This window comes from Ictidomys tridecemlineatus, chromosome Y (genome assembly GCF_052094955.1).
Source record: "Ictidomys tridecemlineatus isolate mIctTri1 chromosome Y, mIctTri1.hap1, whole genome shotgun sequence".
Taxonomy (NCBI): Eukaryota; Metazoa; Chordata; class Mammalia; order Rodentia; family Sciuridae; genus Ictidomys; species Ictidomys tridecemlineatus.
Genome location: NC_135494.1, coordinates 25,187,548 through 25,475,905, shown reverse-complemented (window position 1 = coordinate 25,475,905; position 288,358 = coordinate 25,187,548). Strand labels below are relative to the sequence as shown.

Sequence of the window (288,358 nt, the reverse complement as noted above, 5' to 3'; positions counted from 1 at the left end):
GCAGACAATTTTTGTTGTCATAACTGGGGAGGAAAGGATGCTACTGGTTGGGAAAGGGTAGATGCCAGGGTTTCTAAACAGCCCACAGGGCACAGGACAGACCCCCACGACAGAGATCCAGCCCTGAGTGTGGACAGTGCCGAGGCTGAGAGCCCTGCCTACTCCAGACCATCAACACAACCACAGGTCACCTCCAGCATGTACCCCAGCCCCACAACTCATCCCCAAACCATAGTCACCACCATCATTACTGTCACCACCATCACTATCACCATTGTCATCATCACCAACATCACTGTCACCACCATCATCATTACCACCACCACCATCATCGTCACTGTCATCACCAGCATCACCATCATCATCTTATCACCATAAACATCACTGCCATCATCACTGTCAGCATCGTCATCATCACCATCATCATCACCATCACCACCACCATCATCACTGTCATCATCAGCATCACCATCACTATCATCACCATCATTGCCATCAATGTCACCACCATTATCACTGTCACCACCATCATCATCACCACCATCACCACAACCATCATTACCACTACCACCATCATCATTACTGTCACCACAAGCATCACCATCATCACCATTATCACCATAAACATCACCGCCATCATCAGTGTCACCACAGTCATCATCACCATCACCACCATCATCATCACTGTCACCACCAGCATCATCACTGTCACTACCAGCATTACCATCATCACCTTACCACCATAAACATCACCACCATCATCACTGTCACCATCACCACGATCACCACCATCATCATCACCACCATCACCAGCATCATCACTGTCACCACCAGCATCACCATCATCACCTTATCACCATAAACATCACCGCCATCATCAGTGTCACCACCGTCATCATCACCATCACCACCATCATCATCACTGTCACCACCAGCATCATCACTGTCACTACCAGCAATACCATCATCACCTTACCACCATAAACATCACCGCCATCATCACTGTCACCATCACCACCATCACCACCATCATCATCACCACCACCACCAGCATCATCACTGTCACCACCAGCATCACCATCATCACCTTACCACCATAAACATCACCGCCATCATCACTATCACCATCACCACCATCACCACCATCATCATCACCACCACCACCAGCATCATCACTGTCACCACCAGCATCACCATCATCACCTTATCACCATAAACATCACCGCCATCATCACTGTCACCATCACCACCATCATCATTACCATCACCACCAGCATCATCACTGTCACCACCAGCATCACCATAAACATCCCACCATCACCACCATGTCTCAAGGGGTGACCCTGCCCCAGACTCTGGGCTGGGTACTGCTTGAGTCAGCTTTTTTGCTGCTGGGACTAGGAGACCCGACCAGCCCAGCTGCAGAGGAGGAACAGTTCATTTGAGGGCTCATGGTTTCCGCGACCTCAATCCACGGATAGCAGGCTCCATTCCTCGGGGCTCCAGGTGAGGCTGCACATCATGGCAGAAGAGTGTGGTGGAGAGGAGTGGCTCCCATGGTGACCAGGACACAAGCAGAGAGGGGACCCACTCACCAGATAAAAGTCAGACACCCCCCAGCCGCAGCCCAGTGCCCGCCTCCTCCAGCCACACCCGCCAGCCTTCGGCGACCACTCAGCTCATCCCTGTCGGGGATGAGGTCACCGACTGGGGCAAGGCTCCCACAGCCCAGTGATGTCTCCTGAACCTTCTTGCGTTGTGTCACCCGTGAGCTTGGGAGGACACCTCAGATCCAAACCATAACAGGTGCTTTCCACACATCCCCCCATCGCATGTAACTCCCCCATTCCCGGCCACACACACACACGCACGCACACGCACACACACACACGCACACGCGCACACACACGCACACGCACGCACACGCACACGCACGCACACGCACACGCACGCACACGTACATACACACACGCACACACACGCACACACACGCACACACACGCGCACACACACGCACACGTGCACATGCACACGCACACACGCACACGCACACACATGCACCCCTCTGTGAGGAGGACATTGCTGCCCTGACTGCACAACCCACGTCCCACCAGCTCCGAGTGAACCTGCCTAAACTCTGCAATAGGCTTCCTGGCCGTCAGAGGACCTGTGGGACCTGAGGGTGAGTCACTGGCCTTCCTGTCCCCCAGCTTCCCCCCCTGTACGTGGGGACATAATGGCACCAGCTTCGCTGATTCGGAAGGACCCCATGAGTGGGCCCATGAAGCAACTGGAGTAGAACCCGGCAGAGTGAGTCCTGGACACAGGTCAGCCAGGCCCTGGGCTGGTTTTAACGAGGACACTGAGGCCTTTGGGGGCGAGCACCTCCCTCCGGGTCCTCTGGGAAGGGCTCGGCCCCGCCCACCACTGCACGAGGCGCGGCTGCCCTCAGGACAGGAGACGCTCCTCTTCCGAACCACCAAGACCTGGCTCCCGGCTCTTGTTCCAGGCGACCTCAGAGAGGAGGAAGTCCTTCTGGTTTCTGTCCATGCTCTAGAAGCAGCAGACGCCCTACGCGAGGCTCCTGTGATCCCCATGGCTTGACCTTTCGGGAACCCCATCCTCCTCTCCAGCCTGCCGAGGCCATGTCCAGGAAATGTGAGACTTCTCGCCACCCCTCCCCGCCCGCCTCCCGGCCAGTATCCTAATCACCGCCCCCCGGCCAGCTTGCTGCTTGCCCAGCGAGTGTGGTCTATGCGGTCTACGAGACCAGCCTTCCAAGAGCAGCCACCAAGGCTCTGGTGGCATTTGCTCCTCTGTAAATCAGCCTGTCTGCAGGCTGGGAAGTGCTCTGAAGTAGTTCAGATTAAAGTTCTGATTACAGTGGAGAGGCAGTGCAGCCAGGGCCTGGGTGGCTGAGGGAGACGGAGAGAGAGAAAGCCATTATCCCCCATTGAGGGGATCCCCGGCCCTGAGGAGGGAGGGAGCCCGAAGTCTGTCCTCCACCCTGGAGGCAGGGGCTGGCCTCGGAGGTGCTCAGAAACCTCCGGCACAGAGCCCTGGGAACCGGCTGCAGGGAGACAGACTCCCGCCTCCCGTGGCCCTCCCACCCCCCAGAGCCCAGCATGGGCCGTCTCACCACGCTGGCCCTGGACCGCTCCTCCCTCCTCCCTCACATGCCTGTGGCCCTCAGCTGTGGCAGAGCCGCCCCCTCAGGAACCCTTCCCTGGACGGGGCAGCCAAGCGGCCACCTCTATATGGGCCTTTGTGTCCACTCACATCCTCCCGGGGATCACCCTGCTGGTTCCCTGGGGCATGCCATGCCTGTGTCCTGGACACAGCTCTGGGCATCTGGGGTCCCTGGAACACCCCAAAGAACCCCAGGAGAACAGCTGAGTCCTCAGTGCCTTCAAGCCCAGAGGTGGGGAGGCCAGAGCACTCCCTGGCCCTTTGGAGAAGCCCCAGGGACACAGCCATCCTCGGGGACTAAGCAGGAGGAGGAATGTGATGTCCCAGAATCTCAGGGACCGACGGGTGGGTCCTGCCCACCGCCCAGCTCTCCTCTTTCTCTCCTGCTTTGGGTCCTCCTCGCCCGGCGTGGGGTGATGGCCGCTCCCACCTGGATTCTTGGAATGGTCCCTGGTTTATTCTTAAATTCTTCCACAGGGCAAAGCCAGACACGTTTGCCAAAACTGACCCTGAAGCTGGCACCAGCTGGGCAGGGCCTCGTACTGTGGGTCACCCTGTGGGCCGTCCCAGCAGGCCCTGAGTTGAGAACTGCTGGCCACTTTTACCTGGGAGGGGACGGAACCCGCTGGGCCCTCCTCTTATCTGTCTGTGTGCCAGCCCCTGGCCAGCACCTGGCCACACGTCCCAAGGAGAAAGCTGCTAGAACCTCACTTTACAAAGTCCTCAGCCTGAGCCGCACTGGCCAAGCGGCCCTCCTGGCCTGGGCAGGCGCAGATGGTTCCAGAACTCAATTTGCAGAAACCAGACCCTGAAGACCCCAGCTACGTCCAGCGCAGCATCAGCGTGGAGCGGAACCCAGAGCTGGACAGCAACGCCTGCCCTGCCCAGGGCCTCTGTTAACAGGGCGTGTGGCAAGAGGCATCCCTAGCTGAGGGGAAGCCATGTTCCGTGGAGAACTGGCGTCATCTTCCAGACCTGTCACCTTACGGTGCCATATGGCGGGGGGAGGGGACGCTCCTTCTGCCAGTGGTGCTCCAGGTGACTCCTGTGCTTGGAAAAGATGAGCAGGGCTCCCAGAGTGTCCCAGACACAGCTGCCCACGCTGGCCAGTAGCCCAGAGACCGCAGATGGCCTCAGCAGCCACTGGAGGTGGGGACAGGGACACGTGGGCCATGGAGCCCCTCTCCCTCACCAAGGGCAGCTTCCGCTGTGTCCCGTCATTCACCTTGAACTAAAGGCCGTGACGGGGGAAGCCCAGAGCGGCCCGTCCTGCATTTCCTGACGTCCTGCGGGCTCCCGGCTGGCTGAGGATGGAACCCTCCCAGGTGTCCCTGTGAGTTTCCAGGGCCACAGAAACCAGTGCCACAGACCAGGGGCTTGACCTCAGGAACTTCTCCTGTCCTAGCCTGGAGGGCAGAGGTCCAAGGCCAACATGCAGGGGGAGGTCCATCTGGGGCCATAGTGGCCTGGGCTCTGACAGTGGCCATGGCTGAAGTCCTTCTCCCCCAGTCGTCTGTGTCCAAATGTCCCTTTGTATTGGCACTTGTTCATGTGGGAGGAGGGCCACCCTCACGGGCCTGATGAGTTTCCCACAGAGGGGACTGGCTGACCTCTGTATGGTGTCCCCAGTAGGTCAGAGTCACAGGGACTTCCAGATGCGGAATCCCCGGGGGAAACTGTCTCTTAGGGTCTGATCTGGAACCGCTTGGTCCCCAGTGTGGTGCTGCTGGAGGCCAGAACCTTCAGGGGGGACCTGGTGGGAGGAAGAAGGTCACAGGGGTCATGGGGCCCCAGCCTTGGCTAACACCGACCAGCCACAGCACAGCCCGTGGGACGCCCAGCGGATGCCCCCAGAGCACCTCAGAAGAGGGAGCTATCCCAGGACCTGGAAATCGGGACAGGCCAGCTGATGGGCTGGCGGGAGGGGCCAGGAGATACCCCCATTCCCCAGTGGCCAGGGAGCTGCATCCCAGAGTCCAGAATGCGTCCTGACCAGAGCCGCCCTGGACGGACCTGTGAGGTCAGTTCCCCTCTCAGGGCCACAAGCCACCCTCACGATGCTCACAGGGATCCAGCTTCCGTGACCCGGTGTTTGTCTGTCACACACAGATGCAAAATGAGCCCAGCGGAAAGATCCCCGGTGGTTAGACGGCAGCACCTGACGCTGTGCACTCCTTCACTGATCCAAGAAGTATTCTGAGACCCTACTGCGTGCAGCCTAGCTCTGAGGGCTGAGGACGCTCATGATTTTAGGTCCTGGGAGCCCCCGATGTCCAGCACAAACAGCAGAGGCTGCACAGGGACAGCTTTACTTCTGCTGCCCAGGTTGTTTGGCAGCCTTGCTGCATGAAGTCCCAGGGGTGACCCTCCTTGCCTGCTGCTGCTCTGCTCGCCACAGTCTTGTCTCCCAAGAGAGCCCTGTGGTTCAAGATGGCTGCTCTAGCTCGAGCCATTTCAGCTGCATCTAAGCCAGCATGAAGAAGGCACAAAGGAAGAATGTGTGCCTCTCCCTTAGAGTCACTTCCCGGGAGGTTCCACCCACATGCACTAATGTTCCACAGGCTCTAACACAGCCCTGGGGCCACATCAGCTGCAAGGGGAGCTGGCACCCAAGTCACCCCCTAACTAAGCAAAACCCCACGGGAGCAGGGCCAGCTCACATGGCCAGAGGGCAGCTCTCCACAGCCTGAGAGACACCCAGGCTCACAAGCCCCCACCCATGCTTGTTCCGAAGCATGGCAGGGTCCAAGTCCAGAGCTCACAGTGTCACCGCCCCATGACGAGAAAGGCAGGACAGGCGGTCACCTCCGTTCAGACCTCTCTCCTGTCCCGTCCTGTGATGTTAGGGGCAGCTGAAATGCCTCTCCAGGCCCTCTCCAGAGCCTCCTCTGAAACCTGCCCCTCCCAGAGTCACTCAGGGCTTGTCCTGGCCAAAGCAGCACAGAGCCCCGTCAGCGTCCTGGGGCTGCTGCACCACATCACACCAACCTGTCGCCTTTGGATGGCAAAGTGCCCTCCTCTGGTGCCTGGAGGCCGGAAGTCTGAAATAAAGGTGTCATAGGGCCATGCTCCCTCCAGACGCTCCAGGGACGCGTCCCCTGCCTCTTCCAGCTCCTGGGGGTCCAGGCCTGGGGTAGCCTGTGGCCACCTCACTCTGTCTCCGCCTCCATCTTCTTGGCCTCTCCTCTGTGTCTGTGTCCCTTCTGTCTCTTTAAGGACACCCGCCATCCACTGTGCCCTCTGCTCACTTCCACCCAGACTCGGTTCTGCAGGGGAAGCAGGGGTGGAGACTCGGGGGAGCCGGAGGGACCCCCCACAGCAGGGCACATGGTGGTCTGAGCCGAGAGCAATGGAGAGCTCGCAGGAGCTGGGACACAGCTCTGACGAGGCCAGCCGGGGGCTGGCTAAGGCCCTGACGAACACAGTTACGAGAAAGTTCTAGATGAGCCCAAACTGGGATTAAGCAGGAGGGGTCAGCTTGTCTCTGAGGGGCCCCGGGAGGAGCCACAGCCCATCCAGGCACTGCCCAGAGCCCTTCTCAGCCGTGGCTACCAGCCCAGGTAATGTCCAGGGCCCTGACTCTGATGTGTCCCCATGACCTTGTGGCGTTGGCAGGAAGAGCCCGCACACCTGGTCCAGGTGTGTCTAGAACAGGTGAGGAGAGTCCCGCCACTCGATCCCTGCAGGAGCGCTCTGACCCAGGGCTTGGACAGGGCAGGCCTGGGAGCCTGCGTTGCTCCCCCGTCCCTGAGAGAACCAAGCCACTGGGCCCCAGAACCACACCAGGAGAGGACTGCGGAGGGCAGTGAGCACGCGGAGCCTGCTGGGAAGGTGCTGGGCTCGCCCTCTGGCCCCGGCCCTGGGCCGCAGGGTCGGAGGGCAGCCGGGTTCCAGGGCCCTCCACCGCCCACCCTTGTCCAGCGCCCACCAGAGGCCCCGGGCCTGAGTCTCCTGGGTGGACCTTGACCTGTCGGTCCTCCAACCCATATGGAGTCGTACCTCCAGGTTGCCAGGAAGACCCTCAGACTGGAGCAGGGGTGCAGGAACCTCCTCCAAGCCCCGCGGTTGTCCTGGGCAGGCACCTCCCGCCCCGCGTGCTGACTGACGGCCCCGTGTGTTTTCTTTACAGTGGGGCCGTGTCCAACCACCAAGTACACAGTGCTATTTCAATGATAATCACAGGCTCCTGAGCCTGCGCAAGCTCCACTATCAGCGGGTGCCTGGGCCACCTGGCAGGGGAGGACGCGGCCCCCCACCTTGGGGCACCTCACAGGGCATCCCTGCAAACCAGACTGTGACTCTGTAGGCCCACCCGATCCTCACGGACAGTCGACTCACAGCCCTGCCTGTGACCCGTGACAGTGGGGGACTCGCAGCCGACGATCCAACAGCTCCCCGCAGCCTGTGTGCCAAGCCAAGCTGGTGGCCAGGGTGGATGGCCGGGGCCCGCCTGCACCTCCCTGCGTCTCCTCAGCCTCGAAGCAGATGAGAAAACAGCCTGCAGACTGTGCGCAGGACCCAGTGAGGTCCAAGGAGACGAAGAGCCTGACAGCAGTACCCAAAGCACAGGGCAGGGTCCTCTGGTGTCTGTGACCAGCCAGGTGGCCCTGTCAGTGCCTGCACTGGGCGGGTGGGGAGTCTGAAAACAGCGAAGCTCCACCCTGCATCCTGGGGGGCCTCTGACGTCCAGGGCCAGCAGGGCCGGCTCCCCTGACAGCTCTGGGCAGGACCCTTCCCGCCCTGTCCATGGGCCTCACTGCAGCCCCTGCCCTCGTCTCTATACCGCCTTCTCCCTCTGCGCCCCTTCCTCTCTCTTAAAGGGGCACCAGTCGCTGGATTAGGGCCCCTCTCATCCAGTGTGACCCCCCTTCCTAAGGACGTTTGCAAAGACACAGAGTAGCCAGCAAACTCAGGTGTCCAAGAAACGCCTCCAGAGTCCTCCTCCAGGTCCCGGCAGCGATGCTGGGCAGGCAGAGGTGGTGGCTGCCATGGTGCGTGGAATGGGGCTTTCTGTTACTTGCCAGTCTCCCGGTGTCACCTGGGCGCAGGTTTGAGAGCCTCTATCCAGGCCATCTCAACAGCTCATGGCCAGGTTTCTGACTCCTTTGTCACCTAAAAGCATAGCTCTGCTCTTCCCCTGCTCCATCACTTCCCACAGCTCCCTACTGCCTGTACCAGCCACTATCATTAGCTCTCCCTGCTTCTCTGGACACCGTCCACTCCCACCAGGTCCAAGCACACCTGTAGCAGCCCAGCTTGGCCTGTGGGGGCGGCTTGTCACTCCCCTTCTCCACCCATTCGTTGGCTTGGTCAGCTGACATTTAGGATGATTCACCACGCATGTCCCAGGTACTGTTCTAGGTGCTGGACACAGAGTAGCCAGTAAACCATCCCTGCCTCCCTGTCCTTGTGGAGTTCTGGGGAACCACCCACCCCTCCAGACCCACCGCTCTCAGCATCGGCCCCAAGGCCCTGGCCCACACTGGCTGCCCTGCTGAGGCCCACCTCCCCTAATCTGTCCAGCGCCCACACACACCTGGACCCCAGTTCCAGCCAGTGCCTTGGTCCTGCTCACCTCTGACCCCAGGTGCTTAAACTCTCCTGAGACTGGAGGAAATTGATCAACGTGTCCAAGGGAGCACTTGGTGGCTGGCTCAGACTGTACCCCAGCTCAGCGGGCCCTGGAGAAAGGAACAGGACCCAAAAATGTCATGGACACGGAGAGGGAGGGTGCGACAGACTGAGAGGAGCCTCCTGTGGGAGAGGCCAGGGGCTGGCCGGTCGGCTCCTCCCGAGCCTGACCCAACCTGCTGCAGGGGGCTCCTGTGTGGAGCTCCCAACCTGGCCCCTCGGCCAGCGCTGAGCCGTCCCTCCCCTTCCCTCCCATTCTCTCCCTCCCATTCTCTCCCTCCCTCCCTCCCCTTCCCTCCCTCCCTCCCTCCCTCCCTCTCCTTCCCTCCCTCCCTCCCTCCCTCCCTCCTCATCTCCTTGCTCTCTAGCTGTTCTGTGCTCTCCACACCCCTTGTCCTTCTCAAGAGCTGGCCAAGAGGACCCGAAGGACAGCTACGTCACCTCTGGGTTCCGTGAGCCCCTCCCTGCTCTGCACACTTGGGTCATTTCTGGGCAGATGAAGGATCCACAAGACTCAGACCCACAGGGAAGAGGCCCAGGGAAGAGGCCCTGCACAGGACAGAGGAGGCAGAGAGCAGAGCGGCGCAGCTCCTCACCAAGAGCAGCAGGGACTGGCCACTGAAGCTGGGCAGGGCAGGAGGACCCTCCAGTGCCTGCAGCGGGAGCTGGCCCTGCACAGCTGGACTCCGGACTTCTGGGCCTCTGAAAGAAGAGCCTTCTGTGGTTCAGAGTCCCCTTGTGTGGACGTTGGTTCCAGCAGCTGCAGGACACGAGCAGAATAAACCCTAAAATGCCAATCTCCCCCTGGCCCTTGTGCTCAGGCTCCTCCCGTTTTCATCACACACAAAATAAAGATCAAATCCTCAAGGCGCTGAGTCTCCAGGGCCCTAAGTGGCCGCCGTCCACAGCCCGGTCCCTCTCCCGCTGGCCCCAGCCATGGAGGCAGTGCCGACTCGGCCCCTCTGCTGGATGGCTCTCCCCTCACCGCTGCCCACAAACTCCCCTTCAACTCTGTCCCTTTCTCTCTAACAGGGTTTCAGCTTGGGAAGACTTAAACACATGAAAGAGAACCCCCTGCCTCAGACCCCACCCGGGACCCCAGTGTAGCACAGGGAGCCCCGAGGCCCTACGGCCAGCCTCTGCCCCCTCTGCCTCCTTCCTGCCCCTGTTTCCACCTCTCACTTTCCACCTGCCTCTTCCCTCTGCCCCGTGGGGTGTCAGGAGTACTCAGCAAGTTTCACAAACAGCACCCTATCCTGCGACTACTCAGCAAGCTGCTTTGTTGTCAGGGTCTGACTGTGGCCCATCCACGTTGATAAAAGTCCATGTGGTCCGTGTGTTTTCCCAGGCGGGCACTGTCTCTCCTGTCTCTCGTGCCCCTCCCTCTCCTCGCCCAGCCCCCAGCCCCCACCGTCTCCACTCCCCGCCTGCAGAGGTGCAGCCCGGCCTGGCACCCCGGCTCTCCCTAGACGGGGCTGCCAGGCTGCTCTTTGCGGGTCTCTAAGCAGGCGTGTGGATGTGCCTCTGGTCACCGTCCCAGGAGAGAGGCCAAGGGCGGCAGTAAGTGAGCGGTTTCAGTTTTACTGCCCATAATCCAGTTACTCTCCTGGGGGCTGCATCAACTCCATGCCCCACAGTGGAGAGTCCGCCTGCCTTCCTGCCTCCGCTCGTCCAGCAAGTGCTTACTTAACTCCTACCAGCAGGAGATGACCCGCAGGTGCTGAGCAGCCCAGCACAGGACAGGCAGAGTGGACACCGGGCTATCCTCCTGGACCACAGGCCCACAGCTGACCGGTTTGCCCTGGGGAGAGCCAGGCACAGCTCTGTGCCTCAGTGTCCCCATCTAAGGTATTTGATAAATTCTAAAACACACATGTAAGTAGAGATACCTGCACAGGTGTGCGTACACCTGCACAGGTACGAACACAGACGTGGACACTGGAACAGACACACAACCCAAGGAAAGTGCGAACACAGGTGCAGACACAGGTGACCCAGCACAGATACAGACAGCCATGTAGATGTGGGCACGCGTGGCCCAGGTGGCCTTGAGCACACACAGGCCCTGTGTGAGTGGCCCCTGTGCCTCGGGTTCCCACCTACAGCACCCACCAGAAGCCCGAGGAGGAGGATCCTGCAAGATGGTGATGCAGGGCACGGGTCAGCGTCGAGGCAGCGCAGGGCCCATGTGGCCGTCTCCCCAGGTCTAGGTCCTGCCAGCACAGACCAGCAGGAACTCACCGTGGTCAGCGTGGGCTTATGGCTCCTGGCAACAGAAGGATCACACACCGTGGGGAGCCCTGGGGCACGTCCCTGAGAGTCAGGAGAGTGCCTTCTACATTTAAGGTCACATTAGGAGATCTGAGGGTTTGGAGGATGCAGGGCTTTGCTCTGGATTGGGTGCTGCTGGAGAGTGGGGGTAATTCGGTTTCTGCTGTCTTCATTGTTTGAATGTAGAAGGTTGGGACAGTGGGTGAGGGTGGAGCTTTGATTGGTGAAGAATGTGCTGTCACTCCTACTGGTCAGGCTGGGGCAACTGGTCCTTCTGTGACCTGTGTTTGAAGTGGTCATGGAGTTTACGCATTAGAGCAGGAGAACTCCGAGGCCCCTCCCTCCCATAGACCCTGCTGCTGTAGTCACTGGGGTCTCTGGAAGATCCCCCACCCACTAAACAGGATTCTGACTTGGATCCTTGCTCAGTGACCCTGTGGTCCCAGGGGTGGCTGGCCAGCCTCCCCCCCACCAGCCTGCGTGTTCCCCCACGGGGCAGACCCTGTGGTCCCAGGGGTGGCTGGCCAGCCTCTCCCACACCAGCCTGTGTGTCCCCCCACGGGGCAGACCCTGTGGTCCCAGGGGTGGCTGTCCAGCCTCTCCCCTCCCCAGCCTGTGTGTCTGATCTTCCCAGAAATCTTCAAGGGAGGAGGTTCCCAGCCTCCTCAAAATCCAGAGGACCTGGACTCAGGCAAGAGGGACGGACACTGGGAGGGCCTCCCTCCACTATGTCCACCCCGTGTGACAAACAGAGCAAACCACCAGCTCATGTGGCCGGCAATGGTGCCCACGTGGACAGGTGAACGTCTTTTAACTCAGTGATAGTAGTGGGCAGCGCAGTGTCCCACAAAATCATGTCCACCCAGATCCCAGGATGTGGCTTTATTTGAAAACAGGGTCTTTGTGGATGTCATCAAGCTGAGTCCATAAAGGATTTCGTGGCCCTTGGCCCAATGACTGGCATCCTCAGAAGAAGAAAGGACACAGAGACCCAGGAAAGCAGGCCACATGAGGACAGAAGCAGAGGAGGAGTGACACTCTTCAAGCCCAGGTCTCCAAGATGTCAGCAGCCACCTGAAACCCGGAGAGAGGCTGGGAAAGGGCTCGATCCTCCCTCCCAGCCTCGGCAGCACCACCCCAGCCCACACCGGGGCTTCAGGTCCTGAGAATGGGTTCTGCTGGTGTGAGCTGCCCAGTGCACGGGGACTTGACATGGCAGCTCAGGAAACCTGCATAGGGACCTTGGTGGCCGTTCCCCTGCCTACTCCCTGTCTGTCTCCGAGGGTGGAGGACAGGGACCCTCCCTGGCATGGCCAAGCCCCCTCGTCCCCGGGCTCTTGCTCAGGCACCCATCCTGCCTTGGCTAGGTGGCGGCTCCTGCTGCTTGGCCCATGGAGCCGCCCTTGGGTAATGACCGTCATCATGTGACTGTGGTGTTGCTGGCACTGGTGATCTGTCATTGTTAACGTTTATGAAGTGACTGGTCCGTCTGAAGCAAATGATAATAATAAAAAATAGGAATTGCTCCCCTCTGATGGCCACGATCCGCAGGGAACCAAGCGTCCGGGAAGGAAGAAGGGCCCCAATGCCCGGGTAGTGCCGGGACAGGACCAGCAGGTCACTAAAGACCCCAGGCTCCTCTTCTCAGCCCTAAGAGCCCCTGGAAGTTGTTGGCTGATGCTGACCTCTAGCCGTTCCAGGGAGGCAGGAGAAGGTGGCCATCCATTGGCCATTGGTCAGTGCCCGTGACAAGCCCAGATGGGTCAGGCAGACCCAGAAGGCTGAAGGAGTTGAACCCAGACCTGTGTCTGCCTCAAGTAAGACCAGGGCTCGGGGCCAGATACTCATGACTTCTACTTGGGGTCCTGGAGCCAGGGAAGGGGTAGGGTGACCGCATCCCCCAAGGCAGGCACAGGGAAATCACAAGTGCACGTCACTCCTGGATGACCAGTCCACCGCCATCTTCACTGCCTCCATGCTATGAGAGAGTCAAAATGACCAGTGTCAACAGGGAGCCTCACCCACTGCTGTTGGGTGACAGAAGCCCTGTCCCCCCACCCCCCCTGGGGACCCCTCACAGGATGCGCAAGTCTCCATATGGGTTTCAGAGAAGACCTGCACAGACTGCCCTTCTGGGAAGCAGCAGGTGGCCTCTGCAGCGCTCTACTGTTGGGGTCAGGGCAGTGTCCCTCAGCTGTCCCTCATCTCAGGAAGCACCTCCTGCCAGCCCCTGAGGCTTCAGAGGCCAGCCCCTGTCCCAGGCCAGCCTCCATCACAGCAGAGGCCATCCCCTGTCCCAGGCCAGCCCCCGTCACAGCGGAGGCCATCCCCTGTCCCAGGCCAGCCCCCGTCACAGCGGAGGCCATCCCCTGTCCCAGGCCAGCCCCTGTCACAGCGGAGGCCATCCCCTGTCCCAGGCCAGCCCCCGTCACAGCGGAGGCCATCCCCTGTCCCAGGCCAGCCCCCGTCACAGTGGAGGCCATTCCCTGTCCCAGGCCAGCCCCCGTCACAGCGGAGACCCTGATGGAATCCACACAGACTGGATTTGGGCTGGAGTCAGTGGGTCAGGAGGAAACACGGGGCTGGGGACAGGGCAGCTGAGGAGGCCAGGCCAAGGCCTGCAGGACGAACCGCCCAGGACCGTGCACACATTGGGTGGCTAATTCAAGGACATACTGCCCTCAGTGTCTTTGATCAGGACCTAAAAGTTCCTATGATGACCAGGTCCCTCCAGGGGCCAGGCCCTGGGGACAAGCTTCTGTGTTCACATTTGAGATCAAGACTTGGACAGCAGGTGCCGTTCCCGGTTTGACAGGTTCCAGTTGGATGGGGAGAGCCCCTGGCCCAACCCCTCCATCCGGCCAGCTGCTGTCCCAGTGTGGACCTCCCAGGGGGCCGGGCCTGGCTGAGGGAGGGCACACCTGGAGGTACAGCATAAACAGCGACCAGGCGGGGCCAGCAGCCTAGGACACACCTGCCGTGACACACCTGCCCAGGGAAACCATCTTTGCCTGGAAGGAGCAATTCACTTCAGAGGACGATTGTAAGAGAGAAAGGGGCAACTTTGCAGTGGGAGGGGCCGTTGCCATGGGAGGGGCCATGCAAGAGGGAGGGGCCGTTGCCATGGGGAGGAGAGAAATCTGGGTGCCTGTGACCAAGTCCCTCTCTCAGGGGAAGGGGCGCTGCAAGGGGTCTGAGCAGGAAGAGGCCGTGACTGGAGGCTGGAGTGGGAGCTGCCCACACTGGCCACACCCCGAGGTGCAGTGCTGGCCCTTTTACACAGGCCACAGAGTCAGCCACCGGTCAACGGGGATGTACCCTGCAGGGGGGCTGCAGCCAGGCAGCTCCGCCCCCAGGAGCAGTGCTCCAGGCCCACACAGCTCAGCCTGGAGACAGCTGCCAGCCTGAAGGGGCAGGAGCAGCATCTATTTCAGAAACATTTTTCTGCCAAAGCATCACAGGATCCCCAGTGAGCTGCAGCTCCCCGACCTCATCTCTGTGACAGCATCCACCCTCTGTGGCCACCTCCCCCCGGGGCCACACCACAAGCAATTATCCAGGTCTCTGCTGCTGAACCCTGTCACTTCCTGTGTAGGGCCATCGAAGACAGATCCCCAGGGGCCAGCCAGGTGCCAGCTGGTGGATCAGAGAAGGTAACAAACAGGATTGATATGTTTAATCTAACGCCAGGACTGTTCACACTGGGAAGGACGGGGCTCCGTTTATCAGGATTAGACAGCTCTCAGCAGACAGAGCCGTCCAGACCTCACCTCTCCTGTGTGAAGGCTCCATTATTAAACCCAGGCCCGGCCCCCGAGCGCTTCCTCAAAGGAAAACGTGTGCTTTGTCAAAGGTCTCCAGAGATAACAGCCCCCTGTCCCCTGTCTGACCCCTCCGTCAACAAACAGAGGTCTCCGTGTGGGATTGCGCCTAGCGTGGCTCTCTCACCCCCTTCCTGCTTTCTGACTTTACAAAGTGTCCTGAGGGAGAGAGAAAGCTGCTCCCTCCACCGCATCCTCAGCCCGTGGCTTGCTGGCCACAGCATCCCCTGACCCTGCCCGGGGCCCTGCAGGCAAAACCAACAGTCTAAAGACACTCAGCCTCACCGTTTTGAAGTTGAGATGGCAGGAGCCGGCAGGACTGTGGGGACCAGGGACATGAGGGTGGCCCGGCAAGTCCCTGTTGTCCCATGGTAGGGTATCCCACCCGAGGTCCAGTGTCAGCATCAGTAGCATGCACCAGTGAGCATGCAGGTTTCGGCCATGCCCCGGGCCCCTGCATCTGCCCTTTAAGTAAGCCTCCAGGTGATTCTGGTGTCGACCAGAGATTGAGAGCTAATGGCCTCAACCTGTGGGGGTGGGGGTGGGGTGGAAAGCCCATCTGCTTGGGCCACATGACCAAGTGCCCTCGTCTGGGTGACTTCAACAACCCAGTCCTGGAGGCTGGGAGTCTGAGATCAAGGTTTGGCTGGTTTCCTCTGAGGCCCCTCCGTGGACATCCCCTCCTGAGCCCTCACATAGCTGTCCCTCTTAGGACACCAGTCTTGTAGGGTGAGGCCACCTGGTGACCGCTTAATCATTTCTGGAAAGACACCAAATACAGAAGCCCTTTGACGTATGAAGGGGTCACCCCCAATAAGTCCATTGTAAGTTGAAAATACACTGAGTAGAAATGCATCAAATGCCCCGGATCCACCCAAGAGCCCGCTCAGCAGCACGGCACGCTGGAGAGGGTCACTTGCTCCCCTGGTGGTGGCAGGGCTGAGAAAACTGCCCAGCTGTGCAAAACAGGACCTCACCCATGCCAACAACCCAGGAAGGATCAGATTCAACGTTCCAAGTGCAGCTTCTACCGAATGATTCCAACTCTGCAGCATGACGGAGTTTAACGTGTAAATTGCACCTTCCGAGGTTGGGTCCTTCTGCAGTCCAGTCTGAGCTCCAGGGTTAGGACTCAGCATGTGAACTCTGGTGGACACATTGGCCCTAACAAGAAGCCAGAAAGAAATAGATCAAGCCACAGCTCTCTCTCAGCTTGGTACGATGACACTGGCACCAGGAATTTTGGTCCCAGAACCCAGTTCTGCATATGCCAGGTCTCTCAGCAGCAGCTCAGGGCTGACAGCAAGTGGGAAGGCAAAATTTGCAAGACTGGGTCCATGGGGCGGGGGGGGGGTCAGGGAGAGAAAGACACGCCTCTCCCCCATCACACCCTTCCTTGCTCACAGAGGTGCTTTTGGAGGAAGAGAAACCCCAGCTCCTGTGCTCAGCTGCATGGCTCACCCTTTGCCCCAGGAGAGAGCAGTTTCCTGGCTCCCTTAACCCCTCCCCCGCCCCAGACAAGACCCTCGTCTCCACGTGCTCCATGGCTGCCCCTGGGAGCCTCCGCTACTCAGCCTCCATCTTCTTGGGTCTTTTCAGCTTCCCCAAACTCCTGCACGTGGTCACACAAGTCCCAAGCTTGGGGGAGAGAAACAATGGGCCAGCTGACCACACGAGCAGACCCACACTCACCACCAGTGAGTTCAGGACTGAGGCCAGAATTTCATCCTCATTTGCTGGAGTCTTCTCTGGGGTGGGTTTCCTGGGTCTACCCCCTCAGTTTACCCCAGGCCTGGAGGGGCAGGAGGTGGGCATATCAGGGCCCACCTTTGACTTGAGGGTCCCTGTCAGTCATCTTTCTATCACAGGATGTCTGAGATAATCCACTTAAAGGAAGAAAGAGTCATTCTGGCCCCTGGTCCCTGAGGTTCACACCCTGGTGGCTTGTGTGTCACCCTGGGCCTCGCGTGAACCAGAACAGCATGGCAGGGAGCAAGTGGTAGAGCAAAGTCACCTCGTGGTGAACAGGAAGCAAAGAGAATGAAAAGAAGGATCCAGGGTCCCTTCAAGGGCACACCTCCAGTGACGACTTCTGCCACTAAGTCCCCTTCCTGAAATTACCAGCACGTCCCAAGAACATCATTGGCTGGAGGCCAAGTCTAATTCATGAGCCTTTGGGTGACATTTAAAATCCAACCCATAACTTCCCAGCCCTGGTCCCCCAAAGACTCATGTCTATTTCAAAATGCAAAAGGCATTCCGTCCACCTCCAAGAGTTCCCACGTTATTAACTGTTCCAGCATTCTCTGAAGTTCAAACTCAATTTCTCTTCTGAGACTCAAGGAAAACTCTGAGCTACAAGCCTCAATAAATATTAAAAAAAAACAAGTTACATGCCCAATGGGACAAAGTGAACATTCCCATTCCAAAGAGAGGAATGGGGCATAGAGAGAAAGGGTGGGACTGAAACCCAGCGGGCGAACGTTGAATCCTGTCACTCCACATCTGTCACCCATGGCACACAGTGGTGTCATGTGAGCGCCAAGGGGCTTAGAGACCCCCACCACAACCTGCTGGCTCTTTCTCAGGTTGCTCTGCTCGTGCCCACTGTCTCCCTTGGCAGATGTCACATGTTCCTGCATCTCTAACTTCTCGTGGTCCCTGCTTCGGCCTCACTCCCATGGCTGCATGCATGTCCCTGCCTGGAACTGCCCACAGGCACTCCAACCCCATCACATACTGCCTGGTTTTCCAGAATTGCCTTTGAAATCTCGGTGGAAATCTCCATGACCCTACAACTCCTGCATTCCTCATTCATGCAAAACAATTATCAAATAGATGACACGAATGTCCAGCACCAGTGGGAGCAGTAGCCAGGTCTCTGTGGATCACAGGTGCAGCAAACTCTGAATGCCCAGGTGGCTGAGCAAAGCCAAGCACACCAGAGTCACAAGGGCTTCCTAGTAACCCCATGCACTCAGGGTGCCCAAGAGCTCTCTGTTCAAACAAGTTTTTGAGCCTGCTGTTTGTCTCGCTGATTCCTGAGACACCCTCCAAGCTTCTTTTCTATTGTCCTGATGTAAATTAATCACTTTCCTTTTAATGGTGCTAATATACTTAGTTCCACATTCTCCTTATCTGCAACTATATATACACTTTGTGTGTGTGTGCACACGTGTGCAAAAATGAAAGTTTTTCAAATCTTTCTGCTTTTCTTTTTGTTCCTGATTCTCATTGTAAATATGGCCAAATGATATCATCAATATCCATGTCACTGCCTGAATGCCGGGCTGCCTTGAAATTTCATCCAGCAAATAAACTAGTCCATCACCTTTAAATTTAGCTTCACCCAAAGTCTCAGGGTTTGGACGACATGTAGACAAGTTCTTTGCCAGAAGGTAATGAAGATGGCCTCTAATCTAATTCTTAGTAGATTCTGCCTTTCCATAGGAGACCTCATGAGCACAGTCTTTACTGTCCACATTTCGCTCAGCATCCTGGTCTTCTGAGCTCCCACAGACATGACCATTAAGCTCTGCTTCCAGCATCTAAGACTTTTCCTAGGACACTTTCCAATATTTCCTAATTCCTCCTGAGAACCACTTCCAACGCTTTCTGAAACGCATGATCAGGCCACAGACCCACTCCTGGCACTGATTTTCTGTTAGTCGGCTTCCAACACTCGGATAAAATATCAGAGAAAATTCACTTACAAAGAGGAAATGTTTATTTTGGCTCATGATTTCCAAAGTTTTAGTCCAGTGGGTTACTTGGCCCCATTGCCTTGGGTCTCTAGAGAATCAGGACATCATTGTGGGGAGCATGTGGTGGGGAAAGGCTTCTCATCTCATGGCGGGCAGGAAGAAAAGAGAGCAGGAGAGGAAGAGGGACTGGCACACAATACCCCCTTCAAGTGCACTCTCCCAATGGCCTAATTTCCTCAGGTTTCCAACATGTGAACAGCACCTTCTGTTGAGGACCAAGCCTTCTACACATGCACTTTGGGATACATGTGAGATGCAAACCCCAACAGTCATCTATTTCAATAAAGGCCCCTGAGCATTTTCTGGCTCCACACGTCTCTACTTTCAACCTGGCTACTTACTGAAGACAATGTGTTGGTTTTTCTTTGCATTCAAAATTTATCAACAGGATTCCTGTCAGAGCCAACCCATGAGGTGTTTTCTACTCCAAGGAGAAGACTCGAGAAGAACAAGGGATCTTGTGGGGGTTTTCTGGTACCCTGCCCGAGTCCCAGATTTATCAAAAGTGAAACAGGATGAATAATTCCTGAGGCACAAGGTGGAACAATGGAGGGGGGGGACTCTTGTTAAGTCTGAGATAGCCCACTGAGCATTGTACATAGATTTAAATAAAATCTGTTTAACCCTCAAAATGACTCAGTGATATGGATCCTGCATCTCACAGGCAGGAAGTGAGACACAGAGTTAGGGTTGGGTATCCTTCTGGAGAGAAGCACAGCTCGTACGCAGTGTACCCCAAGTAGGATGCTGGCCATCCTCGGCGCCCTGTGCTATAGGCACAGCACCTCCACCTCTGCTTTCATCTCTCATGCCTTCCGCTGTGGTCTCTTCTCTAGCTTTTATGGGGACACTAGTTATTGGATTTAAGGACCACTTAATCTGGCATGATGTCATCTCAAGCCTTGCCGTAATTGCCTCCACAAAGACCTTCTTTCCAAATAAAACCGCATTCTGAGGTTCCAGTGTCTAGGGGGACACCCTTCAGTCTAATACAAACCCTGTTTCTTCTACCCTAACAAAATCCTGTAATCTAGGTAGTTATTTCTCAGAGTTCTGGAATTTAAAAGCCCAAGATCAAGACATGATTCCTACGTCTGCTGAGGGCTGCTCTCCTTCACGGTGGCCCCTCTGCTGCGTGCTCACGTGGCAGGATGCGCAAACGCTGTTCCTCACCTGGAGAGTTAGAAGGGCCAAGTGCCTCTCTGAGCCGCTTCAGTGAGGGCATAAATCCCCTTCACAAAGGCAGGACCCACCTCTTAACACCAGCTCAGTGGGCATTAGGCTCTGCATGAGCTTGGAGAGAGAAACATTCAAACCCCAGCACGTGCTAAGAGCAAAGCCTCTGGACTCTGGAGACGGTTAGCGGCACTCAATCCCTTCCCCTCCCCTCCGGCACCTGTGGCACAGTTTCCTCCACAGTCACTGGCACGGGCTCCTCCTCTCTTTCCTGCTCTCCCAAATTCTGTCCCCCCATACCTCTCTCAACAGGCACCCTCTCATCCCCCGCCAGCCCCAGGTCCCTACTAAGGGAGCCCCCTGGACAGCTACTTACCAGTCCCACTGCCCATCTGCCCAGAGTCTCCTTACCCTTGCCACCAGCCCCAACAAGCACTCCCCCTGCAGGCAGAGGTAGAAGCCTTGGGAGAACCTTCAGGGTGAGGGCAGAGAAGAGATGGAGAGAGGAGGGGGCAACGTGGCTCAGGAGAATCACAGTTCTGCCTGCCAGTGCCTGACCACAGTGGGGGGGAGACAAAGATGCCAAGCTCCAAGGCCCTGTGGCCCCCAGCCCAGAGTCTCTGGAGACCCATCCTACTGACCTCACCCAGGAGATGGCCCCTGGCATGTGGCCTCAGAGGAACAGCAGGAGTGTCTGGAGGTCAGGAGTGGCCAGTCTCTGCCCTGCCCTCCCTGAGCACACGCTCTGAGCTTCCTGTCTCCATTCCCAGGAGGAGACCCCAGGCCCAGGCTTCTCTCTGCAGGGCTGCCTGGTTTTGGCTCCTGCAGGACCAGCTGGTGGCTCTGCTTTCCTGACCTGGACAGCCGGCTGGCACCAACCCTCCCCTGCAGCTTGTCCTTCAGGACTCCCCTTGTGTTTTAAGGTGTGGTCCCTCCAGTTAGAGGTAGGAGTCCCTGTGCCTGGATTCAGGCACCTCGGAGAGGAATGGTGGGGGGCACATCTTCAGAGGAGCCCACCCCGACAGCTCTGTGGCCCTGGGAAGCTGCTGAAGCTCTCTGGGCCCAGCGTCCTCTTCTGTAGGGCGGACATGACGCTCATGTCCCTCACAGGATTGCTCTGAGGCACCAGGAGTAGTCTGACGCAGCAGGGCTCTCCAAGCCAGTGAACTCAGGTGAGGAATAAATTAAAACAAGTGCTTTTCTGGTGGTGACAGTTTCAAGTGAGTTTTTCCCGAAATCGGTGAGGCTTCTAGTGTCCGGGGGCAGCCCCTCCCCTCCCCCCTCCCTGCCCAGCACTGTTGTGATGCTTACCTTGACACATGCTTGTCAACGTGGGCACGGGAAGGTGCCCATGGCATTTAGCAAAGCAAAATAAATGGTTCCTCCTGTCCGACTCAGAAGTCCTCCTGTCCCCAGGGACGGAGAGGCTAAAGCGTCCCTCAGTCACCTCTCCAGGACACAGGAAGATAAATACAAACCAGAGGCCCGCGTCTGGGAGCCCCAGGAAGGCTGGCAGGGTAGGCCGGGCCTACTGGGGTAAAGGTGCCCCTGGTGAAGTTCACTACTGCTGCCGCCGTGCCACCCAGGGAGCCCTCCCCTCCCTGGGTTCCCCCGTGTGCACTCGCCCTTCCCGCTGCCCCAGCCTCGCGGTCTGCCCTCTTGTACAGGCACAAGTCACCATCTTCTGCTCCCCAACGCCCCCCTTCTGCTCCACCCCTCTGGTCAAGATCGCCCCTGTTCCTGTGACACATACGCAGGAAGGCACCCTCACAGCCTGGCGGGGTGCAAGAGTGGGCGGGACACTGGAGGCCCAGATGAGCAGAAAGAAGATCTGGCCACCAAAGATACACATCATGCTTCCCGGTGTCAGAAGGTGGACAGGGTCAGCCTGAGTAAGTGCCCGTGGGTGACAGGCCATCAGAGCAGGGAGTCAGATGAATATGGGCAGTCACCTCTACAGGTCTCTGTGTCCTCACCTGTAAAACAGGAATAATATGAGGATTAAGTGAGGTCTTACACAGAACGCCTGGTAAGCACAGTGTCAGGGATTTAGTAGTGTAATTATTATCATCTCCTTCACCATCATCACCATCATCATCTTCATCACCACCACCACCATCACCACCTCCTTCATCACTACCACCACCACCATCATCCTTACCAGCACCATCATCACCACCATCATCTTCATCATCAGCATCACCACCACCACCATCATCATCACCACCATCATCTTCATCACCACCACCACCACCTCCTTCATCACCACCACCACCATCACCATCATCATTACCAGCACCATCATCACCACCATCATCTTCATCATCAGCATCACCACCACCATCATCATCATCACCACCATCATCTTCATCACCACCACCACCACCTCCTTCATCACCACCACCACCATCACCATCATCATTACCAGCACCATCATCACCACCATCATCTTCATCATCAGCATCACCACCACCATCATCATCATCACCACCATCATCTTCATCACCACCACCACCACCACCACCATTATCACCACCATCATCTTCATCATCACCATCATCACCATCACCATCATCACCACCATCATCTTCATCACCACCACCACCATCATCACCACCATCATCTTCATCACCACCACCACCACCACCACCATCATCTTCATCATCACCATCACCATCATCACCACCATCACCACCATCATCTTCATCACCACCATCATCTTCATCATCAGCATCACCACCACCACCACCATCATCACCACTATCATCTTCATGACCACCACTTTGATCGACATCATCACCGCCATCACCACCATCATCTTCATCATCAGCATCACCACCACCACCACCATCACCACCACCATCATCTTCATGACCACCACTTTGATTGACATCATCACCGCCATCACTATCATCTTCAGCATTATCATAATTTCTGTATCCTGGAAGATAGAAATTGAGCTAGTCTCTGGGAGACGGGCTACACTGGGATTGGAGAGAGGGATGGGGAGGCCCATGAGGCAGGTGGAGAGAGACGTGGAGAACAGTAGCAGTCAGAGGACTCTGGGGGCCAACTGGATCAAGACCCTGGGGTCAAGGTGAGCTGAAGTCGACTTGCCCTTAGAGGAGAACAGAGGCCCCTCCTCCCCGCCCAGGCTCCCTGCCTCCACCCTGCTCTTCCTCAGACCCCACACTCCCGCCATGCCACCCTCTACCTCCAGGGCCCCCCACCACCACCTGGAAATGACGTGTGGGACACCACAGCAGAGGTCCCAACCTCTGCACCGGGCACCCCAATGACCCTCCCTTTCAGAGGCACATGCCCCCCGAGGACTTCCGGCCTCACCCTCTGGCTTGGCAGAGAGTCATCCTGGGCTTCTGGAGAGTGACGACAAAGCCCTCCAGGGCTGGAAATGAGAGTCGTGTGATAATGAGCTGGCAGGGCGCAGCTGCCAGGCCGCCAGCTTTGGACGGCCGCAGTCGGAACAGCCTGGGAGTTGATTTGTTCTCTCCAAATGTGCCATTATGGTGAGATTTCCCACAGGCTCGCTTTGTCAATAGCCATTTATGTCTCCTTCCCACCTGGGGGGACTCCTGATCCTGTCCCGGGAGGGGGCCCTGCTTCGCCAGCTGGGCTGTAATTGCCTCGTCGTGGCTCTCGGCCGCACGCTTGGTCTTGTTTCTTACTCTGGGTCACATTTCATTTTGGTTTAAATAATGAAACCAACAGACCGGAGATTAGAGCCGTTAGATGATTCTGCTCCTAGGAAGTGGACGTCGTCTGTCTAAGATCAAAACTCACCCACAGCTCAGTGGACCCTCTGTGCCAGCGAGGCAGAAGACCACGGCCCCTCACTGTCAGGCTGCGTGGGGGACAGACCTGGGAGGCACATCGGGGTGAGCTCCATATGAAGCCAGCAGGAAGTGGGGCTCTTGGGGAGGAGAGGCCTTTGGCCTTGGAGGGATGACCTATGCCGTGGTCAGAGATTCCTGGGGATGGTCACACTGCAGCCCGTCTGCCCTCCCCCGCCCCCTCAAAGCCCTTTCCCTCTTCCTGCAGGGAAACCAGGAGTCCAGGGAGGCCGGTGACAAGTCCCCAGCTGAGTGCACCCCCTCCGTGAAGGCGTGGATCTTCTGCGGGAAGCCATGGAAGTGAATCTCAGGCACATTCTGGACCCTTGAGCCTCAGTTTCCTAATCTAAAATGACCTCGGCCCTACAGGACTGCTGCTGTGCCCGGGGAGAAGCCCCCAGGCCTGGCTGTGCGCAGGGCGGCAGTGGGCAGGGCGGCCAGGCCTGCCTCTCCTTTAGCACTCTTGGGAGCTTGTCCAAGTTAACTGGGCTCCTTGTGTGGCTGGAGCAGGCCTGACCGCCTGAGAAGTGGACGCAGCGCTGGCCCCTGTTGCCCACAGCCTGCCCCAGGCTCGATTTTGGCTGCTTGGTGTCACGCCTCCCCAGCCCACTGGGTGGATGCGGTCTCCTTTACACACGGGTTTGCTAGCCATTGCCGGCTCCGGGGAGCTTCGTCCCCCACAGCACAGGACTATTGGCTTCCTGCAGCACTCTTGTCCAGTACATGCCAGACCCCTCGAGGGTGACAGGGACAGGCCATCCCCACCAGGAGAGCTCAGGCCTCTTGAAGCCACCTGCCTGGAGCAGCCTGGCTCCCACAGGCCTCAGCTTGGCAAAGGTCCTCACCAGGGACCCGGGAATCCCGGACTCTCGCTGCTGCCCCAGGCCCACCTGTTGGCCACCCCGTCACGCACCTAAGCCCACAGCTTCCGTTCACCTCCCCCACCCTTTGCCCCCTGCTGCACCTGGGCCCACCTCCCTCCTTCCTCTGCCAGAGCCACTCCTGGAGTGGCCACTGGACTAGTCACAGATCAGCCTTCTGGGGTGGTCACTATGGATGACTGGCCTCCTGGGATGGTCACTGGGCATGTCTGGCCTCCTGGGATGGTCACTGCAGATGGGCTGGCCTCCAGGGCTGGTCACTGTGGATAGGCTGGCCTTCAGAGCTGGTCATCATAGGCAGATGGCCTCCTGGGCTGGTCACTGTGGATAGCACCCCAGGCTGCTCCTGTCCCTCTGGCCCCAGAGCCTGCCACCACTCAGACAGCAGGGCTCTTCCAGGCGTGTGCCGGGGGTCTGCTGTGGGGGTCGTCACCAATGCCTGGGCCGGTCCCACAGCTGTGACATGTGGACTGGGCAGGAGGTGCACCATGCCAGGCCTCCAGCTGCTCCTGGGCAAGTCCCCTGCCCCCCAGTCCCAAAGGCCACCTGGGCCCTTGAAGAGTGGTGCAGAGAGGGGGGTCCTGGGGACCGTGTGCTGTGGAGGAGGCCAGAAGGGATGGGAGGCCCTGCTCCCGGCTCCTCTGCAGGGCCATCGCCTTCCGACCAACGCTGTCCCTCCTCCTGACAGAAGGATGACTGAGACTAGACACACTGAAGGGAGCCTCAGCTACGAGGCCCTCGTGGAACGGGAGGATGCGCTCTGTATCGTGTGGCCATTACCCACTGGCTGGCTCCTCTCTGGGAAGGCAAAGGAACAGAACCCTCCCCAAACCAGTTTCCGCCCTGCCCACAGGCTGGCCGCTGAGCTGCCGGGGGGACAAAGGCTCCTGTACTTGTTGTCTCCTCCGGAGCTCCGTGTTCTGCTCTCCTGCTTCACCCTCCTTCTCCAACGGTGCTGGGGGGCCGGCTCCTCCCCAAGAAGAGCAGCTTCCCCGTCCTGTCCGGCCTTCCCCATGGCCTGAGGGTGGACCTGCTCCCCCGCCCCCCTCAGCAGCCGTGGCCCAGAGACACCGAGCCCACAGCAGAGCGGGCACAGCCACCCCTTGGTGGGCTGCAGGGCTGGTCCCAGGACCCCTGTGGACGCCAAAGTCCACGAGGCGCAGGCCCGTCAAGTAAAGAGGCACAGCGCTGGCTTAGAAGCTCCGCACGAGTAGGCCATCTCTGATGACTTGCACCACCCCACGCAGCGGGGGTTGTGAAGAGCTGAGGTGCCGCGCGGTCTGGGAAACAGTGGCCGGAAGATGTTCACGCGTTCAGTTGAGACGCATTGTTAAAATGCTTTCCCCTATACACTGTACTCACAGAAAGAGCTACGGGAGCCTCGGGCTCCATGTTACAGAGGCAGGCACACCCGGGATCTGGAGAGGGACTCGGCCATCACTGATCCAGGAGGGACAGTGATAGTGTGAGTGTTTTTCAGCCAGCGTCTTCGGAACCTGTAAGAGCTATTGTTCATTTCGAGTCTGAGGCAGGAAAACATCTGATGACCTAGTCTGGAGGCTCTTAGGCATAGGAGAATCCCCTCTTATTTAGGGGAGGTTCACCCTTTAGGTTTCTTCAGGCTTTCAACTGATTGGGTGAGGCCCACCAAGAGAGAGTTCAAAAGCTGATCCCCTGAAATAAGACCTCACAGACACCCAAAGCCATGTGCTACCAAAAGCACAGTACCCCCAGAGACACGCAGAGTGAACCCCCACTCCCACCCCGTGTGCCCTCCTTGTCACCTGTCTCATGACCCATCTGGAATAAGGTGCTCTTTGCATCACTGTTTCTTCAGCTGGTCTTGCAGACCCTGCCACTCAGCCGGTCCCCTTCCTGTTTCTCTGCTGTCCCCCTCGTCCTCGTCCCCTTCTCTTCCTGCCCGTTTTCTCTCCTCAGAGGCAGGCTCTGCACAATGTGCCTCAGCCCTGGCTGCGAGGCCCCTGCTCTGTGTGGCCGCCCCTCCCCGGGCTGTTGGCTTTGCAGGATTAAAATCCCCATTAGGGGGACAAGGAGTCTCCCTGCATGCCCCTGGGTGACTTCTGCTGACGTGCCTTCAGACCACAGGGACAGGCTGGCTCGGCTGACCACAGGAGTGGGCTGGAGACCGGATGAGGCCAGGCTGGCCCTGCGGTGGCCAATGTGGGGCCCACTGGAATCACCTCCACAGATGGCCCTTATCAGCCTGTGTCTTGCTGGCAGAAGAGCCGCGTGGCCAGGACAGTCCTTAATCACTGCACATTTCAAAACTGATCCTCGGAAACGCTGTGGAGCAGCCCTGTTGAAGGAGAAGGACGGCACTGCCCTCCCCTCTAAGCCCTGCCCACAGTGGACACGCAGACTCCAGAGGGAAATGACACGACCCTGCTCCTGCAGCCAGCAGAGCGCGCTCAGTCCCGAGTCACCACCGGCCCCACGGAGCAGAATGTCCCTCCAGCCCCAGAAAGCACGTCACTTGGACAGGCCCAGGAGGGCCTCAGGGTCTTTCCCACTGAAGGGACTTTGGGGGTGGGCTGTACGATCCCTGCAGAGACTAAAAGTGGGGTTCAGTCCTCTGGAAGGAGCTCTCCACAGGGTCAGAAACAAGAGGCAGCCATGGGCCCCCAGGAGCCAGAGCCGTGGTTCCGCAGGGCCCTCAGAGAGGCACCCTGGGCCTCGGCCAGCAACTGGGCTCCCTCCCTGCTTCAGGCCAGCCCCAGACCGGAGATGTGGCTTCCAATTCCTCAGCTTCCCTGAGTACTCCTTCCCGGACCCTGGTCACAGGAGGCCAGTCTTCCCTCTTAGACGTTCCCAGGTCCTTCCCCACCTCCATGTCCCCCGCCCTGCTCACCTGGGGCTGCCCAAAGCCCTGGCCGCTATCTCCTGCCCCCTCCTCTGACCTCACCCCTACAGCCCAGAGCTATCTAACCAAACAACATCCCAGCCTTCCACCCCACTGGGAGTGTGACAGGTGACATTCACATCAGGACACCCCCAGGTGTGCAGCGAGCTGCTAGGCACAGATGAGACAGGCAGGTGAGGGCGGGGGCCGCCACCAGGGGTCCCCTCCCACAACCTCTGGGAAACAGCTGTGGCCTGCCTTGCTCTCGGAGCCTCTGCTCTGCCCACCTGAGCCACCGCTGTCCCTCGGCACAGCCCCACACCTGCTCTGTTAGGGACCAGGCCTTCCCACACGCCCAGGGCTTCCCGCACACGGAACCCACCCTAAAAACCGCTGACCTGTCTCCCGTCCCAGCTGGAGCAGCCTGTCCTTGGAACCGTTGTGTCCAGTGCTTCTGCCTCAGCACCTGTCCCAGCACATGAACGTGACCTGGTCTGGGTGGGCAGCCTTCTGAGTGTGCCCCCACCCCCCAGCAGGGCCCCCAGACAGCAGTACAGGCTAAACCGGGAGCCTCAGGTCCCTCTTCCAAGGCCAGAGGGACTATCTGCCAGGAAGAGGGCACACAGGTGGGCACCGCACACACTGTGGCTTGGACTGGCAGCTGGGGCTCTGCCTGAGCTGGAGGGTGACCACAAGCACAGACCCCCTTGGCGTCTGAAGTTGTGCCATGTGGAAGCTGCTGTCGGACTGTGGAAGAGGTCCTGAGGGGTGCTCTTGTCCACCTGGGTCTGCACCGCCCCGTGGGCCTGGACGGACTCCGGAGAAGGAACGTGGCAGTATCCTGCCGCCCGGTGTGGTCAGGCCATGGCCAACAGCCTCCTGAGACAAGGGGCTTCTTCGGACCGATGCTGTCACTTCCCGACACATTGTCACCCCACGCCCCTCAACACCCCAACTGCTGGGGTGAATCAGAGCCTGGAAGATGGCGGGAGGGAATGGGGCACAGGTTGGCGCCTGGAGGGGGTCCTAACGGGAACGGGGGTGAGGCCCTTCACCTGCGCATGGTGAATGCTCTCCTACTCACTGCATGTGTCACCTTGTCCCAAGAAGGGCACAGTTGGAGAGGGAGTGGCCCAGGTGACGTGGAAAAGTAAGAAGGCTGCAGAATACCGGGTATCCAGAATGTTCCGTCTAAGTGCAACAGACCAGCAGGGTGTTACCGTCCCAGCCAACCATCTGCTGTTCACTGGCAGAGGGACAGATCACCCCTGACTGGCATCACAAGCCTTGGTGGTTCCACGTGCTGGGCCATGGCTGCCCAGGCCCTTGGTCCTGACTATCCCCACCCTGTGCCACCGACCCTCCCTCTGTTCATCTCACCCTCTCGCTGGGAAACAACCTCAGTAAACGCTTCTAGAAATAGGAAGCTCTGGCTCTCCTCTAATTAGATAATTTGAAATTGGGCCAAATTGACAGAACCATTTTTATGTGTCTCCTCGTCTTTATTCCTTGTTTGAAAAGTTATGAGCAGGACTAGTACTTTGGAGTGTGAAGGCTTGTATTTATCTCCCGCTGAGTCGGACAACTCTGTCTGGCTGGAAACAGAGGGTCCCACAGCACCTGCTTTCCTTCCTGAGGTGGAAGTGCTCAGTTTAGGACAAACGCTACAGCGGCCCCCGTGGTCACCAGGGCCGCCCACCCACCACACTGGCCTGTCCTGGAGGTTGGTTCCATATGCTCTCCCACTCCCCGCGAGCCACGTCTCCAGGTGGCATCTCACACGCCAGCCTCCACTTCGTTACGCTGTTGAGATGCCCATCAACATGTGGGTGACCCCTCCACGTCCCCTCTGGGAGTGGACCATGAAAGATACGGGGCAGGTCTCAGGGCACAGAGATGGACAGTCTCGTCAGCCGGGACTGCAGAGCTGGGCAGTTCCAAACACCGAGGGAGCCAAGCAGAGGTGGGTAGGCACAAGCCGCCTCACCCAGAGGGACCTCGGTGTCCTGCTGGAGGACTTCTTTCTCCTGTGTGCCCAGGGGAGGGTGCACTTGGCCCCTGGAAGCAGAAGGCTGCACAGGTGGGGCACATCAGTGACGGTGTCTCTGGGTAGCAGGGGTGGGCCTGAGTGCCTCCAAAGACCAGGCCCCGGCTTTGCCCAGGGCAGCACTGAGGGCTGGACACAGGACAGGATGCAACCCCACATTTCGTGTCCCTTGCCAGCTGCCACGCGGCACCCTGGCTTGCCTGCACCAGCTCCGGAAGGCCCCAGTCCTTAGCTCCAGCGCAGGGCACGGAGCTTGACACTGCTGAGAGGAACCAGTCGCCTCACGGGGGCGCGGGCAGAGGGGAGGCAGAGAGCCAAGCGGCAGCCTGGGGCCTCATCCCACAGCTCAGGCCTGTGGCAGAGGTTGATCTTCTGCTTTCCTAAGTTGGTGCCTTTTCTTTAGGAAGTAATTTCTTCTTTAAGACTAGAAAGCACCACAGCCTGCGGGCCCCATAACTCACCTGCTGCCCCTTCTAGGTCTCCTGGGGCTAAATCCTCCTCCTCTTCCCCTGAGCTCCTTATTCACACAGCGCCCTCCCACCAGGTGCTCCCATTTAAACACAATAGGTTAAAGACTCAAGTCTAGCTTTGCTGTATCAGTCAGCAACAGCCACATAAATGCTGTGTAACAAACCCCCCCTGGGTTCTCAGCTCAGCACATACCCTGAGCTCATGACCTCACAGGGTGACTGGTCTGGCTGACCCAGCCAGGAACCAGGAGATGGCTCCACTTCTCTGCTTCATGCAGCTGGAGACTGCGGGTCAGGTGCAAGTTCAAAGCACTTTTTCTGAGATCCTAGACCACAGAGGCCTAACTGCACAAGTGCATTTCTGGCCTCAGCTTGCCTCAGGTCCACTCTATTCTGTCAGCCAGAATAGGTCCCGTGGCCAAGCCCAAGTCCAGCTGGGCAGGGAGGTCCTCTTCTCTCTCAGTGCCTGGAGGAGGGGTGAAGGTTTGCCAACAGCATCCCACAAAGCCGAGGCACGAGGACTGGCAATGTCTTGCTAAACTGCCCTCCTGCCCAGAGATTGATGGAATACGCAGAACCCAGAGAATTTGCTAAAATCAAGGTGTAAATTCAGTAAAGTTGCAAGATATAAGACTAATATACAAAAACTGCCATTTCTATAACTTACAGCAATTACTGGACATGAACTAAAATGAACCATTTATAATAACACTAGACGTAGCAAAAGGTGTGTAGGGCTCATCACTGGAATCCACAGAACTGTGCAAAGAGAGACGGAACTAGAACCAGATCAGTGTGTGAGCAGAGGCCTGAATTTAGAAGAAATCAGAGAATCTTCTGAACACTGGCTGGGCAGTGCGGGGGGTCAGGGACTGTAAAGCAGGTGGGGAGGAAGGTTAGGACGCAGCGCTGTTGCCAGACGACCTGGCCACTGAGCCCCGAGCATCACCAGAGTGGCTGAGGAGTTTAATTTTGACTTAATTCATTCATCTAAATTCTTGTGCTAGTGGCCACCATATTGGACGGCAGGGCCCTGGAGCCCTGTCCAGAAAGCCCAGAGGGACCTGTATCCCTAGTTCTGTACTGAACCGCGAGAGACAAGGTCAGACACACTCTCCCCGTCCCTCCGTGTCGAGCCCCCTTGTGGTGTGAGCTCTGAGGAAGGGCTGTGTCTCTGTCCCCGAGGACACCTGCCCAGGTGATGACAGCCTGGCTAGGCCCTGTCTGCTGGGGCCTTTCCAGCCCATGTTTCAAAGGCCTCCAGCTGGCTCATGTCCCCTCTGCCACCGGCTCCCCGCAGCAGGCTCCACTCAGGAAGGGAAAGGCGTGGTCTCCGCTGTGTCCCTCCCCAGCACTGACCCTGTCAATGGGAGGCACAGGACGGTCTCTCAGGTCCAGGAAAGTCACAGAAAGTGGAGTTGTTCCCCAGGGAGGCCCCCCAGCCTCTCCCCGAGGCGCACCTGCCCTGAGACACAGGATGCTCCCATCTAAAGCTGCACCCCCACCAAAGGAGAGGGGACAGCAGGGGCTGGGGACACGTCGCCCTGTCCCTCCACCCTAAAGACGCTGTAGCAGCTGCAGCAGGAGGAACCTTTCTCCTGTGGGCCACTGAAGGGTCCCCACGCTGCTGGGAGAGCAGCTGGCTCCCACCAGCCCCTGCCTCCTCCAGTCACGGCCCGGGTTGACGCTGGCACTTGGCTTCCGAGCGGGCAACTTGCATGTGGGGTCCCTTTTACCAGATGAACACCCCTCAACCCCCAGGCCACGTGCTGCCATCACCAAAGGCCTGTCACCTCCTCCATGGGGACAGGAAGCAGCCTGGGCCGCATCTGTAAGGGCCAGGGAGGCTCTTCCTTGGCTCCCACATCAGAGGGGCCCAGTGTCCACATTCTACAGAAAGGTCCAGATGGTTGCTGAGAGGACTTGGAGGGAAGGTGAGAGAGACGCAGGTTCCAGTGGGTTCTGGTAGGTTCTACCAAGGTCTCGCAGCTCTTGAAGAGACTACAGAGAAAGGCCCTCCTTTAAACCACCCCCCAGACAAGCAATGCCCAAGGGCCTTGGCACAGCCACCAGGGGTCATGGAGGAACAGGACCAGATTTAAGAGAAGCACGTCACTTGGAGAAAGGCTGGCAGAAGCCCTGGAAGGGCACGAGGAGGGAGCTGGAGAAGCCGGCCATGCCACTGGAGGACCTGAGGCCCACGCTGTCCTCCCAGCACCGGGTCCTTCCCCCGGCAGCCCTGCGCGGAGGCCTGCGGCTCTGGGAGGGTGCGGGCTGCACGGAGCCCCCCAGCAGCTCCTGAGCCAGCAGAAGCAGAGCGCCCATGTCCACTCCCATTCTGGGTCTGCTCTGGCCAGTGCTGTCTCCGTTCTCTGCCCCAGACTCCCAGCGGCCGGATTCTGCCACAGTAATGATGGCTGTCTGTGCTGTGTTCCGGAGCTCACCCCGGGGGCCAGGAGCACCCGATGGCACTTGATTCTCTGTCCCTCTCGCCCTCCCCGCCGTAGGAGGGAGCCTGAAGGTTGCATTCTGCATGTGGCTTGGAGGCCAGCTGAGACCTCCCGGCGCTTCAGGCTCAGGGGCCTGTCTGGGCCTCAGTTGCTCACTCCAGTCCAGGGACACCAGGGCTGCCTGCTCTGCCCTCCTGTGTGCCCAAGGGCCACATGCCATCGGGTGTTCCAGGTGCTGAGAGCTGAGACTTTGCTGTGTGGACATGGCCTACTGGCTGCTGCAGAGTCCACTGTGCCTACAAGCCAGGAAGGCTAGTGCGATGCAGCACCCCTTGCAGGTGAGAGCTCAGGTGGGCCTCCTGTGGTCTGCAGTCAGTGCCGAGGGCCAGGGGCTGCTGCAGACAGCAGCAGAGAGGGACACCGGGGAGCGGAGGTGTGGACCCACTCTGACCATGCTGGACAGCAGTGGGCTTGGCCGTCCCTCTGCAGTACGACTGTGCAGACGGGCCTGGAAGCTCCCCCTGGAGCCAGCCTTCCTGCGATCCTGGAAGTTGTTTGACCCTGGTTGGGTCAAGGGACCCTTCTCTGCAGCTGGCCTCTACCCCTTAGCAAAATGAGAGTTGGGGTTACTGTCGGTCAGCCCAGCGGCACCCCAGGGCAACACTCACTTGGCCAACTGTGGCCCCTGCCTGGCCCTGGGTCCACACACAGCAGGCCCCCACGCCTCCTCTTCCTTGCCTATCTTTCCTGCTCAGACTGAAGCCCAGGCCACCACTCATGGGCACCATGATGAGTGACATGCATCCAGCCCCCTTCTTCCCTCCAAGCCGGAGCCAGAGATGAAGGCCACAGGCCGGGCTGGCCAGGCTGACCACCAGGAGAGACTGCACTTCTGCGGGGTCAGGGAGGGAGAGACCTAGCTCACCAGCTCCACTGTGTCCTCCACGCCTGGCTTTGATCAGAGCCCGGGACACTGTGGGGCCATGCTCAGGGAGCAGCAGACCCCTATCTTGTGGGGAAAGTCACCCTTGTGTTGCGCAGCCAGAGCCATGTGACATGTAGGTAGTCACCGTTCTAGTCTGTGACTGCCCTGCCCATGTCCTGATTCCAGACTGAGCTACATGCACATGTTTTCACACACACACGCACATGCACACACACACACACACACACACACACACACACACACACTCGTGCCTGCAGGAACATGGGATTTGCTATACATAGGAAGTAACAGCCCATGAGGGTCGAGCATACAGCAGGCTCTGGGACCAGGGCCCCCTCCTGAGAGGGGGCACCTTGGTGGGCGCAGAGAATCCACTATGCCCTGTAATCTGCCAACCCAGTGACAATGTCCAGGCAGTGTGGGAGAGATGAGCCTTTGCTCTCACCTCCAGACAGACCTCGGGGGGCACCCTGGGGGAAGTAGCCCACCACCCTCAGGCCCTCAGCCCATGAGACCTGGGGAGCTGATCCGTCCCTGGAGGTTGGCCTGAGCCTGGGTCCACCTGCTGGAGCTGGCCTCCCCGAGCAGGCTGCCTCTGTCCTTGCTATAGCACCCCACCCCCTGGAGCTCTCTCTGGGCGCTCCCACCTGGGGGACTTCGGATGTCCCCTGGCTCTGGCAGCTCGTGGACTCTATAGAGCAAATCCCCTGTCCCCCATGTGCCTGTGGGCCATGCCCTGCCCTGGACCATGATGGTCTAGGAGAACCTAGTGCCCATTACTCAGGAGTAAGCCAGCATGGCCACAGGGGGACCCTCACTCCCAGGTGGACATCGATGCTGATGGCTGGCCCCAGGCGGGGAGGTTTAGCTATGGAGGGGACAGTGTGTGTGATGGCCTCTCGGCACAGCAGAGGAAGAGAGAAACCACACCTGAGGACAGAGACTGTTTCCTGGTCTCTCGATGGGAGCCGAGCCAGCCTGGGAGACACAGGCACGCCGCTGCTGGCCTTGAGGACGCGCTGGTGTCCTTGGGGGCTGCAGATCAGGCGGGAGGCGCGTCCCCTTTGGACCTCAAGAAGGCACTGGCCCTGCCAACGCTTTGGTCCTGGGACTTCCGCCCTCCAGAACTGTAAAGTAAGCCCCCGTGACTTCAAGTCCCTCAGCCTGTGGCAGCTTGTGACAGCAGCTGTGGCACATGCTATGGGGCCCTGCTGGCCACATGGGGATTCTGGCCTTTGCTTAGAGAGAAATGGGAGTCATTTCAAATGCCTCGTGTGGAGAGGGATCCCACGAGGGCACCCTGCCTGTCCTATGTGGCTGGGGCCCTAGAGCGAGCCTTTGGTCAGTGGCCTGCACCCTGGGCTATTTTGGGGTGTGGGCTCCAGGGCTGGGAGGCAGAGCCACCAGGGCAGCCAGCTCAGGGCAAAGCTGTGGCCCGCCCACAGGCCTGGAGGTCAGTGGAGACGGTGGCCCTGGGCTGCAGGAAGCCCCTCCAGGTGACATGAGCAGCCAGGCCCCCTCACCACGCCTGGCAGACACAAGACCCTGACCGCTCATAGGCCCCCAGGGTGCAGCTCTTCAGGTGACAGGACCAGAGGCCTCAGAAGGAGCTGGGTGGCCCTGACCTCCTGTGTTTGTTCTCCTGTGACCCAGCCAGTGACAAGGGCCAAGCCAGGGCCATTGAAGGGATCAGAGCTGGCCCCGTGGGTCCAGCCCACTGGCACTGACCTTGTTGTCCCTCTACCCTCAGTTTCTGTTTCAATGGAGGGCAGTGAGGACGTCACCATTGGGGGACTCTGTGGGGACTGGAGAGGCAACCAGGGGCCACTCCCAGACACAGGGCCTGTGACGTCCAGAACCATCGGTGCCATTGGGCTCTGCAGCTGCTCCTGAGGACGAGGGAAGCCCAAGCAGCAAAGACGTGGTCAGAGGAGAGGGGCCAGTCTCCAGCTGCCTCCTTGGACAGGGAGGTGGCAGACTCATGGCCCCCGGGTCCCTGGGTCACCCCTCCTTCCTCCAGGGTGGGGCTGCAGTGCGGGGAGTGGGGGGCCAGGGCTAGGGCTCTACATGCAGCCAGGAGGGGAAGCGGCCCACGTCCTACGTCCCTGGGCTTCCTGGACAAGTGTCAGCTGCTGCCCTGCTGCTCCCCGAGGGTGGGGGGCACCTATGGAGAAACCAGCGAGCACCAGCCACACAGGAGGCTGTGTGGCGGAGGTGGTGAATGGAGGAGCCTGGAAATGAAGTTCAGGTGGTGGCTCAGGTGCTCCATGCCCTGGAGGCCTGCTGTGCCTTTGTCCAGACGCAGCCCATCCATCTGTGCAATTCCAGGCACAGGAACCGAGCGAGCCTGGGAAAAATTAGCATCTCATCCACACCAGGATCCCCGGGAGCAACGAGTACCACTCCCTTGCACTTAAAAGGCCACATCTATCTAACAGCGAGGTATTTGTTTCTGTGGGACGCGCCTTGTGCTTCTCCCAGCCCAGGTCCCTGCTGGCACTGGCAGCCCCAGATCCTACTCGACAAGCAGCGGCTCTGCTTCCCAGCGCCTGAACCTGGGGGCCACTCGAAGCCCTTCTGCAGAGGGGACCAAGCTGTCAATCAGCTTAGCACAACCCCGACTCTGGTGGGATGGGAAGGGGTGGAGCAAGGGGGGAGGTGGACTCCCCGCCCAGGACTTTGGTGAAGGTCACTGGCGGGGACTCCAGGCAGGGGACAGGGACCAACAATAGACCTGAGGGGCCACTTGTAGCAATATGACTGTGGACAGCCCACTGACAGCGTCTTCCTCGGCACAGGGCACAATGCTACCCACATCCCATGAGCCACCGTGTGCAGACCCCAGTGCAGCTTGTGCCCAGGAAGGGAGGGGGCCTGGGGAGCTGCCCCTGCCAGGGTGGCTGCCAGGGTTTTAGTCCTAGTTCCCTCCCGACCTGCGGGAGAGATGGGGAGAGCACGTCCCGGCCAGGACGAGCCCAGAAAGGAGAGGGCCGACTGACCGCCCGCACTCAGCCCTCCCTGGCTGAAGGACAATCATATGCATCAGGGAGACCAGTCAAGGCTGGAGCTTGTTTATTGAGGAAGCACACACAGCTAATATAAGGCCCAGAAGCCAATCAGGATAAAGGTCAGCAGGGTGGAAAGAGCTCACGTGTGCACCCATCCTACAGGCAGTGAGGGAGATGGAGCTGCCCACGAGGGCGGAAGGGTTCTGAGCCTATCCTGGAGGTGGTCCAATTTTTCGTCACAACCCACGATGACGCCTTCTGGCTGATCGCCAGGCGCCATCTTAGCCATGTGTGGCCTCAGAACCGGGAAGTGAGCATCAGTCTGCAAGTCAGGTTTCCTCTTCTCCATCTCTGATGTGACGTGCCCTACATCTCCCCTGTTTTGTTTTATTGGCCAGTGTCTACCTTTCACTGGAGAGTGCGCCTGTCTTAGGTTGTCCCCCTCTGGGGCTCTTACCTGTCACTGACTACAACTCTGGCTCTTCAGGCAGTTCACCTGCAGGATCGGCAGACCCAGTGGGAAACCTCAAGGAGGGGAGGTGACTTAGGCCTATGAAGAAGACCCTCTTGCCTCTGACTTACACCTGCACATCCTGGTAGGGCCCACGGCCAACCTCACAGGGCTCCCAGTCAGTATCTCGTAAGACGGCCTATCGCTGCTGGACCACCATCAATTGAACAGCTTTGGCTCGATCCTTGAGCAACTGGAGAAGCCTGTTGATTACACAAGGTCCAAATGTCAACACAAGCATTATAGTGACCAAGGGGCCTACCAAGGGGAGAAGGTAAAGGGGCCACCCATTTAGCCCAGTCCACAGAAAGCTTTATTACAGCTCATTCCGACAGTTTTCAAGGTCTTTTTAACCTTTTAATCTTATCTTGAACAATACCAGAGTGACTGGCATAGAAGCAGCACTTCTCCTGAAGGAACAGGCACAATCCTCCCTCTCTGGCCATAAGCAGGTCCAGGCCATGATGGTTTTGGAGGACTCCTGCAGCCAAGGAGTCGAGTTGAGATTGCAGGTCCAAGATAGGGCTGCAACATGGTGCATGTCACCTATCATCCGCTGAGAAAGCTTATTGTACATCTGCGAAGAAGTACCGAGGCCAGAGGTCAAGTACCCATCCCCTTGGCCACCCGCAGGCCCAACAGCAAAGGAACAGCATGAATGGCTCTTCGGGGCCTGAAAAAGGAATCATCACCAGCAGTATAGGCAGGGACTGGTCATTAAGGAGGATCCCAGTGTCAGGAGGAGGAGGACCACAGTGCAGACCCCCTCCAATTACCCAGTAGGACACCGTGCGCCATATCCCCACAAAGGAAGGCAGTACCCTTAGGAGGACAGAGCATACCATCTACTGATCCGTCAAAAAACCTATTGCCTCCACACCAGAGGGGATTCAACGTCCCCACATCTAGAGTGCTGTCTCTAGTGAGACAGATGACATTAGGCATGGTCACCAAGGGCAAAAGGACTTCTGAGTGGGGTGGGAGTATAGGGCATCTACTAGGGAGAGGTGAGGTTATATTCCACCAAACAGGAATGGCAGTAGCCTTTAAGGGTCCATTCTTTCCTGGGGGCAGGGGCATATAAGGACCAACAAATTGGCTTACCACCACTTACAGCATCAAAGTGTGCCTCCCCACAGCATGTATCCCCCAACAAACATGAATGCCACGAGGGAGACAATGAGGAGTCCAGTCACAACCAGGCAAAGCGTCCAGAATGGTCTTTTCATTTCAAATGAGAAAATAAAGAATCATACCTCAAGAGGGGGTGCTCTTGGGAAATCACTTTTGTTCTGGCAAACAGTATTTTAGATCTCTAGCGGGGACCCAAATTGGACTTGGCTCCCCAATCGGGAATCACATCCAAATCCCCTCCCTACACTAATGAGGGGATCAGCACCGTGCTATGATCCAGTAAGGGGTCCCTCCATCGGACCTCTACCTTTAAATAAGGTGTCTGATTAGACCAATGTCTCTGGAAAGCAGTCAGAGGTTGCTCTTTGGAAAAATTTGAAATAATGTAAGCATGGCTGACCTTAATCGCTCATGGGGGTTGCTTCCGCCTTTTTGTTTTATTAGTTGGTCCTTTAAGGTAATCTCCCTCTTCCTCACCAATTGTTCTGCTCGGTCCCAGGTGGCCAATCCAAAAGACTGGCATCCACCAACCTGGGTGCAGTGTGTGCCAAGGTTTCCCAGTCCTTTCGGACTGGGCATCTGAGATCTCTACACCTCGCCTTTTGAGCCTGAATCTCAGCGCTTTAAGAGCCGGAGCACCATGCTTAGTGTGAGATTTCCCCATCTCTTCAGGGAGACCCTGACCTCGGAACTTGCTTGGCTTGGCTCCCCGATACTTTCACTTTGGTGAACCGACTTCTCCATGTCCCTATTCGGGCGCCAGATGTTGGGGGTTTTAGCCCTTGTTCCCTCCCGACCTGCAGGAGAGATGGGAAGAACACGCCCTGGCCAGGATGAGCCAAGAAAGGAGAGGGCCGACTGACCGCCCGCACTCAGCCCTCCCTCGCCAGAGGACAATCAGACGCATCAGGGAGACCAGTCAAGGCTGGAGCTCGTTTATTGAGGAAGCACACACAGCTAATATGAGGCCCAGGAGCCAATCAGGATAAAGGTCAGCAGGGTGGGGAGAGCTCACGTGTACACCCATCCTACAGGCAGTGAGGGAGATGGAGCTGCCCACGAGGGCGGAAGGGTTCTGAGCCTATCCTAGAGGTGGTCCGATTTTTCATCATAACCCACGATAACGCCTTCTGGCTGATCGCCAGGCGCCATCTTAGCCATGTGCGGCCCCAGGACTGGGAAGTGAGCATCAGTCTGCAAGTCAGGTTTCCTCTTCTCCATCATAGGTTTCTATTTCTCTGATGTGACGTGCCCTACAGGCAGCCAATACCTAGAGACAGCGAAGGCCTTTGGCGATGGCACCTGTCCCTGGCACCTGTTCTCTCCTCCCTGCCGCCAGGGGCTGGTGGCCTTCCTCTGCCATGCCCTGAGGCCAGCAGAGTGGAGTGGCCCTGCATGATGGGAGACCTCAGAAACCAGGAGCCCCTGGAGGCCTTTCCCAAGAGCCCACCCCCACCTGCTCTGCTGACTTACAGCCAAGGTCCACCTGTCCTGGGCATACCAGGCCAGATACAGAAACAACCCTGTCCCACACAGGATCCTTAACCACAGCACAGGTGGCTCTGTCCTCGTCCCTCCTGGCATGTCCCTATGCGAGGTGCCCTGCCTGCGTCTCTGTGAGTGACGGGTTCTCTCCTCAGTCTTCTCCTTGTCAGTCTCACATCTGAGTAAACCAGACTGAGGCCAGCCCAGCGGCCGCCCTCCCTCCCACACGTCCACAGGCAGATGCCGGCAGGAAGACCTGCAAAGGGCACGGCTCTGCACAAGCTTCCTCCTGGGAGGCCGAGGGGCAGGGACAGAAGAGGCACCCTTCCCTGGTCCTCCTCCACGGAACGTGGCACTCTCCCGCTGGACCACAGCGACCTGGCAAGGGCTGCTTTACACCCTCTGGCAGGTCCACCTGGCCTTTTTCCTTCCCCCTGTAGGAGGCTGATTCAAACACGGAGCCCCAGGCGAAGGGCTCACCAGGCTCATGCAGAACCAAACACTCCGAGTGGACGTGACATGGGCAGGGCTGGACGAGCCACTTGGGGACATGGGGTTCCCGCAGAGGGAGAGCTCAGTCTCTGTCCTCAGTTAGAGTGAGAGGTGCCCCCAGGAGGAGGGTCACTGGGGGCCTTTGGCGTTGGCACATGTCCCTGGCACCTGCTCTCGCCTCCCTGCCGCCAGGGGCTGGTGGCCTTCCTCTGCCATGCTCTCAGGCCAGCGGCGTGGAGTGGCCCTGCATGGTGGGAGACCTCAGAAATCAGGAGCCCCAAGTCAGCCTGTCTCCTGTGAGCTGCTCCCGTCAGGAGTCTTGGCCACAGTGGGGGAAAGCCAGCTGCCAGCCACCAGTCTGTCTGAGCCCCAGGACTCCAGGCTGTAGCCCAAGTCCTGCAGCCTGGGGCTTCCCTGTGACTGCCCCAGCTTTGAAACTGAAAGTCCCACAGCCTAAAGTCCCCTGAGGACTGGGCACACTAGAATGCCGGTCACTCTGCTGCAGGCCTTCCTGGAGAAGGGCTTCGGGTCACAAGGTGCAGGTGAGCAGAGGGCCTGTGTCCAGGAAGCCTATGCCCCTGTCCTGCAAGAAACCCAGAGCTCACTTCCCTCAGCCTCACTTCCCTCCCCCAGGCCAGTGTCTCAAGTCCCTCTGCTCCTCGGAGTACCATCCTGGCTGATGGGCCTGGACTCAGCACTGTCCCGGGTCCCAGGAGACAGACGGGGGCAGCTTGAATGCTCTCCGGGGCTCTCACGGCTGGTTTTCTCTTTATTAGTCGCAGACGTTTTTCTCTGCACTCCCTGAAGCAATTGCTGCTGATCTCCTCTGAGACCCTGAAGGCTTTTCCCTTTGACTCCCAGTTCAGGGAGCTTGGCCCTGACCAGGGCTGGTGGCTGCACACTGGTAGCTCCACATTGGCAGCGGAGGCTGGCTGGGGACACTGGGCCCCGCCTGGCCTGGCCTCCAGGTGGCCAGGCCTTGTTGCTGCATGGCTGGTGAGCAGCACAGGATTGACCTGGTCCTCAGCACACTCACTCACGCCCCAGGTCATGACCCAGCTCCCACCAGTGAGCAAGTGCTGGCTGGCCTGTCCTGCGACCACTGACTCAGACCCAGGGAGACGGACGCCTGCCTGGGAGGACTGCCCTCCCGGGCACTTTGAAACCTCAGGCAGATGGCAAATAGGGTGTCAGCAGAGATTTCCATCAGGGGCCCTTCAAAGGGCACCCCAAGGCCCTGGAGAGGGGTTTCAGGGTCACAAGGTGCTGGTGAGCAGAGGGCCTGTGTCCAGGAAGCCCTGTCCCCTGGGGGTACCACATCATCTCTCACTCTGACCCTGGCCTCTGGGAAAACCAGCACATTTCAGACATGCCCAGAGCCCACGCAGGTAGATCAAGGGAGGCTGGACATCCACAAGACCAACATTTGCTCCGATCTTTGGATGTATTTGTGTCTTCTCATATTGGCAGTTCTTTAAGAGTTTCACAGAGTCTCTTGTTTGGGCTTTCAATAGCCAAGCATTGAGTCTGTGGAGTCAGCAGTCCCACCTAAACCCACATGTTTTAACTCGTACAAGAGAGATTTTTAGTACCACCACCACCACCATTACCACCACCTCCATCACCACCACCATCACCATCATCACTATCACCCTCACCATCATCACCATTACCACCAACACCAACACCAACATTATCACCACCACCACCACCAACATTACCACCACCACCACCACCACCATCATCAACATCACCATCACTATCACCATCATCACCATCACCATCATCACCACCACCATCATCACCACCACCACCATTACCACCACCACCACCACCTCCACCAACACCACCATCATCAACACCACCACTACCACCATCATCACCACCACCACCACCACCTCCACCACCACCACTACCACCACCACCACCTCCACCACCACCACCTCCACCACCACCACCATCAACATTACCACCACCACCAACATTACCACCACCACCACCTCCACCACCACCTCCACCACCACCACCACCACCAACATTACCACCACCACCAGCACCTCCACCACCACCACCACCTCCACCACCACCACCACCACCAACATTACCACCACCACCACCTCCACCACCACAACCATCATCAACACCACCACCACCACCATCATCACCATCACCATGTTCACCACAACCCCATCATCATCTCCACCACATTCATCACAATCATCACCACATTCACCACCACCACCACCACCATCATCACCATCACCGTCATCAACATCACCATCATCACCACCATCACCATCACCATCATCACCACCACATCACCACCACCACCATCATCATCACCATCACCATCACCATCATCACCATCACCATCACCATGTTCACCACAACCCCATCATCATCTCCACCACATTCATCACCATCATCACCACCACATTCACCACCACCACTACCACCATCATCACCATCACCATCACCATCATCACCATCACCACCACCATCACCATTACCATCACTGTCATCACCATCACCACCATCACCACCACCACCACCATCACCATCACCACCACCATCACCACCACCACCATCACCACCAACATTACCACCACCACCACCACCATCAACACCACCACCACCACCACCACCATCACCGTCATCACCATCACCATCACCATGTTCACCACAACCCCATCATCATCTCCACCACATTCATCAGCATCATCACCATCACCATCATCACCACCACCACCACTACCATCACCATCACCACCATAATCACCACTATCACCATTACCACCATCATTACTACCATCACTCCCACCACCACCACCTTCACCATCACCACGTCTTCTTGGCCATCATAGTACACCACCTTATCAGCATTTGGCTCCATTTCCCACGGGCCCCCTGTGGGGTTAAGCTCTGGACACCACAGTGGGGACTGGCTTGCTATGTCCCTTCCAAATGCTCTGTTCTCCTCTGCCTTCCTCCTACCCTCTCAAATAAGCAAGTGTTCTGGGATAGGCCACTCAGGGCCTGCTCTGGGGACAGCCCAAGAGCCCCCCAGGTTGCCGTCAGGGTCGAGTGCGCTCGCTTGAGGAGAGCTTGGCCTACGGGAAGATCGGAAGACCTGGAGTGTCGTTGGTCTGGAGAAGTCAGGAGCCCCGCACTGGGTGACACTGCGGGATGTACGGGCCGTGAGCAGAGGGCTCGGGAAGCTCTCTGCACACCGCCTCTGGTCTGATTCCTGGTGGGTTTGTCATCTCCTCCCTTCCAGCGAGTCTGTCTCGTGGATTCTGGACCCCAGCACCCCAGGGAGCTGGTGCAGTGCTAGGAAGAAGCGCTGACCCTTCTCAGCGGCCCCACCTGTGTTCTCCCCGCCCAGAGTCACCCAAGAGGCCTGTGGAGCATCTCTAGGCACAGCCCTGAGCCACCTGGAGCTTGCCCTCGGCCTCCCCGGCCCTTTCCTCCTCCTCGCTTCCAAAATGGCATCATGGTGGCCACCCTGGGAGCCTGGGCAGCAAGCACATAGCCACATGCTCAGGGAACCTACCCTGCAGCAGCCATGCCACCTGCTGCGAGCTCGCTGCCTCCCACGGAGCCCTCAGCCACAAAGGTGACAGGCTTCACAGTGAGTGGCACACGGGAGCACAGCCGCTCCCTCTGTGGGACTCCTGTGCCACGTGGGGATGCCCATCCCCCGGGTGTTCTGCTCACTGGAGACAGCGGGTCCGCTTGGTCTCCTGGGCAGCCAGTGTCCCTGGTTCAGCAGGTGGCAGATGGTGACGGCTCCTTTCCCTGCCCCCGCTCCCCTCACCGCTCACAGAGAGCAGAGTTTGGAGACTGGGGTGCAAGAAAACTGTTAGAGAGAGCAGAGGTTGGAGACTGTGGTGCATAAAGACTGTTGCAGAGATCAGAGATTGGAGACTGGGGTGCAGAAGGATCCTTGGAAAGAGCAGATTTTGAAGACTGGCGTGCAGAAGGCCTGCTACAGATAGCAGAGTTTGGAGACTGAGGTGCAGAAACACTGTTACAGAAACTAGAGGTTGGAAATTGGGGTGCAGAAGAAACGTGACAGAGACCAGAGTTTGGAGACTGCGGTATAGAAAAACTGTCACAGATCGCAGAGGTTGGAAACTGGGATGCAGAAGGACTGTTGATTTTCAAACATATAAAGACAGAGGAATTCTTTGCTAGCAAAACTGCTCTCCAAGAAATGATAAGGGCAGCCCTTGGGCAGGCAGGAGGAGGTAGTGGACGAAAACAAGGATCCAAGCACAGGAGTGAGGAGCAGTGGATACAGGGCAGATATTGGGGGTTTTCATAGCTTTAAAAAAAATTAAATCATTAACAAAAACATACTGAGTTTAAGACAATAGAAGTAAAATGTACAACAGTAGCATACATCAAGGAGAAGATGACAGCAGTGTGGTGGTTATGCAATATGTGAAGGTATACAGCATCACTTGGATGCTGTATACCTGGACAGCACCATGTCAGAGATGTACACTAAAACTCTGAAATAACTCTGAAGTAACAGTGAAAAAAATTTTTTTGAATCACTGAATTTTTTTTTTAAGGGAAGAAAAACAGGAACAAAGAAGAGATGGGACAAAGAGTGAGAAAGAAAACGAAAAGATGGCAAGATGGAACCTACTCATTTCAGTAATTGTACTAAATGTAAATGCACCTACCACCCCAACTAAAAGGCAGAGACCATGAAATTGGATTAAAAGGTATCACCAGTTATAGACTTTTGACTACTACACACTTAAAATATGAAACACAAAAAGAAATAATGCTATCACTAGGAAACCAAGAAGTGAAAGTGAACAGGCTGCTTCAAGCAGACAATGCACTTCAGAGTATAACCTACTGCCAAGTAGGCTGCTTCCCAGAAGTGAAAAGATCCCTGAAGGAGAGGAGAGGGTATATGATCTGGAGCACATAAGTACAAACAAAACAACTTCACAAGAAATGAGCAAAACCAACAGGGCAGTGGGAGAAATCAACACGTCCTTAGTCAGGGTCACTACATAACTAGCCAAATCAGGGAACAGACACTTGAAAACATTATCAACAGTCTGACTTTCATAAAATTTACACCTACTCATCTGTAACAGCAGAATACACATTCTTATCAAATGTTCTCTAAAAATTTTCCAAGTTAGATTGCATACTAAACCATAAAAAAAGGCTCAATATGTTTAGGAGGAATTGAGTAGCTCTAGTATGTTCTGACTGTATTCAAATTCCCCAGAAACTAGTACCAGAGAGCTATCTGAAAAATATGACTTACACAGCATCCAAATCCATGAAAACTAAGAGAGAATATGACCAGGCCATGGAAGATGTACACTGACACCTGCAAGTGCTACCAAGAGTCTACGATCACCTATGAATTGGAGAGAAAGACCCTGCTTACAATTGGGAAAACCATCGTGGTTAGTAGTATACTTCTTCTGACATTCATCTACAGAATCACATCAATGCCAATCAAAATCTCACAGGTTTCTTTGTACAAATCAACAAGCTGATTCTAAAATTCCTATAGAAATGTAATGAACTTAGATTAATCAAACAAAAAGAAAATGAAAGCAGAGGACTATCTAATTTCAATGAGTTACATTAAAGTTAAGTCATCAAAATAGTGTGGCACTGACCTGAGACAAATACATGCACACACACACACACACACACACACACACACACACACACACAATCTATTCTTTTTGTGTTTTGTTTTTCAGCACTAGGAATTAAACCCATGGCCTCATGTATGCTAGGCATATGCTGTACCACAGAGCCACCAAAACCTATTTTTGATAAATAGATGAAGGCAATCCAATGTAGAAAAAAATGGTCTTTTCATTTGAAACAAATGTGTTTTCCTAAAGGGAAAAATAAAAACTGAAATCCATACATATCATGTACAATATTAAAAATTTTTTTATGTAAACAAACCTATATGTAAAACCAACAATTTGAAAATTGCTAATACAGAAGAAAAATTCTGTAGATTTTTATAAATAAAATACAAATCAAAACAAGACAAAACTGAGTGATGCATGGTGACACACACCTGTAATCCCAGTGACTGGGGAAGCTGAGGCAGGAGGATCTCAAGTTTGAGGCCAGCCTCAGCAACCTAGTGAGACCCTCCGCAACTTAGCAAGACCTTATCTCAAAAAATAAAAAGGGCTGGGGATGCACCTCAGTGGTAAAGCAATCCTGGGTTCAATCCCCAGTACCAAAAACAAAACAAAGCACGAAAACAAACAAATGCAAAAACAACCGAAAAAACTGGACCTCATCAAAAACTCTTTGAAAAGCAAAATAAGTATCTTACAAAGAACTTCTACCCAAAATATATAAAGAACTCTAACTCAATAAGAAAACAAGTAATCAAGAATGAAATAGAAGATTTGAACACACACACTTTACCAAGAAGATGTATAGATAAACCATGAAAAGGTGTCCAACATCATTAGTCATTAGGGAAATGGACGTTAAAGCCACAATGAGACACTGCTACACACCTGTCGGAAGGACTGAAAGTAAGACCTACCACACCAGATGCTGGTGAGGAGCAACTGGACCACCCAGTGCCAGTGTGAAGGAGACAGGTTACACCGCTGTGGACGAGAGGCAGGCAGTTTCCCAGGTCAAACACATAATCATAGTCATTGCACAATTAGATATTTGCACTAGAGAAAAGAAAGTATTTCTGTACAAGGACTTTATTTGTAATATAAAGCTGTTTTAGAGGCATAGGCAAAAACTGGGAGAAATCTAATGTCCATCAACAGAGGAATGTATAAACAAATTGTATATCTACGCAACAGAAGACTACTCAGCAGCAAAAACAATCACTGTCTGTGCATGTGGTCCTAATGCAAAGTAAACATGCTGAGTGAAAGAAGCCAGACAGAAAAGAACACGTCATGTGGTTTCATTCCGCTAGAACCTTATACAATGTCAATCAATCTACAGAGACCGAAAACTGATCAGTAGGTGTCAGGGAGTATGAAAGAGAAAGAGGAGGGGAGGGATTACAACCCAGCAAGAGGAAATGTTTGGGGGTTCCCTGTCCCAGGTGTGGTGATGGCCCACATGGTGTGCATGTGTGTGAAAACTCAGCACAGCATCCAACCCAGGATGTGCTTTTAGAAGCAGAGCCATTAGTCAGAGGGTGTGCACCTCTCTCATCTGATGGACCCCACCAAATGCCCTTCCGAGGAGTCAGGGGGTATCCTTGCTCACTCTAGTGCCCTAAGCACAGATGACTCTGGCTGCAGCCCAAGGCAGCCCTGACTTGCTGGAAACAACATGCAGGGTGAGATGTGCTATGTGCCACAGGTGACAGTTACCTACAGATTCACGTATGTGAAGTACATACATTATTTGGTCATTGCTGTCACTCCCCAGCTTAAAAAGGGAAACTGAGACTTGTGAGGTTATGTGGCAGGCCTGATCACTAGGCTGGTGAAGAAGGCCTGGCAGATGGCCTCAGGTTGACACTCTGGCTGCTGTACCGCAGGGTTTCCCATGATGACTCTATGGGCATGTGGCACAAACAGCCTCTGGGGCCATTCCAAGAAGGATCTTCTGCAGGGAGGCACTTCTTACTTTAGGAGAAGCTGAGAAGGACCCCTCAGGATGACATGCTAAAATTGGATAGTGTGCATTCTGAAGCTGCATAGGCAGAAGGCCTTGAGGGCTAAATGTCATTAAGCCACACTGGAAGCTACAGACATATCTGAATAGAATGGCTGGCCACACTCTATCCCAGCGAGCTGTCAGAGGGCAGACCCACATAAGACAAATTTGTTTGCTCATTTGAAAAGGGTGTGCTTTCTGTTGCAACCTACCTTTTCAGGCAAACTATTACCTCGCAGAGAGAGAGGGAGCAAAAAAGCAATAACGCATAACAAGTATAGTCACGTGCCATAGAGCCACTGGGATGGTCCTGTAAGATCACATTGCCTTGTGATGTCACAGCCTTCCAGTTCATATAAACGCAGCCTGATGTTCACTTCTTGATAAGAGAGCTAACGACACAGTTTTCAGAACACATTCAGTCACTAAGCGATACAGAACTGCACGCTTATGCACATTTGTTCAAAAGCTCATTGTGCTGCCCAGCTGGCCTCCTCCTTGTGGACCCTGGCCACCTGTTACATATAATAAGCTGTCTCCTACTGAGTTAAGACTAGAAACAAGACAGATGCCATCAAGAGCTGAGGTTTTTCAATGCAGGCTTAAGTGTGGAGCGCTGAAGGATGAGGGTGAAGTACTGATGAGGAGGTGCAGCTTCTGTGGTTTACTGCAATGGGAAAGAGTTGACCCAGGAGGCACAGTGCATTCCCTGGAGCCCCAGAGTAAGCACAAAAGTTAAACAGAGAAAAGAGTCCAGGGCATCGCAGTGAAATTTAGATGGAACGCCAAAAGTGGCCCAAATAACCGAGCAGAAAGCAGGAGGTGTGAGCAGACTCAGGCAACACAGAGGAAACAAATAATATACGGCAACGCTGAGCACGAGTGCCAAGATGGGATTCCGAGACGGCCAGCTGCATGCGGTACACGCAGACCCAAGCAAAGAGAAACTGACCCAGCACAAGGACAGAACTGTCTATGTTGTGTGGACACCAGCGGTGTGGGCAGGCTGAGAAGGCCTGTATGCACCCACACCTGGTACCCCACTGTGCTTTCCAAGCACCCTCTGCAATAAGAAGACCCAGGCCTGCAAGGAAGGGGCAGCTCCTGCAGCTGGGCATTAGGAGCCTGGGTCCCTCAAGGTATCAATGTAAGGAAGAACAGCTCAGGAGACAAAAGAGGGGGATAAGAGCAGCAAACTACAGAGTAGACTGTGACATACTGGACTGTGACATAGGAAATCTGTATCCACCCATGCAGGAGACATGGCTGCTGTACATAAGGATTCCAAACAACATGCTCCCTGCCCCACGGCCCCAAAGCCTTGGCACCCTGCACAGGAGACCACAAGTACCACCTGCACCAGGTACCCTGATTTCCAGGGGGATTGGAGACCAAGGCAGGAGGATGGCAAATTTGAGGCCAGCATCAGCAACTTAGGAAGACCCTATCTCAAAATAAGAAATAATAAAAAGGGCTTGGGAAGTAGCTCAATGGTAGAGCACTTGTCCAGCATGTGCGAAGATTTGGGTACAACCCCTAGTACTGTCAAAAACAAAAAGGAGGAAGAAAACAAGCACCTACCTTAGGAAGTTAAAGGGGGAAAAATAAACCTAAAGCAAGCTGAAGGAAAACTATACTATAAAACAAATATCAATGAAATTGAAAATGGAAAAACAATAGAGGAAAAAAAATTAAAGAATCTGAAAACTAGTACTTTAAATAGACCAATCCAATTGTAAAGTCCCAACAAGGCTGAAAAAGAAAAAAGACACAAAGTCATGATATCAGAAATGAAAAAGGTTTCTATTGCAGACTGCAAAATAAGACATATGAATGGCCAACAGGTTTATGAGAAAATGCTCATTATCAATTGTCAGCAATCATCAGAGAAATGCAAATCAAAACCTCATAGAAGCATCATCTCACACCTGCTGGAATGGCTATTTTCAAAAGGACAAAAGATAACAACTGCTGGTAAAGATGAGGAGGAAAGGGAACCTGTATTCACTGTTGGTGGGAATATAAATGAGTATAGCCATTATGAACAAAGGTATGGAAATTCCTCAAAAAATTAAAAATAGAATTACCATATGATCCAGAAATCCCACTACTGGATCCATGCACAAAATAAAGGACATGAGAATGCCATAGAGATATCTGCACAACCGTATTTACTACAGGACTATTCATGTTGAGAAATGAAAAGAACTAAATTGGGGCAACCGCACTGGAAAGCAGTATAGAGATTCCTCAAAAAACCAGAAATGGAACCACTATTTGACCCAGCTCTCCCACTCCTTGGTATATATCTAAAGGATGTAAAATCAACATACTACAGTGACACAGCCACGTCAATGTTTATAGCAGCTCAGTTCACAATAACTAAACTATGGAACCAACCCACGTGTCCTTCAACAGATGAATTGGTTCAATCTGGTACAAAAAAAAAAAAATCTGAACCCAGGGCAGCAGGCCCTGGAAGTAGAACTGTGGTTACCAGGGGCTGGGGGATGAACGGGAGGGAGGTGCTGATCAAAGGATACACAGGCGTGGGAAGCTCAGGGACCTACTCTACACCATGGTGACCACAGCCAAGAACAACAAATGTATCAAACACACGTAAAGACTGCTGAAAGGACAAATTTTAATTGTTCTTACCACACACATATACACACACAAAAAAAAAAAGAAAAAAAATCCTGCAATATTGTTTAGGAATAAAAAGGAATGAAAGATATCCAGATCAGTCAGAAAGATCAGTAAGAAAGAAAAGGAACTAGCCTGGTCCAGTGGTACATGACTGCAATCCCAGCAACTTGGGAGACTGAGGCAGGAGGATCACAAGTTTAAGGCCAACCTGGGCAATTTAGTGAGACCCTGTCTCTAAATAAAAAATGAAAAGTAAGTCCAAGGATGTAGTTCAGTGGTAGAGCAAGTGCTTCACATACAAGAGGCCCTGGGTTCAATCCCCAGTTCCACTAAATAAATAAACAATCAGGACTGAGCATGTGGCTCAGGTGGTAAAGGACCTCTGGTTCCAATCTTTAATGAAAAAAAAGGTGGGGAAAAGGAGACGAACAACACTATAAATCACTTAGATCATAAAGACATACACCTAACAACAGAATAGCCATTCTTCTTAAGAGCATGTGGAATATTCTACAGAATAGATCACATATAAAACCTTGAAACAAGTCTTAAGTTAAACTTGTTAATGTAATGGAATTACTGCAATGAAATTAGAAATCAATCACAGAAGGAAAATAAAAAGCTCATAAATAGGTGGATATTAAACAACACTCTTAAACAACAATGGGTTGAAGATGAACTCACAAGGGAAATTAGAAAATACCTGGAGACCAAAACCAAGAAGGAAACTTACAGCTATAAATCCTAAATTAAAGAAGGAAGCTCTCAAGTCAATAATCTAACAGTATGGCTTTAAGAAACTAGAAAAAAGAAGAGCAAATTAGCTCAAATCCAGCAGAAAGAAAAAAACAATAATGATCAGAGTGGAGATGAGCAAGACCGAGGACAGAAATGCAATAGAGAAATACATAGACCCAATAGCTGATGATTTGAAAAGGTCAATAAATTGGCAAATCTTTCCCAGATTGACTAATAAAAAAGAGAGAAGATTCAAATTATGAAATTCAGAAATGAGGGAGGGGACATTACTACTGGTTTCACTGAAATCAAAAGGATTATAAGAGAATACATAAACACATATAAAAACAAATGTGATAACTGAGACACAAATGAAGTCCAAGAAATACAAACTACCAAAACTGACACAAGAAGAAATAGAAAATATCAACAAATCCATAAAAAATACAGAGATTATATCAGTAATCAAAAGAGGACCAGATTGCCTCACTGTTGAGTTCTACCAAACATCCAAAGAATTAACACTAATACTTCCCAAACTCTTCCAGAAAGCTCATGAGGAGGGAACCCTGCCTGATTTGGTCTGAGAACAGCATTATGCTCACACTGAAGTCAAAGATTAGCTAAAGAAAACTGAGATCAACAACCTTGATGAATACAGGCATGAAATCCTTAACCCCAACTCAGCAAACTGGAAGGGGTGCTACCAGGTGTGCACAGCTGTCTCAATATCTGGAAACCAGCCAGTGTAACACCCAACATTAATAGAATAAAAGTCTCCTCTAAGTGGAGGCAGAAAAAGCACTTGACTAAATCCATCTCCCCTTCACAAGAAATACACAAAACAAACAGGAACAGAGGGGCTTCCTCAACATGATAAAGGGCATTTTTTTCCAAAACCTCATAGCTGACATCAATCCCAACATCGAAAGACTGCAAGCTTTCCCCTAAGATCAGGAATAAGGCAAAACGGCCCATTTCTATTACTTCTATTCAACACAGCCGGAGCAATTAGGCAAGACGAATAAATAAAAGGCATCCAGCACACAAGAGAATGTAAACTGTTGTATTCACAGATGCCATACAAACACCACACATAATCTGCAAAAAAAAAAAAAAAGAAAGAAAGAAAGAAGAAAACCCGGTTAATCAAAGAATTTGGCAAAGCTGCAAGATCCAAAGTCAACATGCAAAATAAAAAAAAAAAATCACTTGTATTTCAATACACTAGCCATGAACAATCTGAAAAGGAAATTAAGAAAATTCCATTTACAATGGCATCAAAAAGAACAAAATACTCAGGAATTAATTTATCCAATGTGATATTAGATCAGACCCTAAAAACTACAAACACTGCTAAAAGAAAACCCAAATAAATTTAAGACACTAGTGTTCAGGGATAGGAAAACTTATTGAGATGTCAGAAGCAGCAAAACAATCCAGAAAAGAGCAGTAAATCTGAAGATGCGTGCCATCTGATCCCAAAGCTTCCTGCAAAGTCACAGTGATCAAGAAGGGTGGACTTGTGCACACTGGCAATCAGGACGCTCAAGTATGTGATGCTGTGATGCTGTGTGGACGTCGCAAGCCTCAAGAGGTGACAGCAGAGGATTTGTCTCCCAGGACAGCAGGGCTGGGGAGCAGAGCAGTGGTGGGTGGAGCAAGAGGCACAAGGAATGAGCAAAAGGGAGAGCAAGGGCTTGGGAGGTGACGAAATTATTTTGTTCTCTGATTATGGGGTGATTAAAATTCACCATTAAAAAACAGTAACTTTACTACATAACGATTGAAAAAAATTAAGATGATCCTAGGACATGTCCTAAAACCTACTGTGTAGTGATCACATAATCTTGTACACACCTCTCAGAGCGTGACCATGGTGTGGGTGGAGTTGGGAGGAGAGTGATCACTGATGTTCTGCAGAAATGGATGCATGTAGTGATAGGAAAAGGTAGACTGAATTTGGCTTTTTTCATTCTTTATTTGGTACTGGTGATGAACCCTGGGGTGCTTTACTACTGAGCTACATCCCTAGCTCTTTTTAAGACAGGGCCTCAAACTTGCAATCCTCCTGCCTCAGCCTCCTGAGTCACTGGGATTACAGGTGTGCACCATAACACCCAGCTGCTTTTCTCATTGTTTTAGAGTTCAGAAGATGATATGTGTCTTAAGACCTGCTCTTTCACAGACAATTGCCACCACCCAACTCTCAATACTGCTGGTTAAACCACGCTTGAAAATGGATGTACTCCACTGTATGGAACCCAGGCCTCCATGAAGTGAGCATCTTTCTTAGAAACTGTCCTGGGATGGTGTAAGAAGGCAAGAATGCACATGTGGGATGTGGCCCACGGTGTGCACCAAATAAGCGGCAGCAGGCAACTTATTACAATTTTGCTACTGACAGCTACTACTAAAGTGAGTAGTTGTCACCATTTTCAGAAACAGAATGATCAGAATCCTGGAAGCAACCAGACTCCCGTTTTCAAATAAAGATAGGCTCTAGGGACAGAGCACCTAAGTCCAACATGCCAGCAGTTTGCCCATGAAGATGCCATGGTTCCTGAATAGCTGAGAGCACGAAGTCACTGAAGCTCAGAAGGGGTTAATGGACCACACAGTGGAGCAAACTATATGGCAACACAAAAGGTCTGAGAAAGCAGAGAAGGTGCTAATTTGTAACATAAGGAGGAGAAACAGCCTTCAATCATCTGCTTCACTTTTCAAATATATACAGAAATGGAAAAACAAAGCCTTGAGCTTTACGACAGTGACTTGAACGGGTTCATTAATGCGCACTCCCTCAAAATGCTGCAAAATCAAAAGTAAAGGCTTTCTCATTTTCCTCAGGCCTACTGCTGAAGACAAGAAAATAACAGAGACAACATCACAAAGCCTTAGAAGTCAGACAGCAGACAGTGAGTGGCAGTGACCCCAAAAAGCTGAGTCCCTGACCAGGAGAGGATGAGCTCAGAGGCTTTATGCCACCAAGCCTTAGGAAGTGTCCCCTGGGGTGGGGGGTGATGTCTAAAAGCAGGAAGAAGGGGGTTGGAGCTGGAGAAGGGGTGAAGGCCTTCATTTAAGGCAGCATTTTAGGAATATTTATGATTCATAGGCACTTGTAGATTAATATAAGGAGGTTGCTTCCCTCTTCACTCAGTTCCCTGGATGGTGTCCACCTCAGTGGGGCATCAGAGCTAGCTAGCAGAGCTGCCACTGCCTTCCTGACTTTTGCAGGTCACGGGCTCTCAGGCTCCTGCCCCCCAGCAAGATGCCAACAGGCTCACCCGGCTGTCTCTGGTAGACATGGGCACTCCTCCCCACCCTGGCCATCTCCTCTTCTGTCTCCTGGACGAGGCTGAGTGACCTGCCACCAAAAACTCTCTAGCTGTTCAGTGGAATTCCCCAGGGAAACCACTGGGGCCTGCAGAGACCTTTCTTGGGAGCATTTTAATAATGGCTTCAGGTTTTTAATGTCCTAGAACTATTCAGATAATCTATTCATCTTTTGGTATATATTTGGTACATATCTTTTGGTATGTATTTCATATTTTGGTATATATATTTGGCATACTTCATATTTGGTAGTTGAAGGTTTTTGAAGAACTGATCTCTTGCTTCCAAAGTGAATGAGTCTCTGAGCATGAAGCCGTCTGCCGTGCCCTGTGACACTACAGGATCCACAGCGGCAGCCCCTGCTTCAGCCTTGATACCGATGATGTGTGTCTTGTGGCTTCTTAATACTTGTCAGTTTTGCTAGCAGTTTATCAATTTTATGGATTTTTTTTTAAATGGCATTTTGTTCAGTGATTTTTTCTCCGTTCTATTTCTTTTATCAATTTCATTTCTTTCTGCTCTTCATTATTTCTTTCTGCCTATTCTAAGCTGCTTCTGCTCTTCCCTCAGGTTCTCACAATTAGCACATAAATAAGAGTCTTCTTTTCTTCTCTAATGTGAATGTCTCTGAAAGTTTCCTTCTCAGTGCTGGTTTCACTGTATCTGACAAAGTTTTGTATTTTCATTATCACTCAGTTGTGTATATTTCTCTTGAGAATTTCTCTTTGACATGTGGAGGATTCAGAAGCACATTTGGAGATTTTGTGTCATTTCTGATCGTTTGGAGATTTTTCTGTTGTTTTTCTGTTATTGACCTCTACTTTGAGCTCAATGTAGCCAGAGAACATACTGTACATGAATATGATTCCTTTAATTTTGCTAAGGTTTGTTCTGTGACACAAGATAAAATCTACTGTGGTAAATGTGCCAAGTGGACTTTAAGAGAGAATGGATAGTGCTCTGCAAACACTGACCATACCTGTTAGCTGACAGTGACATTCAGTTCCAGATCTTTGCTGCTTTTCTGTTGGCCCCCCACCAACTGTGGACAGCAGTGCATGGGTGTCCTCTGTAAATGCTTGAGTGTCTGTTTCTCTCCTCAGTTCTATCTGCTTCTGCTTCCTGTGTTTTGAAGTTCTGTTGAATGGCGTGTATACACGCGACAGGGCAGGTGCAGGGCTGCCATGGGCCCTGCTGATACCAACCTGACAAAGTGGGATGCCTGCAGAAAAAAGGCCTCCCATCCTAATGGCAGAGATGCCTGCTAGCATCAGACATGGTTCATGAGGGCAGTAAGGAGCCCCTTTACCTTTGTCTCTCCAGTGCCAGATGGGGATAGAAGCTCAGCTACCTGGTCAGCCTGACTCAACCAAGGTAGGACAATCCTAGTCAGGGACACAGCCTGCCCACCTACTCAGCCCTGCTACACTGCCAGGCAGGGGCACTTGTGAAGGCTGGGGTAGGAAGTAGACTCACTGGGCAGGGGCTCTGTGGGGCAGTGGGGTGGAGAACAATTCTTTCCCTGGCATCAGCCAAAGTCAGAAAGGCATATTCAAGGTTACCCGCTATCAGGTGGCACCCCTGTGGCTGGGGGAGTGAACGTCTTTGGAGACTTTGGTCTATGTCTATGGCTGGTTGTGCATTCAACCTTTTGAGGGTTCCATGTCCAGGACATACAGCTGGTATTCTGGGAACTCAGGGGACTACCACCTCACTGTCCCCAGTCCTGAGGTCCCCACTGGACTGCCTTCCTCCATCTTGCAAGGCATCCTCCACCAGCTGGCTGTGTGTGTCTAGGTCTGCAGGTGTGAGTTGGACCTGGGAAGAAAGGGGACTGCCGAAGAACTGAACTGGATGTTGAAGATTCTTGAAAACTGGCACCCCTCATCCTAGCTTCACCTCACGCCAGTGATGCCACATCTTTGCCGAGTACCACAGGCCCCTCCTCTTCAAAGAACAGTGATTCTGGGCTTGGGGATAAGTCCTCTGCTAAGGTACAGCAGGATGACCCCATCCCCCAGGTCAATGGGACATTAAAGTTCCACCATGATGCTGAGCTTCCAGCACCATCCCCCACCCAGCTCCCAGGAGCTGGTAACAGGCTGATATCTGCCAGGCCCAAGTCTCCAAAGATATGCCAGGCTGAGAAGAAACCAAAGAATAATAATTCTGAGGGCACCAAGTGAAAGACCCCAGCTGGGATCTCCTTAGCAAAGCCACGGGGACAAATCCCAGGTTTCTAGCCAGGTGCTTGCAACCTCACTCCTAAATGTGCAGCCAGGGCTCCAGGGTACCAGTGGGTACTGCAGAGTACCACACTATCCTCCGACATCTCCAGCACCAGCAGGCAGGGCTCCCTCAGCCCCCAAAGCCTGGGGTTGCCCACGTGGACTGGGGCCTAGCCAGCACATCCGTGGGACCTGGCAGGCAGTAAGCGTGGCCGTGACGGAGAGGCTCCGGAGTGTGACTAACAGGCATTGGCACAGACACACGAGCCTCTGGAATCACTGAAAGTCTACCCAGTTGCTAAATCCACAGACAACATTTAGGATTTGCCAGAGCTGCTATTTGACAGCAGAAAATAACGAATCCAGATTTGTTCCACTTGAAAGGGCCTCAGCTGTTGCTACTTAAATTTGTACTGACACTTCCGTTTTCTGTGCTGAGATGATGTGGTGTGAGGGATGTGTGTCACACAAAACAAGTAAGTATGTCTACTCTCTTGTGTGTAGCAAATGTAACCTAGGTGAATGCACAAACATATGAACTCCCAGTACCCAGGTTGGCAGTGCTGTCCCCCTCGTTCCCCCACCAGCTCTCCTGTGACCAGCTGGCCAACTGTGGTCACGGGGAAAGGCTGGCTGACAGCAGCAGGGCCCTCGTGTCCACTGTCTTTCTCTGAACCAACCACTTCAAAAACCACTCCTCAGAAACTTTCAGAGGACTGAAGGAAAAGCACTTCAACCTCAGAAGTGAGAATCAAAAGGAGAAACAGACCCTTGTTCAAAGGGGGTCATCTAAGTCTCCCCTCTCTTCTGCGGCTGCAGGGAAACAATGACGAGCCCTCTGGCCTTGACAGCACTGGTGTCTCCCCCAGGGGAGCTGGGGCAGATGCTTCTGGTGTCTAGAGACACTGCTCGTTCAGCTGGCCCCAGCCCCTCTATCACTACTTCCCAGCCAGAGGGCTGCCTGATGTTGTCTGAAGAAAACTCACTACAACAATATGCTCCTCGTTCAGGACAAAAGTGAGCTACAAATATGGCTATCTCAAGAACACCAAGCCTACCTGTGATGCTATGGGACACTTGAGGCACAACCCATGTGCCTGCCCTGAGCCTGGATGGCTGGGGTCATGGGAGGAAAGTGAGAAGGTACAGGGGGTGCCATTGCAGGGTTGGACAGAGGCAGGGAGCGCCAGAGATGCTAGCCCACCCAGTAGAAGAAACAGACCTTAAGAGAGAGACAGGTCTGTGGAAGGAGAGGCGGGTCAGCACCCTGGCCAAGCAGGACTCCCCCACCTGCACAGGAATCTGTCCCTGAGAAGCCAGAGGAGCCACCTGGGCTCTGTGAGTCCTGGTTTTACACTGTCTCCCTGGCTGAGTGCACTACGCAGAGCCCCTGCTCACCTGGGGTTGCCTGTCACACATGACCCAAGTGTGGAGCAGCCACCCAGATGCAGGTACCTGTGTGACAGCCATCTCCACCCTCAGCTGCTCCTTGGCTGGAAGTCAGAAGTGCTGCTGCAAAACTGTGGTGCAAAACTCCACCAAAGCCTCTCGACACATGCCGACCAGCTCCCAGCGGCCAGCCACGAAGCTGCTTCTTTCCACAGCTGCGTTTTCCAAGTGAGACAATGGGGACAAGAAGCTTTGATCGTTGAGCAAAAGATGTCAACAATAAAGCTCTTTCTTGAAGTTTAAAAAATAAACCCAAAGCGTTCCAGCCCACACAAGCCCCACCCACGCCTGGCCATGCTCCTGTCAGCCGCAGCATGAGAGCTGTGGGCAGCCAGAGTCCTGGCAGAAGACAGGATGCCAGTCTGTGACAGGAGAGCTGAGTAACACAGTGCTGGCCCATGTTGAAAGCCTCAGGCCCTTGGGGCAGACTGTCCTCTGCCCCCTTGGCTAACACCCTGAGGCGCACCTGCCAACACCCAAATCCAATCCCTTCACTGCATCACCTGATAACAGGATTCCCAGGGACATGGGGTGGAAGGGGGGGGGACAACCACAGGACATACCTGTCTTGCATGGCATTAAGGACTCTGTCAGGTGAGGGGCCAACTATGCTGATTCCTGAGCACTTGGTGCCTCCTCCATGAGAGCTGACCTGGGGCCTCCATCAGCCCAGCACTCTCTGGATGCCTCCTCCACGGCCAGCTCCTGGCCCTTGTTCCTCTCATGGCAGACACCAGCTGAGCTCTCCTGCCTTTGTGGCCCTTGGCGGCATGCACTCCTAAGCTGCTAGCCATCTTTTGGGGCCTCCCAGTCTCATTCAAATGCCTCTTGCATTGAACACTCTCCCACCCACACACACACACCACCACCACCACTCACACCTCTGTGTTATGAGCTCTTCACCACAGATAGGGCTGCTCCATGAGCTGAGGGGTATATGTATAGGAGATATGCTCGGCCCTCCTCTGGCTGGGAACAGTCACTTCAGCTTGGAAGGGTGTCCCACAGCAGATGCTGCCTGGCACTCAGCTGGGGAGAGCTGCCCACCCTGGAGGCCAGTGGTGCTGGCTGCTGCAAATTCAATCATGTTGCTCTTCTACTTTCAAACACATAATGGCTTCCCATTGTTCAGAGAATAAAGACCAAACCCTCACTGGGGCCCAGGCCTGGCCTCCAGCTCCCCTGCCATCCTATGGTTAACCCATGGCCACACACAAACGTATTTCCGAGGGGAGCCCCCTGCCCCCAGACACCTGCTCTCACAGCACCACCACATTCCTCTCCATCCATAATTACAGAGCCAGGATTGCCTGTGAATAATGTCCCCCCAAGTCCCCATTAAACCACAAAACTGATGAAGACGGAGAGTGTGCGTCTTGCTCATCACTCCATCATCCTCAGTGCTGAGCCCTGATGGTGCCCACGGCGCACACGCGGTGTCTACCAAGTGAATGACGGAATGAGCTCAAAACAAACAGCCTGGGAACTGGCAGGTCTCCAAAGTGCTATTTATAAGGCCTCCGTCCATATATTAGAAATGCTTCAGAAATGAGGGAGGAAACCTCAAACCTGGAAGGGACCATAACTGTTTTTGGCTCAACACTTCTGGGCCTGGTTGGACCAGAGGCAGCGCACATATTTTCTTGCTTTTACTCAACAACTCTGCAAAGCTGGGGTCATCCATACACTACCCACGAGAAAACGGAACCCACAGGGGAGAAACAGCTGAGGCCACTTTAGCCCTGGGTACCAGGGTTTGTCCCAGTCTGCTGGGCCTTGGCTGCACAACCCAGGGAGGGCCATTAAAACTCCAGCACCAGTGGCCTCACCAAGGGCCACCTGGTATTCACTGGGGCTGTCCTGGTTCCCAGGTCTGTTCTCATTTCACTCACCAGAAACAGCTCCCTGGGTGAGAAGCCCTGGATGCCAGACACTTGGTCCATGGCATACACTTAGGGCAGAAGGGAGGCTCCCCAGGCACGGCCACTCAGCCACACTCACTCTGCATCCACAGTTGCTGTCTCCCATGAGAGATTCCAGAATTGGAAACTTGCCACTTCGACTAGAAACTGAATGGTAGGGCTGAAGTGTGCATCAGGGGACAGTCAGGAGGGGCTGCTCAGCACCCCACTCACACATCTGGATCTCCTTTAGGACCCTGACATGTCTTGGGGAGAAAGGAAATAAGATCTGGGAACAATCTCAGCCCGCGGTCTCTGCTTACAGAGAAGTGAGGGGTGCTGGATGGCGGAGGTGCAGGAAGCGCATCTAGGAAAACAGTAGCTCAGGGAGAGTGAGCGCGTCCTGAATAATAGACAAAGGTGCCCAGCTGACAACAGAAAGCACATCTGGTCGGGCTACTGCTTCTGTAAGCAGTTCTCCTCATCTGCACCTCCCAGTATTCCACTGCTCATAAATTCCTTGCTGCCTCTAGAGTTGCACAAGCCAAGAAGATGGGCCTGTTGCTTTACCTTGCTGGCAGCAAAGGCAGGTCCTACCAGATGCCCGACAAGAGTGTCTGCGAGCTCCTGAACATGGGGGAGGCTGCAAGGCCCAGCTGTCTGCCAGTGCTGGCCAAGAAAAGGATACTGGAACAGGTCCAGCCCAGTGGAGATGAGTGTCCCTGCAGAGGAACCCAAGCGGATGGAATGTGATTGAGGAACAAAATGCCATCCAGGAAGCAGTGGAGGAAGGGGTTCTAGTAGACTCCCACTGCCAGCAGCCCCAGCCCCAGCACAGCGTACCTGAGTGTATCCACCTCCTCTCTGCAGAACGGGAAGCTCGACTCAGCAGAGCCCGGCTGGGACTTCAGCATCTTCAGCTCCATCTCCAGCTGCGAGAAAACACAGGGCCAAGGGTCAGCAGGTGCAGGGGGCTCTGCAGGCTTACAGACAGCACAGAGCCTAGAACCTTGCCTGGCCCCAGAGGTCCCAAAAGCACCATTCAAAGGTTCCCCAGACCCAATCCCCTCCTCCTGCTAGGGAACATAGGACGGGGGGCTGTTTTCCTGGGAATCCCAGCAGCCTGAATCTGCAAGGCCACCAGCATGCTACCTCTTGCAAAAATCACCCTTTCCCTTCCTTAACACTTCTGTCTGCAGATTAGCCATGGAGTCACAGTCATTCTGGGAATAATGTGGAGAGACACCAAAATCTCTGGGGCAAAAAGGGACACAGTAACTGGAAAGAACATATTCTAAATTTGCCACTGCTTTGAATGAACAGTCACAGTATTTTCTTTCTTTTGCTACTTCAGATTCCTCTATAGAATACAGAAGCTGAAGGCCTCCTCCAGGAGGAAAGTGAACTGTAATAACACTTGGACACATCAGGGTGGGAGGGTTAGGGAGTGGTGGATATGAGGAGTCCCAGTAATTTCAGGCTTGAGAATGGGTACTGTCAATGGCCAGCCACTGGCCAGGGACCTCAGGAGCCAGAGGACATGCACTCAGAGCTAACCTCTTCTCTCCACCCAGACATGGGCTAGCTAAGGAGGCCCCAGGATTCCAAAGAGCAGCCTAGAAGGAGCCCGAAACTGTGCCGCAGCTGCAGCTCAGAGGCTGTCTGCTAACAAAGTCTGGCCACTCCTCAGTGCAGCTCTCAGGTGCCCTTACCCTTCTCATCCTTGCCAGATGTGGTCCCTTGACCTTGGACTTCTCAGCCTCCAGAAACGTAGGTGGCAGAAATAACTGTTTATTATAAATTATTGTCCTCTGGTGTTCTGTGATAGCAGCTACCGATGGACCAAGACAATGTATTTCAACTTGCCAATGACATTCACTCCTAGCATGCTGACACTAACATGCACTAACATGTCTCCTCTGTGAGGTGTGCACTTGTGCAAGGCCTTGTGCAAACCACAGTTGTTACTGACACAGTTGCTCACTACCAAAGAGCCCTCCCCCTTCCTCTATACTCGGGCCGTCCATATACCTTGCAGGTGCCTATCCTGAGAATCTGGTAGAAGTTTCCCTGAAACTGGCTCTGCCTGATGCATTTTCCATTTCTCTTTGTTGGGAGAGGGCAGCAAGACAACCGGAGCTATTTCGTGCCAACTTTGCTCTTTAATAAGTGGCCTGTTTAGAATTTTCTTTTCTGGGTTCAGAATTGATGAGAAACTTTCTAGGAAAATATTATCCATTCCAGATGTTTGTGTTTATTTAAAAGGACTTGCAATATGGTTCATAATTCTTTCCACAGAAGTCATGTAGAAACCATATTCTTTTTAGGGTTATTTTTTACTTGTCACTTACCTTACTATAGAGGTTTGACATATGCAGAGAGGTCTAAGCCATGGGTGCAAGCTGGGAATATTCTGTGTAGGGTGTGGGGGCCCCACCTGGCCACATAGAGTCCTCAGCACCGGAAGCTTTCTAAGCCTTCCCCAGCCAGAAGCTTGAACATAATTAGTCCTGCTTCTTATTTTGGGTGGTGATGCTATTACATTTTACTCGAGTTGTTAATAATTCATCTATTTTATTGGCTTCATTTCAAGTAACAGGCACCTGGACTCTTATTATTTCTACTACTTCTTGCTCTGCTGTTAACCACTGCTTTGACCATTAGATTCCTAACTTTTGTCTTACTGGGGTTTTCTTTTACTGCATCTCTGACTTCTGCAGCTGGAGGTTAGTCCATGTATATTCATGATTTCTTGTCCCATGGTATAAATATTTAAACCATGAATTTAGATGTTTCCACTGGCTCTGATGAGGACTGCTTTCAATACAATTGTTTTCTAGATTTTACGCACTTTTGAATTGCATTTCTTCTTTGAACCAAGAATTAAGACAGAATGTTTTGTTCTGTTTGTCTTTGTTTTGTTTTTGAATTTCCAAGCAATAGGAGCCTTTTCTTTTTCTAGTTTTGTTTGTGACTTCAAATTTCGTCACATCACCATTAGAAGAGGTTTTATTTGAATTTACAAAGGTTTATAAAGTTTATAAAGCTTCTCTTTATTACCCAATGTGTGATTAATCTATGGACATTTTCTACGAACACTCTTTAAAGAATGTGTCCTCTAACTCTGGGGACTGGGGACTCACAATACAACTTGCTATGTCACAGACAAGAAGGTAAACTCACTTGCTGCTCACATCCTCAACCGTCTCTCCCTGCCCCTCTGCACATGTCAGTTTCCTAAACAGTGGCGCTGTTCTCTGGCACACTGATATCCATCCTGTATTCTACACTGCTTTATGGCTGGAATTTAGACTTGAACATGACCAAAACGACAACCCCTGCTTCTGTGTTTAGGACTAACAGATGGCCCCACAACCCACATGTTTCAGCCTCTTGGTTTTGCTTTGTAATTCATCAGGAAGTCTTTTCCTTTTAATAGAAGAGTTTAACCCACCTATATTTTGATATATGTGTGTCTATTTCTGTGTATGTTCTTGTACTTCCTGTCTTATAAAAACTGTATCCCTCCGTGGCATTCTAATCTTATTTACTGTTTTATGTGTTAAGTTTTGATACTCAGAACAGTTTGTATTTTTCTTACTGGTTGCTCTTATAGCAGAGGCTCTCTGGTACTGTGCCTATACCGCCCCGTGTTAGGCTGTGCTCATCACATGTCCTGTGCAGTGTCTGTCTGGCCCATCTCTTGTTCACCTCTGTGGTGTCTGTCACTTTAATTTCATGACTGAGCCAGATGTGCCCAGGTGAAACCTCACATCCTAGTGTGTCTCTGAGGCCACGGGGTGGATCAGCATTGGAATCAGTGGACTCAGAAGACTGTCCTCCCTGACACTGACATGAGCATCAGCATCCAACCCCCCAAAGGCCAAACAGAACCAAGAAAAGGTGAGGCTCTCTTTTTCTGCCTCCCAGTTTAAGCTGGGACATCTCAGCCTCGTGGACCAGGCCTTCAAACCTGGATTGAGTTCCACCACTAGTTTTTCTAAGTCTCTAGTTTTTAGATGCCGACTACAGGACTTCCTAGCTTCCGTATCACATGAGCCAATCCCTCATAACCAATCAAACCACTAGTCTCTCCAGGCAGACAAATGAATCGACAGGTTTTGTTCCTCTGGAAACCACTAACACCCAGTTAAACACACTTCAACAACTCAATGCTCTCCTTAGGGTATGTCTTCAATTTCAGCTACTAATGATAAGAAACCCATTTCTCCCTTCCTCTCCTATCTCAATACTTTCTACTAAATATCCAAGCCCTTTGACACCAGAACGTGTAACAGGTACACTGCTACTATTCTCTTAACTCCGTGCAGCTCTTGTGGCGGGTTTCCCGGGGGTACTACCTTCCTGTGCACCTCCAGTCTGTCCTCTTTCCTGCCTTCCTGCCCCTCTCCTGTTCAAGGCCCTCAGGTCCATGGCCTTCTCCTCTGGCTTTGGGGGCACTCACACTCTACTGGATCATGAGCTTTTACTTCTTGGCAAAATGTGTGCATACAATCTCATGTTCGAAGTCTACTTCTTTTTCTGTGACTTTTCCTGCTTCTCTCCTTCTGTCTCATAAATGGGCATCCAGATTTTCACTGCTCATCATGCAAGATGACTTTTATCACATCCAGTTTAGCATGAGGTCACACTGGAGAGGGGCTGGGGCCATTTTCTTTTCTTTAATCCAACCTGTTGATTGTGTTGTGAATTCAATCAAGAGCCACTACTTGTCTCCAGCAAGAAGAGGAAGCTGTGAACTCTCATCAGAGCGACCACTACTCTTCTCTGCTCAGGCACAGGGTGCAGGGGCCCCTCACACAGCTCCCTGCTATCTTGGGAGCCACACAGGGCCAAGGGACCCACTTCACCAAGGCCTGTTCTTGCCTCTCATGAGGTCCTGTCCAGCAAGGTGAGCGTCATTTAGCCTCTTAAGCTCTTTTTCTGCGCGCCGTGCCCTGGCGGCTCCCTGTGCCCATACCTACATGCTGCTACGTGTTCCTCTACTCGGGGCCACCTGTCTCTGCTTAGGGTGTGGACTTAGCTCTGTTCTTATTTTGTTGTTTTGGTTTTCATTCTTATTACTTTTGAATGATTTCCGGAAATGGAGTGATTTATGTTCAACACCAACATGGAGCCCTTTAATTTTAATCTGTAACTTAGACTCATAACTAACACATGCTCAGCTCTGTTCTTCTCACTGGGCCAATTCTCTTCCCCCTGAGCCTATACCAGAAAACCTCCCCAGCCCTGTCAGACAATCCATCTCCTCACACACCCACAGGCCCGCCCTGCCCACGCCGCCATGCTGGCTCACAACTCTATCACCCTCCTCCAGTCCCGCGGTGTGAGACAGTGGCCATCGAGATACACCCAGGGCTCAGGTTTGCAGCTGCAGCCCACTCCTCCGTCCAGCCTCAGGGTGAACTGGGACACCAGCTCCTCCCAGGAGCCTGATGCCCAGACACACTGTCTAGCTCCCGTTGTCGCTTCTGCCAGACAGAGTACACATGCAGGGAGTTGAGCCAGCACTGGAAGAGAGGACCTAGACTCAACACACTAGCCACCCCATTTAAGAAACAATCTAAACCTACCAGTTTTTAAAAGGGAGGCAATGTGTGGAAAGATACTGAGATGAGACCTGAGGAGGGTTCCCAGTGACCCAGCAAACAGCTCTCAGCGTTAACTACCTGCCATCGGCCATGGGGCTTTGCTGGCTGTGCAGCCAGGGCCACGCTAAGGAAGCCCTGAGATGCCCCGTATTCTCCTCCTTGTCCTTTTATCACTAAGGTTCAGCAACAATCTGGGGGCTCCACAGGGCAGGCCCAGAAGAGGCTATAACCAAGCCAGCTGGATTCTCACACCTGGGCAGGTGGGTGCAGGGTAAACACAAGGTCCTTGGGGTCGCTCTCACAGATTGCACCCCACTCGCCACCTGTGGATGAGACCACCTGTCTTCGAGGTTTCAATGCCAAGTGGGAAACCCTAGACTACAGGCCCTGGGTCAGGGCACAGGCTCGAGCAGGGGATAGACAACAGATGAACCTGCCCTGCCCCATATGGTGACCCAGGCCTTCTTCCCCCATCCAACACACGCTCTTACACTCACTGTCTAGAGCTCTCACACTCATACAGTCAAACTCATAGACGCTGAGTGTGGCCACGGCCTGTCTTTCTTCCTTTCTGGGCCCCAGTACATTGCACATGAGGCTTCTCAGGTCCCAGGGGACCTGCCCTCACTCTGAAGGCCAGCCTACACCAAGAGAGCATCCATTACCAGCTTTCTTTCAGACACACCAAGCTAATCCACGCTGCTATTACTTGGCCAAAACGAAGGACAGAAAAAATTGAAAATGCATTAATATTGCAGGCTGCAACTACCTATTTCATACTTCACTGAGAAAAACTTGTGTTTAGAGTTGGTTTAAAAGAACAGTGAACACAAGGACTAATTGGATTGTGCCTTCTGAGAGACTCTGCCAAATGCCTTAGAACCAAACAGCCCCACACTGAAGCTCTCCTCCCTGCCAAAGACCCCAAAGAAGCGATATTCTTAGGTTTTTAACAGGCTGGGCCTGAGCACAGGCCACCAGGTGAGCATGGACACAGTAGGCAGGGCACAGGGGCAGGGGCTCACTGCCTGCCATGGCCAAAGAGCAATTTGTGCACATTACCCTGAATGTCTCCTGTTCCACTCAAATTTAATCTCCTAAAGAGAGGGCTTGTGCTGCCCAACTGCAATCTCTGAGGCTAATATACAAATTGATATTCCTTTCTCTGACAGGCTCTTCTAGATTAAGAGGCATGATTCCCAACAGTGCCTGGTCCAAATGAATCACGGGCCCGTGGAAAAGAGCTGGCAATTGCAGCCCTGGGGCAGTGACCAATGTGGTAGCAGCAAGTCCCTCAGTAAGTTGGGCTCAAGCACCTTGGGGACTACACCAGGGGCTATGTCGTGCTGAAAGCTCTGACTCAGGAGCAGGAGTTGACCCAGGTTGGCTGGCAGGGGAGAGGGAGGCTGACCAGCCTTTGAAACCAGGCACCCATGTGCTCCACCACTAGGGCTCCTCACCCACCACTATGTCCCTGCCAGCAGCCACACAGGATACAGGTCTTCAGGACCCGCTGAAGGAACATGCCCGTCCCCAGGGAGAGCTCAGCGAGCCTAGACAGGCTGTTCTGAAAATGACAGAAAAAGTGAAGTCACGGAGAAATGGAGACCTGGCCCACCATTCACCCAGATGCAAATTACAGAGAACTTTCTTGGCTTCTGCTTTGTCTATTCCCTAAAACGGGCCCAAGAGCCTTATCACAGGGCTGCTTATGGAAGAAGTCAGACAGCAAGTTGAAGAGGCCAGCAAACGAACCTATCTGCCAAACACCCTGGAGGACAGGGGCTGGCAGAAGACCACTTATTCCTGTTTCTCCCCTCTCTTCACTTTGCACCAAGTTCATATGTTGTTTGCCAAAACATAAGTAAACACGAAACACACACATTCCCAGCATGGGCAGAACCTAACAGCACACACACTACCACGAAGGCTGCAGCATGGATACACTCGGGTGGCCCATGGAGTTGCACATGGCGTGCCTCCTATGCTGCTTCCCAGCAGCAGAATACCATGAGGAAACTCCTCGAGCTGTGTCTGGGGGATGATGGGCTCCTGGAGCCAGTTCACCACCTTGCCTCTCTGCCTCCAGCGTGGACAGATGTAACTGGGGGTGGGTAGCCTCATAATCGTGGCCTATTCTGTGGATTCTGACCACGCTGCAGGGAGGGTCCATTAGCAGGGTCCCTTGTCTCCCCTGGGCACCTGTTTCATAAACCGGGATGAAGCAAAGGTATCCCTCTGCTATGGCCCCCCCTAGCCACCAAGTCATTTAGCCTGCTCATTAATCACCACCAAAAACTGGTAATAAAGCAATGGTTGAGCTGCAGAATGGTGGCCCAGGTAAGCAGGAGCACAGGTGGAAAGCATGGGTTGTGGCCCTGCAGAGACCGCCACATCAGAGCACAGCAAGCCAGGACATGATGACCTGTCATCTTGTGGTGCCCCAGCCCAGGCACAGTGCAGACACCTGCACCACATAGCACCACAGCCCAGAAAGCCTGTGCATTCATGGTTTGCCGACCTTGACCTTCCTCTTCCCCATGAGTGGCAGGGAAAACAGAAGTGGGTCAGACCCGAATGGGATTGCAGGGCTAACCAGTAGCATTGATACTTTTCCAAACACTGAATAACATTAATTTGGACTAATTACGTTGACCCAAGTGCTATATAAACCCCTTGACTAGCACATGCAAGCAGCAACTACTTTAGGGTCCCCTCTCACTCTTTGGAAGTTCTGTTTCTACTCAGACTTGAATAAATCCTACTCTTATCTGCACTCATCCTCATCAGTGGATTTCATTCTTCAAATATGTGAGACAAGAACTCATAAAGAAATTGGTGGTGAGCTGCTGAGGTCTGCTGTAACACTGGAGGGCAGAGCCCACCATTTAAGAACTGCAACCCATTTCTCAGCTACAGAGGCCCTCAGCTTATGCAGACCCCACCCACCCTAGCAGAAGCGAAGAATCTAGTTTCATCCCAAACTCTGGTTTCAACTGATAGCTTCTGTTTGGGCAAGAATGGGCCTGGGTGTGTGCAGGGCAACAGCGACAAGTGCTGCCTCTTGAGCTCCTCTTGGGTCTACCAAGAGCCAGGTCTTGGGGGACCCAGACCCCGCCACATTATGCTATGTCTTGTCAGGCTAGGGGCCCTATTCAGGAAGCCTCAGTAGAGGTGGCAGGACTCTGGCTCTAGTTTCAGACACAAGAGCCCAGGCTTACAGTTGACATCAAACCCGAAACTGAAGGTGTTGCCACTTGTATGTATCACCTAGACCAGGGTCAGACAGCTTCTGCAGGAAAGGGCCTATGGATTCCATCTTGCAGACTACATGGTCTCTGCTCATGCAGTGCACAAGCTGCTAGTGAACCAGTACAGCTAAGTTCCAAGAAAATTTTACTTACAGAAATTGCATCAGGCTGGGTTTGGCCTGTGGGCCAAAGTCTGCTCACTCCTGACCCAGACCAAACCATTACCATATGGATGAGAAAAATGTCAATCAGGACAATGGCCCAAAAGCTGAAGAGCACAGTTTGTGGAAATAGCTGGAATGACAGCACTCAGCACTTACCCAGCCTGCGCCACACGGCAGCCTTCCTAACAACCCTAAACCTGCATGCGCTGACACAGGGGCTCACAGGACAGCGCTTCACTCAGACAAGAAAGGGTCTCCACTGGCACTTCCAAGCAGTCCACCCGTAATGCACTGGACATACCTGAGGAAGGAAGACCTGTCTTGCACTAAGCACAACTTTTGAACGTCCTGCCAACATTCACACTGGTGCCAAAGCTATTTATAATTATCTGAGACTAGCCCGAGAAACATCGCCTTTGGTAAAAATCACAAAATATGTTCTTGTGCACTGTTAGTATCAGCACATTCTTCAGAGCAGCAGCTGTAGTCGTGCTGAGGAAGTACCAGTTCTTTTTGTTCAGAACTCAGCCACGAGCTACTCATCACTGCAGAAACCTGTGTGGATGGCAGGAGGTGCAAGTGTCGGCAGCTCCTGCAGAACCCACTCAGCCAGCAGTCCTGAGAGCGGCTGCAGTGCAGCGGCCCCACAGGCGCAGGGGACGTTGCCATGAATCCTGGTGACCTTGTGCCCAAGTCCATACACTGACACACACAGTACATATAGATCACTCTCCTCTTTACTCACACTTAGGACCAGTACAGATGTTGCTACCCCTAATACTGCAGGTGCAGGAGGCAAGGAAGGGGACATTACAACTTACTCATTCTCAAGGGGGATGCTGGGGCCAACAGGATCGAGGGATACCCTGCCAGGCCAAGTCACACACAAGAACAAGTCATAGAGAAGATGGAGATCCACATGTCAGAGTTTTCCAGTCCAACTAGACTACTCCATGGAAAAAGAAACTCAGCGCTTGCCTGGTACTAGGTTTGATCCTCAGCACCACATAAAAATAAATAAATTAAATAAAGGCATGCTATCCAACTACAAATTTTTATTTATTTATTTTAAATAAAGGGCTGGGCTGGGCAACTGGGCAGAAAAGGCATTTGACAAAATCCAATGCATTTTGAAGATAAAAGTACTCAATGAGTAGGAATAGAAAGGAACTTCCATAACATGTTAAAGGACAAAGATGAGCACACATGGCTAACAGCATATTTAATGATGAAAAACTGACTGACAGTTTTCTCTTGAGATCAGGATTAAGAAAAGGATGTTCATTTTTACCATGGTTATGCAGCACTGTTCTGAAATCCAGTTAGGGTCACTGGCAAAAAAAAAAAAAAAAGGCATTCAAACTGTAAAAACTACTTATAGATAACATTGATCTCACATGTTAAAAAAAAAAAACAAAAAAAACCTCTAAAATTAAATCTATTAGAACTAATAAATGAATTTAGCAAAACTGTAAAATACAAGATTAACATAAAAAAATCCAGAGGCATTTCTATGGACTAGCAATGAACAAATCAAAAGGGAAATTAAGAAAACAATTCCATTTTTAATATTACCAAAGAGAATAAAATACAAGTATGTTTAAGTAAGATGGTGAAAGACTTGTAATGCTATGAACTATAAAACATTGCTGAAAGGAATTAAAAGAAAACCTCAATATAAGTAAAGACTTTCTGTGCTCATGCTCACAGGTTAGAACACTATTACTGTTAAGACAGTAAGATTCCCCAAAGTTACATACAGATTCAATGCAACCCCAGTCAAAATCCCAAATGAAAACTTTTTTTTTTCCAGAAATTGGGGGGGGACACTTATCCTAAAATTCATGTGGAACTGCAAGAGACCCTCAATAGCCAAGACAATCTTAAAGGAAAGAACATAAAGTTGACAGATTTTCCCCAACTTAGTACAAAGCTACAGTGATTAAAACAATCCGGCAATAGAATAAGGAAAGATAAACAGAACAGAACTGAGTCCCAAAATAAACCTAAATACCTATGATCGATCACTTGATTTTGTTTTGTTTTGGTTTTTTGGTACCAGAATGTTTTAGTCAGCTTTTTCACTGCTGTTGACTAAAGGATCTGACCAGAACAACTATAGAGGAGGAAAGGTTTATTTGAGGGCTCACAGTTTCAGAGGTCTTAGTCCACAGAAGGCCAGCTCCATTCCTCATGGCTGGAGGTGAGGCTAAACATCATGGCGGGAGAGGGTGGTACAGGGAAGGAACTCCCATCACGGTGATCAAGAAGCAGAGAAAGACTCCACTCTCCAGATATGAAATATATACCCTGTAGCCATATCCCAACTCCCACCTCCTCCAGCCACACCTACCACTTCAATTAATCCCTATAGGTGAATCAAATCACTGATGAGGTTAAGACTCCTACCATCCAACCATTTCTCCTCTGAACCTTCTTGCATTGTCTCACATGTGAGTTTTGGGGGGACACCTCAGACCTAAACCATAACACAGAAATTGAACCAAGGGGTACTTAACTACTGAACCATATCCCCAGCCTTTTTTATATTTTGAGACAAGGTCTGACTAAGTTGCTAAGGCCCTCACTAAGTTGCTGAGGCTGGCCTTGAACTTGCGATCTTCATGCCTCAGCCTCCTGAGTCGCTGGGATTACAGGCATACACCACTGTGCCTGACTCAGTTGCTTTTTAACAAGGATGCCAAGACCACTGAACAGGGAAAGAAGAGTCTCTTCACAAATGGTTTTGAGGCTACTGAACATCCACATACAAAGAATCAAGTTAGACCCCCTACCTCACACCATATTAAAAAATTAACTCAAAATGGATTAAAACCTATATGTAAAAGGTAAAATTACAAAACTCTTTAGAAGGAAACATAGGAGTAAATCCTCCTAACTTTGGATCAGGCAATGACTTATTAAGATATGGCACTGAAAAAAAAATGATAAAATAAGACTTCATCAAAACTAAAACTTTCTGTATAACCAAAGCATTTTATCAAGAGAATAAAAAGACACACTACAGATAGGGAGCAGGTATTTGAAAATCATAACCCTGACAAAGATTTAGTATTCAGAATGCACAAAGAACTCCTGCAACTCATCAACAAAAAGATGGCCCAGTTTAAAAATGGGCAATGGAGCCAGGCATGGAGGCACACGCTGACCACCAGGGAGGTGCAAATCAAAGCCATAAGATACCACTTCACACCCACTAGGATGGCTCCAATCTGAAAACAAACAAACAAAAAAAAAAACAAACCATAAAATGAGTGTTAGTTCTCTCACTCCTGATATGGTACTTTCTGTCTTCCCACTTTCTTTCCTGATTGCTTTGGCTAAGGGTTTATCAATTTGGTTGATCTTACAGACCAGATTTTGAATCTGATTTACACAATCCAAAGGTACATGCAAATAAGATGAAAACAACTGAATTTCAGGTAGGACAACTGCAGTTTTTCTAGGAGAGGAGTAGAGAGTGGGGCCAAAGCCAGGACAGTCCAGATACCCAAAGCAGGAAACAGCTAACACTTTAAGGTGGAGCTTTCCAAGCAGATGGCATAAAACCCAGACTGCAGCAGAACCAGGCATGGACTCCTGTGAGAGCTGCCCACACCAGCACAGAGCCCAGGAGCCTCCCTAGGTCATGATAGCCCAGTGCCCTAAACCTGCCTGGTGCTCCTGTCCATAGGTCCCTCCTCTCTGCGCAGGCCTAGCCTGCCAGCTGTGCCCTTAGGCCCAAAGCTTCATGGAACTTTAATGCTAATAGTGCTCATGGCTGCCTCCCCCACATGGCAAAATCTTTAAATAGAGACTGTGTATTCCAGTTTAATTTGAGAGGATGCATGGTTTGATCCCAGAGGCCTTACCTAATTCCACAAAGTAATAACCAGTGGAAAAGCTGGGCAACTTGCTCCCCCACACTCAACAGCAATTCTAATTAACATGACCACTGCTGGGCACCAGAGGCAGCATTGCTCTTCCATGTGCACACACCCATGCAGTGTCACATGAACTTGCGATCTTCGTGACTCAGCCTCCTGAGTCGCTGGGATTATAGGCATGCACCACTGTGCCTGACTCAGTTGCTTTTTAACAAGGATGCCAAGACCATTGAATAGGGAACTCGACGACATATGTGAGTCTTCATCTGTGATAAATACCACTGGAGTGTTGGCGACACCGAGTGCTGGGTCTTAGAAGGCCCTGAGGCCACAACGGGCTCCCTAGGGCACAATCTGGGAAGAAATGGCTCATGTCTCCAAGAGGTGATTTTGAGATCAGGATAGGAACCTTGCCCAGAGGCCACCATCCTGCTCTACATCCAGCCCATCACCAGGAGGGTCTCTGGAGAGGCTTCTGCTTCTTGGTAAGGTGAGGGAGGGATCTTAAATTAAGCCCTCGCTACCATTTCCATTCCAGCTTGGAGGGAGACATGGGCTACAAGAGGCTGTATAGCCAGTGACAGCTCACACAGACACCACCAGCTAAGCACAGCCAGTCCCTGAGCTGGGAAATAACTGCTTGTCAGAAAAAGAAGCCCCGCTAGAACCCAATAGTTTCCACCCGGGACAGCCAGCTCGTTGCTCTGAAGTGGTCCTTGGTGCCACCCTAGGGAGGAGGCCTCTGCAGAGCAGAGTGACTAAGCTCCAAAGGGATGGATAGTGCTGTACTGTCAGCGTTGGAAGGTCTGGGGTAGGTACATGGCCACTGACAGATAAGTCCTGAGCCAACTGTGCCTCTGCTCTAGGGCAGCAGAAGGCAGAGCCGTCGAGACTTGGAGGAAGCCAGTACTGAGAGGTGAAACAGAATAAAATCAACAGCAGTGCATGTCTAGAAGCAGTGCTACCTGGCACATGGAGGAGTGCCAACAGGCTTTAAGGGGGTTCCTGCCACCCCATCCGCCCTCGAAGAACAATGGCTCCAGGGCCTGATGAGTGAAGTCGGTGCACATGTGCTTCCACTGACTCTGATGCTTGACCAGAATCAATGAGGTGCCTCCTCCCTAGAACAGCAGGTAAGAAGCGAGGGTCTGCAGCTAACTTCCTGCCTGCTGGATGCAGGACAATGAAATCTACCTAGGAGAAGCAACTGAACATGAAAGCCCCTATGGAAAGGAGCTTCCCCACCAAGCAGTTGCTCTAATCCGGAGGCTCCATGTCCTTGGAAGACCTTGCATGCATAGGTTACCCTGGCAAGGGCTCTCTGGAGCTTAGTGGCAGTTGACACAGGCATCCACATGGCCCCATGCTCCCTGGTTGGAGGGAAAGCCCAGGTGCACAAGGATCAAGCAACACTGGGACTGCGGAGCAGTGTGGAGGGCAAGTCATGCCCAGGAGGAGCTGCTGGCAGGGCTCAGGAACGAAGGCAAGTGACTCTGGAAAAGCTGGCAGGGCAGGCTCTTCAGAGAAAGGAGAACTGCTCCTGCACCAGGCAGGGTCACCTGCCCTCTCCGAGACACTCCACCCCAAGAGGGAGCTCAGGACAGTGAGTGAGGGGCCTGGGGGCTTGACCAGCATAGCAGAGGAGAAGTGCTGAAGGCTGACACAGCATGAAACTGGTAGCTGGAAAAGAGCTGAGCAGAGAGCGCCACCAAAGGTGCCCAGAGTTGAAATCACAAAGCACTGAGTACCTAGAACTAGGATGAGGGCAAGACCCGCCCCTTGGTGGAATTACTCCCAGCTTTCTAAAGATAAATTAACCAATTCTTCTTTTTGTGATTATAGACTAAATCTTTTTACCTTTTGTCTGGTAGAATCCACAGGGGTTCTTTCTGCTAAAGCATACACCTTCTCCTCCTCTCTCCTCTCCCTCCCCTAAGCCCAGCAGGGGTTATAAACAAGCAACCTGCCAGCAAAAGGAACTACAAACACCTGGGAGTGCATCTGCCAAGGGACACACACCAGAAGTACACCTAACAGAGGGGCAAGAACCTCCAGGTGGAGGGAAGGACAGAGAGGCCAACATGGGGAAGAAGCACATGAGGTGTCCATACTGCAAAGACCTCATGGGAGTCAGCCCATGGGTTACACAATTCCAACAGGGTTTCTAGGAACCCTGGGAAGCTGACTCTGAAGTTTACTTGAAAGAGAAACCATGAGGATGCCTAGGGTGATTCTGCAAAAGAAAACCACAGAAAGGTCTCACAGAATAGACACCACACACAGCATAGGGCTCTGCCACTCAGAATCTATGTCCTGGCGGCAGGGCTCCTTCCACAAGGGAACTTTTCTTCTACTTTTCTGAAGGTGAGTGGGGATCCACCTACCTTCTATGGCTAAGGGCCAGAAATTAAGCCACTGGAAACTTATTTTCTGGGCTAAGGTAACAACTTCAGACTACTGTTTCTAAAGTGCACCCTTGCAAGGTGACAGGGTCTTGGACCTTTGCTGACCTGATGGGAAGAGACAGAGGTGCATGGACAACCTGCTCCTAAATGTCCACATCTAATCAGTCAGCTGCTGGCCTGGCCCTGGCCCGTGCTCGGAGGCTGAGTTCTACTAGATCCCCCATTTCTGTGGAGCTCACAGGACACTTAGAAATGGCACCTCATGGCTGCAGTACAGGGTTCCCAGGGTTTGGAGGCACCTGGGACTGAGCTCCAGCAGGCTATCTCCTAACTATGTAAACATGGGCACATCACAGTCCTCACTGAGCCTGTTCCCTCCTCGGAATAATTGGAACCACAATTTGACCAACTTACGGGTTTGCCAGGAGGGTCATGGTAAAATAAGCCACACAGAGCACTGAGTATGTGACTGGAACAAAATGTGCAGCAGCAAACACTGGCTACCCTAAGATCACTGTGCCTAGGAAAATGCGATGGTGAGATGATGGTGGTGGTGATGACGATCATGTCCCACAAAGGCAGTATGAAAAAAGCGTGTCTGCATCAAAAAAATTGTGCACCATGATCAAGTAGGATTCATCCCTGGGATGCAAGGATGGTTCAATATACGGAAATCAATAAATGTTATTCACCACATCAATAGACTTAAAGATAAGAACCATATGATCATCTCGATAGATGCAGAGAAAGCATTCGACAAAGTACAGCATCCCTTTATGTTCAAAACATTAGAAAAACTAGGGAGAACAGGAACTTACCTTGACATTGTAAAAGCTGTCTATGCTAAGCCTCAGGCTAGCATCATTCTGAATGGAGAAAAGTTGAAGGCATTCCCTCTAAAATCTGGAACAAGACAGGGATGCCCTCTCTCACCACTTCTATTTAATTTAGTCCTTGAAATACTAGCCAGAGCAATTAGACAGACAAAAGAGATTAAAGGCATAAAAATAGGAAAAGAAGAACTTAAATTACCACTATTTGCGGATGACATGATTCTATACCTAGAAGACCCAAAAGGGTCTACAGAGAAACTACTAGAACTCAGGGCTGGGGATGTGGCTCAAGCGGTAGCGCGCTCGCCTGGAATGCATGCGGCCCGGGTTAGATCCTCAGCACCACATACAAAGATGTTGTGTCTGCCGAGAACTAAAAAAATAAATAAATATTAAAAATTCTCTCTCTCTCTCTCCTCTCACTCTATCTTTTTAAAAAAAAATTTAAAAAAAGAAACTACTAGAACTAATAAATGAATTCAGCAAAGTGGCAGGATATAAAATCAACACGCATAAATCAAAGGCATTTCTGTATATCAGCGACAAAACTTCTGAAACAGAAATGAGGAAAAACACTCCATTCACAATACCCTCAAAAAAAAAATACTTGGGAATCAACCTAACAAAAGAGGTGAAAGATTTATACAATGAAAACTACAGAACCCTAAAGAGAGAAGTAGAAGAAGATCTTAGAAGATGGAAAAATATACCCTGTTCATGGATAGGCAGAACTAACATTATCAAAATGGCGATATTACCAAAAGTTCTCTATAGGTTTAATGCAATGCCAATCAAAATCCCAATGACATTTCTTGTAGAAATAGATAAAGCAATCATAAAATTCATATGGAAAAATAAAAGACCCAGAATAGCAAAAGCAATTCTAAGCAGGAGTGTGAATCAGGCGGTATAGCAATACCAAATTTCAAACTATATTACAGAGTAATAGACAAAAACAGCATGGTACTGGTACCAAAACAGGCGGGTGGACCAATGGTATAGAATAGAGGACACAGAGACTAATCCACAAAGTTACAACTATCTTATATTTGATAAAGGGGCTAAAAGCATGCAATGGAGGAAGGATAGCATCTTCAACAAATGGTGTTGGGAAAACTGGAAATCCATATGCAACAAAATGAAACTGCATCCCTTTCTCTCGCCATGCACAAAAGTTAACTCAAAATGGATCAAGGACCTTGACATCAAATCAGAGACTCTGCGTCTGATAGAAGAAAAAGTTGGCTCCGATCTACATATTGTGGGGTCGGGCTCCAAATTCCTTAATAGGACACCCATAGCACAAGAGTTAATAACAAGAATCAACAAATGGGACTTACTTAAACTAAAAAGTTTTTTCTCAGCAAGAGAAACAATAAGAGAGGTAAATAGGGAGCCTACATCCTGGGAACAAATTTTTACTCCTCACACTTCGGATAGAGCCCTAATATCCAGAGTATACAAAGAACTCAAAAAATTAGAAAATAAGACAACAAATAACCCAATCAACAAATGGGCCAAGGACCTGAACAGACAGACACTTCTCAGAGGAGGATATACAATCAATCAACAAGTACATGAAAAAATGCTCACCATCTCTAGCAGTCAGAGAAATGCAAATCAAAACCACCCTAAGATACCATTTCACTCCAGTAAGACTAGCAGCCACTATGAAGTCAAACAACAAGTGCTGGCGAGGATGTGGAGAAAAGGGTACACTTGTACATTGCTGGTTGGACTGCAAATTGGTGCGGCCAATTTGGAAAGCAGTATGGAGATTCATGGGAAAGCTGGGAATGGAACCACCATTTCACCCTGCTATTGCCCTTCTCGGACTATTCCCTGAAGATCTTAAAAGAGCATGCTACAGGGATACTGCCACATTGATGTTCATAGCAGCACAATTCACAATAGCTAGACTGTGGAACCAACCCAGATACTCTTCAATAGATGAATGGATAAAAAAAATGTGGCATTTATACACCATGGAACATTATGCAGCACTAAAAAATGACAAAATCATGGAATTTGCAGGGAAATGGATGGCACTAGAGCAGATTATGCTTAGTGAAGCTAGTCAATTCCTAAAAAACAAATACCAAATGTCTTCTTTGATATAATGAGATCAACTATGAACAGAGCAGGGAGGAAGAGCAGGAATAAAAGACTAACATTAAACAGAGACATGAGATGGGAGGGAAAGGGGGAGAAAAGGGAAATTGCATGGAAATGAAGGGAGACCCTCGTTGCTATATAAAATTACATATAAGAGGTTGTGAGGGGAATGGGAAAATAAACAAGGAGAGAAATGAATTACAGTAGATGGGGTAGAGAGAGAAGACGTGAGGGAAGGGGAGGGGGGATAGTAGGGGATAGGAAAGGTAGCAGAATACAATAATTACTAATAGGGCATTATGTAAAATTGTGGATGTGTAACCGACGTGATTCTGCAATCTGCATTTGGGGTAAAATTGGGAGTTCATAACCCACTTCAATCTAATGTATGAAATATGATATGTCAAGAGCTTTGTAATGTTGTGAACAACCAATTTAAAAAAAAAGAGCATGTCTGCATGAAGGGAGGGACTAGCAGGGAAGAGGGATGGCGAAGTACATCTTCTCCTGAAGGGACAACTGGACTCTGCAACACTGAGCACATTCCAGGAGAAGGGACAGCACGAGAAGTGTGAGAAGAGGGCTACTCAGAGCAGGCAAGGGGCTGGGGGTCAGCGCAAGAGGGAGCGTGTATGGGTATGCCCTTGCCAGGTGGCAAGGACTAGGTGAAGACACAGGCTGACCACACTCAAGATGAGAACATGCCAGACTGCTTGTCTACGTCCCAAATCCACGTGCTAAAATCTCACCCAGGGCGGTAGTCTCAGGAGGAACCTCTGGGAGATGATAAGATCCTGAAGGGTGACCAGTGCCCTCAAGGAAGGGGCCCAGGAGCTTGATCACCCCTCTCAACATACTAAGCAACAGCGAGAACCAGGGAGGAGCTTCACCAGACACTTAACCTTGGATATCCAGCCTCCAAAACTGCCAGCCTTATATTTCTTTAAGCCACCCAATGTGTGGCATTTTTGTTATAGCAGGGAGACAGTCCTGAGACACAGTCACAGCCTCCCTGAACCTTCAGAGTGAGATCCAGAAGAGGCACTTGGTAAATACTGCATCAGGTAAGTTTAGCCTGAATGCAAGAGGTGCTTAAAGGGAACCTGTTGTCTGCCTCAGTCTGTAAAAGTCCTCCCTCGCACCGAGGAGCCTTGACATGTACGCCAGAAATAAGACTAAAGGCAGAAGTCAGACTAATGGGCACAGGAAGAGAGCCCTGTGCCAGCTCCATGGCGCCCAATGAGGACCAGGCTACGGTCACCCCCAGCAATGCTGCACTAAGAGGCCTGGGTCTTTTCAAACGCACACATTCAGGCAGATTTGCCAGACATCCAAGGAACTTCCTCTCCCTCCAATTTGGGGACGAGGCAGTGAACGTTCAGGGAGCTACAACATGTATAATAGGAAAAATGAGAAATTATCCCCCATTTGTGCATGATATATCAAAGTGCATAAATGCATTCTACTGTCATGTATAACTAATTAAACAAACAACAATTAAAAATAAAATAAAGCTAAGAATAAAATGAAAACAAAGATTCTATGTCATACTTAAAAAAATAAAAATTAAAATAAATAGAAACTCAGCAAGCAAAGTGCCTGCCTGTGGCCACACTGCAGGGAGGGCTGCTCCTGTGTGCACGTGAGAGGCTCTAGGTGTGAAACGGGCACTCCGAGGATGGGAGGGAGGCCAGTGGAAGGAGGCCAGAGACTCAGACTTCAAACCTTTCTCCAGACTCACTTGGGACACACTTTGTGTGGCATAAAGTGAACTGGCTGCCCAAACCAGGGGACAGCCCTTAGCCTTCAGTGTCACCCATCCATCCTGCAGTCAGTTCTCCTCTAGAGCTCACCAACATCAATTTTCTCCAGCCTGGTGCCCAGTCACAAGCAGGACCTTCGCATATAGTAACTGCTCTGCCAGTCTCCCTACCAGGAAGGGCTCACAGTTACTGGCTGGGCGGTGGGGGCCGAGCTGGCAGGTTGTGACAAGAGCAGAATCGTGATGGACAGGTAACAGTCACAAACACTGAAGAACCAGCTTGCTTCTGGTCCAAGATCCAACCTGGCATCAGCACCAAGGAGGACAGTGTACCAGCAAGGCCAACTAGGATGAGTCCAGCTCTTCCTTGCACATAACAAGAAGCCTGAGGCTCCAAGAAACCAAGTGGACTCCAGAGACGGCACACTCCTGCACATGAGGGCCCGATGCCCAGGGCCTTCACACAAGACACAGGGCTGCCTTACTGGAGGTCCCAGACGTGGGACCCTCTGTAGAACACTCTCTACCCAGGGCAAGCAGCCTCCGTACATGAAGGTGACTGTGGAGGGAGCAGACTAGGGTGACGGGAGGGCTGGTTGAGCCCTGGCTCTGCTGCAGCCACAGCACATTCCTGGGACAGACTCACCTACCTCAGAGCTCTTGTGGGAGTGAGGAGTGAGGAGTAGGAGCCAAAGAAGAACCCCACTGGGGGAGACTGGAAACTGAGAGAAACAGATGCTTATTTACATCAAGCTGTGAGGGGTGTCATGCCTCTTAAACCAGAAAATAAACTCTCAATCCTCACTCTCTCAAGTATATAAAATATTTGAGGACTTTTTATAGTTGTGATGAAAACTTTCATCTCTTCAGCCACCACTAGCCATATCTAATTAGGATGAGGTGTGTTAGTGACAGGACTGTGGCCCGGGACTTCTTTCCTTGTGATATTAATTGCACTTAAAGAAAAAAGCATGAACTGTCCTTATGTTCACTAATTAGTATGGTTTGCTGATTAATAATGGGAAGTCAAACTGCCTTTGTCTTGTCATCTGCAATTAGCTAGAGATGTTTAAAGTTCTCCTTTTCCTCCTGGCAGATGTGCTGAGAGAGGGGCTGCAGACATGGAGGTAGGGCTGCCTCCCCCAGCAGCCTTGGACACCTTGCGTAAGGAGTTCTCCAGATGGGCCACCTGACCCCACTGTTGAGGGCCCAAGGTGCCAGATAGTACCCCAAAAGCCATCTCTGCCATAGGGAATGGGGGCCTCAGAGGCAGAGCTGGTGGCACAGTGAACTCTGGCTGCCTTTATCCACGCCCATCTCTGGATGAAGAGCTGGTCCTGTGGGTATGGCAGCAGCACTCTGGTATGTATTCGACTTCGAATTCCAGGAGTGAGAGGTTCTGGTTTAGCCAGGGGAATGAGACCTGGAGTCCACTCTGCAGAGCCCATGGCTGTGGCCTCAGACCCAAGGCAAGCAGGATGGAAGGGGTGGCCTTGAGGTCGACAGCTCTGTCCCCCTGCCCCACTGTGGTTCCCATGGCCCCTCTGCTCTGGACTTTTCTCCCCAGAGGAGGAGGAGCCAGCCAGAGATGTCAGCCTCATCCCCTGGGAGCCAGCACAGAAGAGACCACAAGTCAGAACAAAAGAACAAGGCTGGGAACACAAGCTAAATCCACAAAAGGAGCAGAGCAAGCCAGCAGCAAAGGGACCCGGGAGCGCAGGAAGCGGGAGGGTGGAGAGAGCATCCCACATGGCCTCGCTGAGAGGCGCCTAGAGAGGAAGGGCACAGAATGTCCTGTTGGGATCACCCAGGCAGCCTGGGCAATCTGGGGCCACCTGCTACACGGGGCTACTAAAATAATTAAAACTGAAAAGTCAATTTGAGTTTCAGTAGGACTAGCCATAGTAACACTCATGACCAGAGACTCCCCTAACAGCTGGCACAGATAAAGCACGTTCCCATGGAGAATAGCCCCATAGGATGGGGCTGCCTAGCCTGGGGTCTGTGGCTCAGGGGAAACCACCTAGCAGGCTCAGTGAGGACAGACAGTTCCTGCTGGAGAGGAGCCTGGGGCCAGTCACACAGCCCACAGGAAACAGTGGCAGAGTCAGGATCTGAACACAGATGGCCAGGCCCTGGGTTTCTCCCCTGCCTCCCCGCCCAGCCTCCCCAAGGGCAGCATGAGGGCTGACTTAGCAGCAGATACCCCTTGGCCCCAGGTGCGCTGGTGGGAAGGTCAGAGGTAAGAGCAGATGCTGTTCCCCTGGCCCCCAGGCACTGCCATGTCTTATTTTCCTTTTAACTAGAAAGAAGGAGAGAGAAGTAAAATAAACAAGAAGAAACAAGCTGAGGTCTGGGCAGTCAGAGGCAGAGAGAAAAACCTGCGGTCAACATTCATCTGAAGGAAACCCACATGAGGAACCTGTACCCTGTCCACCTGCACCCCAGGGACATGCCCGGTGCAAGGTGCAGAGCCTGCTCATGGAGGAGACCTGCAGCACCTGTGCCACAGGGGCTGCCCATGCCCACTCTGGCCTAAGGGCCCAAGAAGCTTCTATCTTCTCACCTCCCTGAGAAGAGACCCAGGGTTAGCAGTTTCTCCAAAGCCACATGGAAACAGGGGAGGGCAGGGGTCAGGGTCAAGGCACTCCTGCTCCTGAGGAAAAATAGAGGATCCAAATTCAAGGGCAGCAGTGAGTGACCAGCCAGCTGCTTAGTCATAAAGCCACAGGCCTGGCATGTGCTTAGCACAACTCATTTCTAATTCCTCTTGGCCTCGTGCACATTATGAAAACAAGGCCCTTGGGCTCATTTCAATTCAGGTCAACACCAAGGAAACCATGCATGTTGACACACAGAACATCAGGGTCTCCCTGGGGCTCAGTAAATGGATGCACCAGTCCTCAAGGAACACCCGGCCCCTACCTCAACCCTGGCTTCCTCAAAGTCAACGCGAAACAGGCCCTTGTTGAACTGCCTGGAGGACTCAGTTATTGAGGACAAAGTGTGGAATGTCCACAGGCCAAAGAAGAGGGGGTAGAGCTGCCCACCATGATGCTGAAACCTGGCAGCCAGAGTTCGGAGGATGCTGCAGACTATGAACCGCAGTGCAGCAGCAGCCAGAGTGGATGCGGGAGGTTTCAGAAGAGGTGGTAAGAATGATGCTCCTGACGCTGAGCTGTGCTGCGGCCTGCCACCTGCCTCCTCACTGGCACCCAGATGTGGTTGGCCTGCAGCCCCACCCTGGCCCTCCTGGAAGGCTGCCTCAGCACAGCAGCGTGCTACTGCACCATCCACCATGAGGGCAAGGAGTCCTCCCAGGACCCCTTGCTGTCCCTCTACAGTTGACCTCCTGAGGCTTCAGGGCTGTTACCTAAGTGCTGCTATCCACATTCACTTCCGAAAAACCAGCCCTACCTGCCCTGGATGGCGCTTCTGGGGATCTCCAAGGGACAGCCTTCTCCCCTCATGGCTTCTCCTGATAGGGTCTGGGAAGGAGCCTCTCTCCCAGGAAACACTTCCTTCTCCAGGACTTGAAACAAAAGTGCCCCCTTGGAGCCCTGGCTCACAGCTTCTGCCTGGATACGAGGCCAGGATGCAGGAGTGCCCAGAAACAGGCTCCGCTCTGGTTCCCTCCAGCTTCACACTTGCTCCAGGATAGAAACGCCACCCAGGGCACAGGACTCCACTTAAACCTGGCGCAGGTCCTCAGGTTCTCTACAGCACCTGTGCCATTTTCCCTACAGCGAAGCCAGCCCTGCTTTCCATGGCCCTCCACCATCATCCTATCACCATCCTAATCCCCTGCCCCTCGGCCCTGGCCCCCTCTCCCTTTCCCTGCAGTCCTGTCTTCACTAGCAGCTCAGATCTTGCTGTTTATTCTCTGCGCAGTCACAGTTGGAACCCTCCACTGTGAGCCAGGAGGGCAGGAGCCTGTGCTGCTGGCTGCTGCATCCCCAGAGAAGCCAAGACTGTCCTTTAGTACTTGCTGAGTGGACAGCGAACATGCCAAGACTCCGCACAGCTTCCCACAGGCGTCTCCGCTCTGCTCAGCCCCATATCTGGGCTTCTGCCCAGCAGGGACTCAACCAGACCTTTCTGGGGCCAACCCCACCTGTGCTGCTAGGGCCATCAGGAGCCCAGCCCCCACTGCATCTCCTCATGGCTCACCTGAGCATCTCTGGCATCACGCGTCCTTCAGCGCCTGCTGCACATGTGGGGCAGTGGGAGCTACCCAGCAGAGGCCAGCAGTCTGCTACTGGCACAACTGGAACTCACTTTCCATCACACCACTCTTCCATTCTCCACACCATTTCCAAAGACAGGGAAGGACGCATGCCTGCAGGACAAGCCCTGACAGGGATAGGACTCTAGACCCAGGATCAAAGCAGTAAACTGTGGGCGGCCCTTTGCCACACAGTGACAGCTGAGCACCATTTCAGGAATCACCATGTCAGCTCTCTGTTTCTGGCCTCCCAGTTCCTCCAGAGCCTGCGTCAACTGGGCCTGCAAAATAAGACCAGGATGGTCAGAGGCTGTGTGTGAGCACTCCCTCCCAGGGCTGCAGCAAGGACCCTCTCCCACCTTCACTGCAGCCTCCTCTCCCTGCTGGGCCAGCAGGGCTGGGAGTTGGGCAGCAGGCAGCAGACCAGGTCAGCCAGGGTTGATTGCCCCTGCAGACAGGACAGGATCCTTGTTTGATGAATGTAACCGAGTGAATAGTCTGGTAACATGACACCCAAAATCTGTCCCAAACCCTGCTGCTGGGTTATGCATGGAGATAGGAGACACTTGGCATGGGGTGCTCAGTGCCCTCAGTTGATGGAGGAAACCATCCACCTCCCTCTGGCACATGCACATTCTAGAGAAACTGACTGATGTAGCTGTGCTGATAGGCTACATGCCACACAAACCTAAAACTCCAGATAGCCTGTTCTGAGTGGGCCATGGAAAGGCCAAGCAAAGAAGCAGGGAGTTCTTGACCAGATGAGCCAAGGGTGGCTGTACTGGGCCTGAGCTGTACTCCTCTTGACCAAGAGCCTATGAGCACGAAGGCACCATGTCTGCCGTAGCTGTGGGGCTGACATCACCAGCTCCGACTCCAGCCAAGACCAGCATCCCTGAGGCTGCCTGGAACCTGCTGAAGCAATCTAGCAACGAGAAGCTGTCTATGTGAGGCCCAGCAGCAGTTCCTGAGGCCACCTGGGAAGAAGCACAGACTAATCCCAGAGTGGCAGCACAGGGACCCAGCCCTATGGGCATGGTTGGCCTCCAGAGACACACGTGGCCTCTTCACTGGCCATGTCCTCAGGTCAGGGTAAGATCACATAGTGAGAATAGATCACAGCCCCCACAGGCACTGTCCAGGCTGCCTCTAGTGGACAGGAAGCAACACATGGAGAAAGGGAGGATGCCGGCAAGGGAACATCCCCTGCCCTAAAGCTAACAGCATGGGCTCTGTCTCTAAAGCCACCATAAAGTGACTCGACCACATACAACTATGGTCATCTTCACAGAGCCAGGGAGAAAGCCCACCCCAGAAAGGCAGACTCCTTGTGCTGGAAGTTCTGCAAAAGGCTAAAAGGCTAGAGAAACCATCCCTCCAATTTGACTCCTGGGCAGCCACCTTCAGGAGGTAGCACCAACTGGACCTCCTCCTCGAGAGGCACCTGCAGACAGGGAGGGCAGCCGGGCACCTATGGAGGCTCCCAGCATGGCGACTCCTGACTGCTGTTAGCCACCTCTTCACAATCCTGGCAAAGAAGGAAAACTGAAGCCTAGAAGCCAAATCCCACTGCAAGCCTGATCAGTGGTCAGTGACCAGGGCAGGGGAGCTGGGGGCCAAAGTCCCGGGGCCTGTTCTCGGTGCACAACTCTTCCACTCTGCCCAGAGGAGGAGGCTGCTGTTTCTTGGGCAAGGGAAGCACAGCAGATGCTGACACCCCCACCACACTCCAAACATCTACAAAGCAATACAAAAACATAAGCTATGCGACAAAAAAGCGGGCAAGATGCACACTTCCCAGAACAGGAAACATATGACGGCGTGCACTGGAAGGCAATTAACATGGGCAGTAATGAGGAAAATGCAAATCAGGACCAACAAGGAGACACAAAAACTGCAAAATTCAGAACTCCTAGTTACAATACTAGAAGTGGAAAGGACGTAAGTCAATGGAGTCTTGTCTGTGGACATGGGGAAGGAAAACTATTGGGAAAACAATTTGGTCTTAAAGTTTAAATCTGCATAACCTATAAGTCAGTAATTCCACCCAAATATATATTCAAAGCAACTATTACACATGCTTTGACCACCCTACCTCTGTCCACTGGCCACTGAAAGATGGTGAGCAGCAGCTGCCTTTTCTGACTACAGTGCCCGCATCTGAGAGACAAACAGTGCCTGCTCGAGTACCAGCATCAGCAGGAACCCAGAAAGCTCCCCCAAATCAACAGACATGTCCCATCGATTACTACCAACTCCAGACAGAGCTGTGCCTCGGTAGGACAGTCAACCAGAACCAGACATCTGTGAATGTGCCATGTACATATGTGATGAGCACTGGGCGATATGTCACATCTTGTGGCTCAGTCAAGCACTTCTGGCAAAGAGGCCTCCTGAGCATGTGGCCTGGGCAAGCAGCAGGGTGAAAGGCACCTACTGGGGGGAAGAAAACATGGGCCCAACCAGGCCCTGTCTGCTCCACAGTGGAGGCCCTGTCAGTCAGCTTGTCCACATCTGGATAGTGACTAGATCCTTCCTAAGGTCCTGAATCTCGTTCACCTGAGGCACTTGAACAACAGGTTCAAGACCATCACCCCAACAGCCCTGTAGGGTCTGTGCAATAAGGACCCTCTCACCTTAGACAGACATACAGCAGCAGTCACCAGGAAAGGGCAGACAGGGGAGGCTCTTCTCCCCAAGCTCATGTGCAGTACCTTTAGCAATGCTGTTCCTGATGTGGTGGGGAGTCAGCAGAGACAGTGGGAGCTGGGCTCAGCTCCACAGTATCTCTTCCATGCTCTTAGGGGCATCAGTGTGCCTTCTTCTTGCTGCCTCTGCAATGACCTCAGGAAATGAAGCCGGCCACACAGTCCATCTGCTGCTGCCTTCTCCTTAAAACTTCCTGCTAGGACCAGGCTGCCTTCTAAGCAGAAAAACCCCACCAAGGTATCTTGCCCACCAGCTGTTCCCTGAATGCCACAGCTGATGTGCACATCTGAGCCAGTGGCCTGGTGTTGATGGCCATCGGTTATGTTCATTCCACTCAAGCTGAGAAAGCTTCTGCTCTGCCCAAGATATCACCACCATGAAGAAAGCTAGACCTGACCTTAAGGCTGCAACTGACAGGGAGGCTGAGGCCCTAGAGTGGGGTGCTGGAGTCCCCACGGCAGCCCCTGTTTATTCTCTGGAGAGGTGAAGAGCTATCTCAGGGACAACTGACAAGGCAGGTCTCAGTATGAAGGTGTTGTCTTCAGGGACCGTGTGGCAAAGGTGGCACATTGCCAGTACAGCATCCACTGCAGGAACACACATAGCCATGATGGGGTGCTGTGTGTGCTCGGACACGAGCCCTAGACACACGCATCATTTGTGACACGTGGATGCTGTGCCAGGACCTCAACAGGTCTATTTTTATCCTCACTCAAGTGTGAAGTGGCTCCTGATGATCTCGCACCCCTGCTAGCACGCAGCAGGCCCAGGACGTGGCAAGAAAACCTGCAGGAGGACGCAAGCTGGGACAGGACACCTCAAAGCCCTGATGGGGGCTGGCAACAGCTTCTGTCCAATCACAAGATGGCTGGCTGGAAGGACCCTGAGAGCAGAGTAAGCCCCACGTAGAGGCTGTAGCCCATGCAGGTAGATCTCCCCAAGGTCACAGTTAACACGGGAGGGGCTTGATGAAACTCAAGCCACAGGCCGCCCACTTTCCTGGTCTAGCTGACACAGACCTATGACAAAATGTGACAAGCTAGCCATCCTGAGAGATCTTTCTAGGCCATAGAATCAGGTCTCGTTTGAGGCCGAGTGCCTTCTCTGCAAGACAGTGGCCTTGGGTTATGGCTATGGATGCAGAAGTACTCTTGCCTATGAATGGTGGCTAGAAGACAGTTAGCTTCCACTGGCTGCAGATCGAGCTGACTCCCAAGCAGGCAGCTCCATGGCCAGGTGCATGGTCTGCAGAGCCTGGTTAGGGTACAGGCTGCCAGTCTGGAAACTTAGTGGGCAGGAGTGGGCTTTGCTGAGGTGGAGGACATGAACCCTGCCCCAGAATACCCTAGCACATTCAGCTCAATGTTAACGATTCTGCAGGGCACTGGGTTGAAGGTGTGGGCCTGGGTTGGCTCCCCAGCATTACCAGGAATTTGTTAGAAGCACAGGATCACAGGCCCCAGTCCTCATGCTCTGAGTCAGAGGGAGGGTCTAGTGTTCTGACCAGCCCTGTAGGGATGCTGATGCAAGCCCAAGTCTGAGAATTGCTGCTGGGGAGACTGAATTTAAAGCCACACAACCAGAATTCAAATTCCGATGTTTCTTCCTGTCAACAATGTCATACTCAACCAATGGTAATTTCCACAAAATCTGATGAGCTCAGCTGTCAGAATCTTATTGTTCCATCTATAAGATGGGCATACCATCCCTATCTCATGGGGTTGTTTTTAGAATTAAAAAGAATGTATGTGAGAACTTGGCTAAGGCACAGCAGGTGTCCTTGCTGAAAGGCGGTGTGGAGAATCACGCTCCACCAGTGGGAAGGAAGAAAGACTTCCTTTACCCACGAGGCTCACCTCCTGGCACATGCCTCTGTCCCAGTGCACTGGAGCCTTCCGCTACGTGCTGAGGACCAGTGCTTTCAACCTGTCCCCAAGTTCCTAGTTGTGCTCAAACACAGACAGCTCTCAGCCTGGAGATCAGGTGTTTTTTCCTTGGCTCGCCCTCTCACCGTTTCAAGGTTTCCCATCATGCTTCTTCCCTGCTTTTCACGGTGTGATCTTCTCTAGCTCTTCACACAGCAGAGCAGTAAATAAACACACTCAGGAGAAAGGAAAGTCCTTTGCGAGGGCAGTGCCATCTGAGCCCCACAGAAGTAATGGGGAGGAAAAGAAGAGAGGGAATGGTCTGATTTTTCTAAGCTGGAAGTCAGAAATTATTCCAGCTCCGCTGCAATCTGAAATTGGGATATTTCCACACAACACGCCTCACAGCCAGCAGCACTGTAATCTGTTTTAATTAAATAAACTGGAAACGCAGATCAGGCCGATGAGTGGAATGAAGGTGCCACAAACTTATATTTATAGCTCTATCGACAGAGGACTCATGACATCTGCTACCAACTTCTGCAGCTGTTTTATAAATGGAATAAATAAAACCCATGCAGAACAGCTCCAACCTCACCAGAGACAGGCTACTGGGATTCTCCCAGCTCGACATTTCCAGTTTGTTTTACTGAAATGTTTTTGCCCACATTAGAGCAGACGGAGGAAGCTAAGTAGGCTATGTGAGCACTGAGAGGAGGGGAAGTGAATTCCCCGTGGCTGCCAGGCTTGGAGCCTGCACTTGCCCATCTGCGAACATGAGCCCTGTGCCCTCAAGCACTCACACAGGCCCCAAGGGCACACTGGTGGGCACAAGCCAACAAAAAGCCTGCTGACCCCAAATTAAAGCAAACAGGAGCCTGGGTGAAGGATGGGGTGGGACGAGAAGGACAGAGCAGAGCAATCAGACAGACATGAGAGCTAAAAGTAGGGAGGACGGGAAGCCTAGAGACAAAAGAAGAAATGAGTGGGCCGGGGCGGAGGCAGAGAGTGGAGGGAAGCAGCAGCCCCACTCCCATGAGGGCCTCTGAACCCTACCATCCAGTGGCACTCTTCTACCTGATGCCCAGAGCCCACCTCTCAGACCAAGATACTGGGGGGTACACACATCTGTTTCTTGACTGCGGATCTGGATGCCCAATCAGATCCCTGCAGCTGTAAGGAGTGTCCCCATAGGCACCTCAGCCACCCTCTGGCTCTTGAGGACAACTGAGCACCACGAGGGATGTGAAGCCTCATTTGCAAGCTTCCCTGCCCCCCAGAAGAAGCTTGAATCTCAGTCACTAGTGAAGTTTGCCCATTTGAGAGGCCCTGAAGGCCCTCTGGGTTCCATAAGGTCACATGATCTCACTGTGCGACAGTATAGGACCCTCGACCAACAAGCTCCTAACAGGCAGCTTGGAACAACTTTTAAAGTGCTCCAGGCATGGGTGGCTTCCAGAACTTAGAATGTGTGAAATTTTGCTATTCAATAAACAATTGAAAAACTCACCCACCAAAGACTTCAAGGGCACTAGCCCTGCCACCTGCAACCAAGACCAGTGTCCAGTTGCTCTGGACTGCCAGGTGAGGTTGAGCTGGCCTCTTAGGACTGCAGCCCAGCAGTGCAACCTGAGCAGGGGATTCAAGTAGCGCAAACACCTGCCCCACTGTCCCGCTCTACACTCAGTGCCCATGTCCCTAGGGCCAGGACTGATGGTGGGTTCAGCACTCAGACCTGGGACAGGGACTGGGGTGTGTCTGATGTGTTGCCCCCAGGGCAAGGCAAGGATCAGGAAGTTCTGCTTAGGTGGCTTCAACTGTGACAGGCTCACCCCTATCCCACATGGATGGCAAGAAGTTAAAGGAGATTATGCAGGCCACAGTGTGGCACCCACAGGACACTCAGTAAGTGACATCTTCATTAATAGGACCAGCACAAAGGAGACAGCAGACTTCAGTAAATGGGCTCATGGTCCAGGGATGACCTGCCCAGAGTCCCATTCGTTAGAAAGAACCGGGCTGGAGATGGGAAGGTTCTGACTGTGGATCCCCTACTGGGCTGGGCATTGGATCTATGGGCCAGAGTGTGGGTGGGCTGATAGCAGGTCACAGGAAAGAGCAACCTATAACCTCACAGCTGGCTTATTCCTGGCCCCTGGCTGGTCCTAGCCAATCCAGGATTCTATTCAGTTTCCCTGGCAATGGGGCCCCGGACACCCCGGGAGGTTCTGCCACAGCAGCCTCAGCACTAAGAATAGTCAACTGGTGGCTCAGAAGTCAGAGCCCTGTGGGGAGAGACCACAACTCACGGCCTCATCTGGAGTGGGCAGGGGTTGCTATGGCCACTGGACAGTTCCATGGGATATGGGAGCCATGAGACCGGAAGCTTCCCACCTTGGGTGGACTCAGCTATTACAGTTTGCACCAGCCACAGATACCTTCTAGGTTCTCCATTTCTCCTGTGTGGGAAGCAAGCAATCGTCCTCGCCATGGCTGGAAGGAGGACCCAGGTCAGACCTCTGCCCCACAGCCCTCCTCACCAGGCCCATGCAACCACCAGATCTCACAAGACATCAAGGCCTTTTCATAGTAAGTGGAAGCTGGAGATGTGGACACCACCCTGAGTCTTGTGACTGGTACCCCGTCCCTGAGGCTAGCCTTAACTGTGGGGGCATGGCCACTTCAGGCAGAGCCCAGCCCAACTCTCAGTGGACTCCACACCTCCCACCAGGCTCTGCCTCTTCTTTGTCAATGTGCTTATTGGTGCCCATTGTCATGGCCGTGTTCTCCTGAAGTCTAAACTGTGCCATGCCTATGAGGAGGACCAAGCATAGGGTACCCCTGGGCAACTGCCTGGGCCCAGGGACTTCCTCAAAAGCTCCTGTGGCCAGTCAGTGGCCCCCAACTAGCCTCTCACTGAGGGCTGCCCTGCAGTGGGAACAGGAGGATGTGGGCCTGCCAGGGCAACACTGCCTTCCCAGGGCAAAGGGCTGGTGCTAAAGGCTGGAACATGGGGTGGGGGACAGAGAACATCTAAGAGGCCCTTCCCCTGAGGGCACTATGGACCTGAAGCTGCCTGGGGAACCACACCTAATGCCAAGATCAGAAGTACCCCTACTGACCTGGCTCTTGCTTCCAGGCAGCAAGGCCTCTACCCTGGGGAGCCGCTGGACAGTGCAGGAGCCCGTGTTTGCCCTGCTTTCCCCAGTTCTTCTCTAAAGCACCACGCTTCCTCATAAAAATGAACCACCCTTAACAAACTATAGGAGAAACAGCCACCACCTGTGTGCTTCCCTGTGTGGAGGTACTTCTGTGATGTTACCCAGGGCTGGGAGAAAGTCCCCCAGTTCCACTGGCCCTTGCTCAGTCAGCATCCCCAATCTAGACAGCCAATCTATCCTCCATAGGATAAGGTTGTGTTGCCACCCTCACCTCACTGTGAGTGAAAGCAGATCTCTTGGGAAAGTTAGGGAGTTCTCAAACCTCACACCTCATTTGGTCCTAAATTACCTGAGAGCAACCGCTCTGCATGAGGAACTGCAACCAGGATGGAACTGTTGGGTGCCTCTTAGGAGCAGTGCTATGCCAGGCAGAGACTTCCTCTAGCCTCACTGGGACCCTAGGACCCCATACACACCTCCCATAGAATAGAGTCCAGATGACTCCTCCGTCCAGTTTCCCAAGTCTCCCCAGAGGAGCTTCACCCTCCACAAGCACAGGCTCTGGCGCCTCACTCCCTATGCCTAGCAGCAGACCTTGACCTGTTGTACCCTCATTGAACAGGGAACTCCACAGCACATGACTCAGCACAGCCACAGAGGTCTGGTCCATGGGAGAAGGACCCAATGGGGAGGAAAGATGAAAAGTGGGGGCAGGGGAGAGGCAGCCTTCTCCCCAGCAAGCTTCCTGTCTGGGAAAGCACAGGGGGTGTTCCCGGTTGAGCAGGAGAATAAAAACAATGTTGAGGAGAAACCCTCCCTGGGGCTCCTCCACAGCAGACCCATCTGAGGGCTCTCAAACCTGCCCCAGGCCCAGAAGCAAACCACAGGGCTGCAGCTGCTGCCACCTGGTGGTGGCAGGAAGCCCACAGTTTCCCACCTCTGTGGATCTAGGTACTTGGACAAGACTCAGAGGGGCATCCAGTATGTCCCCCCAGCTCACACTCAATCCAACCACTATTGCATTCCCAAGGGCTGGGGATGCCACTGCCCATGCTTTTCTCCCCCTGCCAGGCAGCAGCATGCCCCCTCAGGGACAGTTCTACAAAAGAAGGCTGCCGTCTACCACGTGGAACCCTGAGGGAGATGAGGTGCCAGGCCAGAATATTTGGCCACCTCAAACAGCAGAGTAGGTGGCATGTCCACTGACTCTAGGCAGCAAGTGGTAACTGGTGGACCTGGAAGGAGGGCGAGGAGGTCCAGAGCACTGCATGTGGGTCTCTACCTCAACACAGCCATGGGCTGCTGAAGCCCAGGTCCAGAGGAGCAAGGCTAGCGAGAGGTCAGATCACTTCTGGAGGGCCCAAGGGACTGTGTGCAGAAGGAAACAGCCATGACAGAGACCCCAGGTAAGGAGCGGGGAGCAGCTCTCAGACCCCACCCTGCACCTGGACTAGCCCCTTGAACCACACAGTATTGGAAGGCACAGCTGGTGTCAAAGTGCACTCCAGCTGGGCCTCTAATCTCTCTGTCTGGCAAATCCCCCATAACTTCAGGAGACACAGGAGAAGCGGGCAACCTGCCCTTATATGTCCCAAAATAGAAAGTGAGAAGGGTCTCCTGACACACACCCATGAACCAGGCGATGGCTGAGATCCACCATGTTGCCCCAGGTAGTACAGTGAGCACATCTGGTCAGTGAGTGCTGATATTGAAACCTGGGTCATGACACAGAACTCGAACACATGGCACCAGCTGTGCTCAAATGCTGGGCTCATAATGACCTGTGCAGAACATGTGGCCAACACAGATGGGGATTTCTCAATGTGAGAAATGCTAGGGATGATGGAAGATGTCGAGCCGTCCCTGCATATCTCTCTTCATTAGCATTTCATATGGAGTCAAATGGGTGGTAACAGGGTAGCTATTAACGCACTCATGTCCATGATGGCTTCACTCTGTGCATCCAAGGATGGAGGGCCTGCTCCTAGGCACAGACACTGAAGCAGCAGAATGAGTTCCCAACCAATGGGGTTTGGAGGTCAGTACAGAACCAGAGGTCTCTCTCACTCGTGGTTCACTCTGCTGAAGAGTGCCATTGAGGGCTGACCCCAGGCAGAGACATAGTATAGGCCCCCAGGGTGCCTGCAGCGACCTCAGAATAAGCGAGAGGCTGAAAGGATGTGAGGACAGCCCAGTCTGCAGCCTCCTGCTGTGGAGCAGGGACCCTGGGACCCCACACCCACCTCCCATAGGATAGAGCCCAGATGACTCCTCTGGCCAGTTTCCCAAGTCTCCCCAGAGGAGCTCCACCCTCCACAAGCACAGCTCTGGGCGCCTCTTTGCCACCTGCCACACCCAGAGCCCTAGTCTTGGCATTCCCAGTACCTCCTCACATACTGGGTGACCTGCCAAACACCTTCCCCCATCTCCCTGGACGTGCCAGCCTCCAGGGGAATCAAGGTGGTCCAAGATAATTCCCTCATATGAACCTTGTTCTCCCAACACAGCACCCCTAACCTGTTAAACAGGTGAAGCTTGTTTATTAGACATCTCCCTCACCTATCAGCTGAGCTCCAAAGGGGCAGGAACTCTGCTGAATGTTCCCCTGTACGGAACTAGGCCCAGTGGGAAGCAATTGTGGCCACACAGGAATCCTGGCTCTCCCCTCTAGACCCTGGCCATCTGTCCAGCTGGGACATCAGAGGTGATCTCCAAACACTGGCTAAATGAGAAATGTAGACAGCACCCTGCATGGTGTGATGAGCCACACCAACACCTCTCATCTGCATCACCATCACACTGTGGATCCAGGCCCATCATGGTGACAGTGAGCACCAAGACCAAAGGATACCACAGAAGCTTCTGGGAGTTGCAGTGCAGTGGTGCAGAGCAAGTGCTGTGGCTGCACTCTAGGTCTGGCACTGTCCCATACCAGCTCAGTATCCTGTGCACACCCCCAGGCCTCTCTTGGCCTTGGCTTCCTCCTCAGGAAAATCAGGATAACAACAGCACCTGCTTCTGGAGATGGAAATAAAGTGCAGAGCCGGCTGGCAATGCTGGCCAACTTGGTTGTGGAGGTTTTCCTACCTAAGAGGAGGCATTGCCCATGCCCACAAGAGCTATGCTGCTCCTGCCAGGGAGTGGAGCAAACCCCTCCTCAGCTCTGCTAGGGAAACATTGGCATTTGTACCTCAGGGTGGGATGGTTTGCTGGGAAGCTGTGACCAGGCATGCAATGTTGCATTCTCAGGCCCATCAGGCAGATCCCAGCTCAGAGCAGATACAAGCTGTCCAGGGAAGAGAGGCCATGCAGGGCTCTGACCAGCCCAGGTACTCATCAGCAGAAAGCCTCAGGAGCCAATGAGTCATGCTAAGACAGATCTGCCCTCCATCCATTTTCCTCTAGAAGAGGACATGGGGCATCAAAGAGGGCCCAAAGGTGATGCAGGTGGCAGCAGGAGAAAGAAGAAAGAGGCCACAGGCTGAAGCTGCCCTTTACCCAGAGGACCATTTAGCATCCCAGAACAGAGACTTGGAGGGAAATCACACAAGGAGAAACCGCTGACCCAGGGACATGGGAAACACAAATCCAAGCCCACACTCTAGGCCTCAGGGCTACCTCTGAGGCCCCCAGAGGGAACTCTACTCAGCAAAGGCCACCCCTCAAATTGACATCCTACAATACCTGCCATCTGGACAGGACTATCTAGGATCCCTCCAACTACCTCATGCCATGAAGAAAATTAAAGCAGACCATGTATGCAATATAACCATCCATGACCACACCCTCCCCCATAGTCTCTGGTCCAAGGAGGATGACCATCTGGGGACATGGGCCCTTTACCCACCCATGGCTCAGACTTACTTCCATCTCTGTACTGTGGGCATGCACCTTCTGCACCATGTCTTCAGCCTCCCACACGCGCCGTGTCAGCTGGGGTGAGTACTCAGCCTGGGTCATCTCACTGTCATAGGACCCCAGGATGGCACGCATGCCATCCCGCTCCTGTGGGCACAGAGGACAATTGGTCAGCAGAACATGGAGACAGGAACCTGGGGAGCTCCCTTATGCAGCACCTCAAAGAGTTCAAGAATTCAGTTTCACGCTTACCTGCCAACAGTGCCCACCTCCAGAGCTCCTGTCCCAGAGGCCCAGGTGCTCAGAACTCCCAGGCCTTTCACCACCTAGGCCAGCAATCCCAACAGCATGTCCTAGTCTCAGTGCTTACTCTCCCTGTGTCAGGCTGAATACCCGCTTGCTTTGACTTCTCACCAGATCTCAGACAGTAACACTCAGAGCAAGGACATCAGCCAGCATTCTGTTGGGTGAGGAGGCACCCATATGAGTAGGGATACTTGGCAACCTATTGGGATAAGAAACACTCTGCTCTGCGCAACTACCCTGACTCTAAACACAAGGCCAGGATCCATCAGCAAATGACTCCTCATGGATGCTTGAGGCCACCAGAGTGTCACTGGGCCACCAGCCATGCCTGCAACCTGCCTCCTCCCTTGACACAAGATAGCAATCACAAGAAGCAGTGACCCAAGTTTCCTGAGACAACAGACTGATCACACAGCCAGGAGTCTCAGCCTAGACAAGATCACTGCTTACCTATACCCTGCCAGAGTGAGAGTCAGGAAGTCAGGAACCCTGGGAGAAATGGGTGGCTTTTCCCCTGCCAAGACTGAGACTGATTCCTTCCTGAGACTGGAAAGATCCATCACACATGCCTGAATGAAAAAGTCTTGCTAAGCCAGCAGGGGGGCCTGCAGAGACAGAGGATGCTGCCTGGTGGGGAGCTGAACTGCTAAGGAAGGCCATGCCTCACAGGAAGCTGCCTCCTCCTCCTCCTTTGACTGAGGCTGTCAGATGTGAACCTAAGGCCACAGGGCCACGGGGTTCTCCCGGCTTCAGATACTCGATTCCTAGGTGGAGAAGGTCCATCCAACAGATCCAGGACCAGGCAGGGGCTCCTCCCATCTGTCCTGCTGCCCCCCCTGCACTCAGTGGACTACACAACTGGAGATAGGGGAGCCCTTGTTCAGAAGCCCAGGTGTGTCAGCGTACAGCTTCTCTGACCACCTGTGCATGCAAACACCCTGGGGGTCTTGCAGAAGGTAGACTCAGATTCCACAGGGCAGGCAGATCTGGCTGCAATGCCACCTTGCAATGCAGAGACCTTACTAGTGTGCTCAGTGACCCCCTTTTTGGCTCCGCCCACTTCTAGGGCCAGTGATGAGGAATCTGGAGCAACACAGGCCACAAAGAAGGTAATGGCTTCTGGGAGACCCTGGTTCAAACCCCAGCTCTGACCTCAAGTCTCAGATCCTTCCCAGTAAGATGGAGACATGAAGGATAGCTATGTAACTCAACACTGTTGTGAACAAAGTGTCCAGAGAATTGCCCTGTAAATGCTTGGTGCTCATGAAAGGATAGAATTGTATCAATGTTGGTGAACACTAGCAGTTAAGAAGTGAGGAAGCAGGTTTACACACTTACTGGCACATGCCCCTACCCAACACATGAATCCAGGGAAAGGAGCAGAGGCCAAGGTCAGACTAGCCCCTCATCACCTCCCTCTGTGCCCTGGCCAGCAGCTCCCTCCCTCCCACCCAGCCCTGGCTCAAAGGGCAATTCATGGCCCTGATGGAGACCTGCTCTCTCAGACCTCCAGGGGAACAAGACCTCCACACAGAAACAGGTCTTCATGACCACCAAGGTCCCCATGCAGGTAGCATTCTCTCAGTGTGTACTTCCACAGGCTGCTGCCCAACCATGTCCCCAGGAGAGGCCAGGCCCATGGCTCAGCCACCTCCAGCAGGAACACAGGTCCCTCCTTTGTGAGAAAGACAGGCAGCATGTTGGGGTGTAGGAAATCCTGCCTTCTCCTTCCTGAGATGATGGGCCCTCAGAGCCTTGGGCTGCTGTGTCTAGGCACTCTGCATTCACTGGCAAGGGACACAGTTGTCATCCCAGTGTGGACTCTGTAATTAGTTGATGACAAAAAAATTCAATAAGTGAGAAATTAAAGTTACAAATCCAACTGGAACTGGTCACATATCCGGGGAAAATTTGTTTCCACGGGAAGGTTTATGGAGTGTCATAATTTTATTGAAATCCTATATCTTCCCATTGACTTTTATCGTCTCAAGCTGGTTACCCGAGTTATCATTACCAGAGTGTCGATGCCGCTCGAGGCTGGGGCGGGGGATCTCCTTTCATAAACAAACTACAATTGTCTCCTTTATTGACCAATAAATCTCAAAAATGCTGCCCTTCACTACGGCTCTCTTCTATTACATCTCCAGGCTAGCAATGGCTGGCAAAGAAGAAAAATGTAAAGTGAAAAGTTTGTTGTTTGTACCTTTTCAAGAAATTGTTTTGTCATTAGCAGAAGAGCAGGCACTGTGCTGGTGTGATTTGGTAATGACTTTTTAATGACTGATTCCACTTGTGGTAAAGTTCGCTTCATTTCCAATTGAGCAAACACAGACGATTAATCGCTGCACAAACAGGCGCCCAGGCTGTGCTGACAGAAGCCTTAAAGACTTGCTGGAGAAGTACAAAACAAAACAATGTTTTCCACTGAGTGCTTCTCCTGGGTACAGAACGGTCCTGTCTGTGAGCAATGGAGTTGGTTTGTCACCCCATTAATTAATGGCAATTCGAAGAGAAAGCTGGGAGACAGGCTCACCTTTGAAGAAGCCAGTGGAGGACCAGGGGCCTTGTGCCTTTGGAGACCCCTAAACCAACCACAGGATGTGAGTGCTTTCTATGCCTGTGGTGACCAGCCAGAGGCCATCCTAGTCCTGAGTCCCCTTCAAGAAGGAAGCCAAGGGAGTAAAGTGCCCAATGGTAAAGAAAATCATAAAGCTGGAAAAGAATTTCAAGGTCAAGGCCAGACAGGAATTTTCTAGAAGGAAACTGAGGTATGGAACTGCAGAATCACTTGTCCATGGCCCTAGGCATCCACTTACTGCTCATGGGTGTCTGAGCTTCCCAGTTAAAATAAATTTATCTGAGCACAGACCAGGCAGTGAGGCCAGCAGGGGGCATAGACTACCACCATAGGACAAAGAGCAGCAAGCAGGGGTGTAGGAGCTGGTCAGCCATGCTCCTGGGTGGAACTGAGAGTCCTGGGAGGCAGGGAACTATGGGCTCAGGGAGATCAAAGAGAAACCCACGGGCTGACACCATCACAGAAACAAATACACCAGGACAGATCAGGTGAGTAGAGGGTGCAAAGAAGAGTTTGAGCCCAGCACCCCCAGCCCTGCCCAGGGGACCCCCCTGTGGCAAATCTCTCCATACAAAACCACCCTCCTTGACCCTACTTCTTCACTGTCACTTAGGCTACCCCAGGGGACATCCAAAGCCCATCCTAGATAGCTGCCACCTTCCCCCCACGGGTACTAGGCTTTTGCTTCCCTCAAGGCTGGCCCGGAAAGTTCCTCCAGCAGGAATACAATGGGACCACCTTCCTTCAGGTACAGCATTACTACCTGTGGTATACTACCACAGGTATACAAAGTCTTGCTGCAATACTAGCTCCTCCCTACAGAATCCGACCCTCATCTCCCACACCTAGCAGTTTGACGTTCATTTGGGCCAACCAAGGACCTGGGGAGGGTTCCCCCACTCAGGTTGTGCAGCTGCAACCAGTGGGACAGAGGAAGAGGGACTGTAGGAAGAGGAAGTCCCTAGGAGGTGACAGGAACAAGACAGAACATAGAGAAGGTGGGCTTCTTTGAAGATAGCACATGTCACATGTGTGCATATCTGTATGACCATAAGTGCACATAATAAATTTAACTGGGTGACCCAGAGGTGGCCAGCAGAGTGTAGGAGCCATGCTGCTGACACTCCTAGCCCTAATGGTCCTACTGCTGCCCCATGGCACCCTGGCAAGTCCTGCTGGGGTGCAGGTCTCCAGGAGAACCTGTGTAACCACCAAGGGCTTCTGGAAGCCTCTGCTACCGGAAGACCCAGTACGTTCATCCTTTATCCTTTTGCTCATATATTCACCAAACATGGATTCCTTGAAGAGAAGCCAGGGAAGGTATGGAGAAGGAGCACAGGCCTTTGGCAGAGAACACAGAAAAGACCTATGGCCCAAGTGCTAGAGAGATGCCAGGTGGACACGGGTGACCACAGCATGTAGACTACAGCTGATGCATAGAGGGAAAGGTACACCAGGCAGAGGGCACAGTGTGGGCAGTCCCCAGTGTGCCTTGCAAAAGAATAACAGGGACAGTGGTGATTACCCCTCAGCCACCTCAGTCAAGAGGAGGCCTTTTCCACTGAGCTCTTGAGACTAGTCCCAGAACACACTGAGGAGTGGCTTGGGAATGAAGAGACATCCACCACACATACACGGATGGCCAGAGTAGGTCACCTGGGCAGTGGGGTGCCACACACCTGCTGAGATAGTTGGGGGACAAGTCTGGGGAGGAGTCTGCCTCCTGCAGGGAACACCAAGACAAGCTTCATGCCCGGGCTGGAGAAGGGCAGCGCAGTGACATAGAGGAGACAAGAGCGAGAGCCACAGTCCCAGTCTGGGAGGGGGAGCCACGAGGGAGTCTATTGGGAAACAGATAATTCAAGGTGGCCGGCAGCACCTCAGGCTGATGGGAACAGAGGCATGCGGCACAGTTGTCACAGAGCTTCCTTCTTCCCACCTTCCCAGACTGCAGCCCTTCACCCCTCCAGTGACATGAAGTGTGCAAGCCCAGGACTAGCTCCCAGGTCACAGAGGCCCAACAAGGCCCAAATCCTAGCTGGACATCAACTTGCTTATGACCTTGGCAAGAATAATCAGCTCTCTGTGTGCCTCAGGAGGTTCAGTCGTGAAGTGGAAAGGGCAAAGTGTCCAGCCAGCCTTGAGTTCACATGTATCTGCATATGAAGCTCTGGTACTTGCTAGGTGCTGAGTCACTGCTGTCCTCATGACCCTTCCTCCCACTGTTTGTTTCTCCAATGGGGAGAAGACACTAGGTGCTCTGTTGAGACAGGTGCATGTAAGTGTTTCTGAGCCCTCATGGTGAAGTAACCAGTGACTGAAGAGAGAAAGGGCCCACCCAGGATCGTGAGCCAGGGAAGGTCCCCAGGAAGCAGGGGTAAGCCCAGAGAGACCGAGCTGAGCTGGTGGCATTTGCATGCAAGAGGGTCCCTTCCTCAGATTTCTCCTCTGGGCAAAGCAGTGGCCCTTCCATTCACTTCTCCCTGGTCTCTGCTGCCAGGGCTACTGGGTCTCTTACCTTCTCTGACCACCCATGCATTCTCAGGGCCATTTGACCATAGCCTCAGCATGGTCAGCCAACTTGGTTACCTGCACTCAATTCTTGGTCCCTCCACAAGGTTTTTCTTAAGAAAAGGAAATTATGATCAAGTGCAGCTGCAAAGCTCTATTCCTACCTGCCCCATGGCACCCTGGCCAGCAGCTTCATGGAGTCAAGGAAAAACCCAGGTCTGCCCGCTCTGCCCACCCTAGGCCTCCTTTTCTATCACTAATCTCTCCTCAGACCCCACTTTTTGGTGTACACAGGGATCCTCAGGGTCTCCAGCACCAGGACCCTTTGGCCACACAGAGCAGGACCATTTCCAAGGACTTCCTTACACTATTAGATGCTTTGGAAAGGAGGAGAAGGAGGGGAGGACGCACACCCAAGAGGAGGTGGGCAGCTGCAGAGGAGGTGCCGCGCTAGTGCTTAAGAGGTTTCCTCTCTGATCCACACCAGTCTGCCCTTTGGCCTGTGGATGCCAGGGTTCTGACCCAGGCCCCAGACAAACATGTGCAGCACAAGGACCAAGCCTAGGCAGGCTCGGTCCTAGGAGAACTTCCTGGGGCACCTATGTCTGTCTGCTTCCTCTGGCACTCACTGGGAACTAGAAATCATACTTGGAAAAGGACTCATTAAGCAGAAGCAAAACTTATTTACAGGGTCAGAAGATCTGCCTTCCACAGTGTTCCTAACCCTGACAGCAGACATCAGAAGTGACAAGACTCATCAAAGCCTTCATCATGATGTCTGCACTGCCCATTTCTGTGAGACAGGCTGTCCACTCCTGAGCCCATAGAATAGGCCTTGCATACTCCACAAGCCTCACTGTGCAAAGATGCTGGGCAGACTCTGCCCCAAGCAAGCAACAAGCACCCACATCACACAGACTGGCCCATAATCTCCAGGCTGGTAGGAGCCCTGGGCCAAGCAGGAAGCTTCCTAGGGAGATTTCACACAAGGCCCTGTATGCAGCATGACACTGAGTGTGGAGCCTGGGCCTGCAGATAGGGAAAGGAAGGAAGTGTGGTGCCTGAGCAACATAGACAATCAGATGAAGGAACCTGGACAGAGAAGCCACTATCCACAATGGGCAAACTTGTATCTAAACAGACCACCATACTGTCAATGGTATATGCACACATGTTAGCCTAGAGGCTGTGTAGGTGGGAAAAACATAAAATTCTAGTGCTGAGAATTTGTGGACTACAAGGCTACACTCATAAAACCTACAAGCAAATAACCCCAGGAAGAAAACACATGCAGTGTCTAAGACCAAACACAAATAGGAACTAACACAGGTCCTTATTAGACAGCAATGACTCACTCCTTGAAGCGAATAAACCCCAAGGACAAAGTCCTAAGTGTATAAAATTATCAAAATTCACAAAATGTAAGGGCTGAGGCTGTAGCTCAGTGGCAGAGCATTCGCTTAGCATGTGCAAGGCACTGGGTTCGATCCTCAGCAACACATAAAAATAAATAAATAAAATGAAGGTATTGGGTCCAACTACAACTAAAACGTGTGTGTGTATGTGTGTATAAATTCACAAAATGTTAATGAAAATGAACCAACAATACAAAATTTAGGAGAAAGAAACCCACAGTGTACTAGAATAATCAGAAAATAAGTATACCTAATATGTTTAGGTCAATAAAGGAATTTAAATTATTAGTAAGTTAATAACAAATAAGCAAATAAAAATGATTATAACCAAAAAGAAGAGCCAAACAAAATTAAAACAGAATGCTTAAACACTTAAATGTAGGAAGTAAATCAGCAGTTTAGATGTGGCTGAAGAGACACTTAGTAAACTGAAAGATAAATCTAAAGAATAAGCCAGAAAGAATAGGAAAAGACAAATACAGAAAATATGAAGGTGCTGAGAGAAATACAAGGTAGAAAAACAAAGTCTAAAATGTCTCTCACCAAAATCACAGAAAGAGGAGAGGAGACAGGAGAGAGGCAGTCATCAAGGTATAATGGTTGAGAACCTTCCAGAATCGATAAACCATAGCCAACTTCATATTGATAAGCCACCACAAGTGCAAATAGTCAGGACGGGAAATTGGCACACCTTGACAGGTTAGAACAAGGCTGGGAGCCATGTGGGTCCCAGAGGCAAGTGCAGGAAGGATAGACACGTGGGCGGGTGTATGTGCTGAGAGGAAAAGAGGTCAACACTTACCACCAACAAGACTTGCCAGACAAAAACAGAAAGGACATATTTCTTTTCTTTCTTTCTTTCTTTTTTTTTTTTTTTGAAAGAGAGAGAGAGAATTTTTTAATATTTATTTTTCAGTTTTCGGTGGACACAACATTTTTATTTTATTTTTATATGGTGCTAAGGATCAAACCCAGCGCCCCGCACATGCCAGGCTGGCGCATTACCACTTGAGCCACATCCCCAGCCAAAAAAGGACATATTTCTAAATGAGAGAAATGATCATATCTCAGAGATAAGAATAAAGAGCAAAGCAACAAACCTATATGCACAAATCCAGATGTTTACTGACATTACAAGAGCATAGCTGCCCTCCTTATGGGGCTTCAATCGGTACTGCAGATTCTGACACCTCTAACAGAAATAGGCAGATCCACAGAGAGAATCATTAAGGACACAGCCCAATCAACCAGCACCATCAGTCACCTGAGTCTAATTGTCTTCATCTGCCAATAGCAGAACACATGTGCCTCTCAAACTCACACAAAATGTTCACAAGACAGATCACATACAGGAACATAAAACACCACTTGAACAAATACAAAAGAGGACAAGTCACATAAAGTAAGTTCTCAGATCACATTGCATTTGTACTGGAAATAAATGACAAAGAGAGCCAGAAAGTCCCAAAATATCTGGAAATTAATCTACTTCTAATTGCACATGGGTCAACATAAGTCTCAAGAGAAATTCAATCATGACTTTGAATAAGAAAATGAACATACAATTTTTCAAAATTTTGTGGAATGCAGCAAAAGCAGGGCTCAGAGGGAAATTCATAGCACCAAGTGCCTAATTTAGAAACAAAGATCTAAAATCAATCATCCAAGCTTCCAGGTAGGAAATGACACAAAGAAGAACAATGTTAAGCCTAAAGCAAACAGAAGAAAAGAAAACAATGAAAATCAGAACAGAAGTTAAGGGAAATGGAAAACAGAAAATCCAGAGAGAATACAACAAAACCCAAATAAAATTCGGTTCTTCAAAAAGGTCAGTGAAGTGAATAAACCTCTAGTTAGGTTAATCAAGAGGGAGAAAGAACAGACAGATTACTAACATGGAGAGAAGACGCTGTTACTGAATCCTTTGTAAAATGACAGGATAATAAAAGGATATCGCGAACAACTCTATACCTAGAAATCTGCTAAGTCACATGAAAGGGACTGACTCCCTGAAAGATACAAATTACCAAAACTCACAAGAGGAAGAAAAATCATGAGCATCGGCCTCTGGAGAGGCTCACAGGACTCCCCACTGCCTCCGTCCTAATGCTCATCTGCCCTGCAGACTTGAAACCAAGCAAGCACTAACCAATGTGTTAAGGTTGTTGACCAAAACACAGAAAGATTAAACGTGCTGCTGAACATGTAGAAACCAGCCCCAATTCTGGGCCAAATCCCTTACCACCCCCCAGTAAACTCCACAGTCCAACCTCTTGCTGTCTGTCACAAGGAAGCTGCAGACCCCACTTTATGCCTTTCCACTAATGAATGCTTTGCACTGACCTGCCTGGTATTGAAGGCTTCTTCCTTTAGAATGTCAAGTGGCCTGATCTAGGGATGGTTTGGGGCTATGCCTTGTAGAAACTCTCCTGCTGCTATTTTGGGGGCTACTCCAACCATGGGTTCAGTAAGACAGAACAGCCTGTATCTATTAAAGCAAATAAATCAGTAATTAATAATCTACCCAAAAAGAAAACACCAGACCCACATGGTTTTCCTGATGAGTTCGACCAAATATTTAAGTGAGAAACGATACCAATTCACTATAATCTATTCAGAAAAGAGCAAACTATTCTGCATGATACTGTTAGGCAGATGCACAACAAGCACCTGTCAAAACCTACATAACTAACCAGGCACAGTGATGCACACTGTAATCCCAGCTACCTGGGAGGATGAGGCAGGAGGATCATTAGAGCCCAGGAGTTTGAGACTACCTCCTGGGCAACACAGTAAGATCCTGTCTTGTTAAAAAAAAAAAAAGATAAAAAAATGAACAAAGGAAAAGACACCAAAGAACTATATAACACAGAGTAAATGTTACTATAAACTATGGACTTTAGTTAGTAATAAGTTATCTATCAATACTAGTTCATCAATTGTAACAAATGTACCACAGTAACACAGGATGTTAATACTGACACAAGTGTAAAACTAAAATGAAGATAAATGGAAGTAAAAACAATATCTTTTCAAACCTCCAAACATGTGTGCACCATACCCTGAAGTAACAGCCTACAGGTCAGGTAAAGGTAAGCAGAATCAAGAGCTTTTAGGAGCCTGGCTCGTTGGGAAGAGATGGATGAGCTAACCTTTACCAGACTTTGATAAATAAAGAGTCTATCTTATAATCACCAGTGTAACTACTAAAAAACTATATAAAAGCTACATAGTTACCAAGATAATGAGGAGGACAAAATGTTAAGAAAAAAAAATTTTTTTATTCTCCAAGACACAAAAAGAAAAGAAAAAGAACACTGACAAAAGCAACTATAAGAAGTATGATTTAAATGCAAATGTTTCATTACATTAAGGGCAACCAAAATAAATACTTCAACTAAAAAAAATTAAAGATTTTCAGACTGAAAAAAAACCACAAAATCTATCTTTACCATGTACATAAGAGAAACATTTATAATGAAACAATGAAGAAAGTTTCAGAATGAAAGCTGAAAAAGCAAGAGGTGCAAATGATTTAAAAAACAGAAGCTGATAAATCCACAAAGGAGATTTAATGATTAAAAGAATCCATAAAGGATATTTCATAATAATAAAAGGCTAAATTCACCAGGAAGACAATGTTTTTCAATTTGTATGTGCCTAATAAAACAGCATCCAAACATACACTCAATAATTGGGAAAATTAAAAAGGGAAATAGGTAAACATACAATCATGATGGAAATTTCAATATAATTCTCTCAGGAACCATAAGAAAACTTTATAAAGGATAAAGAAAACTTGAATAGAACAATTAACAATGGGCACAGACATTTAGAGAATAGTGCACTCAACAAACACAGAATACATGTTATTTTTAAGTGTGCATGGGTAGTTTATAAAAATTGACTAATATTGGGGTCATAAGGTATAGCCCGGTAATTTTTTGAGGGGGGCAGGGATTGAATTCAGGGGCACTCAACCACTGACCCACATCTCCAACTTTATTTTGTATTTTATTCAGAGACAGGGTCTCACTGTGTTGCTTAGCACCTCACTTTGGCTGAGGTTGGCTTTGAACTTGTGATCCTCCTGCCTCAGGCTCCCAAGCTGCTGGGATTACAGGCATGCACCGTCGTACCAGCTAGCCTGATAATTTTTAAAGGACTGATGGCATTCAGTGTATAAACTGAGCACAAGGAAGCTAGAAATCAATAATAAGATAGCTTTTAAAAAATCACCAAATGGTTGGAAATTAAGAAATTTATTTCTGAGTAATCCATTGGTTGAGATAAAACCAGAATGGAAATGGATAAATATTTTGATCCACAGTTTGGATCTTACAAGTTTTCAAAGGCCCAAGTGTTGAAGGCTTGGTCACCAGCAGTGGTGCTTCTAGGAGGTAGTAGAATCTCAAGGAGATACAGCCCAATAGAAGGAAGTTAGGTCACTGGGGGTGCACCCTTGAGGGGACAGTGGAACCTCAGCCCCATCCTCAACCCCTCTTTTGTCTCTGGACCACAAGGTGAGAGTTCAGCTCCACCTCACTCTTTTGACATGACATGCTACTCCACCAGGGGCCCAAAGCCACAGGGCCCATTGATTATGAAGTGGAACCTCCAAAACTGTGAGTCAAAATAAAACTAAGTTGAATATCTCAGGTATTCATTATAGTGAAGGAATACTGACTAACACTAGGAAAAAACACCATATTAAAACATAGAGTATGCAACTAAATTTATAACCTTAAATACATGTTAGAAGAAAGGATAAGAACAAATTATCTACATGTACAACTCGAAAAACTGGAACAATGACAAATGAAACCCAAAGACAGAAGGAAATAACATATAAGAGAAATTAATGTAATAGAACATATGCAAAAGAGAACCAATATAGCCCAATTGGTTCTCTTTTGCATATGTTAGTTCAAAAAAACTAATAAAATTGAAAAGCAACTGGTGATAGCAATCAAGAAAAATAAATAATAAGAGTAAGAAAGATGATATAACTATGCATCATATAAATATTTCAACATAAAATGAAAAACTTGACACAAGTAAACTTGAAAACTTCAGATAAAATGGACTATCTTAGAAAACGTAAAAGATTATCTGAAGTTTCAAAGCTATTAAAAATTAAACCCCAAATTTAAAATCTCCCCAATAAGAAAACCCCAGACCCAGAAGCCTTCTTTTATGCATTCTTTAAGAGAAAATAATACCATCCTTGGAAGGCCACTATGAGAGTTTCCAACTCCTCAGGCCTAAGAGACCATGACACCAAAGCCTGACAGGACAAGTGATAAAGATGAAACTCCCCAATGCTCACATATATAAGATCCTCCGTTAACTCACCAGCAAACCAATGCAGCACTGCACACAAAGCACCATGCACAGACCCCACATGCTCATTCCTAGAATAGGTTTCTTGCAACATTTGAGAGTCACTTAATTTCAATTCTCACTAACAGAACAAAGAAGAAAAATCATATGATCATATCTTGATATCTGCAGAAAAAGCATTTGATTAAAATTCAATATCTATTTACAATGAAAACAACAAAACAACGCTCTTAGCCAATGAAAAATAGAGACTCCCCCAGTGATAGGACAGATTTCCTTTCTATACATATTATACACACCATGATCTCTAATGGTGAGTGTGACAGCTAAGCTGGCCTCTTGTGCTTCCCAGCTGCCACTAAGTGAGCAGCTCTGCTCCACCACACCCTCTCTGCCACCATGCTCTATCTCAGCATGGGCCCACAGCACGGAGTCAGCTAACCATAGCTGAAATCTCCAAAACCATGAGACAACATAAATCTTTCCTTAAGTTGATTTTCTCAGTTATTTTGTCACAATGATGAAAATCTGACTAACACATAGGGTGAGCATATAACACATCCTCCAATAGAGCAGCCACACTCTGGATACCAGATAGAAATCCATATGCACCTGCACGAGTGCAGAATGCTCACAGTGGCATTAGTCACAAGTGCTGGAAAATGCAGGAGGAAAAGATAAAGTGTGGTACACTCATGCCAACACAAACAAGACAACTGCACAGCCACTTAACTGTGAACAAAGAAGCCTAATACAAAATACTACATGCTGCATAAGTCCATTTAAAAGTGGATAACACTAACGGTGGTGTTGAACCTGGGGGTGGCGGGAGTCACCAGGTGTGAGCAATGCTTTATTTTTTGGTCCTGGAGGGGACCTGAGATGCACTGACACCACAGCACACGACATGTACTCAGAAAATGTGTGTTGGACGCCAAAGGCAGCTGAAAAGAAACTTTAAAAAAAAATAATAATCCATGATTTCTGAAACATGATGGCTACCCAGTCACATCTGCAGCCTACAGTAAGCCTGTTTGACCACCTGCCCAAGAGCCATGGTCCCAGAGCCTGAAGGACAGAGCACATGGCTCCACTTGAGCATGCCCATCTAGGGAGGGCTAAGGAGACACTGGAAGTGCAGGGCAGCACATGACCCCAGAATGCAAACATTTGAAACCAAGAGGTTTCTGGACAAGGAGTATAATCTAGAAAAATTAATCTAGAGGCTGTGATTACATGACATGAAGGAAAGAGACAAGGAAAGATGAAGCAGAAGAGAATACAGAATCCGAGGGCAGACAAGTGTGTCCCCCAGTTCAGCTGTGGCACTGGGGCCTGGCACAGGCACCACCTCCTGCCGAGTCCCAAGAACACTGGCTCGCTAGTGTAGGGCTTTCCAGCACATGGAATCTGGGAGGGATACATGGGAGCAAATAACAATTTGTACAACTGGTCCAAATTTCTCGCCAGAGATGTCTGTGTAAACCCAGTCTTGTCTGCACAGTCCTCCAAACAGAAGAGAGGGATACAGAAACATTAGACTTGGTAAGAGACAATGGCTCCTCCACACACCAACCATCTCATCAGAAGCTAAACAGCAGGCAGAGGGACAGTCCCCTGATGATGCAGGGTGGACACGGGTACAAACAACTCTGTGGTGACACAAGTGTTCAGAGCTGTCAAAGCTCATTAACTGCAGTTAATTGGGTAAGAACAGTTCCACTGATGATGGCTGACGAAGAGGATAATTTCAGCAGAATGCAATTCTATTAATTTCTGTAGAGTAACTTGAACAAAGTGCGAACAAAGTGTTACCAATGCATTTCTTGCTTCGCTTCTTTTATAAGTAGATAAGACTAATTTAGAATTAACACACCACTTGCTTAGACCAATTAGAGACTTTATATAAACAAGGTCTGGGCCAGCCTTGGTAGGGTGCATTCTGGAAGAGCTGGGTTTCCCACACGAGGCCGCTCAACCCTTTTAAAGTGGTGAACGCTGTCAACTGCACTTGATGAAAATGTTTCTGAGACAAATCAGACATCACCCGGGTTGGGGAAGGTGAGAACTACGAGAAACTTTAGCCATGCCTAATGAACTGGTTCGTGGTAACAGGCATCATTCACTATGTTCTGAAAGACTGTCCTCAGAGATTGGTGGGGGAACAGCTGCAGGGCTCCTGGGTCACATTCTAGCCCTCTGCTGTGTCCACTGCCCTGCATCCACAATTGGCAATCTTGATAAATACTCAATGACACTCCCACCGTGCTCTAACACCTCCTTCTATTTTTATTACATTCCCTTAATTTCCTTAAGTCTCATTACAAGATGATCTTATCTGGCCAATAAGCCAAGTGTACTGAGGGCTGAGCTCCATTTGCTGGGTGACCAAACTCCAAAACACGTCAGTCAAGCAGTAAGCACACTCTCCTGTAGCTACACCTGCCCGATACAAGCACTCCCCTGAGGAAGCAGGAGGCCAACACGGCCACTCACCATGAGGGTCAAGGTCTTCTCCAGGCCCTGTTCCGCTCCCCTGCCCTCTACCTCGCCAGGCAACCCAGTGCAGAGAGCACTCGCCCCCAGCACGGTGAGTCACTGCTCACCTGCTCTGCCCTCCCACCACCCCGCCGCCTCCTGCGTTTAGCTGGAGGGGCAGAAGGATGAGCATGCTGCTCTGTGCTTCTCGCCAGCAAGCCACAGTCTCGCAATTTCAACCTCCTGATAAAAAGCTCTACAACACCTATTGTAGGAAGGAGTGGGAATCAATTGAGACTTCCCGAAGCAATTTTAGTTAGACTTCACACTGCTCTATTACAAATTCCATTTCATTTATGTTAGTTGTATAATGTAGTCCCAGCACCCACCCTGAGCCAGCAGAGCGTTCCTAACAGCAGTTCCTCATCCCTGCATAGATGATGACATGGGTGCTACATTTGAGTTGGCATTCTTGGAGCAACGAGAACAGCCAGGGAGGTGCCAAGGCCACCCTGAAGGGAAGCCTCACCAATGGCCTGGCTGCCTGTGTAGGGTCCTCAGGGGAAGGAAGACACAGCCCACACATGGTCTGTGTAGTGTGTCCCCACCACAAAGGTAAGGAGAACACAGAATGTCAGCAGGAACCACAGGCCTAGGGTAGTGTTGTTTAAGCACCATTTATTTGGCAGGACACAGAAAGAAGGGTTGGGGATAAGGCCCAATCTACTGAACAGAGTTGAAGCCCTGGCTCACAGTCAGCTCTACCAGCCTCGGACAGATGCTGTGGCCTCTCCAGGCCTGTTTCCACACCAGCAAGGCAGAGACTGGGCTGGCTGGACTGGGCCTACTCAGCTCAGTGTTGGAACACCACAATACTGAAATGGCTGCTTCATGGGGGGAACCACGGCTCACAACCCACCACTTTAGCATCACTCCCCTCACGTTCCACCTGCTGCACACCCAGCCCCCAGATCAGGGCCCAGGACATAACAAATGCTTAGTAAATACTGACTGGACTGAAAATGAACAAAACAATCAGTCAGTCAGGCTTCAGAACCACCTCAGAGGAAGTTATGTCCCCAGGGTCATCAAGAATCAGCTGCAGGGCCATATACTATGTGAGGCAGCAGCCATAGCTCTTAGTGTCACACTAAAAGGCCGGATGAACACCCTGATGGTAAAGGGCTTAACAAACCAAAGTCACATCTCAGCTCTAAGTGCAAACACCCACTGACTATGGGACAGCATACAGTTGCCTACAGGGCAACCGTAACCACTAAAGCTGCACAGCTCAGGGAGGGGATGCTTTGGCCTGACTTTCTTTGGCCTGTTGCTTATTGATGGGGCAAGAAATTAGCATGAGAAGGATTGTGCCCCCGTCACAGGACACAGCTTCTCTACCCTACTGGCTGAGTCTTTATTTAGAGAGAAAAACAAAATCCATCACAGAGAAGTGCAGGAAGGACAAGGTGACTCGTGCGTTCCTTGGTAAGAAAACCAGAGTCTCAGCCAGGCACAGTGGTGCAGGACTGCAATCCTAGCAGCTCTGGAGGCTGAAGCAGGAGGATCATGAGTCCAAGCCAGACTCAGAAACTTAGTGAGGCCCTAGGCAACTCAGTGGGACCCTGCCTTTAAATAAAATGTAAAAAGTGGCTGGGGCTGTGCTCGGTGGTTAAGCACCCCTGGGTTCAATCCCGGTACCCAAAACAACAACCAGACCCAGGGTCTCTGCTCAACTGCTGTGAAGTGTGGAGGCAGGTTCCAGAAGAACCATAGCAGCAATGAGAGCAAGAAGAGCTGGTGGTGCACACACAAGCAGCCCCACCGCCTGCTCCGGCTGCCTGGCGTTGTGTAAAGACGCTGAAATAAAGGGGAGGTGGAGCAAGGGAAAACCAGGATGGAAAGACCCCACAGGAAGATCCGCCCACTGGATGGCTCAGGCCCAGACTCCTGCTGAGGAGGGCAGAAGGGCAGCTAAGAAGTCCACCTGGAGGAACCTAAGTCACACACTCCACCAGCAGAGAGCTCAGGTAGATTGCGAAAGAGCTGCTTCCAGGCCCCGGAAGGGATCTGCAGAACATCTCTACATTCTTTTACTGCTACAAACGGGGAAAGCAGCACTGCAAATCCAAGTTCAGGGGCCTCCTTCAGCTGGCAAATAGGGCATGCAAAGCTACAGACCCAGAACTGCCACCAACTCAAAGAGCAATAAACGCAGGATATGGCCTGGTCACTTAAAGAAGTCACAGACCAGAGCTTTCCATAAAGTCAAGGATCTGCCCCTTAGGTAACTACTATGTAAATCTGACTTTGCAGATACCTGATTTGCTTTTACCTGTAGTGACCCTGACCCTGCCTATTTGTAGACTTGCCTCCTCCTGCAGTGGGCTGGACACTGGAGATGGGAATCCAGCCACACACCTGCAAACATGCCTCCTGGACAAGCTCCTAAGACACAGTAAAAATCATGTTGCCCAAGATAAGAGTGGAATGAACGTGCAGGGACTTCTAGAGACTTCCACAACACAGCATGTGCTCCTAGAGTTACTGCTGTCACTGCCATCATGACATAACCACAATAAGTACAAGGAGTGACACGGACCCCTGCCTGGACTCTGGGAAGGAGTTGTGATGGAAGGAGGCGGTCAGAATCAATACATCAAGACTACTTAGTCTCCCTTAAAGTCATGGTGTCACTGTGGTGACAACCCCAAACAGTCCCTGGAAGGCCATGCTAGCTGCCAGGAGACAGTGAGAAACCAAGGCCCCTCCCAACCCTCACTTGGTGGCAACACATAAACTGGCCCCAATGCCAGCAACCAGAAAGAAAAAGAAGGGTAACTGGTGGAACATCTGGCTAACTGAGGAAGCTACTTCTTCCCTGAGCACCTAAAAAAAGGGGTGCAGAGGGCAGAAAGAGTGCCATACCCACCACCAGGCAGAGCACGGCACTGAACAGTTAGCCACCTGTGGCAGGCACTATCACCCCCTCCACCACCTGTACAAGCCAGATAACTGCAGTGCCACAGGGCAAAAGTCCCACATGGGCCCAGGTGTCACTTCAGGATCCGGGGACCAGGCCAGGTTGCACGGCCCTTGTGCTGGCTGAAATCCTGGATCAGAGCCAAAAGAAAACAGGTGAATCTTCAACAGCTCTCAAGGCCATGGGCAACTCCAAGCACAGGAGAATATGAAGGAAAAGCAGCAACACATGCAGCAACGTGAAGCACCAGGTGTCCCAAAACTTCATCAAGAAATAAAAGCCAAGAGACAAACTGGGGGAAAGATATGCCACTAATATATAAAAAATCTCTTACAAATCAGTGAGAAAATCACTAATGCCTAAATAGAAAATTAGGGAGAAAAAAAGCAAACTTTCAACAGAAAAGATGATTGACAGAAAACACAGAGGAAAGATTCAATAAAACCTATTTTTCACCCACAACGGCAAGGGTACAATGCTGTGGAACACTAGGGCCACACACCACATCTGTGGGAGGGAGAAGCCACAGGTGCTATCCTGAAAACTAGGTTGGCGACCCTGGCCAAGTGTCCTGAAAGTGTTCACACCTTGAACTCAGCAATTCCACCCTAAAAACTGACTCAGAGCCAAGTCAAGGACATTGCTCACATTAGCAGGAGTATGAAAAAAATCAGAGGCAATCTAAGATTACATTACAAAAAAGCATTGTACAGCCACTGAAGACATAGGCCATGGGGTCCAAGAACATGTTAAGAACATGTGCCCGGGGGCTCCCGCTCCTGCGGGCATGACGCTAAGCACCCACCTGCCCAGAAACTACAGCTCCAAACCTAAAGAGCCTGAAGTGGGCACCTGGCTCCCTCCCAGGTGAAGAGCTTCTGGCCTTATGAGGGCACTTCTTCTCACATACAAACACTGTGTATCAGACTCTGCTAAGGTCACAGAAACACAGGCCATCGCCAAGGGTTCCCACAGCTCCGCACAACAAATCAAAGGTCTGAATCTACTGCTGTCCTCTGGGCAGCAGCCAGGTCCTAAAAGGAAGAGAGAGGAAGAACCATCCCCAAAGATACCTGTGGCCCAGAGGTGCCTCCTTCCCCATCCCCAAGACAGAAGTTCCTAGTAGAAGGCATTATAGACAGAGCAGCTGTCTCCACAGATGTGCAGGAAGAAACACACAACCCCACTGATGCCTGGAGCCCAAACTCATGTAGGAAGTGGCAACATGAATCCAGAAACATGAGAGCCAAGACCTCTCAGGATGGGGACCAATCTGGTTGAAGGCCACTCAAAGGATACAGCCCGGTCCATACATCCCTCACTCATATATGCCCCTGCTCCATGGCAGCCAACAGACACAGCCTTGAAGGTGCCCAGCAAACGTGAACCGGGCTGTGCATGCAGCAGACAGCTCCTCTCAGAGCCTCTGACAGACAGAAGCCACACCCGTTCTTTCCCATGGCAATAATTTTAATTTTCAGAACAGTTTGAGATTTGCAAATGAATGGAAAGACCATAGGCTCCGCACACTTCCACACCCAGCTCCCCTGTGACCATCATCTCACCCAGGAGACACATGCACTGGGGTGATGTCCTTTCTCCAGCCTCCATCCACGACACCATATTACACTGTCCTGTGCCTTTTGGTTCCTTCTTGTTTTGGCCAATCCTCACACTTTCCTCTGTTCTTAATGACCCTGATGACATTGAGGACAGTTGGGCATCAGGCAAAACGTCCCATTCCTGGGACTCATCCTGTACTTTGCTCATGGTAAGACTGGGTCTATGGATTACCAGGAGGAAGGTCACAAAAGCAAGTGCAGTGGTCCTCACGCCACATCAAGGCTCATATTGTCAGCATGACAATCAGGCCCACCACCTGGCTGAGGTGGCATCAGCTAACCCTCTTTTTCCATCACCACACACAGCCCACACCGCAGGAGAGGGTAGCTGCTCCCCTGCTCGAGGGTGTGTAGCCACACAACTACTCAGAGTTCTCCAGGACAGGAGGCCCTTCTCTCTCCTGAACTTGCTGTCTCATGCTCTGACTCCTATCAGCATGGTCTTGCGGATCAGGGTCTTAGATGTGGACTGATAACCCAACATGGCTTCGAATCCTACCTCTAGTGGCTCCAGTACTGGCCACTGGCGGCTTGTTCAGGTGGCTCCTGTGCACTGTGACATGCCCCAGTTTGCTTGCACAATTGTTGGTGTGTTTTTGGTTTTTCTGGCACTACACAAATTCCAGGTCACCTGAACATTTCCTACTCCAGTCTTAGTATCAGTCACATCTCAAAGGATCCTTGATTACTCTCCTGGAGAACCATTTAGAGAAAGCACAATCTAGGAGCTGCCAGTTCTTGTAGCCACTTGGGAGTCTGCATACAGGCCCTCTCGGCTGACAGCAAGGGGTGCGTGTGTAGACAAACTCATGTACTGATGTTACTTATAAATATTTCTATGTCTATCCCACTGTGACTACAGAAATCTAAACATCAGTTCACAGGATGCCTCCAAGTTCAACCCAGGACCTCACAGGTCACCCTGGCCTCCCCACCCTGCTGCTGGGCTCCACCAGGGTGAACCCCAGCTTCTAACACCTGCTGTTCACATACTGAATTATTCAATTCTAGCACAAGTGCACAGGAGCTTCCTATGAGGTAGCCTGTGCTCCCGGGAGCTTTATCACCAGAGCACAGCACTCGGGAGCAGCAATGCCTGTCATAGCCTCAGAGACTGCACTCGTCCCTCATGGGGGCACTCCCCACCCCCACCCCAGTGCCACACCTCAATGGCTGCTGTCTTGTTTGCAGAGCAGAGCACTGTATGTGCCCCTGCTTAGGACACATCATGTTTTATCTATCGCCCACAAAATTAACAGACTTCAGGTCACTTTAAAAGGCACAAGGGCAGTAAAGCAGTGTGTGTCAACAGAAGAGTATGAACAAGAGTGGTGATGGCTGGTACCTGAGCGCTCACCAGGGGCCAGGGACTATTCAAGTACCTTATGAGTATCGACAAGATCTATCATCACAAAACCCTGTAGAAAAGTACTGTCTGTCCAGGTGCAGTGGCCACAGCTGTATTCTCACAGACACATGAGACTGAGGCAGGGGACTGCTAGCTTGAGGCCAGGCTGGGCAATTTAGCAAGACCCTGTCTTAAAATAAAGAATTAAAAGCCTAGGGATATAGCTCAGTGGAACAGCACCCCTGGATTTGAAAGGAAGGGAGGGAGGGAAATAGGGAGGGAAGAATTAGAAGGGAAGGGAAGAGAAAAGAAAAGAAGAGGGGGAAGGGGAAGAGAGGGAAGTGCCGTTCTGATTCCATACAGTCAAGACAGGGAAACTGAGGTATGACAGGACACTTGGGCATGGTCAAAGTACTCTTAACAATCACCTTGTCCTTCTCCTTAGGGTGGTAACCAGTCAAAATGCAGCTGTGATGATTTGTAGCTTCTACGGCAGGTCACAGATTTGGACTGAAGCCTCCTAGCAGGCAGGATGAAAAGAGAAATGTGGCTGGTGACCAAGTCAATGAACAGCAACACAGGTCAGTTGAACAGGAAAGAACAATTCTTTAGGACAAGAAATCTGGACTGCAATTCTTCCTAGGACCTCCAGGGTTGTTGTGATGCAGCAAATATAGCCTTCACAGTGTCTTTACAGTAGATGAATCAAGTTATAGGCTGTTTCTTAAAAAATCCTCAGCACATATTAACATCATCCACCAAAAGCAATTCTGTTGTTGTAAACCTGAGGTGTGGAGCCTGGGAAGGATGGTGGGCAACAGCATGCTGCAGAGCAGCCGGCCCAGAGGGTCATGCTTGACCAGGGATGGTCTCAGAAGTTCTGCAGTTAGAGGGACCTTTGTCATCACCCCTCCCTGAACACTGCTGGACATGCTGATACACACTCCTGACAGGTGCCTATGGTGGTCAGTTAAAGCACTATGTGGACCAAGCCCATGGGGAAGTGACAGAGAAAGTCAATGCTGCTAATCTGGATGAAAAGACAATGTCCTCTGCTCTACACCAGCAGAATGACACAACACAGTTTATTCTCATGGCAGCTGTTGGTCACTCGGTAAACTTATTATCCTAACAGCATCACAGGCTCATACACTACTATAGACAACAGCACAGAGATCATACTTATCCTTTACCCAGAATCCTGAATGGTGATGTCACTCTCAACAACAGCAGGACACGACAAGGACAGTAACAGTCAAGATACAACACTCCACCACAGAGCTGATGGGTCTGATCCTTGAGGGTCATGCCCCCTCCAACCAATATCCACACCCTTCCTAGAACTTCAGTAATGTCATGTGAAAAGGATCATGAGGTATTCGACCTTTAGGGCCTGGGCATTCCACTAGACTTGAGGGCCCAGACACCCATTCGAGCCGAGTGCACCTATAGTTTATCCCTTGATGCTACCGAGTACTGCCCCAGCATAAAGATGCTCACCTGCACCTTTGGAGGACAGCTGAGTTATTTCCAGTCCTGGGCTATTATGCACATGTAAAGAGCTAGGAATATTCCTGTGTAGGTTTTATAGAAACACATTCTTTCTCAGAAATAAAGGCCTAGCAAAGCAACTGCTGAGTCAGATGGTGACTGAATTTAGTTTGAGGTAAACTGTAAACTTTTCCAGAGTGGCTGCACCCCTTTGCATCTCCAGCAATAGACAAGAGATCCAGTTCCCCACATCCTTGCTAGCATTTGGTGGTGTCACTACATTTACTGCAAGATGTCTGACAGGGGTACGGTAACACCTCCCTGTGGTTTTCCTTCGCATTCAACAACGGCTAAAGATGCCGAACTCCATTCCAAGAGCTGACTTGTCATCTAGAAACGTTCTCTGCTAAAAATGTCTGCAGATGTCTTGTGCTGGTTTTCTAATTAGGTTCTGTTTTTATGTTTTTACTATCGAGTTTTTGAGAGTTCTTTATATATTATAGATAAGAGTTTTGTTTGACATGTGGCTTGCAAATATTTTCTCTAATTCCAAAACTCATCATGTCATCTCTGAACAGGGTCTTTCACAGAGCAAAAGTTTTTAATTTTGGTGAAATCGATTTGTCAATGTTCACATTATAGACCATGCTTTTGGTGTCAAGTATAGGGACTCTGTAGAATGTAATACTTACTCCTATTTCTCAATGAAAGGTTTATCATTAGATGCTTCACACTTCAATCACAAGAGTAAGACATGAGGGTTAGATACATGGGTAGTTTTTTTGCCCAACGAGGATCAATTGCTCCAAGCACTAGTAATTGAAAAGTCTACCTTTTCCCACCAAATTGCTTTTGCACTTCCTCAAAAATCATCTGACTCGAAATAAGCAGAAGAAAGGAAAGAGTAAAGATTAGATAAGAAATAAATGTGAAATAGAGAAGAGGAAAGAAAATCAACCTAGCCACAAACTGGTCTTGAGAAAAGATAGGTAAAAATTATTGACAAGAACCATTAGCTAGAGCAATCAACGGGCAAGAAAGGAGATTTGGACAATTGAAATAAAAAAGAGAGAGGAGACACTATTACAGACTTCACAGAATTAAGGAGGATTATAAAGGAATACCATGAATAACTGGATGCTAAAGACCAGATAACCAGGGGCTGGGGTTGTGGCTCAGTGGTAGAGCATTCGTCTAGCATGTGCAAGGCCCTGGGTTCGATCCTCAGCACCACATAAAAATAAATAAACAAAATAAAGGTATTATCTCCAACTACTTCTAAAAAATAAATATTTAAAAAAAGACAAGATAACCAAGGCAAAGGCACAATGACTAAAGACACACAAGGTTCCAAAACTGACTCAAAAAAAACTGTAACTCTGAACAAACAAAAACAGCAGGTAGAGCCTGAGCAAGGAACTAGATGCTTCCAGGCACCTCCAAGGACAATCAGTCCCATATGCCAGTCTTGCTGCTGCTCCCACTAGCACATTAGAGCTTCTCCCCGGCCTTGTGCTTTGTTCCCTTCCTCCAGTGCATGCTCTTTGCTGTGTCTCCAGTCCCCTGCTTCCTTCCTCTGTTCCCCTTATTCCACTACTGACCTCTTCCTTTAAGTCTGCATTTCAGTTTTTTATAGAAAACTTTCACCTTGGAGCTCTCTCTGTCTGAGCTTCTGGCCTTTCAGACCTGTTTCCTCAGCTCCAGATCTGAAATGTAAGAGGAAAACTCACCACATGTTCCCCCAAGGTCCCTGGACTCCACCTGCCAGAGGATATTCATGTTTGTTTTTTCAATAGGGTCCAGGGTTTTTACTTGTACTTCAGAAATGCTACAAGGAAAAATATGTCTACTACTCCTTCTTGCAAACAGAAGCATTCGCTGTTCTTTAAAGCAGTTCCCTCAGCATATAGTGCTAAGTGTGGCCTGCTGCTTGGATGCTGCCCTAGGAAGCTTGGTTCCAGCCACACCATCTAGCAGTGCTCATGGCTGGGGACCACAGAAGACGTGGCATGTGACAACTTGTTCTAAAGCCCAGCACAGAGACAAACCCAGCCCTGAGGGCTTTCCAAGGCCCAGGATACAAGTCAGCCCCCTCTGTGTTCCATATGAAAAAATTCAGAACTCAAGAGAATGTGCCCTTTGTTCTCGCCAACACCGGAGGACAAGCCCCTGTCCCAGTCTGCCTTCTTAGAACACTAACTTAAAAAAAGGGAAAAAGAGTTTATAATTGTGCCTCCTTCCTTCATCTACTGAGGTATGTTTGTTTGTATGTACCTGGGCTCAGAGCATTTCTTTGTAGTGCCACAGTGGGAAGATAGGTCTGTCCCCCAACCTGGGTGTAGGGTGGGAGCCCGCCTTCTGTAGCTGCCAGTGGGCAGGCACAGCCTCACTGCATTCACGGTGATGACCCTACCTGCTCTTGTACATTATCCCTTCCCTTACTCCAACTGGGCACCAAGTCCCTCAGCTTCCCTTTAAAAGGGCAGTCACCTCTGCACAAATCGAAATAAAGCAGAGTCCTTTTCCCCACTGTCAGCAGCGACTGAATAAAACCTGTTTTCACCACTGGAACCAACACCCGGCTGCGCATTCCTTTGACATGCTTCACAAGTGACACCCCATGCATGTTGAATGAACCCAGCTGAGGAAGCGCTTTGAAGACACAGAATGGAGCGACAGGTCACTATACCCTCTGCCTGCAGAGAGTAGAGGACTCCATCAAGACAGGGGTTACTTCCAAGTTCCAAAGTGCCAAGAAACAACAAGGTGGGCCACAGTGGGAGGGGATGCTCAACCAAACCCACTCCAGTATCTACCTGCTCTGCGGAGCTGCCATCAAAGCTCCCCACATGTGCCAGCTCTGCCCAGGGAGGCAAAGCCGAGCTGCATCTCCACCAGCAAATGACAGGGAGAACATGTCCCCAGAACAGCACCAAGGGACTGTCTATTATTAAGAAAGAGAAGACAGGCAAGTGAGCAAGGCACCTGATGCCCACTGCCCACTTCCCCATGCCCCCCACACCCCTATGTCATGGCTTCTGAACTCTTGCAGCCAAAGTATATCCCACAATGGCACCAACATTCATTTATTCATTCAACCAACACGTGGTGAGCCCCAGCACACACACCTTCTCCACATTAGGATGCTCTGTGAATCCAGAAAGGGTCCTCTGAGCCAGAGGACACAGCCACAGCTGACCCACAACTGATAGCTTCCTTCACCAAGGAAGATGGCTTCTGGGAAAGACAGTCCTGAACTTGGAAAATCTGTTCCTCCTCTATGCATCGTCTTATTTACAAAATTGCTTATGCGAAGATACTGCCATGCATAATGCATTCAATTACACAGTGTAAGATGTAGCCCTAATGGAGGAAACTCAAGTCAGTCACATAGACGCATTGGGAACATGGGGGAGAAAGGTTGTGCAGCTGACTTCCAGGCGGGTTTGGAACACCCTCTCCCTCCACAGGGACAACGTGTAAACATATACAGCAGCTCTCATCTCCTTTCCCACTATTTTCTGGCACAGTGATGGGCCTGGAGCTGACACCTTCCTTGGCCTCAGTGGCAGGGCTGCATTAGCATGTAAATAGCTGACAGATACAATAAAATGAAAGCAAGGAAGAGCTCCTTAATTAACTTCAATCCTCTGAAAATCCAGGCAGCAATCTGTTCTGAAGCCTGATCTCCTCAGAAGGCTGGCAGCTTGGCCAGGACTGAGGGGCCACAATGGCCAATGGGCTGGGACGGACACTGAGGAATCTGGGGAGGCCCTGGCGCAAGGTATGGGGGTACACACTTGCTGGGCACTGACTCTTGTCACTCCAAATCCCTACAGACAAGCCCTGCAAGATTCTAAAGGTAGCCAGCACTGCCCAGGCCTTGGGTCAGACCCCTGGGAGCTCTAAGGTCAGTGCTTCTGCCCCCTGCCTGAGCTACGGCACCAGCACTGCCCAGGACAGCAGCAGGCCAAGGTGTCTGTCCTGAAAGATGACAGCCCACCTCATCCTGCAGACAGCAAAGCAGAATTGCAAGTGGGAGCTCAGAAAAAACCTGAGCACAGCGAGGGTGGAGCCCAGCAATGTGAGCTCACAGGCAAGGAGCTGGTACAGGGCCACTGAGACGGGCACAGGTAGCAGTCCAGCAATGGCAGCAGAAGTCTGACCAAAGAGAAGGGCAGGAAGGGCGACAAGGGAGAGCAACGGAGCAGAAGAGCTGCCCAAATCTAGCCAACACCCCGAGAGGGGCAGAGGCTGTCTGGAAAAACACTGCAGCACATGCCCACCAGGGTAGCTCTGCTCCCAGGGGGACACCTGTTGGAGCATCATTAATCTACAGTACCCAGAGGAGGTGTGTCCGCAGCCCCCAATGACAAAGCTGTAGAACAGCAAGGCCTCCTGCAGCAGTGACACAGAGCCAGGACTAAACAGACACACTTGGTTCCTGAGGGATGCTCTCAACCACTGACACACCCCAGGGCTGGCCATGTGGGGCGAGAGATGCCTAAGTCATCAGCACAGACAAGAAGAAAATGGGTGCCACAAACATGGTGGAAGCTGTCTCTCAACACAGCACTGCATCCCCAAGGGGGCAGAGCAATGTCAGATCACCAGCTTAGCAGCTTCAGAGCAGCTGAAGCCTGGGTCCAACAATGTGAAAAGCCACTGGGTCCTCTGGGCAGACTGCTCCCTCCTCCTGAGCACTGAGAAGCTGCATGGTGCAAACTTCTTCTGTTCAGCTGTGATGGGCTCAGTAAGGATGAAAAGAGGCAAATCAAGGAAAAGAAGTCACCTGCTTCAGCACAAGAGGAAGAGGCCAGCAGCACAGGCTGGCCACAGGCACGAACCTGCCAAGTGCAGACACTGACCCAGAATGGGAAGGGATGACACCTTCCATGGAAATCGAGCATCCTTCGCAAAGGAGCTACTGCCTTTAGGAGCTGACAAGGACATGGATGGCTGCACCAACCTGACCCAAGTCCCAGACACTTTCTTCTCCTGTAGAGGTACATAAGTCCAGGCTGTGAATCTCTGCACCTGCCCAATCACAGACCAGAGCACCAGGCTACAGGCTCCAAGCTGTGCCATGAGATCATCACCCCTATCCTCAAGGTCATTGCTTGAAAAAAGGACACCCCCTGCAGTCCCTAGCATACTCCTATACATGCTTCTCATGTCGGCCCAGGGTTTTGGATTTATATAATGCTGTCCCTCTTGGGAGTGCACAGGGGCTAAATGAGGCTGGCTTCTACAAGAATAAATCACGCTTCTGTAACCAGCAATATTTCTTTAACCAGAGGTTAATAAAAATCACCGGCGAAGGCTAACCAGTGGATCTAATTTATTTAGAGACTTTCATAAGACTGTGGATAAAGCCCTTTATGAAAGCTTATTACTGCGCCTGAGGAAGCCACAGAAAAGTGACAGTCACTTAATGGGATTTGCAGGCCCTAGAGCAAAGTGAAAAATTCAACAGACCCCCTTGATGGGAGGGAAGGGGGAAAGCAAACAGCAGCCAATCTGTCACCTAACGAGCCCAGCCTTGGGCAGACGCCCCTGACCAGATCCTGGAGGCATCAGCCACATGCCTGCCCTTGAGCACAAGACAAGACCAAGTAATAATGAAGTCCATGTCTTCCTGAGGACCCCAAAGAGGCCAAGCCATCTCTAGAGAGTTGGTAACAGTCCCCTTGTCACCTGGTACACCACAGCTGTAGTTCATGCTTCTGCCCTATTACAGAAAAGAGGTCAAGGCCCTGAAAGGAAAGCATTCCCTTGGGAAGACCAGCTGAGTACTGGGACCCAGCACATCTTGGGAGTGTGGGGGGGGGTCCCAGGGCCTAGAACCAGCCTTACCCTGGGATACCAGCAGTCCACTGGCAGGCACTGCCCCCAGTGGGGCTAGTATCCACCTGCCTGCTCACCCTCCCTTCCCAGGCCAGCATGCAGCAGTGTCCCAGGCTGCCCTCAACTGAAAGGGCAACCAGCCAGGAAGGCTGAAGACAAGAATGCTAGATTACCATCTCACCCGCAGAACAGCTGGCTGGAGCCAGGAAACCAGGGTCCTCCTCCTGGTCAGAAGCAAGTGTGCTCACCCATATACCAGACATGCACCACCACCTCCCTGGCCAGACACAGATGATTGTGGGAAAAGAAATACTACAAACACATTGGAAACTTTTACTCTTAAAGGACTGACGAGCTTTGGAAGAGGAAAGTGCAGAAACTGTCCACGCTCATCTTATCTTTGCTATTTCCCAGAAACTGAGTCCTAGACACAGAGAGCACCTACACAGGTTATTGGAATGCCTTCCAGAGCCACCCACCTCATGCATGTGCAAGTGAGGCTAGACAACATAAGCTCAGACTTCAGAGAAAAAGTTATGCAGTGATGTGTCAGTCAAGCAAGAAGCAAGTGCTCCTGGACCATGGACCCAAATCCCACCCCCAACAAAGAGGAGGCAGGGCCCTTGACTCACAGTAACTCCTCACAGATTCTCTGAGCATCTTTAGCCTCTGGATCCCGTCTCTGGTTTAAAACAGCAACAACACTCCAGTCTCATCCTAAACCACTTGAGAAGTGTAACCACATACACCAGGCCAGGTCACACCTGCTGTCCACACCTAGAGGACACACCCAACTCTCAGACACATAGGAGGCTCAGGGCTCTATGGACAAGCAGGACCCCAGGGGTAGTCCATTCCAAGAAGACCTTCCACACTGCACCCCCCTCCCAGGCAAGCAGACCTCAGGCTTTGCAGGTAGCATCATTTCCAAGTTCTCTTCCGTTCTCCCAACAGGGCCATAAGCTCCCCTAAGGCAAGCTCATCCAGGACAGAGACCCACAGGTGCCATCAGGTATAGACTGACAGCCGTCCCTGTAACAATGCTGTAAGCCACAGATACAATTCTAGAGCACATGGCGATACTCTGGCCTAGCAGGACTTTCTCTCTTCCTCAGGGGCAGTCTGGTGCTTTGTGGGCAAAGTTAACCAAAGGAACATCAACTCCAAACTGCATCTGGGCTTGTGACTTGTTTTCCGCTTGATGATAGATGCTATTTAATACCCTCCTGTTGGAGCATCCTGGGTCTGTAAATACTGATCCTGTTTTATTGCTATTTAATCACTATTACAATGGTGAGGGCTGGTCCTCCTCTATTGGGCTTAATGGTCCATGAGAGTCTCACGGGAAAAGCAGCCAAACTGCATAAAACAATTGGCTTTCCTTAGTGAACATACATATGGACAGTGCACACATGTGCACACTGATGCACATTCACACATGCATGTTCTCACATACGTGCACAAACAAGCAGTCTCACACACCCAACTCTGGGGCACAAGAGGGCAGTGACATGGTGGAAGGCATTATGGGGAGGAAGGAGCTGCCACCTGAAGCCAGACACAGCTGACTGGGAGCCACCACACGTGGGGCATGCCACTCCTCAACCTGGCCACCACAGATTCCTCCTCCATAAATATGGGAGTCTGCAAATTCTAGTTGGGGTTTTGTATTTTGTTGTTGTTTGGGGGGAGGGGTACGAGGGATTGAAGCCAGGGGTGTTCTACCACTGAGCTACATCATAGTCCTTTTCATTTTGAGACAGGGTCTTGCTAAGTTGCTGAGGCTGGCCTACAACTTTGCTATCCTCCTGCCTCAGCCTCCCGAGTAACTGGGATCACAGGTATACCCCACAGTGCCTGGCTCTACTTATATTTTCAAAATAATTTTAAGCAGAATTATTATATCCAAGTTAATGAAAATAAGTTAATTTGATGAAGAGCAGTACTGTGACTTCTCTGGTTGGGGTCATAGCACATGGCAGACCAGAATCTGTGGCAAGAGAATCCTCCCTAGAAATGCAAATCCATGTCACAGAAATCCCGGTGACTAGAAGCCAGTTATGAGCCAGTCATGGGGTCCTGGAACCTCCCTCATTCTCCTGGAGGCAGAGGCAGACAAAGCTCTGCCTCCAGGAGACAGGTTGGAGCCTGTGGCGCCCCCTGAAGTCAGAGACTTGGCCAGTCAGTGGGCGTGAGGACTGCCCCTGACAGTGAGCACAGGGACCTCCTCACAACACAGACACAGGGGCCCTCATAGGATTCTTGGGTGTCAGTGCACTGGTCACTCAATGCGGTGCTGAGGAATAGCCACCCAGTGCTCACCTGGGCATCAGCAGGCTAAGGGCAGATATACATGAGCCTGGGACAGCAGGGGAGGCTGGGTGGCATCTTTAACAACTTTAAAACAGTCTCCAAGAGGAGCCTGGCTGCTGTTCAAACACCACCACAACACTGTGGCTATTTTTGGAAATAAGACTCCAGAGGCTGCCTTGGCAGGGAACCATGCCTTTGAGCACGACCATCCATTTTCACCTGCAGCCAGCCGCCTTTCCTTTCAGGATCAAGGTTATTCAAAGATTTGGATTTCTTCGAAATTGTGTTAAAAAGGGAATAGGTCTTCACCGAAGACGAGAGGAAATTTGACAGCATGAGCAAGGGCAATGCCCAGCTGATGCAAGCCAGAATGTCAGGGCCAAGGATTCCAAGTCCAGTCCTCCCTATACCTCCCATTCACACTCCTCTGGCCATGGAGGCCCTGTGTCCCTCTGAGGCCAGGCCCTGCTGCTCTATGAGCCTCAGTCTCTTTTGTAAGATGAGAGTCCCAGGCTTGGGAATTCAAGAGCACTGTCCTGTTTAAGACTAGGATTCTTAACCACCACCAAGCAGTGCTGTGGACGCTGGAGGCGAAGGGTTCTTCAGGCCCAGGTGGTGATGGGGCAAGGGTGGCATATTTTGGGCTCAGGCTCTAAGATAGAGCACACAGCTCCACAAACAAGATTTATAATGTGTGGATGGAGTACTTTAGAAATTCATAACTAGTACAGAAAAGTCCACGAACGAAGTACTAAAAATGCTCATGAAGACTGCCAAGACTTACCTCACCTATCACACCAGCCCCATCCCAGGGCCCAAGGGAACCTCAGAACCACAGATGACTCGCACAGTGGAGTGTCCTGGATGGATCATCAGCAGGGTGGTGTCGCCTCCTCCTGCACCCAAAGCATCACATACTAACTCCCCTGGAGAAACTTTCTGAGGAGGACCGAAGGACCAGTGTCCTTGGGAATAGCAGCACACCAGCATGCAGGAAGCAGAACAAGGGGGAAAGACACCATCCTGCAGGCTCAACGCCCCCCAGCACGCGTACCATGAGCACAAGCCACAGGAGGCTACGAGGCTCACTCCAGATGTATCAGCTGACCCCAGAGAAAGACAAACAAGTCGGGACAGCCAGGGACAGGGCACCCTATTCTCCATCCACCCACCTCCCTCATCCACCAAAGACAGCCACACATTCAATTTTGTTGTTGGGAAAGTTAAAAGCCAATGACTGGGTCTAGAGCTACGGCTCAGTGGTAGAGCACTTGCCTGGCATGTGTGAGGCACTGGGTTCGATTCTCAGCACCACATATAAATAAAATAAAGGTCCTTTGACAACTAAACAATACTAAAAAAAAATGACAATGACCACCATTTTCCAAGTTGCTAATTATAACACATGACATCAAAACAAGAAACATCTGTATCTGCTACCTGCTATCTGCAAGAACCTTCAGATGTCCCCACATCCCATCAGATGGCAGCCACAAGGGCACCTGTCCCAGGAGCCAGGGTAGTGCCTCCATGCCCTTGCACAGCTACTGGGCACGGCAAAAGCAATGTTGGCACTTAGGGCGAAGTGAGCAGGGCTGAGCAGGGCCTGCAGACCTTACTGCTAGGTAGGGCTGCTCCCTGACCCTGTGTGACCTCAGGTAGGTTGTCCTCTCTGCGCCTCAGCTCCTTTCCCTGTCAGATGAAGGAGCCCAACAATTCCCAGAGATTTACTGAGTGCTATGACATTTAAGGCGCTGTGCCCACTGGACAAGACAGGAATGAACCCTACCTCATGGGGGACAGTGACCAGAAAAGAAGACAAGCCAGGTGAGCCAGAGCTGGGGAGGGTGAGGGCAGTACTAGAGGAGGAGGGAAATATAGGCAAAGGCCCTGAGGCACGTGGCACCAGGAGAGTGAGTAAGAGACATTCCCACCCCCACCCACCACCGCTTCCTTCCCTCACAGCCTTGTCCAGCCAGGGAAGGAGAAGACATAGATTGTAGGACACCCCAAGCAGATGGTGTAGGGGTGGGATGGCTCCAGGGTATAAAGCACCACCCCCCAGATCCAAGGACACCCACAGGCCAGGGGGCTGGAGATCAGGGACCCACACTGTGGTCTGTGCAATGGGCATATGATGGTTCCTGTGACTAAGCTCTTCAAGTTTAACTCACTACCTTGAGAAGTGGGCATGGGCCATCACTCACAGCAAAATAAAATGGGTCCTATATAAATAGGGTCTCCCTTGGAAAGCCACCTGATAAAGCTGCCAATCTATGCTGAGACCCAGTGGGAAGGTCTCATCTCAGTACAGCCATCTAGGAAACACAGAGGAGAAAAAAAGAATTGAGGTTCCTGACAACACACCTCTAAGAATGCTGGGGACCAAGAGAGAGGGGTGGCAGCTGTGGGATCCACTACTGCTCACACCAAATCTCCTCAGAGGGCCCAGCAGTCCACAGCCTTGCCCAGGACAGCCCAGGCCCTGCTGTGGAGAGGCAGGCCAGGCCAGGCCTTTTCTGAGTGAATAAAGCTGGGCTCATCGGATCTGGCAGAAGGCAGCCTGCAAACTCTGCCACCCTGGGTCACAGGTAGGCCTCTGGGGACAGCAGCCTAGCATCAGCATGGCCGCACAAGCAGGAAGCTCAAGGTGGCCTTGCTTCTACTGCTCCACTCCAGCCCTCCTGAAACTGCAGGAGCAGCCCGCGGCCACCTCTCACCACATGCCCACAATCCAACGCTATCTTAATAACCATCTTCCAATTGGAGAGGGATAAAAGGCATTTTGTTTTTATTTCACTTTATTTCATAAAATTGCTTTTCTCCCTGGAAATTTTTTTCCTGCCATGACCCAGTTCCAGCTGCCCTCCTGGTGGGACAATGCACTGATATGGTGACAAGGCTGGCTTTCTAGTACCTGCAAATGGCACTTTTCCATAGCTCAACAGACAATCTCTTTCCTCATGGATGCTCGGAATGGCAGCCAAGAAATACCCAAGCGGGAGCTCTCTAGGCCTCACAGCACAGAGGGACCTGCTGCAGAAACAGAAGGACTACATGACAAGCACAGCAAGCTGAACCAGGGACCGTGGCTGAGGACCTACAGCCTCCTCCAGGCAGTTCACCAACATCAGGCAGAGGCAGGAGAAGGTGTCTTCTAAGAAGCAAGCAGGTCTGGGTCTGAACTTTGCAGGCAGCCTTTACCTCTTATCCTGCCTGGCTATTCAGGGGCAGGTACTCTGGGATGTGCCTTGTTCTGCCACAAGGACTCCAAGATCCAAACCCACCAAGGAGCAAAGCTCAGCCCAGATCAAATGCCAGAGATGGCCAAACAGCATATCAAGACCTGGGGACAATATCAAGTCACACTCCTGGTGCAGGCACAGAACTCAGTCACAAAGGTGAGGAGGAGGGAGCAGGCGCAGCATAGCTGCATCTGGCAAATGGTATGCAATGAATCGATGGTTTAAAGAAAGCATTATGTGAAAGAGAGACACACAGGAGGGAGGTGAGAAGAGGTGGAGGCCACGGCACCAGGGCAGGTGTGAGCAAGTGCCAGAGCCAGATGTGCACAGGTGAGAAGGGACAGCTATGGCACACTCCTATTGGGTCAATGACATGCTAAGCCAGCCAGTCGCACCAGGTGCCTCTAGCAGAAAGCCACATTTTGGACAGTCTGTCTTGGCCAGAGTATAATCCCAGGATGGTCATTCACATGGTCGGTCTCTGTCCACCTCTTAGAAGGACAAGATATCTGCTACTTAATACTGGGCCACAGACCAACACAGGGATACTCATAGGACTACAGATCCCACCTTAGAATACTAAGTCAACCTGTGCATCTTAAGATTCCCATGGCCCTTGTATGTTCTGATCTGTGCCCTAAATGACCTGTGTCCCCAGCCAAGAGTGCAGCCCAGAGTGCAGACTCTAAAGTACAGATCACTGGGAACCTTGATCAGTAGCCCTGTGGATGGCTTACCCTTCTGGACAGGTCACGACACTTTGCATGCTGCCAGGACCGCAGTGTCTCTCCAACATCAGCTCTCACGTTCCCACCACTCAGAAAATTTCCAACATAGGCTGCACCAGTAACTCACCTATCAAAGGATCCCAGGGGGAGTCTGTCCCAAGTCCCACCTTAAGCCTCCTTCCCACAAGCTTTATCATCAAGCACAATTAGAAAACAGATGGAGCATCAAGACAGGGAAGAGGGACCCACAGAGAGCCAAAGCCCCGGAAAAGGCCAGCAGACCTTGAGCTCAGTCAGGAGGAACAGCTCAGGCTTGACTGCAGAGGATCCCAGCCAGCGTGCCGCAACAGGGACCCAGCCCACCTCAAGTCAGATCCAGCTCAGCACACCTGCACCAGAGTAGCAGGCCCAGGGACCCAGAGAGGACCCTGGCTCCCAAGAGGAGGAGGAGAGCAGGGACAGTACTATGAGGGTTATAACATTGGCAGCTACTGTGGCACCAAGCACCAGCTCAGTCAAGTCAGCCCAACCCCGGCCAAGAGGTAAACAAGGCGGCTCCAAAACTTAAACAGATGGCCATAGGGAACATATTCTCTCACCAGCTACATGTAAGGCAAACATCAACATACAGAATAAACCATGTGGAGGCTGTTTCAGACTGGGGGCAGGGGACACAGCATGATGAGGGAAAAAAGAGTAAGAATCCAGCATCCATTTCCACTGCACGGCCTTGGCCAAGTCACTGAGCTACTCTTCAGTCTTGATCTGCTGAGGTAAGAAGGGGGCAGGGTGCTGGTCCCGTACACCTGAGTGACTGCCAGAGGGAACACAGGAACACAGCACTCTGGAACAGACCAGGAACCTGGAGGTCACCAGGAGGCCATTTTTGAAGTCCGAGCAGCTGCTAAGCATCTGCACACTCCTTCAGGACACTCCGTGCTCCCCGAGACCCAGAATGCCCAGCATGAAGAAGGAGACTGACAAGAGCACAGGAGCGTCCCCACTCCCAGAGCTGTGAGGAAGAGAATCAAGATGGGGTTGATAGGATGTGATTCTGCAATCTGTATTCGTGTGCTGGTGTGAATAGTTCCCAGAGCCCCAAGCACAGTATTACCAAACAATCCACAATCATGCCCCTAGGCTCACCCAAGGGAACCGAAAACACACACCCAAACCCAGCTTCATTCAAAACTGCTAGAGCTTAGAAGCAGCCAAGATGTCTAGTAGCAGATGAAAACATAATCTGTGGCTCACTCAGACAATGAGGTGATTTGGTGATTTGAAAAAATGAGCCATCAAACATTAAAAAACATGGAGGAGTCTTAAAAACATATTGCTACGTCAGATACCCGTCTAACAAGGCTATGCTGATGGATTCTAGGAATGACATTCTAGAAAGGGGACAACTATAGAGACAGCAGAAGCATGAACAGCTATTGGGGGCATCTAGGTTGGGGAGGGAAGGATGAACAGGCAGAGCCCTGAGGGAGTTCAAGGCAGAAGTAGTGCCCTGTACAGTCCCATAAGGGTGGACACTTGCAATCATGCAGCTGGCTAGTCCCTCAAGGCACAGGACCAATAGTGACCCTCAGGGATACTGATGACACCACCACACTGGTATACCAATCACTATGGCAGGGGAGACAGGAGGGTGGGGTACCCGGGAACTCTACTTTCTGCTCGACTTTATCAACCTAAGAGGGCTCTGAAAAGTAAAATTCATTAATTTTTTTAAAAAAAAGGTTACAATGTACACAGTCACATTCTGTATGCTTCCATTTTTACAATATTCTTTAAATGCCCAAATCGCCAGAGATGGAAACTAGATTTGAGATGGTGGGGTGAGGGGCCAGGTGGATCCCAGGGGCAACATGGGAGGCCTCCAAGTGGTGGGGTAGACCTGCATGTCCCTGGCTGTGGAGACACACTAACCTACCCAGGCAGCACAATGACAGAGAGCCAGCCACAGGCACTTCCACAATGGTCACAGAACAAGGTACTGCCACAGGGAAAGTTCATGAGGGACATGTGGGACCTCTCTACTGTCACCACTTCCCATGGCTCCAAGACTGTTCTAAAAACAAAATCTCATAGACCACAGGCTAGCCTCAGAGACTCAGCATGCTGTTCCCTTTCCTTCCCAGGCATCCCTTGGGTGAGAGGGGCTGCTCACCCCTCCTGCCATGTGGAAGACCTAACCCTCCTCACAGGAGAGTCCCCACCCCATAGGGCTGCTCATGGTCCCACCCCAAAAGAGCCCCAGAACTTAGAGCTCCGACTTGAACCGCACTGCCACGCTCAGCAGATACTAGAGAAGAGCTTGTGGAATGAAAAATTAATAAGCAAGTGAGAGAATGTGCTTGGGGTCTTCCTTTCCAGCTTTCCAATCTGCCTACACGACGTGCCTGGGCCCTGCTATATCCTGCATGCAGGCTGGCCTATCCAGGAAGATTATCAGAAAATATTTTGAACTGAATAATAACAAAACCCATATCAAATCCATGGGGTACAGATTCATATTTAAAAAAAAAAAACTTAGAAAACAACAAGAGGAGGATTTCACAAACTCAAAAGGGAACATGCACACAGCACTCAGCACACCTACAGATGAATTCTGAAGCCCTCTGAAACCTCTGTGAAACAAGGTGCCCCACCATGCCTGCAAGTGGCAGAGTCCTGCAGAGTCAGAGCACCAGGACTGCAAAAATCAGCACACCCAGATCATTCACAGAGGACAGGATGGTATGGGTCAAGGACTAGCACTACAACAGGGTTTCTGGGGGAGTATTCATGCACCAGGCCTGACTGTAACCAGCAAAGAGAAAAGTCTACAAGACACTTTTAAAAGATATCACAAGGGCTGGGGTTGTGGCTCAGCAGTAGAGTGCTCACCTAGCACGTGTGAGGCCCTGGGTTCGATCCTCAGCACCACATAAAAATAAATAAAACAAAATAAAGGTATGGTATACAACTAAAAAGTAAATTTAAAAAAAAAGACATCACAAGCAGAAAATACTCAGGGAAAAGAAAAATCTAGTAATGTGTAAGACTTGTAGTCTAAAACCCATAAAACTTGCTGAAATTAAAAACTTTGTCAGTAAAGGGGGAATACATAACACTCATGGTTTAGTAGACAGAATGTTAAGATGTTATTTCTTCCTAAAATGATTTATAATTTATTACAATTCTGATCATAACCCACCAGGACATTTTGTGGGCCAAAATAGCCAAGGAACTACAAATTTGGAGGATTTCACTAGCAGCTATCAAAATTATCCTGAAGCAGAAGTCATGACAATGTGGCAGCAGCAGAGATGAACTAACCAGAGCAACAAGACAGACTCCACGAATAGGTCTACCCAGAGCGGCCACCCAGCTGAAGGCCAGGCAATGGGATGCTCCTTCCATTAGCAGAGCCAGGTCGACTGCAGAACTCACCAAGGACACCACAGAGCCAGACACCTATTTCACATCATGCTCAAAACTCAATTCCAGACAGAAGCCCATCAGATAAAAGCACAGAAGCTGAAGCCTCAGAGTGCTTGGAAGAAACAATGAACTCTCTTTAAGGTCCTCCTGACTTGGCAGGCAAAGATGCTTATGAAGACCCTACTAGCACAAAGGTAAAAAGGAAAATGTTTGACCACTTTAAAATTAAAAACGTGTGTCTACTCATCAACAGACACAACTAAGTGAAAAAGCAAGCCATAGACTAAGGACATCCCCGCAGTATCTGCCTCCAACCAAAGGTTCATTCTAGAATAGAGAACTCCTGTAACTCAGAAAGGAAAATCAGAGGCAGAAGATCCCAAGTGCTGGTGCGTGTGCACGCACACGCCCACACACACACACACACACACACACACACACACACACACACCAAGAATATCCAGACAACCCCCCACTCTCAGCCTGCATGCAAGTGCACACACTGCTGCAGCACACAGGGGGCAAGGGTCCCATTGAAAGCAAGCATGTGCCCCACCTAGACGAACCCACCTTAGTGATGCCGGGGTCACCAAATGCCATATGCATGTAAAGTATTCACAGCACTACTTGTAACATCCTGAACTGAAAACAGCCCAGATACCATGTAGAATCAATGTGTGAAAAAAATCAGCAACATAATAAAGAACTCAGGTCCACATAACAACACGCAAGGTTAAGTAACAAAAGCCAGATACAAAGGAGCACAGGCCAATGCCTCCACTTGCATGAATTAATACCTGGCTGGACTAAAATCAGGAAGGGTCTCCTCTGAGAGTAGAGGCTGATGAGGAGAAAGGGGCCCAGGGCCTCTGAGGGCCACTGGCCATTTGGTCTATACTATATCTGCAGTGTGTATGCAGAGACTTCAACACAAAGACTGTTTGGAAGAAAAAGCACATTGCAGAGTTGAGGCAGAATGTAGACAAATGTATCAAGTTCCAGAAGATTCTACCGCACTGTTTGAAACAGCAAATCTAGAAAAAACCAAACATCCAAACAGAAGAGAATGGATGAGCATACATTGGCAGCATGGTGGGGTCCCTGGAAAAACATAGGCTAAGCTGGACCCCATTAGGGTGGTCTTCAAACTGTTAAACTCACAAATGAGGTAAGTTTAAGTGGATATACCCTACTTGTCACAGGAGCAGGGAAAATGGATGAATAGCATCAACATGGACAAAGGTCAAAAGTATAAGGTTAAGATACAAAGGAAACCAAAGAAGGGGCTGGGGATGTGGCTCAAGTGGTAGCGCGCTCGCCCGGCATACGCGCGGCCCTGGTTCGATCCTCAGCTCCACATACAAACAAAGATGTTGTGTCCGCCAAATACTAAAAAATAAATATTAAAATTCTCTCTCTCTCTCCCCCTCTCTCTCACTCTCTCTCACTCTTTAAAAAAAAAAAGAAAAAAAGAAACCAAAGAAGTACAGTTCTTTTGATATAAAATACATGGGGAAAGCAGAACAATATTTAAGCAGGGATGTGGAGACACATACACACACACACACACACACATACATACACACACACACACACACACACACACACACACACACACACACGGTAAATCTGAAAATACCGTATCTTGGAGGGAATGGTGAAGCTCTTCAGCAGAGCTGTTTCCTGCTTCCTACACTGGGGACTGGCCAGACAAGAATCAGTTTTATATTGTCTCTGCACATATGAATGTTTTTCACAAGCACATGTCACAAAACAAAGGGCATGAGGGAGGGTGGGGAGAGGGTCTGTATCCATCCCCATGCCACTCCCACTGCCCAAGTCCAGGCTCAGCAACCACTGGTGTAGATCACATGAAGCCAACTATCGCAATATCTCCTGAGGATGGTGACGGCATCCATGCCAGGAAAAGTGAAGGCTAAGGTGGACCTCGAGGGGGTGGGCTCCAAGTGTAAGCTCCCAATGTTGAGTAAATATAAAACAGATGATATAAATAGAATGCAATCCTCCTCCACATCCCCTTTACTCACTTATCTTACAGGAGCACAAACACATGTAAGAGGTGACTTCACTACATTATTTCAGAGGAGACAGAAGATAATTCATTCAAAAACACTGCAGCAGTATGTGCCACCTAAACCCCACTGTGCAAAGGACAGTTGAGCAAGGTGCCAGCCAGGCTCTGCAGCCCACACAATCCACAGCACTTCTGCCTTTGCTTGCAACACAGGCCACAGGATAGGGTTCCCAACCCACATTCCTCTTAGGACAGCACTTCAAAGACATTCAGGGCTCCTACAGCCCAGAATGGTCTGTGGTGTCCAGCTCCCACAGGGCCAGAAAGCTTCCCCTTTCCACCCTAGCCACACCTTGACTTCTCCACACACAAGGAGAGACCAGTTGCATTCCTGCAAGTTGGAAAAGAATCATGGGATCTCACACAGCCACAGCTTGGGAGAATCCCAGAGATCTGAAAGGACATTTTCCGCATCTTATGGAAAAAGGAGGCCCAAAACCCACCCTGGCGTCTGCCAGGAAGGTACAAAACGCAGCAATGACCATAAGCATGTCTGCACCACCTGCCGCTGGCAGAATAATGTTCTGGACTCCACGAAGGAAGGCCCATCTTGAACTCCCTGGAGAGGACCCCTTGCACTTCCCGCCTGGGTGTTCTCAAGTTCGCCTGGCAGCCTTCACCCCACATTTAGCTGTTTCCCACTTGGCGGCTGCCTTGCTTGCTTGCTTGCTTACTTACTTACTCAGTGGCTGCCTCTGCTGACCAGTCTTATCTGTGCCTCAGCCCTCCTTAAAGATTTGACACCAGTCATGATGTGCACTGCAGAAGAAGCACCACCCTGCCCAGGTCTCTCCCTGGCCTCTGGGTCAAGGCTCCTCTGCTCAGGATAGAGCTGCAGGGCACAGCACTGCGGCCCATGTGACCCTTCCAGAGCAGCGGTCTTGACACCATAGGATAATCACTGATGCTTGAGAGCAGTTCTCTAGCTTACTGAGGATATTTTACAGAAATAAGTGTTCCAAGCCTCCCAGCAAGCAGGAAGGACAAAGAGAAGGGAAGGGTCAGGATGACCGCTCTCACCTCCAGAGAAGCTGACTCAGGCTAAAGGGCTTGCACGACAGGGCAGCCAGTGTAGAGCAGACACTCCCCAGGATGCACAGCCCAGTTCCCGTGAAACTCCAGGTACCCCAGGCCCCACACACAGGGGTCATGGGGCACAGTGCACCATGACCAGAGTGATATGCTCTACAGCCACCCTATTAGCAAGAGGTGCCTGATACCAGGGGCCCAGGGGAAAACACTTGGCAGCATTCTCCAGGAGAAGTGTCCCTAGAACCACTCCACCTGAACAAGGGGGTGGGTCCCAGTAGAGAAAAGGAGGGAGACTTCATTTCATTAAACATATTTCTTGCTAAAAGTTAGCTTTTACTGCTTACATTCTATAAATAAGATTCTGCAACCATGTTGTAGAATATTAGGGCACACTGGAAATAGCTCATTTCAAATAAGAAAATGGTTTGTGTTCACCCAGTTCTAGAAGCCAATTTTCAATTGCTTAAAATAGTCATGATATTTTACCAAGGTAATTATACTCTTAGCTATCAGTAACAATTAACTCCTTAGACCAGAGCCGCTTAATAAAGGTCTCAAAATAAAATTGCGCATTCCAAGCACCGAATACTTAAATGTCAAGCACACCAACAGGCCCCTCAGAGGGGATGCAGACACTGAGAGCCATCAACTGGGCTCCTCAGTAGGCTACATCCAGGTCCTGTTGGTGGTTGGTGTGCTATGCTCTCCCCTCAGGAGGCGGGTTGTGCTATGCTCTCCCCTCAGGGAGGCGGGTTGGAGGTGCACAGGGCGAGGATGCCTCCCCAGCAAGGCAAGGGAAAGACCAGCCTCTTAAAGAAACCTGAGGTCCATGGCAACCACCTCAGGGAATCTTGGAGAGGGGGTACTCCCCAATCACAAGCAAGCCAGGCTGGGGTCTGATGTGCCCAAGTCAGAGTCCTTGGGAGTTGGACATCACCTAAATGAGACACCACACATCAAAGCACAACACACCCTCCCAGAGCAGCCTGATGAACAGCTTCATCATGCTGGCTGGCAAGACAAATCCTTGCATCCCCAGCCCAGGGGCTGCGTGGCGATTGGTATCGATTCATCGCAACATGCCTTGCAGGGACAGTCAGTATAAATAATCAGTCAGTGTCAAGCAATCAATATCTACCTTCCTGCTAACTCAGAGACGCCCATGAACTCAGCGTGAGTTGAGGAGGTCAACTTGGACCAAAAGCTTCTCATCTACTAAGTAGAGGAGAAAATGAAAATTTCCTGCAATGGGAGCCTGAGGTGTGAATGTCAAAGACAGAAACTCCCTAGGAAGCCAGACACGAGCTTCCAGAGTCGTAAAAGACCCCACTGGGACAATAAAGAGCTCAGACTCCACAGGGGACAGAGATTGAGCCACCCTAGTACCATCAAAAGCAGGTCCTCTTTCTGACCAACTCCCAACCTGAGAGGGGATCTGAACAGCCACCAGAACCAAAGTAACTCTGATAACATAAACTAGAGGCCACAAATCAGAGCAGAGGAAACACAGAGCCACAGGCCAGATCTGGCCTCCAAGAACAGCTGCAGTCACACAGCTGTTTGGAACACTCCATATATGCATCCAGACTGCTAGCTTTCTGAGAAAATAAGATCCCTCAGGACAACCACATGACCCTCTCCTCCCCAAATGGGTCATACACTCCAACCCGCCCTACCTGGGCAGGCCCACTCCCCCAGCTGAGGCAGGCATCTGAGTTTTCAAAATATGACTTTTATATATCTCCCATTCCTGACCCCTGGTGTCATTGACAATGACATTCACTCAAATGGCATTCATTCAAAGATGCCCATATCCTGTTCTCTCACACCTATGCCCATGGTTACCTGGCAAGACACAGGGAATTTTCAGATACAACTATAGTTACAGACATTCAAGTAGGGAAGTTATTCTGGACATCCAGGCAGGCCAATATAATCCCAGGAGCTCTGAAAAACAGTGCTTTCTCCAATGAAGACGGGGCTATGAAAAGAAGAGAACTGGAGAGGTCTGAAGGCTGGGAGGGTCTTCACCACCCTCTATGGGCTACAAGGACAGGTGGGAAACAGAAGGGCACATTCCGGTAGCCTCCAGGACCAGGATTTGGGACTGCAGAGACTAGATTATGCAAGTGACCCTAGTGAGTTCAGAAGCAGGATCCGCAGAGCCCAAGGTGAGTGCCCAGCAGGGGCTAAGTCGAAACCCCTGATCATGTCATGCAGGTCCTACCAGAGTCCAGGAACCAGCCATGCCTGCCCAGGCCACACAGCTCTCTGATAAATATGTGAGGTCTCCAGCTATGGGGTCTAGAGGTACCACAGCAATGATGGAAAGTCACACCCCAGTGCCAGAGGAACAGCTGCCTTCCTACAGCCTCCAGCCCCCAGGGCTTTCTGTCTTGAGAGGAACCAGGACCCTTAGTCCCACAACCCAGTAAGGATTTACTGAGCTCTGACAAGCCGAGGCAAAGGCAAGGTGAGGGGTGGAAGACCACTCTAGCATTCCCAGGAGCCTTCTCCCCCAGTGCCCAGTAGCCACTGATGATCTGGATTCTAGCAAGAGCTCAGAAAGTAAGCCTGTGACCAGTGTCACCCTGTTCACTCCCTTCCCCCCATCACCATGGCTCTATCTATAATAGCAAAACATGGAGGCAACAAAAGCCAAAAGGCCATGGTGCATCCTACCATGAAATACTACTCAGCAGTGACAAAGGAACACATGATGAACACACAAAAACTCGGGCGGCTCAGGAGGTTATCACACTGTATGAGAAAAGCCAATTTTTAAAGAGGATGTTCTGATTCCATTTATGTAACATTCTTAAAATGACAGGGCTGCAAAAGTAGAAAGCAGATCAGAAGCTGCCAAAGTCAAGTGCTGAGGGAGAGTGAGAGTGACTGGAGAGGATGCAGGCAGGGGATGGGGGACAGGCACAGGACACACATGCTGCCAAGACTAAACTCATGTTCTGCTGCCATGCCCTGTGTAGTCCCCAAGTTTTCATCATAAGGCTTAAGAATCTGGGGATATTATAACTTTACCCAGTCTGCTTTCCACTTTCAGTACAGTATTCAGTGAAATTTCATGAGCTATCCAACACTTTATTATCGAGCAAGCCTTGTGGAGATCACTCTGCTAGACTGCAGGCCAGTGCAAGTGTCCTGAGCACGTTGAGGCAGGCGGGGCTGAGCGGGGGCTATCAGTAGATGAAGTGTCTTAAATTCATTTTCTGACTCACTGTATTTTCAACTTACGATAGGTTTATTGGCACATGAGCCCCCTCCTAAGTCAAAAAGCATGTAGTCATGTAAAAGGTAACCATCAGGGGCATGAGGTGACAGATTCAAGAGACGTCTCTGAACCACCTTTGCAACTTCCTATGGACCTACATTTCAAATAAAAATTTAAAAGCCCTCAACTGGGGTTACCACTTGGAACATGGCTACACACTTTCAACCAAGTAAACACAGTGGAAGCCAGGCTTCGTGCTGCTGGGTTGGGCCTATAGAAAAAGGAGGAACCGGAATGGCCCATGTGGGGCTGGGCCTGAGCAAGTCAAGGACTCCGGTGTGAACTCAAGTGAATGTGACACAGATGGTCCCACAGATGCATTCACATGCACACATGCAATTTACACACATCTCCTGGCTCTTCTGGCTGACAGACATCCATTGGTAATACCCAAGTAGCAAGACCCACTTTCCAAACACCAGGCTGCATGAAAACAGCCAGGGACCCCTGGAAAAATGGCTGACTCTATGACTGGGACAGGAAATATACAGGATGAGCCCAGAGCATCTTGCAATGCCAGAAGTAGGACAATGCTCAAAACAAAAACAAAGGCCGAATGTTCTCTCTGATAAGTGGATGCTGATCCATAACAGAGAGGGGGGAGACATGGGGAAAAATGGAGGAACTTTGGGCAAAGGGGAAGGAAGATATTGAGGGTGCATGGGAACAGGAAAGATGATGGAATGAGATGCCCTAGATACATGTATGATTGCACATATGGTGTGACTCTACATTATGTACAACCCTAGAAATGTAAAGTTGTGCTGCAATTGTGTACAATGAATCAAAACACATTCTGCTATCATATATACCTAATTAAAATCAATTAATTAAGAAAAACTCACATATAAACCCACAATGACATCAAAGGGACCCAGGATTCAACTGAAAGACCCCAGTGCTACGGCCACAGAATAAAGTAGTAATGGATTAAAATCCCAAACCTAAAATAAATGTCCACAAGTCCATCTGATATAATAAATGAGGGAGAAGAGACAAACTCCTCATCATGGTTAGGATATAAGGTGTTCCCCCAAAGCTCCTGGTAATGCAGGAATGTTCAGAGGTGAAGTGACTGGACTATGGGAGTTGTAGCTGAATCAGCCCATCCTAGTTTGAATGGACTGACGGGGTGATAACTATAAGCTGGTGGCTGGAGAAGGAGTGTCATTGTGAGCATGCCCTGGAAGAGCTCATCTTCCCTGCAGCCCTTCCCCTTCCTGCTCCACTTCCTGGCCCCTATGAGCTAAGAAAAGCTCCTCTACCACATCCTTTCCCCATGATGTGCTGCCTCACTTTGGGCCCAGAGCAATGGAGTTGGCTGTCTATGTACTGAACCTCTGATTCTGTAAGCCAAAAGAAATTTTTCCTCCTCTAAGCTGTTCTTATGAGGTATTCTGGTCATAGCAATGCAAAAGCTGGCTGAAACACCAGCCAGGCTAAAGAATTCTAAATAACTTAGATAGAGAAATCTGCCTCCAAGGAGAGAGTGTCAACTCCCAACCCCTTAGGTGGAGGCAATGCACACTGACCTCTTTCTAAAAATGCAGGTAGAAACTGGGAAACAGGAACTTGACATAGGAGAAGCCTGTCAAACCAGACCTCATCAGGGGCTCGAGGCCACCATCATTAGTGGCAAGTCACACTGACAGCATGTCCCCTTGACATGATGTGTTGAGAATGAAATTTTACCTCTTTTTCCCAAACCCACAACCACTGGTAATCATGAGAAAAACAGCAGGTAAATCTCCAAAGAGGAACACACCTCCAAATTGCCGAGGTTACCAGAAACAACGTCTGTAAAACTGTCACAGCCAAGAGGACCCCAAGGAGATATGGGGAGTAAATGTCACATGGTATCTTAGATGGGATCCTAACAGAGAAAAAAGACATTACAAATGGATTAAGAGACTCTGAATAAAGTATTCATCTTAGTTAATAATAATGTATCAATACCAGTTAATTATATCAAACATGTCATACTAACACAAAGTGTTACTAGGGGATACTAGATACAGGGAATTCTCTGAATTCTTAATTTTTCTGTAAATCAAAAATCTTAATTTTTCTGTCAATCAAAATGTTCTTGTCATATATAACTAAAAGGAACAAATAAAAAAAATTGGAAAGGAAACTGTTCTAAAAACTGAAGTTGCCTGGGTAAGCAGGTGCGCACACACACAGCCCAGGTAAGCAGGTGCACACACAGAGCTTGCAACACAGCCTGAGAGTGGGCAGCAAGTAAATGGTAGCAGCAGTCCTTGGCTGGGAAAGTTGTCAGAGGGGTGCTGGGCCATGCCAAGGGGCCCTTGAAAGCATGGTGGAAGGTCGTGGGTGGCTCAGGATTAACTAAAAAGACCTGGTAGAGAACAAGGTGAAATCCAACCAGGCCAAACTCCCACCAGTGTGATTTCCGCATATTAAACATACCCGACAGACATGTGCTATGCTCTGAATGTTTGTGCCTTACACAAATTCCTATGCTAGCTCCAAGTGATGGCATTAGGAAGAGGTGCTTAGGTCATGGGGGTGCACCCTCAGGAATGGGATCAGTGCCCTTGTAGAAGAGGCTCCAGAGCACCCCTTCTGCCTAGAGAGGAACAGACAGAGGCTCTGTGAATTGCAGCAGTCCTCACCCAGGTCATTCGAGCACCCTGCTCTTGGTTTTGCAGCCTCTGGAACTGTGAGCAATCATTACTGGAGATGTGTAAGCCCCCAGCCCATGCTATTTTGTTACAGCACCTGGAAAAACTGAAACACCTTCCCAAAGTCACCTCTGCTCCCAAGGGCTGTGCACCCCTCCCCATCTCATAGCCATGACTCCCAGAGTTTATTCCATTTCCTCACTGGCTACGTGTGCAAGGCTCTGTCTCCTGGATCTGAGTCCCATAGAGCCTCCCTCGGGAGGGGACAATGGGCTTTGTTGTCAGGGCCTCGAAATAGCTGCCCAAGTGAGAATGGGTAAGCTACGTACGCACCCACTCACTATGGTCACATTCCAAGGGCCCTGGGGCCATCCTGCAGAGAGGGGAAACTGAGACCCAGAGACACTGAGAGGTGGTTTTGAGATCCCAGGGAAAAGCCAGGCTCCCAGACCTGAGTTCCCACTCCCCATGCCACAGGAAGGTTGCCTGGTCAAGGTGCCAAACAAACAACCACACAGCCTGGCTCCCCCCATCCCACTCTGAGGGCCCAAAGCCCCTCAATAGCCAGCACTGCCTGGGCAGCCCATGCTATGCACCCCCTGTTGCAGGGACTGAGGGAGCCCACTCTCACGGCTGCTGGACTAGGTGTTCATCTTGGCTTGCTTCCACATATCTGTATGCTGACCCCAAAAGCAGCTTTTAGATGATGAACCTCCTTCCTCTTCCCTGGTCTACACATGCTCTCATGAACTGTAAATTCCTCGGGTCTGCACGTTAACTTTACACCAGGTAACTCCGCCCGCATCCTCGCAGCAGTGTTTTCAGGAAGCTAGCAAGAAGGGGCGGGTGCCAGTGAGCATTATCACTGCTGCCTCATTCCCACTGGACTAAATCCTGTGAGACCCGTGGCCATGTAGTCACATCACAGGAACCTCATACTGACACCAGTGGACAAATTTGGAAAGAAGGGAGGGTGACTAAGGCCCAAAGCCTTGCCCGGGGAGGCTGCAGAATGGCTACCCAAGATCTGAGTGCCTTCTCTCAAGGAGCAAGGTCCTGGTTTTGAGCTACCTATGAAGACACTTTGGGAACTCACCTCCCTGGGATCCACCTGCAAGGCCAGGGCTCCCAAGTTAGCCTCTGGAGCTGAAGAGAGGGTCTGGCCTCCACTCAAGTCCTGGGAAGCCCTGCATGATACCAAGACAAACATGAGGTCTTCTTTGCACAGATATCTAGGTGCTGCCAAGAAGCGAGCAGAGGCGGCCAGGGAACAGCAGCATGTAGCAGCTGAAATATGACTCGTTTTCTGAAAGCTTCATAAGCAGGGGGTTCCAGAGATAAAGAACCTGGCTTTATCTGGATCACTAGACATGATCAAGAGCTAGCAGACACTGTTCAGGCACGGCTTCTGGTACTTTCTGGGCACATCCCCTTTCCTGGGGCAGAGTGGGGGGTCAACACAGCTCCCTCTGCCCACTTGACAGCAGTGTGGACAGGTGGGGAGTCTCTGTCCAGCAATCTGATGCCCCACCCTTACACAGAGTGTGCTTGGGGACAGATTTGGCCTTTTTCTTCCTTGCCTTTTGAAATTTCAATGTCCATGGCAATGTTTTATTAAATAATACTCACCAAAAACCATTTGTGCCTGAGTAATATTGGCTTAACACGCCAGATGTTGGAACCCCTCAGGCAAGAACAATTTGAAAAGGGACAGAGGCCAGACAGAACCACTGAGTAGGGAAAACAAGTGTGTCCCATCCTGCACAGCTGGAAACACGGGACCAGCCTCATTCTACACCCAAGACCAAAGCCCACTTCAGTTTCCTCTACACTTATAGACAGTGAAGGATGGGAAGGCTGCCTTGCCCACTGGGTCTCAAGGATGCTGACCCCAGTCAGGGCCCTGCAAAAGACCAGCGATTACACAAAAGGCTCCACCAGGGTGTGGCACCAGGCCAGGAAACACGGGTTGCTAGAGAGAGACTGCAAAAAGCAAGGCCTCCTGGAAATACAGGATTGAGGAGACCCTGGCACTCCAAGGACTTTCCTGACAATTCGGGGTAAGAGCACACAGCCTAACCAAACTGCCTGATCAAGCTGCCAAGATGCATCCTCTTTGGCAGAAAGTTTGTGTTGCCCACGGCCTGTGGTTTCCAGGCAGTGGCATGCTATGCTATTTGAGACATGAGGGCATAGACCACTGGCAGCAGCCATGTAAAAGTCTGCACAAAGGTGTGGTGCCAGAGAGAAAAGGACAGGTGTGCAAGTGGTGGGGCAGGCCTGGCCGCACTTCAGTGGACCTGTACCTTGGTCAGCAATAGAACACGCTTCTGGAGCCTCCGGGCCAGTGCCTCATGGTCTCCCGCTTCTTCCTCTCCTCTAGCAGCTGGCTACTGACTTGCCGGACCTCCTCCTGGAGCTGCTGCTGGGCCTACTCCAGTCCCCGGGCACTGTGCAAGGAAGACAAAAGGGGAGTGATAAGGTCTGATGAGACCACCCCAAGGCCCTGGGATGATTCCCCACAGCGAGCCCCACCAGGATGCCCTAAAATAGAGCTGCACGTGCAGCCGCCTCGCTGTCATTTCCTCACTCCTGAATAGCTACTTAACGCCTTTCAGGAGTTTCTGGATTTCAAATAGACGCCCAGGGTGATCCCAGCACACGGCAGGAGGGGGAGGGAAGCTCAACTCCACACACCCTAAAATAGAGCTGCACGTGCAGCCGCCTCGCTGTCATTTCCTCACTCCTGAATAGCTACTTAACGCCTTTCAGGAGTTTCTGGATTTCAAATAGACGCCCAGGGTGATCCCAGCACACGGCAGGAGGGGGAGGGAAGCTCAACTCCACACACAATGGGAAATATTGTCAGCCACGCAGTGCTTCAGTACGGGACTTCTGAATGAGCTAAATTGCCAGCACAAGCACTTCCCATGTGAATCACAGTTGGCGCAGATGTGCAGCATGGAGGGGGCTGCACAGTCCCTAAGACTTTCTGCCCATCGAAACCCTCTCGGCCACACACTGGGCCTATAGTGTGGGAGAGACCCTAGGGTGCAGCCAGGCTGAGCCCTCTCCCTGCCTCTGTGCGGCCAGCTGATGTTTCCTGCCTGTCTCCAGCTTCAACATCCCCCTTCCCTTTGCATCCCCACAGCCTCTGTTTCCTCATGTCTCCCCAGCATCATACCACCTCCATCCAGATGGCCTTCTGGTCCATCCTCTGGCAACACATCTCTTCAGACCAGAGAAGGCAGGAGCTCTCCAAGCAGAGGGCAACCTCCCAAAGTATGCTTGGGAGAGCCATGACCCCTGATCTCTCAATGCCACCAATTCCCCCACAGCCATGCCCAGCACAGGCATGAAGCTGGCTGGTCCTTCAGAGGCCGGCTCAGGACCCTGGTGAATGCTGTCAGCACCAGAGAACTCCAGCCAATGCTTAAGGGTTCCTAAGATCCACTAGGGAGGGACAAGCAATGGTCATGATTAAGAGAGTGAGTGAGGCAGGGCCAGTGCACCAGGAGGGCACATTAGCATGTGAAGAGGGAGCAGGGTTTATCTCCTTCACTGGCAAAGATTTCTTCCCAAAGAAAATCCTAACCAATCCTTGAAAATAAAACATGAACAGGATGATAGGGTTCTCATATAAGGTGACATTCATAACATTTATGAGAGGTGACAATAAGAATGATGGGGCCACTTTGAAATTTTGAAATTTGGGGATGGGCTGTGAAGGACATCTGCAGTCTGAGATTATCTTTGGCATCCAATTATTTCTCTTTGTTTTGATTACATGATTTCAAGGAAACCTTAACTCATAAGGGCGATAGATAACGATTTCTTTAGAGGTAGTCTCTACTGCAAATTTTTTCTCTTTCACATGAATGAGTACTTACTGGATTTTCTAAATTATAATTTAGTAAAATTCTTTAAGCAGCAAAAATATAACTCGAAAGTGAATGTAAATCAAAGATTTATGGAACTTTCTAAGGGATCTGGTAACGGCCGTAGTCCTGTTGAGTGTGGCAGGGAACACTGGTGTAGGCTGCCTGGGACAAGCCAACCAGAGGCCTGCAAGACCATGGAAGCTGGAACCAAGGCTCAGAATCAAGATGCTGGCATTTCATTCAATAAGCCCACTCGGAAAGCCTGGCACTGATCTCTACTCCAAATGCAGAGTCAGCCACTGCCACCTGCACCTCTAGGTGCTCCATAACCAAAGCCACAGTATAAAACAAGTGCAATTATTCACTGGAAACAGATATATTAAGAGGCTATTTTGAGTTCCAGTTCAATTTAAAACTATTCATAGACCAATTTAATAATCAAGAACTGTGAAATCGACTCTTGAATCATTGAATTCAGGTGGGGAGGTTCACAAGCACCTTAAATCACTGCTCCAAAGTGGGTAATTTAATTAGAAGAATGGTAGCATTCGATCTGCTGTTTGAAGAGTCATATAAACAGAGGAAGGACTGTGGCAATGCGTCTGTAAGGTGACAGGGCACAGTACGACACTGGATAGGATTGAAGGGTAAGAAAACACTCTGAGAAGCTGTCCTTAGCACAAGGGGGTTAGTGTAGGCTTGAAAAGAGAGTGACAAACCCCACGTCCTACACACTAGAAGCACAACATCATATCTGTGGGGAGAGCTGGGCCCTCCCCACCCACTGCAGTTGCAAAGGGACAGGAGGCCATGCCATATCTGCTATTCTTTTGTGATCCTAAGGACCTGTGCTTGGTGTCACAGAGTCATGTTGCAGGACTGGGCACCAGGAACCCAGTACCAAGTCTGAGCCAGATACTAGCATGACATAGATGGGCCCCAGCCACTATAGGGAGGAGAGGACACCAGGCATGGAGATGCCCTGACCCAAGCCTTCTGCCCAGATCCAAGATTCCCAAGTACACAGCAGCTGCAGGCGGTGGCAGGAGCTGTGCTCCATGGCCCCCACAAGAGAGAACGGGGCCTCTAAGGGGTAGGGTACGACACCCAGGTTGGAAAAGCTCACTCACCAGGTCACAAAGAAAATCCATGCTCTCTCAAGAGCAAAATGCATTTCCTCAAGTGAGAAGGAAAAGAAATAAGCCAGAAGAATACTCAGTCCTACAAGAGACTCTAGTAGGCAAGACAGCACCAACTGCAGCCCACTGCCCTGCCCGTGGCAGGGGAGATAAGACCTCTGAGAGCCACCAGACTGGGCACAATCACGGTTCCACATCTATTGGGCAGTTCCCAGGGCAGTTATCTGGTTTCCAAATTTTCCAAGAGATAAACATAGACTTAAAAACCCTACTTCAGCAGATGACAGGGAGACTGAGTTCCTGAGTGCTCTGCAGAACCTCGCTGGGGGTCAGGAGCACTAGAAAAACAAGAGGCATTGAACAGCCAAGGGCCTGCCTCATGGACTCCACCCACATGGATCACATGCACAGAGAGTTTACTAATGCAATGTACAGTTAACCAGACATAAACTGAGTGATACAGGGCAAAAGGAACAATCCAAAGACTGTGGGAGGCAACAACTGAACAGCTATAATTCCTTGGACTTCATGACAAAAGGGAAAGACTGAAATAATTAAAATCTGGAAACCTCAGAAGAGGGACCCGTGGTATAGAGCATTGATGGTGTCTGAGCCAGGTGGGAGCCCTGCAGGGTCTGGGCCCAGGCCTCTGAAGAGGGCCAAGCTTGCAAAGGCTGCTGCTACTGAACTCTGGAAAAGCTGAAGACTGGATACAGCTGCTGTGTGGTGATAAGGAAGTGTTTGAAGGAAAGGAAGGTGGCCACAGGCAGGACAAGCCAAGGGCAGGGCCCCAGCCACAGCCCCCTCCCCCTCCCCCTACTCCTCCTCCATTCTGGCCATGTCTCTCTAGTACGCACTATGGGCTGACAAGGCACCAGTCAGACAGTTGCAGAGGGCTGCAGGTCCCAGCACTGCAAGATGGAACACAGAGAGGGGACTCTAACTGAGAGGAAACTTTGCAACTGGCAGCGGCAAAGACAGAAAAAATGAGTACTGTGTTCTCACATCAGGAGGCATACTGGAAGGTACTGAAGGCACACAGGCAAAGGAAGGAAGGGCACCACATGTCGGTGGCAGGAGAAGGGCAGGCAGGAGGTGGTATTCACATCAGGCCAGCAGCAGCACTGCAGAAGAAGGACTCACGGCCCAACAGGAGGTAAGTGAGGATCAGAAGGGAGACACAGGGCAGACAGGGAGGGGCCTACACAAAGACTCAAGAGGATGAAAGGGAGCAAAGTCAGAAAGCAAGGACAGCCCTTTTGGGGCCTTTGCTAGGCCACAGAGGTGAGCCAAAACTAGGTCAGTAGAGGGCATAGGCAAGAAGAGACCAGCTCTTGCTTATAAAACAGAAAACAGTGTGGAAGAGTGTTGTTCACGCGTTCCAGGGGCCGGTCCTGTTGAAGCAGGAAGAGGCAGAGTACTGTGGGCAGTGAAGAGACAATTTCGCCTGAAGGCCCAAGACAATGAGAAGGACTAAAATATGGTGAAAAGAGGGAGGATGGCCCCTCCTCAACACACACACAGAGCCCAAAGGCTCCCAAGCAAGTGCTACTGAACCCAAGGATGCAAGTGGGTGGGACAGTAACCCTGGATCAGAACAGGACCTCTCCGTTCTGTCCCACAGGCTTTCTGAGTGCCTCCCTGGCTCAGAAGCAACTGGGTGACCAAATCCCACAGCACTAACCCACACCAGTTCCCAGGCTGCGGGTCCATCCCCATTGGGAAGCTCCCTCTGTTCACGCTCAGCCTTTCTTCTAAAGGAAGAAGAGAGAGCTCATAAAAAATTAAACTTCTAGCTCCATGCCAAGCTGAACTCTAAGGTCAGCAGTATTTCCATGAGCCTTTGGGAGTTCAAAACAAAGCTCTTGGTGCTTCAAGGAGAAGCTGGGCATGTTTATCGATCGATGCCTTTTTGAGGCGGCATCTAGTGAGAGAAACAGTCCATGCTTTTGAGAAGCCATCTTTGTAAGTGGCAGGCCACTGCAGTCCACTTTTATGAAGTCTTCATCAGAAACTCAGGCTAAGAATATCCACTTGAAGGAAGAAGGAAAGGACACAAGAGACTCCAGAGTGGCAGGAGACATTTTCACAACCTTCTCCAAGAGACTGCTGGCTGAGCTTCTTCCCTTGCTCGGCCCAGCATGTCACCAGCTCTGCTGTCTGTCTTCTCACAGCTCCAGCCTGGCAGCCCAAGCACTAACAGGGCAAAGAAAGGACATGTGTGCAAACAGACACTGAGATTCCTAGACAACATGGCCACCATGAGGGACTGCCTCTGAAAAGGAGCAGGGCAGGAGGTACAGTGCATCCTGCATGCTTGGGATGAGTGAGGGGCTGCATGGTCACAGTGCCTGAGCCCTGCCTGGTGTGCAAACCCAGGGACACAAAGGTGCCTCAGTAGCCACAACCAGTCCCAAAGCCAAAACAAGAACTCTGAGCTAAGCACCACCCCTATAATGGACTGAATTTATCTGTGTCCCCAAATTTGTATTTTGAATCTAAATCCTAACATGACAGTGTTTGGAGGTGTAGCCCTGGACAACTAGATCACAGGGGAAGAATCCTCATGCTGGAATGAGTGTTCCTATAAGAAGTCCCCTGCCTCCCCATCTCCACTCTCTCGCTGTAAGAACACAGTGAGAAACAACACTGAACCAGGATGACAGCTCTCGCCAGGCACCAGTGATCTGCAGGGGCCAAGGACTTTTCAGCTCCAAAAATGAGAGAAAGGAATGTTCATTGTTTGAGTCCCAGACTCTGGTACTTTTGTGATGGGGACCTGAATTCATTACAATCACCTTCTCATCCGTAACACCTGGACAAGAGCTGACACAGGAAGCTTTCTGATGGCTGCTCAAACATTTCCCTGACAGCGTGTGCCAATCTGTGGGTGGTCTCCAATTGGTTAAGTTACAAATATAATTGCATGGGTACATTGTTTTCAGTAATTGCTCTTTTGCATAAAACTCTGCAGGAAAATATTGATAAAATTTAATTCAAACTGTTGCAAAGTCCTTAAAAACACCTTTATTCTTAGTCATAGACACAGATCAAAATCCACTAACAGTCCTACTATTATGGACAATAATGTACCAATAAAAAATATGGAAAAGACTACTAACACTTAAACTAGGAGAAAAAATGCCCACCAAGAGGACTGTGGATGGAGTTCAATGGTAGACTGCTTGTCTAGCATGCTTGAGTCCCTGCATTCACTCCCCAGCACCACAAAATATAAAAACAACAAACAAAAAAAAAAAAAAGAAAGAAAAACAGTAACACAAGTGATTTTTGGCATTCTTCTTTTTGCAAATGGGTAAATGCAGACCCAAATGACTGAGTCACCTGGGTCAGGCCACTGTGTCCCCAACAGGAAACAGCAAATGCTTGCCCTCCACAGCCTCTCATTACTCTGTGGATGACCAAGTCCTGGAGCACCACGGCAGTGATGGCAACAGCCAGAGTCAGCCCAAGTCAAGCCACCCACCAACTGGTGCCATGCCATATGCCTACCTCAGGGATAAAATGCCCCAATCTCTCAGGCCATGCAAGGGTGCTGACCTACCCCAGAGCCAGGCCTCTGGGCTGGATCTGTTGCACTGTTACCTACACAGTCCCCACTGTGCAGAGGAGGAGCAGGGCACTATGAAATGGCTCCCTCCCAGCACATCAGGAAATCTCCAGGAGCTGAAAGAAATTCTAGAACTCTGCTTGTCTAGTGAGTAGAAGAGTCTAGCTAGGAAGAATCATAGGCAGGATTAGGAAATGGAAGACAGGGTGAGGGCCAGCGGTCCCACCAATGAACTAAACCTGGAGTGTGTGCCAGGCCCCCATCCTGGGCCCAGAAGACACTCCATCAAGATGGGCACTGACAGATAAGAGGATGCCAGAGTCTAATAGACAGTGAGCTGATCATCAGTCCTATGGGATGGGGCGGCATGATGCTCTGAGGCAGCAGACGAGACCCCAGAACCACTGTCTGCCAAAGGAGCTTGAAAGGGGCAAAGATAAATAAGGCTAGTCTCAGTGAAGTGAGAAAAGGGTGCTAGGGGAACCCCCAACAACTGAGGAAAGGGCAAACCAAATGAACATTGAACACAGATAAGAGCACAGAGGACTGCCTGCGGTGTCAGGGATGCCTGCTCCAGGTGGTCTGCGGGAACAGGCAAAAGCAACGGGAGACAGCAGCTCGGTTACAAGGGGCGAGAAATCTCATACTCAGAGCCCTCCAAGGTGAAAAGACTACTTGGTGAGAATTTCTCCCAACAAAGAGACCACTGTGGCTAGCCAAACACTAGGACGGGGCCCCACAGAGAATCAATGATGACCAGATTTCAGAAGACTTACTTAAGATTTCCAGGTGAACCTGGGCTTTATTTCTGGCCGGTGTAGCCTGAAAAACCAGTAACACATGGACAGGAGACTAAACATTCTGCAAAATAGGAGGAAGAAGCTGATCATACCCTTTCCAAGTGGGCACTCGCCTGAAGATGGAGTAAGAAGCTCCCTTTCTCCAACTGCCTCCAAAAGAAGTTTTAGTTTCCAAGTTATTGCCAATAAAGAATAGGTCACAGCACCCAGCACAGAGGAGCTCATAAGTACTATGGGCAGTAGGAGCCAGTGGCCCAAGTGTGCCCCGCAAGAGGTCTCAGGGCAGTCAGGAAAGCAGGGCTGCACTCCCCACAGTCCTGCCCTGTCCTGGCTGTTAAGGCAATCCACAGACAACTGACCCAGAGTCACGGCGCCCTCCTTTTGGCAGCAGACAGGAGGGAAACCAGAGGTTTCTATGGTCCACAGTCCAAGGAAGGGCAAAGCCCATCCAGAGCATGTCCAGATCAGTGCCTTTGAAAGAGGCAATTAGAGTAGAGAGAAAGCAAAGGATAAATGTCTGAATAGTGCTCTCTAGACAGGAATTCCTACCCAGGCCAGCACAAAGCCCAGATAGCCAGAAGGAGGTAGAAATGGGCTTGGTATCTGGGGAAGAGTGGAGCCCAAAGCAAGGACTCCAGGCTCCCACTTAGGGAAATATCACCCAGTCCATGTGCTGAGGAGAGGACCCCCCAGGGCCTGCTTGTCCTCGAATCTTCCCATCCCTGTGAAGGGATCGACACTCACCAAACCCCACCAGGCAGCACCAAGGAGCCTCCCTGAGCTTCCCTTCCCTACTACATCCGGGGTACAGTGAAGCCTCCAGAGAACATTCAGAGCCAAGCTCCATTCCAGGTTCGGGTGTGACTACTCCATGGCCTCCTGGCTGCCATCACTGCCCTCATGGACCCCACTCATCCTCCTAGCCACCAAATCAACCCTGAAATGTAAACTCAGCACAGTCTCATCCCTGGAGCCTCTCCATGACTCCTGCTCACACACTGCAGGAGCACCAGGTCAGGTAAGCCCACCTCCCCCAGCTGCTTCCCAGGCACCATGGCCACACTCCCTATCCACACATTCACGCCTGTCACCTCAGGCTTTGGGTGGCTGTGCATGCATCCTAGAGAACTCTCTCACCTGATGCCCCCATCAGACAAGCACCTTCCTGCCTACCACCTAGTTTAAGTCACCTTTACTATTTGATCTCATGGCCCCTGTTCTTTCCCCCATGTCATGACTTGCCATATTAACACACATTTATGTGCTTAATGCCTTCCTGCCCTCCTGCATGCCAAGAGGGCAGAGGTGGCAACTGTTCAGATCTCTACTCCACATCCAAGTGCCGTGCAGAGTGGCTCTTCAACAAATCCCTGTTGTTTCAGTTCATACTGATGACAGGCCACCTCTAAGAAGTGGAATCATGGAATGAAGCCTGTAGCACCTCACCGAATACTAGGCTGCTCATGGACATGCCAAGGCAGAGGAGACAGAGTTCCAGGGCTTCAAGAGAACGGTGCAGACAGAGTTCCAGGGCTTCAAGAGAACGGTGCAGACAGAACGGTGTGGAATTTACAGCCCATTTGGGGAACAGCAGCAGGAGTATGTCAGGTGGCTCCAGGTGAGGGCACAGTGGAAAAGCAGGAAGCATTCTGCACAGGGTTCTTGGGACAGAGGACAGCAGGCAGGCCTAGGAGGCTGGCAGGGACTGAGAAAGACTGTCCACTGGATGCACCTGGCCTGGGCCTGGAGGAATCCTCCAATTCTGACAGAGAGCACTGTCTGCCAGGACAACCTCCCATACCACATGCACATGCTTGAGAGTATGCTGAGTTTACATTTCAGGAAATGCAAGCAGCCATGTTTACAGGGGCTGGAAGAAGCAATACAGCAGAACCCCTGTCTACCGCTGGAGCTTGAAAGGGGCAAAGACAAAGGTGGTAAAATTTTAGATGGAGCACAGACCAGGCAAAGGTTTCCAGAGGGCAAAGGCAGCACTGTACTGATGCCAAGCTCCTAAACCCCTTCCCTGCCACCGCAGAAGGTCATGTGTGTGTGTGTGGGGGGGAGAGACATACATATTCTTTCTTGTGAGTAGGTCAGGTCAGCCATGGAATCAGTTCCACAGAGGCAGCATGGCCAATGCAAGGGCTCACGTCTAGGTACTTTTGAGAAGGAAATCAATAGCTGCTTCTGGAGAGAAGCAAGGAAACATGGCCCTGAGATTCCACTGGAGCAAGGGGCCCAGTGAATGTGTACAAAGCCTCACAGAATCCGCCCAAGGAGGCTCCACACACTGACAGACTTCTCCAACCTCCGGCCTTCTCACTGACACTCAGTCACTGATCTCAACCCAGTCCAGCTGGCTACACCACACTTAAGAAGTCACATAGGGAAAGTAGAAAGCAGGTAAATACCCAGCAAGCACTGGGTCTCTTCACGCACCTTAATGGGATGGGTAAACTATCTGTGTCCAGTATGTTGGGTGGCTCCTTTGTAATGAGCTGGTGGAGATGCACATCCCAACCCCCTTTTCTAAATCTGTGCAGGACCGAGGGTGGCAGCAGAGGTGGTCAGCAAGGTTCTCCTGCACAAGTATGCCGCCCTCACGCCGGGGCAAATCCCTCAAGGTTACAGGATGCCACTGCACATATAATCTTGAGTGGTGTCCACAAGCACCTGAGCAGCTCAGATGAGAAGCAAGCCTGGCCAGGGCCACAGACAGGAGTCATGTCCAGAGCACTGTCTACCCACATGGGCACTCCCATGTGGCCAAAGCCCACAGACTATGACAAGGTTGCCTTTGAAATGAGTGGGGAGAAGGAACCAGAGACACAGAAGGGAGCAGAGGCAGTCCTGCTCCACCTCCTAACACCATGTGCCCAAGTGCAGACTCAGAGCAGCAAGCTTCCCCCGGCGCCCTCGACGCCTAGGCTCAGCCTGGCACGCAGCTGTCTTTATTTACACCATCTAATTCCAATCTTAAATGCCTCCAAGTGTCATTACACTTTTCTCTGAAAAAAATAAAAATAAAAATCCAAACAGCTGAAACAAAACCAGAGAATGAGAAAAGCAAAGACTGAAATAATTACCAATCAACTGCACGGCCGAGGGAGCAGGCTTCGAAGCTATAGTCTGGCCTCCCGGTCACTGCTCCCGATGATGACTCTGATGAGTGCTCTGTTCCTAACATCTCATCAACTTGAATCACCAAATTCAATTTGCATTCCCAGATAAACAGAGGCCACCCAGTAAATACTCTCATCTGACCTTGAAATGTGAGAAGGAAAATTGCCCCTTACAATTTCAATTCATAATGCATAACCCAATTTAGTTGACTGGGAACCAACCTGTAATCCCATTGGTGGGGCTGCCTCCAAAGCCAGGGCATTGGGCAGGAGCAGGACAGTAAGCGTAGGCCCCAGGTTGCTGATAAGTGGCTCAAGTCTTTACTGAGCAACTACCATGTATCTTCCTGCCCAACTTTTGGAAGAAAAAAAAAAGATGTAGATAGATAATTAAGACGATCTGAAGTGATGGCTGATGCAGGCACACATGGCAGATGTCCTGGAGCCACCCAGCTCCAACTTCTGGAGGCAGAGGAGAAGGAGAACTCTCACGTGTAGCATCTCAGCCTTGATGTGCCCGTGGACAAGGTTCTGAGCACATGGCTTTCTATTAGGGATTGCAGAAAAGGAAGACATGGACAGTCACAGAGTCAGCAGGCAGCAGAGCGAGGCTGCAAGACGGTCATCTATGCTCTTTCACACACCAGAGGTCAACAAACAGCCCTCTGCTTATTTTTTGTAAATAAAGTTTTATCAGAACATAGCCATGCCCACTGCTGACATATTATATGTGGCTGGTTTCCTGTGGAAGACTGTGTGACCTAAAAAAACAAAAATATTCACCATCTTGCCCTTTACAGAGAAAGGCTACCAATCTGTGGACCACACCAAAGACGTAGAGTTACCAACAGAGCGACAGAAATAAAGACATGAGCTCCACCTTACTGAGGGCCATCCCAACACTGCCAGCATCTTGGCATGAGAGCAGCTCCCAGAACAAGACACTCCTGCCAGCCTGGCCCAGCCACAGACCCCACAAATTCATGAATTCCAACAAAAAAAAAAAGAACCTTGCCTATCTATAACCCACTGCCTCCTCCCGCCTAGTAACTCACTTATACATACATCACTGCCTTCTTGCAAATAGGACTCCATCAAAGGACACGGAGAAGCAGCTCATGAAAACACGTAGAAACCCCTTTCTCAGTCTCTCTCCAAGAAAGTATGTTTGATGAAGCAGAGGTACTGAGCCCCTGCCTGGGATGGAGGGATTTCTACCTCATGCTCTAGCTAAGGCCACAAACACACAGGGGTATGATACTTCCCAGGAACGCTGCACCTGGAGACACAGCTGGGACATGACCTGGGCCTTGGCACAGGGCACCCTGGCACATTAATCCTCAGCTATCTCACTCCCTCCACAGCCCCCCAGCCTTCTGAGATCCAGACTCCATCTCCCACCCTGGACACAAACTCAGGAGAAAAAAGGAGAAAGAAGGAAGAGCTGCTGTAACCATTTAAGAGAGACCAGGACCTGGGCAAGGGTTAGGGACACAGCAAAGGAGAGAAAAGAATAGCAGCAATGGCCAAGTTCAGGGAGGGTCCAGATAGGGGGCTCTGGGTCTCAAAAGACAACGGGCACATGGACAGCAGTGGCCAGCTGGAGCCAGGGTCTCTGGACATGACTCCTTGTCCCTTCTTCATCAGACTATGAGTTTAATAAAAATACATCAAGTTCCCCAAAACAGACCTTCAAAGAAACAAAGCTCTAATCATCTGTCATCAACTCCACTCTCAATGCTTCTCAAACTCTCAAAGTGTCTCTGTGTTGGCCAAGCTGTCTCCTCCTGACAAGTCCTACATGGAAGAAATACCTGTGGCAGGGCATGGAATGTAGAAAGAACAGAGCTGCCCCTGTAGCTAGGGAAAACACACAGGGAAATCCTGCACTGGGCCAGGGCCAAACCACGCACAGAATGGCAGAGGGCAGCTTCCTTGCCAAGCCAGCTGAGGACCCCTTCCTCTCCTCCTCCTCTCACTCAATAGGCCAGCATCCCTGAACGTCCTCTGTGTGCTGCTCTGGCTGCTACACAAGACTTGGAAGCCAGTACAGCCCAGGGGATCACACATGTGACAGCCCCAGGATTGAAGACCCATGGAAACAGAGGTGTGTATGGAGGTGGAGAAGCAATGACCCTCACCAGGTCCAGATATGATCTGCATCTCCCAAGAGTTCATGAGTTTGTAGCTTGGTCCTCGGGTGGTGATGGGACCCTAAGAGGTCCCAGGTAGGGGGGCTCAGCACTTGTGGGAGGAGGTGACAGTTCTGCTCCACAAAACTGAGTCCTTTAGTCAGCTAGAGTGCACCCACAAAGGGGACTGTGGGGCTCAGGGCTCTCAGTCGCTCCCTGCTTTCTGGTTTATGACATAGGTTTGCTTTGCCACTAGCTCCTGCCATGATGTGCCATCCTTGCCAGAGGCCCAAACCCATGGTGCCACCTGATTTTGAACTGGAACCTCCAGAAGGTAATCAAAATAAACCTTTTCTAAGTTAGTTGCCTTAGGTATTTCATTACAGTAACAGAGAGCTGACTAACGTATGTGGGAACACGGAGGAGGAGGGATGATCAGAACATAGCATAGTGAGTGTGAGATCTAAGCATGTGCATGTGGAATACAGGAAGGCGGGAGGGGCCCCCAGAGAGCTCGGCTGGGGTTCCTGTAAAGGCAGCAATTGTAGCCACCACCCAGGAGGTTGCCCAGAACATGCTGGCACAGAGCTAGGCCAAAATATCCATGTCTGGGGACAAGAGTCTACATGACAAGTGAAAGAATGGCATGTCACACTGCAGGACCAAGCCGAGAAGAGCTCTGAGAAGTGAGGGCACAACGCTTAATTGAGATTGTGAGTCAAATCGGACAAGCAGTTAAGAGATGAGACAGAATAATCTCAGCAACATCTCTCTCTTTGGAATCACCCAACAGCCCAATTAGTGGCTCTGATGCTGAGGTTCCCAGCACTCGCACGATCAATAGCACCCGCTGGCCAGCAGAGCGGGATGGCCTGTCTGCACTGGACCAGCTTCGATCGGCACCTGTGCTCCATCATAATCCTTCCGGCCACCTGGCGGAGGCTGATTAACAAAGCCCATTCTGCCTGTTTATTCTCCCATTGATTTCACTGTGCTGGACCCAAAGCCCAAACATCAATACCCTGGTGGGTGAGGCACCTTCCCAGGGCCTCTGCAATCTCTCTTAAGGTGAGGAGTGTCCCCAGCCCCTGTCAATCACATATGCACGGCACAGAGAGCCATCTCTCTGTGTGGGGGACATCGTGGGTAACCAGGGCTAACAGAGTTAATGCTGTCAATAACTAATAAAAAAATCCCCAAAGCATTCCCCACATTGGAAAATAAAAACAAAAGGAGAAAATGAGATTTTCAGAATTCTTAGTTTCTCTTCCACTATTTTTAGTGAGAGCTGGGAGCAGAAGGAGGCATCTGCTGACCGATGGCTATGTCAACACGGCCACTCATTTATTAATCTCACTTCCTCTCACCCCGGGCTCGGGCTTGGAGAGTTGACACTTGGCTTGAGAAATGCCAGCTCTAAGCAGTTTATTTCCTCTTGAACTTTAAGAACTGACTGAGACAGAATTGACCTTTAAAAGGCAGGGTTAGTGCTTGTCGGAACTGCCGCAGCACCTCTCTGCGTATACAACATGAGAGGTGCCAGGCAAACTCCCGTGAGCGCAGGCAGCGAGGAGTAGAGGCGCTCTGCGCAACAGAGGAGGTCTGAGGTGGCACAGGCATCTGGAGACTTTAAACACGCCAAGAGAGCCAAACACATCACACCTCCTGGGGTGAAGAGGAACAGCGCCAGATGCTGCAAACCCCAGCACACAGTGAGTCCAAGCCCAGCCCCACCACTTACTAGTGGCAAGCAAGATGGACACTGAGAGGCCAACATCTGCTTCTCAAACTCTTCCCAGAAAAGCTCTTGATGGCAAGGCAGATATGTTCCCTGACACTCAGGAGCCCTCTCCCAGCCTCTTGGAAATTTTTGTTGACAAGTCTCAAGTGGCCACTGGGAACCTTCTCATGGCCTGGTTATGGGGTATTCCAGGAAGCACAATGAAATAAGACATCTCTAGCCTGAGGAAATTCACAGCGCCTTTAGTGACACAGGTTGGCCATTCTATCCAAGAGCCAAGAGCAAAGGTCAGACAGGAAACAGTGAGTCTGAAAGGCAGGAAGGCAGGCTCTGGGCAGGGAGATGCTCCCTGGCAGAGGCATTGCTCAGAGGCTGTAAGAAAGCAGGTCCCAGCCCAGTGCCAGTGATGAACATCCCACCCTAGGTGAGAAAAAGGGACAGTACAGCCAAACAGAGGCAGCCCCTAGCCAAGATGGGACATTCACAGGCAAGAAGGAGGCACAACTTCACAGGACTAAAGAAAAGGCAATGAAGGTATAAGGGCAATTTCTACACAGCAGCAAACTTTAACCAAAGCTCCTGAATCACACTGGCCATCCACCCACTGCCCAGCATAGGCCACAGGCAGAGCCCAACCCCCAGGGAGGGGTATGGAACAGGAAGTTGTCATGGGAGGAAGTGACCAGGGCCAACACCTGATCAGCTTTAGAGACTGGATATGGACTCCCCATGAACCCAACCAGGGGAAAGGCCACATAAAGGACAATGACCTCATGGAAGAATTCTAGTTCTCACTGTAGATTAATGAGCAGCACATCATCTGTGTAGTTAAAAGATGTTTCGTGGTAATAGTATTAACAAGGGTGGGGACAGTATTCAACAGTATTTGGAGAAATTGGTCAAAAATCCAGAAAGTTTTAGAAGTTTCTGAATGGAATGCAGGAAAATCAAGGTCTCTGTGACTATGCACACCTATTTCACCTTCTAATGGTCCATGACCTTCGGACAGAGAGGCTGGCTGCAAGGGACAGCCCTGACCAACCAGAGAGACCACCACTGGTGTTCAAGGTTTTTACCATGTCCCAGTGTCAGCAAGGAAGAGGCCCAGGTGACCTGAATTTACTGGGAGGGCCAGGGATCTGCCTGCCAGCTCCACCTTAGCTGGTACACACTGGGCCTCCCACACACCCACCTCAGAAATGGCAGGAGAGCAGCATAAGAGCAGAGCTGGGCGGCTGCTGCTGAGCCGATGCCCTGCCAGGCCCATCTGCTGAGCACAGATTAGAAGCAGGAAATGCAGCTCAGCAAGCACACAACAAGAAAACACATTTTCTGAGCCATTGTATGACTTCCACTGCTGCTCATCTTCGTCACTCAATGGCAGTTCACTAGCTGTTGTAGAAGACACTTAGAATTTACCTCAGGCCTTGGAATGGCTGCTCCTCCTACCTCCTGTGGTCCAGACAGCTCTGGAAGCCTGAGGCCACTCCAGAGGAAAAGAGGCAACAAAAACAAGGCCAAAAGACAGGGACAGTGTTCCCCTATCATCAGGCAAAGGGATTGCTATTCTGGATCCCTGTAATAATCACTCCAGGTTAGCAGACAACAGATCCTCACTGTCACTACCACCAGCTACACTCTCAGGATACCTCTTAGTCCTTACCTCTTAGATGTATATCATATCACTGATTCTGCCTCCTGCCCCAAGTGAAGTGCTTTGATCATCCCCCTGTGAACAAGGACCTTGATGGGAGAGGAATGGCAAGTGGTGGGTCACCTCCACCAAAGTACATTCCTGAGGAACAGTCCTTTATCTGTCGCCTCAGGGAATCAAGAAACAGAAGTGAAGGAGCCTCACCCACACCTGTTCTGAGACCCCAGGGGAGGACACAGACAGGAGGTGGCTCACCAGACACTGAGTCTGTCAGAGCCTGAGACTTGGACTTGTTTGTCCAAACTCCAGAACTGTGAGAAATGGATTTCTGCGGTTTATGAACCTTCCAGGCTCAGAATTTTTTGTTACAGCAGCAGAAAATAATGCAACACAGCTTATATCAAAAGACAGTCTTGGTGGATCAATGATTTTAGACATGAAAGATGAAATCATAAAAGGGGGAAATATAAAAGGAAATTTTAATGATCTAGGAAAGAGAAAGTCTTTCTACATTCATACAAAAACAAAACCAACAGAAACACTAAAAGAAACAGCTTCTATATCTGACTACCCAAGAATCAAAAGCTGGCATCTGGAAGAAAACTGTAACCAAACAGGGAAAATGTCAAGTTGGGAAGTCATATTTTTTGACAAAGGCCTAACCTCCTTAGGCTATTAAAGGCTCCTCTAAAAATTAATTTTAAAAAAGACAGAATAATAGGCAAATAAAGATTACAGATAGAAAAAAACGTAACTAAAAGATCCCTGGACACATTGCCAGTTACCTAAATGGTCCAGGAAGGGACAGGTGCTGCACACACCAGCACTAGAAGTCATGAGTAAAGCCACGCACAACACACCTCATGCCTCCAGCTGCCAACAGCAAGGCTGGTGGGCACAGGGAACACCTGGAATTCCCAGGCTGCTGGTGGAAATCTGCAGCCTCACAAAGTTCACCACACGACTGGGTTCCCAGGTCTGAGGGCAAGGGGGAAGCACATGAGTCCTCAAGTGACCTGCACAAACACACTCATTCAGGAGGTCAAAATCCAGACACAGTCCACAGGTCTATTAGCAAGAGAATGGCTGTACAAATAGGGTCCTTCGCACCATGAACACCACTTTGACACACGAAGACACGTGTCACCATAGGCCCTGCCCCAATGGAGACAAGCTTCCTCTGCTTGTGTTCAAGGGTCACCTATGTTGTGGTGGGCATACTGGAGGCTATCCCTCTTTTTCTGGTACCATACCTGCCTATTACGTTCAGGAACAAGTGGGAACCCTGTGGTGGAGGAGGTTCCAACAGGGGTCACATTCACGAGGAGGCTCTAGCAGCCTAGTTTCTGAGGTGCTGGCCATGCTGTACATGTGACACCAGGTACAGACTCATGGAGAACAGTGAGGCTTCTGTTTTTCACTATCTGTAAATCACACTTCAAGAAGGTACTGATTTTTTTAAAAACCATGCTGATATACTATTCTCACCTAACAGATTTCTACCCCCACAAAAATCCAAGGGCAGAAGCACTGCTTTGACATGCTGTAGAAACAACATGAATTAGTTCTCATATTTCATGGCACCCAGGTCCATGGCTTCTCCATGGACATAGGATCTGCAGGCCAGGGGCAACTACCCAGTACACAAGTCCACCACCCTTCCCAGGCCCTATGGCCAGGAGTCAGGTAAATACGCTCCTAGGAGGAAGCTTCCCCCATGGGGCTGCACAAGGCAGGGCACCTAACAGAGAGGGTCAAGATGAAAAAAAAATCAAAGTCAAGATGAAGAAAAAGGACTCAGCACTTGGTGAGGAATCATTAGAGTATTGACACAACCTCACTCATGCCAGAGCCACCAAACTAACCCAGTCAGTCCTTAGAACACGGTAATTAAGGAGAAGAGCTGCCAGCATCCTTTAATGAGAGCCTCCAATAAATCGCTCAGCCAGTGATGAGGAGCAGGACAAAGACCTAAAGGGGCGGCTGAGATCATCAGGCAGCACCCAGCATCACCACCCCATCGAGAGGTCCCTTAAACGCTGCCGCAGGTGATGGATTAGACCTGGACGGGCCCTAATTGCTGTTATCTTCTCACACTTAACGTGAGGGTAGAACAGGAGGAATGGAGGGCCCGAGGACAGGGAGATACAGACAAAAATCCTGAGCCTGGTAAGCTGAGGGGAGGATGGCCTGAAGACAAAACGAGCCCCTGGAATTTGAGAAGTTCAGGGAAGAGGTGGCCGTGCATTCAGGACCTGGCTCCAGCCCCAGGGAAGCTCTCCCTTCAGAGCTCTGCGTGTGATGCTGGGCAACAGGGGGCTGATCACCAAGGAGGGCACTAGCCCCTGGGGAGTTGCTGCTGTTGTGTCACGGCCCTGGTGCTGGGGCTCATATTGGTCAAGACCCACAGAACTGTACACAGCAGAGTTTCACTCCTAGGAGATAAAAAGTAATCAGAATGAGGGCCCACTGAGGGGGAACACAAATGGCAAAAGCATTTCATAAACACAACCCTGCAAGGGTCATGCCATGAGGCCACCAGCTCTGGTCTTTCCTGCCAGGTTAGGGCAGAAGAATCAACCACAGGCATCTCTGTTGTAAAAGGATTGTTGTTCCCTGACCAAGAACAGTAAGCTGAAAGTTGGGAGTGTAGGTTTAGAAACTGCCTGTCTACAGAGAACAGCTTGATCCCAAGATGTCAGCACCCCACAGTCCCCCAAATAGCACCAAGCAAACATAGTGGCATGCACCAAGAAACCTAGGTCCTTCTGAAGTGCTCCAAGACCCTCGCCAAGGACTACCACAAAACAGTACAAGGGCCAAATGCACCTTCCTTCATCCCTCTCAGGGTCCTAACAGTAGGCCCTACAGAGATTCCCACCAACAGAGCAGGAACGGGAAGCACAAGGATGCCAACCAACTGAACCAAAACTACATAGGAGGCTGGGGGTGGGGCAGTGGTTGGAACCCCAGCATTCTAGCCAAGCTGGTCCTGTGATCATGGTTTTATTGATTTTCAAACATGACAAATCCTTCACCTCTGTAAGCCTGAGATCCACTGGCAGTTAAAGATGCTGGTGTGGGGCTGTGTGTGACCACATTGTGTAGTGAAAGAAAGACGAATTTAACATCACATTCTTGAGTTCTTGCATATTAAGAAATCAACCAGTTTGCCTATTCCTTCTAATTGGTCCCATGGGCAGTCTACTGTGGGCAGGGCTCTAGGAGAAGATGGGGGCAATGTGGTCATAAGCTAAGAGATCTGGTTCAGACTTTATTGAAGTTCTTCTCCCCTGCAGAAATGCACACACAGCAATGGGCAGGGAGTGCTGTGAGAGCAAAGGGGCTGTGGCTCTGGTGCAAGAGGAACCCGGTGACATCAGTGGGATCTCAGAACACACCTGTGCCTCATCATCCCTGCTGCTGAGCCTTCGGGAATGAACTGTCCAAACTCTCACAGTTCCCACTCATCCTGGACCCTGCAGCTCCCAAGGTCTCTTGCCCACCTACACTCACTCCATTCAAGCCCCTTAAATATGCTGAGTTCCATGAACCCCAGACACAACTTCTTCAGTGCTAACTTTTTAAAAAATTATTTAAAATATTTTTTTAGCTAGCCTGGTGGTACACAACTGTAATCCCAGCATCTTGGGAGGCTGAGGCAGGAGGATTGCGAGTTCAAAACCAGCCTCAGCAAAAGCAAGGCGTTAAGAAACTCAGTGAGGCCCTGTCTCTAAATAAAATACAAAATAGGGCTGGGGATGTGGCTCAGTGGTCAAGTGCCCCTGAGTTCAATCACCTGTACACTAAAATCAATCTATCTATCTATCTATCTATCTATCTATCTATCTATCTATCTATCTATCTATCTATCTATATCTTTTTTAAAAGTTGTTAATGGACCTTTTTTAAATTTGTTTATATATGGTGCTGAGAATCAAATACAGTGCCTTACACATGCCAGGTAAGCACTCTGCCACTGATCCACAACCCCAGCCCTACCACTAACTTCTAATGCCAATGAGTGTGCTCCAAGTTCAGGGGTGATGCTGCTGCCACCTGCAGTCTCAGACTCTCCAGCCTCCCCCAGCTGGCCTGCTACATCTCTCCTCCTGTCTACTGAGGCTCCTCTGCCAGCCTCACCTTGTTTCTCATGACCTTGACAGTGATGAGTGCTGGTCAGAGATTGTTAGCATGTCTCTCAACTAGGGTCACTCCACCTGTTTCTCAACTGTACTGGAGCTGCCAGTTTGGGAAAAACCCCACTGTGCAGAGCATCCCCCATCACCACGTGGAACCAAGGGCACTGTGATGTCATGGCACCACCTGCCTCACCTGATGAAGGTGCTGTTGGTTCTCTGAGGTCAGTGGATGATTTTCCTTTCCTCACTCTGCTCTCTGGAAGAAGTGGGGAAGTCTAGCCGAGAAGGAGAGAGGGTACAAAGGGCCACCTCTGCCGGGGAGAGCACCAACTGTATTACCTGGGGTTCCTCACAAGCAGGGTGGGTCTCCAGCCCATCTAGTGACTCACTTATCATTCTCTTAACAGCATCTCTCACAGAGCTGCTGTTTAGTAAGGTAAACTGATCGCTTTTTCTCTTTTGCTGATTTGCTTCTGGGCAGTAACCAAAGCTCAGCACACAACCCAAGGCCATGCAGGTCCCTCCTGCCTTTTCTTCCAGATGATGATGACGGCAGGGCCTTCCCTGAGTGTTAACAAGGCAGTGCCTCGGCCCAAGCTGACTGTTTAGAAACCGCTGGCTTCTCGAAGAATATGAATACTTTTTGAATCAGTGCACTATTAAGAATTCTTCCTGAGGAAATAATCAGCAATCGTACAAGAAAAGATTTGGGGGCATATATTAATCAGAGTATTGTTTATAAGAGAGAAAAAACTATTCCTACCTAACAGTAAGAGTGTAACTAAATAACATATTCATAATGAGAATGGTTTACAGTCAAAAAGTTGTTTTTTGAGGTTTATTTTCGGTTCTGGGATTGAATCCAGGGCTTCATGCATGCTAATCACATACTCTACCAACCAGGCTGCACCCCCAACCCCAAAAACGTATGTTTTAAAAGAAATTTAATTTGGGAAATGTTCACAAAAGATTAAACAAAATAAGAAGACTCAACAAATAATGCACATAGTATTATATTTTTCCTAAAAACTACATCGGAAAAACACATTCTATATATAAATAAAAAGCAGGCAGAATCTAAGCCAACACATTTACAGTGGTTTTCGCTGGACAGGAGGATGATGGGAAACCTTTATTCTCATCTTTTCTGTTTGTTTCCTCTACATTGTCAAATGCTCTAAATGAAACTGGATTCCTTTTGTAATTGGACCCAAAAAAGGTTATTCAAATAAAATGCTGACATCCTTTCGCTTCCTTTCCCTTCCTCCCAGGTGTGAGGATGCAGCTGCAGGAACGTGGGGAAAGCAGACACTGAGAACCTGAGGAAGAACGCGGGCACCCCAAGGATGGTGCTCTGCCTCCTTCACCCCCAAAGCCACAGAGATAGCAGCAAATGCCCTACTGCTAACCAAAGGTGCCCAGATGAGGCTAAATATGAAAGGGTGAGGAACATTTGAGAAGAGCCCAGGAGAGAATATTCTGGAAATGCATGCTGGGTGGCCAGGGCACACTTGGGAGAAGATATAAAAGAATGAGGCGTACACCATGGAACGGTCAAGTCTCACCCACATGAAGACACTAAGGCCAGAGGACTTCCAGGAATACAACCATGAAGCCCTTCCTCACAATGACCACCACAGCAGGCCACCCTGAGGCCAGAAGCCAGGCCAGACCTCTCAGGAAGGAGACGCTTGGTGGCTCAGTTGTGTTCCCTGCTCACCCTTGACTTCTTACATATGATACTTCAGTAAAATGTTAAGAAAATAGTTAATGCCTCAAACTGAAATGACATAAGCAGTAAGACATTCTACAAAATTAAAAAAAAATGTTTTTGCAAAGACTTAAAAATTTAAAAAGGAAGAGCACACATTCCTCTTATAGGATACCCCCCTTTTTAATTTCAGGTAAGGAGATGCAAAGCAGGGCCAGCTTTGCCGCCTGGTGACAAGGGGAGGGATCAGGCAGGCCCAAAGCCATGGTCACTAGTAAAGGAACTTGTGGATGGAGAAGCGATGGGATTGGCACTAGCTGTCACTAGAAAACAATGTGAGCCAAAGGCTTGTGGGACAGCAGCAACACCCAGAGAGCAAGGCAGGTGTGCTTCCTAAGCCAGTGTGATCACCTGCCTGATGAATGAAAGGCACAGAGGTATGAACAGGTGAGACAGCCAGCAAAGCCAAGATGCAGGGAAGCACGTGGGGTGGGATGGGGCAGGAACCACAGACATATACACAGGAGTGTGCTGGAACTGCAGAACTACAGACACCATGACAAACTGAAGGGACAAGAAGCACAGAAGTGGCAGGGACACATCCCAAGAACCCTAATGAATGCCTGGAATCACAGAGGATACAGAACCCTGTATACACTGGTTTTTCCTTTGCACACATACCTATGATGGGATTTAGCTTATAGATTGGGCACACAGGGAGATTACCAACAGTAACTATTACAACAAGCTATAACAATATGCTGTACTCAAAGTTCTATAAACATGGTCTCTCCCCCACCAGGGATGATGTGAAAGGATGCAATACCCGAGTGAGGTGAATGACTAAGCACTATGGCCATAACTTTTGCAATCTGAGCTACAACAACAAAACTAGCACGAATTACTTTGCCTTCTCAATTTCACAGACAGAAGATTCATTCTTAGCGTAGATCAGTGCAACCTCAGCACATGACTTTTTTTTTCAGCATTTCCACCTTTCACTTCAAGGAAGGATTTGAGGCTTCTCTTTTTGGCATATTCTAAGCATCACTACTCTTGTACCATGGGCCATTACTAATGACATAAGTATTACTTGAACATAAGCACTGTGATACCGTGATAGTCAATATAAATACCCAGAAAGCTGCTAAATGACTTTCAGGTGAGTAGCATATACAGTATGGATACAATGGACAAAGATGTCCTTCCTATACAGCTACACAGGACAGAATGAGGTCTTGCTATGCTACCTGGAACAGTGTTCAATTTATAATTTATGAATTGTTTATTTCTATACATTTCCACTTACTATTTTCAGGTTGCAATAAGTGAAACTGCAGAGAGCAAAACTGCAGAAAAAGGGGGAACTACTATAACAATAAGATATTAACTGGCAGCTCTGGATATGTTAAAGGGCAACCAAAAGCAGGAAAGTGGTGGGCTGTATCTCCTCAAGGGCAGAAGGAAGGAGGAGAGAGCACATTGATGGAGATCCTGGGAAGATGTGCCAGGTGAGACAGAGTCTTGGGGCTGCTGAGATCAAATTCTTCTGAGCTCAATCAGGATTTAATTGTGTTCCAACATCTTAAAAGCAACAGATAGATAGGAGTGAGCAAGCACTGCTAGCAGAGCTGGCAGGTGGATGGGGCCAATGTGGCATAGCATTGCAGGTCTGCTCGTGATCTAGATGCACTCCAGGCACTGAGGGACAGCCACCAATGGATTTGTCAACACAGGTATCCTAGTTGGCCAAACAAGGGTTCCAAGAGGAAACTCACTTGTAGAACAGGTCTTCCTGGGCGATGAGTTGGTTTTGACCCCTGGCCACTTGTATACTGAGACATGCCTCCCTATTTTAGATACAAAGAACCCTCGCCAAACCTGAATATGGTTCTGGTCTTCACACTCTGAAGGCCACATCTTTCCCTTTGCTGATTCTCATGGGGTTCTATACTTGATGCCCTCCTGGTTCCCTAAGTACCATCCCATTTTCTGTCCTATTCTGGGTTATGAGAAGGAGGCAGGAAGCCCCTTAGCAGGGACAGGAGGATTCTGTGAGTTTGGACATGGCTGCCGAAAACCTTCTTGCACATGTCTCAGGCAAACCAGTCAACTCAGGCCCCACCAAGGAGCCCACCATGGACATCAGGACATGGGTCAGTTTTAGGCTGCCTCTGCTCTCAGCCCTGTGCCCAGGTCAGGTCTGAGAACACAGACAAGGCACAGCAGTGAAGAACACTCCTATCCTTGCTTCAAGGCATGCCCTGGGCCAAGGTTGCTTCCCTTTTTTGAGCTTCAGGATCCTAAAGTGTAAACTGAGAAATCTTCACCCCTGGAACACCGTGACCTGGGCAGAGAGGGAACTTCAACCACAAAGTCATTCCACTCTGCTTCCATGCACAGCAGCACAGTCACCCAAGTTCTGAATGATGCAGCTGAGCTCATGGCAACATGGGGCTTTGCACTCTGGTGTGCGCACGTGTGTGCCTGTACATTCAGGCAGGTCAGTCAGGACAGTGAGTTATACTAAAGAGGACCTCCGCAATTGTACATCACTGTAGCCTGTGTATCCAGCACAGCTCTGATCACAGGGGGCAGGGGGGGGCGGACAGAGTGTGCAAAAATATGTCCCACCCTCAAGGGGCTTCTACTCCTATGGGAAGAGAGATGGGCTGACAAACACAAGTCACCCTGCCAAGGAGCTGTGAGAAAGGGACCACTTCACAGCAAGGAAGGACATAAGAAGACCAAATACATCATTTGCACACCTCCAGTCCTGCTGTACCTAGGTGAGACAGAGAAATAGAAGAAAAGACAAATAAAGGGTTCAGAGAAGACCATTAGAACTGGACCCCAAGGCCAAGCTGGAATTTGCTAAGCCAGGAAAGTGAGCAAGGAACTCTAGGCAGAGGGGCGGGGGTTATAGCTCAGCTGGTCGAGTGCTGGCCTTACAGGCACAAGGCCCTGAGTTCAATCCCCAGCACACAAAAGGGGGTGGGGGAAAGAAGAACTCCAGGCAGAGGAAAGGTCAGGCAAAGAATAGAACACTTGGGGAGCGGACAGCCCTGCAGACGCACTGGACAGGGAGAATGTCAATGCCAAGGGAGCCAAGGGACCAAGCTGTGTCCCCAGGAACAGTGGACCCGCCAGCTTTCTAAGTGTGGTGGTGGCAGCTTTGCAACTGCCCTGCAAAGGAGCAAAGGGCCTAGAAGGCATAAGGTCAAGGCCACCCTCTCATCCAACATGAACATCCACCTGCCCTGTGCATGGCGCTCCTCAACTCTGACTGTGAGTTGAAACTCTGACCAACTTGCGCCAGTTCTTAAAGGGGACTGCTCTCCCCCCAGTGCTCCTGCCACCCCCACTTCATTAGTATTCAACAGCGACAGATTCCTCTCCTCTGCAGCCTTTTGTGCAATGGAGATAAGTAACATTTCTAATCTCTGCTATCTCCCAGCTGCGAATGTTAAAGAATTTTTTTCTTTTTATTTAAAAAATGAAATCTCATTTTAGATTTGCCAAAGTAACAGGCACCGATCTTTACTGCACTAACAATCTGCCACCCAGAGGCAGGAGCTGTGGAGGGAAGCAAGCGCAGGAGGCAGGGAGAAGACAGAGCGGAAGACCCATTCCTCCTCCCTACGAACCCCATCAGCCACACTCCAGGGGTGCACTCCTCCACGGCAGAGGGCAGCAGGACCACTGCTCCCAGTGAACAGCCTCCCCACAAGTTACCAGCCCATGGGGACAGCCTCCCAGGAAGCGCAGGCTGTTCCCCTACCCAGATCACTGACCACAGGCAGGGAGAAGTGGCCCCCAGTGAGCCACCACTTGACAGGAATAGAGCTCAGAAGAGCAGAGCGTGCCCAGGGGCCACACGAGTTCTCCACCCATGCACACTCTCATCTCCCTGTCCTTGCAGGGAAGCATCATTCTCATACTTCTTCGCCTTCAGGCACACGAAGCCTGACACAACTGGGGCCACCCATGCATGATGTGCCTGACACAGGCTATCACAGGTTAGGATGAGAGCGCGAAGCAAACCCCACAGCTGACAGAGCTGTAAGTACCATGCCGGGCCTACAAAGGCGAGAGCAGCGAGCCCGAGTTTTTCTAGTCAAATCCATCAGGGGAAATGGCCTGCTTCTAAGCAGAGCCGCCACCTCCTCCCTGACCAGATCTCTGAGCCCTGATGTGTCCCTGAAGCCCTAAGAGAGGAGGCAGAATTTCAGACTCAAGGGAGGCATCCATTCAGGCGTTCTGACAGAATGTCCCAGCCAGGTCTTCTCAGCACAAATCACTTGTATCCCAGATCATGGTAAGGTGTGTCCCCCAGCCTGGCAGCATGGAGGCTGTCAGGGTAGGTCCTGCTCTGTGGGGTCACAGCAAGCCCAGCCCATGCAGCAGAGAACGCGCTGTGGCTGCTCCTGCCTGCATCCTCCCCAGCCCCTGCTCCGGAGCTCTCCTTGGCAGCCTCTGGATTCAATACCTCAGGGGCACGTCACCAGCAGCAGCTATCCCAGAGCCAGAGCCCTGGGGGCTTTCCAGGGTCCTGGATTCTGGCTGCAAAACAGAAAACTCCTTACAAACAATGGCATCCAGAACCGTACACAGCAAGCAGGTGAGAAACGGAAGCGGCGTATGACGGCTCAGCCTCGGGTCCTGGCTGCACACCACAACTTCATCTGAGCAACTTGTTCTGTTTTTATTATCATTTTTAAATTACTAATCTGGCCTTGAAGGGGTCTGGAAGGAGGGAGGACAAGAGGGAGCCCACAGGAAGCCCTAGAGGTTGAGGAGTGGCTGCTCTAGCCACCTGCCTGGGCGGTGGGCCTCGGCACCTCCCCAGCTCTCCTTCTCTGTCCGGACATGTCTGACAACTTGACACTGGTGTTAAAATTTCATCATTTATGTAACAGCCCAGTTATTAATTAAGTCTCATTTGCACGTGTCAGAGGAAGAGAAAAATCACCTAATTAACTACTTTCCCCACCAGCAATGGGAAGGAGGGGGGTGCTGCCAATTGTTTCCACTGTGTTTTTCCTACCTTCAGAAGCTCGCTCCCCTTTAATGGGAAAGATTTATAATCCTTGGTCATAAGGGACTAGAAAAATTCTCCTTCCAATTATGGGAATGTTAACTACATCAACTTCACTGTTGTCCTTTGGCTACAGGGTCTACCATCAAGAGGGGACACATCCACTGTGGCCTGGAAGGAGACAGGGAGCTGGTTCCTCCAAGTCTCCAGCTGGGAAGTGTGCACCCAGTCACTGAAAGACAGGGATAGACAGACACAGTCTCCTGTTTGTTTACCAAGTGAACAGCAGGTACTCTACTTGTCCACTAGCCCATCAGCTCTACCCAAACCACCACAGCTGCTTCTGTCATCACCGCAGCTCTTGAGCAGCACAGTACTGACACACTTGAAAACACAAGCTTCACATAGAAAGGAGGGTGGCCCACATGGGACTTTGTCAAGAGCATGGGCTTTACAGTCAGGAAGGAACCAGAAGGAGCCCTGGTTCTTCCAGGGGGAGTGGGCAGATCACATCACCTGGCTGAACACGGGCTGAACATGGGATTCAGTCTGCCCAGCAGAAGAGGCTGAAGTAAGTTGAATAAGGTCAACAGCAGCCCTGGCACAAGGTCACATGAAGGGAGTTGTCAGCAGATACTGATCCCTGTCATCAGACCCACCATCAACAGCTCTACCCTCACACCAACACGGCTATCATCACCTTCATTGCCAATCATCACCACCGACACTGCCATCCTTACCACCACTACCACCCTCACCATAGTCACCACCATTTTCATCCTCACCACCATAACCCCTCACCATCATGGCTACCATCACTATCACCCTCAGCACTGCCGCCTTCACCACCACAGCTAGCACCATTATGTACACTTTTTATTCCAGGGACAATTTCCAAAGATGGTATTTTCACCTGTTCATTTCTCAATCCAAAGGTTAGGCTGAGAGGATGTGGCCAGGGGACTCCTCCTTACAGAGGAAGACTGGTGTACCAAGCAGATTACAGAGCTGTGCCTCCTTCCAGGACATCGGCTCCTCACCTTGGAGGAGACAACCTCATATTTCCATGAAGTAGCCAGCACCTGGGTCAGATGCTCGATCTCATTTGCACAGCTACCCCTGACTCAGTCACACTCTCCTGCCTAGGGCCTCTTGTGCTACTGATCCCTGTCCCTGGAACACTCTTCTCCATCCTGCCCTCAAAACCCCACAAAGGGACGCACTGACTCATACTTCTGCACGCGACTTTCCCATACCTTCTTGGGAGATCACCCAACCACGCTGGGCCCCCAGCTGTAGCTTATGTCACACACACACCTGGGCTTGAGGACAAACCCTGTAAAGCCTTGCTCAGTGCTGGCTCTCTACTACAGCACATGCTCAGTGAGGGCAGGGGCATGTCTGTGGTGTTGCCTCAGCAGATGGAAGACAGCAATGTTTGAAGGATGTTTCTGTTTGAGAGGTCAGAAGGCTGGTCACCTCCCATGGTACTCACAGTGCAGCAAGACAGTAGAGGTGGATGGGCACTTGGGCACAGACCACCACCAAGAGGATCTGGAGATCCCTAAATGGGCTCCATGGCTCCAGTACTCTCTCAGGAGTTATGAACCCCAGAGAGAGAACATTTAGACCAGATTCCGAGGGACCAATAAGAAGACAGCAGCAGTAAGCTTCAGGCTGCCACACTGACAGCAGGTCCTGGCCCTCCTGCCCAGGATTCCTGTGGCACTATCAGACAGCCAAAAGCACTACATGCCCAGACAGATTGACAGTCTCACAGATGGTGCCCAGGACCTGGGAATATGGTGGAAGAAGAGAAAGGCCAGGGGAGATCACCACACACTCCTAAATCTGTCCACATGCCACCAAACATCCGCATCCTTTCAGAGGGAGGAAACAGAACCCACAGGAATGGAGCAAACTCTAAACATGCAGCCAGCATGTGAAATCACCCCACCAAAGTAAGAAGTGTGTGCTTCGGCTGCCTGAGCAAAACCAGCTACAATCAGATGGCAGCCACCAGAGCTTCCCAGGAGAGTAGGACAGGTGATACCTGTTATTACAGTTACTGTGACTTGACTACCAGAAACCCCAACTGAAACCAATGCAGGCCAATTCTCCACTTCGGAAACCAGGACAAAGGCAGGACAGAGAACAGCCAACTCCCACCCAGAGGCACACTCGGAGTCCCACCTAGCAGTGGTAGAGTCAGCTGACCCAAGTCACATCCCACAGGCTCCAGAAGGCAGATGAGACAAACAGGATGGCAGCTTGCACCCTGCCTCCCTGGCCTCAGAGTAGAGCCCATCATAGTCGAAGTGCCAACAGACCAGAGGGTAGGTCTGGCACGTGAAGGAGCCTGTTGCTTTAGATCCTCGATCCACATATCAAACACACCAGTGCCTCCAGGAGGCAGCTGTGGCGCTTGGCGACGCAGAAACTGCGTTCTCCCCGAGGAAAGGGGCTGGGACTCACACACAAGAGAATGAAATGCAAGCATTAAGGATAGCCACAGACGGGCTCTCTGTGGAGAACCCTCCCTGCAGCCAGCTCTTTACTCCTCGTTAATTTCTTAACCTGAAAACATAACTGTTTTGTGCTGACATGTCTCATTATGACACCCCTAATGCCTCCTCTGTGAAAGACGTCACTGCCAAATCCCACTTTAATTACCCGAGCTCAGGTCACATAAATCATCTCAGCTCCCAGTAGGCCAGGCCTGCGGCTGCCTCTGCTTCCAATACTGGATGCAAATGGCAAGGTTTGATCCCTGGGTTATGGAACCACCTGGAGAATGGCAAAGGGACCAATCACCTCCCAGACAGTAAAGGACTATGTGCATTCAGTCTGTAGCCTGGGTCACTGCCTAAGGACAGAGCCTTGCCTTTCCCCAGGTGCTGCGCACAAGAGGGACGGACCCTTCAGAAAGGCCATCTGGTGGTGGGAAGCCAATTCTGCCCCTGCAGACTGGGCAGGCCTCACCATCTCTGAAACCACCCACAGGTCTCTGACTCACTGGGTATGGCAGTGATCAGACAGGGAGAGGAGGTCTCTGGCAACAAGGAGCAAGTTACTGACAAAGTGAGCAAACCTATGAGACAGGCAGCAAGGGTCCTGAAAGAGGAGGCAGGCGGGGTCTTCCCAACAGCAAGGGTAGAAGGCCCACCCCCACAACAGGGCCAGCCCCTTCTTGGCCTGGCTCTGGGAACAGGGCCCTCAGCTCTGGAACACCTCCAGCTTGCCTCCACCAGACCAGCACACCTGGGTGAAAGCAAGGACCCTCCCCCACAGGGTCTATGTTCCCCATTGCCCCCTCCCTCTTTGTCCCCATAGGCACTATTTTTTGGATGCTCCCAAGGTGAAGGCATTCACTCACACCCCCTCCCTCCCTTCCAGGCTCCCCCAACATACTCACTGCTTCACTCCCAACTTTAACCCTCCTGGGAACACCTGCCCAGCTACATGGGTTCTCCAGAGTTGCCCCTGCCCCCAGTTTAAAGCTCCTGAGGATGAAGTGCTGGGTTCCACTCTAAGGGGGAATACTCCCCTCCCCCTCCAGCTCAGACCACAGCCAGGAAGGCAAACTGGTCTTCAAGTGGCACCCTTGGCAAGTCCTGCACAAGACATTTGGCACCATGTTCTAGAATATGGACTCCTTATTTGTAGCCTTTAGAGCCTCAGCCAAAACAAAAAGAGAAAGAGTCACTTTAATCTCCTTTTGCAGTTAATGAAACACTATAGCCATTCACAGTGGCACAGGCCTGTAATCCTAGCAACTCAGGAGGCTGAGGCAGGAGGATTCTAAATTCAAGGCCACCTTAGGCAATTTATTGAGACCCTGTCTCAAAAAATTTTTTTAAAGGACTGGAGGTTCATTGGTAAAGCAACCCTGGATTCAATTCCCAATACCAAAAAAACAAAAAACAAAACAAAACAAAAAAAAAAAAAACAGCTAGCCCCATGAGTTGACAGGAAGTATTTCAATCAGGACTTCTCTATTTGAAGACAGGCTCTCTCTCAGCTGGGGAGCTAGTTACCCCACAACAGGGGTCTTGATGGAGACCCCCACCCAAGCTCCAGCAGGGTACAGGTCCTGGGTAAGGTCTAGAGTCAGGACAAAGCCCTTAATCTAAAGAGAATTGCAGCCAATGCCCACAGCTGTGCATCTTCACAGAGGGCTGGCACTGGGGGTACCTGTGGGAAGTCACAAAGATGAGAAAGGGTCCCATGCACAGACCACCATATTCAATGGCTGGTATGGAAAGTCTCAAGGATAGCAAGGCACCATAAAGCTGTGAACAATGCTGGGCCCACACCCCTCCCCTCGAGCTACAGGGAAGTCATGTGTTCTTTCCAGGCAGGTGTTGAGTCTTCACATGAAGAGACAAGTCAGAGTTAGGAGCTCCCACTGGTTGGCAGTGACTGGTGATAAGAAGCCTGGCAAGAGGCAGCTGGGACAGTCAGGAGAGACAGCACGCCTGGAGCAGAATGGACTGACACTGAGGACTCTCTAGCCACTACAGGGGTAGCCTCTGTCCTTCCAGCACAACCTTCTGAAGTACCAACAGTCTCTCACTGTGACACCATGTCCACATTCACCAATGAGCTTCTTGCTCCTCAACCCCCCAAAACTGCTTCTCTAGATTCCTCCTCTTAAGTAAACTAAGTCAATCACACGATTCCAATCTGCACATGGCTGAGCACCTGAGCCACAGAGCCCCAAGTCCCACCCACCTCATCACCCACAGTCTGGGTGCTGCTAGAACAGTCCTGGGCTGACCAGGCCACTGCTCAGACACTGCTTGCCCAGATGTTCTCCTCTGCCCCAGTTATCCTTCCTCATCTTACGCTTTCTGGACACCCAAAATACTTCTTCCACAATTTTCCTTGTTTTATTTTGCAGTGGTAGGGCTCGATCCCAGGGCCTGGAATGTGCTAAACACACTCCCTACCACTGAACTACACCACCAGCCCTTTAGTTGAGAACTCCTCTCTGTGGTTCTCTTTATGCTCTCGCTAGAAGGCGCTGGGGTAGGGTGAGGAGAGGGCAGAACATGGGCAGAACACAGCTTCTTGGCTGCCCAGACCTGCAGTTGGTGGCTGGGGCCTGGAGATACAGCTGGAACTGCCTGGGCTGCACCTTCAGCAGCCCTGCAGCCCTCCCCTGGATCGGGTCCTTGAGATGCTCAGAGGGACAAAACACCCATCCAGGTGGGCAGAAAAACACCTATTTTAAGACATGCTGACAGAACTCCAAAGTAGATCATTTTAAAATACAGGCAAGCATTGGAGATTTTCATTATGTATGATGACATTTCTACGGAGACGGAACTTGGGGCCACAGCAGATCCATTCGGTGGGACTCGCGTGAGCCCTGCTCCCTATTCAGCCTGCACCTCATCAGTACACCAGCTTAATTGGCATTTCATCCCGCATTGTGTCTCCAAGAGGAGCAAGGGGCAATTATGGTGGAGAGCACTCCAGCGGCTCATCTAATTCCTGTCTTTCATCGCGTCAGAATGAGCACAGATGTTCCATTGGAGGACAGGGGGATGATGAGCGGCTTTCAAATGACACTTTTTAGTTTAAAACTTTATTTAAGATAAGAAGTTATTTAAGTGAAATTTACACACAGTGTCTTCTCCTTTGTTTTACTTGCTACAGGGCATTAACTTTCAAAGGCTGGTTCCGCTTAATTTGATTTTTCATTTTCAAATGAACATCTGTGTTTAGGTCTAAAAAGCTCTTTGTTTAAACATACAGAGCCAGAAAGGGCTGCACAAAGCCTCCTCTATGTGCACTTGATTACCAGGAAGGCCTGCACGGCAAGACCAGGGCTAGCAGGGTGGCATCGGAGAACTAGGAGAACTGGGTCTCCTTTCAGGCTGGGAACAACAATGACACCACAGGGACTGCTCAGCCCCAGTGTCTCCTTCCTAGGGACAGATGCTCCCAAGAGCGGCTGCCAGGAGTTGATCCCCGTGATCTCCAGGAATCGGGCTTGACCAAATTCCATTCCTGTTTCCAACGGCACATGTCGCTGAGCTCCTGGGAGATGCAGAACCACCACGGGGCAGGCACCCCTGAGGCTCCCAGCCACTCCTGATGTGTCCACACTCAGTCCTCTGTCTCACTTCTTTGACTCCCACCAGAGGGCAGGCCTTGCCTTTCAGGCCCATTTTATATTCCTCCTGGACTGAGAAGTCTAGAGACAGCCCCCCAGGCCCACGAAGTCAGCTGCAGACTATGATCCCAAGGGCACACCACACAGATAAGATGCACCCGACTTTGCCACAGAGGGAACAGCACTGCCCTGGCAGGCCCCACAACAATCAACCACAGCAGGAGCCAGGGAACAGGGTCCCAGGACTTCACAAAGGTCAGAACTCATAGGCACCAAGGCAAAAGGCCTGAGGGAGCTGGGGACACTGCTGACCGCCTACACAGTGTTTTTACTTCAGCTTCTCAGGAATAAACCGGAGGCTTCTCTATGATCCTCTGGTTAACACGGGAAGTTTAGCACAGAGCCCACTGCGGCTGTGTGGGTCTAAATAGTTTTAAACACTTCTGTGTTTTTATAGCACTATATTTAGAAACCTCTAAATAAAACCCATGGAGAATGTTGCAATAATATACATTTTTTAAACTCACTAATTGAATGTTGCCATTACAAGTGCTATTTTGGACCATCTGCTAAATATGTAATTTAGGAATTAAGATTCATATCTTACAGGATACTAATTATCCTCTGAATCCATGTGGGAACTTTCTGAGCACACACTTGAAAAGTCCCACAGTTGGCAATAATATCCACCCTTGGTCCCACAGGCAGAGGTCAGGCCATTAACAGGGTACAAACATGGGCACAGCTCAGCCATGAAATCCACGATGCCCAGAACATCACGGGCAAAGATGTCAGGAGTCCACACACCTTTCCAGCCCCAGGGGCAGTCCAAGCTGGGCTCATCAGCTGCGACAGACATTTCTGTGCATTAAGACTCAACCAAATTTCCTAAGACTTCCTCCTCTCCTTGTTGTTGCACATTTTATCAAAGTGACATGGAAGCTTAAGGCCCACCTTGTTCCCATATACCAAGGCTTTAAAGATTCCTAAAGCCTCCTTCAGCTGCCAGACTACAAGGCTGACCATGCCGTCCTCCCCTGTAGCTGCACCCCAGTGCCTCATGAATGGGTACAACAAAGGACTGCAGTCTGACCTCGTGCTCCAGTGTCCCTGTGTACCTCTCAAGAGTCATGTCCCAGCAAGACCATGGCTGGGGCCTTGTGACTCTTGGGACAGAAGGACTGTCACCTCCCTTCCTATGAACCTCTACTTCAGTGATACAATCTGACAGGATGTCCCTCTGAAGCCAGCACCACGCTGACTAAAGCAGGCCCCAGCACCAGCTCAGACACACAGCCCAGGAAGTGCCTCTTCTGTCCTCAGGACAGGTGTGGCTTTTGGTCTCAAGTGTCTTCTGCTTGGCCCAAATGGAAATTCATCTCACAGGATACATCGTTTTGAAATTTTAAGACACTTTAAGATTCCATGATGTGGGTTTCCTTGATCAATAAATTCTGTTTCGGTACCATGACACACCACCTGACATGAGCCGCCAGGCCAGAGCAGTCCACAATGCCCCGTGAGACACCAGGATGTCACCGGACCCTCCACACCTGTCTCCCACAAACAAGATTTCCAACACAACTGAGGGACTCGTGGAACAAGTAAACATTTCTCCAAACTGCACACTAGGCCCCTGAGTTTCTTCTTTCATCCCGTTCCCTCAAGTCCTGTGCACAACTAAAGGAAAGAAAAACTGAACAGGAAACAGCATAGTAGAGAGAGCAGAAGAGCCTTTCAGTCTGAAGCCTGTGGGGAGCAGAAAGGCTGTGCTTGGAGGAACAATAAATGAGAGAACAAGAAAGAAACAGGGGAGAGACGTCAACAGGGGGACATATTCAGAGACCCATAGTATGCATCTCATGCCACGCTGCTCAGTAGTGTCACTGTGCTGAGGAAGAAGACATGGGCTCAGAGACATCCAGCCAGCAGCCTCTGCCAAGGCTCAGATTCAGAGCCAGTATCCCCACAAGCCTCCTTCTCCACGGACTGGCTCCTGACGCACCATCTCAGATGCCAACACCTCCCTGTACCGGGAACATCTGGAACCATTGCTGCCCAGTAACTACTCTGCCCAGTCAGCAGCTGACACCTCTGCAAACTCCAGACAATGTCCCCTAACGTCTCATGAAAAGTGAAATAAATGAAATCAACCGCCAAGGAAGGCGAGGTGGTTGACGTACACGGAGAGGAAACGGAACCAAACCCTGGCACCTGAGACTGGAGCACGACGTAGGGATCCCACGAGAAAACGGGCTACCACACAAGGAATGCCAGAGAAACCACTGCAGGAGAGCACGCCAGCCAGGGAGGGGCCGCGCAACTGGACAACCTCAGGCAGCACACACCTGGCCACGGCCACGACTGGCAGAGCAACCCAGAGGAGAGCACGTGAGAGCGAGGTGGAGTGGGGGTGCGAGAGCCGCACTCCTACCATAGCACAAATGCAGAAGGGCACTGCGGTGCCTGCAATCCGTCTGCAGTTTCTCCTGAAGTTAAAATGTGCCTGACCTGGCAATCCCACTCCTAAGTAGCTACTCAGGAAAATGACAAGGACAAGTCAGATGTCCTTCCACTGAGAAAGACACACATCCCACACAGCAAGAAGCACACATGCAGCGATAAAGGAGGACACGGCTGGGTTATGCAACCCCAGGATGGACCTCTCAGTGCTGTGTCAAGTGACAGCAGCCAGGCCCCAAGGACTCTATTCCATGACACCACCTATAAGCCACTGTAAGAAACACAAAGCATGAGGAATAGACAGTGCCTCAGCGGGTGCCAAAGGGGGAGTGAGGTGGGCTTCAAAGGCACGCTGGGGCTAAGGAGCTGCTGGCTCTGAGGTGCGGGCTCACGCCAACAGAGGTGAACCCCCAGAAGTACAGATCAGGGACACCCACCATTTCTCTGTGTATCTTAAAACAGAAACCAAATGGAAAAGACTCAGTGAAAGTCAAACTCTAAATGAGGAACCTAAGGCTCTGCCCAATGAGTAAGAGGACACGGAGCGGGCAGAAAGGGAAGCCCGGCAGCCCGTGCCGTCAGGCGGAGGCACACAAACACCACACTAGTCAATAACTTGTTTCTCCCAAGTTATAGATTAGCAATTCTGCAAAGCCTGTATACGCCAGAGTTGGACACATAAGAAACATCTAGTGTGTAACGACAGCCTAGCTTCTCAGGATCAAGGACTGAAACTGCAAATAAGGAAGAGGGAAAGTAAGACGGTCAGTGACACTGGAGGAGAAACAGGAACCAGGATGTGTTCCAGCCTCCTCACGCGCATAAGGCAGAAGCAGATGCAGACACAAACAGGGCTGCAGGCACAAGAAGCACACTCATGTCCAACAAGAGCCCACCAAGATCCAGGGCCACAAGCACCTGGATCTTGGTTGAAAACATCCCTTGTCAGCAAAAGGAATCAGGGATCTTTGTAAAGGTGGTTCAACCCAAGAAAGGGAGAGGGAAAATAATAATACAGTATAGGGCATCTCATGTTCCAGAAATTAAGAAAGTACTCAAAACTAAGGAGGGGAGCTCACAGGGCACACATCAACCTGCAGCCACAGGACTGGTTCCAGACGCAGCATGGCATCAGTGCTTAGCAAACAGATAAATAGGAGGACAACCTTCTTCCTCAAGGAATGCCAACTAAGAAATGAAGAAGAAATGAACAAATAGAAAACCACCACTGTAACATTCCAGTGTTAATTACTGAGGGTGAAATCCACCATGGATGCCTAAAACTGGTGGAGGAAATTTTGAGATGAAACAAGATATTTCTAGGAGTCGGGGCCAACCCTGTAATCCCAGCCACCCCACTGGGGAGGCTGAATGAGGATGATAATCACAAAGTTCAAGGTCAGGCTCGAAACAAAAAAGTGGAAAATGTAGTTCCATGGTAGAGAACACCTGGGTTCAAACTCCAGTACCCCAAAAAAGAAGAAACAGGATACAGTCTCAAAGAAGTTCTCCCAAGATACTTACTAAATACAAAGAAATAAAGCCCTAACCTTACAATTGACTCCCAGGACACACTGCCTCCACCAAGAGACTCGGAGACTGCGACATGCTCTCTCGTGTATGTGGCACACTGAGAAGGCCACAACATCCCTTTCATGATTTCTATCCAAAAACACACCTCAATCTAATCATGGGGAAACATCAGACTTACTCCCATTGAGGGACATTCTCTAACACTCCTTCCTCACTGGCGTCCAGGATTCTAAAGCCTTAGGTCAAACTCTCCCTCCAAGTGCCCTGGCCGAGGGCTCCTAGATCCCCAGGACTGCCTTGCATCCTGAGAGGAGCCAGGGTGCAGGACTCAGACTTGCCTTCAAAACCAGCCTCTCCTTCCCAAGGTCTTTGCCCTGTGCTGTCAGCTCCCTGAGGGCCTAGAGGCACCTCATGTTCTCATGTCCCTGCCCCTACCCAAGGCCCTGTCCTCTCAGACTGCCCTTCCCAAGTCCACAGGGGCCACTTGCGACCATTCCTTATACACTCTCTGGCCCCAAATCACTGCTCTCCCACTTATTCCCCACTGGCTACCACCCACCCCAACAAGCCCCTGGCTAGCGCACCCAACCACGCTTCAATGAGGAACGATTCCAACAGCACCACTCCCTTGCTCAGAACAACTCCTCCTAGACTGATAAGAAAGGCAGTGCTCCAGACAGACAGACCTCTGCACTAGCCTCAATCCCTCTCCAAGAAACCCTGAGCCTGAGGATCACAGCGCCAGGGCAGTGGGAGAGCACTGCCATGCAACACTGCCATCCCTGAGGCCCTGCGGGGCAGGGGTGGAGTTGTTCCTCAAGGCAGGGAGGAGGCACATGCAGGGCGGGCACTAGCAGGCTCCCAGGCCACATCCCCAAATGCTCACACTCCCCACCTTAGAGCTTTACAACCCAGGAACCATGTCTTTGTGCTTTGGTTCCCAACAACACAACACCAAGCTTCTTTGAAACCCAACTGTCATCTGGCATCATCATTTCAAGAGATTTGTCAAGGAGCCTGTGCCAGGAGAGGCGGGTCTGAAGCAACAGAGGTGGAACAGAAGCGGCCTCCAAGCACAATGGAGACCAGGTCCAGTGGCAGGGAGGTGCCGCCTGCCAATGCCTCTGCATGCAAATGACCAAGGACAGAGCAGCCCTCTCCCACTCACAGGTACTGCAGTTCACCTGTGATGTGCCAGACACAGAAGCCAGCCTGAGGAGGCTGAGCCGGGAAGACAGAACAGCCTGTCATTGGCACTTCAGTCTCACTGGGACATAAGGTCACGAGCTGCCCACAAAGACTATGCAGCCACAGGACACAGGGTTCTGGGGGCTTCAAGAGCAAGCGTGACAATGGTGACAGTAGGACTCCTGCAGGAGCAATCATGCCCCAGCTCCATGGACACTCCAGAGACCACAGACTCCATTCTCAGAATGGACCTGGACTAACTGTCCCTGAGGGCCCTTTCAGCTGTGAGTCTCCTGATAAATTTGTTCCCACTGGCTGACTAGCTCCCTGTTTTCACTTCAGTTAAGAGGGCGAGGCCCACATGTGGCATCCGCCCTCCCACCTCGAGCCTTGCTCTTGACCCACAGCTTAGTCGGCACAAAGCACGCCATGCTCAGGACCCCAGCAGCCCCAGCAGAAAGCAGCAGGGACAAGGGGAAGCTGTGGACATACCACACTCCGTTTAGCCCTCGAAGCCAAGGAGCACTCACTCTCCTGCCTGGACCCTCCCTGACAGGGGCTGGCAAAGCTTCACAGCTCCACGCGGGCAGCTCATTAGCAGAAGCATTGATCTTCTTGCTTTTCAGGATAAGCATCTCCGAGCTCAATGTGGAAGGAGGAGGCACAGGATTACGCTGGGTATTAGGACAGTCCTAGAACTGTCGTCGGCAGGAGGCCATCCCAGACCCAAGGACGTCAGCCACCAGCACTAGACCCCCTGTTGCAAAAGGACAGCACAGGGAGGCCACTTAGGGAAAAGGACATCAAAAGTGGCATTTTCCAAAAGCACAAGGGTTGTCTCTGGCCACCTCCCTCACTGGACCCTGTGGCTTGTCCTCTGCTCACTCCCACACCCAGCACAGGCTGGGTAAGCCCGACCCTAGCAGCAGGCAGCCAGACTGGCACAGATGGACACCCAAGGGAGCAGCAGGTGAGTCACAGATCACAGGAGAAGATGGGGAAAGTCAAGATATCCCCAGGCATTAAAAGACTGTCCTGGGTGAGACCAGAGAAATAGGGACAGTCTCATACATATAAATGCAGGATAAGGATTGACTTCTATGGGTTTAATTTTAAGCTAAATAAGCAAGAAATAGAGAAGAAATATATGCACATTTAGCTTCAACTTAGCTTCCTTCTGTTTTCATTGGCATGATGACAGGTCAGGAGAGGGACATTCGTGTTTCTCCAAGTTCCCAGCCTGCACCCCTAGGTTAAAAACACAGCGGCCTCCTGAGCCCAGCTCACCCATAAAAAAACAAGACCAGGAGAAGCCAGAGCAGTGCCACATCTGCACAAACAGCAGGGCCAGCAGCGTACCTTGCTCACAGGTGGAGGGTACACGGGCACTGTCCTGAGTCAAAGAGCTATCCACTGGGACTTGCTACTCACGTGCCTCACTGCGTTTTACACAAGATGGCTTAAAAAGGTTTTCTAGCTTTTTGACAACTGTCACTTAAAATGTCTAATCACTGAGTCCTAGAACCACAAGCCAGGGAATTGGTCCTGGCCTGCCTTGTTAGATGGAGGGAGATAGAGCATGGCCCTGGACTCACCCAAGGATGAGGCAAACCACTTGGTACCTGAGGAAAGAGGCATGGATGCAGACTGCCAAGGAGCAGCGCCATCAATGGGAACAAGCAGAGGTGGAGTGGGGGACATGCTGATCTTACCTGCACAAGGGAAGATGCAGATGCTCACTCAAAGCAGAAATCAGACATCCAGATCCAGAGCTGCATATCCACCCACCACTGGGTGGGCAGCTCCTGTCTCAAGCCATGCTACACAGGCACCCTACACTCTGGTGAGAATGGTGGGCCACATGGCTGAGCACCTGAAAAGATGGATGAGGGGCTGGGGCTGCAGCTCAGTGGCAGAGCGCTTGCCAAGCACGTATAAGGCACTGGGTTCGATCCTCAGCATCGCATAAAAATAAACAAATAAAATAAAGGCATCTGTCCATCTACAACTACAAAAAAAAAATGGTGGGGGGAGATGAATGGGTATGGTGTCAGCCCCCTATGCTGAAACTGGTTCATAGGGTAGCAAGAGAGCTTAGCCAGCCCAGCAGGTGAAACAAAACCCAACACACATGAACTCCAGAAAGCCTCGTGGCCACTGCAGGAAGCTGGTGGCAAAGGAAACCAGGCAAGGGCAGAAGGGCGGGGGCACTGCGCAGTCCTAGATTCTGCCTGTGGCTGAGGCTGTCCCAGCATGCTTTGTAGCTGTGTAAGGTGGACACAGTTGTACCTTTTTCTCTTGACAACCAGAGGAGTGACAATCATACCCTGGACTTTCAGGACTAAGGAACAGGAGAGCACCCAGGAGGAGTCTGGCTCCTCCAAGGACGCATGGACAGAAACTTCAATCCCAGGGAGGGGCAGAAACCTCAGCGAGTGACAACTCCACGCAAAGACTGATGGGGACTCGGTACAAGGAAGCTGGTCTTGAGGCAATTAAGCCTACTTCAGAGTGGGTTTGGCAGACGGTACCAAATCGATACCCCCCTCCTGCATGCACCCCTGCAGGTGAGGAATCAATCAGCCGAGGCGTCCCAACCTGTTCCTGCTGAGCCAAGAATCAAAGCTGTTTACCATTCAGGCCTAGAGATGAATAAATAAAGCCACCAATTAGTCAGTACCCTTTGTCTCTCTGGCAAGAGCTTTTAGTTACTTCCAAAAAGTCACTGCCCCCATGAGGCCTTCCATTAAGGCACTAAGGCATGTTCAGGCTCAGGGGGGAAAAGAGACAGGGTGGGCAGAGACCCCAGATGCAGTCTATAGTGGGGTGGGCAGTCCAAGCACATATTCCCAGGAGCCAATAGGAAGCCCCACTAGTTCAGACCACATCACCCCGAATCCTGGGCAAGTCCAACAGCCTGGCAATTCTGGGACCTGGCTTTCTGCCCCTAAGAGCTGAGTATTTAAACCTAACCCGGTGCCAGTTCCTATCCTCAGCTTCTCATTCAGCTCCCACTGCTGTGGCCTCCTTCAGCCCACCCTGTCAAATCATGACGCCATCACTCAGACAAAATGGCAGCATGTCCATCCCACCAGGGTAGTCCCTAGAGGGTCTGCACCGTCCATCTCACACAAAGATATCAGAAAACAGACAGAAACCCCACCATGACCTGAGGGCTTCTGCACCAGGGTATAGGTAGATGAGCCTGGGACCACACAGGGGCTACAGTGATGGTAACCAATGCCATCTGCTCTGAAGCCATGTGGCAGTGAGATTCACTCCCTCGATGCAGCTGGAAACAGAACCACGGGCAATGTATACACTGTTATTCTGGGCAGGCCACAAAACCCCTCGGGCCAGTTCTGAAAGAAAAACCCCAAGCCACCACCAATGCTTCTCTTGCTCTTCCAAGTCTAGGAACCAGGGCTCCAAAGGCCTTGTGACTTCAGCAAAACAGTCAAACAAAAATGGGGAAGACATCAGAGGTGGGCATGTGAATGTGGGTTCAGTTTGAGAACCCCAGGGAAGATTAGGCACCCCAGGGCTGACAGCACCAACCACCATAGTGGAGGGGTCGAAGAGTCACAGGAATTCAAAGACTCAAGCAGCACCAGTGGGAGGGTTTGTGGCCTTAAGGGGCACATAGAAGTGCCCTAGGACCAACCAGAAACAAGTGGCACTGAAGGTTTGAAAAGCAGAAGGCCCTCTGCAGGGCAGGAGGCTCCAGGGCCTCCCCCCTCCCCCAGCGCAATGCAGCCCAACCACATCACCATGCAACAGGCTGCCCAGGGCCCACCTGGCAGGAGCAACATCAGTCGGGGGAGCAACATCAGTCAGGGAAGCACCACACCCACCCCTCACTCAAGACCCCCGCATTCATTCCATCTGGCATGGGCACCATAGCAGACACAAGAGCAAGGGAGGGTATCTCTGAACCCCACAGGTGGCATTGCACCAGAGGCATCCCCAGTGAGGAAGGCACACAAAGACCCCCTGGAACTTGAGAAAAGAGAGGCAGGGGTGAGTACAGGCCCAGACAGGTGAACCAACACCCTGGGAGGAATAGGAACACCCACTTGCATGTCAGGTCAAGGGTGAGCAGGCCAAGGGCTATGGGGGTCCCTGAGGAAGGCAGGTATAACCGTCAAGCCAGTCCCAGGTGCTTCCTGTAAGCCAGGCACACAGCCAAGCAAGCATACCACATGCACAGCCTATCTAGTCCTCACAGGCACCTGAGAACTCCTGACACAGAAGAGCCTGCCACAGGAAAGGCACCTGGCTGGAAAGTCAGGACAAAGCAATGCCTAGAACCCGCCCAGTGGCCTAGACCACAAACCAGGGGCAGGGTGCCCACATGGGAAACCAAGACTGAACAGGAGCGGGCTGAAGAGAGGAAAGATGCAGGGCTATAAGGAACCTCAAGGGGGCCCAACTCAGAAAAGGTTACCTCCATAGTCAGCCAGGTGTCCCTTAGTGCTCTCAGCAAATGCTCAACTTGAAGAGGGCAGTCACCTACACAGTGCGGCACAGGGATTCCTACAGATCAGTGGAAGGGAGGAGGCATAACCTACCCTGGGCTGGACCCTCTGGTGAGCACCAAACCCAAGACATCCTGTGACAGCCCTTCACTCTGTCCACTGGCACCATGTGACACTTGGCAACATTTCAGAAAGCCAGGCAATTATGCCCTCCCCAGCTTGTGAAATGAGGTGCCACCTGTATTTTTAGGACAAGATTTTTGACATGGAGTTTCAAATATCCTCTGAATATTTATGTGTTTTCATCCTCCTGGATAAGCCAAGGGACTAGTTTGGCTCACTGGATTCCTCTACCCTAAGAAGCATCTACCCTGTCATGAAGGCTCGAGATTGATGAATATTCCCAAGCTTGGACGATAACTAGCTGCTGGCCATCTTGTTCCATGGAAGAGGAAGCACACTCAGGAGGAGTCCAGAGGCCAACCAGCACAAGTTCTCTAGAACACTCTCAAGACTGGACTGAGGCCACTTTCATCTCTAATAATGGCCTCCTGGGGTCTTTTGAAAAACACAAGATTATATTGAAAAAGACTCCTGACATTTGTCCAGCTTTACAATCTCAAGAAAATAGACTACCTGTAAAGCCAGCTCAAAGCATCTACTTAAATGTGAGCCAGCTCCCAGCTTCTAAGAGAGCAGCCAATTAGTGTGGGGCCTGTCGTCCCTTTGCCGCCTGACATTTACAACACTGTGGATGAGAAAAGCAGGCGGCGGTCAGCAAGTCCCAGGACAAGGGTAGATCCTCCTGAGCTGTTGTCCACAAGTGGGGCTGCCGACGGGCAGAGGAAGCAGTGGACACAAAAGCACAGGCTCAGCCATGGCCTTCACTGCTTCATGGCAGGGCTAGTACCTCAGGGTCCTCACCCAGGAAGTATGGATGGTACCTGCATGGCTAGATTCCTGTAGAGACCTAGCAGAATGGTGACGGAAGTATGCTGGAAACCAAGAATGGATACCCACAAGGGCTTACAGAGCACACCACCAACTGGAAACTTCTACCACCCAGAGGCTCCAGGGTCACTGGTCAAAGAAAAAAGACTTAACCTAAAAGATCAAGAAATATGCAGCTTCAAATTCCATTTTCAAATAAACACACCAGTGCTCTCAGACACCTGCCAAGGGACCAGATGTGGATTCCTTCTCACTGGGTACAATTCCTGGGAATAGCCCCACCCCTCTGAGCACAAGTCCTAGGACCCAAAGGTCCAGCTGCACCACAGCGGGGCCTGCTCCCCTCTCCAGCCAGGGGAGGAACAGGGCAAATGGAGCATCCTGGCCCAGCAGACCAGGCCACCAGACACAGCATGCACACACTACACCAAGTGTCCCCAGAACAGATGCAGAACTGTGCCTGACACCTCCTGGGTGGGACCCTGGGCCAGGATGGGGGAACCTCCAGGACTCTTCTAAAAACCTGAGGCACAAGATGCAAGGCATAAGAATCTCAGGGAGGTTTCTCAGGACTGGATGCCCTCACCACTCACAGGGCTAAATGTGCAGTTTAACCAGCTCCTGTGCAAGAAAGTGACCCAGCAATTGCTCGGGTTCTTTCAGGCCATCATCAGCAGTTTCAAGGCGGGTGCTCAACAACCCACTGATTACGCTTGAGTTGGGCTTCCTCAGAAACAGACCTCAAGACCATGGCCCACTCCACACTGTGGGGCACGGCGGCTCTGTACCTAACAGAGTGCTTCAAACAATGGTGAGTTAGCAGTCAATGTGAGTGTTAACGCTTTAGAGCCAGTTATCAGACACTTCACGCCATTGGCCTGGCCCTGGAAAGAAAACACACACTGGACAATCATACCCAAGTGCTCCTGAAGAAGATCCCATCACCTCTCTAGGAACTGCCCAATAGACAGCAGGCCATGGGCCTGTCATATTTGTCCCAGCAGAGGTTCACTCGGTACTGATGAGTGGGGCCCTGGCTCTTTGTGCCTGATGGAGCAACAGGGCAGGGCTGTCCCCACCCTCACCAGGCATGCCTACTGCAACAGGAGGCAGACAGTTCTGCAGCCATCAGGAGCAAGAGGAGGTATCCAGTGCAGCTGCAGGATAACGCCTGTGGTTAAGGCACCTGGGGCATGCAGTGGGGGATGGGGGGTGGCAGACAGCAGAAGAGGAGGCAGTTCTGAGATGTTTGTCAAGAATCTAGCACTCCAACCTGAAAGCGATGGAGAGTCAGCCTTTACAAAAGCCACTCTGTCTATGGTGTGGAGGTAAGCAGGAGGAGAGAGCCAGGTGACCTAGCAAAGGTCAGGGGCAAAGACTGGAAAGACAGGCCAAGCCCCACTCAGTGCTAGTAAGTGCTGAGGAAGGGCAGAGAAATGACACTCAGGGGTCTAGCTTAAGAAGGGAGAAGGCAAAGAGTTCGTGGTCACGGTCACAGTCTAGAAGGAATAATTGCAGCCTTGAGCTGCAAGGTCTGAGGTGCACAGGAGAAACCCGGATCAACACCTTCACACCCAGTGAAGCCCATGCCACACTGAGAGAGTGCGGGAGGGCTCGCTGGTCACTGTGAGTTTCAGTTCCAATTTCTAGAGCTAGGGTCAGGTAAAAGACCCCTGGGAATGACAAAATCTGGGGGACACTGGGTCCCCAAGAATCCACTACCCATGTGTGCATATTGCAGGACAGAGAGAAAATAGTGACAGAGGTAAAAATGGACAGTCTGAGAGCCAGTCTGAACAGGCTCTAACCTCAGGCTAGAGTCTCCAACTTGTGAGAGACAGACTGGGCCTCCCTCTTGGAACACATGAAGATGAGGTGCTGACCCGCAGCAGCACTCAATGAACAAAGGGTTTGGGTCACACCCATCATCACAACACATCTGTGATAAACTCCAGTTTGTGATAAGCTGGAGTCTGGCTTGGCTGGCCCATAGTGAGTGCCCACACCAGCCATGGCAGCCGCTACACTCATGATTTCCCAATCCATGTGGCCTTCCTGAGGCTGATCACACCATTCCACATAATCTTCATACTTCTCTGGTCCCAGAGAATTATTTCATGTTTCTGTCACTAAACTGCTTTTGTCATTAGTTGCTCAAGCACCTCTCATCACACCAACGGCTCTGTTTAAACCTGGCAGTCGCCCACATGGCTCCCTGTACTGGGCGGCTAAGAGGCCATGCCATGACAGAACACCAGGCAGCTCAGCACTCGTAAAACAAGCTGCGCATCAGCTGAAAAATCACAACAGCACAAGACCTGAAGGCTGTTTCTAAGAAAATGACCCTTCAGCCCTGGACAGCCTGATTCCACGAGGCAAACACCTGTGAAGGGAGCTGCCTAATCAGGAGGGCCTTGGCAGACAGAGCACCAGGCATGCCTCCCTCAGACCAGCAAGAGCCAACAAAACATGATCACCCTCTGTCAGAGAGGGCTGAAGGTCTGGCTTAGCACCTCATCTACTGCAGGGTCCCTGGCATGGGCACCGGGTCAGATGCAGCTAGCCACCTTGTATGGACACTGAAATCAACTCTCTTTGCATGGGCCAGTCTACCAGCTTCTGCAGCCCCCTGTTCTCCCAACTCAGCAAGCAGGACCAGCAGCAGCTGGAGTTGCCCAGATCCAGATCCACCTGAACTCCCTGCAGACCCTCTGGTCACACCTGACTTCCCCAGGGCCCAGGAGTATGGACACTGCATTGCTCTACTCCAGCCTCACTCTTTCCTCCCATTGGTCAGGGAGGACTAAGTCCAGAAAAAAGGCCACTAGGAAAGGGAAACCAGGAGGTGCTGGTCTCCCTCTGAGAGAGCAAGTTGCCCAGCACCAACAACCTGACCAGATCAGGACAGCATGCCAACCCCACTCTGCCAAGCTTCAAGAGAAGGCCACAGTGGAGATCGAGATGAGGGACCCCTATAGAAGGGTCTTGGACTGGCCTTCTCTCCAGACCCAGAGCCTGGCCTCAGCTCATCAGTCTTAAAGAACCAGGACTGGAGCAGCATCAAGGCAACAATACTAGCAGGACCCTCAGAGGCACTGCAAGCTGCCAGAGACACCTGAGCTGCTGGAGATGCCAGGCTGGGGTTGGCCAGGAGGTGGGGAGGGCAGGGAAGAGGTGGTCACCTGCCACAGGGGAAGAGCCAGGTACCCGGCTCTATGGAAAGCTGGTGTGCTATAACAGGAGGGGAAGGAAAAGGTTCCTCTCCATGAGACCATGTCATGCAGACAGGTCAAGTGCTGTTTCCAAAGGCTCCAAAAGGCTCCCCGGCGACACCCACGGCTGCCTGGCAACATCGCTGCCTTTGTGCGTTTGAATCCCTCACCTGCCAGTGACAACGTTATTGAAGGACCTCACAAAACCCTCCGAATACCAGCCCAGGCAACTGCTCTCATGAAGGGAGGACACGTGGCAATCTGTCCCTCCCGAGGCCACTGTGAGGAAGGTGGCAGGCAACCCTCGACCTCCTACTGAGAGGAAGACAAGCAAAAGAGATGCATTGCTGGACTCGCGGGCTCCGGCTCTGCCCGGGATCAGGAAAAAAAATGCAGATCCGAGAAGCGGGATCTGCAGCCTGGGCTCGGCTGACAGCCTCCCCCAGGGTCCTGTCTAGAGACAACGACGGTGCTCAACACATCCTCCACTGTCAGAGGTTAGACAGGCAGGAGGCAGGTCAACGGGCATAGAGGGACTCACAGCACCCATGGGACATGCTGCCAGGGCAGCCCTGACAAGTCTGGAAAGCCATTCTTTTGGGGCTCAGCAGCAAGTGAACAAAATGTCTCACTAGGGGAAGGCAAGTCCCAGGATGGCTGACAGGTAAGCAGGCACCAAGAGCACAGGAGATGCTTCCTGGCAGTGACATGCCCACCCCAGAAGCACCTTCTCACTGTCTGAGGATAGGGCTCCAGGGGAGCTGAGGAACAGAAGCTCCTACTAAGACCCCAAGGGACCTGCTCATCACCCCGCTGACTGGTCTCCAAGACTACCTCAGACTCTGTCTGTGAGACCCAGCACTGTGCCCCTACTCACAAAGCAGACACCCTCCCTCCTCCATGGTTTCCTGTTGTTGGTGGCTCTGCTCCCTTAGGGTAGAAGGCACATGGGTATATGTGTCTTGATTGAGCTTCCCAAGGCCAACCATGGCCATTGACTGCTACAGGCCAAGCAGCGGGCAGACTTCAGCTTGGTGGGTGATATGACTGGTAAGGGCTCAGCCCACCTCTGGCATCCTGTTTCTTACACTCACTCCAGTTCCCAGAAGATGCAAACTCCTGCCTCTGCCAGCAAAGCTCAGGACTCCTCTGGAAAAGGGCCTGACAGACAGCAATGAAACCTGAACTGCCAGAACAGAGAGGAGGAAAACTAAGTGCAGGTGGAAGCAGCCCTGTATGGGCAACACCGCCCACTGTGGCATCCTTGGTGCCAGAGTGCTAGAATGCCAAATGTAGCACAGAACCCTGGAAGGTCACATTTAGTCTCGGAAAACAAACTTTTGAAGTTATTGTTAAATTAACACTAAGGTACCTTATACAGTAAATCATAAAAAGTCACAGATGCTTAAGATAGATCACAGAATGAAAACAAAAGGCCCCACTTGGGCAGCCAGGCAGGCAACTGGCTGGGTTGAGCAACAGAGTCCACTGACAGGCCATCAGCTCTGGCCTGGGCTGTGCAACTGAGCCAGTACTTCATGGGGCCAGAGAGGGACTTGCCCAGTTCCACAGGGCATCAGGCCAGCTCTCCAAACCTAGAACCCTTCCATTCTCTAACAGCCTCCCCCAAGAATTCTTCAGAGGTCAGTGAGTGAGTAGACTGGGGAGTCTGGAACTAAGAAGCGACTCCAGAGGCAGTTCTGTCTTGTGATCCAGATGTCTTCAAAAAGAGACCTGTGTCCCACAAACTGATGACTCCCTCTCTGAAACGCCACAGTTTCCAAACACACCCATGTGTCTGATGGCTCCTCCTGAACCTGGAGCTACTGACAGGAGAGGAGGACAGCAGCTCCCTTTGGGTCCTCACAACGAGCCAAGCACTTGTGGACATGCATCATAGTAGACACTCAGGCAAGGGGTATTTCTAGAATTCTCCTCAGATAACCTAGACCAAAGACTTAGAAACAGACAAGAGTTCCCAGGTCTGGCAACTCACAAGCCCCTCACAGCTCTAGCCCTTTATGAGAGGCTATATTAAAATGGTTTAAACACAATAAAATCTGTTAAATTTATAGCAAGAAAATATGGAAAGGCAGTAAAATTAGCAGAGCATAGAAATGAGAGGATACTAAACATCCCTGGCGCTCCAACAGAAGCGGACAAAAAGGGTACTAAATGGAAGGAATGAGGAATTTAAATAAATTTAAAATTCATAGTGCCACTTCCTCCTCCCTACTGAGCTGACCCCTGGAGACAGTTGTCCAGGCACAGTCACATTCTTGCTGAGGTTCCAAGTGTTCCCACAAATGTGCCACCCAGAGACTGGTCTGAACCTCCCTGCCTGCACAGCTAGGCTGCAGGCTGGGGAACTGTAGGGCCTCTTGGATACCCTCCTGTGCCGCCCATCTCCTTAAAGGCCCCAGGTGGTGCCCTTCACCCTAGCACTAGTGGCATCATGGGGCCAGGAATGTGGCAAAGACAGCTCCTCACCTCAGTACCTCGGGCCACAAAACAAATCTGCTTCCCCTGAGAAGGCACTGGCATTCACAGAAGCCAGCACTGCCACCCACACGGCCCAGGGACCCGCAGGTCGAAGGTCCTGGTCAGGATGGTCACTGTGTCTAGAGCAATTCTGGGGAAGAGTCTGCCCGTGCCGATGAGTGTCAGCATCAGAACCAACCACGCGACCCCTGGCGCTCAGCACAGCCTTCTCACTCCTCATGATGCCAGGGGAGTCTCACAGATAGGAGAAAGGACATATGGGCATCCGTTTCAAGAATCTGACCCCTGGGTAGCTCTTTCTCTAGCTCTGTCTTACCTGGAAACTGGTTAATTTTGTTTTACATTAGTAAACATTATTATTTAGAGAAATTTTAGGGTTATGAAACAACTGAATAGGAATTGGGGTCCCCTTCACCTCTAGCTGCTTTCCTCCAGTATCAACACCTTGCCTTAGTGGCCTATATTTATTACAGATAGGGAGCCAAAACAGATATACTGTTACTAACTAACGTCCCAGCAACAGCTTACACTGGGGTTCACCTTGTGTTATATACTCTATGGGCTTGGGCAAGTGTATAAAACATGCATCCACCATTAGAGTACACAGAGTAGTTTTGCTGCCCTAAAAATCCTCTGTGCTCCCCTCATTCACCCTTCCTTCCCTTCAACCTGACAACCACTGATCTTTTCATGTCTCCACAGTTCTGCTTTTCCCAGACTGCCGCACAGTGGGGACCACACAGTGGGGACCACACAGTGGATGGCTTTTTCAGATTCTCTTCTTTACTTAGCAATATGCATTTAAAACTCCTCCATGTCTTTTCATGGCTTGATGGCTCATTTCCTTTTAGCACTGAACAATATTCCATTATCTGGGTGTGCCACAGTTTATTTATCCATTCACCTACTGAAGGACATCTTGATTGCATCCAGGTTTTGGCAGTTATGAATAAAGCTACTATAAGCACTCGGGTGCCAGCTTGTATATGGACATAAGTTTTCAACTGATTTGAATAAATTCCATAGGGTGCAACTGCTGAATCATATAAATGATGTTTAGTTTTGTTTAAAAGAAAAATGGCCACTGTCTTCCAAAGCTCTATTCCCACCAATAAAATGTTCCTGTTTATTTACATCCTTCCCAGCATTTGGTTTGGTCAGTGTTCTGGATTTTAGCCATTTTAATCACCATACAGTGGTATCTCATTTTAATCTGCAATGTCCTGATGACATGTGATGCTCAGAGTCTTTTCATGTGCTTATTTACCATCTGTGTATTTTCTTTGGTGAGGTGTTTATTCAGATCTTTCACCCATTGTTTAGCTAGATTTCTGGTTAAGAGTTCTTCATGTAGTTTAGCTAATGTTCCTTTATGAGACATATCTTTTGCAAATATTTTCTCCCAGCTTGTGACTTCTCTTTTTATTCTCTTAACAGTGCCTTCTGCAGAGCAGAAATTTTTAGTTTTGATGAAGTCTAGCTTATCAATTATTTGTTTCATGGATGGTGCCTCTGGTGTTGTATATTAAAAATCATCCTCAGGGCTGAGGTTGTAGCTCAGTGGTAGAGCGCTTGCCTTGCACATGTGAGGCACTGGGTTCGATCCTCAGCACCACATAAAGATAAGTGAATAAAACAATGGTATTGTGACCACCTACAAATACATACACACACACACACACACACACACACACATATAACATCATCACCAAATAGCCAGATTTCCTCCCGTTACCTTCTAGAAGTTTTAGAGTTTTGTGTTTCACATTTAAGTCTTTGATCCATTTTGAGCTAGCTTCTGTGAAAGGTGGAAGGTCTATGCCTAGGTTTTCTTCCTGTGGTGTCCAGTTGTTCCAACACCATATGTTAAAAGGACTGCTCTTTCTCTGAGTTGCCTTTGCTCTGCTGCCAAAGTTGACTGTACTAGCGAGGGTCTATTTCTGGGCTCTCTAACCTGTTCTGGTTTGTTATTTCACCAGTACAAACACTGGCTCCATGCCCAGTCTTGCAGTCGGATAGTGTCGGTCCTCCAGCCTCATTCTTCTTCAGGGACATGTGGCCCATTCTGAGCCTCCTGCTTGCCTCCTGCTTAGAGTCTCTCACAAAATAACTCACTGGGATTTGGAATCTATAGATCAACTTGTGAAGAACTGATGGCTTCACAGTATTTAATCTTCCCTTGCAAAACATAAAATTCTCTCCAACTACTTAGATCTTTGACTTATTTTCATCAGAGTTTTTAAGTTCTCCTCATATAGACCTTGTATGTATTTGTATCCAGTGTGTCTGGTGCTAACGCACATGGTATTGTTTCTCATATCAAACCCCAATAGCTCCTGCTGGCATCCAGGAAAGCAGCAGACCCACGTGTGACAGCCTGGATCGCTATGCTGCAATCTGAAGCACTTGTTAGTTGCATGAAGTTTGGTGATTGTTGTTGATTCTCTGGGGTTCTCTGCATAGACAATCATGTCACCTGTGAACAATGACAGTTTTATGTCTTCCTTCCCAACCTCACACCTTTTACTTCCTTTTCCTGTCTTACTATATTAGCTGGGACTTCCAGTGAGCTACAGAACTGGAGTGGTGAGAGGGGACATCCTTGCCTTGTTCCTGAACTTGATGATGATGACTTTAATTTCTTATTTGATTCTAAGATGGAAATATTTGTAAAGCAGTAGGAAATTTGCTTCTCTACCACAACAAAAAAAATCTGCCATGTAAGCAGTGCCAGTCACCTCTAAGACGGTGTGCATTCTGCAGCTCTAGAGAAGACTAACCTATGACTCACAGATGGCCCCACTGTGCCCCAGAGAGCACCTGAGGCTACCCAAGTCCTGGACTCCACAGAAATCGGAGGGGGTGACCCTCACATCCGGGAGCCTGGCCCACTGCTCCCCTGGAATAAGATCTTCTAAAGAAAAGCCACCCTGTTCCTATAGACTGAGCCACCCACCTCCAGCCACCCAGGCACTGCCTTATGGGCCTTTTCTCCTGGACAGCAGAAGTGCCTTCTCAGAAAAGCCAGGGGGGTCATCTTCCAGATGCCAAAAGACTGGTGACCTTGAATTCCAGATGGAGGGACACCACAAAATCCCTTCTAACTCAGGTCAGAAGTTTAAATAGGCACATCAGAGAAAAGTGTGATCTGCCTTAGGTTTGAGGGACAGTGGCCCTCCCTTTGGCAGTCGTCAGTCCACATGAGGACAAAGCTAAGCACTACCAAAGTGGGAGGGTCATTTGATGGCATGGGCACTGGGTCAGCCACCTGCACATCCGTAGGAGGCCAGAATTTCTTAACAGCCTTCAACAAGGCAGACCACCACGGCAAACCGGGTGTGGACAATCCCCTGCCTTCCCTTCAAGCAAACTCTGAGGAAAGGTACAAAAATATAAAACAAGGGCATTTTTTTTTTCTCTGAACCTTGAAGCATTTTAAGAAAACACATTTCTCAAAACAGTGAATATTCTCAAGTAATAAATTGTTTTTAATGAAGTTATAAACTTAACAAATATTATTATAAGTGTTTTATTTTTATTTCTAAAAACGGTAAATGTTGTTGATGTGACCCCCACAGATAAAGCCTCTTTGTTTTCAATACTGTTTAGCGTCAAGGCCCTGAGGCCAACACAGCAACACCGGTGAAGGGGAATGAGGGTGTCTATGGGCTCAGGGTCCATACTGCGTCTTCACCCACCAACTCACTCTGAAGAGGACCCGTATGCACTCCTTACAAAGAGGAAGGTCACAGAGTCCTGGCTCTGGACCCCAAACATCCTCATGGCATTGCCTCATGTAATCCTCCAGCAAGTAAGTGGGACCTGCGAAGCTCTGAATTCTGGAAAGCGCAGTCAAGAAGAGGACCCACAAGTCTACCTCTCCAGTCCCCAACGAGTCCTCTTGCCTACCCTCCCAAGCAAAGGCCACCCTCTGGTGACAGTCATGCTCTCTACTCCAGCTGGAGCCTCGTTCCCTGCCCTTGCAGTGATGTGCACATAGACAGCTGGCACTCACTAGCGCATGGGCCAAAGTCACAGTCATGGCTACATCAATGCCACTTTTTCTACTGACTGCTCGACTGTGTTTCTTGGCCCCAGTATTTTAAACAGGCCATAAAAACTGTTCTCATGACCCAAAGAAGTGACCTATCACTAAGAAAGCTTGAAAAAGCACCACCTGTAAGAGGCAACGTGAAGAGGGCGAGTACAGGATTAGGAAATAGACAGCCCTGCATTTGGACACCAGCAGGAAGCAGCCCCATGACATTGGGGAGACCACTGTGGAACGAGAGGCTTGCTATCTGGCCCATAGAACTAGTACAAGGACCCCAGTATGGTCATGTATGAGCTGCTGATACCCTGGGGGACCTAATAAACATGTGCTCCTATTCTTTCTCCAGTTTCACAACAGGATCCAGAGACCCCCTTGAAGTACTTGGCACCAACAGGAGCCCTGTGCCAGTCCTGACACTGCCCTCACATCTAGTCCACCCACAGACAGACAAACAGGCAGGCCCTGGGCAGGGATACGGGAATGGGAGGCCACAAGACAAGCACTGAGCGGAGGGGCTGGGTCCAACTCTATCAGCCCATCATGTCCCACCTCTAACGCCTCCCAGGGTTGATGCCACAAGACTGGTTTTATGCTTTCCCAAATAAAGAAGGAAAGCTTACTTAACTGCATGACAACATCAGAGAATGGCCACTTACACTCATACACTGAGAATCAATACAAGTGTTTTCCTGGGCTTGTTCATGGAAAGAGCTAGCAGCGGTGAGCATCACAGCTGAGGAGGAAGCTCTCTGGCTCAGGATTTATGAAGCTCAGTTACCAGGGAACTTGACCAAGGCTCACAAGAGGCACTAACTACTGGTGGATAATGCCCTTGGCACCATAGTTCTGTGCAAATGTAAGAAGACCCAGGGCATCCACACCCTCAAGTCACCCCAGAAACTGCTCTGGCCTGTGCTTCCAGGGTACCACTACTCAAGGCAAGCCAGGCAAGCAGTGCATGAGGGCAGCCACCCGAGGCCATGATGACCACAGTTATGATGCCAGCTGTCCTTTAAGTTTCTTTGTGTCAGATACTGTTGCTGGTTCCTGATCACAGAGCAACAGGAGACCTATGTCACACAGCTGAGAGCCCAGGACCACACCCCATGCTGTGCTCTAACCCCAGGCCACAGTACCCAGAAGCTTGAGGCTGAGATCAATGCGCAGAGCAACCAAAGATGCAGTAGCTGTCATGGGACCGGGCAGAAACACACCACAGCTTAATTTTTTTTTTTTTAAAGTTTTACAGTCAGTCAGAAGGGGCTGAGTTTTGCACAAGTTCCAAAAAAGGGGACATCTCCTCCCCAGGGGAAAGCACTCTTCCCCTCAGGCACACTGGACAAGTCTGTCCTATTGCACAGTCTCTGTCCAGACCCCACACTACCTGACATTTCTAGCGACCAGGCACATACTGACTGCAAAGCCCAGCCACAGATGTGTGTGCGGGCAGATCCTAAGCACATGGGACAAGAGAAGGAGGCTCCAGCAAGCAGAGGGTGAAAAAAAAAAGATTTTACTGACAAAACTGAAGGAAAGAACATCACATGGAGGGGACATAGACACATAAAGTCTGTAGCATGAGATCGGGAAGGTCTTGTCCATAGCTAGTCTTCTGGCACGGCAGCTGTGCAGCTGGCCCTACCTCCACTCCAAAAAACCCACCCTAGTCACTGATCCAGCTGAATGCCAATACTGATGTGACCCATACCTCCTACAGAGCTGCTCTTAACCTTCAAAGAAACCAACAGAGGCTGGGATGAAACCTTTGTTGCACGCAGGGAAACTAAGGCCAAGAGAGACAAGTGGGATCCAGAGCCAGCCTGGGACCAGTGGCAAGGACTACACACCTGCTCCTCTGGTAACAACAGCTGCTATTCCCTGAGCACTACTTGGTGCCAGCAGCCTCCACGACCCTCCCTTCCTCAACAGGCTTGACCTGGTTTTCCAGATGAAGCAGCAGCAAAGTGTCCAGAAGCACTTCTCATCTCAGGTTCCACATTCAGAAAGAAGCCCTAGAGCCCAGTCATGGCAGGCCCAGCCCCCAGACTCTCAAAGTCAACACTGCAGTACAGAAGGAACCAAGCAGCAGGGGAAGAATGATCTGGCTTAGCCTATCTGCCGGAGAGCATGGTCAGTGCTATGCAGATCGAGAGAGGACCAGGAGCCACATCCAAACAGGATCTCAAGAAGAAAGGTTCCAGGAACCTGGAGCACGCAGCACCTCTAAAGACAGCTGATTTCTCCCACATGATGGCCCTAGCCTGGGAACCACCACGGCAGCACCCCACCCCATAATGTGCCTGCCTCTGACCCACCCTGCTCCAGCCTCAGCTCCAGACATCCTGGGTCACAAGGGACAATCTTGCTTCCAGGCAGAGGTCTGCATCCAAGGCTGCCAAGCAGGGTGAGCTGCCTGTCCCAGTCCCAGCACGGAGGCACTCCTTCTATCTTTGACCAGCATGGCTGCCTCCTCTTGCTCTGGCCCACTGGGGTCCCGGCCCTGGGAGGTCAGATTCCCGAGAACCCTACGAGCCAGGTAAGGAAGCATGCCTGCACATCCAGGCAGGATGGAAAGGGGTGCGGTAGGACAAGCCAGTACCAGGTTCTCTGCTCAGAGGATGTGACAGCAGCTTGGAAGCCAGTGTTTATCCCCTAGTGTACCAGACACCTAGTGCCTGGAGGAAGCCAACTCCCTATCCCCACCCTAGCACTGTAGGCCACATGAGACAAAAACCAGCAGCACTTACTAGCTTCTGGTGGTGAGAAGGTAACACTGCTCCATGGGGGTCCTTCAAGAGCCCAGCACTGTGCCCTATATTCCAATGGTCCCCAAAGACACAGCAAACCTATCTTATGGTTATAACTGCAGCTGAAAGAGCTGAAGACAATTTCAAAAACAGACTACACAGCTTGATTTTTCACTTTGCACGTAGTGCTTCTTGCTGCAGCTTCTTTAAATTTTTAACACAGACAAACTTACCTTTTTGTTTTCTATGGCCTCCAAGGTGTTGTGGGTTAATATTTGAGACAACAAAAAATAACTTCATGTTTAAAAAATAAATAAAATCAGTCTAGAGATCAGGGAAAATCTGCATTCCAGGTCTGATTACATCCATGATGTAGGTGGAGTCTCTTCCCTGTGCTTTGGTCTGTCCTCTGGGTTTTCTGAGGACTCTTCTGGTTTGACATCCATTGCTCAAACTCTAAAGCACCTACCTCTTGTCATGCTCCGCCCACCAGCCAGGAGACCGCAACATGTTTCTGCAGGTTCAAGGCCTCTCAGCTTCTGTCCTGAGGTACCTAGTCACTCCCTGACTTGTGCTTGACCCACACAAGATCCAAGCTGGAGGCAATCCACAAATGTCAAGCTCCTCACCTGGCAAACACCAAAGGGTAAGGCTCGGTTGGCATCCAGAGATAATACTAGCAGCTGCTTGAGAAGCCCCAGCCTGTCCTGACCCATGGCCCTCAGAAGGATGCTGCAGGGAGAGGGGAGCAGGTTCCTCTCCCTTCTAAAAAAGAGGATCATGGCATGGAGGCTGCCTGATCTTTCAAAGCCCCAGCTGGTGGCAGAAGAGCAAGGGGGGTCTGTAGCCAGTGCAGGGACAACTGGTGACAGAAGCACCTCTAACAACAACCACCAGGAGGAGAAAGGAAGTGTTGGCATCACCACTTTCAAAATGATAAACTTTATCTGCCTTGGACTTTTTTGTCCAAAAGAAGGGAAAGGGGTGGCATGGGCAACTCCTATCCCTAAGTCCAAGCAGGGGGCAAGGTCCACACCAGGAGAAGCCCTGAGGCTTGACAAGTCTTAGAGCCCAGCTGCAGGTGGGGAACATTGGGGGCACCACCAGCCTCTGCACTTGAGCAGGGCAGGACACAATGGCTCCCAGGATAATTTTCTATGGCAACTGCGACAGAACTAACCACTTTGAAAGTGACTGCGCTATGGGATGAATTTTTTCCAGTGCTTGAATAAAAGGGGGAGTTTCACATTTTATCCACTTCCACATCCCTTAACAATAAGAACTTATTTAAAAATCCATGAATATGTAAATGCCATTTTAAATATGGAAATGCAAAACATGCAAAGCAACAGTCTGAGTGTGAAATATTAATGGCATTTTGCCTTGCCAAGGAGACAGAACAGGAGCTGGCTGAGGTGGCAGGCTCAGGAACCATGGCCACCTCTGCTCCCAGGACGACAGAGAGTGGAACCCACCCAGTCACAGGAGGGCAGTGCCCCTGCCCTGAAAAGAAGCACGTGCATCCACCCATCATACACAGGGCCCAACCCCAGCCCACAGCTGACCTCCACCCCTATGGAGGCCAACCCAGGATAAGCCTCAACCTCACAGCTCATCCAAACAGACCCCATCCCCAGTGCCAAACCACCGGTAGGGCTTGTCCATGGGCCAGGCCACATGGACATGAATCCCGCCAAGGGTGTTGATGAGCCTACATTTTGCTCTGGAGCCTGGGATTAGCTTGACTCTCTCTTAGATGGGACCTGGGCTTGATCTCACGCTTAGAAACAGACAGCTACAGGCTGTAACAGGAAGACAACTCAGATAGAACCTATGACGAAGTCAAGGAGAGGCTTGCCACTATACAGGGTCACAGCCCCTCCTACCTAAAGAGTAGGCAACATAAGCCCCAGGTCCATGTTGCCCCCACCCTGCACTTGACTAGCACTGACCAAGAAAGCACTAGAGGACCAAGAAGGCACAGCACAGGATGGCAGTGAGAATAATCCCAGGGAGGCCTGTAAGACAGAGGTCCACTCACCTCGAGGACTTTCTGCTCCCTCCAATTGACAAAATGTAGAGGCTTGATACCAACCCCCTTGCTGGGAGGCCATGGAAAGAGGCTCTTGCTGAGAGAGAACAGAAGTAGCTTCGAATGCTGCAGGCACCATCTCACGTCCAATCTGAGCACTGCAAGCAGGTGCCAGCACTCTTCCAAACTGCTCCACATTGAGGCCTAAGGAAGGTCCACCTCCGCCACACAGCCAGCTACTGGGATAGTGCTACTGGGCTCTCTTTTCTTGCCAAAAGCCTTCAGCAAGAAGAGAGGGGCTAGAGAATCAAGAGGACAGGCAGACCACAGTGACAGGCCAGGAACCCAGGGTGTACAGCACCTTGCAGTCTGGATGTTGGGAGGCAGCAGCCCTGCCACAGCCACCGGGTGGGACCACACAGGTGTGGCTGCTCCTCATGTTCCCTTGAGCAATGCAGCCATGGGACACTCAATATGCTAAGGAGACAATATAAATGTGTGTGATGCAAGACAGCAGGCATGGGGACAGTCGGTCACTGGGTCTGTCCTACAGCAGAGGAAACCAACCAGAAAAGATGACTCTCCCAAGGGTGTACTGAGACTGACAAAAGCTGCATCACTGAGTTCCTGAAGGAGGCCAGGTGCCGTGCTCAATGGCCACACTCTAACCCCATCCTGGGAAAGACAGGGCCTGCAGGGCCCTCACCTGAGTCCCAAACCTGGCTAGTTCATCAGGCTGGGCACCACTAAGCCCGAGCTGCATTCTGCACTCGAGGCCGCCACTGGTCCCAGAGCAATCGGACCTGGGAAGCTAACACTGCCACACGGAGCAAGCAAATCAGTCACTGTCCAGGTAGCTCCTGGGAGACAGGCCTAGCATCAGTCAGCCCAGGTGCAAAACAGACTAGGCAAATACAGCCCTGGTCTTACCTACTGCAGCGCCAATGACAAGGGCCAGGAAAGGAGAAGGACAGAGAAGGATCACACAGGTCTCCACTGCCTGCTGGAGCTCCCTCAGCTTCCTAGGAGGGGATCACAGAGTCTACTACCAGGAAGTGGGCAGCACCAGAGCCCAAGCCTCACTCCCAGGAGTGGCCCTCACATCTTTACACAACCTGGGCCTCCAAGCCTGACTGCACCCCAGGAACTGGCAGTTATAGAAGACCCTAGCTAAAGCTAACAGCAGTAGGTGCTTCCCCATAAGACAGCCAACTCAGAACCATCAGATGTCACATGAGCTTTGGCACTGCACGAGGCGAGACCAGGGCCAAGTCGCCCAGTTGCTATCTTCACCTCTGATGCTACTTTCTATTTTGTTTCATGTCTTCCCCCCAAAATTCCAAGAGGCCAAGTGGACAGCAAAGCCCTTACAAAACAGGACACTGGGCCCTTCCTCTTGGGCACAGCCACAGACCAGAGCAGAAGCAGTTTCCCAGGTGCATCTGAGGGGAAATGAGACAACTCGTCACCAAAGCACAAAGTAAAGCAGGAAAGCACATTCTCAAGCAGGACACCACGCTAGTAGTTCTAACCATTCACCAGCCACCAGAGGAACAAACAGGCTGGAGCAAACAGGCAGTGGGTAGCTGAGAGCTGAGAGATGCTACAAAAAGGAAAGGAGCCACAGAGGCCAGTGCAGGCCAGCCACAGGAGACACAAGGTGCCAACCCACAAACAACCTCAGCTGCTGACCAGAACAGGCCATCCAGCAGCTGGGAGGAGGAAGAGTGGGCAAAGCAGGAGGAGGAGAGTGGATGACCCCACAGCCCACAGCCACTTTAACAAGGTCAGCCATACAGGAACCCAAAGGGTCACCCTCACTCTCATAGAGCTATGGGACCCCTGGGAGAAGAGTAGATGTTCATTTAGTCACCCAACAAATCTCTCTTGGGCATGGATTAGGCACAGGGGCCCAGTGAGCACAGTGCTGCACACCCCGAGTTCCCATTCTAACTGGGAAAATACACACACGGGTCTCCAACAAGCTAATGCCTGAGCAGAGACCCCCAAGAAAGTGAGCCAGGGCAGAAGCCCCAAGGCAGGGACAGGGTCAGCACACTCTAGACCAATATAACTACAGACAGAATCAGAAAGGCTGAAGGGACCAGCAGGTGAGGGCAGAGGTCACAGTGCCATGAAGAATCAGAGGATGTGTCATGGCTGTCGGCCTAGGGAGTGAGAGGGGGATGACCTATGAGCCCCCTTGCTGCTGCTGCTGCTGCTGCTGCTGCTGCTGCTGCTGCTGCTGCTGCTGCTATTGTAGGACCCTCTGCTGAGCACAGAGCAGCTCAGGAGGAGGCCACCAGAAGCTGACAAAGGGCTGCAGGGCAGGTAGTGTACCCCTCCACCAACAGAACCCAAATGACTTCCTGATGGCTTGGGTGGGGATGGGAGAAAGGCCAGAATAGTCAAGGAAGGGACAAAGTTCAAGGCCCATACGTCAGGAAGAACAGTCAGACCATTCACTTTTGTCATCTCAATGGCTCACTCTGCACTGAATATGGACCATGGGCCAGGACTACATTCTCACCAGAGTCACAGTGAGTAAGATGACTCAGGAATGGCCCTAGTCCAAGGGAGGCAAGTTAGACAAACATAAAAGGAAGGCAAACTTAATTACATAACATACATTCTAATGAAAAGCGTCGTCTAGATGAGATCTGCAAAGGTCACAGAGGAAATAAAAAGCTAAGAGCTAAAGAGTGTAAGTATAATTAGGGGAGACAGGTTGGGAAGGCAGAGTCAAGGTGGGGCACGTGTCCAGAGAGTAAGGAGAGCAGTGTGGAAGAAATGGGGAATGAGAGGGGTCGGCAGTGCCAGGAGGTAGTGTGCCCACGCAGAACCTGTGCTCCCCACTAAGAGCCCTGGGAGCCAGAGAAGGGCTTAGTTGTGGGGATAACACACCTTGACTTTTAAAGGGTCCCTCAGGGGCTGGGGATGTGGCTCAAGCGGTAGCGCGCTCGCCTGGCATGCCTGCGGCCCGGGTTCAATCCTCAGCACCACATACCAACAAAGATGCTGTGTCCGCCGAGAACTAAAAGATAAATATTAAAAATTCTCTCTCTCTCCTCTCACTCTCTCAAAAAAATAAAAATAAAGGTTCCCTCAGACAGTTGCATGGAAAGTAAGTGGTAGAGAGGGCAAATATAGAAAACAGAGTCACAGATTCTTGTCATTCCAAAGAAAAGTGGTGACAGAAGCCTAGCGTACATTCTTCAGGAGCATGTGCTTCATTCTCCAGGAGCATGGGCTTCCACGAGACGGAGAACCCATGAACCCCAGGAAGGATGGGATGCCAGTGGCCTGAGGGGACCTGGCTATCAGTGCCAACAGAGGGAACCATGGGCCCCAGACCTGGAAAGATTAAATGCTGGAGGCCTGTGGGGACTGGACCATCAGGGCAGACACCAGGGATAGGGTGCCAGGGGCCTGTGGTGACTGGGCCACTATAGATAAAGGTAGCAACATAGAAACCAAGGGTGTGGGATAGCATCTCTCTGGGGCAGGAGCATAAGTCAATGACTCTTCCTTCATTCAGAAGCAACTGAGCAGGGGCCAGCCTGTGCTAAGTATCAAAAATACAAAAGGGATCATATTCCCAGCACCTGCACTGAAGCAACAGGAGAGAGAGCCAGCCAGGCTTAATCTCCAGACTCCAGGAGGCGCCTGGCAACAGTCAGCACAGGGATGGCTATCAGCACGCCAAGTCACAGGTGGAGAGAAAGCCCCGTCTGCTGAGTCATTTCCTTGCCACATCCTGGAGAGGGGAGGTGTAGGCTTCTTGGGTGGTCCTCCCTGGGTTCACAGCAGGTCTCTGGCTCAATAGTTGGGACTCAAGACCAGCATCTCATGTAAGAGCTTGGCCTGGCACCATCAAGAACTGGTACAGAGCCCATGGGGAGCAAGTACCACTGTGTCTCTAAAACAGGTATGGTTGGGGGGCAGGGGAGTATCTTTGAGGACACATGAAAACAACCCGTCAGAGACAAGCTAGCCTAACACCTTCTGCAGAAGTCAATTTACATTAAGTGCTATCAAAAGCCAAATGGACACCATGAAGGCCTCTTGTCTATGTCCTTGACGATCCAAGGTGCTAGCCTGTGCCAAGACAGAAACTGGTTTGATGAGCATGAGACCTGGCAGGCAGCAGCTGTGGGAGGCACTCCAGGCCACGCCATCACTGACTCTGTTCTCACCCACCATATCTCCCAAAGGAAATCCTACCCTCCCCACCTGATATGTACCCATCACCCAACCTGACACTGCTGCTGGCCACACACATTGATGTACCTTGTTGCCTGTGCCACCCACTGGGTACTCCCAGTTCTATACCCCAAACACTCGGTTCCTCAAACACTGAAGACAGCAAAAGACTACCATAGCAACGAGCCAACAGCTTGCCTGCTGCACCAAGCCCCAGGCTGTATCCTGTAGAGGGAACTTCACCCTCACAACCCCACCAGAGCCACCCTCACCATCGCCATTCTGAGAGGCAGGGAAAGGCTGATTAAATTGTCCAAGGACAAAGTGCTAAGATTCGAACACAGGCAGCCCATGTGTGGAGTCAGTGGGAACTGCTCACCATCACCGCAGGTACAACGTGACCCCCACTCAATGCTCAGAGCATGCAGCCCAGCACTCTGAATCTCATGTGCCTATCACTGGCTTTGCTGACTCTGAACAGCTTGAGAGCATCATAACTCATGGAGACATCGACTGACAAAGGTGACATGGTCTCATTAAACTACAAGACAGTTTAAAAGGATGGCTTAACTACTTTGAACAAAGAATAGTTGAAGAGCCATATTAAGAATTATGGCTGCGGCTAGGGATGTGGCTCAAGCGGTAGCGTGCTCTTCTGGCATGGGTGCGGCCGGGTTCAATCCTCAGCACCACATACAAAGATGTTGTGTCTGCCGAAAACTAAAATGTAAATAAAATATTTTTTAAAAAAAAGATTTGGGGCTGGGGACATGCCTCAAGCAGTAGCACGCTCGCCTGGCATGCGTGCGGCCCGGTTTCGATCCTCAGCACCACATACCAACAAAGATGTTGTGTCTGCCGAGAACTAAGAAATGAATAAAAAATTCTCTCTCTCTCTCTCTCTCTCTCTCTCTCTCTCTCTCTAAAAAAAAAAAAAAAAAAAAAAAAAAGAATTATGGCTATAAGCCGGACACGCCTATAATCCTAGCTACTCAAGAGGCTGAGGCAGGAGGATCGCAAATTCAAGACTAGCCTTGGTGACTCAGTAAGAGCCTATCTCAAATAAAAATAAAAAGGACTGGAGATGTATCTCAGCAATAGAGCTCTGGGAATTCTATTTCCAGTAAGTACCACTGGGTGGGGCAGGGGGGAACAGTATTATGACTATGATGACCTTAACTTACTCTCAGGAGGCAACACAGAAACCAGTGCCTAGTCAGGTAGTCTGCGATGTGGAGGGGATGACAACCTTCCACTGATTTACTCTAGTCTCTCTGCTACATAAGAACACATCTCCTCCACATGCTGCCTGGGCCCAGGCCCCAGGGAGGGGCAGGGAGGTGGCCCCAGGGGAAGGTGGCCCCAAAGCAAGTATACCAGCTCAGCCCATCCCAGGATCAGGAGGCTCTATGGACACCTAGGAGGGACAGCAATACAGGTGCTTCCAGCCTAGTCACCCTCGTAACTACAATTAAAGGCTCTTCTACAGAGGCAGAAAGACATGACCTTCCAAACTGCAGCCATCCCAGTGAGTGCAAGTCTGGGGCAGAGCAGGCAATACTTGATGGCTGATGGGACAAAGGCTCTTGAGCCCCAAGTGCCTGACCCAGCTAGCTGGAGTGGCCAAAACAGATAGGCAGGTACCAGCTCCCTGTGTCCACCATCCTCGGTTGCTTCTCTCCACTTGGCCTTAGAGCCAGCTCTGCCTTAAATCAGAATTGAGGAAGGTGACCAAGGCTTCAGCCCAGCTGGACAACACTGAGTGCACAGGATTCATCACCCCAGGCCCCAGTGAGGTAGAGAAACAAGTCACAAGGGCCTGGATGGTACATGCCAGGTGCTGTTCAGGAACCTGGGCAGCCTATCTGAACAGTGTTCAGGAACCTGGGTCCCACCCTCAAGTAAAAAGGGTCTGGATGGTAAATGGGTGCTGCTCAGGGACCTGAGACATGAGCTCTGGAGAAAACGGGCTTGTGTTCAAGTCTTGTCTCCACTACTTCCTAGCACATCAACCCAACATTCAAGTGTCACATCTGCAAGCCGGGGTTTATCAACGTGACTGCTCCAGAGCTGTCTTTAAGGTTCAAGTCAGATGCTGCACGGGAAGCACTTGGCACAGACTTTGTTCAGGCAAATGCCATCGATACTGATTGCTCTCATAATCACCCTCGTCATCATCATGATTACAGACAGGAAGCAGAACCGTGGACTGTGGCAGGCCCTGAGAGGCCCTGTTCCCTCCACCACCCCTCTTCAAACCATAACCGTCATTTCTAGGAAAGGAGAGAACCCCCAAGTTGCAAGATCCCTAGAATTCCTGCACAAATTTCCCAATCTTAGTGGTTCAACATTCTCCAGAGCACAGTAACCTGTCACCCTTCAGGGTCTGAACAATGACTAGCATGGCCACAGTCAGCCTCCTGCTCGCCAGCAGAGCCAGGGGGTATGTAGTCAGGTCTGGGCCCCTGGGACCCCTGGACACTAGCAAGCCCCAGCAAGGGCAGAGGGTGCTCCAGGATAGCCCTTGGGGAGCTCTGTGCAAGGACAGTAAGCAGAGGATGCATCCAGACCTGACCACTCATTCTAAATGACTCACCTGTCCCCAGCCCCATAACTAGGAAGGATGTTATCAGACTCCAAGAACCAAAACCAAGACAAGGACAGCAAAAAGAGCAAGGCTCCTTCACTATAATCAGATTCCACCCAAAGAGGAAGAGGGTTCTGAGACAAGCCCTGGAGACCCATTCACATCCATGATTGTAGGGCCCCTGAGCAACGTGTCCAAAGATGGAGAAGAAAAGAAAAACAGAGTGGGCCTGGACTGGTGGTTCATGACAGGACTCACATGGAAATGAACACTCAGATCTCCTTAAAGCACTTCCTACTGCCAGAGCACAAAAGCCTTATGAGGTGTGTATGAACATGTTGCCCTTGCTCTGCAGAGTAAGAATCTACCTCAGCCCCTGGCTGCACAGCCAGCCAAAGGACCTTTCTTTGCCACATGATCACTGACAGCCATGAGGCACCAGGTACACAGCCCTCAGAACAGCCCTACAGACAGACACTCCCTTTTGAGATAAGGAAGTGCACCGGAGTAAATCCACATCTACTCAAAGTAGCACCTTCCCACCTCCTGCCATGTAGAAGGACTCATAAAGCTTCCTGTCCCTTCCATGGCAGACATGATCAAAAGGAAGCACAAGCCCCACCATCAAGCTTTCCAGACCCCAGCTCTGTGGACTCAGAACACTAAGAGACAGAATTCCACAGTGGTGCACACCTGCAATCCCAGAAGTCAACAGGCTAAAGCAGGAGGACTGCAAGTTCAAGGCCAGCATGGGCAACTTAGGGAAACCCTCTCTCTAAATAAAAAATAAAAAAGGACTGGGGGTGTAACTCAGTGGCAGCAAACAGAAGCCCTAGGTTATATGCTCATCACCACAAAAAAAAATAGTAATAATGATTTCAGTCCAGTGTAGAGTTCAGAATCGTGCTGTACCAGTACAGCAGCCAGAAGCCACATGTGGCTCAATGCTAGAAATACTTTCTCATTCCTAGCTGGCTGGCGGCCAGCAGGTGGCTCTGGGGTACAACATCATTTGATCTTCCCTCAGCATCCATTAGTGCAGGATGTTCAATGTCCCTACACCTCATTCATACAGAGCTCAGGTCAGAGCAGTGCTTAGTGGCCGACCCTACTCAGAATTCTTCCTGCTGGGAGAGTCACAGCTCTGCCCGGAAACAGGCCAAAGTCTATTACATAACTACCGAGAGGCCAACAGAAGCCTGAACTACCGCAGCACAGTGAAACCTCAGGTAGGAGAGGGACCTGGAGGACCCGCTGACTCACTCTCTGATTTCCAGCTTCGCAGTGACAGACACCACGTTACTGAGACAGCACACACAGGAAGTAGCAGTCTTCTGTCAGATCGGCAAAGGAGGAAAACTAAGACACCCAGGTGAGTGCTGCTCAGGAATGAAGGGTTTCTGCTGCTCTTGGCAGAGCAACGCATGGGGTGATGCGCAACATTTGTCTTCTGAAGGCCAAGCTCCTGGAGATCTGCATGCCACCAACTGTCCCACTGCAGGAATTCATCATAAAGAATTAAGGACCATGCTACAAAAGTCTATGACAGGGCTGGGATTGTAGCTCAGGGATAGAGCACTTGCCTAGCATATGGGAGGCACTGGATTCAATCCCCAGCACCAAATATAAATAAATAAAATAAAGATACTGTGTCCATCTAAAACTAAAAAAAATAAATAAATATATTTTTTAAAAAGTCTATGACAGCAGCATTTAAAATCCAGAAAGGGGGCAGATAAGGAGGAAGAAGAAAAACACCCAGCAGTGGGCCCATGAAGTACAGGGTAGCCACAAAATGGCATATTAAAAAGCTACTAAAATGAGAGGAATAAATGTTCAATTCACAAGGAGGACACAATCGATGGCTTGGTGGCAAGAGTGGGTAAGAACACCTGCATGACGACGGGAGCCCAGGCCACTGGTCTGCACAGCCATAGGAAGCATGTGGACACAATCACACCCCATGACACTGTAGTCTCAGGTGGACCATGTGTCGGCTCTGCAATGACTACACATCACGCAAGGAGACAAAGCACACCCCAAAAAGCCCTTTCCAGAACCTATGACCACCTGCTGGGCACTTGCCTGGCATCTGTCTGACTCTACCACATTACCTCCTTCTCACCATCTGAATTTTTATCAAATTGCCTTTAAGAGATCCATGGAAACATACCAGTCTTACAAGGTCTCCATAAATACAATGGACACCTTCCACCTAAGGCTAACACAGTCAGCTCAGAACATGAGGGCAGAGGCCAAAGCTGGAGGAATCCATCTCAACAACCAAGGCCAGTGCCACCCTGCCACCTTTGCTTTATGATCTGTGAATAAACAAAAAGGCAGGACCTCTCAGCCCCAGTACACAAGTCTCAGCATGTAGGGTCTCAGTTCTATCTCCTGAGTACCAGAGGTCCCAGGTCACCCCCATGGGGAACTGTCCACCCCCATCAGAGTGGCAGCCTCAACACCTGATGGCTACCCACATCCTTCTCCCCATCCATCCCAACAGCATGGTTCTTGGCACACAGATCAAGCCAGGCAACAAGGTGCTCGCCAGCCCCATTCATAGCTAACACTGGGCTAGGGGCCATATCACATGTCCCACGTGAAGCCGCAGCATAAAAGGCCAACCCAGAAAAATAAGTCAATCCTCAAAAAACATTCCAAGCAAGGCTGGGACAGCTGTGGGGCCTCATGTCCCTTCCCTGAAACACCACCACAAAGGCAACACAGCACTCACTCTACAGATAAGCATGGAGCACTGGGCACTTCCACAGGGTGCCCTGAGGCTCACATCTTCACAGGGTGCACTGACTCTCAGAGGAACTTAGGGCACCTCCTGGGAGGTGGACAGTGGGCCAGAAGTCTGCAGACCACCTACCTATGGCACAAGCTGCTTCCTGAGACACAGACACCATCCCAAACTGATCGAAAAGAAAATCCCCATTCACATCCACAAACAGAGGTGGTGTTGTGCTATATGCAGATGCCTCCCCACCTTTCATGGCTCTCTGGGTAGATACGTGAACTTGTGGCTACTGGTCAAAGTAAAAAAGTGCCTCATGGCTGGCAGGAGAAGGATGCCAGCGAGTGCCCTTCCCTTAACAGTCCATTCTGTTTCATGGAGTGAAATGAAGAAGATGGAAGAGCAAAGTGTTAAAGCTTTAATTCCAAATCACTTTTCTTGCCTGTTTCATCTGACAGTGGCTTTGAAAGCAAAAGGCAATCTTTATCATTTGAGCTTTTTAAAGTAATTGATGTTATTATGTCCAACATAACCAAATGCTTCTAAAAGCTGATTTTCAAAGTGACATCAGTCCCCAAAATAAGAAACCCTTCCTTCTGGCTACTAATAAATTATTAAAACATATCTGCACAGGAGGACAAGACTGAGGTTTAATAATCAATGGTGAAGAGGCTAGCTCCAGGCTCTCCTCACAGACTCACCTGCCAAGCAGTCAGTCCACCAGGACACCCAGGCCTCACACCATGGTCACTGCTGCAACTTCTCCCTGTGGCTCTGCTCAAGGCAGGAGCCCAGTCCCATGTGGTTTTACACCCGCTAGATGTAAGCACAAACCAGACAACTCCTAGCTCATGGTGGAACTCCATCTTTTCTATCACTGACTGGTCTAGGACAGGCACACACACAGCCCAGTTTTGGCCAGTGAGGGGCATCTGCTGGATAGCAGTCCTAGAAAGATTTCCTTGTTCCAAAAAGACCCAAGAAAGAGGCCTCACCTTTCTGTCTCCTGACACCCAAACCTGGGCAGGAACTTCAAGGCCATAAGAGAAACCAGCCTGACCAGACAGCTGGCAAACAAACGGACCATAAAAAGCAGCGCAACCCGTTATTCTGGCCTTTGACTCAGTTTCTGGCAAAACTCTTGGGATCTTTCTAAAACTCTTGGGATCTTCTGGGTGGCAGGAAGTCCTTTCTTAGTAAGGATTTGGGTTTCTACTAATAAGGTGACTAGGACAGGCCCCTACTTAACTAGGATGGGGATGAGCACAGAAAGACCAGTGATTAGAGCTGATAACTCTCAGCCCCACTCACCAGCCTGGAGAGGAGGACTAAAGACTGGGTTGAGGAAACTCTTAAACAGCAAGATTCGGGAGCTTCTAGGTTGGTGACCACAGAAGGGGCACAGCTGGTGAAAGCAAGGAAGCTCAGCACCTGACTCCTGCCCCATGCACCCTCCCATGTGGCTCTGCCTGACCTGGATCAGGATAGTAAATAAGGCACTCTAGCTCTAGCAAGCCACTGGAATAAGTCAGACTCTATGTATGTATAATATGTCAAAATGCATTCTACTGTCATGTATATCTAAAAAGAACAAAGAAAAAAAAACTAAAGAGGGGATCATGGAGCTCCCTGAATTTGTAATTGGACAGAGTAGGTAACCTGGGAACTAGATAAAAGGACTGGCATCTGCATAAACCTGCAAACTCTAAGAAATGTTGAAACTGAACTGAATCATAAGACACTGAGGTGGTGTCAAGACTGGAGAAGCAGAAAAGAACACAAATTTGGTGTCAGGAGGAAAAAACCCAACACCAGGCCCTGGGATGAGGTCCTGTAGCCACCCATCTCTGGGCCTCCTTTGGGGCTAAGAAAGAATGTGCTCGATGCTCAAGCCAGTTGGCCGAGATTTTTGTCACTTACAAAGGCCTCAGATGGTTGGCATACTCTGTAGGTCTTTCATAAGGGCACAAGTCTACACACTTGCATCCCCAGGGGCCAGGTTTCTACACTATGACAAGGTCATTCCAAGCCCACACACTGCTAGAAAGATGAGAATAGTCCTGATCCAAGCAGGGACCCCCAAGTCAAAAAGCCAAGCCACCAGGAAACCAGAGGTACATGTTGTCAGAACAGTCACAGTACCCCAAGTGGAGTCACACTACCATACTATGGGAACTTGGAGCTTCCAATCCCCCACCATCTGAAACTAAAAGCCACCCACAAATGCCACATCTCACATGTGGTTTGAGTTATTCCCCAGGACTTCTCAGAGCAGCGGTATTAGGGTTAGAGCATAGCAGAAGGTCTTCAGGTTACACATGTACTGTCCTCAGAAAGGATCAAGGTAGTTGTCAGGATCCCTTGGCAAGTTCTCATGAGGGCTGTCATAGAAGGAGCACACCCAATGCTCTTCCTGGTTTCTTGTGTGGCAAAGTGCTCCCCCATTACACATATGCCCTACCAACCATGAGGTCCCCACCAGAGCCAAGCCAGGCCTTTCGATCTCCAAAATTATAAGCATACCTCTTTCTCTAAAAAGTACCCAGCCTCAGGTACACTGCTATAGCAATGAAAATGGACTACTTTACCCAGTGAGACAGGAGAGCACCCCTCTGCCTAAGCCCAAGTGCCCAGAACACATGCATCCCCACAGACACCTGGTCTACCTGCTGGCAATGGCACTGTTCTTCTCCTTCAGGGCAAGTTCTCGCTGTTGCAGCTCAACAACAAATCTGGAGAGGTCCTCTGGAGTCCTGAGGGATAAAGAACACACATTCAGTTCCATCTGTCCCCAGAAGTGGGCCTAATTCCACATCTGGAATAGAGGTCCAAAACCATGCCATTTAGAGACCAGGATGAGTAGTCTATCATGTGACCCATGAGTGAGGCAGAGAGCACTAACCACAGCCCGAGTCCAGCCACAGCCCACCACCAGCCATGCAATAGCAGCAGGCTACCTTCATAAGCCTTGGCTTTATTTCACCTATAAAAACAGGGTGACACATAATGGTGTCACCATGCCAAGGAAATGATATTCACAAAGTGCTGCCCAGTTCCTGGCATGGAAATGATGCACAACAGCTCCTATCTTTGCTTTTCCTCCAAAACAGCTGCATGCACACAGAGTTAAGAGTAGTAATGAGGGGCTGGGGACATGGCTCAAGTAGTAGCGCGCTCACCTGGCATGTATAAGGCACTGGGTTTGATCCTTCAGCACCACATAAAAATAAAATAAAGGGGCTGGGATTATGGCTCAGCGGTACAGTGTTCACCTAACACGGGCGGACCCGGGTTCGATCCTCAACACCATATAAAAATAAAGGCATTGTGTTGTATCCATAAAAAAATAAATAAAAATAAAATAAAGATATTGTGTCACCTAAAGCTAAAAAAAAATAAATATTTTTTAAAAATAGAGCAAGAGTAGTAATGGCACAGCCCCACACGCGTGCTACTGCATGATTCTCAGAACTATTCCAGATTCACTATCCCAGTGGATGCAAAGCAGTCCTATTCTTTATGTTTCCATATTTCAATGAGGAAATGGAAATTCAGAGATGCCATCTGGCTTTCCACAGTCCACTTGGTCCATGAGCTTAAACTCAAGGTGAGCCACATCTTCTGACTAGTACACAGAAGAACATATCCCAGAACTCTTGGTAGCTTTACGAGTAGCATGACACACATGTGGAGTGCACAGCAAGAGCTCCCAACATGGCATGGTAGGTGGAACACAAGCCCAAGGCCAAGGACACATCTTGCTTTCCTCTCCACCCACCACAGCAAGCACAGGGCTTATGGGGCCATGTGGTATGAGCCAACCGATGGCTCTGTCCCCCAAAGTGTCCCTCCACCTCACTAAGTGGATATGAAGAGCCCCTGCAGGGATCATGGAGGCCATTACTCTGGCTACAGCAAAGCAGCTGTCCATGCAAGGAAGAACCTGCAACAAGCTACAAGGAGAGTGCTGCTGGCCACCCTCCACAGCAGTGGCCTTTCTTACTGCCATTTCTCAGGCCAAAACTGAAGACACTATATAGGGGGAGACACTCACCCTGGGCCACAGAGTATCTGGGGTCCCCATGGGCAGGGCCCTAGCAGTGCAAGGTACAAGTAAGCCACCCTCACCATGGTTTAGACACTCAGGACTGAACTCTGTCCTCCTGAAGTTCCTATGCAGAAGCCCTATTCCCACAGGATGGGATTTGGAGATGGGACCTTGGGGAGGTGATAAGGGTTAGGTGAGGTCAGAACAGTGAGGGCCTCACACTGGGGTCAGCATCCTGATAGACACACCAAGAGACTGCTCAGTCTCTCTCTCCTGGCCATGCAAGGACACAGCACAGGCAGCAATCTGCAAGGTGGGAAGGGCCCTCACCAGAGGCGGAACACCAGCCTCCAGAACAACAGGAATAAACTCCTGCTCCGAGCCCCATCTGTGAATTTGTCACAGCAGCCCAGCCACATTGAAAGGCTGCTCCGGCAGAAGACACACCCAAGTGGGCCAGTAGCACAGACACTCAGGAAATGGCTCAGGCCCAGCGTGACTCCATCTAGACACCCAATCCACAAGCACAACTTCATGTTTCTAAGTACACAGAAAATAAGTAAGATGTATGGAACACCCTTAGAGAGCTTCACCCCAAGTTTATCTGGAGTTTACTTCCATGTCAAGCAGGGCCTAGTGATCGAGGCTGAGGGGTCTTTAACTTCATGCGCCTCTGTGAACTGCTTACAATGAGAATTCATGTACTACACGTATGAGTACAAACAAAAAACGAAGGAAAAGCCACAGCAGGCTCAGAAGGTGAGGAAAGACGCCAGAAGCTCCCAGGCTGGGGAGCAGGGAGCCTGGCCGATAGGGGGTGCCAAGTGCACACTGCTCAGCCCAGCAGAAGCCCAGACAGGGGCGCAGAGAAAAGGGCACACAGAAAAGAAGGGAGACAAACCACGAGAAGCCCTGGATTCAGAACAAGCTCAGGGCTGGGAGAAGAGAGCGAAAAACTTGGCCTCCTGTCGCCTGTCCTGAGCTCCACGTAAGGAGGTGAGTCCACGTTGAGCTGTGGATCATGGAGGATTTCTGCACAGTCACAGCCGTCATGCATCTCAAACCAAAGACCAGGGGCCCACACACCTCCAACTGGCAGGAAGAGTGTTTATTTTCCGGAAGCCTCCTGACCTGTGTGTGGTTAAAGCTACTCAGAGATGCTTACCCAGGGCGCTCCAGGGATTAGCTAAGTGCTTGTAACTAGAAGGAGTCATGCCAAGTGCCATTATGGCCTAAAAATAACACCGACAGTCCATTCTGAAACTTGCACTTCACAACTACAAAGTGGGAGGCATTTGAGGCCTCGGGAGCCTCCGACACAGAGATGACAAGAAAGTGACAGTTCCAACTGCAGCCCAGGCTGTGACACCTGCTGCGGAAAACTCTAGTTTCAGCTGTGAAGCCTTTCACATCCTAATGGGGGCTTTCAGGGAAAAAGTCTTTTTGTTCCATCTGCAGCTGAATTTTGACGCAAACTCAGCTGTGTGCAGAATAGAAGAGGGCTGGGGGATCATGCCCACTGCTCTACCCCTGAGGCAAAGGCAGTTGCAGCCACAGCTATTTTGGGGTCCTATAGCAGATGCCACAGCACTTTTGGAAGCCTAAGTGCCAGTTCCCCCAAGTCTGATAGACACCAGATCCAAAGGATACCGAAGCCTAAAGTGAATCAAGCACCAACAGCCACAAAACCAAATGAGAAGCCTTGAGCTTTCTCCCGAGGTGTTATTATTATATATTTTTTCCAAAAAATAGGAACCCGCAGGGCATAACCACCATATTGCTGGGGCTGGGCTTCAGCCAGGGCCCAAACAGAAAGGAGGGAACACAACACAAACAAGATAGGCTTTTTGTTTTTGCAAAAAGGATGCCAAAACAGGAATGAACGGAAAATATTAGACAGCAAATACTTTTGCTAAAAATCAAGGAAATGGCAAGAACTGAGGGCTGCGAACCCCTGCAGGCAGCCCAGACTTTTCTCAATAATATAACATAACTGCTTGGGAAAAGGGATGCAGGTCACCCCGATCTGACATTGATGTGGCTGATATGGGGTGCCCAGGACTGAGGAGAGGAACTACTGCTTTCCTGAGGAGGAGAGACTAACTCTAAGCAGTGCAGTGGCTTCACCCTGGGCCATCTCTGGCAGAGCCACCTGCAGGGGCTGTGGACACTGCCTCCCTGAGTAGGAGGTCCCAGTCTGGTGTTGAGGTCATAGCTACCCAGACTTCAGGAGACTCAACAAAGGGCATTAGCCCACCTCACCCTTTGAGTACAGGGTTGCTCTGTAACATCCAGGCCTTGATAGACAAGGCCACTGACAAATCTTCCAGAGCACCCATTTCCCTCCAGCACAGAAGGTCACTCCAGCCCTGTGGACGGTTCAGAGCTGGTTGCTCTCTCAGGCACAGTGGCCTGCCATGCCTCCCTCCAGGCCCATCCAAGATCAAAGGCCCCCAGCAACAAAGGCTGGAAGGCCCTCCCTCACACCTCAAAAGGATTTTCAAATGGAAACAAAATCACATCAACTATCTGAGAAGGAGGGAGTGGCAAGCTGCTGCTTCTCAGACTTGCTGCCTTCCAAAGCCAACAGCACGGTCACACTCGGCCTCAGGACCTTCATGTCCCTTTTCCAGAATACTTTCCCCTAGATACCCACACACCCCACTCCTTCATCCACCTCTAGGTCACAGGACACAAAGTTTTCAGCTGGATCTCCCAAGCATCCTATCTGAAACTGTGGACCCCACCCCCCAGCTTCTCCCTGCATCCCTTCCGCAGCCCACCACCATCAGATACCCACTCTGCCTGTCAGGTTATCATCATTCTCTCTCAATTACAATGAAAGCTCCCTAAAGAAGAGACAGTTTACATTTTGTTTGTTTTTTTTCACTGGCGCAATCACAGGCTTCCAGAAACGTATGTGAAATGAAGGAAAAATCATGATACCTTTCCAGAGCAATACCATGCAGCTCAGCTCTGAGAAGTGAGAACTCGGACCACTGGATTCTAAGTCCAGGGTTACTGATTAAATAAACTTCACCCACCCATACAACAGTATCTGTGTAAAATCAAAAGAATGCAGAATCTTTCTACATATTAAAATGAAAGATCTCCAAAATGCACTGCTAAATAAAAACAAAAAAAAAACCAGAATGTAAGTGTTCTATGCTGTCATTTGTATGAAAGAAAAAATACACATTGTTGTAACTGAATTATACTCGAGGATGAAGAAGAAATAACAATGGCTTCCAGCAGAAGAGGACAAGAATGGCCTGAGAGATTTACCTCTAGATACCTTTAAAATGTATAAAATATTTTGTGCTAAGGAAACATATAAAAGCTATTCAATAAATAATTTCTCAAAGCTCAGCACTGTAATCTTGTACTGCAGAATCAGGTGCTAAATGAAAATTTTGTAAAAAAAAAACAAATTATTCCCACAGCAAATTAATGCATAGAAATCTAACTATGACCATTTACAACAAAACAATGATATCATTTCTTAAAAATGTTCAGCTGTGTATAGGTAATACCATAAACAGGACAATGATGTATTAGTGAAAGGCCTCCTACCTAAAATAATTAAGCCTGGCAACTGATCCCAAAAGGTGCTTGGTTAAGAGGGGAATGGAATGATACATGTGTTTCAAACATCTTAACTTAAAACATAAAAATACACAAGTATTCCCTATGCTACAAATGTCTTCTTCAAATACAGGTCAACTAGAGCTTTACCTTATATTTTTGCATAAAGCACACACACAACAAGTAACTCATGACTTTTAGGTTGGTTCCTTTGAAGTGGACACCTATAGTCTTCCTAGATTTTACAACTTTTCCTCTTAGTCTTTCATAGTCAATTTGTCTGATTCAACATCAATGTTTCAAGAATTTGTCTTTAAGACTTTGCAAAGGATCCACCTTCAAATTCAAAGAAATAAGACTTCTGTTACACTGAAGCAGCCTTCACAAAGTATGTAATGACAATAGCAATGGCCACCCTAAAACAGATGCCAGTATGGTGGTGGGTGGAGGCCACACCTCTTGCCCCTAGCTTGAGTGTAGGCACATAGATGACTACCTGGGGCCTTTGAAGACAGACTTTTCCATGAGAAATACATTTCAAACTTTTAAAAAGTTAAGAATGGGGCCAAGCACAGTGGCATACACCTGTAATTCCAGCAGCTTGGGAGGCTGAGGCAGGAGGATCATGAGCTCAAAGCCAGCCTCAGCAAAAGCAAGGTTCTAAGCAACTCAGCAAGACCCTGTCTCTAAATAAAATACAAAATAGGGCTGGAGATGTGGCTCAATGGTTGACTGCCCAAGTTCAATCCTTAGTACCAAAAAACACAAAAGAAAAAGAAAAATTAAGAATGACTCACTGGTATGAGAATTATGGTGCTGCAGGATCTATCTGAATTTTCCAGAATTGAGAACAGAGTATATTGGTGAGAGCCATGTGTCAGCCATGTGTCCAGAGCTACAACTCTGCCACCCACACACACCTGCCCCATACTGCAGCATCTGGACCACAGGAATCATATAGAGAACAACACACACACAGATTACACTCGTTTTCAAAAAACAGACTCCACAAACCTCAGAAGCATTAAAAAAAAGGGGGAGGGCGGTGGAACAGAGCTAACATCTTAGATTCAGAAACCAGGCCAGTGCTCAAAGTCTAACTCCACTGGCTATCAACTACATGGCCTCCAACCAATCAGCAGACCTCTCCAAGTCTCAACCCCTCCTCTGGAAAATGGATGTCAAAAGAGAGCCAGGCTTAGCAGTGAGACTATGCCCTGGAGTCAGCCAGGCTCAAGTTCAATTCCCATCCCAGCCCCAGCTTCCTAGTCCGTGAAATAGGATCATGTCTCCCAACCTGACTACCAAATTAGGGACATCCAGCCCTCTGTGAGCCTTTGTGATGATCTCTGTCTCTCAGACAGTGTCCAACACCACCCCTACAAACCTCTACCAGTTGCTTGGGCACTGATAGATGACAGGTTTATTGGTTCTAATAACAAAACAGAGAGAGTAAATCTGTTTGATGACAGAACCAGAGTCTAAAACCTCACAGAGAAGTAGAAAGAAAAGGTGGACTGTAAGCGAGAAGTAAAACCTCTGCAGGGGGGCCAGAGGGCGGGGAGAATCAACTCTTAGAATATAATGGGAAGGACAACCCTGATTCACCAGCAGCACCTATGGACAGACTTGGGCATCCTGCATCTGAGGCAATCTCACTCAACAAATCCAGCGAGCACTGCCACATGGTGGTCTAGTCCCAAGCCCTGAAGAACTCTCTGACACACATACACAGACCTGGAGACTTCCCACCTGTTGAGGAAGGCAGGCAGTCACTGTGACGAACCCAATGTGCACTACATTCCCAAGGAAGACCAGCGGGGGAAGAGGACAGGTAACAAGAGTGAGGTGTGCAATCCTCAAAGGCGGTCAGGAACCATGTCTGAAAAGGTAACACCTTCCACAGACTAAGCAACACAGAAGTGAGCAGTGCAAGCTCAGGGGGAAGAATTTTCAGAGGCTCCAGGTCAAGTGAAATTGAGTTGTAGCTGCAGGGTGACAGGAGAATTCCACCCAAAGAACTTCTTGGAGAGAGAAAATGTGTTGTCTCAAGGGGAACTGCACACACTCAGAGAGCCACACCCACACCTGTGTGGTTCACAGTATGCAAACGTGCAGCGCCACACTGGCAGGCTCAGGGAATGCTACAGACTCAGGTCTGACTGAGAAACCATCAACTCAGATGGCTCAGGAGTGACACTGCCTGGAAAAGCCAGGAGAGCGCTGCCACCATTGGGTCCACCTCCCTCCACCCCACCACCTGGATGCCACCTCTGTGGAGCTGGAAGAACTAGACCATGAGCAGCGGGCGGCAACATGGAGTGGGCACATGACCTTGGGAAGAGCAAATTCTGTACCCAGGTGACTTCACAATGAACCAACACCTTTAGCCTTGGCACAAAATTACAAATGTGTGGATTTCAGCTCTGCAGGATGGAACGGGGTGGAGATAAGGGCTCTGTGAGGTGGCAAACTCCCAACCCTGAGAAGGTGCAGCAGACTAGGGCTGGCTGTTGGAGGCAGGGCAAGACAGAGTGACTCTGGGGACCACAGGGAGGCGCACAGCGACAAGACGGAGCAGGAAGGGGGACCCTGCAACTGTGTCCTCACTCAGCTGTGGTTTTGCAGCTCCTCTGCCAGGTACTGGCCTCCCACCCCCTGCCTCATGAGGTCCAGATCTCATCAGCTGTCCAAAGCCAGCAATGCGGCTTAACTGCTTCAGGCAAACGAGCCTCGTGGGTCCCCAGACACATGTAAATAAAATGAAGAAATTTCAAATTTATAGTTGCTGCCTTCGAATTCTTTCTCCCGGCTCAGGAAGGATTAAAAGGACTTCAAAGCAGCCTGGGTCCCAATTAAGCCAGTGTGACCACCGCAGGGATGCTGGAACACTCCTCTGATTAACAAGAGGCGTGCTTTGAACTGTTCGTGCTAAAAAAATCTCTTAGAACCTCTCAAACAAATGCTGTAATTTCTCTCCCACTTCCCTCACTCTTTGGAAAAGTTGATCCTCTGAATGCTTTAAACATTCAGATAGCAGCTGGATAACAGCCCCAAACACAATTTCAGCGAGGAGCTCAGAACAGGAGCAGGGACAGAGGCCTTGCGCAACTGCCCAGAGGGCTGGGCTTCCAGGACAGCACTGGTGGCCTGAGACTACACAGTGTCAACACACTGCTATGCGGCCAGTGCAGCAAGGCTGGGAGAAAGGTCTGGGCAGAAGATCAGATTCTCCCTTCACCTGAGCCGAGGATCCCCACAACGTGGCCCTGGAGAACATCCTTGACACCTACCTGAGCAGTGCTGCACAAAGTACCCGCACAGAAATGGCCAGAGCTGCTGGAGACTGGGGTCAGTAGAACAGCAGAACCCTCCCTCCACATCAGGGGCAAGCTCAGCTCGTGGGGCTGAAGTGCCAAGGTAAGCCACAAGAGCTCAGAATAGGAGCCCATCTACTACCGACAGCAGTATCCAAGGTGCAAAGTGAAACAAGACGCCCCATACAGTGGTGATTCACTCTGGGCAATACAACTGTGGTTGGAAGTAAGCTTGGGAGCCAGTTGGGGACACCAATCACACTGTGACTTCAGAGATCCCAGCGCATGGTTCCTGACAGTCCCACTCTCACCGTGCCTTTAACATTAAGCATTAGGAAAGCCTTCCTCGAATACCTGAGGCCCAACTATTCTACCTCTGAGGATTTCTTTCAGGGAGAGGCAGGAGATCAGGGAGAACAGTGAGTTAAAAATCAAGTCAATCTGGCTGCTGGGGAAAAAATAAAAGCAATGTGTGAACAAAGGACTTTACCGGATACAGAAACTCAGAAAGAAGCCATCATTAGCGAGATGCTCTCTTTGAACTCACTGAGTAATAAAAGGAGAGAAAAGGTCTCAGAACTGTGGAAAAGCAAAAGCCACATACAGGCAGAGCTTAACTGTGATTGCAGGCTGGCCCTGAGCTTGCTGTGTGGCCCTGGGCTACTTACTTAACCTTCCTGAACTTTGGTTTATGCATCTTTAAATGAGAGTAATGAACTAGGATGCCACATCCTGATTTGTGATTCTCTCCAAAAACAAAAGCTGCCTAAGACTCTGTTCCCTCTGATTATATGAATGATGCGAGAGAACAAGACTCCAGGCAGAAGGTGTAGCGAGACCAAAGTCCTGAGGCAGAGCCACAAAAGGGGGACCCTGGGAAGGCTTAGACAGCAGGCCTGGGGCAGGGAGAGGCAGAGGGCCCAGAGCACATGGGGGGGCTGCAGTCAGAATTCCAGATTTGATTCTAAATGGATAGATGCTTAGACTGCTCACCTCTGCGGCCATATTCTGGAGGTTTTGTAAAAGGAGATGAGCACCCAGGTTCACCCAAGTGCTACTAGTAGCAGGGAAAAGGAAACAACCCAAACACCCAGCAATGGAGAAGAGGGCAGGTGCGGGCAGCGAGGCTATGAAATGAGGACTTCACTGCAGGATGAGTGAGGACCACGAAATGGCTCTGCACAGAACTGCAGGTCCAGTGCTTCTCCTCAAGGCCCCTCGGTGCTGGAGTGCCCAGAGAGCTGCAAGTCCCAGAGGGAGATAGGAATTACCAGGTGGGCTCTGCACTGAGAAGGGTTTATAAATGGTGTGACAGCACTAGGGGAGGGCCAGGAGCAGTGACCTGAGAGAAGTTGAAGGGACAGAATCAACCGGGTGATAGGCAGACAGAGGAGGGGGATCAGGTACAAGACCAGGGAACTGGCTGGGCACAGCAATGGAGCCAAGCCCCAGCAGAGACCACAGGAGAACGGCTGCCCGTGGCCATGGCAGACAGTCACACAGGCGCTCAACAGCAGAACAGCTTCCTTTTTTCAGCATTTCCAAGATCACTGTTGGAAGACAGATAATTTGCCAAGACAGGCAGAACTCAACGGTGCCTCCATGGGACCCCGTGTAGCTCGCTGCTGTACTTTCAGGGGAAAAGAAAACTACAGAGAAGACTCTAAGAATCCCAACACTCACTTGAAAAGAAACAGCAAGTAGGACATTCACTGGGCCTCCTGAGGCCAGAGCTCTCTCTGTCCCCATTGTACAGATGAGCTTTGACAACCAGCCTGGGCCCACGCAGCCAAGAGGCAACAGCAAGAGCAAACCAGGCTCCTAAGCAGAAAGCCAAAAGGCCAGTCTGCCTTCCAGGACACTGGAACCAAAGTGCAGACACATGCGCATGCGCATGCACACATGTGGTCACTTTGCCCCCAAGAGCACCTCCTGGTTACAGGGGGAAATGCTTCAATGACACATGAACACGGCAGAAAGGCACTGCAGCTGAAGTGAGCAGTTACCAGGTTTGCCTGGTCTGGGCTCCACTGCTGTGGCACTTCCAAGGGCTCCAGTGAAAGAACAGAACCCACCCATCACACTGTAAAGGGCACATGCCACACACAGTGTGAGACCAGAGGAAATGCAGCAGACAAGTCAACGGAACCTGGGTTCTTAGATCCACTGCAGCCACTCTCCATGCTGAGCCTGGGCCGAGTGAGCACAGTCATGGAACTCACCCAGGGGCACCCCTGCGGCAGTGCCCTTTGTATATCAAACTGGCCTTTTTCAAAGAAAACAGGCACTGCTTTCCTCAAATCCAAGGGGAACTGCCAAATATAAGGCAGATGAAAGCAAGACAGATATTTTTTTCAGGACACAGAAAACCACTGGGCAGCTCCCAACTCCTGTGGAAACCTACAGGGTGTAGGGTCCAAGGCACCTCTAGGTACCTCCAGGGTCTGAAACTCAACTAAATCCCAAAGCACATCCTTAGAGTTCTCAGTTACTGGCATGTTACAAACACCACCGGCCACATAGTGCCTCATACAACCCTCAAGCAGGAAGGACAGGGGTCCCATGGCTGCTGAATAGATGAGACAGCCGAGTCTCTGGGTGGCACATCATTGGTGGCTACTGAGGCAGAGTATGACCTAACTGTGAAGGCTGCTCTCACCAACCCACTAACCTGTGAAGCAGAAACAACCCTTACCAAGGTCCTACAAAACCATCCCAGCTTCATGGGATAGTGAAGGACGGGTAGAAGAGGCCAGAGGAGGCTTCAGAGGTCCTGATCTGCTTCTCTCCAGTTACCTGGAGGCCTCGGGTTAACAAAAGGTGGAAAGCAATGGGGTGTGAACATCACACTACTTGGGCTCAGAGGTGGGGGCTGCAGAGGGAGAAGGGATATCTCGTATGTCCCAGGTGAACAGGTGCGTGAGGGTGCAACATGCCTGAACCCAGCTGCCCACCTGCTTACCCTGAGAGTGAATCATGGTAAATTTGTGGGCCTGGCTTCATGTAGTTGTCTCCCCAGCATCAGATGTTCTAGAAAACAAATAACTTAGGCCTCAAGAAGGCTGTGAAGGGCAGCATCCTGCAGACTTTCCAGCAATGCTGAGCCAGAATCATCTGCTTACTGCACTGCACAGCTCAAGGCCAGGAGTTCTCAGGAAGCTCTTTGTCTCCTCAAGACACAAAAGCAAAAAAAGGCCACATGAGGTATTTTGCATGATTCCATTTACTCAGCACCACTCAGCACCAGGTACCCAAACCTCACAAGAATTGTCTTGTTAATTCACACAGCCTGAGATGGCTGTCATTCCCCACATGACAACTACAAACTAAAGGCACAGTTCCTTGACCCTGGTGGGCAGTGCATTCAGGACCCAGCCTCAACCTTGGCGTGGTAAGCTGTATCCTTAGGATGGCTGCAAATTCTCCTTGCTGCATTTGCTTTCTGAGTCTGACATCAGCTAAGCCTACCTTCACGGGTAGCAGGGAGGACTAAGTTGGCACCACCAAGCTCAGGGCATTGACAGGCACCTGCAGTTGCTCACTATGCTGCATTTGACCCTCATGGCCCTGCAGGGCCAGGTCAGAGGGACACAGGCTGCAGTACCAGGCAACTCACAGAAACACTTGTTCAATAGTCTGTGCACACAGGAGGACCCAGGAGAGCAGACACCTAAATGTACACCTCTGGCTGCAATAGCAGCCCCTGCTGGCACCCCAACACTGGCAGTAGACTCTCCTTTCCTCCCATTTGTAGAGACATTTCTACCCAAGTGACACAGTAAAGAGTCAGCCTACTAGGTCTATCAGAGAACAGTAGCCCCTGCTGCCCTGTATCTCCTGTACCAGTTCCCTGCCCTCGCAGCACATACTGGAGTCCCCTAAGCCAAGCCCACTGGGTATGACTTCTCCTCTCAGACTGCACTGCAGCTTTCTTGAAGCATCACCTCCAACTTCCCAGGATGAACAGGACTTAGCTCTTGCTCCTCACCACTGTCCTCAAACCATGGGAACACCCCCCCCATCACTGTTGTCAATGACACAGCTAAACCCCAAGACTGGAGATTTCTTGTCTGGTTCTAGAATCAATCCACTCGCACAGAGGCCATGTAGCAAAGTGTGATTATTTCCACTTCCTGCACTACTTTGTGTCTTCTCCAAAACTAATGAAGGTTTTTCATGTGCTGGTCTGTGTAGTTACTACCAATGCCCCCCTGAGCTCTGTGAACTATCAAATCTGCTCCCAAGATGTCAGAGATGCCAGGTTGTCTATCGGTTTCAGCCTCAAGCTGCCCCAAGGAGGACTGAAGACCCTCTGCCAGGGGCATGGGCAGCATCTCAGGTTCTTACTCCCATGGTTAGGAAGGTCCTGTCCCCTGCACGCAAGCCCTTCCTCTTCACCAGCTACTCACTCTTCCAATAGGAGCTTTCTGGAAAAGGATATGAGGGAGATACTTTTTTGAGACTTTATAAATCTGCTCTCCCACTGACTGTTAATCTAGGTTGAGTGCCAGGCACTGTGGCATGCGTCCATAGTCCCAGCACTGGAGAGGCCCAGACAAAAGGGTCTCAAGTTCAAGGACAACCTGGGCAACTTAGCAAAACCACATTGCTTAAAAAAAAAAAAAAGATGAAAATTCTTTTCCTACAAGCTCCTAAAGACATTGCTCTAGTATCTACTAGACTCAGATGCTGCTGACAGGGTGAAGCCCATGCTGACTCCAGATAAATCTGTGTTCTACTCTCATCCTCTGAGAACTCAGCAGAGGGGCTTTGCCCAGCAGTCACAGCCTCACAACACGTGTCTTGGTGATGGCCTGCATTGCCGACTCTCATCCACTGACAGGCCCCTTCAGTCTTCAGCCCTGAGTTCTAGGGAATATTGGGGAATATTGGAACTGTTCCAAGGTCAAGTGCTTCCCATTTCTCTGCTGTACTATCTGAACGTGGTCCACCTGGATCGACCCTCACCTTCTGTTTTTCTCACTTCATCCTTTTGCTTTTCTTTCTGGGAAATTTCCTCAGCTTCCCAACACGTACGTTGATTTTCTTCCCACATTTGTTCAGTGTTGATTTCCCAGGGCTCTCCTGGTTCACCTAATGTTCTTCTTTCAGAGAATTCTTTGCCTGTTAAAATACCTTCTTTTATTTCTCGGGGGATATTTACAAAAGGTTTTTTCCTTCAAGCTTTGTCCTTGCGTAATTTCCATTTCCTCTAAGTTCCTTTACCTGGGCGCACCTCTCCAGGCACGGATCCAGCAGAGTTCCCCACATGAGAGCTGAGAGGTCTCAGCACCACTGCGTACTCCTTCTTGACATGGCCACGTTGTCTAATCTCTTGCTCAGTGGACAAGAATCTATCTCCCAAGGCTCTGGACCAAGCAGGACAAGGGCTGGTACCTCAGCATCAGTCACATGCAGTTCGCCTCCTCCCCCAACCTCCAGGAAGCAGGCCACCCTCAAGAGCACTGTCACAGGGACAGCAGCATCACCCTCTGCCCAGGACCTTCCAGTCTTCATTGGGCTGGGCAGAGTAGCCTGGCCAGGGCACTGAGCTGGTGAGAGCCCTGGGGCGCTGCCCACCTTTCAGCTGACCAAGTCTGTCACAAATCATTCTTATTCATCGTTGTGGTCTGGAGGGGTGGGATGCTGCAGCTCCTGAGCTGTGGGAAAACTCAGCAGCATTAATCAAGTTGGCTCTCACCTCCCCCAAATTAGCACTTGGTTTTCTCAAGTCCATTGCCAACTCTTCTAATACATATTCTACCTTCCAAAGGACAGACACTGTTGCTTTCTTTTCTTTTTCCCTATTCACATGAGATTTTGCTCTTATTTGTTTTGGGGTACAGGGGATTGAACTCAGGGGTGCTGAGTTACATTCCTAGTCCTTTTGTCTTTATATTGAGATAGTATCTCACTGTTTCTCAGGCTGGCCTTGAACTTGTATTCTCCTGCCTCAGCCTCCCAAGTCACTGGGATTACAGGCATGTGCTACCATGCCCAACTGAGCTTTTGCCTTTTACAACAAACTCTCTTTACTGTTGTGGATTAGGTTTCAGGAAGATGAGAAACAGATGTGTATATCCAATCCACCATGTTTACCTTAGTTTCTCTCATACCCTTCTCTGCCCCCCAAATTGGTCCTAGGGGAAAAAAAAATCTGACAGCACAATTTCACATTGTACCAGTATGAGAAAGTTCAATGATCCATTTTCAGAACATAGTATTTAGCCATAACTAGGATATAAATATCCAACTGTAGCCATTTTTATCTACAGCCCTTTCCTTTGCCCACCCTAATTTTAAAATTAGTCAAGTACAGAGATTGTAACCTCGAGCTCCTCCTGATAGGGCAAGGGGGAACACTGCATCAAAGATACAAGCAGGCAGACTGCCTATCCAAGTGTACTTGCTAGCCAGCTTCAGTGGCATGCCCTTCTGGCAGAAGTAAAGTCGCCTTAACCACCCCCGAGCACATGTTAAACTTCTTGCAGCACCTTGGTATTTCTAACACCAGTAAGGCTATTCCTTAGGCTTATGTGAAGACCACCCAAGGAAGGGCCCACACTGAACCTGAACCTGAACCTGACAAAGCTGAGGAATTCATGAAACAGGGGCTAGATCATTCCTTCTTCCAAGGCTCTGGTCCTTCCAGTTCTCAATGAATCCCACAATTACCTAAAAAGTATACAAAATAACCCAAGCAGAGGAAACACAGGTTAAAACCAAAGGAAATTTTAAAAATACAATGGAGAGCATTCACAAAGTCAAAATTCAGTTGTTTGAAAAAAATCTAGTAAAGCTGACAATGTCTAGAGATAATTATTACGATAAAGAGAAGACACAATGGCCAGTATACGGACAGAAAAGTGGATGGCCATTACATCTGGCAATCCAGATGTACACATTAAAATCTCAGTTAAACATGAAGTCAGGAAGGCAAAGGAACCATTAATGCAGGTTACTTCTGTCCAGCAGACCTGGAAGTTAGATTAAGAAATATCTACTTCTATATTATACCTTCCTATAATGTTTTTTTTTAATTGGTCCTAGGGGGGAAAAAAAGTCTGACAGCACACTATTGTATTTTAAATTGTTATGGAAGATTTCCTATATGTTGGAATGGCAGATCATTCTTTTTTTGGGGGGGGTTGTAGATGGGCACAATACCTTTATTTTGTTTTATTTGTTTTTATGTGGTGCTGAGGATCAAACCCAGTGCCTCACACATGCAAGGCAAGTGGTCTACCAGTGTGCCACAACCCCAGCCCAGACAGGTCATTCTGTCATTCTTATTTTCTTAACTTTAAAAATATCTATTGTCTTTTTAAAATTTTCTATATTTAAAAAAAAAGGATCCATAAAACATACAACAGTGAAGCACCCACCAAGTTCACCACCAAGAACCACTACCACTCAGCCTAATGCTGGTATGTCCTGAACAGTGGGTTACATTAAGAACAGGGAAACAGGGCTGGGGATATAGCTCAGTGGTAGATCACCAGTCCAGCATGCATGAGGCCCTGGGTTTAATCCCCAGCACCATGAAGAAGGGGGAAAAAAAAGAAAGAAAGAAAACAAAAGGCATAAAGATCAAAAAGATGCAAAATTGTCTATATCTGCAAACATCACTATTGCTTTCATAGAAATTATTTTTAAAAAATCGTTTCTCATCTATTAGCAGTTAATATCCTAAAGCAACATTTATAAACTTCTATTCAAAATAGCATTGGCAATGCAAAATACTTAGGGTTAAATTTACTGAAAGGTATGCAAGATCTCTTCATAAGAAGATATGAGAAAAACGATTGCTAAGTGAGTGGTGTTACAAGAGTCATAAGATCAGAAGAGACATCAGCCTTCTCAAGGCTGGACTGGCACAGGCAAAATGTTATCAGTGCATATTCCAGAATAGCACTTCAGCTGGGAGTCCCAGAGGTCCGTGATTACCTTCACATCCGGGGATCCATTTGAATCTCAGGGAAAGCACTAAGCAAAATTCTCAGGAAATAATCCAGTTAAGTTTTTCCATGTCAAAGACCACAAGCTCAAAGGTAAAGGTGCAATTTAAGCTATTATCTTCCTTTAATCAGAATCTAGCATCATATAGGCTGGGGGTCAAGGAGGGCAGCCTTTCAGATGAGGCTCTGATGTTCCATGAAAAAAAGTGGGGTAGGGGAGCTGAGGACTCCCCCAGCTTGCTGAATCTCCTCGTTTGATAGCCTTTCACATGTTCCTGGAATTTTTGTCTCAGTATTCTGTGTTTGTTGTACCTCAAGACTGTTTTCACTACTAAAATTATGTTCATCCATTTCGATGAATCAGACATTAACAACCATGAACTTCTTTGAAACAGGCTTAATCAGTATCCTTAGTGATATTATGTCTAATTTTTTAATTGCCTTTTTTATCTTTGTTTTGAATGCCACAGAAACAACTCCATTTCCTCGTCACTCGTATTATTATTATTATAAAACCATATCAGACATTTCACATTTGAAAACTATCGGTAATAAATTACCATTGGCAGTAAGTCTATCATCTCTGGACATCTTCTGCTTCGCTCTAACAACACTTGCCTGGAAGTTCGGTGTTAACAGCAGACCAGGGCTCCCATGCTCAACAGAGAAGGGCACATGCAGAGGCTCATTCAGGCAAGGGATACCACAGGCCTCAGACAAGTGACACAGGGCACAGGCTGCAGAAGCAACACTAGACTATTTCCAGACACATCAGCAAACTGAGATAAGACTTCTGAGCTCTTTTTAGTCCAGAAGCACACGGTTTTAGGAGACTGTTAACCCAAGATGTAACCGAGTAAGAATTAATTATACAGAACTGAATGAACTAAAGAGGAAAATTTTATTGAGGTCATTTGTGGATGTTGGTTTTATGTTCTATTTTCTGGATACATAAGGGAGCAATTATGCTTTCTTCTAAAGCTTTTTAACCTACAACGAATTAGTGAATTCAGCTTTGATAAAAATAAAGGGAGACATTCTAAGTGGTATCTGACCCTTACTTACAGTCCAGAATTTAGGAGCCCTTCCAAGTCCCCCCACTGCCCCCCACTTTCCGTGGCAGTATGACTATTTGGACAGCTTGAACAAGAACCACTGCCTTCCCTTGAGTGCCACTGAGAACAACACTTGCTCAAGGAAGCACAGCAGGCTGCTTCTGAGGGTCCAAGATGGCTACATTGAGACAGCCTTGACACCACTACCCCCCAGGAAAAACTGCCCCAGTGCCTTCTTCCAGGGTTCCAGCCTCACAGGAGGTAAGGGCACATTCTGGAAGACCAGAAACCTTCAGATATTTGGGAGACAACCAACAGGGTAATTCACTCAAATGTACAGAAATGGCAGCTGAACTGAGGTAAGGTCCCTAGCCTTGAGAGCCCAAACAGTGGCTTTTAACAATCCAAGCCAAGATTCCTATAAAGCTTTCCACAGGTCAATTTGGCAACTGACCAACTGCACAGACCTAGGATTTTTCAAAACCAAATAAAAGGCCTATATGCTATATTAATATTCTTAGTATACCTACATAAATACTAAGGTCAGATCTACTGAGATTTAGACTTACATTTCCTATCTACCAGCCTTCTTTTGTGACCTAGAATAATCTTTCCCAAGACTTATAACCACACAGAAGCAGGCAAAGTGAAAAACTCATATGGAGGGAAAAAGATGAGTTGGTCTCTTGTCTAACTTGCACATGGTTATTTCTAACTTTCATCACCTTTAAAAGCTATTTTACAATTTGGTAAATTCTATATTGCACAATGCAAATGATTATAGGCCTGAGGATATTGGACCGGTGACCCCAGTTTGGCAAATATTCATAAATTAGCTTCATCACGCCCTATCTGATGATAAATAAGCAGTACCTATAATTCTCTTTGGACCACTCCTAAGACCATACTAGCTTCCTTATTAATTAATAAGTAAAATATTTGACACCTTATAAATAAACAGATAAGCAGAACCCACAAGATCATTGTAAGACCATTATATTTTAAATTACAAAAGATTTCTGAGAAAAGTGAAACAAATAGAGAGGTATACCATAACCACAAATTGGAAGGATCAAGATTTCAATGTCAATTCTCTCCAAACTGGCCTAAGAATTTAATCAAAACTGCAACAATGTTTTGTAGCTATCAATGACCTATTTCTAAATGTACACAGAAAAGCAAAGGAATCTAACAGTTGAACAATCTTAAAGGGGGAAAAAAATTAGGAGTCTTACACCAGCAGCTTTCAAAACAGCTAAAGCTCCAGCAACCTCGACAGAAACAGAGGGGTCTAAAGACAAACACACACTGTTGCAATGAGACAGGCTTCAGAAAGGGACCAGCGCATACAGCAGGTTTACCTGACAATAGTGACAAAAATACTCACTGCTATTCAAAAGGAGTAACTTCTCAAAACTAATGCCAAAAATTGATAAAAGTGGAGAGAAGAAATGAGCCTTACCCTAGCCTTGGGCCATAAATAAGATGGATCATAAACTGTGTATAAAAGATGAAAAAGTAAAGCTTTAAGAAGAAAACATAAGAAATTAACTTTGCAATCATGAAAAGTTAAGTCCCTAAAGCACAGAAATCACTATCACAAAATAATAAGAACAATAAACTGGATTTTATCAAAATCAAATATTTTTACTTCTCAAATAACACCAACCACGCAGGGAAATGGATGGCATTAGAGCAGATTATGCTAAGTGAAGCTAGCCAATCCCTAAAAAACAAACGCCAAATGTCTTCTTTGATATAAGGAGAACAACTAAGAACAGAGCAGGGAGGAAGAGCAGGAGGAAAAGATTAATATTAAACAGGGACGAGAGGTGGGAGGGAAAGGGAGAGAGAAGGGAAATTGCATGGAAATGGAAGGAGACCCTCATTGTTATACAAAATTACATATAAGAGGAAGTGAGGGGAAAGGGAAAAAAAAACAAGGGGGAGAAATGAATTACAGTATATGGGGTAGAGAGAGAGAAGATGGGAAGGGAGGGGAGGGGAGGGGGGATAGTAGAGAATAGGAAAGGCAACAGAACACATCAGACACTAGTATGGCAATATGTAAAACAGTGGATGTGTAATCGATGTGATTCTACAATCTGTATAAGGGGTAAAAATGGGAGTTCGTAATCTACTTGAATCAAATGTATGAAATATGATATGTCAAGAACTATGTAATGTTTTGAACAACCAATAATAAAAATTTTTAAAAAAAAGAAAGAAAAAAAAAAAAACACCAACCACTGCCAGGCGCAGTGACACACACCTATAATCCCAGTTACAGGAAGCTGAGGCAGGAGGATCACAAATTCAAAGCCAGACTCAGCAACTTAGTGAAAACCTCTGCAGCTCAGCAAGACCCCATCTCAAAAATAAATTAAGAGCTGCGGTGGTGGCTCAGGGGTAGAGCACTCGCCTAGCACATGTGAGGCACTAGGTTTGATCGCCAGCACCACATAAAAATAAATAAATAAAACAAAGGTATTATGTCTGACTACAACTAATAAATAAATAAATAAATAAATAAATAAATAAATAAATAAATAAATAAATAAATAAATAAATGTTTTTAAAGACCTTAAAAAAATTTCACAGTAGGAGCTTATTATGATCATTCACCCCTCCATAGAATAAATTTTTAAAAAAAATTTAAATGACTAAAACTGACAGAACCAACCTTTTAAAACTGCAAACTAACCAAAGGCTTACAGCAATTCAAGGAATACCAAAAAAGTCAAAAAAGTCAGCTGAAGCCTGAGAACACAGCTTCATTTTTTTTTTTTTTTTTTGAGAACACAGCTTCGTGGTATCCTAGTTCAGTCCAGTCCCAGCACCCAGTCCAGATCCCCAAGGCAGCCTAGAAAAACCACAGCCCTCATTTCCAGGACAAGGGCTCAAGATTGGCATCACTCAGAACATCATTCCCAAAGGAGAGCAGCCCCTAACTTGTGAGAGACCCCACTGACAGCTCATCTTCATTTTCTCTCACTGGACTCAATGTAGGGCTACCAGCTCAGAGGACAGAGGAGACAAGACAAGGGAGAGAGGCGGCAGGTGATGAACAACAGCAGTTGCAAACAAAAAGTACATAAAGCCAGGTGTGGTGGCACACGCCTGTAATCCCAGCAACTCAGGAGACTGAGATGGGAGGATGGCAAGTTCAAAGCCAGCCTCAGCAATGGCAAGGCACTTAGCAACTCAGTAAGATCCTGTCTCTAAATAAAATACAAAACAGGGCTGGCAGGGCTAGGGTTGTGGCTCAGTGGTAGAGCGCTCGCTTAACATGCATGAGGCACTGGGTTCAATCCTCAGCACCACATAAATATAAAATAAAGATATTGTGTTCACCTATAACTAAAAAATAAATTTAAAAAAAAACAGGGCTGGGATGTGGCTCAGTGTTACAGGTGTATAACTGCCCAGTACCAAAAACAAACAAACAAACAAAAAAAAAAACCAACAAAAGCTTAAAAGAAAAAGTTGGGAAATGAGATGTGCACAGGAGATGGCAAAAGCTCCAGTATGCTCCCGGAATCCTAGGGGCCAAAGACACACACTGAGGCTGTGCACATGCTCAGGAGGGCCTGTAATGGCTCTTGCTCACCCACAGTCTCTGAGCCAGCAGGAGGTGCAGGTTGAGGCAGAGCTTCAATGGCCCAAGGTGCACCAGAGCCTCAAAGACGGTCATTTCAGGAAATCTAATATTCATTTTGAAACACATCTATAATGTGATAGACCTTAGTCTATCATTTACAATGAGCTTTCAGTCAATCATCAGAGTCAAATAAAAACTATCCATAGATTAAATAAATACTTACTGTCTGGTTAACTTTGTAATAATAATTTTCAAATGTGAAATACCTGATATGACTATGTAATATGAACAACACAATTACTGAGGAAATCCCTATGGCTTCTGAAACAAAAATCAAAAGGGAATTAAGAGACTGGGCAGTTATACACCTGTAATACTAAACTTCCAGAGGCTGAGGCAGGAGAATTACAAGTTTGAGGTCAGCCCAGGAAATTCAGTTGATAGCTTGTTTCAAAATAAAATAAAGCTGAGTGTGGTGGTGCACACCCATTATCCCCGAGATTTGGGAGGTTGAGCCAGGAGGATCGTGAGTTCAAAGCCAGCCTCAGCAACAGTGGGGCACTAAGCAACTCAGTGAGATCGTATCTCTAAATAAAATACCAAATAGGGCACTAAACAACTCAGTGAGACCCTGTCTCTAAATAAAATACAATATAGGGCTGGGGATGTGGCTCAGTGGTCAAATGCCCCTGAGTTCAATCCCCAGTACCCTCTCCCAAAAAACAAGAAAATAAAATAAGAACAAGGGTTGGGGATATAACTCTGTGGCAGAGCACTTACCTAGCATTTGTGAGGCCCTGGGTTCAATTCCCAGGACCCAAAGAGAAAACAAAAAAGGCAATTTAGAAATCTCCAAGGATAACAACTGTTAGTGGACTGTTCATTGCTAGTGAACAGAAATACAACTGATTTTAAAATACAAATCTTGTATGCTGGGTGCAGGAGCACATACTTGTAATCCCAGCAACCTGGGAGACTGAGGCGGGAGGATTGCAAATTCAAGATCAGCCTTATCAATTTTGCAAGGTCTTAAGCAATTTGGTGATACCCTGTCTCAGAATAAAAAATTAAAAGGACTGGGGATATGGCTCAGTGGTAAAATGCCTCTGGGTTCAATCAATCCCTAGTACCACAGAAGAAAAAAGAATCTTATACCCTACAACTCTACTCAAATTATTAGTTAAAACGTGTGTGTGTGTGTGTGTGTGTGTGTGTGTGTGTGTGTGTAAATTCAGGTCATCTACAAATGGAGTTTCCTTCTTCCTTTCCAGTCCAGCCGTCTTCCAGTGTCTTACTTTGCACAAAGGCCTTGGACAGCACCTCCAATCCTGTGCTGAACCAAACTAGCAAAGGTATCTTTTCTCTAGTCTTCATTTTTTTCTTTATGTTCCTCATACTGGATAATCTCAACTCATCTACCTTCTAATTTGCTAATTTCTTTCTCTCTGAGGCTTGTATCTGCTTTTAAGTTTGTCTATGGAATTTTCATGTCAGGTTGTATATATTTTAACTACAGAATTTGTACTTGGTTTCTTTTTATACTTTCTTTTCATTGATATTATATTTCTACTCACTGTTTTCCCCTCTCTATATACAAATTATACTTTCTTGGTTCTTTGGATGTCCTGAAATTTTTGTGGCAACTCTGGAGATCAACTCTGTACCTTCCCTGGGGTTTGTGGCTGTGGCTGCTAGTTTATTTTTTTTAAACTAACTCTGTAATGGTGGCATCTCTGTCAAATGTAGCCACTGAAATATCCACTCAGTTAGGCTGTAAAAATACAAACTACAACCACAGTGAGGTACCACTCATGTCCATTCAGATAACTGTAATCAAAAAGCAGATAAAAACAAATGTTGATGAGGAGAAACTGGAACTGTCATGTACTGCAGGAAGGAATGTAAAATGGTGCAGCCACTGTGGAAAAGAGTTTGGCAGTTAAATACGCAGTTTCCACATGATGACCCAGCGATTTCACTCCTAGGGATATACTCAAGAGAACTGAAAATATATGTTCCTACAAGACTTGTACATGAATGTTCACAGCAGCATTGGTCAAAACAGCCAAAAAACAAAGCAACCAGACATCCATAGCTTATGAATGGGTGAACCAAATATGGTTTATCCACAACATGGCTATCATTCAGCCAGGACAAGAAACGAAGGCCTGACCCACACCACAATGTGGAAGAACCTGGAAACACCACGCTGAGTGAAAGGAGCCATCCACAAAGGCCACATGTTATATGACTGCACTCCTATGAAATACCCACCACAGGCAAGTGCGTGCAGACAAAAACAGGTCAGCAGCTGCCCAGGGATGAGGTAACTTTGGGTATCATGAAAGTGATATCATAGAATCAGACTGCAGTTACAGTTGTACAGCCTTATAAACACACTAGAGACTACTAAACCACATACCTTTAGTGTCCATTCTACAGATTATATATTATATTTCAACAAGAATTAAAAATTAAGAAAATGAAAAGGCAAAACACTCAAGTGAGAGTGTTGCCAAGACAAATACTTCGTAAAGGACTTGTACCCAGATAAAGACCACAAAGGAATCAATAACAAAAATAAAGCAACTCAATAAAAATACAAAAGACGGGCATGGTAGTGCACACCTATGATGCCATCTACTTGGGAAGCTGAGAAAAAGGGTCACAAGTTCAAGGCCAGCCTGAGCAACGTAGCAAGACCCTATGTCTAAATATAATTTTACTTTTTAAATTTTTATTGGTACATTATAATTATACTTAATAGTGGGCTTCATTACATCATATTCGTACATGCACACTCAAAATATAATTTTTAAAAAAGACTGGGGATATAGCTCAGTGGTAGAACGCCTACCTAGCATGGACAAAGTCTTGGGTTCCATCCCCAGGACCAGGAAAAAATAATAATAATAACTTTATAAAGACACAGGTATTTTCCACAGAACATACGCAAAGTCAATAAGCACAGGAAAAGGAGCTCAACACAGTCACTAAGGAACCAATCATCAGGGAAGCGTGAATTAAAATTCAAAATAGCTAGCATTTCAAACCACGGGAATAATTAAATTAAAAACTAAACAACCACACCAAATACTGATGAAAAACACTGTCATTGGATCTCATACACTACAGGAAAAGCATAAAATCACACAGCTTCAATGAAAACAGTTTGGCAGCTGCTTATAGAGTTGGACCCAAGCTTATTACTAAATGGTCTGGCAACTTTACTCCTATCTGCTGACTCAGCAGAAATGAAGACACCGTGTACATATCTGGATGCAAATGAACAGCAGCCAGATTCACAACAGCCAACAAACAGAAACAATGCAAAAATGGACTGAGGGCTAAGAAAGATAAGCGTATTCATACAATAGATGGCTATTCAACAACAAAGAAGAATGAACCACCCATACACCCCAAAATGGGGCTGAATTTCAAAAGTCTTATATGGAACAAGAGCACAGCCAGGAGGAGGCTGATGCAAGAGAGATGCCAGGTACTGACTTGGACATCTCTGAAACCCCACACTGGGAGCAGCCGCCCCACCCCACCCCCAGGCCTTGGCCTAGGCCCAGCCCCAGGCAAAAGAAGGCAGCAATTACAGGATGAACAGAGTGCCATCTTGAGAGACAAAACTAATCCAAGGTACAGAAATCAGGACGGCCACATCACCTGGAAACAGGAACTGCCCGGAAGGAACAGGAAGGAGTAAGGGAATGCTCTGCACACTGCCTGAGGATGTGGCTTCCAGGTGGCATGTTTTCAACACTTGTCGAATTATAAACTTAGGATCACAGGATTTTTCTTTTTCACTGCTTGGAATTATCATCTCAATTCAAAAATTTAAAGAGGAAGCCAGGCACAGTGGCACACCTGTAGTCCCAGCACTCGAGAGGGTGAGGAGGGAGGAACACAGCCCAGAACTTCAGGGCCAGGCAGGGCAATACAGTGAGACCCTGTTTCAAAATTAAATAAATATAAATACAAATAAAAATTTACAAGGAAATTGAAACAACCTCATTTGTATCTGTTTAAAGGCGGTACTGAATATCATGCTAAAACAGGAGAGCTGCCTCTGGCAACACAAGAGCATCGGCTGAAGTTATCCACATGCTTCAAGATTTCTGTGCTGTTTTTGTTTAGGTTTGTTTTATGACACTAAGGACAAAACCCAGTGCCTTGAGCATACTAAGCACAGACTCTACCACCAAATATATTCTCAGTCCTATACTTCAAGATTCCTGAAACTGGTTTCTTTAAAGCAGATGCCACCTTTAATCCCAGGACACGGGTGGGACTGGGACTTCATTCCCAAACATGGCAAGGTGTCCTCCACTCCACTCACAGGAGACTTCTACTACCATCTAAGTACAGATACACTGCTGGCCCAAGTCTTCCTGCCACATGGTTCAAGGGCACTTGGGCCTGGGTGGGAGTATTTCTGAAGCCTTATATCACAGCTGAACACTGTAGCAAATATAATTGTGGTTCCTAAGATAAATAAAAGTAGAATTACTATATCATCTCTCAATTCCACTTTTGGGCATGCACCCAAAATTCAACGTAGGATCTTGAAGAGGTATTTGCAAACCCATGTCAGATCATTATTCCTAACAGCTAAAATATGGAAGCAACCCAAGTGCCCATGGACAGATAATAGTCAGATAAATGTGGTATGTCCATACAATAAGTTATTCAGCCTTTAAAAGGAAAGAAATTCTGACACATGTTACAATGTATATGAACCTTGAGGGTGTGCTGCTAAATGAAATAAGCCAGACACAAAGGACAAATACTATAATTCCACTTCTGTGAGGTCACTAGAGCCATCAAAATCATAGTGACAGACAATAGAACAGGAGTTGGCACAGAGCTGGGAAATAAGTCTAATGTGTTTAGAATTTCCATTTTGTAAGATGAAAAGAATTCTGACGATAGATGATAGTGATGGTAGCACAACAATGTGAATGTTCTTTTTTTTAAAAACATTTTTTTTAATATTTTTATTTTTTAGTTATCAGCAGACACAACATCTTTGTTTGTATGTGGTGCTGAGAATCGAACCCGGGCCGCATGCATGCCAGGCGAGCGCGCTACCGCTTGAGCCACATCCCCAGCCCAATGTGAATGTTCTTAATGCCACTAAACTTAAAAATGGTTAAAACAGTATATTTTGTTATATGTAAATTTTACCATAGTAAAAAAAAAATGAGGAAGGCATCATCTTCAATCTGAAAAAGAACATCTATCAGAACTCTGCAACTAACATCATACTTGATTTAAAAAAAAAAAAAAAAAACTAAGCATTTCCCTGACAAAACAAAAAGCACCATTCTCACCACTTCTGGTTAAAACTGCACTGGAGGCCTTTTTTCCTGTGGAGCTGGAGATCAAACCCAGGGCCTTGTGTGTGCAAAGTGTTGCTGTCTACTGAGTTATACCCCAGCCCTTCTACTGAGGTCTTGGTGAGTACACAGGGCAAGAAAAAAACATGCAGAAAAAAATATTAAAAACTGATTTATAAATTAATTCAGCAAAGTATCAGGATATGAAATCAATACCCATAAATCAAAGGTATTTCTATACATCAGTGATGAATTCTCAGAAAGAGAAATTAGGAAATCTACCCCATTCACAATAGCCTCAAAAAAAAAATTCTTGGAAATCAACTTAACAAAAGAGGTGAAAGACCTCTACAATGAAAACTACATAACACTAAAGAAACTGAAGAAGATTTTAGAAGATGTAAAGATCTCCCATGCTTTTGAATAAGCAAAATTAATATTGTCAAAATGGCCACACTACCCAAAGCAATATACAGATTCAATATGATTCCAATTAAAATCCCAATGTCATTCTTTAAAAAATAGAAAAAGCAATCATGAGATTCATTTGGAAAAATAAGAGATCCAGAATAGCCAAAGCAATACTTAGCAAGAAGAGTGAAGCAGGAGGCATCACAATTCTAGGCCTTAAACTATACTACAAAGCTATAGTAGCAAAAAACAGCATGGTATTGACACCAAAATAGATATGTATACCAATGGTGCAGAACAAAAGACACAGATACAAACCCACATAAATACAGTTATCTCATACTAGACAAAGTTGCCAAAAACATACATAGGAGAAAATACAGCCTCTTCAACAAATGGTGCTGGGAGAACTGGAAATCCATATGCAGCAAAATGAAACTAAACCCCTATCTCTCACCATGCAGAAAATTCAACTCAAAGTGGATCAAGGATCTGGGAATTAAGACCAGAGACCCTGCACCTAATAGAGGAAAAAGTAAGCCTAAATCTTCATCATGTTAGATTAGGCCCTGAATTTCTTAACAAGACTCCTAAAGTACAAGAAATAAAATCAAGAAATAATAAATGGGATGGACTCAAACTGAAAAGCTTCTTCTCAGCAAAAGAAATAATCAATGAGGTGAGGAGAGAGTCTACATTTTGGGAGCAAATTTTTACCACACGCACATCAGATGGAGCATTAATCTTCTCTAACTCCATCCATTTACCTGCAAATACCATTATTTTATTCTTTTATTGCTGAGTAATATTCCATTGTGTATATATGCCACATTTTTTTATCCACTCATCTATTGAAGGGCATCTAGATTGGCTCCACAGTTTAGTTATTGTGAATTGTGCTGCTATAAACATTGATGTAGCTGTGTCCCTGTAGTATGCTGTTTTTAAGTCCTTTGGTATAGTCCGAGGAGAGGGATAGCTGGGTCAAATGGTGGTTCCATTCCCAATTTTCCAAGAAATCTTTATACTGCTTTCCATATTGGCTGCACCAATTTGCAATCCCACCAGCAGTGCATGAGTGTACCTTTTTCCCCACATCCTCGCCAAAACCAAATGCCGAATATTTTCTTTAACATAAGGAGGCTGATTCATAGTGGGATAGGGAAAGGGAGCATGGGAGAAATAAACAAACTCTAAATAGGGCAGAGGGGCTGGAGGGGAAGGGAGGGGGCATGGGGTTAGAAATGATGGTGGAATGTGATGATCATTATTATACAAAGTACACATATGAAGACATGACTTGGTGTGAATATACTTTGTATACAACCAGAGATATGAAAAATTGGGCTCTAGATGTGTAATGTATTCCACTGTCATATATAAATTTTAAAAAATGGTTAAAATGGTAAAAAAAAAGATAGAGCACTAATCTCCAGAATATATAAAGAACTCAAAAAACTTAACACCAAACAAACAACCCAATCAATAAATGGGCTTAGGCAGCACAATTCACAATAGCTAGACTGTGGAACCAACCCCAAAGCCCTTCAATAGATGAATGGATTAAAAAAATGTGGCATTTATACACAATGGAGTACTACGCAGCACTAAAAAATTATAAAATCATGGAATTTGCAGGGAAATGGATGGCTTTAGAGCAGATTATGCTAAGTGAAGCTAGCCAATCCCTAAAAAACAAATGCCAAATGTCTTCTTTGATATAATGAGAGCAACCAAGAACAGAGCAGGGAGGGAGAGCAGAAGAAAAACCTGATTAACATTAAATAGAGTCATGAGGTGGGAGGGAAAGGGAGAGAAAAGGGAAATTGCATGGAAATGGAAGGAGATCCTCATTGTTATACAAAATTACATATAAGAGGTTGTGAGAGGAATGGGAAAATAAACAAGGAGAGAAATGAATTATAGTAGATGGGGTAGAGAGAGAAGATGGGACGGGAGGGGAGGGGGGATAGCAGAGGATAGGAAAGGTAGCAGAATACAACAGTTACTATTATGGCATTATGTAAAAATGTGGATGTGTAACCAATGTGATTCTGCAATCTTTGTAATGTTTTGAATAACCAATAAAAAATAAATAAAAATAAATTTAAAAAAATAAATGGGCTTAGGAGCTGAACAGACACTTCTCAAAAGAAGATATACATTCAATCAATAAATATATGAAAAAATGTTCAACATCTCTAGTAATTAGAGAAAAGCAAATCAAAACTACTCTAAGATTTCATCTCATGCCAGTCAGAATGATAGTCATTAAGAATACAAACAACAACCAAAAAAAATAAATAAATAAAAAGAATACAAACAATAATAAGTGTTGGCAAGGATGTAGGGGAAAAGGTACCTTCAACTTGGTTGGCGGGACTGCAGATTGGTGCAACTCTGGAAAGCAGTATGGATATTCCTTAGAAAACTTGGAATGAAACCACCATTTGACCCAGCTATCCCATTCCTCGGTCTATACTTAAAGGACTTAAAATCAGCATACTATAGTAACGCAACCAGATCAATGTTTATAGCAGCTCACTTCACAATAGCTAAACTGTGGAACCAACCTAGATGCTCTTCAATAGATGAATGGATAAAGAAAATGTGGAATATATACACAATATTATTCAGCATTAAATTAAGAGAATAAAATTATGGCATTTGTGGGTAAATGGATGGAGTTGGAGAATATCATGCTAAGCGAAGTAAGCCAATCCCAACAAACCAAAAGTTAAATATTCTCTCTGATAAGGTGAATGCTGGGGGGGTGGCATGGAAAAAATGGAGGAACTTTGATTAGGCAAAGGGGAGAGGAGGTGGCATGGGGGCAGAAAAGATAGTGGAATGAGATCAACATCTCTACCCTAGGTACATGTATAACTGCACACATAGTGTACAACCTGAGAAATGAAAAGTTGTGTTCCAATTATGTACAATGAATCAAAATGCATTCTGTCATACATAGCTAATTAAAATAAATAATTTTTTAAAAAGATGATTTATATGAAAATGCAAAAATCCCTAAAATGGCCAAAATCAATTTTGGGGGGAGGGGGATGGGTACTAGAGATTGAACCCTGGGGCTTTACCACTGAGACACATCCCCAGCCCTTTAGATTTTGAGACAGGTTTTTGCAAACTTGCTAAGGGCCTTGCTAAATTGCTGAGGCTGGCTCTGAACCTGCAATCCTCCTGCCTCAGCCTCCTGAGCCACTGGGATTACAAGTGTACGCCATCACACACAACACTAAAACCATTTTTACAGAGAAGAAAAAAAGGTGGGGGGCTTCCTCCAAAAGTTAACATGCTTATTTTTTAAATTACTATTAAGTTACAGTTATGACAAGACCCAGCAAAGGACAGACACGAGGACCAATAGAAAGAATAGGTTGCTTACAGACCCACGGACATGTGGCTCACTAGCTTCTATCAGGTAGCATAATTCAAAGAGGTAATAGACATCTGGATTGAAAAAAGTGACCCTCAACTGTCATCACATTGCACACAAAAATTAACTCAAAACAAACATAAAAGCTAAACCTAGAAAGCCTCTAGAAGCTTGAGTTTAACAGACACAAAAAGCAGAAACCATAAAAGAAATGAGCTGATACATCCAACTGAATGAAATTAAAACCTTTTACTCTTCAAAAGACACTAAGCAAATGAAAAGGCAAGCTGCAGCCTAAGAGAAAGCGCTCCCTATACCCCAGACAGGAGCCACCATTCAGGAATGTACTGCACCACCACCAACCAGACACAGGCCAAAGCCTCTGGAAGCCATATCCCCAAAGACGCAAGATGTCATAGAACACTCAGATGACCGGCACCACCAGTCACAGGGCCCAGGAGAAACACCACAGTGCAACACACCTCCCTCCCACAGAACAGCTGAAGACGGGAGAGGACAGGCCCAGGGTGGGGACCATGGACTCACAGGCGCTGGTGGAAGACAGAAGAGCACAGTCACTCTGGAAAAGGGTTAGGCAACTTCTACCACAGTTAAAATACAATGACCAAATCACCCAGGAGTCCCGCTCCTAGGTGACTTTTGAAAGATAGGAAAACGTGTACAAGGACATGTACATAAATGTTCACAGAAGCTTTATCAGAAGAGCAAAAGAAGGAATTAAAATATGATGGTACATCCACTCATTGTGAGGAGGAGAAAGCATGGGTCCAGGCGGCCACACTGGCAGGTGCTGTAGGAAACACCGAGCACCTGGATGAGGACATGCACCAAGATCCCGTCTCCACATAATTCCAGACAAAAGAACCACAGCAAGGGACAAACTGAGGGCAGGTAAAGCTGTGCCATCTGCTCCTAACTTAGCAATAGGAAAGCAGAGCAGGCGCTATGACTCCAAATGTGACACAGCAAATAACCATCTGTGACCCTGGAAATCCCGTGTTCATCACACACAATGGCACAGGAATGAGCTCAGTTTTATTTAATAATCCAAATGTGATCCAGAATGAGGGTAGAGGCAGGGTGTTAATTATAGTCCCAATCTGGGGCTGGAGAGAGGCTCTAGAGATCAGGTACCCTTGCTCTCCTTAATTAAAGCTCTCAACACAGGGAAGCAGGAAAGAGTCCAGAGACACCATCAACGGGCAGAGCAGCCAAGAGAGAGAAAACAAGCTCAACCTCTTCAGGAAATGATTCTCCAGGAATCAAGTTTAAAAACAATTCTTCCCAAGGAAGGGTGGGGAGAAAAGCAGTCTTTCTCCCAGCCTCCCTCGTGCTCCCAACTAACGTCATGCCCCAAGGAAACAGGAGAAAATGATGTCATTAATAAATTTATTTCAACTCTCTTTTCAATGGTGCTGAAAAGTATATGCAAATCCACCCATAATTAGGTTTAAAAATTCCATTTCATGGGATAATCAGACTTCAAAAAACTCAATTTTAGTTTTAATCAGATTTTAACAAGGATATTAAGTCCATTTCGTTTAGAAAAGGGGAAAACTGTGAATTTAACACAAAATGTATTCAAGCTTAGCCCTGGGAGATAATTAAATAAAATTAATTTGGCAAGGGTTGTCAGTAAATGGAAACGCTGCAAACAGTGGTTCATGTTTTTGATGGAAACAAAAGCAATTCTTACTGTACAGACAAATGTGAAGCTCATCATTCACCCAGGAGAGACAGGAAGACTGGAACTCCTCTCCCCAACCCTTAGCCACAGAGCTTAGGTGGCCTGCAAGGAAGAGACGGGGAAATGGTATGGCTTGCACCCTCCAGAAGAGACCCAGGACCATCTGCCCAGCATGTGGGGAAGAGTCTCACCAACAGCAGCAGGAGCTCCCGGCCAGCCCCTGCTCACAACTGGACATGCACCCCAGAGACCCACTGTCAACCCACTGGCGTGAGACACACTCCACACCCCAGCTCCAAGAGCCCACCCCCTCTTAGGAGAAACTTCTCCTTCCCAGAGGGCTCTCCAGGCCCAGAGGCCTCAAGGGCCTCCCACTCTCAGCTCCTAGAGCCCGGCATCGCAGTGCTGCATGGGCTGCCAATGTAGGAACCACAAATTCCTCTTCTCTATTGCATCTCAAACTCCACATCACACTGTAAGCTCTCAACAAATATTTGTTGAATAGAATGAATTTGGTCATCAGACCAATTCCTAAGAACTTAGCTATAAGAAAAAGACATGACAGAAATGAGCCTGACTCAAGTCTGGACAAGGGTTTTGCCCTTCAGAATTCTTCATGGAAAGGTGACAAATAACTGGTGTTCAGATAACTCCAGGTCCCTGCATGAGACTTCTGCTGCAGGTCAAGATTCCAGCCAGAGCAGGTGCTAGGGGCTAGTGCCCCCCCCACCCCCGACACTGGACCCCTCTGAATCTACTCTCAGGCAAGGACATACCCTGACAGCAGATTCTCCCCAGCCAAGAGAATGAAAGAAAAAAATCAGCAGGCTCGGGCCCTCAGGCCATACCTTCCCATGGACTATTTTGAGTTCTAGTTTTCCTTATTTTGCAGTACTGGGGATCAAATCCAGGGTCTTGCACATGATAGGAAAGCACTCTACCACGGAGCTATACCTCCAGTCCCCACTGTTTTGAAAATAAAGTTTTAGTACTAGGCACACAGCCATACCTGTAAAGTCAGTTACTCAGGAAGCTGAGGCAGGAGGTTCAAAGTAAGTCTGAACAACTTAGTGAGAACCTGTCTCAAAATTTTTTTAAAAAGTGCAGGGTGCAGTGGCACATGCCTATAATCTCCGCAGCTCGGGGGACTAAGAAAGAAGCATCGCTAATTCAAAGGCAGCCTCAACAACAGGGAGGTGCTAAGCAACTCAGTGAGACCCTGTCTCTAAACAAAACACAAAGATGTGGCTCAGTGGTCAACTGTCCCTAAACTCAATCCCAAGTACCCCCCCCAAAAAAAAATTTAAAACAGAGCTGGGAATGTAGTTCAATGGTAAAGCACACATGGGTTCAATCCCCAGCAAGCAAAAACATAAAATTTTACAGCCACATCCATTCACACACTCTCTACTGTGGCTTTCAAACTAGGAAAACCAATGATCCTGTTTTGTCCTAGGCCACCGAGTTTCAGTGCCTGAAGTCCCGCCTCCCAGGCAAAAGTCGTTAGTTGGGAAAAGAAGGACGGCTGGTGGTCCCATTTGTACTACAAGTGCAGAGCTGTAGAGATTCTATTTCCACATAATCTTGAAAACTAGTCTGATAGACAAAAACTCGCCAGCTTCTGCCCTAAACCAATCCCATCACAGCTACCAACTGTTAAGTTACAAAAATACAAAAAGAAAACCAAATCTACTAAATGGATGAAACAAGGGAAAGTACATCTTCTATCATGAAGTCTTTGTACCCAAAGAATCAAGCAAGCTTTGGTCATTTGCAGATGACTTAGTAGCAACCCCTACTGGGATATCTACATCATTGCAGCTAAGCTGCAGTAAACAATAAAAATACCCCAACAGTAAGAAATACAAGCAATAGCTACCAGTGACTCCCTTCTTAACTCTAATTTTCTTTTAAGGCAATAAAAAAAAGGGGGGATAGAAGCTTTGATTCACAGGAAACTACTCTGAAACAAACATGCTATGACTTGTCTATTCTAAAAGATGGTTGATACCTGCATTTTGTAATTGCAATCCCAATAAAAGACAAAATACTCCTGAGACCAAAGTGCAATAAACTCTAGCAATACAAAAAAAAGTAAAAACTAGAAGGGGCAAATGGGAATACAGAGAATTGCGTGTCTAAATGTCTTCCACATAGACTCGTAAACAATTCCTATCAGCTCAGAGGCAGACATACAGAAGCTCACTGAAAAATTAACCGAGGTGGAAGCCTGCCCCTCCTTGCTTGTGGGAGGGCTGTTGATTCCATGGAACTGAAGAGGAGTGTGCACATAATAAAAAATTAATTGCTAATCTTCTACCTCAGCCGCCTCTGCGAACAAGACAGTATTGTGTTGCTGCCTCGGAAGTTAAACGCTTCCTCTCCCAAGTACTGACTCTTGCTCGACCGTGCAGCCTCCTGCACAGAGGTACAAGCCCAGGCCCTGCCGGGAGGCCCTCACCTCCAAGTGAAGGCTGGTGGGCCAGCCCTGCCGTAGGCTGGCAGGCCCTCCCTGCCAAGGTGCTGCTGAGCCCGCAGGTCTTCGAGAGCTGCCATCAGCTGGTGGGCTTCCTGCCACAGTGAGCTGAGTTCTGCTCAGGCTAACTGAATGGGCGGCCCCCAGCAGGAGTCTGAACATGCCAGCTTTGGGCTGATCAGCCACAAAGACACAGGACCAGCTGCACAGCACCATGCAGCCAGCAGATGGATGGAGGTTACTGAGGGAAGAGCCCACCATGCTCCAAACCAGCCAAGCAACCCAGCAAGGGTGCAACAGAGTCACTTGGATGACCTTGGGCCAGTTGGTCCCTTTCAGAACCTCTGGTTCCTCCCCTGTCAAGTAGAGGTATCAGAGCTGGCCCCGCCTAGTCCATCAAGCAAGTAGACACTAATTAGAAATGGGCTACACAACATTTCTCTAGAGCAACCACCACTGGGAACAGTGCTCATCTGCTGGCAAGTGAACGCCACGTGAGTGTTCTGTAAAACACCTGCTTCCAGACCAGAGAAAATGCCTGGTCTCCAATCCCACCAACGTCAAACCTAGCAAAGACACAACAGATCTCGCTTGGTTTATCCCCAACCAAGTAAGCTCTCCTGCAGTTTCCTCCACTCATGTGCCTCAAGAGGAGCCCCCTCATTCTTGGCACTTAGAAAAGCTATTTCTCCTGCTATGTGGGACCATGCTGTGCTCATGACCACATCCCCAGGGCTGCCCAAAGCCTGGCAAGTGGCAGGAACCCAAACAAATGCTCAAAAAATAGGAAAATAAGTGAGGTTTCCAAAATCACAGCGCTACCAACAGAATCTGTGGTCACGAGGGAGCAGGAGAAGAAATAAGACAGTCAGCATCAGAATCATGCAGAAGCACAAAAAGCCCGGAACAGCCCCACCTCGACTCTTCAGGCCTCACCACCACCGACTAACACACTGCTCTTGCCACCAAGCCCTCTGACTGCACTACCTGTCTTCCCATGGCCACAGGACTGCTGCATCTGTAGTGAGTCAAACAACCTAGGACATCCAAAACAGGGCCTTGCCAAGCAGCAAGGTCTCACTCTGAGAAGCCAGAGAAGGGCCTCTGTCCAAACATCATGCATGAGATTCCCTGGCCAGAACCTTCTGTCAATCCCCATCACCTGCACTTGTCTGAACTCCCTGCACCACCCACAGTACCTTCCTGATGGATCCCTGCCTGCTTCCTGAGCTGCTTATACACCCCCACATGCACTGTGGTTACAACCATTTGGAACTACATAACATTTCCCAAACATACAAGTCTCTTAAGCCACTTACCCTGCCTGTAATGCCCACCTGGCATTCAAACATCACCCCTACTGGGAGGCACCAACTGATATTTGCTCAGAAACAAACCCTGACTTGCAGCTGCATCTCCAGCATCTAGGACAAGGCCTGCTGCATCCTGGATCTCAAGAAACACTCTATTATGGACAAAAGAAGGTCAAGCATAATGTGAGACATCACGATGCAATCCTGACCATCAATCTGAAGGCAAACCCCACTGTCCCCACAGTCACCCACCCCCACCATACTAGCACCTGTGTGTGGGAACAGGATCCGCACAGGAGGACCTGGCAGGGAAGTGGAGAGCCTGAGGCAGACAGGATCCAGCCTGGTAATTCCACAGGCACTCTGGGGCTCCCTTGTGCCTGCAGGAACCCCTCAACCTCTGGTAGCAGTAGACAGTGGGAAGTGTTCACCAAGTCTCAGGTACATACATAAATGCAAGAGGTTGCCCCTCAAATTCACCCTAGAGCCCCAGAGGAGCTGGATGTCAGCATGCCAAGTTTCCCCAGGAGGTTAACAGACTCAGGTGCTAGATGGACACAGACACCATTCAGGGTCTCAGCCCCTCCTGCTTAACCTCCAAAGTCACAGTTATAGCCCCCGCTTTGGCCCACTCACTCTACCTGGTCCACCCTGACCTTTGGCATCTCTCATTTTCAACAATGCAGGTAAATAGCAGGACAGGGAAGGAGATTCCTCTTCAGACTGAACATATGCACAAAGAAAGTCCATTCAAGGAGATATAGAGACTTTCTGAGGTGCTGGGTTCAGGAATGTCCCCAGGGCACCTTGCTGCCAGGGCTATTCTCACCCCAACAGGAGACAGTCACCAACAAACACAACAGCCACCACCTACCAATCACTCTGTAGACACCTGACACGCATGCCACATGCTTAGATGCCATCTTCCTCCTACAGTCCAGAAACCAGAACCCAAGCCAGAGGCAGGTAAGTCAAGGCCTCTCCTCAGGCCCAAAGCACACTCCCACAACAAACCCTCCAAGTCTGCCCAGGGTATCTGCTCTCGCCAACCCCAGCTCCTTCACAGGCCTCCCATCACTCCTATTACTGAGCAAATAAGTACCAGACACTCTGCTGTCCCCAAATAGCAGGACACATATATGCTTTCCAGAAGGCCCAAGAGCAACCAAGGTACTTTCAACATCCATGAGTACTTCCCCCTGGGTCCAGAGTGCAGGCCACAAATGCTGGGCCTTCTCCCAGGCTGTAAGATAGCCACTGTCCACGAGGCAGACACTGACTCACTCCGCCACAGAGGATTTCCCTCTTGCCCACTGTATGACATTTGCAGCAAGGCTGACAGTCACAGGCTCTCATGACCACCTGTCTGTCAGACCCTCTGGCTCCCTCCAGGCTCTTGCCCCTCTCTAACTCCAAGTAACAGAGTAACTGCTCCAATACCCCAGCCACCAGGAGAACAGAGAGACCATAGGATGCCAGGGTGCACAGACTAAGGACAGATACACTGTGGTGTGTGCAAGTTGAAGACAAGAGACAGGTCTTCCCTCCACATTCCTCCCTGCAGCATCCCTCTGGGCCAGAGCACACCCGTACGGTATCAGCTTGATGGTACCCCAACACACTTCCCTCTCAACTAAGACTCCTCACAGAACACCTAAGAAGAGATCTGTGTCAAAACAGTATCCCCAAAGTTGGGAGACTCTACTCCCGAAAGAAAACAAAATCTGCACAATAATCAAAAAAGTTCTCAATCCATCTTCTAGATACACCACAGGCTGCAGGACCTCCCAGGACTTCCTGCTCCTGAGTCCTGGTCCTGCAGGATGGCCTCTTCAGCTGCAGCCCTGTCTCTCAACAGAAGACCCAAGCTAACCCACCACTCATCTGCACACATCCCAACATCATGCTGGGCAAGAACCTGAACAAAGGGGTCCAGACCTGAAGGCAACTGTGCCTTCCAGACCTGGTCCCACAGTGCTGAGGCTACAGGACTTACCCCACGAACCTGCCACATCACACACTGGCACTGAAAATGGTAATCAATGCACACACCATGAACCTGACCTCCACAGACTGTGAGTTAGGTGGCTTTTCAGGCACAGTCTTCCTTTAGACTAGAGCATCCTCTGCAAGGAAAGGGAGCACAGGCAGCAAAAGTCAAGGCAGAAACAGCACAGAACACAACACAAGAGGTCTGCTACAGACCCCTGTGTTCTCAGGTCTTCTGGGACCACTGAATTAGCCCCTCTTTTCTTCTTCAACAGGAATTTGCACTTGTCCACAGCACCACATCCTTGTCCATGTGGGTGAAGTGCAATTTTGGTTCAGTTCTGTCTGGGTGCCATCTGAGTTATTATGACAAAGAGCCTGTCAGAACTACCCCACAAAGGCCCCAGAAGGGAGGGTAGGCTCAGTTCAATCTGGGTACCTCTGTCTCAGTGCCTCAGAAAGCATGCCTCTAGGGATGGGGTGCAGCCCAGTGATCAAGCACTTGCCTTGCATGCACAGGCCCCGGGTACTATCCATAGCATGGCCAGCAGAAAGTGGGGAGGAAGGGTCATGCCACATCTGTGCCTCTACAGATGCACCAGAAATCATCACAAGTGGCAATTTGAGAGTGCCACCCCAAGGACCCCCACATCCTGAGTCCACAATGCCAAGATGAATGCATGGCTACCTATACAGACATATATCCAGGCCCAAAAAAGAACTCAATGCAGATACAAGGAAGGGCAGTGCTATAGTTTGGATCTTAAATGTCCCCTGAAAGAGCTCTGTTAAGGGCATGGACCTCAGTGTGGCACTACATGCAGGGGTGTGGAACCTTTAGAGGCAGGGTCCATTAGGAGGTCCTTAGCGCACTGGGAGCATGCTCTTGAAGAGGACTGTAGGATCTTAGTCTCTTCCTTTTCCTCTCCTTTGCTTCTAGGCAATGACATAAGTAGTTTCACTCCATCACAGGCTCCCACCATGATGTGCTGCCTCGCCTCAGGCCCAAAACAACAGGGCCAATTATTGGAGACTGGAACCTATAAAATTATGAACCAAGATAAACCTTTTCTCTTGGTAGGTTGATTATCTCAGGTATTTGTTACAATGAGAGAAAGCTCACTAAAGCAAGTGATCTACACATAGACACATCCAGGCCATAAAAAGAACCCAACACAGTATGGCTTGACCTCCTCAGGAATGCAAAGTACTTTAAACCAGAGTCCAATGGCACTAGGAAGAATAAGACAGAGAACTCCACTATGGTCACTGACAACAAAGCCTTCAAAGCCTCTGTATATCTCAATGTTCCCGCTGGTCAGCATGATGGGAAGCAGAAGGTCTCAATGAGAGTAAAGCTTCACTCAGGCCATGCATGATGCTGACTCAGCGCCACTGACCTGACCCGTGGACAGCACCCTATTCCACCCAAATCACTCCACACCTGCCCATGCTGTTTCCCACCATCCCTGTAGTCAGGTACCTCATTCACCTCATCCTCCTCCTTTTCATCCCTCAGGGATCCTCATCAGATAAGAGCTCCATGGCCTCAGCAGGCCCCACTGCCTGGCAAGAGCCTACACACAGAAGGCCTAGACTTCCTTCCTAAGATACCAGCAGCATTTCAGGCTGCAGAGCTTATGCAGAACAAGGCATTTTGCAGGTGTTCAAAATGTACATGGGAACTCGGGCTTCAGGGGCAGCTCAGAGCTCTGCACCCAGATCCAATGGAAACATCACAAAGGAAAATGTAGAGAACAAGAAAGACCACCAATGCCCTGCAACCTCTCAGACAGCCCTGTGCCTGCCATTTAAATAATCATTTCATTTCACAGCTGTTAGTACAAACCTACTCCCCGATATGTCTGAACAACAGACTCTTCTTGAAGGACAGCCTGCTCCACAGCACCAGCTTTCCACAGTGTACACAGTGGCCAGCCACCCTCCAACCCCTGCTACACCTCCCACCTGTCTCAGAAGGACCAGAACTTGATTCCCAGGCAGAACAATGCAGGGCTCAGGAGGCAGGGGACCTGGGCACCAGGTCTGGGAGGTTCAACAGCAAGGGAACATGTGCTCTGGCCAGGCAGGACAGCATGGGAAGCTGGGACAGGCAGGACAGCAAGAGCAGGACTTGTAGTTTCTGATGCAAGTGATGGCATGTTGTGAGGAAAGACACCATGGCTCAGGGCCCTGTGATCCAGGGTGACCCTCACAGCCTCAAGGCTTAAGGGGAAAGCCAGGCCTAAACACACCTGCCCAAGACACTGGCCCTCTAAAGGCCACATGTCATCTGGAAGCTACCTGGGCACAGCCTGTGCTCAGCTGGCTTCAACTTTCTGTCAACTGCAACCACTACCACCACCACCACCTACACACAGCTTCTCTGAATGAACTGACCCTTTCTCATGCTGGGTTCCAAGGCTCTCCGTGTTTTCCTGGGGCAGAGAGAAGTCTTAGTACCCTGCAGCTGACAAGGAAGAGCCAACAAGTGGCAGGACCCAGCAGGCCTGCTGAGGCAAAACGAACCTGGACACCTGAAATGCCACTGTACCTCCAATACAATCCCCTGGGAATCATCACAGCCTCCAAGAGCTAAATCCTTTTACCATCTGGCTTTAGATTTTATTATCTCAATTTAAAAGGAGACACAGTAGAAGAGCCCTATCTTCGAAATGTGGAGGAAAGCCCCAGAAAGAGCTTAGGGCACCAGGAACAAAACAAGAAGTATAAAGCAATTCCAGGTCAGAAACTCGCCCTGCAGAGTGCACAACTGTTTGGGCCACAGGAGGCGTCTCTCCTGGAAAGCTTCTCTTCCATGTTCCACCCTGCCACCACATCTGTTCAGGGTGTAGTACAAGCAGAGGGGACAGTCCCATCCCAGCCTGCCCAACTTAACCTGAATAAAATAGCCATGGCCTGTCTTTCTCCTCTTGAAGCCATCAGCACATCAGGGTGGCCACCAATGTCACGAGAACAGGCACCCAAACTTCACAAGGGGCAAAGAAGCAGATGGGCTGCCTCCCTGGGGCTCCCCTTGCTCTGCTTCCCACTGGGAGATGAGGGTTCCAGCCTGTACCACGCCTAACATATGAACACCCCTCTCCCTCTCCCAACACCAGTGAATGCCTGCTGTATGCACACACCAAGGCTCAGAAGACAAGGCCTACCTTTCAATCCCAAACAGCTAAAAGGACAGCACTTAAAGAAAGCCAACCAAACAGAAAGCAGCAAGCAACCAGTTCTACCACAGGAGAACAGGCTGACCTTTAAGGTGCCTGAGCCTGTGAGGAGCTGTCGACTAGCTCAAGAGGCCCTCAGTTCTGGGGCTCCTGGGTGTGGGATGAGCCCATTACAGACAAGGGGCCTGAAGGTCCCTCCCTCACTATTTTGTGGGCTTGACAGGAAAAGCTCACAGTTAAGGACTCTTAACTTTAAGAAGAGAGAGCCCAAAAGAAAAGCAGGGGAAAGGGCCACAAGCACCCAGGAGTCGAACGTTTCTTTCCTCTTTTTCTGATTCTGAGCCTCAAAGAAAACCAAGCCAAGACCAGTGACAAAGGGCCAAGACACCTGACAGCTCACCCACCTTCCCAAGCACCAACAGAGCTCCTTGCACTAATCAACCCAAAGCCCTGGTAATTATGTACCATGAACACACAAATCAGGGTAACGACAGCATCCCGGCGGGTCAATTAGCTCCTTCCTTAGAAGGAGACCATGCACTCCCCATTGCTGTCCTTCTAATTGGTCTCGCACATCAGGGAAGCAGGTCCCCAAAACCTGACATCTGGCCAGGCTACAAATGTTTTGGGAAAATGTCCAGGTCAGCACTTGGAGGTTCTCCACTGACTCCTGGTGACGGGTCAGCAGTTTCAGGTGGTCACAGCTGCCAGGCTTCAGAGCTGACATAGACCTCCTGCTCTCCATCCCCCTACACCATCAACCTCCACACCCTCCTGGGTTCCCAGCAAGCCCCATGCACCTAACAGGTATGATGCCCACCAGTGGATCTGAAAATAGGCCAGGCTCAGGCACAAAGGGACAGGGCCAGGAGCCAAACCACAGAGGTATCTTGGCCACAGGCAAATTGTTCTCTCTGTAAAGCAGAGACTTGACTACAAAGGGACCCGACGCTCGCTCCATGCCCTTTTTTTTTTTGAAAGAGAGAGAGAGAATTTTAATATTTTTTTTTTAAATTTTCGGCGGACACAACATCTTTGTTTGTATGTGGTGCTGAGGATTGAACCCAGGCTGCATGCATGCCAGGCGAGCACTCTACTGCTTGAGCCAAATCCCCAGCCCTTTTTTTTTTTTTTAAGAGAGAGAGAGAGAATTTTTTTTAATATTTATTTTTTTTAGCTTTTCTGCAGACACAACATCTTTATTTGTATGTGGTGCTGAGGATCGAACCCAGCATCGCACACATGCCAGGCAAGCGCGCTACCACTTGAGCCACATCCCCAGCCCCACTCCATGCCTATTTAATAAGGCTCTTCTCTCAATAAGAATCGCTAAATCAATTTTTTAAAAAGCCAAGCCACTGAAGATGCCTGCTCATCTCACTTTGTTGTGACTTGCTCCGAATCTGCTAGAACCTTCCAAAGCACATTACCCCAATTAAGCAATGAGACTCACATATGATGATTGAAATGTACAGCAGTTTTGAAGGGCAATTTGGCACGAGCTATCAATTTCAAATGTGCATATGTTTTGAACTAAAAATTCTGCTTTTAAGAATTCATCCAACCAACACAGCGCTGCTGATTGGGGAAAAACTGGAAACAACCTTACTGTCTCCTCAACAGAGGACTGAAGGTAATAAGAGTCCATTCATACTATGGAATCCTGGGTAGCTCCTCACTGCAGGCACCAAAATACAAAAACTAGGTGAAAAACAGATGCACAACAAAACAGAAAAAGCCCCACCTAAAAAGAAGAAATGCACAAACAGCAAGCTGCACCTTTGCATGCTTCTAGAAAGACAGATGAGAAAGTTATCAGGCATTACCTGGAAAGATGGACAGGGAAACTGTCCCTTCTACTGTTGTGTGATTGGCATCCGTGAACATTAGAACACAATGTCCCAGGGCTAGGAAGCTGGCAAGGACAGCCACCCCAGGATGAGCTCCCCTGGTGGAGGTGACGGATGAAGACCACGCCATACTACTCATTTTAGCCACTCACATTTGCCACATGACTGTTTTTGATTTTAGGCAATCATGCAAAATTGCCTTTCTGCAGCCGACGCCTGGACTCCACATTGCCACTACTCATCCAATGCCACTTCCACAGCACTAGTGCCCTAAGCCCCAAAGACCCAGACAGACTGAGGAAGCCTGGCACTAAAAGCCGCCCAGGAGGTTCAGGCTGCCATGGCCTTCAACAAGCTAAGGGACAGACTCCTTCCCAAAACAAGGCTGACTCTAAACAGCAGCTCCATCTTCTCTCCAGTCCAGTCCAAGTAATCCCCAAAGGCTTTCCAACATACAAATCAGCTTCTTCAAGGCCTCTCTTATACCCATTTTAAAGCTGCAGCACCGCAAGTCCTGACTTGCACATGCCCATGCAGGCAGCACCTCCCTCACGCTAGAGTATTCCCAGCACCCTAAGACTCCCTGTGCTCTCAAGAGAAATCTGGCCTGCTTCCGGTCACTACAGGTCAGCGTTGCCCTTTCTAACACTACAAGTAAATGCAGTCGTACAGTCCAAGCTGAAGTTCCTTCTATCAGCCAGAGGCTCACACATGCTTCTGCGCTCCTCACTGTTGGGTGGCCTTCCACTGTGTGGGCAGCCCATGGTACACTCTCCTCTCTCCTACCAACAGGCAGGACAAAGCTCCTAGGACATCCTTGTACAAGCCTTCGCGAAGTCATGCTTTCATTTCTTTTGGGTAAATATCTAAAAGTAAAATCACTGGGTCATGTTCTAATTGTAAAAATGCTGCCAAAACATTTCCAAAATGGTTGTACCATCTCCTAGTTCCAAAAGCAATGTTTACAAGGTCTGGTTGTTCCCCATCGCTACCGACAGCTGGGAGGGCCAGTGTTTCTATGTTTGGGCAGACTGTTGGGTACGTAGTGGTATTTCAACATGAGTAATTTGTATTCCCCTAATGACAAATGATGCTGAGCGTCTTCTCACTGTCCTTATTTACCATGCATATATCTTCTCATGTAAAGCATCTGTTCAAACTCTTTGGCCCTTTTTAATCTGGTCATCTTATAGATTCATAAGTAATATTTGTATGTTCTGGATACAAGTCTTCTGTTGGGTACACGTATTACAAATATTTTCTCCTAGTCCATGATCTGCTTTTTTTACTTTCTTGTGTGTTTTGAGAGGTTTTTAAATTTTAATGAAGTCTAATTTATCGAATTTTTTCATGTATAATTCATGCTCTGTATGTCCTAAGAACTCTTTGCCAAACACAGAAGTTCTAGCTTTAATGCATAGGTATGTGGCCCACTTTGAGTTAAATCCTGTGTTCAGTGTGAGGTGAGTGTTCAGGCTCACACCACAGACACACTATTGTTCTACAACCATTTGTTGAAAAGATTATTGTTCTCCCACAAAATTCTTTTTTTTTTTTTGAACCAGGGATGGAACCCATGGGCACCTAACCACTAAGCCACACCCCCAGTCCTTTTTTGTATTTTATTTAGAGACTGGTCTCACTGAGTTGCTTACGGCCTCACTAAGTTGCTGAAGCTGGCTTTGAACACACAATCCTCCTGCCTCAGCCTCCTCAGTCACTGTGATTACAGGTGTGCACCAGAGCCTGGCACCTCCCACTAAATTTTTTTTACAATTTCCACAAAAATCTACTGATACTGCATTCTAGAATTTTTTCTGAATTTTCCACTCTGTTCCACTGAGTTACCAATACGATACTCTTTTAACACACTACATTTATAGCTAGCCTTGAAATTGGCCAATATAAGCCCTCTACCTTTTTTTGAAATTGTTACAGCTAGTCTAGGTCCTGAATGTTTTGATATGAATTTTAGAAATCAGTTTATTGAGACTGTGCTGAATACAAGGATTAATTCAAGAGAACTTCCATCTTAACAATATTGGCTCTTCTAATACAAACATGATCACTCCATGATGCTGTGGAACATATTTGGTCTTTCTCACTGTCTCCTGACTTAAGTTCCTAAAACCCTTGAAATCTCCAGAGGGATAATGGTCCTTTGTATGCTAATGAGACAGCTGGCCACGGGCTGCCCTAGGAAACTTCAGGATGAGGCACTTCACCAGAAAGAGCAAGGCAGGGGCTGGGGATGTGGCTCAAGTGGTAGCACACTCGCCTGGCATGCGTGCGGCCCGGGTTCGATCCTCAGCACCACATACAAACAAAGATGTTGTGTCCGCCGAAAACTAAAAAATAAATATTAAAAAATTCTCTCTCTCTCTCTCTCCTCTCTCACTCTCTCTTAAAAAAAAAAGAAAAAGATAGAGCAAGGCAGGATGTCAAGCTGGCACTCACCCTCCACAAAGGAGAGAGCAGCAGGAGGTAGCTGGCCACAATGGTCAATGATGCCATCGATTATGCCTACAGAGGAAGGCCCCCCAAAAACCACAGAGCTTCCAGACAGCTGCACAACTGAAGGTTCCTTAGCCTTTTACCTGGGGGAATCTGACACTAACTCCAAGTAGACAGTGTCTGAACTGAACTGCAGCCACTCACTGGTGTCCATGGAGGACAGCTTGCTGTGTGGAAAACCACAGCTGGTATCGGAGTGCTGTGCTGAGAGCACAGGGAGTTTATTTTTTCCTCTTATGGTTTCTCTCCATTTCCCTATATTATTAGGTCATCTTTAATTACTGTCAGCTGCATCTTATGGGTTCCAGAGTGCAGATCTTAAACATTTTGTTAAATTTATCCCTAAGTATTTTACATGTAGATTGTTTGTTTTGCAGTGCTGAGGATGGAACCCTGGGCCTTCTACATGCTAGGCAAGTGCTCTACCACTGAGCTACAACCGCAGTGCCCCCCTCTACCCCTCACTCTTTTTTTTAAATACAGGGTCTTGCTACATTGCCTAGGCTGGCCTCAAAACTGTGATCCTCTTGCCTCAGCCTCTGGAGTAGCTGAGATTATAGGCATGCACCACTGGGTTCTGATGTTATTGTAAACAGTACAACACAAACAGTATTTCTAATGGTTTGCTGCTAGTACACAGAAATATAATCTATTTTTGTATATTGTTCCTGCATTCTATGACCCTCTTAACCTCTCTAATTGGTCCAGGTACTTTTTTGAGGGGCAGGAGTAATACAGGAGATTGAACCCAGGGGTGCTTTTACCTCTGAGCTGAACCTCCAGAGTTTTTGTTTGTATGTTTGTTTGTTTGAGAAATGGTCTCACTAAATTGCTGAGAATGGCCTTGAACTTGCAACCCTCCTGCCTCAGCCTCCCTCTGCCTGGCCCTAGATACTTTTTTATTCACTCCTCAAGACTTCTGACATAAATAATTATGTTGTCTCCAAATGGAGACAGTTTCATTTGTTCTATCCAGCTTGTCTAACCTTTTCTTTCTCTTACCTGATTGCACAGCGAGGACATTCAGTACAATGACAGCTCTGCCTCGTCCCCATGTCAGGGCAGTGGTCAGTCTATCAATTGTTGTTTTTCACAAATGGCTTTTATCTGCTTATGGAATTTCCCTTCTTTTCCTAGCTGGCTGAGAGTTTCAATCATAATTGTTAAATTTTCACAAATACTTCTGTTCATCTTGAAATGTGTCAATAGGATTTTTCTATTAAAATAATTTATTAATTAATCTTATTCAAATCATTTTCTAAAAAGTAGCACCCTTGGGTTCCTAGGATGGACTCCACTCTATCTTTCCTACCAGCCCGTCTCTACGATTCCATCAGGGCCCCAGGCAGTCCTTCCTGGTCACCACCGCCTCCAACTGTGCACTTTCCGTACTTCAAGTCATTCCCTAGACAGACAGAGCTCTTGAAAGACCAAGTTCATCATGTCGCCACCCCACACTGTGCTGAATCCTTCAGTAAACTCTCAAAGCCCCTCAGGATGAGGATATCATGCTTCCATGCTTCCTAGCACCAATGCTCTCCATCCCTGCTGGGTCACAGGTCCCTGTCACCCCATGCCACAGCATCACACACACATTGCCATTTCCTCCCTCCCTGGGACTCTCAGGAAGCCTAATCTGCACCTAGCCCATGTGATCCTGTGCACTGGATACATCCTCATATGACAGACACAGTACTTCAGCCCAAAGTGTCTTCCTCATGGTTTGTGCCAAAAGACCCACCCCAGCCAACTCATCCAACTCACCCAACCATCTCTCCTAATATCTCTGGGCTTTATTTATCTTACTTTATTTCATTTTATTATATTTTTGTAGTTGTAGATAGACAGCATGCCTTTATTTATTTTTACGTGGTGCTAAGGATTGACAACCCCAGGGCCTCACACATGCAAGGCAAGCACTGTCACTGAGCTACAGCCCCAGTCCCAGCCCTGGCCTTCTCAGACATAAAAAATCCCAAACTGGGAAGGTGATCACTGTCACATTATAGAGAACTTGATGTTAAGCCAGAGTCTAAAGCCACACATCCCCTGACAATCTCAGGAAAGCCAGACCTCAGTTCTCAGAAGAGCACCCACACTGATAGTACCTGCTTTCAGCACCAGAAGCACACAGACCCCAGAGGGCTCAAGACCCCTAGAGAGACTCATCAAGGACATGGCAGGCACTTGACAGGGGAGAGCTGCTGCCTGCCCCCTCAACCCACCCCAGAAATGGCAGAAACTGGGACAAAAGAATCCTTTCACCCTGGTCAGTCAGACCCCTGGTATTAATGAAAAAGTCTGTATAGGAGGGCAAATGGCCCAAGGACAGGCTGCAAAGGGTACCCACAAGGCTCGGAGAGGAAAGTCAGATCACCAAGGGGGTAGTGCCACCTAGTGGTGGCTGGAACCCATAGAGCCAGCGACAAACACGCCCCAAAATCATGCCAGAGCCTCAGCCTAAATGTCAGAGACCAAAACCCACTCCCACACAGTCTTCCTCAGTGACAGCTGGCTGACCGTCTCAGGTCCCTGGATGGATTTCAAGTGGTGGGTCCCTAAACTGGTACTGAGTCGTGTGTCTTTGCACAAATGTGTAAACATGCAAATATGCAACTGCTCCTGCAAAGACCCCAAGTCAGAGCACTGGGCTTCAATTGTTCCCTGCTCCCCTGGTGCCCATTCCCGACACCAGCTTCAATCTCAGGAAGTACAAAGCTCTGCCGAATCACCCACCCTACAAAGAAAGCCCTAATTACTGCCCAAAACCTGCTTCCCCAGAAAAGAAAAAAAGCCAAAATCCTCATCATGGCAGTTCTCAAGGTCACCCCAATATTAAGTCCAGCCTTTGGGGATGCTGACCTACTAGGTCTGAGCTTAGCCCAGGAATCTACTTTCTCCAAACTCCAGATGATTTTTTTTTAACACAGGGTCTCACTATGCTGCCCAGGCTGGCCTCAAACTCAGGGGTTCAAGAGATCCTGCTGCCTTAGCCTCTCGAGTAATAGACTACAGGTATTCATCACCACATCCAGTTTAAGTGGAGAAATTATTCTCTTCTTTTTTGGTGCTGAGGATCAATCCCAACACCTCATGCATGCTAATGGCACCTTTCTGACACTGAATTGCACCCCAGGGCCCAAGCTCTAGGTGACTCTGATGAAGGGCCTCATCTAATGCAGCTGATCTGTATGCCAGACCTACAGGACAAGCATAACCATGGCCCTCAAATCACCTGAGCTCAAAGCCTGCCCCAAGAAGGTGGGTGCTCAGACAGCTGGGTGGCAGTGGGGGGGTGGGGGGGCAGGAATGTAAGCAAGTAGCACAGAGGCTTCCAAGATACCAGGCCCCCACAACAGCCCAAAGAGAACCAGGCACAACACATGAAGCAGGAGAAAGACCTGCCCTTCACAGATGTCCCCCAGCAAGGGAACCTCAGGAGCCCAAGGGTCCACCACAGTAAGGATGGCACCCCTCTGCCTTCCAAAAGGACAGTAACACCTTGAGGCATGTCCTAGGGATGCGATTTGGATCTACTTCACAAGCACTGAGTGGGAGAAATACTGTGCTCATTTTCAGCCATGATAAGAGGGGCCTAGAGTGGTGTGGCCCCTGGTAAGGGTCTCACTAGCTAAGGGGCAAAGGTCAGATCCACTTGCCCTAGATGGGGACACACAGTGCCCGCAGTGCCCACTCCTTCTTCCTGCCCAGCCCCAGGATGGCAACAGGCACCACCGCCAGGGACTTGGGACAATAGGAAGAACAACACACATAGCATGTGGCCTCCCAAGAACCAGCCCGCCCTCATGCCAGCCACAAAACAGGGTCCCCAGACAGAAGGGATGGGTCCAAATGGTTCAAGGAGCAGCTGGACATTCCAACCTGGACAGAGAAGTTGGTGCCATTCTGGTCAGAATGGCAGCCAGACACATCAGTTCTACGTATCTGACTGATGCTAGAAGCTGCTGGCAGACCTCTCCAACAGAGCCAATCAGGCACAAGGGGCTTCTTATCTCCCTTACAAGAAATGTAAGAAATGGAGATGTGTCGGGTGATCAGAGAAGCTCCAAGACCCATTTGGATACCTAGCAAGTTCAGAGAACAGGAGGAAACAAACAGCATCAGCCCTGCTGGGCCAGCTCTCCATGAGCCCAGATTCTGCAGGTGGAGTTCAAGAGGAAACAGCAGCCTGGTCTGTCCTCTGTGACTTCTCAAGACAAAAAGAAAATCAAGAGGCATTGTCAAGGAACAGAACTGAAGCCAACATTGCCAATCTGAAGGTGGCAGATTCCAGAGCCAGCAGTCGATGTATAATTATAGCAAAGGACAGCTCAGTAAGTCTCAGTCCTCACTTTCCCAGAGCAGCAGGAAAGACACCAGGAAACTGCAAGTTTTACAATCCCCTGAGCAAATAAAACAAACGGCTCCTTAAACTTCACAGGCCTGTGTTCTGGGGTCCAATGACTCATTCAAAAGGATCAATCCACACTCTCCCTGAGACTTAGAACACATCGGGAACTGAGAAGGGGGAGCTGGACCAAGGCTGGGAGGCAATCAATCTGCAGAGGGCCACAGCAGCTAACAGGCAGAGGACCACAAAGCCAGTGCTGTATCAGATGAGCAGTGGTACCCAGAAAGACGGGACAGAAGACAGATGGGACTGGTAACAGGAACAGCTCTGCCCTTTGTATGTGTCAGAACATGATGGCCAGCAGCTCCAACATGCAGCCCATTCTGAATCCCTCCACCCACCCACTGGCAATGAGCTTGGCACAGACAAGTTACAGAGGCTGCTCCAGGGGCCCAAGTAGGACAACATCCACTATCATGGCTTAACCCTAAATCCAGTTCATCCCCAACCTCTCAGGTTACAATCACACAAAAGAAATTATTTCTCCCAAAGCAATTACTTCCTGGGCATGTACAGAGTCCTCTAACAAAGTCTGACAATGCAAGGCAATCGGACAGTTGACCCTGCTCTGCTCAAGGACATCTGGTTTTCAATGAAGGCATTACTGAGACTTAGACAAGAAGAGTCCATCAGTTCCCTTTCCCTACCACTGTGAAATGCCTCACTAAACACAGGCAGGGTGAGTCCAAAGCTCCTACCCCTATTTGGAAAGGACTCTGAACAAAGAGGCAGGGCTGCCTTGTCAATACAGAAGCCAACTACCCAGAGAGGTAGGGATGGGGGACAGCGCCCACCTACCTGAGGTCTAAGCCCATGGTGTGGTCCAGATTCTCCCAGCTTTGCAGCTTCACCAGCAGCCTCTGAAAAACAATATAGGCAGGTCTCCTATCACCATGTGTCAGACAACTGGCACAAAAACACTATGACACAGACACTAAGCCCCCAATCTTAGGGAAGGATCTGCCCCTTATCTCTGAGCTCAGATGTGTGGCTGCTCCAAGGATGCACCAAAGCAATCAGGCTATTATTCCCAGCTGTTGAAGCTATGCGGCATACAGCTCATTCCTTCCTGGACCTGTATATCCAAGTGTGAATCCAGCAAGCTACAAGGAACATGAGGGTGCAAAGGTTTTGCAGTCTCTTGTGCCCAGGGTGCAGATCTGGGCAGCTGAACCCTAAGGACTCACCTCTCCCCTCTCCCAAGTACCTCTCAGGATGCCAAGCCCCAGACAGATGGACTCAGTCTAACAGACAAATTTTCCCCAATCCTATGGCAGACTAGGACCAGCAAGCCCCAAGAGAATGGGCCTGTTCAATGCTGGCCCAAAGCCCAGAAAGTTGCCCTTCTGGAATTGAAGCAATTGAAGGAAGAACCACTTGGATTTGACCTCCTGTCACCTCCTCCCATAACCAGCTGAGTGCTACTACAAACCATTCATTCGAGTATTTCCAGATCTCCTCTATGTACCAAGCACATGCTTGGTTATTAACTTTCCTACAGCCAGTGCTGGTCAAGTTACTATGCACCAGGCCCTGCTCTGAACACTTGACATGAGGCAGACACTGTCACTATTCCTCACTCTGCAGATGAAGAGACAAACAGGTTAAGGAACTGGCCCAGAGTCAAAGAGCCAGCAAGCATCCACAGCAGGACTTCAAACTACAAGCAATGTAATTCTAAACCCCGAAATCTTAAAACAATTTCAAAAATAACTATGTCCGGAGAAAAAAGAGAAGAGCAATTGGCTGACAGTTGTCTTTCCAATACACTCCTACAGAAGCTACCTCTGAGGAGGAGCTGCCCTGGAAGGCCCCACTGATGGCAAACAGCCGCAGCAGCTGCTCAGAGGGCTCCGTGTCCCCAAATGGCTCTGAGCTGTCTTGAAGCTCCAAAAAAGGACAAAGAGTGCTCCCCAGGTCAGGAAGTAGCCAGTGTAATTCAGGGCGGCCAAAGATGGTTAAGATGGTTGGAACAGTGGCGTGGAGCATGTCAGACAAACCAGGGTAGAACAGCAACAGAGTGACTCAGGAGAAGCAGTAAAAAGGACAAAAACTCCAGGCAGGAGCCAGGAATCCTTAGCTCTGGTCCAAACTCACTGGACACTGACCCTCCATTTCCTCCTCCAACCACAAGGTGACTTTCCAATACTGTACAGCAATGGCATTTTCCCACACAGCGTCACTGGTAAGTTACAATGACAGATCAGAAGAAAACACCCAGCATGGCTCTCCATCACGTCCTCACATGTAGGCACCGTGTGCCATTTCCTTGCTGGCACACCCTCTGTGCCAGTCCTCTATAGCCTTGAGTTAAACTGCATAAACTCAGTGGCTTCAACATAGTTTCCTATAATACTTAAGCCTAAAATCCCACTTAGTTCTCACTGAGCTAAAATTCATGTGTGGGCCAGCTGCATTCCTTCTAGGGGCTCCCAAGAGAATCCATCTATTGTCTTTTCCAGCTTCTAGGGCTGCCCACAGCTGTTGCCTTTACCCTCACAGCTGGCAATGGCAGGCAGGTCTTCCTCTCCTACTTCCTTAGACCATGCAGCCCACCTGACAACCAGGATCCTCCCCCACTGCAGGCCAGCTGATTAGCAGATTCAACCTTGTCACATGCATTCATAGGTTCTGGAATTAGGACATGGACCCCTTGAGGGCCATTGTTCTTCCTACCACACTGCCATGACAATAAGTACATTACAGGTAACCAGCTATTGCACAAGATGGAAATGGCCAGAGTCCTCTGGAGAGGGCTAAGGACAGTCCCATAGGCATGGCTTGCCCACTTGAACCCTTACCTCCTTCTCCAGTTCTAAGTCAACCAGAGTTTCCTGCATCTTCTCCTGGCGGCCCAGCCTCCTCTGAAGTCCCTCCAGCTCCTCTGTGAGCAGCCCGTTGGTCTCCCTCATCTCCCTGCAAGGCCAGAAACTGTCACTCCCACAGCCACATATACAGGGGACAAACCCACCCCATGAACCCCAGTCGCATCTGGAAGCAGCTGGGCCTCATCCCAGCTCCTCACCGCAGGTGTGCATTGTCTTCCCGCAGCCGCTTTAGCTCCCGCTCCATCCTGGGAAGCCGCAGCAGCTCAGACTTCATGCTCCGCACCACGGCAGCATCCTGCTCCTGCAGACACAGTTTCTGCTCCAGGTCCTGACAGAGGCAGGCAGAGAGGAAGAAAGGAAAGAAGAGTGAGCAGCCAGGGGACACCTAGGAAACGCAAGTCTCAGCTAAGTGAGAAGCCAGTCTGAAAAGGCACATGTGGTGGCTTCCGCCTGCAGGACACTCTGGAGAGAAGAGAAGGATGGGGCAGTGAGATAGCAGTGGTCCTCAGGGGGAGGAGGAAAAGCAAGTGGTGCTCGGAGGGCTGCAAGACACTACAATGGGGGACACATGTCAGGGTGCATCTGTTCAGAATGTGGCCCCCAAGGGTGAACTCCAGTGTAGCCTGTGGAGTAGGTGATGAGGAGTCAATGCGGCTTAGTCAACTGTGGTAATGATCCACTTTGAAGCGGGTGCTAACTGCGGGGAGATGATGGTGGGAGACAAGGGGTCTGGAAATCCTCTTATATTCTCTTCCATTTGGCTGTAAACCTAAAACTTTTCTAAAAAATAAAGTCTACTCATAGGAACCACAAAGTTCCTCTGCTAAGTTATAACAGTACCAGAACCTCGGCAATCTCCCTGGATTAGGCCCCAACCCCAGATCCCTCCTGAGATTGCACCTGATGTGATTCTGGCTGTGTCCTCTTCAGCCACCTCTAGCCCTGCCCATTTGTGCCAGCATCCATCCACACCACATAAATGCATCCATCCATCTGGTTCCTCCCAGACTTATTTATCCAGAAGGAACCACTGGCACACCTGGACCAAAGACACTCAGCAAGGACATAACGTTCTCATTACATGAAGTCACTTCTGCACCAGCAGCACTCCTGCAGCAACTGAGTCCATTTCAACTGCAAGAACAGACTTCTTTGTAACGTCTGTCACCTTAGGACTCAACAGAAGCACACTGGCATTTAGTGACAATCACCAAACAGGCTGAGTACAAACAATATCCAAATTGGTCTATCAATAAGTGCCACTAAAGCCAAGCACAGCGGTGCATGCCTATAATCCCAGCCGCTCACGAGGCTAAGGCAGGATGACTGCAAGTTCAAAGCCAGCCTCAGCAATTTAGTGAGGTGCTAAGCAACTCAGTAAGACCCTGTCTCTAAATAAAATACAAAATAGGGCAGGGGATGTGGCTCAGTGGTCAAGTGCCTGAGTTCAATCCCTCCTACACCGACAAAAAAAATAATAATAAGTGTCACAGAGTCCAGCTCTGTAAGGGGCTAAGTCAAGAGGCAGAGGCAGAGTGACACAGAATACAAATCAGGCAAGCAAAGACTGAGAGGTGGGCTAAGGGTCATAGAGGGAAGGACAAGGTTCAGGAGAAGCTAACCAAGAAGGTGAGTTGTGGGGGGCAAGTGGGGGTGCCAAGCAGGCTGGCAGCCAAGGAGAGCAGGAGCAAAGCGCACAACCTGCCCAAGCAGGCACAGTGGAAAGCTGTAGGGAGCCATGGCCACGGGTCTCCTGAAGGGCCTGGTTGTTACTCCAAAGGCAACAAGAGGCCATGGAAGGGATCTCAAGGCATCATCTTTCTGGCAACACCCTCCACAGTGAAACATGTGGCCTGAGCTCCCATCAGATGGACCTGGCTTGGGGACCCATTTCAGTGACTCTCCAGTATGTGACTATGGGCAGGGTTTCAACTTTTGTAGGTCTACTTTGTACCATCTCCAATGTCACTTTTTCCTTGTGTTTCTAGTGGGCCTTTCTTCACTAGGACACAAGCTTCCTGGGAGCAGAAATGGTTATTTCAGGGCTTGGGATGTGGCTCAAGAGGTAGCGCGCTCGCCTGGTATGCGTGCGACCCGGGTTCGATCCTCAGCACCACATACAAACAAAGAAATGGTTATTTCACTCACCTTGGCCTCCTGGCAGCCAGCACAGTACCTAGAAGATAGGACAGTGGCTAACATCCACTGAGGGCATCTTCAGCTCAGAAAGGCCTGCAAATAGTGGGTGGCAGAAGGGCTAAGACCACCCCTGAGATGCCTGCAGGACACACACAAGGTTGACACAGAGCAACCCACCTTAATCTTCTGTTCTTGGTCTGTTCTTGCTTCTTGGCTAGCCTGAAGTTCCTGAATTTTCTGATTAACTTCCTGACATTTCCTGTTCAGAGAAGAGTGCATGACATGAAGGAACACCTTAAGAATACTCTCAGCCTAAGCTCCTGGCACAAACAAGGCCACTACAAGGGTACACCCAGGTCCTGGAGTAGCCCCTGCAGTGGCTCTCATCTGGATGGTGCTGCCGTGGATGAACATCGGCCACTGACAGCACCCCACAGTTCTCCACACACTGCTCACCCTCCACCAGTGATCACCAGACCTGATGCAACCACAGAAAGGACCCACTCAGACCTGACCACCCCTCTCCCCAAGAAGCAAAAAACTCAGATTACAGCTGGTAAGGGAAGGGTCAACCCCTCAGGAGAGAACCCAAAGCTTCCTGACCACACCATCCTCTAGATTTTCCCACATCTATCTTGCTTACCATGTCTCCCAAACCTAAAATGTCCTTTCCCATCAACAGGCCACACAAACTCAAGGGACGTCTTGCATGTTCTTCAAAACCTAGCTAAGCATAAGATCTTCTCTGGAAGCCTGCTCTGAAAAGGTGTGCCACCCTGAGAAGGAGGAGCTGCTGCCCTCATCCTGGCTCAAAAACATTTAAAACACCCCCTATCCTAGCACTCAGAATCCCAGTTTCAGAGGCCTTGTGTCAGTCCCTCCTGCAGCCTGCGGTGAGAAAAGCATCCAGGGCCTGGCACAGACACAGAGGCAAAGCCCCGCATCCCCAAGCTCCTTTTCCCTCACCTGAGCTGCAGTTCAAGCTGCTCCTTCAGCTCCTGCTTCTCAGACTCCAAGCGCTTCACCTGCACCTCCTGGTCCATCAAACTCCATTGCAGCTCTGAGACACGACCCTTTAACACATTGATGGTCTGAAAGGAGAGGGGATTCCAGGTGGCTCATGGATGCAAACGTAAATTCCCGGCAAGTTACAGTGAAAGGAAGAGCCATCACTTCCTGCCTGTTACCATGGGGTGGGAACAGAGCCCACCCCTGCGGAGCCTACACCTGGGTAAATGAGACAGACACTCTCAGAAGTATTGCAGGCCAGAACCCTGGGTCATAGTCCCCACAAGCTGACAGACAGATCTGGGTTACAACCAGGCCCTCGAGGAAAGCTAGTCCTGGGACTCCCAGAGCAAAGCTGCCACTAGCCAGAATGGGCCTAGCCTCTCAGGCCTGGTGGCCTCTATACCCCTTATCCTAGGCCCACAGTGTCCCTACACCATGCATCCACCTTAGCCTTCCCTCCACTCTTTGGCTCTCATTATGCTCTCAACCCAGAATTCTTCCTCTACCCATCCTCACACCACAATTCCAACCATCAGTAAGGATGCAGCACTCCCAGGCCAGCAAGGTGGTTTAGAACCAGCTGGGTTGGCTACAGTACTCAGAAAGAGACAGTCCCAGAGCAAAACCAGCAGGGCCCATCCAGCAGCTTCCAGGAGGGACAAGTCCACCTGACACCACAGAATAGGCATGTGAAGGAACCACCACTCTTTGCTCTGACATCACCTCATCCACCATCAACCCCTTCCTGAGGGAAAGAGCATGCTGGTCAAGCCAACACAAAAAACCAGCCCTGTTCCTTGTCATGCAAACTAACACATCCTAAATTCCACCCTAGGGAGCCCACACAGAGGGCAAGACAGTGGGTCCAGCAACCTCACCACAGTAAGTCACACTGGGTAGAACTGTAGGGGGCAAGGGGTCTCCCGAGGTGGCATCCTCTGCAGAGAAGCCACAGCACTCCTTTCTTTTTCCTGAGAACTGTACCCAACCCAGGACCCAGGGAAACACACTGGTGCTATTCAAAGCATGACCCTCTAGGGGACACACATGGGGCACCCCATACTCAACAATCTGTATGGTTCACTTTATCACAAGAGTGAGCACCACAGTGGGACTCAAAAAACAACAGAGGTGCCAGGCATGGTGGCTCACGCCTATAATCAGAGCAACTCAGGAAGCTGAGACAGAAGGATCAAAAGTTCAAGGCCAGCCTCAGCAATTTAGCAAGGCCCTAAACAAGTGAGACCCAGTCTCAAAATAAAAAATAAAAAGAGCTAGGGATGCCCTAAGGTTAAACCCCCATACCAAAAAAAGAAAGAAAAAGAAAAAAGAAATGGAGATATTAAAAACACATCCACTGGGCTGGGGTTGTGGCTCCATTGTAGAGTGCTTGCCTAGCATGTGTGAGGCACTGGGTTTGATTCTTAGCATCACATATAAATAAAATAAAGATCCATCAACAACTAAATATATATATTTAAATATATATATATTTTAAACACACACACACACACATCCATCAATGGTCTGCTGAGTTCAGTAAACATGCACTGAGCACTAAGCACTACACCAGAGCCAGCCTGCCCTGATGGAGGACAAACATCCTGGGGAAAGTCAGACCATCAACAAGTAAACAGATAAAACGGAGAACTTCAGAGTGGCAAGTAACATAAACTGGGGCACTGTGATAGGAGATGGCAGTCAACGGTGAAGACCTATGACTTTGAATTGAGTGATGAGAGAGGGCTTCTCTGAGGACATGGCCCCACTCAGGACCACCTCTTCTACCCTTCACTGAAGTGTATGTATAGCTCCCTTTGACCACAGAACAGCGACACAGCCCAAAACGCAGATCCCAGGGCCCACAGAGAGCCCACTTCTCCAGAAGCAGGAGCCAGCTTCTCTGGAAGCTGATCACGTCTCCTCTCCTGCCAACACTCACTTCAGAAGACAGATGTGGGAACAACCTTAACATGCTCCCCAGTGCTGCCAAGGCAAAAATAACCTACAGCCCGCTCCTGAGGATCTATCAAGTGGAGAAAGCCACATGGAGACAGAATACCAATGATGCGACATGGTGTTTCCCCCCTCCTCAGGCGGTTCTCATCTGTTTCCTCTCGGCACCTGTGATCTTGAACACCACAGAAGAGGGACAAGGAAGGTCAGAGGAGTCCAGTACCCACCAGCACTAACGCTCAGGCTGTCTCTACAACATACATAGCTGTCCCTGAGACTACAGTTCATATACATCCTGGTTCAAAGGCAGTCTCTGATGCTGAGAGATGCTAAAAGACTTCGCTGATAATCAAAGAAATGCAAATCCAGAGGCACCTACTTACATCTTCTGGAAAAAAAGAAAAAAGTATTTCCAGAATATACCACCATCTACGAACAGTGAAAGCTACAGCAATACTAGATACTCCGTGGTGGTTATCAACACAACCCAGCAACTAGCAACAACCATCACAGAGCTATGACTGGGTCTGCCACCCTATTCCTCGGGTCTGTCCAAACAAAACATAACAGAAATAAACAGAGTGCATGCACAAAACTGCCTGTCAGGGAGCTATCAGGGCAAACACAAGGAAACCAAACACTGGAAAAAGGACAAAAATGGATTAGCCAACCATTAAAATTCATATTTACAAAGAACAAAAAAGGGCTCCACTTACTAATTGAAAATCACAGAATGGAAAATTAATTTATTTACTCTGATTATGACCATGCAAAAACTACAGGTGCACATGTGAGGAGCATAGTTTAAAGGATGCCTCTTTGCTACTAGGTGAAGTTGGGAGGTCACTTGTTCTTTTCCCTTGGAAAATGGCTGAAGGCAAGAAAGCAAACCCCAGGGCCTGCATGCAGGCCCATGCTTACCTTGCTGGCTGTAGCCAGGCCATCCTCCTTTTCCCGCAACTGCTGGATGGCAGCGTCCAGGCTCTGTTTGCACAGCATATGGTGCTCCAGTTGCTCTTGCATCTTCTCCTCGGCCTCAGCCTCCCACTCCTGAAGCTGCCGAATACGCGCCAGGAGCTCCTGGTTGCGGTCAACCTCACGCTATGGAGAAGGAAGATCATGGCCAGAGAGAGTTGAAATCCCAAAGGAGTATCAGGACAAGGACACTCCAGACCCGACTTAGGCCATTCAGGCCCACAGAATAGCCAGACAGAACCATCAGCCAAGTCCCCAGCAAAACCAGGTGAAAACCTGGGACTGGGATGGCAGTGCCAGTGCTTCTGCCACAGTAGCATAACAGTTCCCACTGAAAGAAACCAGGGCCCTTGGAGGGCACTCAGCATGGATGACACCACACACTCATTAAACTGACTGCTCAGTGATGAGCAGGGATGAGATGGAGCATGGAAAATGTAAAATTCAGAATCGACCTTGGAAAAAAGCTGAGCTTTTGCAGCACCAGCAGATCTTGTCGAACTACACTCAGGCCATCATTAAAATGAGTCTGCACTTCCCAACGAGCCAATGACTGGAGCAGGGACAGGTGGAAGTCAGCCTGCAAACAGAACCATTTACAGGGGAGCTAGATCTGCCACAAGTGTATCTGATCACGTGGCCCTTCAAAGATACCACATATCATTACCCTCAGGGAGGCCATGTTGCTTATGCTGGTGAGGAAGGGATAGAACTAGGACACATGCCACTGTGACAACTCATGAGGGCCTGAAAGGTTCACCTTCAGACCCTGAAAAAGGACCAGATAGTAGGAATCAGATCCCAAGAAGAAAGACGGTGAGTGCCACCCACGCAGCACCCTGCCTTCTAGCTCAACCAGCCTGATTCAGCAGGAAGCTGCCAGCACCAGCTCCCTCCTAGGACCACCAGGAACTTCCCCCAGGTCCTACTCAGAGTAAACGCTTATGCCACCCTTTCCTAGGACATTCCAGCCCAAAAAGCACACACATAGGTTTAATAAAAGCACACACATAGGGCTGAAGCTTTATGGAAAGACGGCCAATCTCCACCACAAGGGGACTCAAGGGGATGCAACTTCAAGTGCAGCCTCTAAAATAGCCAGGGGACCCTTTTGCTAGACAGAATAAGAATCTTCCATTAGGGGACTTGGAGGTATAGCTCAGTGGTAGAGCACATGAGTTCTACATGGGCCTGATCCTAGCCCCCAAAAATAAAGAAACTGCTCTGTCAGCCCAGGGCCCTCCCACACATCACTACTGCACTGCCAGTCAAACACAGATGAGGAGCCCAGGTAGGCTTTCAGACCCTAGGTCTTACCACCATTTTCAGGAAGAGGAGTGCCTGTCCTCCACACTCACCTACCAGCAACCTGGCAGCCCCTGAAAAAACAATGTAGAAGCCAAGACTTCAGGGACAATCTGAAAACGACTAATTTCCATGGCTCCCGGGGCCCCTCAGCATGTCTGTGGTCATGAAAAGCTTCTCAAGTTCCCAAGTTTGTCACTCTGTGCCCCTGAGCTTTAACAGACCCTGCTGCAACTCCTCACTCAAATGCTCTTAGGTACCCACAAGGCACCACCAAATGTGCCAGACATTGGAGATCCAGGGCAGGCACACAGGCCCTACCTTCAAGGCATTTTGCCCAGAGAAACTCCAATAGTTCCAGGGCCCATCCTTCTGCCTGAGAGCCAGGACCATTTCCATTAGCACTGCATATTCATACAGTCCAAGGGCCCCTGGTATTGTCTGTCCACTCAACAAATGGCACTTCAAAGTCTTGGCTCATGAGCCCAGACAGCACACCAAGGCAGGAATCTACATTCCTGGCTCTAACAGTCCAATTTGCATTACACCCTGGAGGAGATCTACACAGGGACAGGAAACTGTGAGTACATGTATACACGGCAAGTGGGGGCCAGAAAAGAAAGGAAGGAAGGCCTGAGAGATTCCCTGGTCTGTGGCATTGGCTGAATCTTGGCAGCCTTTTCACAACTGATCAGCACTTAGTGAAAACCTGGCAAAGGACTGTTAATCAAAGCGATGCCGACAGAAGGTTCTTGGACTGAGCCTTCCTGGAGTTGCAAGGCTGCACTTTCCTGCTGTCCTGGGAAGCCAAGAGCAAGCACAGCAGCGAGAGTAGGGCACTTTCCTGAGGTCCTACAACCACCCTGGTGAGACAATTCAAGCAACTCAGTAATGTTCTAAGCCTGTCACCCCTGCACCACTTGGTAGATCTGCCAGATCTGCATTCCAATTTCTCCAGAGAACAGAGGAAACCAAGACACCCAGCAGATTTGTTGGCACTGTGGCCTCACTGAGCAGTAAACACAGCCAGAGAATCCCCACTTTGTGGCTCTCCCCATATCAAGCCACCCTTCTCCAGCACAGCTAACACGGACCCACCATAGGTATCCTCAGAGGAACAACCTGGCAATCCCCATGCAGAGTGCCTCAGTTGGCCCTGGCTGGTTCCTGACTTCTTACAGCCTGGTAAGCATGCATCCAGCCTATTGTCCCCAGAGGCTGATTGGACAAACACTGCCCACCTGGACCCACCTCGTAGTTCCTGGCGCTGGTGTTGGCTGCCCGCTCCAGCTCCACTCGAGCCCTCTTGTGACTCAGCTCCATCTGCATCTTCTCCCGCTCCACCTGGATGAGGTAGGACTTCGAACGGATCTGCTCTGCTCTTTCCTCCAACTGAGAAGGTCGTACCCAAAGAGAAAGAAAATCCTCAGCAGCCACGTCAAACAAGGCAAGTTGCTCCGCTCAATGCACCCCAAGTGCCACTCCAGCAAGGTCTTGGTCCCCAGGTGGGAAGTGGGTGAGAGGCAACAAGCAAGGAAAGATTAAGAGAATCAGAAGGAGACACATTTTAAGATGACAGTGGGTGAGCTTGTTCTAGGAAAGAAGGTATGTTCATTTTCTATAGCTGTATAATAAACTGCCACAAACTGGACAGCTAAAAACACCACTCATTAACAGGCGGTGGGCTCTGCAGATCAGAAGTGCAGACATGTGGCTGGGTTCTCTGATAAAGGTCTCTTAAGACTAAAATTAAGGCAGTTGGCAGGAACCCCTAGCTAGCCCACCAGTGAAAGACAAGATCCACTTCTCAGCTATCTGTCAGTACCTGGAAGCTGCCCACCCCCCTCACCACATGCCCTACTCCCACCCCTACTGAGTCCAACTCTTCTGACTCTAACATCTGGACTCAATCTTTTTAAGGGGCTCATGTGATTAGATCAGAAACCCAGGGAACCTCCCCAACTTAAGGTCCACTGATTGATTGGCAACATTAATTAGATCTTCGAAATCCCACTGCAACAACACCAAGTTAGCATTCATTTGAGTAACCAGAAGGTTAGAGTCTACGATGGGGCCAGAATTTGGGGGCTACTCTAGAAGTAGGCCCACAAGAGATAAGTACTTGCAGATGATTCAAGCCTCAAAGGGCCCCAGAGGACATGCCCACAGTCTCTCAGAGTCATTGTTTTCACTGGGACCAAAGCCTTGCTGCCTGGAACCTCCCAAACATTTAACCTACACAGACCCTTGAGCTGAATCAGAATCACTTCTAGACACATTCTCAGGAGGCTCACATACACATTAAAGTCTGTAAACCACTGGGCTAGCATGGTCCCCTACAGGGGCAAACTTGCCCCAGGGGACACTTAGCACTGTCTGGAGACACTTCTGATTGTTACAGAATGGAATTAGTAGTGCTGCTGCCCACTGATACACAAGGGCAGAAGCCCAGGATTGTTGCTAAACATCTGACAGTGCCCAGGAAAGTTCTGCAAAAAAAAAAAAAAGTGCCCAGCCCCATGCCAACAGTGCCCATAGGGTGAGGGCCCTGGCTAAAGCAATGCTCCTCCCCTGGCCCTCCCACCTGGGTTCTTTCTTTATTCTTGTTACATTTCACCTCATTGTAACTCTGACCTGTTGATATTTGGAGGTTCCTAAGCTCATTCTTCATACTCACTAGCCTTCTCATTCTTAACTCTGTCTCAGAAAGCCAGAATCTCTTCGTCTATAGGGATGTCACCACACAGGGACCAAGGGCACCATACTTGCCCGCCGGCTATGTGTCAAGAACAACTTAAAACTTTCCTTTGTGTTTAAACAACACTGAAGTTTTCTAATACACTCCCAACTAAACACTCCCAACTAAAACAAGGGCTAAAAAGAGGGGCAGGCACCTGGCAGACAAGACACCCCATCTATCTTTGCCTCCAAATTCCCCAGATTGTCCTCAGGTCCCTCACTACAACTCAGGGAGCCTTGAAAGGAAGAAAAAGAACCATGCCTGGCATCCAGGGCAGGACATGACCAGAGTCAGGTCCCAGACAGGTCTGTAATCATGATTCCTACCTACCTTACTTGGGTACAGACTGATCACTGATCCCTACCTGAGGAAGTCTGTAACAGTAAACAATGGGGACCTCCAAGGTCCAATTCTGATTAAAAAATCCCATGATTTTCCTTTTTTTTTTTATATCAGGGATTATTGAACTCAGAGGCACTCAGGCACTGAGCTACATCTCCAGCCCTATTTTGTATTTTATTTAGAGACAGGATCTCACTGAGTTGCTAAGCGCCTTGCCACCGTGAAGCTGGCTTTGAACTCACGGTCCTCCTATCTCAGCCTCCTGAGCCACTGGGATTACAGGCATGCGCCTCGATATCTGGCATACATTTTCCCATGGATTTTGACAAGCTAAATTTCCCAGACATTTGCATCAATAACATTATACCACTTTTTAAAATCATAGCATTTTTTAAGACCAAAGTTACCAATTTATTTTGCCAGAAATCAAAGATAATAACCACCTATTAACACTGCCTCTTCATAAAAGTGGTGGTACACACCTATAATCCCAGTGACTCAGGAGGTTGAGATAAGAGAACCTCCAAGTTCAAGGCCAGCCTCATTAACTTAGTGAGACCTTGTCTCAAAATTTAAAAAACGGGGGGGGGGCGGGGGGGGCGGCGCCTGGAGGGGGCTAGATGTGCTCAGTGAGAGAGTGCTCCCTGAGTTCAATTCCCAGGTTACACAATTTTTTTTTTAAACCACAAAAAGTATAATAGGTCTAATCTCAGAATAATGACCCAAGAAAGGGCAGTGTGCAGCTCAGTGCTCTAACTAACAGTAATTCCATCACTGAATAAACCACACAAACACCATCCTTTTTGCCAATCAGTACATGAGCCTTACCTGGTTCAGTTGACATGGGTCACAGAATCCAGAGCACATGCAGAGTGGAGAAGAGAAAGATAGACACAAGCAGAGAAGACCGAGAGGAGGATGGTACAGCAATGGTGCAGTGACAGGGCTCAGGCAAGGCCAAGACACCACTTCTTTCCTTGGGGGCCCAGATGTCCCAGCCCAGAATAGGACTAAGCCCATGATTCTCTAGGGCCTGAAGTCCTTCAGGAGACCTGAACCCTTTGCAACTATATCCATAGTGAGCATTCTCAAGAACTTGGAATCAGAGAAAACTGCAAAAATCACAGGATCTGCAAATTGCCCCCTATAGGCTAAAACAGAATATCCAGTCCCTCCGCTTATTGCCCTGGCTTTCTCACTAGGCTGACTAGGCGACCAGGTGCCTGTGTTTACAATACAGCCTCTCTATGTTACATCTTCAAGGGGACAGTATGCTCATAATTCTGGCACCCATGCTCCTACGCAGTTGGGTTTTGTCCTCAATTAAATGAATAGACTGGCTTTTTGGCATCCATGAATATATCAGTATGAACCCACAGCTATGCACATGTCCACTCTTGGGGTGCTTATGAGGCAGGCCTTTAACCATGACAGTTCAGGGCAGGTCCTGGTCTCCAACTAGCACCCCAAATGATAAATGCCCAGGATGAGATCTGGAAGACCACAACTGGCCTCTAAGCCTACCTAATACTCACCTACCTCAATTGTGTAGAACTTGAACAGGCCCCACCTGAGCCTAGGTGTCTTTAACAGAGACCCCACCCAGCCTTTCACCTGCATGCTCTGCTGGTACTGCATCTGCAAAGAACCTGGGGCACAGGTAGACACATCCAGACCGGATCCTCCCTCTACTCGCTGAGAAATGAACTTGTTCAGAGATCTCAGGGTAGACAAGACAGTGGTGTTCTCCCCCAGGTCTTCCATGGTCACTTTCCTTCTGGGAGAACAAAAAAAAGTCAGAGTCAGCCTTTCCACAGATCATCAGATGCCACCATCAGCAATGCTTCTAGACAGCCCTAATGCCTTCTCAGAGCCCACAACCATTTTCTTCAAAGGAAACAGAGAGTACACGCCACCAATTTACCAAGAGGAAAAGAGGCATAAAAGCATGCAAACCCCAGGCTCAGTAGCCATACCTGTAATCTCAATGACTCAAGAGGTTGAGATTGGAGAATCACAAGTCTGAGGCCAGCCTCAGCAATTTAGTGAGATCCTGTCTCAAAATAAAAAGAGCTGGGGATATAGTTCAGTAGCAAAGTGCTCGCCTCGCATGCACAAGCCCATGAGTTCAATGCTCAGAACTGGGGGAAAAAAAACAGTCACCAAGTCACTATTTGAATACTGGCCAACAAAACAAATGGACAGCCAGCTCTCTAGAGAAGATGCTTAGCAGCCCAGTAGCCTCTGGGAAATCAGAAACAAAGCATGCAACAGCATGATAAAGGCAATGGTGGGCACAGGAACACAAGTGTGACTTCATATTAACAGCAACAGCAGTAAGTGCCATCACTCCCTCCAACCAAGTCCCAGAGAGGAGGCATCCCACATGTACCCAAATGGTAGATTATGCAACCGTCACCTCACATTTGACCAGCACTCTGCTTATACATTAGAAAACAACAGCTCAATCTTCAAAACAAGTTGGTGTATTCAGTCTTCTTAGAAATTTTACAGATGATGAAGCTGAAGCTTCGGAAAGGTACAGAACAAGACTGGGGTTGGGGTTGTAGCTTAGTGGTAGAGCGCCTACTTACCATGTGTGAGGCCCTAGGTTCGATCCTCAGCACCACATAAAAATAAATAAATAGAATAAAACTATTGTGGAAAAAATAATTTAAAAAAAGATACAGGGGCTGGGGATGTGGCTCAAGTGGTAGCGCGCTCGCCTGGCATGCGTGCGGCCCGGGTTCAATCCTCAGCACCACATACCAACAAAGATGTTGTGTCCGCCGAAAACTAAAAAGTAAATATTAAAAAGAAAATCCTCAATAAATAATGCTGCAGTAAACTTGGGAGAGGAGGTATCTTTAAAAAAAAAAAAGTACAGAACAGCTGGGTGCGGTGGCACACACCTATAATCCCAGAGGCTGGGGAAGCTGAGGCAGGAACATCACAAGTTCAAAGCCAGCCCCTGCAACTTAGCAAGCCCTAAGCAACTTATCAAGACCCTGTCTCAAAATAAAAAATAAAAAGGGCTGGTGAATTGGCTCAGTGGTAATGAGCCCCAGTACCAAAAAAAAAAAAAAAAAAAAAAGGTACAGAAGAGATCAGAAGCTGGGTCTGATTAGTCTGAAGGTAGCATGCATTCCACAAGCTCATGTGTAAAAGAACTGCTTCCTCAACACCTGTGCTTCCTACATGTCATGCCAGCTGCCACCAGCCAAAAGGTGTGGAACATCCCACGTACATTTATGGCCAAGAGGCTTGAACTCCCCCCACAGGCACATACTATTTCTCCCCTTAGGAAGGGGCAGTGCTAGTTCATTTCCCTTTGGTATCAGAATGAAAATACACACAAACCCCTTTAAAAACATTTTTTTTGATTGGGTGCTCATAATCTTAGCTACTTAGGAGTCTGAGGAAGGACTATCTCAAGTTTGAGGCCAGCCTGGACAACAAAGCAAGACCCTGTCTCCAGAAGAAAAAAAATAATAACAATAACTTAGCTTGTCTCCGAGTTTCTGACTTAAAAGAACCTTGAGAATTGAGTCGATCTGCGCTTTCAGTGCTGTGAGCCTGGTAAACCCAGGCAGGAAACAGGCTCTACCCTCCAAGCCCAAATCTATTTTCCAAGTTCAGACCAGAGCCACACTTTCCATCCTCTTCTCCAAACACCATCCCCTGAGAACTGACCCATTAATATACTAAAATGAAAAGAACACTGTATTTTCAACTTCCTGGAACCAGGCTGCTCCATCCACACCATACACACCTGAGGCTCAAAACCTTCCAGCCACCTGAAGGTGGAACCCCCAACACCTCTGGACAGCCCCTGATATGGGAGTCAGGAGCATACTACCTTTCCAGCCTCAAAAGAGAAATGGCAGAAAAAATTTAAATAAGTGACCAAGATCCAGGCAAAGTGGTGCAAGCCTGTAATCCCAATCATTTGGAGGACTGCAAATGCAGAGGCCAGCCTAGGCAACTTAACAAGACCCTCAGCAATTTAGCGAAACCCTATCTCAAAAAATGAAAATGGCTGGGGATGTAGCTTAGTGGTAAAGCGCTCTTAGGTTCAATCTCCAATATCAAAAAAATAAAACTAAAAGTAAGAAGTGTCCAAGAAAACTCACTGCCCTGATCCCCTGGTGAATCCTGCCTTCTCTAAACACACACTATCCCCGTCACTACCCCAAAGAGCTGGACTCTGGGCACACGGTGCCTCCAGAAGCCAACAAGATGCCTGCTTGGCCAGTGCAGACAGCTGGGGCGGCTCAGGGGGACAGCAGTCACCACTTCTCTCCACGCGCAGTCTCTAGCTCCCTAGGGGCCTCTTGCCAATGGATGCTCAGAGGAGCCACAGCTGCAACTTGACTGGCCCAGATCACTAAGAGCGGCTAGGGGGCGAGTGCAGGCGGGGGTCTCTCAGGCAAAGCGCTTACAGACCCCGTCATGACAGGGGCAGGGACAGGTGGCGAGGGTAGACCAGGGGTCTCCAGAACAGGTCTACGTGCAGACCCCAACAGAACGACGGACCCTGCTAGGACAGCAGGGGATGCGCCCCAATCTCTAGCGGTGCGAAAGGGACGTGGGGTCTCCAGACCGCTGGGACGTAGGGGGCGGCACCCGCGCCGACTGCGGTCAGCCCCGGGCCAGGGCCCTCTCCGCCCCGCCGCCCAGCCCCCAGGATCCTGAGCCCGCGACCCCGCGCCTAGCCCTCCACCGCTCACCTCAGTCGCCTGCTCGGGCTTGCCGCCGCTGCTCGGATCTCCCTCCGCTCAGCCCGCGCCCACTTATCGGAGATATGAGCCGGTGCTCTCGCGAGACCCACTGGAGGCCCGCCGTAAAGAACCGAGTCTGTGCGCCTCACCCCCTGGGGCTCCGTGTCCCCACCTGGAGCCGCCCACTACTGTTACAAAAAGCAGAGGTTGGAAATTCTGGTGTAGAAGGACCGTTACGCAGAGCAGAGTTTGGAGACTGCGGTACAGAAGGACTGTTACACAGAGCAGATCTCGGAGACTGGGGAGCAGCAGGACTGTTCCAGAGTACCAACGTTGGAGACTGGGATGGAGAAGGAATGTTACAGAGAGCAGAGTTTGGAAACTGGAGTTCAGAAGGATCTTACAGAGAGCAGAGTCTGGAGACTGTGGTGCAGAAGGACTGTTGCAGAGAGCAGAAGTTGGAGATTGGGGTCCAGAAGGATCATTTCAGAGAGCAGATTTTAGAGACTGAGGTGCAGATGGACTGTTACAGAGAGCAGAGTTTGGAGACTGAGGTGCAGAAGGACTGTTACAGAGAGCAGAGGTTAGATACTGGCGTGGAGAAAAATTATTGCAGAGAGAAGAGGTTGGAGACTGGGGTTCTGAAGACCTGTTACAGAGAGCAGAGGTTCGAGACTGGGTTGCAAAATTCCTGTTACAGAGAGCAGAACTTGGAAACTATTCTGCATAAGGACTTTTATAGAGAGCAGAGTTTGGAGACTGGTTGTCAGAAGTGTATTACAGAGAGCAGAGGTAGTAGACTGAGGTGCAGAAGGATCGTTGCAGAGAGCCGAGTTTTTAGACTGAGTTGCTTAAGGAGTGTTGCAGAGAGCAGATGTTGGAGACTGGTGTGCAGAAGGACTGTTGCAGAGAGCAGAGGTTGGAGACTGTGGTTCAGAAGAATCTTTGCAGAGAGCAGAGGTTTGAGAGGTGTAGAAGGATCCTTGGAAAGAACAGAGTTTGGAGACTGGGGTGCAGAAGTATGGTTACAGAAAGCAAAGGTTAGAGACTGGGTTGGAGAAGGATTCTACAGAGAGCAGAGGTTGAAGAATCAGGTGCAGAAAGACTGATACAGAGAGTATATGTTGGAGACTGAGGTGCAGAAGTAATGTTGCAGAGTACAGAGTTTGGAGACTGAGGTGCAGAAGGACTGTTGCAGAGAGCAGAGGTTGGAGACTGAGTTGCATAAGGACTCTTACAGAGAGCAGAGCTTGGAAACTGAGGTATGGAAGGACTGATACAGAAAGCAGCGATTGGAGTCTGGGGTGCAGAAAGACCATTAGAGAGAGCAGAGGTTTGATACTGCAGTAACGGAGGACTGTTACAGAGAGCAGTGGTAGAAGACTGGGGTACAGAAGTACTGTAGTAGAGAGCAGATGTTGGTAACTAGGGTGCAGAAGGACTGTTGCAGAGAGCTGAGTTTTGAGACTGGGGTGCAGAATGACTCTTGCGGAGAGCAGAGGTTGGAGACTGGGGTGCAGAAGGACTGTTACAGAGAGCAAAGGCTGGATGCAGGGTTGCAGAAGGACTGTTGCAGAGAGCAGAGGTTGGAGACTGTGGTTCAGAAGAATCTTTGCAGAGAGCAGAGGTTTGAGAGGTGTAGAAGGATCCTTGGAAAGAACAGAGTTTGGAGACTGGGGTGCAGAAGTATGGTTACAGAAAGCAAAGGTTAGAGACTGGGTTGGAGAAGGATTCTACAGAGAGCAGAGGTTGAAGAATCAGGTGCAGAAAGACTGATACAGAGAGTATATGTTGGAGACTGAGGTGCAGAAGTAATGTTGCAGAGTACAGAGTTTGGAGACTGAGGTGCAGAAGGACTGTTGCAGAGAGCAGAGGTTAGAGACTGAGTTGCAGAAGGACTCTTACAGAGAGCAGAGCTTGGAAACTGAGGTATGGAAGGACTGATACAGAAAGCAGCGATTGGAGTCTGGGGTGCAGAAAGACCGTTAGAGAGAGCAGAGGTTTGATACTGCAGTAACAGAGGACTGTTACAGAGAGCAGTGGTAGAAGAATGGGGTACAGAAGTACTGTAGTAGAGAGCAGATGTTGGTAACTAGGGTGCAGAAGGACTGTTGCAGAGAGCTGAGTTTTGAGACTGGGGTGCAGAATGACTCTTGCGGAGAGCAGAGGTTGGAGACTGGGGTGCAGAAGGACTGTTACAGAGAGCAAAGGCTGGATGCAGGGTTGCAGAAAGATCTTACAGAGAGCAGAATTTGGAGACTGAGGTACAGAAGGACTGTTGCAGATATCAGAGGTTGGAGACTGGAGTCCAGAAGGATCCTTGCAGAGAGCGGAGTTTGGAGACTTGGGTGCAGAAGTACTGTAGTAGAGAGCAGATGTTGGTAACTAGGGTGCAGAAGGACTGTTGCAGAGAGCTGAGTTTTGAGACTGGGGTGCAGAATGACTCTTGCGGAGAGCAGAGGTTGGAGACTGGGGTGCAGAAGGACTGTTACAGAGAGCAAAGGCTGGATGCAGGGTTGCAGAAAGATCTTACAGAGAGCAGAATTTGGAGACTGAGGTACAGAAGGACTGTTGCAGATATCAGAGGTTGGAGACTGGAGTCCAGAAGGATCCTTGCAGAGAGCGGAGTTTGGAGACTTGGGTGCAGAAGGAGTGTGGCAGAGAGCAGATATTGAAGACTGGGGTGCAGAAGGAATGTTGCAGAGAGCAGATTTTAGAGACTGGGTTGCAGAAGGACTGTTACAGAGAGCAGAGGTTGGAGACTGAGGTGCAGAAGGACTGTTACAGAGAGCAGAGTTTTGAGACTTGGGTGTAGAAGGACTGTTACAGAGAGCATAGGTTGGAGACTGGGGTTCAGATGGATCTTACAGAGAGCAGAGTTTGGAGACTGGGGTTCAAAACGACTGTTGCAGACAGCAGGTGTTGGAGATTGGGTTGGAGAAGAATCATTTAAGAGAGAAGAGGTTGAAGACTGGGGTGCAGAAAGCCTGTTACAGAGAGCAGAGGTAGGAGACTGGGTTGCAGAAGTCCTGTTACAGAGAGCAGAAGTTGGAGACTGTTGTGCAGAAGGACAGGTACAAAGTGCAGAAGGATCTTACAGAGAGCAGAGTTGAGAGACTGAAGTGCAGAAAGACTGGTGCAGAGAGCAGATGTTGGTAACTAGTGTGCAGAAGGACTGTTGTAGAGAGCAGAGGTTTTAGACTAGGGTGGAAAAGGACTGTTGCAGAGAGCTGAGGTCTGAGACTGAGGTGCGGAAGTCCTGTTACAGAGAGCAGAGGTTGGAGACTGGGTGCAGAAGGATTGTTATAGAGAGTAGAGGTTGGATAGAGGGGTGCAGAAGCATCTTACAGAGAGCAAAATTTGGAGACTGAGGTGCAGATGGACTGTTGCAGAGATTAGAGGTTGGAGACTGGGGTGCAGAAGGATCGTTGCAGAGAGCACATTATGAAGACAGGGTTACAGAAGGCCTGCTACAGAGAGCAGAGTTGGGAGCCTGGTGTCCAGAAGGCCTGTTACAGAGAGGAGAGGTTGGAGACTGGGGTGCAGAACGACTGTTATAGAGAGCAGAGTTTGGAGACTGGGTTGCTGAAGGATCTTACGGAGAGAAGAGTTTGGAGACTGAAGTGCAGGTGGACTGTTACAGAGACCAGTGGTTGGAGACTGAGGTGCAGAAGGACCATGCAGAGAGGAGAGGTGTCAGACTGAGGTGCAGAAGGACTGTTTCAGAGAGCAGAGGTTGGAGACTGAGGTGTAGAAGTACTGTTAGAAAGAGCAGAGTTTGGAGACTGAGATGCAGAAGGACTGTTACAGAAAGCAGAGGTTGGAAGTTGGGGTGCAGAAGGACCGTTACAAAGACAAGAGTTTGGAGACTGCGGTATAGAAAAACTGTTACAGAGAGCAGAGGTTGGAGACTGGGGTGTAGAAGGAATGTTACAAAGAGCACAGGTTGGAGACTGAGGTGCAGAAAGATAGATACAGAGAGCAGAGTTTTGAGACTGGTGTTCAGAAGGACTGTTATAGAGAACAGTGTTTGGAGACTGGGGTGCAGAATGATCGTGCAGAGAGCAGAGGTGTCAGACTGAGTTGCAGAAGGACTGTTACAAAGAGCAGGGGTTTGAGACTGAGGTGTAGAAGGACTGTTACAGAGATTAGAGTTTGGAAACTGAGGTGCAGAAGGACTGTTACAGAAAGAAGTGGTTGGAAATTAGCATGCAGAAGGATGGTAGCAGAGACCAGAGTTTGGAGACTGCGGTATAGAAAAGCTATAACAGAGAGCAGAAGTTGGAGACTGAGGTGCAGAATAATAGATACAGAGAGCAGAGGTTTGAGACTGGGTATTAGATGGATCCTACAGAGAGCAGAGTTTGGAGAGTGAAGTGCAGAAGGACTGTTACAGAGAGTAGAGGTTGGAGACTGAGGTGCAGAAGGTCTATTGCAGAGAACAGAGTTTGGAGACTGAGGTGCAGAAGGATTGTTACAGAGAGCAGAGGATGGAGACTGGGCTGCAGAAAAAAATGTTGCAGGGAGCAGATGTTGGAGACTGAGTTGCAGAAGGACTCTTAGAGAGAGCAGAGGTTGGAGACTGAGGTGCAAAATTTTGTTACATAGAGCAGAGGTTGGACACTGGGGTGCAGAAGGATCGTTGCAATAAGCAGAGCTTAGAGACAGGGGTTCAGAAGGATCTTACAGGGAGCAGAAGTTGGAGACAGAGTTGCAAAAGGACTGTTGAAGAGATCAGAGGTTGGAGACTGGGGTGCAGTAGGATCATTGCAGAGAGCAGAAATTGGAGACTGGGGTGCAGAAGGATCGTTGCAGAGAGCAGAGTTTTGAGACTGGGGTGCAGAAGGCCTGCTACAGAGAACAGATTTTTGAGACTCTCGTGCAGAAGGCCTGTTACAGAGAGGAGAGGTTTGAGACTGGGGTGCAGAAGTACTGTTATAGAGAGCAGAGTTTGGAGACTGAGTTCCTGAAGGATCTTACAGAGAGCAGAGGTTGGAGACTGAGGTGCAGGTGGACTGTTACAGAGAGCAGTGCCTAAAGACTGGGGTGCAGAAGGATCGTGCAGAGAGCAGAGTTGTCATACTGAGGTGCAGATGAACTGTTACCGTGAGCAGAGGTTGGAGTCTGAGGTGCAGAAGGATAGATACAGAGAGCAGAGTTTTTAGACTGGGTTTTAGAAGCATCCTACAGAGAACAGAGGTTGCAGAGTTAAGTGCAGAAGGCCTGTTACAGAGAGTAGAGGTTGGAGACTGAGGTGCAGAAGGACCATTGCAGAGAACATAGTTTGGAGACAGAGGTGCAGAAGGATTGTTATAGAGAGCAGAGTTTGGAGACTGGGGTGAAGAGGGACTGTTGCAGAGATCAGAGGTTAGAGACAGGGGTGCAGAAGGACTGTTGCAGACAGCAGAGGATGGAGAATGGGCTGCAGAAGGAATGTTGCAGAGAGCCGAGGTTGGAGACTGAGGTGCAAAATCCTGTTACATAGAGCAGAGGTTGGACACTGCGGTGCAGAATGATCGTTGAAACAAGCAGAGCTAGGAGACAGGGGTGCAGAAGGATCTTACAGAGTACAGAAGTTGGAGACTGAGTTGCAGAAGGACTGTTGCAGAGATCAGAGGTTGGAGACTGAGGCGCAGTAGGATCATTGCAGAGAGCAGAAGTTGGAGACTGGGTGCAGAAGGCCTGTTACAGAGAGCAGAGTTTTGAGACTGGTGTGCAGAAGGCCTGTTACAGAGAGGAGAGGTTGGAGACTGGGGTGCAGAAGGACTGTTATAGAGAGCAGAGGTTGGAGACTGAGTTCTTGAAGAATCTTACAGAGACAAGAGGTTGAAGACTGAGGTGAAGGTGGACTGTTACAGAGAGCAGTGGTTGGAGACTGGGGTGCAGAAGGATCATGCAGAGAGCAGAGGTGTCATACTGAGGTGCAGATGGACTG

General features: G+C 49.9%; 1 protein-coding gene, 1 long non-coding RNA gene and 1 pseudogene across 4 annotated transcripts in view; all 3 read right to left on the bottom strand.

Annotated features, from left to right (window-relative positions):
- Positions 1 to 12,955: 12,955 nt before the first annotated feature.
- LOC144372126 (uncharacterized) lies at positions 12,956 to 60,633 on the bottom strand. Of its 2 annotated transcripts, XR_013432183.1 has the most exons (4): positions 60,518 to 60,633; positions 58,053 to 58,201; positions 21,606 to 21,828; positions 12,956 to 13,069 (listed from the first exon to the last, which is right to left on the bottom strand). It is a non-coding gene; the product is annotated as an uncharacterized LOC144372126 (long non-coding RNA). The 2 variants fall into 2 exon arrangements; XR_013432182.1 differs by lacking the exon at positions 60,518 to 60,633 and having other exon boundaries at positions 58,053 to 58,434.
- Positions 60,634 to 95,190: 34,557 nt separating this feature from the next.
- On the bottom strand, positions 95,191 to 270,894 carry LOC144371897 (mitotic spindle assembly checkpoint protein MAD1-like; annotated as a pseudogene). Its single transcript, XR_013431979.1, has 10 exons — positions 270,891 to 270,894; positions 270,340 to 270,490; positions 269,551 to 269,632; positions 267,432 to 267,562; positions 267,208 to 267,322; positions 265,205 to 265,266; positions 214,913 to 214,999; positions 144,799 to 144,942; positions 95,801 to 95,941; positions 95,191 to 95,337 (listed from the first exon to the last, which is right to left on the bottom strand). The product of XR_013431979.1 is annotated as a mitotic spindle assembly checkpoint protein MAD1-like (transcript).
- A 2,059-nt stretch (positions 270,895 to 272,953) lies between these two features.
- The window catches only part of LOC144371896 (mitotic checkpoint serine/threonine-protein kinase BUB1-like), a 551,680-nt gene continuing 536,275 nt past the window's right edge, over positions 272,954 to 288,358 (bottom strand). Inside the window, exons 8-11 of the mRNA XM_078035200.1 lie at positions 279,321 to 279,479; positions 275,872 to 276,012; positions 273,262 to 273,441; positions 272,954 to 272,980 (exon numbers count right to left, since the gene is read on the bottom strand). Coding sequence (XP_077891326.1) covers positions 272,954 to 272,980; positions 273,262 to 273,441; positions 275,872 to 276,012; positions 279,321 to 279,479 — 507 coding nt within the window. The remainder of the gene's footprint in view (positions 272,981 to 273,261; positions 273,442 to 275,871; positions 276,013 to 279,320; positions 279,480 to 288,358) is intronic.